At 42.7% G+C, this 271,388-nt stretch overlaps 8 protein-coding genes, 1 long non-coding RNA gene and 1 other non-coding gene across 31 annotated transcripts; 5 read left to right on the plus strand and 5 right to left on the minus strand.

Annotated features, from left to right (window-relative positions):
• Nucleotides 1-26,478: 26,478 nt before the first annotated feature.
• Nucleotides 26,479-58,070, plus strand: LOC110988557 (uncharacterized). The gene is made up of 4 exons (XM_022252212.2): nucleotides 26,479-28,118; nucleotides 35,059-35,455; nucleotides 47,096-47,271; nucleotides 54,230-58,070. Exons 1-4 carry the CDS (start codon nucleotides 28,017-28,019, stop codon nucleotides 54,506-54,508), a joined length of 954 nt encoding a protein of 317 aa, XP_022107904.1. The 5' UTR covers nucleotides 26,479-28,016; the 3' UTR covers nucleotides 54,509-58,070.
• A 4,465-nt stretch (nucleotides 58,071-62,535) lies between these two features.
• Nucleotides 62,536-118,822, plus strand: LOC110988546 (histone-lysine N-methyltransferase 2C-like). Of its 4 annotated transcripts, XM_022252185.2 has the most exons (52): nucleotides 62,536-63,144; nucleotides 67,273-67,437; nucleotides 70,473-70,513; nucleotides 71,395-71,477; nucleotides 72,428-72,688; nucleotides 73,245-73,463; nucleotides 73,853-73,980; nucleotides 74,259-74,368; nucleotides 74,716-74,820; nucleotides 75,463-75,520; nucleotides 75,811-75,991; nucleotides 76,665-76,779; nucleotides 77,501-77,694; nucleotides 78,306-78,414; nucleotides 79,131-79,227; nucleotides 79,865-80,049; nucleotides 80,532-80,654; nucleotides 80,929-81,039; nucleotides 81,353-81,478; nucleotides 81,839-81,943; nucleotides 82,757-82,938; nucleotides 84,103-84,267; nucleotides 85,128-85,297; nucleotides 86,732-86,938; nucleotides 87,410-87,532; nucleotides 88,086-88,214; nucleotides 88,991-89,100; nucleotides 89,642-89,857; nucleotides 90,496-90,613; nucleotides 91,064-91,195; nucleotides 91,597-91,710; nucleotides 92,245-92,368; nucleotides 92,655-92,857; nucleotides 93,750-93,823; nucleotides 94,802-94,852; nucleotides 96,897-97,062; nucleotides 98,016-101,534; nucleotides 101,969-105,715; nucleotides 106,161-106,478; nucleotides 106,654-106,887; nucleotides 107,484-108,091; nucleotides 108,666-108,770; nucleotides 109,066-109,175; nucleotides 109,760-110,003; nucleotides 110,437-110,552; nucleotides 110,949-111,069; nucleotides 111,601-111,763; nucleotides 112,058-112,194; nucleotides 112,552-112,682; nucleotides 113,882-114,050; nucleotides 114,683-114,982; nucleotides 116,213-118,822. In XM_022252185.2, exons 4-52 carry the CDS (start codon nucleotides 71,416-71,418, stop codon nucleotides 116,300-116,302), a joined length of 14,685 nt encoding a protein of 4,894 aa, XP_022107877.2. In that variant the 5' UTR covers nucleotides 62,536-63,144; nucleotides 67,273-67,437; nucleotides 70,473-70,513; nucleotides 71,395-71,415; the 3' UTR covers nucleotides 116,303-118,822. The 4 variants fall into 4 exon arrangements, with proteins under 4 accessions (XP_022107877.2, XP_086995683.1, XP_022107875.2 ...); XM_087139557.1 differs by lacking the exon at nucleotides 67,273-67,437; XM_022252183.2 differs by lacking the exons at nucleotides 67,273-67,437; nucleotides 94,802-94,852.
• A 9-nt stretch (nucleotides 118,823-118,831) lies between these two features.
• LOC110988547 (synaptic vesicle glycoprotein 2C-like) lies at nucleotides 118,832-147,471 on the minus strand. 9 transcript variants are annotated; one of them, XM_022252191.2, is made up of 15 exons: nucleotides 146,959-147,471; nucleotides 144,366-144,498; nucleotides 140,593-140,712; nucleotides 136,118-136,271; nucleotides 133,097-133,141; nucleotides 132,797-132,958; nucleotides 131,093-131,255; nucleotides 129,725-129,873; nucleotides 126,718-126,851; nucleotides 125,707-125,787; nucleotides 124,592-124,788; nucleotides 124,122-124,250; nucleotides 123,117-123,214; nucleotides 122,735-122,894; nucleotides 118,832-122,212 (listed from the first exon to the last, which is right to left on the minus strand). In XM_022252191.2, exons 4-15 carry the CDS (start codon nucleotides 136,197-136,199, stop codon nucleotides 122,029-122,031), a joined length of 1,584 nt encoding a protein of 527 aa, XP_022107883.1. In that variant the 5' UTR covers nucleotides 136,200-136,271; nucleotides 140,593-140,712; nucleotides 144,366-144,498; nucleotides 146,959-147,471; the 3' UTR covers nucleotides 118,832-122,028. The 9 variants fall into 9 exon arrangements, with proteins under 9 accessions (XP_022107883.1, XP_086995684.1, XP_022107880.1 ...); XM_087139558.1 differs by lacking the exon at nucleotides 140,593-140,712 and adding an exon at nucleotides 146,744-146,836; XM_022252188.2 differs by lacking the exon at nucleotides 140,593-140,712 and adding an exon at nucleotides 146,693-146,836.
• Nucleotides 147,472-148,421: 950 nt separating this feature from the next.
• On the minus strand, nucleotides 148,422-150,778 carry LOC110988559 (carbohydrate sulfotransferase 1-like). Its single transcript, XM_087140267.1, has one exon. It carries the CDS (start codon nucleotides 150,774-150,776, stop codon nucleotides 149,643-149,645), a length of 1,134 nt encoding a protein of 377 aa, XP_086996393.1. The 5' UTR covers nucleotides 150,777-150,778; the 3' UTR covers nucleotides 148,422-149,642.
• A 2,711-nt stretch (nucleotides 150,779-153,489) lies between these two features.
• On the plus strand, nucleotides 153,490-162,641 carry LOC110988552 (dnaJ homolog subfamily A member 1-like). 4 transcript variants are annotated; one of them, XM_022252202.2, is made up of 7 exons: nucleotides 153,490-153,592; nucleotides 154,659-154,820; nucleotides 155,202-155,478; nucleotides 155,973-156,200; nucleotides 156,943-157,046; nucleotides 157,985-158,111; nucleotides 158,960-162,641. In XM_022252202.2, the coding sequence occupies exons 2-7, from the start codon at nucleotides 154,689-154,691 to the stop codon at nucleotides 159,289-159,291; spliced, it is 1,200 nt and encodes a 399-aa protein (XP_022107894.1). In that variant the 5' UTR covers nucleotides 153,490-153,592; nucleotides 154,659-154,688; the 3' UTR covers nucleotides 159,292-162,641. The 4 variants fall into 4 exon arrangements, with proteins under 4 accessions (XP_022107894.1, XP_022107895.1, XP_022107892.1 ...); XM_022252203.2 differs by having other exon boundaries at nucleotides 153,528-153,645; XM_022252200.2 differs by lacking the exon at nucleotides 153,490-153,592 and adding an exon at nucleotides 153,599-153,774.
• Nucleotides 162,642-163,646: 1,005 nt separating this feature from the next.
• Nucleotides 163,647-163,718, minus strand: Trnat-cgu (transfer RNA threonine (anticodon CGU)). The gene has a single exon. It is a non-coding gene; the product is annotated as a tRNA-Thr (tRNA).
• Nucleotides 163,719-163,963: 245 nt separating this feature from the next.
• Nucleotides 163,964-192,557, plus strand: timeless (timeless circadian regulator). 3 transcript variants are annotated; one of them, XM_087140313.1, is made up of 32 exons: nucleotides 164,006-164,046; nucleotides 164,350-164,406; nucleotides 165,983-166,131; nucleotides 167,416-167,569; nucleotides 169,320-169,497; nucleotides 169,948-170,049; nucleotides 170,752-170,907; nucleotides 171,608-171,741; nucleotides 172,002-172,178; nucleotides 172,635-172,722; nucleotides 172,884-172,996; nucleotides 173,436-173,540; nucleotides 173,854-174,036; nucleotides 175,388-175,478; nucleotides 176,224-176,438; nucleotides 177,084-177,262; nucleotides 178,612-178,671; nucleotides 179,568-179,646; nucleotides 180,000-180,207; nucleotides 180,608-180,756; nucleotides 180,988-181,076; nucleotides 181,990-182,051; nucleotides 182,545-182,609; nucleotides 183,255-183,334; nucleotides 184,563-184,768; nucleotides 185,504-185,546; nucleotides 186,177-186,353; nucleotides 186,893-186,961; nucleotides 187,562-187,680; nucleotides 189,663-190,066; nucleotides 190,579-190,745; nucleotides 191,473-192,557. In XM_087140313.1, exons 3-32 carry the CDS (start codon nucleotides 166,029-166,031, stop codon nucleotides 191,616-191,618), a joined length of 4,101 nt encoding a protein of 1,366 aa, XP_086996439.1. In that variant the 5' UTR covers nucleotides 164,006-164,046; nucleotides 164,350-164,406; nucleotides 165,983-166,028; the 3' UTR covers nucleotides 191,619-192,557. The 3 variants fall into 3 exon arrangements, with proteins under 3 accessions (XP_022107896.2, XP_086996439.1, XP_022107897.2); XM_022252204.2 differs by lacking the exon at nucleotides 164,350-164,406 and having other exon boundaries at nucleotides 163,964-164,046; XM_022252205.2 differs by lacking the exons at nucleotides 164,006-164,046; nucleotides 164,350-164,406 and adding an exon at nucleotides 164,053-164,187.
• Nucleotides 192,558-201,292: 8,735 nt separating this feature from the next.
• On the plus strand, nucleotides 201,293-244,691 carry LOC110988550 (glycine receptor subunit alpha-3-like). 6 transcript variants are annotated; one of them, XM_022252195.2, is made up of 10 exons: nucleotides 201,293-201,610; nucleotides 217,101-217,171; nucleotides 227,060-227,127; nucleotides 233,250-233,321; nucleotides 233,979-234,223; nucleotides 237,168-237,250; nucleotides 240,453-240,587; nucleotides 240,767-240,996; nucleotides 241,365-241,454; nucleotides 242,519-244,691. In XM_022252195.2, exons 1-10 carry the CDS (start codon nucleotides 201,552-201,554, stop codon nucleotides 242,744-242,746), a joined length of 1,281 nt encoding a protein of 426 aa, XP_022107887.1. In that variant the 5' UTR covers nucleotides 201,293-201,551; the 3' UTR covers nucleotides 242,747-244,691. The 6 variants fall into 6 exon arrangements, with proteins under 6 accessions (XP_022107887.1, XP_086996333.1, XP_022107888.1 ...); XM_022252196.2 differs by having other exon boundaries at nucleotides 201,294-201,610; nucleotides 233,997-234,223; XM_087140207.1 differs by lacking the exon at nucleotides 217,101-217,171.
• Nucleotides 218,388-225,683, minus strand: LOC147798356 (uncharacterized). Its single transcript, XR_015426254.1, has 3 exons — nucleotides 225,097-225,683; nucleotides 220,353-220,445; nucleotides 218,388-219,833 (listed from the first exon to the last, which is right to left on the minus strand). It is a non-coding gene; the product is annotated as an uncharacterized LOC147798356 (long non-coding RNA).
• A 474-nt stretch (nucleotides 244,692-245,165) lies between the features above and the next one.
• LOC110988549 (isoamyl acetate-hydrolyzing esterase 1 homolog) lies at nucleotides 245,166-252,421 on the minus strand. Its single transcript, XM_022252194.2, has 6 exons — nucleotides 252,274-252,421; nucleotides 250,210-250,262; nucleotides 249,597-249,795; nucleotides 248,596-248,704; nucleotides 247,978-248,096; nucleotides 245,166-246,993 (listed from the first exon to the last, which is right to left on the minus strand). The coding sequence occupies exons 1-6, from the start codon at nucleotides 252,316-252,318 to the stop codon at nucleotides 246,823-246,825; spliced, it is 696 nt and encodes a 231-aa protein (XP_022107886.2). The 5' UTR covers nucleotides 252,319-252,421; the 3' UTR covers nucleotides 245,166-246,822.
• Nucleotides 252,422-271,388: the final 18,967 nt, after the last annotated feature.

Consider the following 271,388-nt stretch of genomic DNA (forward strand, 5'->3'; position numbering starts at 1 on the left):
CTAGCTTTCTCGGGGTCTGTAATGTCTTCTGTGGGACCCCGTTTGAAAGTGGTCATGATAAGATGGTAAGAATTATAAGGCATTGCCACGCTGTTAAGTGCATCGTTTTCATGTATAGGTGGCAGAGGCATATCTAGCGGGGGGGGGGCAAGTTGCCCCTGGACGGATTTTTCTCTCCAATATGAATTCCCCCCCTCCCCCCCCCACACACACAAGTGTGTATTTGCCTGCAACTGGGGACCCCCTATTGTTCCTCTTTTGTTTGTACTTTAACTTTTTTTAAAGAAGACCACCCATATGTTTTGTACACAGTTGTCAATCGGGGACCCTCTGTCAATCGGGGACCTTATTGTCCTCTATTGTTCAAGGTCCCCAATTGAAAGCAGAAACAAACTCACACCCACACACAATACTGGTTACGCCGCTTAACAGTTAACTTACACGTGACCACGCAGAAGATGAATACAGGTTGGGATTTTTTTCGGGGGATTGTAAACAAACTTCGTTTTGATGTAGTCAAAATTGAATTAGCACTTTCTTGAGAAGTGACTGAAACGAAGCAGTGTTTATCTTTGTTCTGTGAGGACACGAAACAAATGAAACTGTTTGGCATCATTTTCAGTATTTTGTTGGTTAATGTTTCTTAATAATACCGGCGCACAGAGTTATCGTAGAATGCCCCTTTATCGTAGGATGCCCGTGTGATCGTATTTTTTGGTTATTGGAGAGTTTTTGTTTTGTGTTTTTTTAAATATGTAAACGTATTCTCTGAAGTCTTTTTCACTAACCTTGACTAACCTTGACGAAACCCCTCTCACACAGTGCAAAGAAACAGTCGTCCAAGGGTTGAAGTTAACGTTACTGTAATTCAGTGAAGTTCCTCTTTTCCCCAATAAACGGTGTTCGTGGCTGTGGGAGAATGAACCCTTTCCTGCTACCGGACTACCTTGACTCGGTGTCCCTGTCCTCGTCGACATGTGTGGCCCGGATGCTCGCATCGGGCCGTCTCCCGGCCGACTAAAAAAAAACTAGGCTGACAACACTATACACTTCCTCTGACGTGATTAGAGAAAACAATTAGGAGCCGAAATCCCAGCGAAATGCCCGCCAGATATTTACAGGTTGTGTGGTGGTGTCTCGACACCTGAAATTGGAATTGCTAACGAGGTGGAACCCTCTAGGTGAGAGGTTTGAGAGAAGTAATTGTTTCAGGTCTGTGAGGAGGCGAAAACGCGGAGATGGGATTGCGATGGATCGTTACAGTGGTAAACTGTGCTTTCATCTTAAAAACTAAAAAAAATGAAAAGGGAGACGATCTGTAAAAATCCAATAGAGTATGCACAAAAACCGCTGCTTGGACTTTAAGTTCAACCAAAAGGGTTCAACTTTCGGGACGTTTTCACGGGTCTTTCTGGGATGCATTCATGTACATGTACATGTATTCCTATACAAAGGACTGTGTTATTTAAACATTGTACATGTACATGTAGCCTAGTACCACGATCATGGTTTCTTGTACAAGTTAGCTTCACTTAAATGCAGAAAAAGGTACAGTATTATTACACCACCCCCCAAATTAAGGTGAGATTGGTTGTTTTAACACTAAGTTGTAAAACTAAGTTATAAAAAACCATGCCCCAAGGAATGATATACTGCTCGGAAAGAAATGCAATGTAAGATAGATAATTTGACTTATTCGCGCACATGCAGAGGGACACCTGATCACAGTCTGGTGAAACAAAGTAGACGAGTCCAGCTCAGGGTGAATCCAGAACCAACATTTTTCTTTCAAAAATCTTTTGGTTCCAACTGGGGAGGGGGCATGGCCCAGTTGTCCCCCCCCCCCTTCCCGAGTCCAGCCCTTGATTACCTATATGACTGCTGGTCAACCAACTGGTTTCGGGCTGGAAATTAGGAGAAAAATAACCAACGAAAGTTTACTCCATCAATTTTTAATAATGTTCGTTAATTCGCTTGACTGTTTGTAACTTCAGACCTGGAGCGATGTGTTAAAAAAACGCAATACAAGGAATGATGTTTTTGTCCCCTAAATGCCGTGTTTTCAAAGGCGATTGAAAGGTAGACATAATAACTATGGTCTGTACGATATTTATTTGTGTAGCTTGTGTACCTCTGTAATTGTTATAACAGGCTGTCAGGATATCGCCTCCAGTAAAGCTTGTTTCCCAATTATTTTGCCGAGATCTTGTTCCGATAAGCGTCATCGTGTTTCACGCTTGTCCCGGTCAAAAACTCGCCTGGAAGACACGCGAAATGGATCGATGTCCGTGAAGTCCGCTGAAAAGTCACACACGGCAGCGAACATGATCGGGGCGCGGGGCCGAGGTACATGTGGGGCCGCTCACAGGCTGAGGCCTGGACCCAGCACAACAGGCACGCTGCCGTACGTGTACTTACAGGGATGGGGTAGGGACCCTTGTTTGCCATCTGGTGTATCGAATGGTGTATCGAGAATAAGGAAGACTCCTCCGATGTCACGGACCTGGATCCAGTCACAGAACCGGCTCGCTTAATATGTCGCTCAGCGATGAGTTTACGAGCTGATCCAAAAATCAGCTAATGGAGCTGTGGAGATACACGTTGTGACATTGTCACTTGCAACCTGTTTGGCTGAGCACATTTTTTCCCCTTTATTTTGCAACTTTCCGAGGTCTCTTTGTCGTTCGCCCTCGCTGTTGAACCTTGCGAATAGTGATGTAACGGCAGCCTCTGTCTTACTCCATCCAATCATTGTAGTCTTCTTTTGCTAAGTTTTGTAGTCTTATTTTGTGTGTGAGACCCCCCTCGACCAAAGCGTTACCAATCTGATTCATTTTTAGGATTAACTGTCATCTTTTCTGGAGTGTCCAAGTTATGAATGTTTCTTCCACAGAATATAGTCCTTGTTTATAAGATTCAAATTCTGATGCGAGTTTAACCCCGAAGGAGTTCCTCAGTACAGGTTTCCCAGTATCACAGAGGCCTAAGTGGAATCTTTTTTATTCATGTTTATCTTTATAACCTGATTGATTATTCATGTTTATCTTTATAACCTGAGGAGCCTTGTTCACAGTTTGATCATAATTTGTAAACGTTATTTTGGATAAGTTGTTTTCGCCAGATCCAGAAAAAATAGCAAAGTTCTTCATCGACAGTACGCACAAGCCAAAAGTGCTGTGACGCAGGCCTTATTAACTGTTACAGGGTTCCTGCGTCTTTAAAACTGAAACTCTGCCCTCACCAGCTGTCCAAAAGTTCGAAGAGATTCGTGGAACTGAGAATGAGAAACCAGTCGCTGACCAGGTGAACTGCTTGTCTTTACTCGAGTTGTATATTGTTTATCAAGTATCGTGATATTCATTTGAGTAATGATCACTTCGTATTCACCTCATTCAGAGCCAGATGACGGCTAGATCTCAATTTCAAAACAAGAGAAAAGCCATAAGTTAAAACCCCAAAGGTGTATATATAAGAATTGGAACCACTGCAATGTCAAATGGTTGAAAAGTTTAGAAAAGAAGAGACAGTGTTGTAAGGATAAACGAATTCTTGGGCAGATTTGCGCTTCATTGTGGGAAAATGTGGGCAGGGAATCCTTCAGATCCAGCCCGGTTCATCCATTGGGAATCCCGCATTTCTCAGACATGACTGAGCGACCGGGCTGCTCTCAGGGGGGGCAAAAACAAAAGGATAATACCTCTTAGCTCTCGTATACAAAAAAGGTGATTATAACGTCACTTGAAATGCTCAACCCATGCTCAACCTAAATTGGACACTTTTAGAAGCGTTTTAACAACACTGGTATGTCAATTGTTCGTGCATGCTAGTCTAACGGCAATTGCAACGCAGCCACGTGACTCAGCTTAAATTGCCAATTTGACGATCTCGTGATCTCGTCAAAGGAACACCACCAAAATGGCCATTGTTCGTGAGTACACGAAATGCAGCCATGTGACTTGTAGCCTAATTGTCACGTTGATTGGGTCACAGTGTCAGCTGTGCCTGGACTAATTTCTTCGCATCATGATGGTGCCAGCGGGTCTATGTTTGAATCTGTCGGAATATAAAGCGGAAAAGGTTTATTCCTTGGTGCTTGACTACCAGCAAAGGGAATAATAGAGCCTGAGGGTAAAAGGTCAACCTTCAGGCTTTATTCTCTCCGGTGAAAAAACGGGATGTGTGAAAGTTCGTGGGAAGGGATGCCATAAGTAATGGCCAGTTGTGTGAGCCTATAAAATACTTGAAAATAAACTCCCGTTTCTGGGGGATGAGAATCATTTCCATACGTCTCCATACGGGCCACCATTTACAGTGAGCCTGTGGACAACTTCAAAATGGCAGTTGTTCAGTCTGGTGCTTCAACGGTTACCAGTCGTTAAGCCCCGGTTCGACAGTTACCAGTATGAATTCAATGGCTTCTAGTCCAGTTTTAATGCAAGTCTGAATTCAGGAAGTAGCCTGTTTTAACTGTTAAGCCTGATGCGGCGGTTACTTTGAAGTCTGAATTTAACGGTTACCAGTTTGATTTCATCTGTTACCAATCTGAATTTAACAGTGACGTCTGAATTTGCGATTAGACCTGTTGACCATATTTGACTTATTCATCGCTTACTAATCCTCAGTCAGAGGTTACTGGTCTCAATTCAAGCTTTTATGAATATACAGGCACGTCCCCATCTGCTCAAAAACAAGCCAGCATTTATGAATCTCAGTTCGTCAGTTACTTGTTTTCCGTACTTAATTCAAAGTTATCAGTCCCCCCCCCGCCCTGCCGACCTTGTTCTTGTAACGAATACTGTCACCAACCTGGAATGGTTTATTAAGACAAAAAGATCATTAAAATAAAAAGATATTTTCTGGAAAAGGTGGATTAGCATGTTTTTCCATCGTCGGCCGAGAGTTGGCGCTGCCACAGTAATTCTCGCGAGGAAGAATCGATGGCGATTCTTTGATTCGAATGGATGAGGACGCACAGCGTCCCAACTATTCGAATCTCAAAAGAATTTCAACTTTTTGAGTCCTACCCAGAGTTATTGTCTCGACAGCAAGGGGATAGAAATTGTTGGTTGTATTAATACTCTGAGCTATGAGATTTATTCGATCCATTCGATATCATTTTTGAACTGGAAAAAGATGCAAACTAAAGTAAACGATCAGAATGACTGACAGTACGAACAGTAACAGATCTAAAATTTAGAAATAAAAACGAGAAATTTCCTCTGTCCCACTTTACATGAATGTATAGATAATCACTATCGAAAATGAAGTATAAAAATGAGAACAGCACTTTATAATATTTTTCTTGAAAATGAGGGTTTGCATCAACAACGAAAAGGAAAATTTAAAACTAAGAGTGTAGTAAAGACAAGACTTTAAAAGTGAATATCTCTCTGCAAATAAACACGTGCATTGGTTATTTGCAAAGCCCTGGTCCAGCTGTAGGTTCTCACTGAACCTACAGTTCAAGTGTAAATTCTTTTAAAAAATGTTCTGAATAGAGTAACTTCACGGTGTTTCAATTCATTCTACGTTGCAACCTCACCATTAAATTAGCTCTTTTAAACTAAATGAAACCTAATTAAATAGTTCTTTTCGTTACCCTGACAATAAGAGGAGTCGCGAGGGAAGAAAGGAGGGTGCTTCCCCCGTAATAAACAAATTTTAAAAAAGGAAATCGTCAAGAGTTTTCAGTTTGTTGCTGATGACTGCTTCTCCAAAATCCCCCTGGAGAAAAAGTACTTTGCCCCCACCTCCTGGAAAAATTCTTGGTGACGCCCATGACCATGGCGGTACCATCAAGTCAGGAGCCCGTAAAAGTAGAGACGCCCACCGGCTGTAGCTGTGATTTTTACGACACAATATCGTTAAAAACAGCCCTTTGTAACACCAAGCATTTTCCCTCATGAATTAGAAAGTTCTTTCCAATAATTTCACTTTCAGCGGTTAACTGAATTCTTCGTGCAACCGCATATACACGTCCACAGGTAGTCATTTTGTGCTTCAGCTAAACCAGCACAACGCCTCGTTGTGCGTGGCGCGGCGTGATGTCCAAAATGCTACATATTTCACGCCGTCGTTAAAATTTGGACACAAATCTTTTCAGGTATAACACTTTACACGAACACTTCCACCTCGACCCCATGTTTTCAATTCCGTGCATGAAGTGTGCGCTTGTGTTTACGCGACTGCCAACCGGTTTGTTACGGTCGACTTCTGTATCGTCAGCACGGAACAAGGTGCCCCTTTCATGCATGAATCACATAAAAATAATCGGGTCTATGTTGGAAATAATAAACTGAAGTTAGCGTACACGGTGGGTCTTGGCCAACACGGTGCATGACTTCACACTGCGGCGTCCTCAGCAACAAACTCCTGTAAAATGGGAGGGGCGTTCCTTTCCTCTTTCTTCTCAGCAAGTACCTCCCGCCATTAATGATTCGTGAGGAAGGCCCATGAAATAACGCGATAAGATAGGACTAGTATACTTCAAGGGATCGCGCAATCCAAGTTTTGTACGCTGTCCAGCAACTTCAAAACTGCGCATTTGTGTTTCACTTGAATCTGTAAAAGGCATTTTGGAGGCGTTTTGGTGCCTTTCTGGTTTTCGTGCTGATTCAAATGCCTATACTATGAGGTTCATTCCCAGGGAAAAACTTCAATGTTGTATTGATTTATAAACAAAAACTGTTTGAATTTTTGACATTTCCCTGTTTTCTATTTCCTTTTCTTCGATGATTGTTTTAGCATTTAGCAATTCTTTCTCAGAAATATTTTCAATGAACACATTTTGGGTCCACAACGTGAGCATATTAACCAATGAAATGAGCAGTGTCTTCCCTGACTGACATCAGGCCAACAGTGCCCTCAGTTGTCCGGAAAAGCACGGCCATGTTTTTTAACGTTTAAAAAAGTGTAATTTCATTACAGTGAGCCCGAAAGGATGTCAAATTATACTCAAGAAGAATAAAAGTTGAATGAAAATTGTGGCTAAAATGTTATCGCGATAACCCTATATACAAGACGCGAGATGTGTAAGTGATGCATTACAGAGATCAGGTGAAAACCATTTGAAAAAGGAATTCTTTATACTTCTTCAGAAAAAAGCACCTTCGAAATGCTGATGACAGTGAAGGAATATGTTACAATTTCTGAACATTTCAGCTCTAAATATGTTGAGTGGAACAAGATTTAAAGGCGGGAAAATCTCTAGAGCCAATCTTGGTGAATTGCAAATCCTGATAAATTGCGAATCCTGAAGTTCAACGTGACACATTTTGGTACATTTGTCATGCTTACGTGCATTTCACCATCGGTCTTTTTGGACGATTTACTGTTTAAAGTCGTGCAAACTTCCATGCAGCGAGTATCTGCCCTATAAGGTAAGACACTTCTTTGCATAGCTGCTACCTGTGAAGTCGATGTCGGAACAGTAATTTCGACATGACGCACATAGCTTGTTGGAGAAGAGTGACTTTCGCCGAACAGATGTTATTCAGAATCATACTTATTTTTGAATTAAGTGAAAATAGCATTCTACCACCAAGCTTGGATGAATCTAACACAACACAGACGGCACCTGAGGAAAATATAATTATTAAGTTTCGAAAAACACCAAACAATACAAAATATAATCTGTTTTGAAAAAAAAGCTGGTCAGTGGATCAACAATGTATGGTAATTGTAAGCAGGTAGTTCCTTTGACACGTGTAACAACGTGTCATTACTTTAGTGTCGTAGGAAGTGCATACCACAACGACAAGCGCATCTAATTCAACATTGCAAGCCAGTTGTATAGATTCGAGCACATGATTTGTTGCTATATAGTTCTGAATTAAGTTTCCAAGAACACGATAAAAATCAAACAGGGACGTCAACAAGAGATGGCAAGTCATCAGCAGAAAAAACAACTTTCAGCTGCTTTCCGGTCTATCATTGGCCGGATAGGACAATAAATGACAATGTCAAGATCAATTGAATAATATAAACATTAAAACAAAGGCAGGCTTATCATGAGCAACGCTTATCTGATAACGCCATCACAGCAATTTTAACCATACACTGCGCAGGTCTGCAGTTGTCTGTGAACATACCGATTTTGTTACGTCACGGTACCTCATGATTCCTCGTGAGTCCTCCCGCCATTTGTGAATCAAATCAACGGCTATTCAATCATCCCCAGCAACATTTCAGTCACTTTTCGTCTGGTAATGAGCTGTGTCGCGAAACAATCTACCAACATGTGGCGGGTCGTCAGGCCGAGCGGGGGTGGGGGCTGAGGCGTTCTTGCACGGTCAGTTGAGCACCTCGCGCTCGGCAGTTTGAGTAGAAGGTCCGTGGTCGAATCAACCGAGTCGTGGAATTCCAAGAACTTTGCCTGACGGAGCGCTTTCCCCCTGCACACAAAATTGACCGAATGCTGTGCATTGTATGACCAACCTGTGGACGTATCATCTACATAAGAAACAATAAGGTTACCATACAGTGCTTGCTATGTACCTAAACTCATAACATTCATGTCATACGACAGTTCCCATGTTGGGCATAGTTTGTTGTGGGCACATAATGTAGGAGGCATGAATCATGATCTTATAGATCTCCTTGATGTATGATATTTGCTCAGCTTTTAGTGAGATCCCTTTTTGAAGGGTTCCTGATTACAAGTAACAGTAGAGTATTTATCAGAGAAATGTGGAAGGGCTGCGTAGCACTGTGATCAGAATATTGACAAGAATATAATAAAAAATCAGAGCTCTGGAATATTCCAGAGCATTGATTTTATATTATATTCTTGTCAATATAGTAGAGTATTTATATAGGATTGCTAGCACCCGAAATAGTTACTTTTTTGAACGCCTTATTAAAAACTAATCCAGGGCTCCCCGCTTATTATTTAATTAATAAAACAATGCATCTACGTTTACTCTCTCTGCCACAAAATTCGTCCAAGTTATCTCATGATCTGCAGCACTTCGCACAGTTGTGTCCAGCTCACGGGCATTCAATCCTGCGTATGAGAATGCAGCGCGCATTTGGGATCATCCCATCCGAGCAGTCGTTAACATTTACGGCGAGGCTGTCCCTCAGTCGCGACTAGTTGCCGTTACATTTCCCACAATTACCGTACAACACCGTACAACAGACAAATTCAGATAAAACGACTGTGTCCGGGCCAGACTCGTCTGGAAGAGCGTCTAAGTAGTTCACATGTATTTGTTTTAACAATACGAACTTATTTCAAACAGATGGGGTAAGACACTGCAGAATCATCAATTGCATAGTATTAGAGATTACGATCTAGGCCTATTATATGTTACGATAGGGAAATGTAACTGCTTGCGAAAAAAGGTGCAAGTGTAGCAGCAAAGACCCGTGTTTCCGCAGCAACCTCATTTAGCTGTTAAAGCAGTCTATACTACGCTAATAAGCAGTATTGTTGTCTAGGAAACAGAGTCTCTTTTATCGTTCGTTTTTTTGTCCTTTGTTTTTCCTAAGGGTCTCTCGGTCATGGAAACACAGTTACAGTCCGCAGGGTGTCGCCGCACAGATCTCTGTTTTCGCCGTCCCGGTTTGAAGCAAACTTCCCGCTGAGACTCACACCGCGCCCGTATCAAAGGCACGTTGTGCTCGGGAAATCAACCTCAAGCTCCATCATAATTTGAGGGTCATGTGTATTCGGAGGTTGTACCCCCAAAACTCGTAATGGCTAATCCACCTGCCGAATGAATCGGGCAAAAAGAGCTTTAGAAGCCTTTAGTGTACATTGTGGGATCCTGAATGTAATTTTTTTTCAATCATGATGATTCCATATTCCGCAACCATTAATAAGTTCATTATTCGCCACGTTCGCACACAGACCAATAATTTTACACAAAGATGTACCCGGTACGTTAACTGAACAATTTGCCCAGCATAGGAAGGAAAACGGGGCACGAGTCAAGACGATTTCATGCAATGTACAGCTGTACTGTTCCCTATTTTCAGTATTTTATATCGAAACTGGAAGTTAATGTCTGTTAGCTTCTTGAAGTATATTGGAATAACGTCACCATAGATGCCATTATTGACAGTGAACGTACAAAAATTTCCTTCCATTAATTTTACGATCTTACTAAATAAACTCAAATGCTTGCAGCAGATTTTCATGGCAGCACTTTTTTTTTAGCTCTGCGTGGTATGAAGGTGTGGATTCGAAACTGGTCCAAAATATATTGGTTAAAGGTCCATAAATCGGATCGTTTAAGAATATAAAGATTTATGAAATATGACGAAGAGAGAGGGGTCCTTTATGGACAGAAAGAAGGAAACTATGGCCAAACTGGAACACGAAGGGGGTGGACTTATTTTTTGGCTACCCTTCAGGATGTCTGGCGCCACGCTATTTAAAAAGCTATCCTATTCCCGAGATGTTAATCAAGTGTGACAAGTTGCACTGTGGCATCCAATTAACTGAAACGAAATACTATCCAGCACCTTTCCCTCCCCCCCTCACACAAGACGCAACTCTTTTAATTATTCATCGATATATGGTGTCCCAGAAAGGTAACACTTCGATTATGCGGAAAAGCAGAATGTCAAACTCCCGTGTCTAGACGCCTTGTCGTGGGCCACCGCTTGAGACAGGTTTTAATAAAAGAGGTATGGGTGTAATTTACATATTAATATATTGAATCTACACCTCATTTTGTTTGCGTCCTCTGCGTATAAAATTTAAAGCTGTGGACATAACATGAAAGAACTAATTCTAAACCTTTGCCAGTATTTAGATAAGTGAAAAACTATATTTTTTATGTTTTAGTCTGCATTAACAGTTGTGCTCAAAACTGATGACGAATTATGAAGACCCATACGACGTTAACAGGGACATTATGGACAACTTAACGGCGTCAAATTCCTTCAAGCACGGTTCACTCACGTGCCGATTAACTTGTGCGAAAGAGTCCATGCCTCTTATTATGCTGTTCTTAATCGCGTGTGGATCGAGTGAACACTTCCTCGTAAACTTCACCCTCAATGTTAAACACTGCATTTCGTTCTCAATTCATTGCACTTTGGAACATAAAAATCCTATAGACCTGGGTTGCAGCCCACGACTGTTACCTTTTTGAAGGGCCATGACTTCATTTTCATAAATTAAGGGAGAGGGGAATGTTTTGGACAATCCTACTCCGAGTTAATCGTATACGGACTATTTGGAATATTTTTTCTAGGGCTAACCTTATTTAACACTGCACGTTTTTAAACATTTCAGGGAGATACCGATTTTATCAAGGGTTTCCTTTCAACCTAAAATCTGTTCATTAAACTACTTGACGGCCAAATTCAAAAGCTCTGCTAAATTTAAGTGCTGAAATGACTATATAACATCGCGGTTTCATCTGTTTTGCTCATCAATATGCTAACTTGCATTGACGTGACAAAAAGGAGCCAGAATGCCCTCAATATGGGCATTCAAAAAACAAACAAACAAATGGGTACCTGTACACAAGGGCATCTGAAAATGACATCTCGTGGGCTTTTAAATAAGATGCATAGTTACATGTACATGTACATGTGCTAGCCATCATAGATTCCCAATTAACGCAGATCACTTGCCATCCAGTCCGACGGCTGCGTATCAGTTGCGAAGTGCTTTTGGGGGAAATTGGACTTGTCTCGACGATTCTTGTTTGTGTCACCAAGAAGGCTGAATTTATTCGGGTGCGAACTTTCCTACTGGAAGCAAATCTTATTCTCTAATAATGCTGGCTCCACAAATGGGATCACGCCTTTGGAACCACACCCTGAATGAATGAAATGTAGGATTTTACAGTAAAGAGATTGATGCTTCACCCGGTAGTTGGCCTGAAAGCACCTTAAAATCACGGGGTTGTTTACCAAAACAGAAATTCTCGTCAAGTATCTAAGGCAGTTGATGTTTCAACGAACACGCGGCAAGACGCTTAATGATTGCCAATTTTGTCAGGTATACTGACCTCTTTTCTTGTCGAGCAACACACCCAGTAATGCGATAACAAATGGTGAACATCCATTCTATTCAGGCTACTGTATCTGAAGCTTCCAAGAAAAAGAACCGGTCCAATGGCAATTGGCTCAGCATCCAAGAAAACTTCTGTTGAAATGGCGAGGTGAAAACAAATTTTCAAATTAATTCTGGATCGTACAACAATTCCTTCACGCTAGGGATAAGATTACACCGAAAAGACAAAGTCCACCAGCGAGTGACCTACAAGAAATATGGTCTCACATTTCGCACAAGTTCTTTTTTCCCCTGAAATTTCCTGTTCAACCGGAAATAAAATAAATGTATCCTTGAAGGAGTATGTTGGCCTGAATCAGTCTGAGAAACAGAGCACAGATTGCGGCATAGAACGAGCCTGCGATAAATCAAACTTAATGACTCAAATAATTCTCTTACTTCGCTTTCCATCAAGAATTGTTTCTCTGATATAATAAAGTTTTGCATGATACGCAATCCGGAAACTCCTCATTTTCGATGGCGAGGGCCACCTTGTATACCGATTACCAGCAGCAGTGGACCAGCAGCAAGGTTAAGTATGGGTCAAAAGATTGGAGAAATTCGCCCAGCCCTGAACACGCGAGACATGGTTGCAGTAAAGCCTTAAGCAATATAACGAAATGAACGCCTGTAAACAAGTTATAATTGTCTGATTAGAAAGATGTAATATAATAAGCATAGGCACAGGTTTTGATGAAGAAGGTACTTCTGAGAAAAAAATCCAGCAGAACGAAACACAACACATAAAGAATTAACCGAAACAAACAAAAGCAGAAAATTTAATTCGTTCTTGCCTAAATCAGTTTGGGGATTAGTTTTAAACCAACAAAATATGCAGTTGGTTTCAAAATCCCACTTGTATTGGTCACGATAACTGAACTACTCTCACAAAATACGCATCACGACAGAATGACATATTAAGACTACTGATGTGATTTTAACAGCCCTGCCCCCGTTTACGGCGTTCTACAGAGCCTTATCAACATCTCACTCAACAATCGGATGACACTTTCTACATTACACGCTATCAAGGCAAGCTTCATTTATACTCTCCACTCCATTAAGTCCAATAGACAAACCTGCAAATAAAAAAGATTGAATATTGATTGTGTGTAATGCACAGCATGAGAAACAACGCACGACATGTTTATTTCGACAGGTTTTCGAAAGTAAACGTCATTTTTTTTTTGCGTTTCACCGGCTCCTTTAATGGTCTTGTTTTATAACCTTCACTATACGGAGCTAAGCCTTCGAGGACCAAAACCCGCCGGACGATGTTTGCCGACTCTTCGGCCTCACTATCTGCAATTCCCATCGCCCTCTAATTAACGAGTGATCGGTGGACACTGATTGGCTGTGACAAACTCCGGCGAGATCTCATCCGCCGCGGCTCGATGAAGATTGGCAGGCGGGCGAGTCTCGCGTGCAAACTTCCCCTGCCACTCTGGCCTGCCGCGCCGCCGCCCTCGCTACCTTGGCTTGCACTCTCTCCCCTCTTTCTGCCGGCCTCCTATTCTTGCCTTCGTCATGTGAGAAATCGCTTTTCCCCCTGTTTAGCCGTGGAGCTTGTCACGGAGGCATGAGACCACAAACACCGGAAAATTGGGAGAAGAGACGGCTAAGTTCCAATTGTTGATTAAGAAATTTCAGTGGAGGTACATATTTACGGAATTAATCACTCGACCAGATTGCCATGCACTTAAATGATTAGGTTTTTGGGGTTCAAAAAAATTGGCTGCCAAACAACTATTGAAGACAAAAGTTCACTGGTACTGTGCAGCTGTAGTGTGACGCACGGTCCCGTGCACAAGATCAGTGCTGAAAAGTGAGGGGCTGGATGGGTTTTTCTTAGGCTTTGGTATAGGTGACTTGGCTGGTCGCTGCTACTCTCTCCTGCTCCAACCTTGAGACTGGGAAATCATTTCCACGCCAACACAATCACCCGCACCTGTCATTCACATCAGTTAATTTTGTTCACGTCAAAAACATATTGCAAGGGTTCAATCGCGTGCGCGCTTAAACGCATCGGGATTTTCTTTTGGCATCATTAACCGACTGGGAACTAAACGATTGCGAAATTTTCAGTCATTTTTTTCGATATTCAGCTCGGCCCAAAACGATATGTTAGCTAAACTCCCTGAAGGTTTGGAACCTCTATCAGAACATGTATTCATAATGCAGTAAGCTAAATAAAAGCCCCAATCAAGTCATGAGAATATACGAAGAGTGACTTCGTGCCATAAATCTTTACATCAACTTATTTTTTGCTTTTTTGTGATTTATCATGAAGACACAGTTAACGAATGTCTCCTGCTTTGGCCTACAGGTTTAGATCTGAATGACACTTCCATTTCCATGCACGAGCGTCAAAAATAGACTATGATGTCACAGCAATTTTAATTTTGGATGAGGTCCCTGTTTGGCCTCCCTTGTTCTTTTGGCAGCTTGTACGCGTTCCTGTGATCCAGTAATTTTCAGGCCGTGGCTGATTTGTTGCCAAAATTGTCTCACACAAAGACCTCCTCGATTGAAATACGAAGAGTTGACTGATGAGAGCTCAAAAACTCCATCTAGACACCCACCTAAAAGACTTCAATCCGAAATTTCCAAACAATCCTTCCAATTGATATATCAGACTCTAAAAAACATTTTTGTTCTGTTTAACCTTGTGGACAAGCCTTTATTTCATGTTTGGTTTGCGCGAGAATGGTGTTTTTGAAGGGTGTAACAAATGAAGGCGAGGTATTGGAGTGGCATGTAATTATTTGAAGGTTGTTTGTTAGAGTTAGGTGAACAAACTTCAAAGTGCAACTTTACGGAGATCAGCATTCAGTACATGCCGTCACCAGGACAACTTAGCGGGCAACTGAAGATTTAACTAAAACGTTAAAAAAAGAAGGGAAAAAAGGAACAAAAATCTTTTTTAAAGGCCCTGTTGAGAATCAGATGGCGAATTTCCTTGCAACGTTTGGCTCTCCGGTTGAATATCCCTTTCAAATTTCTATTTCTGAGGGTTGTCAAGTTTAAAACTTTTTCCAGGTCGGTGACTGACCAAGAGTCAACCCGAGGTTCAACAACTGGGCCAAGAGGCAACAACCAAGGCTCATGGTGTTTCAATTTCACCTTGTTACACTAACAGGTAGCCTGCCTAACAATCCCTTACTGTAGTCCACCAGGACACACACCTACCTGTGTCCAAGCCACACATAGCGCGCGGCTCACTGAACCCCCCTTTTTTTTTCTTCTCTGCCGACTGCCCACCGGCGGGCTCTTTGAGGTCGGCGAGCCGGAGCGCGCAGGGCTGGGGGAAGTTAAGTGGTTTCTCCTTCGCTGAGCCAAACGCTCCCAGGCCCAGACGTCAACACGACGCAGTTAACGACTGAAATGCGTTACCAAGAGCCGCGCTATCACAACCGCCGAGGATTTATACACCCAAACAGAACTTGTACAACAACATCCCCCCCCCGCTTTTCGCACAGAAAATAATCTTACCGAATGCCAGAAATTCTCTGTTCTCCTTAAATTCCAGTTTTGTTTGTTCAGGTCTGATCTGGCTACTTCTGGTAAGGTGTTTCGTATTTGTTTAGCACCCTGTGCAGAAGGAAGGCCGTCTTGAGCAAATAATAAGTAATGGCTTTCTGGTAATGTCCTTCAACTTCAAGCCAGCGATGTAACCATTGTGCGAAAATGCAGAGGGTGTGGTCGGTGCTCCTGGCTGTGAACACCACGGCTCGCTCCGCTGAGCCAGGCAATCTGACACCTGCCAGAATATATCGTCTGCATCTGTCTGTATTCGGCTGAGCCGACTCTCGGTGTTTCACTTTTGGATGATATTTTAGCGGCTCGTCTCTTCCACCCCTCAGCGCCGGTGCTAATTCACCGCCAACGCAATTTGTCTTAATTTCCTTTAGGGTTTTCAACGTCTTTCCTAGTATCTGTAACCTGACAAATCCGCCTTTGAAGAGGCAGCTTACTTCTAAAAGCTGTATCCAACAACACACAGATTACATAACTATTATCAGTGAAAGACACGATGTTTTCACTGGTCCGAAACATTCCGTAATGTCTCGGGTTATTACAGCACGATTGCACTGACGAAAATAACACCATTCGTTCTCTACATTCGAGTTCAGCGATTGTTCACTAGTATACGAAGAATGAATGTTTATGAGTACAAAGGTAAAAATATTTGCATGAGGTGACAGACGAAAATGTTCGATTCCATGTGGCAAAGACGAGACACATGGAACATTTCATCTGTCACCAAACAAAACAAATAACTCAATGGCCCGTGATCAACTATCCACCCATAAGATAAAGAGGATTTATGCAGGTGTTGTGTAAAACAAAGTACAGAAGTTCCTAAATCACAATCTAAATAACTACTTTGCAAATCTATACACACCTAAAAAGTCAACATAATGACTGAAATCTTGAATGTGATCCTCCGTTTTAGTAGAAACGAAAGTTAGTTTAATGACTTAATGCCTTGCTTTCTTCAATAAAAAGCCCGTGATAAGAGAAATCGCCGCAGTTAGACTGTAAGAACTGGAGGTGTCTATGACTGTACATTGATTGAAAAGGGGGAATTGTTAACAGAGGAGTTCGTTCAGTAAAAGGCCAATAGTTGATTATTCTCTCTTGTCGAGTTACAGAATTTCATCGCGTTTGAATCTGGATCCAATTGCAGGTTAAGGAAAATTTTTGCTCGCTCCCCAAATCACCTTGTCATAAGTTGTTTGAACGATACCTTTTGGGGAAAAAATCTTCGCATCTGTCCCGGCCCAGGTTTCTGTCGCAAGCCTCGTCAATTGGGCTGTGGTCAACCTGCTGGGGAAGCAACTTGGCAGAAATTGAGCGGAGAATTTGTAACAGTGCTTGAGTGCATTCCCGTGTGACGGCTTGTAATACGCCCCCCCCCCCATTTTATTTTGCTGGAGTATTTCTTGCTTTGTCCATCCATCTTTTTCTTATTATTCAAATTAGTGGCCCACCGCATTTCAATGCCGTCCCCAAGGATTGTTCATGTGTTGGTTGATATTTAAAGTCGTTCCCCCTAAATCATGCACTGATTTCTTGGATGGACAGATTCGTTTTCACAGACTTTTTGGTGGACCGTTCAAGATTTCACCTGTAATGACACGTTTAAACTTACAGTCCAGTTTCAATCTGCCTTGGATGCAGTCCAAATAGAATAAGTAGCATGTTTATTCTGTTTTCTGTAAGATTTGTATTCCGAAGACAGATTTTGGTTTGGGGTTTTCGTTAAATAGACAAGGGCCCCAAGTGGTGGCTTTTGTCCAATTTTGGCGCGAATCGCCATCTTGACTTTTCTGATTACATACAGCCACCGCTTCAAAGTTCACTTTAATTAATAATGATTACACAGCATCAATCTGTGAAACAATGGCTAAATGCGTCAAGAGAGACATGTTTAATTTCACACATTTTTTGCTATATTTCAAGTAAATATTTTTGCCTTTCATTGGCTTTACCCGAGGAGACATGCAACATTTACAGTTTTCTTCTTTTTGTTTTCAGGTACATGTTATAAAACAACACGATATAACTTGACACACAGCAGTTGTTTTCCTCGTTGCCTATATGCTCGACTCCGTCCTTTGGTGTCACACCTGCAAAGAATCACTTCCTTTACATATGGCCAGGGCTCTCAAGTTAATTGTTCAACACAAAGAAGCATTGTTGGCACACTCTGTTTTGTCCATAAAATCGACGGATATAATCAGCATTTTAGAAATAATAGTAGACCCTTTTTCCGAGAGTGATAAAGCAAATTCAGTGATGTACATTTTGGGGCCTCTGTGCTCTGTGTTGGCAGAAATTGCTACCCAAAGCCTTGATGTTCTACACACTGCATGCACTACAGGCCAGACAGCGGCGCATCCAGGATTTGTCGTTGGGAAGGGTGTTCGGAACAAAGTCCTGATGCTCAAGCTCCCCCCCCCCCGCTTGCGCCACAGGGGACTGGCATTTACCGCTGTATCAGAGATATTGTATCTTTGTTTTTCAGGAAACAAACAAACCCTCCCCCATTATATCAAGCCTATCCGTGAATAATTTCTGATACTCATGTACCTGTGATACTCGACGAGTCTCCTGTTCCGGACCGTTATTCATTCCGTCACTGATTATACCTCTGTTCCGATGGCCCCACGCGTGTGCTTTCTTACTGTGCTCGGTGGACCGTGGGCTCCCACTAAGTGTGACGTCATCATTACATAGACCTAGTTTGAGTTCGGTGAGTCAGATTGTGGCTGCATGCGTTTCGAAGAAGAACCAATGTTATTCTTGAATTGTTTCACGACTACGCGTGGTTCAGTCACATTCACCGACTCCTGTCCCTGTTGTTAGATTGTTTACCTATAGGCCTACCACGAAAACTGTCCAATATTATACGCATGTGTGAAATTTTTAGACTTAAGTCTGATCCCCGGCAGCGAGGAGTTTTTCCACAGCTAATGGGGTTACATAGGTTGAACAGTAAGATATCCGTCAGTTTGACAGTGTGTTGTTATATAGCAGTCTTAAACCACAGACACTACCAGGGGAGCGTTCCCAGGCCTCAGGACAAAGAGATCTGAGATGAGGGCAACTTGATTCACGATTGTCATCATTCCATTTGTATCATTGTATTACCACAACATAAGGGAAATATGGCCCAGTGTCCTAGGGCCCGGTGACTCGTGATCTGAGGGTTGGGGGCTCGAATCCAAACTAGACTTGGGCAAGTCACTTCACTCCTACATCTCCACGCAGGGGTATGAACGAGTACCGGCATTTACAGGTGGGAAGCAAACCAGAGATGGAGTGGAAGGAGGAAAGAAAAGAAATATTCTACTTCCTTTTTTAGGAAGACGGAGATAAAAGCCGGTCCGATGGACCGCATCGGCTGAGATAGACTTTGCTTGCTCTAACACCAAAACCTCTCGAGCTCAGACGCTGCTGAAATCCAATTTCCAATCGTAACCACCAGTGACAAACTTGCCCCTGACTGCTGGCTGGCAAGCCAACTCGTCGTCTTTTGAAACTTCCAAAATGCTACCGACATTTGCTTCATCCCCCCCATCTATCTTCCTTCTTCCCCATCGAAATAAGGTGCATCGCCACTGAGTAAGCCTACCCCTAACAAAAGCCGCCGATTTTTCCCCAGTTATTTACCGCGAGATCACAGGCCGGCCCCGTGTGGCTGATGGTGGGTAGATGAGGCGGCTCGATTGAAAAGCGGCTCGGGACATCCCGAGCGTTGCTCCCGGGACATTCCTGCCGTCGACCCGTCACTGACCCCGGGAGAACGGCTAGGGGGCAAACGGTTGACCGTCCGATCGCGCGAGGTGACGGTGAGCACATCATCTGTAACTCGATATACCGAGGACGCGAACACTGTACGGTAAGACGTCACAGCGTTGCAGCCAATGTGCAGTTTGCAGGCTGTTCATCTCAGCCATCTGCTATAGCAAGAGCATAGCACAGTACGGAACCAGGAACCGACCCCATCGCTAACGAAATTTTCGTTGTGGTAACTTAAATATGACTTGAACCTGTTACGAGGTGGTAAATGGGACCCCATTCCTTCATGGGGAAATAATTCTTATGGACTTAGCCTCTTTTAAAGACACTTTCTGAAGGTAACTGCTGGGCCGTCCGAGAACCTTTCTTAACCATGACGTCGAAACGTCATTTGGGATATTGTTATACTCCCATAATGTGAGTTTCAAAATAAATCACCAGCCAAGTTCCAATTCATGTCCTTCGCGGAAAAAAATCTCGTTTTATTTCAAAGTGTATTTTGCCCACGGTGCTCATACGAACAGTCGTTGGTAAAATACCCCACGCAAAAATAAACAAGTGTGAAAAGCTTGCAGGTGAAGAAGAAATACAGTTGCTACTGGGTTGTCAGGGACAGAAGCGAAACCGATCTACTTACAGGTCGCACTGAAGTCATAAATCAAACGAGACCCAACGAAAAGAATCCTCATGACACCTCTGAAGTTACCACTCCAAAGTTCCCTTTTCCTCTATTTCCTATAGCGAGGTGTCCACATATCATATGAATGCAAATGGACAAGAGAGCAGCCCGTTTTGCCCTCGGTATAATTAATTTCACCCCGAGTGGCTCAGCATAATTATCGAACAATATACGGACGAAAACAACAATGTGATTTGGGGGGATCGCTACTTGGAATGGGATTGGGCTGTGTCCCAGAGCGGACGAGAAAAACCGACTGATCCACGAATGAATCGTAACGACAGTGAAGTCTCCGAATTATAATAAGTTATTTCTGGTAATGACACCAAGGCTTCTTTGAAAGCGCCCTAGGCACTCGCAGGCCTGGAGAATTCGGCGGAGTGGAGACGTGAGAAGCAGTTACAGTTTTAGAGGTGGGAGGAAAACCCCAGAGGAATGTCAAAACACACGGGTAAAACACAAATGGGTAAAACACACCGAGTCAGGTATCGGGAATGAAAACCCAATCCACATGAGTTCGTAAACCAGCTGAGCGAACGTTTAAAACATTATTAAACTTAGAATATTTGAATTTCGGGGAAGGGTTTCAATGATTCTTTCGACAGTCATTGTGGTTCCCCCCCCCAAAAAAAACGCGAATTACACTTTGAATGCAATTTGTAAGCGTGAAAGGAGGCTAGTTGCATGCAATAATAAATGCAGTGCAAATCGCTGCCTGTAAAGTATCCGAAAACAGACAAGGTAATTAATTTTACACTCATAATGACCAAGAGCTGTAGCTGAGAGCATTGCCATGTTCGTTCTAATTTTAGGTAAACTCGCTTTGCAGTTTACTTCTTATTGTTGGTTTGTACTAGGCGCGAAAGCAAACGCGAGCGCAAATTTCATATCATGAAAGTGAAATGTCCTCAGCGGTCGTGAATTAAACAGCCTCAAAATGGTAATAAAAGGTTGAAAGTAATGACAAATCTCTCCCACGTGTGCATACCAAAAAAATCAGTTCCTCACGCACTTTTACCCCCTCCCCGTGTAAGGCATCTAGTAAATATTGAACTTAACTAGTCTGTGATATCATAAAGGTCGAGTGAAGTCAGGCACTACCCGCTACGGCCCTACACTGCTTGCGATTCTCTATGACATTTGGAGGATCGCTTCTTCCAATTCTAGAGTTCTTCTCTGTAACAAAAGAAAGGAAAAGAAGCAAAATGTAACCCGAGTCTGATGTCGCGTTCATCGCATACCTGTACAGTTACTAATTTTGTTCCATTAAGTAATGTTTAATCAATCAGAAACATAAATGTACCGGAGATCCTAGCTCCTCCGATTCTCGGTAACCGGAAAACAGAAGGAAGGATTTCACTTTAGATAAGAGGCAGCGAATGGCTGGATCTCTCGGTCGATAACCCTGATGCAGTACAAAGACCTACTTTGATATACTCCCATCAAACATATTCAGTGTGGGTGTTGCCATGATTTTTTTCCAGTGGGTCGGACAAAGCATTCCGCAGCAGCAAACTGTCTCACCCTGAACAACAAAGAAAGAGGTAATTTGGTGAAAACTGAAGACAAGCGACCGACAAGCAAGACGATAACAAGTCACGATTGCCAGCAGGCTGAAAAGAAGTAAAATGAGGCCAAGTTGACTATTTGAATAAAAAAGCAACAGGGAGTCGACAAAATAGACTAATATAATTATTATTGAAAATATTCCGCAACTTTCAAAATTCTATGGTTTTATCATTAAGCACAGTGTAATTGGAACACAGCTGTTTTTTTGCATGTTGCTTCAGTAAAACAATGTCAGTTTTCTTTTAAACCGTGCAGGGTGGTAAAGTTATATCCGGCGATAAGCCGCTTTTCAATTCCGCCCGCCCCACCCCGCATGTATGCGTCACCGTTACATGTTTTCCCATATAATCGCTTATTAAAGGAATTGTTCAAATTTAGATCACTGTTGTTCAGGTGTAGATATTACTCAAAATACGTTCTGGTCGATAATCTGCAATATATTCCGAGCGGACACTCCTGTTTATATTATACGAAACTGAAAGCAGACCTATACACCTTTGTCATGATGCTGCCATTTTGTCTTGCCCCTGTAAACCCAAATGACAAAATCAGCACAACTATACATACTGAAAAGGAAACTGACTACTTTTTCTTCCAGCCTCAGTTTGGTTACATTGCTGTTTTCAATGTAAGAAAAAAAACAAGATGGCTTTCCCATGATAAATCTCTACTCTGTTAATGCACGTCATCACGCTTAGCTGAAGTGTAGCCTTTCGTCAAGGCCTTCGCAGCTGTGATTATGTGTAACTGCAAAGCGGCTGGACCGGAAACCACATGCACGAGTGGCGCAGCCACGAGGCCTTCTCCAACTTGACAGGATTTTCTTATGTTTTTCTTCAACGGGGTAGCAAAAATCTCAACCAATCATTAGCGAGGGGGTCAGCACACATTTACCTATTATGCAAATTGAAAGTATACGAGAAATGGCGAGCGTGTCAAATGTGTAAGCGGCTGTGAGTGCAGGTCAGTTGTCTGAGCAGTATTTGGACAGTTCTTTAAAATATGCTGCTGGAAAACTACAGATTGCTGAGTTTAAACTGTTGCAGCGTCAGGCTATTGAAGCATCTGTACGCGGGCGTGACGTTTTCGTCTCTACCCACGGGATATGGTAAGAGCTCCATGTTTCAAGCACTGCCGTTTTGCTTTGACCATTTGGCCTTGATGAACTGCTACTTGTTAGTGTTACTCCAACGTCAGAACCATCCCCCACCAACAAGCATCATAGTTGTCATCTCACCGCTTATTGCCCTCATGAAAAACCAGATGGAAACATTGCGTAAGCTTTGGAGCTGATGCCGTTTATTCTAGAGACTCATCTGCTTCGACTATTTACGTGAAATTTATGAACAATGCATATCAGAAAGCTTTTGAATAATTCACCACAATAACCTCAAAATCAAGTTGGAAAAGGCCTCTTGGCTGACTGCGCCGCCTGCCTGGTCTCCTGTCCAGTCGCTTTGCGGTTACACACACACAACCACGAAGGCCTTGACGAAAGGCTATAAGCTGAAGCGTTGTTCCATGCCGCCGTGCTCTTTTTGACACAGTCTTGGTGCGATTCGCTAATAAATTGTAACTCATGGGCGAAAGCCATCACCATCACACACGTATAGTTTGCACCAATCGTATAGTACGTGTACCTTCCTGGACACTTGACAGTACTTGCTGCAAATACGCTAAACGCCCTCTACTGACAACGCGACGCTTATAAAGTTCAACCTCACCCCAGGGCCCAATACCGGGTACAAAAAGCAGGATAAGATATTGCGTGCAGCCCGACAAATTTGTGCAGTTACGGCTGGGGAGTGTCATGCAGCCAGGCTGGCCATCCATGCAACGGCTTCCATTGGCGCACGTATCATTCCCGGCCGTAGCCAGTACCATTGAACTTGGTCTTAACGCGGTCTTGACCTTGTCTTTATACGTGTGTACCAACGAGAGGCCAAACGTGTCACCCGACCATTAGCATGATTAGCGGCCATCTCACATTGTCATCCTGTAGGGAGTGAGTGGGTCTTGTATCAGGTGAACACGCCCGCTGTCTTGTGAATGTGAGACGGCTAGTTCACACTTGGCAATCAATCTTCATTATCCTTAGAAAAACACAGACTCGCCTGTTAGATGCAAGCTTCCTTTTTTATCGCCAGAATTCCGATTTGATAGGCGCAGAGGAGATGGGGTCCTAAGGCAATTTGACGGCGGGTTTTCTTTTTCTATTTTTTGTACTGCACGGCATTGAATAAAAGCTTCAGAATTCTCCAAAATGAATCAAAGGTAAAACCATTTTGAGCTCACGTTACCATGCAAAGCGAACGTTAACGTTAAAACTCAACTGCACACATGGGTGCGTCTCTCACAGTCATTCGTAAGCACAGGCAAATTCTGTCGACCCTTTCCAAACGCGCACTTGGTCGAAAGATTTCGCGCATTGTGATTGGCTAACGCGTTGCAAACTCTTGGAAGTGCACTATTATTGTGAAACGCCCGTATTTAAACGATGCAATGCACTGAATTCTCAACTGAGTTTATTTGGGATGTGGCAATTTTACAAGTGCATCAGCTGTGGTCACAGTGACTCTTTCTCACGAATTTGCCAACGGGTGATACGCAACATATTACCTCGCCAAAAGGGAGAAAGTAAAAACTGTGATGGAGATATATGGGTCACAGCGGCATGGTCACCTGTTGCTCTCTGATTTTTCTGTTGGTGGGCTGTAAATACTTAGGCCGTAGTTGTCTGTCCGGTGAGCTGGCCTCTGGCACCATCAAAAATTACTGCGGCTCTAAGGTTTAACAGCGACCCCGTAATACCCAAAGCCCAAGGTTATTGCACCGGGTCGGGCAAAGAGGCCACGGCCCCTGGGTAAACGGCGCAGAAAACACCGCTCGTATTTCTTCTCTGTGGTCAGAGTAAAATGGAGCTTTCATTCGCAGAAACCCGCAAATCATTGGCCTTTTTATACCGCACCAAATAGTTCGCTATCCACAGATCAGGATACTCAGCTTTCTATAGCACGTAAAACCAACATTAAATACCTGTGCTGTACATATATATGTTGGTTAAAAAAGGTACTTGTGCTGCTAAAATATTACTGTTTAATGATCCATTGCCTAAATATTCCAGACCGTGAGCAAGGGAGAAGTACTTCCATAATATGGAGGAAGCGCTGAGCCAAGTTTGAGCCAACAAGTTCGAATATATACTATACCAACAGATGTCACGTTAAACGAGCGACGACCGCAACCAAATTGGCCAACCAACCGGGGTAAAGCACATTGTTGGTGGCGAGACCTTCGGCCTGTTGTTACCCTTGGGGGAGGCTCGACCGCACACTCCTTATTTTTATCACCCACGGCTCGAACGCAAGGTTATTTCCTCCTCTATGGTATTACACCACACCACATGATTCTGCATGGTTCAACAAAATTTTACGATGCACATATTCATTGTTAAAAAACTCGCCGTGTCAGATTAGACTTGATTCAAGACTGTATTTTGAAATGCTAAACTCCCTCTTGGAACCGGGCAGCGCATCCTTAAGTTGCTGGAGTGCATACATTTAGAGAGGAATCCCATGACACTAGTCTCACTGTTTGTAAAGTTCAAGGTTTGATATGGGTCGAAAAAGACAGATGTTATGAACCATTTGATTAAGAATAAAGCCAGAGGTATTGCCTGGACCGCAATAATGTGTATAATAATGCCAAAGCCCTGGGACCCAAGCTAGCATCTTCAAGCTCGCCCCTACAATCATGTCACTATTATAGGTCTGTGCCGTCGAAGTTGTTTCCTTGCTCTACGCAGAAAGTAACTGGCAATACTATACGTGCATTTACACAAATCTAAAGTAGTTCAGATTATTATCAAATGTATTATCAAATGCCTTATGGTAACTACAAAACCTAATGTGTTGCAAGCAATAAGTCACCCGTAATGTCCACATCTTGTTCCCCTAGACGATGGTTCCGAGAGACCAGGAGTCGGCGTTGGAAGAGCAGCCTGCAGACGGGGTCGAAGAGGTTGTCGGGCCCCGCTCGAGCCACCACAGGCCGCTCGCCGGTGTAACGCAGCAGACATCTGATTGATGGGCAGCCGCTGGCTCCCGTGGGGACACCATTAAAACCCCATTAAGCACCCAGGAGGCCACAGCTCAGCGGAAACGGAGCCGTGTCGGAAGACGAAAGAGCGGGACGAAACATTTTTTTTCTACAGAGCCCCCCAAATTCTAGTCGACATGTCTGAAGAATGTCTACTGCTGGGCGATCAGGCTGCAACTCTCAGTGACGATGACAGTAGAAACATCGCTTTGTAGTCAGGGAATCAGGGCCAACACATTTAGTGTTGCAAAGAATGAGAATGCTGTGCACTGGGACAAGAAGATTTTCCATGATCTCGCAAAAACATCGGCACTACGCACATTGATCACTGGTGAACTGGAATGGGATGTAAACCTTACCAAGGAGAACTTTTATTCATAGTATCAATAATAGTAATAATGTTTATTTATAAAACGCTTTCCATACCGAGTACCTCAAAAATTCCTGATACAATATAGAAATTAAAAGCAAAATAAAAAGAAAAATACATATCACACAAGTATATCAACAGTTCAAACCTAGTTAAAATACTGATTAAAAAGAACATTTTCAGACGCCTTTCTCTCGCTCATGTAACAACTGCAGGTTTGGCCATAAATAAAAGCTATATGCCTATGCTCATTTGCACTGTTAAGCCACTACTTGTCCATTGAGTTCGCACGCTTTAGTTAAAGGGAACATACATAGCACTTGAGTTGCTTTGCGTCAATTTACTCACTAATTATTACTCTGTTGGATGAAACTTGTCTCTGCTGGTATCAATGTATAGTAATTGCGTAACAAGCCGGAGAGGAGTTCGAAAAACTCCAATAGTGGCAACGAACTCTTCCTCCATCACGTGATGGGAACGAGCACGTGAATGAGAGTCCCGATTTCCAGTCGGAACTTATAAGCAAGACTTGCGTCGCATTCGCATCCACTGTGACCAGCCTGAGAATTGACGATTCCTATATAGGACGAATGCAATTTGGTCACCAAGACCCTCTCCTGCTGTGTGCCTGCATAGCAAAGTACCGCAACTTCCAGTGCAATGGGACCTAAACGAGTGAGAGAATGACTTTTTCAAAGACCCCCCTCCCCCAAAAAGCGAGTCGGGACCCGGGTAAGTCACTTAAAGTAAATTTTTGCAGGCTTAGACGAGGATCAAACTTCCTTGCGTACTTATAAGTTAACCCAAGCAATTAAGAATGTCTGGTGTGCGTATGTGGGGGGGGGGGGTTCAAAATGATCGTTGCAAATAGCCAATCATAACCACTAATCTTGCTTTGAAATGAAGTTGATAATAATTTCGTACATCTCCCTCGTCGATATGTCGGTTTGGTGTCAGGAGTATCAGCAAGAAGTTCTTCTTTGTCACATTTACCCTCATTACTTGTGTCTGATCTTATGTCCAGTCTTACCGTGGTCCACTACAACACCGGTATAGTTTAAATTGAATTTATGTGTCCACTCACTTCCTGAAATAGCCATAGTAAATGTTTACAATAGACTAGGTGGTTTTCAGTTTCAAAATTTTCTTGTAACATGGCGAGTAAGCTCGAGGGCTGATACTAACAGTCTTTTGTCTTCTCAGTTTGCTATTTCATTCGAGTGATACTTTTCAAGCGTTACCCACAAAATTATCCTTAAAAACCCATGGCATGAAAGTTAATGCTGCGTGCAGTATGCACCACATCCTATATGCGCCGGGAGCCATGGGATTTGTCCCTGGCTTATATGCCGTCATCGGTCCCTGCAGTGCCTGCACGCAGGCGCAGTGACACCGCAAAGCGGTGACCTGAACCCGGGAACATATTCCAAGCCTGGCTCGTTCTTCCCATGCTGGGAGACAACCCATAGAGCTGCATGAATGGAAAGCAGATCTCTGTAAACACTACAGACAGAGGGGTCGTTGTAAACGGACGGGTTCATGCGCGACACACTTTGCCACCGCTAATGTGATGATGATGATGATGATGACCAGAACTGCCCAGTTAGATATTTGAAACAAAATCGTCAAGTGGCTGGCATTTTTCCTGAAGGAACCGACTCTCAATTTGAAGAGCTCGCAATATCCCAGCGCTTTGTAATTTATAATCGGAACAGATACTGCAAAGTTGCACAAAAAGGTGTAGTGGTTCTCCCTTGCTTGGTTGTGTCACTGTGCCGACATTTTTTTCTCGGGTGCGCTGTTTGCGGTAGTTTCGGCCAACTCCGGACGCAAATCGCCTCCGCTGGACTTTGCTTTATCAATGACGTCTCGGCGAGACTGACCGGGCGAATTCTTGGGACCTCTGTGGCCACCGCGTGCCGATCGGTTGTACATCGGGGAATCCGGACTCCGTGAATGATCTGTGGGGCTGCGCGATGGAGCACTCCTTGTACGGGGGCAGTACGGCGCCTGTCCTGCACCACTATCCCGGAAGTTTGTCCACAGCCAGCTCGCAGCTTCAGCATGCTTCGTATCAGGTAAAGTTACTGTCGTTTTTGTCTTCTTGTAAAAACTGCAAAAAATCTTAATCCTGAAGGAGAATAATGTTTTTTTGAACTATGTAGGACTATTAATGTTAGGTATTAATCTTTGCATACGAGCAATCAACATTGCACATTGTGTGCTCGGTAAAAACCGAAACACCAAATAAGGCTACGGTAGGCCTACTAGCCTAACTTAAGATGGCACATTTCAAATGATATATATTGTAAATAAACTAACATAACAGAGGCCTTTTTGACGCCATGCCAATCATGAATGTGTTATGCGCATGACCAAGGTAGTTGTAGGCAGACATGGCAGTAATCCACCCTCGGTTCCTCACATTTGGAGAGAACATGTGAAAACATTTTAGATGCTATGTCTTCCGAAAATATCACCGAAATGTTATGTAGAATCATGCATTTTTTGTAACCATTTTTTCCCGGAAAAATTCTTGCCAATGAATCAGGTGACGTTGTCGGGACCAAAAATCAACCGTCTCTACGAAGAACTCATTTCTCTAGACACTCGTTTTCTTGGTATCTACTGGAAGGATATTAGCACACCGTGCTCCGATTTTACCGGTTGACTCATGAAAATGCTACAATAAATAAAACAGCACATTCATAACATCAAAATGGAGTCAGACAACTTTAAACAGGAAATATTTGCTGTGTGTTCCGCGTGGACTAAGAAACGCGTTTAAAGTTGCATTACCGCTGACAGCTTTAGCTTGGAATACGATTAAGTTAATGAAAAAAACTGCATGGTGACTCTGGTATCGTGGAACACGTCGTTGTTGTAATGAAGACGGAGTAATGTCATTGGGCTTACTGGCCGTCGTTATATTTTAGTAGTAGTACAGTATAGTGATTGTTGGTGGCTACCTCTTGGATATTATTACCTGCTCATTAATCCGTGTCTGAAACAGTGTAGGGATGATATCGCGTATCGTCCCATCTATTGCACTTTGTGTGATATTACACAAGGCTGTAGAGACAGCAACAGTACAAAACCAGATGTTGGAAGCTTAAAATTTCATCTCCATCATCGGAATAATAACACGCGCTTTCCGACTTTCCGGTGACTTGCAAATTGCACACTGCCTGCTTTCTTCTCCTTGGGACGGAACGAAAGCACAGCCCAGCGCCTGCCTGGGCTGCCCCGGTCATTCTCTCCCCACGTTCCCGTGTCTCTCGTCTCGGTACCAATTTGTCTTGGGAGGATTTAGACGAATAAAGCAAGGCTTACTTTGTTTTTCCCATATACCAGTCAATCAAACGGCACGTTGCAGCATATCGTGTCAGTTTAAGTTGCAGGAAATACTATGATCCCCAGGCGGGCTTTATATACGCTGATTTGTTTTTTGCGTTGCTGTTTCCGGTTTCCATGCATTCTGGTCGGACCTTAAGTCTAAGGCCAGGGTCACGACTTGGCACCACGAGGCTTGTAGCTGGTTAGGACAGCGATCGTCGTCTGCACCACGGAGGGCCCCCGGCGACTCAAACCGGAGCGGCCCTGCTCAGGCCGGAGAGCCAAGACGCAAACAAATACCGTACAGGCAGGAACTAACTCATTCCAAGAGTAAACCCCCAGTAAGGACCTGACAAGTACATATCACAGCATTGGGACTCGGGAGTTCAACCTATAAGTTATTTGCAGCATTTATTCAATGTAGCATTTAACCTCCAAATGTACTGGAAATGATAACACGTTTACAAGGAATTTGTGAACTTGTCAGTTGGTGCATGCAACACTGTCTGTTGCTTGATTCAGCCATTTTTCCTCGCGAAAGACTTCAGCTCAAAGTTCAATAGGGTCTGAAAGGTACCGGTAAGGGAAATCAATAAAATTCTAGAAGATGCGGAACTCTAACAAACGCTGCGCGCTTGCTTAGATATTTTCACTTTGTACTGTGTGCGACATGCTAATGGTTCATGACATGTCAGTCCGCTGAGTTCTCCTTACAGGCACTGATAACATTAGCAGTTTTCATGGCTTAATTGTCGGGAAGTGTCCGTCAGTTTGGCGGCACGAATATATAGCCAACAGATGGAAACCGTGACAGTGCAAGCGGAGTTTACGTCGCAATGAGCTCGAATCGGTTTCACTATACCCCTAGAATTGCCACACTTCTTGGCAGACTGTCAAATGGGGAGGGTTGCTTCCTCTTTAGAGCTGGTGAATGTGGAAGGAGTGTGAAGGCATTGTTTGTCCTTTTTTAGAGTTGTAAACAAAGAGGACATCTCCCCAGTCGCAGTCACCAGATTCTCACGTGGTCCTTTCTCTTCAGTGCACGAAAATAAAGCTGTTGCACAACCGTCATATTTTATGAGGGACGTTTCGGGCACTTCGGAAACGGTGCCTGAGTTATGTAATGAGTCAGACAAGTGAACAGTAACCAACAGAAAAGCAAAGCCGATTGCATGTTCCAGGGAAATCATTGAATCAGCCAGATTGTTTGAGATAGGCCTATTTTGTTTTTTTCTCAAATTCGCCAGTTAAAACTTTCTTTCGTGATCGCAAAGACGGTGAAACGTTGCGCAACATTTATGATGACGCTTGAAATTTAGCAAGGCACGATGCTATTTGTAGTAACGAGCAAATCCAGTCAGTTTGAGCTCTTTTTGTTAAGATTGATCTTGATCTTGAGAGTCAATGAGAGTTAATTTTGTTGGTGTTCAAGGCAGAATCACACGCCCTTGAAACTTGACCGTAAAAGCGTCTGTGTGTTCGCAGCCGCAAAGTGTTCCCGTAAATTTCTTCGTAAATTTTCTCGGCCTTAGCAACCGTCTCCGTTGCTACCAATCCCACCGCGATTCCGGCCACGAAACGTCATACCTTACTTCCTTGCCCAAAACCCCTATCCGCGATCCGAGAAAATCAAAATCCCAACTTGGCCGCACTTGTCGTCTCCTTTCAGCGGCAGCCACCAATAAACGTCGCTGACATTCGCACACCCACACATCCGAATGAAAATCTATTATTTATCGTCTTGTCTTAATTTATTCCACTGAAACAGTGCTCTCTGAAGAGTTTGAACTTTTTCAGGGTACACCGAATAGGCCTATGCGTGTTTTTGCAAGGGCTTATCCGACATGATAAAGGCCTACTTTTCATGGTTTGTCATTGTCTGTCATTGCCTTGTTTGTGTTTTCGTTCACGGATTAAAGTTTCACGCACATGGCGATTGAAACATTTACATATGGTGGTCACTAAAAGTGCATCGAGAATGAAGAGAACAAAAGAAACAGTAAATGTCCATCAAATAAAAACAACCCCGCCTTGCAAGCTGAAAATGAGTTGGGTCATGTTATACTCACATGAAAGTACCTCCTTTAAGTTCATTGTTGGTTTGATCAGGGTTAAATTTTGCTCAACGTTCGAGAACAATTTCGGAAAGAGTGAAGCCCGTTGATCTTTTTTTAACTGTAAGTGTAACTCTGGCTACGCACCAAGTTCAACGTATTCTGCCAAGTTTTCGAGCGCAATCATCGTGCTGTTTTTACAGTGCGATGGTCTAATAAGTCGTACTGTTTTTTCTAATCTAGCACAGTGTTACGAAACTCCGGAAGAGCGATAACATCTCTTAGTGTAGCGTTATGAATGGAAACGCTGGAACTCGACCTTGCGTTGGGTCATGATTTTTTTGCGGATAAGTCTACCTTTAAAGGGACAGGATATATCCACAGAACGTTACAATCACTGTTAAGTCGGTAGCTTCAGTCACTGACATTTTAACGAATACCTTAACTCACAATTTGACCCTTAAATTTAATCGATTAACTGAAGCTCAAACGGCGCTTTTTGTCGATTTTACGTTAAAGAACAGAGCACTCAACCCATTGGATATAGTATGACATTCTAAAACGTCGAGTCGGAGATAATTCTTAAGGAGAAAAAAGTGCCTTGATATTTTCGATCATCACCCGTAATGAAAAAAGGGGGTATTTTATAGTCAAAGGATGATGGTACCATGATAACTCATTAACCAGGCCTATTTGAATGGGAGTAAGCTTGCGGCTATTCCATCATCATCATTGATACGTGTATAGGACTTCATTGTTTTTACCTTTGACACAGGCTCCTAAAATGAAATTGAAAGCCTTGAATGTTTTGATGACCTGAAACTGGTTGCGGCTATGGCTTTGAATCGAGTCTTCGGACTGTCTGTATACAATTTACAGATGTCGGCAGCATGAGCCGTAACATCTCACACAGTCAGGGGCTTGTTCAGAGAGAGACAGTGCCTTGAGTGTGAACCCTGGTTCATTTCGGCACGATAATTTTAAGCTCTTTCCCACATTCCAGGTTAATTGTCGCTGATTTCTGCCGACATCTCCGATCACAACCATTATTATTCCGCGCAACATGGCGATGTTACAGTTTCAGTGTAAAGAGGCATTTCTTTTGAAAAACCCAGTAATAAATGAATCTGTGCCGCTAACTTGGTTAGTGTGAATCGCACATCCCCAAAAAGTACAGCTCAGTAATCATAGTTTATGCAGTGCGTGTCTGAGCTTTCGGAGTAAAAATAGGACGGGCAGAGTTGGCGTGGGCGAGCTCTCTGACTTGCTCGCCATGCGTGCAGCCCGCTCGTCCGGCGGCCTTTTCCCGTCCCCCAAATCCCAGCCTTCCCGGCGCTGTTGTCTTCCTCTGTTCGTTCCGCAATTCTTCAACGGCTCTCAGCTCTTCTCATGGACTTGGTCCGGATGTGCAGCTATTCTTGGCTTTTTTCGGGGGGTAACTCTTGGAGGAAGAGGAGGTCTGGTTTGAACCGCCAAGGTCGGTTTTGTGGGGGAAAAGTGCGCGGGCCGCGGCACAAGACCCCCGGATATTCTTTGTAACATGCGAGCTATACCGGCACCAAGCCAAGGCCGAAACAACAGAGGTGACCTAGAAAATGAACAATAGTCAAAACACGGTTATTGTTCTTAGACATAATCGTCATTAGTTCCTAACCTTTGGGCATTAGATTAGAAAAAAATTATACTAAGCAACGATATAATACTTTATTCAAACATGACATTTGTCTTAATGTCATGAGCAAAAATGACGGCCAATATTCGACGACATATTTCAACGTGTTAACAAAGTTTGGACTGGCCGATTCTTGATCTGCACCCCGATTGTACATATTTATTCGATACAAAACAAATTCTTCTCGGACGAGAACGAGTCAGAACTCCTTTAATTTTGGTCGAGGACAAGTCTCGGAAAGAAAATTACCTTTCAGTCGGCCTAGTTTGTATAAAGTCAGACAGACGGGTACCATCTCCCATGAAAGAGCAAGTTCTTAAAAAATAATGTCTAGTATATCACTCTATTTGCTTGAAAAATGCGACATAAACAATTTTTGCATGTTACTGGCAGACTGTCCGTAACTGTGTGCAGCAGCGCGGACCTTTGTTTACATATACAGTTTTCTATTACAACAAGGATGCTGTGACTACCCACGTTGCCTCATTGTAATCAGTGCCCTGTTGTAAAGAACTGGAAAAATAAGGAGAAAAATATAAACGTTAAAAAAAATGGACTCCAAAGCTTTTCTGTATAAAAATAGTTTGTTCAGAAGTCCTCTGTGTAAGAGCAAAAATTGGGTATAAATTATAAATTTGCGATGTACATCTAAAGTAAGGGATGATTAGAAATGAAATAGCTTTGGGGGCTTTGGGAAATATTTGACATTTTGGTATAAATTTATAAATGAAAATAAAACCCTGTGTAATAGTCTATTATTCTGTATTAGTTTTAAAGTTTTATAATAGCGAAAATGAAACGTTAGAAGTTTATCAGATCCAATAAAAAACGTAAAATGCATGCATTTTGTTTACGAATCGTTTGTTGCTGTGTTTATCCAATGCTGTCTATCGAAGAAAACAAATAAGCATCCTTGGTATGCCTTTAGTTCTTTTTTTGTTTTCAACCAACAAACATCCACTTTCAGAAACCCAGTGGTGCCCACAAAGACGCCGACCCCGCCACATTGTTTTTTAGGCCTCGTTAACAGAATGATTTAGTGACATTGACGAAGTGGACTAATTTACCCGAGCCGTCAATTTAGCGGGACCGTGGGATTTCCCTGCCGGTCACGTTCGGCCAGCCTTTCTGACAAGAGCACTTACCCGCTTCTGTACATGCGATACACCCTCCTTTTCGAAAAATAAAACCTAAAGCACGACATTTTATCTTCTCGTAGTGTTTGTTATTGGGCTTATGGGTGAACATAAAGGTTATTAGTTCTTGTTGGAGGCTTTATTTTGGCCGATTATGTAGCTGCGGTTGGATAAAAGACGCAGGAAATAGACGAATTTGGGATATCATTAGGACTTTTGGGGAAAATTTTCCATTTAATGGTTTGGTGTCGTTTTGTCAGGTCCTGAATTACACCGCAGCTTTCTAAACAGATCTTTACTCATTCCCATGAGAGTAATGCTCAATGGAGGAAGTGTGAACTTTTGTGTCTTCCTATTGATTTTTCAATGTCAAAAACGGTCTCCCAGGTTTAATTGGATATCAACTGTTTCGAGGAAGGTTTACGAAAGCACTGAGCGGCGTCCGTGGAAACTGACGAAAATGAAGAACATGGCCGTTGACCGAATAAACTGTACACCCCATGCAAATTGCCTCCAGAAGAATTCTGCGCGAATCCTCATTTTATCAGCGTGCCTAATCTTGTCTAAAAGACCTTGACCTCAGCTACTCACAATAATTGTGGAATTCCTCTCCATTTGGCCACTTTGATTTAGGCAATCTGAACAATTTAGCACGATCTTTATTTAAACCCCTAATGTTGAGGAGGACAGTTCGGAATCATTATCTGGCTATTTTCAGCCAGATTGTTCAAGGGATTTTGCCTTTATAACATGAACTATGTTGTAATAATAGGAAAAGTATCAAAGTAAAGAATCTTTCTCTTTTTCTATACGCCTGCAGAGAGGTTTAACGAGTGCCTACCTGCCTCTTGGTAGCGTGCCGTACCAACCGTCCCACCAGCCCACGAGCCAGTACCACCCGCATCAGCATCATGACTGGCCGGGCGTCCACGTCCCCAGCACCGCCGATCACTCAGGGAGCGCCTCCTCGCACTCGGTCGGAAACATGGCGCTGTGCCACCCGACCACGCGCAATGACTATCTGACTGTAACGTCCTCGGCGCTTGCCGATGCGACTAAACTCCGCGTCGGAGGCGGCGGCGGTGGAGGGGGAGGAGGCGAGGTCGGAGGCAGCGTGTCGCCCGAGTCTGTCCCCAGCCCGACGGCGCAGAATAATGGGATGTTGGACGCCGGCCACGAGGACCAAGGGTCCATGGATAAAGGGAACCTCAAGAAAGGTAAAATAGAACTTTGTAGGAACAATGTTTGTCATAGCTTTGTCACAACAAATAACTATTGGAAGGCAACAAGGAATTCCTGAATGACTAATGTATCAAGTCTGAATGATATCCAACAATAAATAAGGCAAACAACTGCTGGCATTCCCTGGTAAATTGCGATCCGACGATTGCTTTTGAAGAACATAATTATCGAAGAAACGTTAAACTTTTTTTTTACATTTAAAATACTATTAGGCCTACATTAACGACTGTGAAATTCTCAAATCGGTGGCGCTTCATTTTTACATTCACTGAAAGTATTTTCACTTTTCTGCATTTCACTTTTATCCCACTAATTGCTACACCTCTTAATCACTTCCGTAATCAGTATAAAACATCAAGTCGCGAGGTTTTGACTAGACGGTACAGAAGTCTTTGATAAAATCAAAAAGAATCAAAATGGCACCAAACTGACCCAAATAACTGTGCTTATTATGGTAAGGTTTAACCTGCTTACGTTGCTGTACCGATTGTGTTGGGAGATTTCGTGATCTCATTCACGCACGACCTCACGTGTTAAGAGGAATAGATGAAACTACGATGCGCTCTGAGCCTTTTAGTCGAAGCGTTATTGGCATCGTACGTCAGAGAAAAACCACCGAAACCCCCAAAGCAAAAACCTTAACGAACTTTGCTCGCCGCACATATGCTGCTGCGTATTTTCTCCGAAACGCACAAACGTCCGGCCACAAAATTATTATCTGTGAAAGGCCAGACATCGTGAATGTGGCTTACGTGCTTCATTTCATCGCACCGATCGATTTAATGAAAATAGAACTCTCTTTTGACGACTCTCTGTTATATTGGGTACATGGTTATTTATGGTACATGTGCCTCTGTTCGTTCGGACTGGTGAACTTTCCGGTACCGGCTTGCATTCCCTCAAAGGGACCAGCGCTTTCTTTCAGCGCCGAGCTCTCATGCTTGGGGCCAAGGGGGGGGGGGTAGAGTGACAATTGTAGCCAGGGGGTGGGGATACTGGTGTCCCAAGAGCATTCGCCAATCTTCGACTCCTTCGGTATAATCAAGTCAAACATACTAGACTGAGTCTAAAGGAACAGGTATTTCATCATGTCCGAAGGCTCAACACCCCCCCAGTGATTCCGTTTGCTGTTAGGTATGAACTCTACACCATGTTCCGGTCATTTTGGGCGTCTGTTTTTGCATTTGTCGTGGTTTACAACTTCATCACTCACTACTCGCAAACATTTTGTCACAGAGAAAAAGCCAAACTAAAAGTTTAAATGGTCAGCAATAACGTTACGCACTACACCAGTATATTCGAGTAACACTTTAAATTAATCGACCGGAACACAAACTTTAAGATGCATTTTCAAAACTTATAATACAAAAACTGCATTGCGTACATCCCTTAATTAAATGGCCAAAATATATGCAAAATCGAATCTACAAGGTGTCTCAAGATTTCCTTTCACTGAGGAATCAAAGAAGACAACTGTGAAACTCTTTAATCGCACCAATGGGTACACGTCCCATCTCCGTTCCCATGCCTAGTCTCCCACCGAAGCGCAGACATTTCATCTTTGTAATCGGTGTCGGTTAATTTTTTGCTGGCGAAAGTACAGGGGTCACCGGAGACCCTGAACTTCACATCTCGTTGCCACCCCCCCCCGGCGTAAAAGAAGTAGGAAGAAGGGGAGCTCGGAGAGACGGACCAGATGTGGCTGGCCGTGACTCGCCCCGGGCGCTTCTCTCTTGAAATGCCTCTTCTGTCGTGTGACGGCATTTTTTCCCCTTGTCTGATATGATGGAACTGGGTCAAGGGGGTACTCTGATACCTCGGGCCATGCTTCCAATTTTTGTACCGAATGCATGGATGACATCCGGACGTGCACACGGCTGGCGAAACGGAGCTTCGGCATAGAAGAAATACAAGTTCACGAACAAGCTGTGGACTATATGGGACAAGTTCAAGACAGAAACACTTGTCGCCCAACAGTCGATTTTGCCTGGTATTTGGAATATACTTTGTGCATAGGTTACCAGGGGAAAATTCAACCAACAACCGATAAGTTGTCCTCGATCGAACTTGCCCGTACATCATGTCCATTTTTTTGTTTATATAACAGAGCGCCCTCTGGCCATAACGGCTGGAGGAAAAACAAGCTGGAAACCGGCCCAGACGTCTGCTTTTGGACCTGCACCAAATTTTGAAAAAAGGGGCGATTTTGTTTTACATAATTGGACATTTTTAATACCACACTGCAATTTCGAAATGTACAGAGTCCGAGTATTGGTGGTGTAGCAATGAACGTCAACAAATCAAACCCACATTATCGCCTCGATCCACCCTGTGACTTGTTTCCGTTGTTGCCTGAAAATCGCGAAAGCTAGTTTCCTCAGCACCGTTGTTGGCATCCAGTAAGATGTTAATTTTTCCAACGATCAGCCTGCCCCTCCCCAATCGGGATGATGAGTTGGATACTAAATATTACAACTGTTAAACGTCACTCGTGACTGAGCTCCAACTATCCCTCTCCGTAAAAAAAAAGTTGAGATTGCTGTTAGTGAAGAAGGTGAAAAGTCTAATCAGGTCGTGGGGAAATTCCATTCGATTCACTTTCACTCCTGCTTTCTTTTATGTCATGATTTACTGCAGGTCAGCCTCAGCAAAACGCTTACAAACAGAAATCACCTATTTTTTTCCTTGGGGGGCGAGGATTCGTCGTCGTATCTTGTTTGCGTTTTGTCCGCATCCTGGCACAGATCAAGCAAAAAAGGTGCTCACTGCACGGCGAGTGTTCTTCCTCAGAAATCCCTTGCCTTTTTCTGGCGTTTTTATTGCCTCTCTAGCAATCAAATCAGAAGCGAAGGACGGTTCGCGCTGCACAGCGGCCGTAGCGAGAATCAAAGAGACTTGGGGCAACCGACTTCGCTGCGCGGAGGAGACCTAAATCTTCTGGACCGTCGCAGTGAAATGTTGCCGTGGCAGTGAGGGGAGTCTCGTCCGTGAATCAAGCGGTTATATATGGTCCCCCAGGTATCACGGCAGCCCTGGTCAATGTCTTCAACTCCAGACCTTTCCCCAACACTCTCTGCGAATGAACTGATTCCAAAACACGCATCCTTCGTCATAAATCTGTCATTGTTTCAGTGGGTTTCGTTTTGTTTACTGCCGAGGCACATTAGGACAGGGAAAAGAGTACAGGCTCCACTCGTGTTTTTTGTTGATGTGCGCATGCTTACTTGTTTGTTATTTTATTTGTGTTGTTACCAGCATTCCTGTTCGTCATGTGATGTTTCTCATTTTGTTTGTTAATCATGAGAAACTTTCGGTAAAAAATACTTCTGTGATGGGCAAATATTACACGCATCCTTTGAGGAAAATGATAAATTTTCTTCAAGCAAAGAGTCTTGCTTAGAGACACAAGGCACCCCCCTGTTGGATTTGAACCGGTGTGCCCTGTGGCCATTGGCGCGCGACCAGGCAATGGCAGCCCGCAACAACACTGAATTTTCGTGTGGCCAATTTTCCTCGCTCCAGTTTTGCTTCTGTCACCATCCCGGTAACGCTTTAATACACATGCAAACTTTCCATTTCGTTATAGTCTATCACACTACAGTTAAACGCTATACACCAAACTACGGGAGTTACGACGAGTCAGACTATACAAAAACTAAACTCTCTGTTCGATGCTCTTCTTCATTTTTCATAAGAAAAGGCCATCTTTTTTTTACAGATGGACTGATCTAGATTTATCCACAGCCGTTGTGGAGGTGCATTCCATCTGAGAGAGAGGGAAAAAAGGTTTTTGAGTTAAGCCAACCAAAGAACAATACACAGGACCTCTTTTCAACAAATAATACCTCCTCTTTATTTTCCCTCTGGTAAATAAAACCGACAGGTCTTTAACTTCAAAAGAGGGGGGGGGGAGAAAAGGGAAAAAATCTTCACTTCCATCACTCGTCAGTGTCTCAGTTAAAGGTGTGTACAGGGCTGCGTTGATATGTCACTTTACGGTTTATGCTGTGGGCAAGAGTGCATATCCCATTCGGTTTGCGGTCCAGGTCCAGAACAGAATACGGACACGCCGAAAATGAGCCGATTTTTCCCGGCTGACCGTGCTCCTGAATGAAGCGTCTCTCTCCCCTCGACGGGCAGGAACAATTCATGGTGATCACAAATCAATGATTGCATTGAAAATCTTGCAGCGGAAAGCGTAAATAATGTCTACTAGACACTGTGTGGCGTATGTAAAGGGGTGGGGTCAGCTTGCCCCGTTGACATTATGTTCATTGTTGCTGTAAGGATTTGAAAGTGGTATCAGCATTTTCAAAATGGTGCTCCCACCTTATGCGGGTGAAAACACTGCATAGTTGTTTCTATTAAGAAAAAACTTCAATTTTGTCCCCCCCTCCTCGCCCCAAGAGGCTGGATACGTCATAAACCCTGAGCAAGCATAGCTGGAACCGTACCGTAAAAAGTCCAAAACACGAGAGGTTTTCTGATCACTTCACACAACGCTGCTGCGATTAGACTCTCGAGGTGAAGTTAAAAAGTGTTTCAAGATCGATGCCGGTGGCATGATTATTTTGTAAAATAAATTTTACGATTTTCCTTTTTATTTTTGTAGTTTATAGCTTCACACATGGGAACTGTATGTACATGGAAGACGTCATTATCCTGTCTCTGTTTTATAAAACATGCGATATTGTAGACTCAGCCCCAGAAGGACGAAAAGTCGAAACCCGACATAAATTGAACGGTCACGTTTTTACATCGCGACTTTGTGGCGTAGAGTCCCTGCAAGGCTCAACTTAATATGGCTACGTTGACGATACCTTTTATGTTTACCTTTACTATTTTCCAGCAGTGATTCGTCTTGAAAAAATTGAAGATATATTTAAAAGCGCTGTTTATGCCGTATTTTGCTCAAGGGAGTGTAGGCCCCTATAGTTAACATGGATTTAGTTGTGTTCTCTGAGCAATGGCATCATGACCGACACCACAAGTCCCCTGCCCGCACACCAGGGATAACCCTATTACGGACTTAAAGAGCGAGACGAGACGAGGCCAGCGTAATCCTACTAACACATGGGTCGCGGCGTGCAGCCAATCTCGGGCTATAGCGTGTCAAATGGGCCCGTCCAGTTGTACATGTACTTACAGTATACTCCAAACGCGGAGGGAATCTCAGCGAACCTTTTGGGGGGACTCGAGTTGCTCTTTTATACACTGCTAAGCGAACCCGTCGGTTAATCCCCGATGACAGACGATCGGGAACAAATCCTTCCAGACATCGGTGCCGTGGTTAATCTCAAGGAGAAAAAAAAGTCTGGAGTCGGAAAAGAAAGTGATCTTTCTTGCTGAAAAATGAAATCGGTCAATTTTAAATGCCCGGGGGACGGGGGCACGGTGGCTTGGGTGCGCCGTAAAACGACACCGTTAGTTTTATTTCCTTGTGTGCATAGTACCCCACAATGTGCTTCACTCGCTAAATAAGAAAATCCGTATTCTGACTGATTGAAACTTTCCTTCGTGGGGCTTCATTATGACACTTTATGCATGGCCTATCGACCAGTGTCATCTTCGAACAACCGCAAAAACCGGCAATGCATAACAAATTGAGAACGCCCCCGTGGTTAATAAAAATCTCGCGAAAATCGTCGTTATTCCTCCAGCTATCGATGTCTAAATTACAGGTGTTTTTAACGGTGGAAACGAAACTTCTCAGTTGCAAGGTTTATTTGCATCGATTACTTTTCACAAAAAAAGCCTTTATGATGAAAGATGCTTTGGTAAAACATGCAACAGCCGTCAGATTTTATCCTCCGACGGTGCAATTCTCAAAGGTAAAGGGAGCGCAGACCCCTGCATACACCATGTACCGGGAGAATCTGCGCATGGATCTGCGCCACATGCACACAGCCCTAACCCCACAGATGTTCCTCAGCTAAATGTCGACTGCGTGTCTCTCCCAATTTCGAAGTTTCTCGGTTTTTTGAGGTAACCTCGCTGACCTTCTGTCAAATCGTAATGAAATTGCGCGGAGAGCAAGTTGTTGTCAACACGTCAGATGTTCAGAGGAAAGTTGCCCTTAAAAGGAGTGCAACGTTCTGTTCACTGCAACTTGCAAGGCGGCTGGAGCCAGAGACTACATCAGCTCCTCTGAATTAGCTTGCCAAACTCGGTCTGCCTTTTGAAGATAGGGAATCGAGGATTGTTAATTAAACTGTACCACTGACCATAAAACTAGACGCCAACTGCACCGCTAAAAGACATTAAGTTTAACAGCGACACCAGTGCCTAAATGCAACATAGACCGCTTTCTGAAAAATTAATTAACCATGAACGGGTAAATTTCGAAGAGCACCTACGCAAATCGGTTGGGCATATAGACATGCTTGATTTTTTTAAAAGCTTTCAAAAGAAAACCAATCAGCTTTTAGCTGATTGCCACTCAGTTCAACAAAGAGTGTTGAACAACAGTATATACTTTAAATATTAACCAGGAAGCCATTTTCAATCATGTTCCCTGAAACTGCTTTGCATATTGTAAACTTTGAATAGGATGTTGCCAGACTATTTTCATGACTAGTGCGTCCCAAGCACAGACATATCAACGCATAGACCGCCAGGCCCTATTCAAAACTACAGGGGTTTTTCGTAATCTGCGTGGCGCCCGACTAAAATCAAAACTATGGGCGAATTCACCCATCGGTATAAAGAATTTACGCACAGTTCAAGAATTCCAGCCATAAAATTCTATGACGCCATTTTTCGATTGTAAAACCCCCCTCCGTTTACTTGATCTGGCCCATCCTGCGAAAAGAAGAGATGGCAGTACTGAAGAGCAAAAAGGTGAGCGTATTTGGAAGAACATGTAAACAAATACAGGAAATATAAGTGCGTTGCGCGTAATGCGCACTGAACGCTCTGCCATCCACCGTTCCGCCCAAAATCACGTGGTCCCAAGCTTCCCTTTTGCGTGGCTTAAGGCATGAAGTTTGTTTAGTCGTAGATTTGAACTATTCGCCATAGCCAGTTGTTACTCCGTAGTGAAATTATATCTCTTGCTTTAATTTCTACTCTTTAAGTTCCAAAAACTGTGAAAGATTACCTCGTGTTCAATTTGATACAAAAGCCGACTCGTGAATAAGGTGTATTATTGGTTGCTTCACCATTTTTGACCTTGACGACAAGCGACCCCAGTGGTCGCATGGGGGACACCGGAAACTGGAATCATAAAAATCAATATAGGGGGCCTTTATAGTACAGTAACGAACACTGTAACTGCTGGACAGCTGCTTTCGACTTTCCCGCTCAGTTCATATTCAAGTTATTCCCACAGGTTCCTCGTTAGCAACTGTGCTTCAGACAAGGACAAAAGAATGCTTGGTGGTCTTCGTTTTGCTTACTCAGTCGATGAAGTGCACCTAAAATTATGTTCAATATTATTTTGAAATGTAAATAAAAAAAACGCTTCACACACAGTGACCTATATAACATCGAACTGTAGAACAATTTATAAGACCTGGCGTTTTGATCCAAGGGAAATCTTTCTCAAAGGAAAAATTTTATTTTATTTGAATCTCAACAAGGTGGAAATCAGCCTAACGCGATTTCTCATTTTCTGTTGGTTTGTTTCTAAAGTCCTGCTTAGGCCTAGTCTCTTAGCAAGAAGGGAAAAAGATACCAAAGGCACGATGTAGATAGATTGGAAAACACATTATAAAATCTCCCAGGATACGACCCAATTCCCCACCCCTATGTTGTCAGCAGGTGTGTCTGTCCCTTAAATTCTTACAGGAAATTGGCGATATTAATAGCATCCGGGCAATCCTCGCGAGCCAGAAGAGAGAAGCCGTATCGCCGGTACACCCCATGCCAGACCGCCAGATAAATCATGTTTTGCATGCAGTGAGTTTAATTTATTGTTGCACAATATTCCATATTGTGACCTCTTTTAATAAAGTTCTGCATGTGAGCGCCCGGGGAGCAGGCGTGCAATACGCGCGGAAGGGGTCGGCGCTGTGTCTCTGGATGGGAGGTCCACCATCTTAAACAGACATGCGTGCCATCTACATGTCCATGCGGGTGTCCCGAGAATAGCATTTTTTTACCTCATGCATGTGGGCTTGAGTACTGTAATCAATTCCTGCCCCTACATTCGCCTAACGTGCATCCGGGTACGTGCATTACATTATTCACTTTTATGTCATCCAAGGTTTTTTTATGCTTAAAACAATGACGGTTCTGTCTCCGGTTTCGTTTAACGTTAGTTCATTCTCACGAGGTCAATTGTTTGCCGGGAAGGATCCCACTTCATGACAATGTGCCTGAAGTCATGCTGCTACGATCTTTTTTACGAATTGTTGGTGAAATTCTTTCTCGAGAGACATTCTACATGTAATGGGGTTACAAAGACGAAAATGGCGCTATATAGGGGGGAAAAAACTCTTGCCGCTCTTTTTGAGGGCCGTTTCCTCACTCAAGGAAAACATGTTATGTGCGTCTGAGTTGCATGCCTGTGAGCTGGGTTTTGATCCATGGAAGAAAGAAAATCGAAATGATATCTTACATTCTGACAATGATTCCAGCTTCTGCCGTTGCCCTTTTGGCTGTTGGTAAGACTCTGTCTTAAAGACTCTGTCTTATCACGTGACCCTAGCTGCGGATGTTAAATGAATTGTTGATCTCATCACGGCTGACGCTATTCAATGGATCACCAACGGTGTTGTGACACGGCTATCGTATGCCGATTTATTATTTGAAAAATTCATAAGCCTGCGAAATTTCTTGCAAATTTAAGTGATTTCATATGAAATCCATATAGCTTACCTGTAGAGGGAACCAGCTTGAATGAGTATTTAACTTTTGCCTGGAAAACATTTTAGTACACTGTGTAAACCACCATTGAAGCAAATTGAGACATTAAGGAGTGATTGAAAATAGCTAACAGGGAAGAACAGATACATATTTAAGTTCCACGTTATAGGAAATGCAGAGTTAAATCTACAGACTGCATTTTCTCCATTGTGCAGTATTTCATCATAATCAGTTAGCGAAATTATGCACAGTGGTACCATCATGTAAAAAGGGCTTTAAAAAACTTCTTTCTCAAACACAGGCTTAAGACAAAATCATGCAAGCAGTCGTGGCAGTCTCAGGCTCCAGGAAATTACGTTTTCCATGGGTCAAGTAAATTGGACGGGTAGATCCGCACAGATTAGGGCCTACTTGATAGTTTTATATATTGTATACTGTAGATAAGAGGCCTGCATCAAATCTCGCAGGTGGAGTCACAGAAAATGGTCATGGGTGAGTGACGGTGTTTCAGCACCCGGCAATAAACGTCGGGCCGGACGTGCTTGTACCGGTACCGTGTACCGCCCAAGCAGCTCTCACGCTGGACGGGCATTGGCCAGCACGCCGAGCCTGGTTGTCGGATGGGTGACCCTGGGTTGAAGTTGCCCGCACGTGGCGAACTATACTGGACACGGCTAAGAGATTGCCTCTCGCAATCGTCAACGCACGAATACAAGCTGTCCCAGGCCCTCAAGGTCGTTTTGCAATATTGCTGTTATACCCCCCCTTCCATTTTTGTGAAACTCGCCTTTAGATAGAACAAAAAGAAATCCTGCCCGGATGGGTCAGAGATCAATGTTTGTAAACAACGAGATAGCAAAACTGTCAGCGGTAAGAACTTTACCGTTACACAGATAATTATACAGGATGTTCTGTGCGTTCAGAATAAGGAAAATCTCCGTAAGGAACCAGTCTTCTTGTATAGATTCGTCACAATTTTAGATATTTCTCTACACTGTCCTACATTTCCATATGTGGGTTTAATGAACGACTATCAGCGATTGGTCTAATATTTATCATCTGCCTTTTGGGTAGTTTATTATTTTCTCAATTAAAGCACTGCAGTCTTTAAGTGTCAGCGTGTAGTGTCTTTTACAAGCGACCATCAATGTTTGCCGACGGAGTACAACACCGATGATGGAGTCAATGGTCGACAGTAGAATTATCTAAAACTAAGCCCATTTCACGAATTCCCAGCAAACTCGCAACGGATGAAAAATTAACTTGTGCTGGAGAAGCATCATGAAGGGACAAGCGTCCCTGCGAATTGATCTTAAACAACAAAAACGTTGAAAAGTGGTCTGGACCTGCTTCATTTCTCATGAAAACTCGTGCGAGACCTTCACGTTTGAGCAAGAAACATGCAGTGCTTGGAAAAGACACCAGAGTCTTTGCCTGGGGGGAACTTGGAAGGCAGCACCCGCGCAACCTAATCGGCCCACACAACAAAACCGAAACTTGTCGCGTTACACCAATGATGTAATTATATAATGGCATATATCACAGGCCTTCTCCGTTTCGAAATAATTGGGCCAAATTAGAACCCAAACAAACACGGCACGCACCACGGCCGTCGGTGAGTAATTTCCATGTGGGCACGCGTCCCGAGAACCGCAGAGCCTGCCGGCCGACAGCTAACAACACCAGGCACTCTCTATACCCCGTCGATGTCCTGCGTTGTTCTTTCTGCTCCGACTCGCCACGTTGTGCCCTTAAATTTTTACACCGTCGTTACGACGCTGTGAAAACAATAAAAGGTATCTTAGCCGATTAATGGGAGAAGTGCTTGGCCGGCTGTGTCCAAAAACACACAGATGTAACTGCATTACCGGTGTTGTATCAGCTGCTATGCAGTGACGGGGCAGGGCCATATCGGTCCCGGACGTTTGGCTGCGCACCTGTGCCGTGATGCCTGACTGGTGGCGGTTAGTACTCCCGTCAGACTTTCACGGCGTCACACTGATGAATCTTCAGCCGATTTTTTCCCTTGGAAGAAATCTTTTGGGACTGGGTCTAAAATTTTATTCACAAATTGAAATTCTTGAGATGAATGTTGGCGAATTCCCAACTAAGTAACTATGGGGGCGACTATAACAGGTTCATTTATATCTTGGGTTGTCTTGTTTCACTCGTAGAACGCTGCAAAGTGGTGTTAGATTGGTGTTAATTTAACACCTGATGGGTGTTATCAGAGGACTACACCCAGTTCACTGTAATCCTGTGACAATACCGAGGAATAACGCCACAGTGTTTGCAGGGAAGGCTTGCTAGAAAGCAGCAACCATTTTTAATCTGGATTAAAGCAAAACTCCACGACCTGCTTGAAACTTTGAATACAAGGAGCTCTAGAAATGACAAGAACCAAAAATTAAAAACGTGCACACGGATTTTAAAACGCGCGAAGTTTCGCCCCACAGTTTCTGCGGTGCCTGTGTGAACACTGTACGTGTACATGCATACATGGAAATATGACAGTAACATCTGTCTTTTGGGTCAAAGATTAGTTTTGCCAAAAGGGCTGGACAATTCTTGCAATTGAGTCAATGGTTGGAAGCTGGACAAACGAGAACAACAAAACTTCCCCTTAAACTGATTTTCAAAGCATAAAAATTACGGTATACACTTAAGTATTACAATGTGTAACGGAGATGCTCGTGCACGCTGAATGATTATTTAGAAAAAACAGCATGGGTAGAACAGCTTTTTCTGCCGGTGTTGGACGGTGTTTTTCAGCGACTAAAATTCGTTTCGTTTGGCATTTGCTTCAGGCAATAACGGCGACCAGTGCTACAAGCTCGACCTCAACTCGAAGCCACGGAAGGAGCGGACGGCGTTCACCAAAGACCAAATACGAGAGCTGGAGAACGAGTTTAGCCACCACAACTACCTGACGCGCCTGCGCAGATACGAGATAGCAGTCACGCTCAACTTGACAGAAAGACAGGTAAAAAAGGCCTTTTGTGTGATTGCCCCCCATAAACATAGATCTGTCACTTCTGTTGAGGTGACATATTTCACCAAAATACCCAAAACAATTGCATCAAGTCGTTATTCAAAAGAAAAAATTCCGAAATTTCAAGCAACAGTCAGTCACTTCTTGTGTTTGATGTGAAAAGGAAAGGGACAAAACATCCGAGGGGTAGGATATCGTGACACACAGAACCCAGAGGCGTATCCAGCGGGGGGGGGAACTGTCTTTTTTCACATAGATTACCTCATAGGTAAGAATGGAATCAGTATTTTAATTCATCAAACATTAGCACCAAAAGCTTAAGACAGCAACATCATGAAATAAAAGCAAGGATGCTGGGGCCGCGAGCAAAGCCTTTGGTATTTTTTTGTCTCCCAACATCATGTTGAATGGGCCCCAAGCTGCATCGCTTTTGAATCCCCTCCCCAACACAAAAAGCTGGACATGCCGCTGGACAAATCTCCTTTCACACCGGAAATTATTTTTCACATATTTCTGAATATACAGTTCGCCAACATTTGTGGAATTTTCATGAAATTTATTTCAAATAACATCACAAATAAATATTGCATTATGGAAGTAGGCCTATCCACCGATTTTTTTTTCTGGAAATTTTAGACTTTGTCCCTAGTAGATATATAAGCAACACCAGATTAAAGGCCACTTAAAAATGCTGGCATACCATTAAAAGTGGCAGTGAATGAGGCAATCAACGATTTAATTAATCTTGTGACCTATAACGTGTTTAAAAAGTTGATACACATAATAAAATACATTTCACACGTACAATGATTGTACATTCGAATTTCCTATGCAGGCATATGATAATTAATATGTGGTTAGTATGGTTTCTTGGTACAACCAAGACTTCTTCCGGTGCGCCACCGGTTCAAATTTCCGCTGGTACATCGTTGTACATGGTGGGCTCGTTTATTTCACACGGATCCAGATCTCGATCAGTGATCCTAACGCTGGTTCGCACCATCCACTGTGCGGGTTTTAGTGTCCGTAAACCAACGACGGATCGCCGATCGTGATCCATATCCGTGTGAAACAAATGCGGCCGATGTAATCACTAATCAATCGACCCTAAAAGTAAAAGGTCACACTGTGAGCTTCTGCCAACCTCAGACGGCCCGTCTGTGCGGGTTTTACATGGGGCCGTCCTGTCATGTTCTGTAATTTTTGGAAAAATGGTTTCTTACTTAATCGCCCCAAGAAACACTCAAATTGGAATCTTATCTTTTTGTTTTTCAGCTAACATTTTTAACAGTTACCGCAGATGGGTAGAAAAAACAAACAAACAAACAAACAAACGAACGAATGAACGAATTCCATTTATAACGACATTTCGCTTCCGGCATTATCCTTCCCAGCTGTTCTCGTTCATGCAAGTTTGTTTTCACTTCATTTGCTTACGTTGGATCGAGAATGCATAACTTTCCCGCAAATTCACTTAATAGGTTCTAGATTTAGTCGGGCTTGGCTAACGCAGTTCTTGCTGGCAAAGGTTCATACGTACATATTATTTCTTTGAGTTGATTTCCATATAAATTTTAAACTGCTGAACGTATTTTGGTCTTCTGTCTTTTATCTCAGTTTTTACCTAAAGACTACCATAAAATGATTTCACAACTTATCATCTGCGTACTAGTACATCGAGTTGCGGAGGTCGTTATGTATAGCTTTTCGACAGTGAGAGGTCAATTTTGGCACAATATTTCTCTTTCAGATTAGGCAATTTTTTCAGTTTCTATAAATCGATGTACTTGTAAATATTTTACAAGGTTATTTTTGGAGTTGATATTTTTCAGAAGGAAATAAACGAAAGAAGAAATGGCAAATTCTGCAATATTTACACGTTATTTTTCCCATTCGAGGGTTCCGGAAGGGCGCCACCAAGGGTCAAGGTTTACGCTCTATTCAATACCTTGGTGACACGGCGGCCTGGTCGTCATAATTACAGGCCCCACTTCACACTTTTGCTACATTTTGTCGAAAAGTCGTGAACCCCGATCAAAGTGGAGAGGGAGCCCCTGGACCTGGCAGTCAGACAAAAGAGGGGAAAAAAGTGAGCCAACGTAGAAAGTAAGAACCACTGTGAATTACCCATCGCCTTGGCTCCGTTTCATGCTCAATCCTGTCAGTCAGTGAGAACATTCACAGTGATTTTACCCTGTTCGCTCCCCCCCCCTTTCCCGTTTTCACCAGCTCAGCCGTAATCCCCCCTATATGTGGCCTTAAACGCGATGGCTGGCACAACCGGTCCGTCTTCCTGAGTTATATTACTCAGCGTCGTTGATTAGCAAAAAGTGCAAGCCGGGGGAAAAAAGCCGAACTGACCGGCTCAGGCCGCTGCAAAGTTTAAGGGGATTACCAGATGAACTTTGAATTTTTTGGTCGGCTACAGGATCGTTTAGGCAGCGCAATTAAATTACTCTTCAGGTTCCGCAGAGGAGTACCGTAGAAACCATGCTTTGGTCATGAAGATAAAAAGACCTTGGTACAAAAACTTCATGCATTGTCACTGCTCCGTCGTTTATTAACGATACAAAAACGCATATTTTTTACCACTGAATTGATGATTATACATAACATATATATATAATATATGAATTGATGATGGTTGACAAGTCGTTTCATTACAAAAAAAAGTTTAATAATTCACCACTGCCTTTGTGGAGATGGAAGTCCAACTACGGACGGCGCTTTTCATTGTCAGTTTTTGCGGCTACCTTTTTCTGAAGGGGCCTCTCTGCTCTAAGATATAAGTGAATCCTTGTTTTCAAGTTCATTTGGATATTTCACCTTCACAGGATGTTGAGACGAGGTTTAGTACGTAGTTTCTTTAGGAACGACAAAGGGCGGCTCTTAATTATCAAGACACCTGGCGCGGCCTGTCCATCTTGCACCCAAACCCGCGGTGCCTCGCTTAAACACGAAGCAGGGCTCAACACCCTGCACCACATCCGCTTTGGGGTCACCGAGATCAACGACAAAAACATCGTTCCTCGACCTCCGCACGGCGGTTTTCAATTTAGAAACTGTTGCGTTGGCCATCAAGTAGTAGTTGTCTAATCGCATCAGTTATTGAATCAAGCTGGATTAGGTGAACCTGTAAATAACAACCCCTCGTTGCCCCATTTAATTTCCTATTCTGACCGATTTTTTTTTTCGGAGCAAAGAAAAGAAACCCAGATAAGATTTTTTCCCGAAAGGAGATTTGCTCCACAGACGCCCAAAAATTGCGCGAATGGGTCTGGTCCAACGTTAGTCCTTATTGTGAATCAGTAAGTTTACTTCTGTCATGAAAGGTCGTTTGGGGTTTAGGTTTCAGTAATAACTGCAGAAAATGTAGATCGTTAAGGACGCCTCTGACCATGGACGACGATCCATAAAAGGGAAGTCTGTCATTTTCAGACCCGCTAGAAAGTAAGAACTTTAGTTTGGGGAGGGGAGATCTCATTTGGGGTACTTTTGTGGAATTGGGTGTTTGGTCTTCGACGCTAGTTTCTGGTCGTTCAAATTCTTGCATCTTTCAATGCCGTAGAGGTGCACGTAATGTGTATATTGATCCAATAAAGAGGTATACACATTTGCTCGCTAATGCGCGTAATGAATGTGACGGGAATGGTGCTGGATGAGGATTTGTAGAAAAGAAGGAAATGAATTTAAAGGTTTCTTTCTGACAGATCACTGATGACAGTTTCGTCAAACTTTTGTCTAGACCAGGGCGATTTTTAGTCGACTCAGTATTAAATTATTTTCAACTATGATGTATAAACAAAAATAAATAAAAATGAATGCATCACAATTTCACAATTAAGCCGTATTTCTAGCGTGAACAGTGACGCCGACATTATGGATTGATGTTAGTGTTTATTAAAATCTTCCTTTGTGATCAGGTTTTAGCATAGTTCCCGCCCAAATCCGTTGCTCCGCCTCCAAAAAGGGAGTGAGAAGAAGAAGTACTAATTTCTGTCGAATGTTTTCTATTTGCAAGTATTTTTTAAGTGCGTTATCTATTCTTACTGCCGGATTTTGCATAGTGCACAAAATGAGACGTCGCACAAGTGAACCGTGGTGTGCTGCAAACAACAACGCCTGAACTGTTCAGTTGGAACAGACTTTTCCCTTTTAGCTTGTTCTTGTGGCAATACCAGGCATTGGACATTCGCTATCAGAAGGGCGAGGTTGACACTGAGACTGCATTAGAAAAAACACTATGTTTTTGTCATGTTGTTTGTAGCTCGCAATATCATGTTTACTCGTGTCTTTAGACCGCAGGGGAAGACAAGACCAAAGGGAATGTACGGAGGATAATTCACGGCACATACGGCCGGCATACTGCCTAACTTGGGACCCGCCCTATTTCTTAAGAGGATGCCACTCAGTCTGTGAGTCAGAAATGCTTCTCACCATTGTCAGACCTTTTGTCATTTCTAAAATTGGCAGTGATGTATGAAATTTACAAAAACTCAGCGTCGGTTCACTTTGGACGATTAGGTAACTGCGCTGGCATTTCGGCGTGTAATGCGACCCAGCTTTCCAGCTTTCAGTCGAGCAATGTTTGGCAGCAGGACCGTCCTCCACGTGGCTCCCATAATGTCAAGTTCATCGTAATATGGTATGGGTGCGCGTATTAGCCTTTGGAGAATTCTGTCTTGAGATGGTGCTGGTTCAATCTGTATGACTGGTGACTCACGGCTCATCCATGTCCAGCGGCGCCCGACCCTCCTTCCTGCGTCATCCGCTAAGCGAGACGTCGTGGCACAAGACATGCGGGCTCTGAGGAGTCGAGAGTTCGCTGCGGTGGTGTGCTGCCATAACCAATCGTGGATGGCCGTTGGGATACGGAGCCCCGCCATATGTTGTAATGTCGTTCATTAACAACGTCAGGCAGACCGTGCAAGGGCGACTTGGGGCCCTGGGGAAACGCTCTTGGTCAACGGCGTGTTTCCCTGCTTTGCGAGGCCCGTGCCGCCGGCGCCATCACCGATACACTTAATTGGTCAAATTATAGCCCGCATTAACGGGGCGAGACGATCTGTATCGGGTTGGCTCTCCAAAGAGACGAAAACAAGCGTGGATGAAATTTCATTTTATCCCTGTTTGGCAACTTCGGTGACAATTTCATCTAATTGCAGTCGTCTCGAACTTGTTCATTTATTGGCCCTATGAGGAATGGAAGAAGGAGAGGGAGGAAAAAACCTCTGACGTCATTTTCTGAAATGGTTATGCTGCATAGGTTTCGTCGCAAGAAATTGAGTATGCATCGTTAAGACTTTGGTGTTTCTCTACAGTTCGCTCTTCAGTCGGATAGTTTTGCTGTTCCAGAGTCTGCATTGACGAACTTGGCCTCGTTGTTCCGTGGTTCATTTTGTTCAAATAAAGGAGCTGAGGACTCTGAATTTAAAGGGCATCACTTTGAATTAATGTGTTTTAAACTAATCACGTATTTTAACTTTCCATCTTATTTTGACTACAACTGTACATGCGTGTTTTATTCCTCCACGGTACAAGTAACCTTTTTTTCACAGAGTGGAAGATCTGACAGAAAACATTTTTACTGTGGTGTTTCTTTAGGGGCTTTCCTCTGGCATTGTGAAAACTTATCGGTGGGCCTACATGATTTCCTATCACGTAAATGCCTGCGATGATAGTCCAAGGCAGAAGAGGAAACTGTTCAAAGATATGAGAAGTCTGATGGTCTGTTTTGAGTCAGGTAGACGACTCGTAATCTTGCGCATTTTGTGCTGAGTTCAGTCTGTGGTCAATATGTTATCAGCAGTGAGCAAGATTTACTTGCCGAATTCTTCAAATGTTCTAACCCCCTGTTGATACTACTTAGAGCTAGCTGGAATTATGTAACAGAATATCACTAGCTGTCGCTTACCAAGCCAATAACTTTGTTCGCACCTTGCAGGCCCGCGTCGGCCGGGCTCGCCGCTTGGCCAGCATTACGTGCCGTCGCTGCGTAAGGCTGCCCCGCGCGACGGCCGTATCTACTGCCCATCAATCTTACTTTCACCGAATTAGTGTCACATCCCTTGCGTTTATGGCATTCTCTCGGATACGGCTGACATGGCGTGTTTAACCTCCGTCAATTTCGGAGGGAGTGTGTTTTTTGTCTTTTTTTTTCTTTTAAGAGTCCTCTGTTCTTCCTTCGCCACTTGTAATTTCTCGGGCCCGGTGCGGGCGGCGCAGAAGTAGTATGTAGCCCCGAAATTAGGCCCCCGAACGTGACTCTCCCTGCCCTTTGCCACATGTTTTACAAATTTTCCGCGGGTGACGGTTTTCACCTGAAACATTTATGGCACCGAGGAAGGGAACTTTTTGATTTATTCACGCCATTAAGTTCTCGCAAAACAGGGCAGCCGTAATCAGGTGCGCCGTGCACGTCTAAGAGTAACCAAATACGCTCCCATGCAAGCGACACTTTTCGTGCCTCTTCCGTAAAATTTCCCAGGCGAGACATTTTTTTCCTCACACAAAAGATGATTCATCGCTTATTAGCTTGTGAAATCCTAAAAATGGAAGATGGCCGTCAATTTTGTAGCTGAACTGAAGTATCTACAATCAGATCAGAAAATGTGATTGGTGAACACCTTGGGTATTGGTCGTTACTTTAATTGGTAAATCAGTCTTTGACAGACTGCAAAATCAAAGGAGACCCTCGAGATATTAATTCAGTGTGTAATTAGAATATATCACACGAGGAAACCAGATAACAAAGTACCAATCATACGACGCATTTCCCTGTGTGTTTACAAGTTGGGGGCATCCTTATTTTTCCGCTTTATTTTGTAGTTGAAAAAAAAACTAAGGACGAGCGTTTTTTGTCATTTTTGTACATTGTGAACAGTTTGCACGACTGCCCCTTTTGTCTGAAACGGTCCAAGTCATTCTTTGTTTTGCATCTTCCAACCAGGTCAAAGTGTGGTTCCAGAACAGGCGCATGAAGTGGAAGAGATGCAAGGGGGCTCGCGAAAAGGACTTGGCCGAGAAACGCCTGCAGGCCATGGAGGCCAAACTCGGTCTTCCGCCAGGCAGCTCCAGCGCCCTCACCGCCGGGGGAGCCACCATGCCGGGCCACGTCATCACGTCGAGGAACGGCCTAAGCAGCCCGTCCGAGCTAAACGGCTACGAGGACAGCGGAGGGCTGAGCCCGCCCGACAGCTACGGCAACCCGGAGACGGATTTCAAGTGACGATGCACACGCAGTGCGATGAGGCTGCGGCCAGACTTGTGTCGGGAATGTGCCGCATCGTGGACGATCTAGCAACGCGCGTAAACGCCAAACTGCAGGACTGTAAATAAACATGGAGGATGTCGATCAAAGAATTTATCTATCGGCCCAGTATTTATCGATGGAGAAACCTAAGCTGTTTGGTTTGTATTGAAGTGTTTCCCTCGGCAATGGGATCGTCCGCGACAAGCATGTGCGGTATTTGCTCCAACACGCGTAGCTTGTGTTGTGTCAAATCAATGTCCATCTTCAAAACGTTGTGCATATACCGAAAGAACGACCATGCAATCAATGTTAAGGAAAGCACAGTGGGGAAACTACAGGACCCATGAATTACCAATGCAAACAGCAAATGGACGCGTACCCTGTGACAGAACCCAAGACCCCTGAATTCACAAAACACCAACAGTCCTATGGAGATCTTTCATAGTTATGTATGTAAACTTCCACCACAAACTTGTGGGATGAACTGCATCCGTACCCCAGAGCGTGTTTAGTCGTCTGTGGATTTATGAAATGTTTTATTCAATAGTTCAAGGACGGGATGCCCTTGTTTTTACCTTTTCGTATTGTGAGCCTATCTGCGGTGGAAGCCATCGTGCATGCGTCACCAAGGACAGTCTACATGTATATACGTCTTGCAATGTGAAAGTTTTCGTGTTCGTCGGGATTGGTTGCAAATCACCACAACAGGGTTGTTTCGACCACCAGGAATACAGACTTTAGTGTAGGCCTAGATGACAACACTGTGTGCTTGTGGTGTGGTTGGGAGAATGTTATTGGAAGTCGCATTTTAAAGTTATCGTAAATGGGAGAATAGCAGATGTGGTTGGATGTACATAATTACTGAAAATGTCGTCTTATAATTGTAGAAATATTAATTTAAGTTTAATGGTACACTATGGTTATAAAAGGTATGCAGCAGTTGACACACGTAAATCAACAGTTGGGGTGAAAAGTACAAGTACACGGAATTAATTATCAAACATGTTTTGGGTACGTTAGGAAAGGTAGGCCTACCCAAAGTATGGTACCACCGGAGTGCGTAATCAGAACAGCGCCGTACACTTTTCCACGTACACAATTTCCAAGAAATTCCAGGAATCTGTACCAAACACGGGAGAATTGTTTATATTGCACTGCACACTTCGTGTTGACTTTTGTTGACGCGTGGCTATAGGCTCTCAAACTGAGCTCTAACAAGTCTGGCCCGGACGCCCTTGGGACCATTTGTACAATTTCTCACAGCGCTAAATCATTCAGTTCCTCGTGGTCCTCACTTTTCCTGTGCCCATTTCCTGTATTCTTTGACAGTGTAAACACACACAGTACATTACTTAAACATTACTGTGCAGGTATGTTTGCATTAATGCAGTTTAATCTGTACATAGGTTAAATATGAAGATTAAAATGTTTCACCCATTTTTAATATGGATCTCTTACACGTCAAACACCATAATAATAGCTCGAAAGATCGGATTTTTTTCACCTAATTATTAGATGCGGATACAGCACCCTGAGTGCAGTAACCTCAACGAATGATTTGGTATTGGTATCAATGATTGTCAGTCAGCTGTATAATATCAAGTGTAAGGGATCTATAACTTTGTGGGTTTTTATGTTTGTTTGTTTGTTTGGTTTGTGATGAATGAAATTGATTAGAGAGAGAAGTCGCTGTCTTAGCCACTAAGTTCGCGTAACTTCGGGAGACGCACCCCCTTGTGCCCGTGTCCAGAGCCGTGTACAGAGAGAGTTGCGACATGAGTTTCACCATTGTTGGAAACAAACTTGCTGGTGTACGTACGCTCCAGTGCGCACGAACAGTTGTATACGACAGCGGCACGCCCGACTGTACAAATAATAAACAGCCATTTTGTTTCCAAAATCTGAAGCTCGCCCTTCTCTCTGTCTTTCTTTGTACGCACAGCTCTGCCGTGCCAATTTCGGATGCCCAGGCTTATTTGAAATCTTAAAATGATCATAAACTATGACAAAAAGGTGTATGTTCTAGGCACCCCCCCAGAAGTTTTACCCCAGTTAAGCCACTGTGATCACTGTGGTCGTTACGCTGCAACTATGGTTTCAGTCTCAGCTGTAGTTAAAATGATCCCAAATATAATGCTGCAGTTGGGATGACCAAATTGTAAGCGGCAAATATCTATTTTAAAGAAATAAATATGCATTCAACAGGTTTTTGCAGCTTACACCTGACGGACTTGATAAAATCTATGCTTAACCAGGCACGTCGTCGATTACAATTACCAATTCTCTTAGCATGTTTAGCTGATATACACGAATGACAATGGCGCATGCAGTTGGACACACACTAAAACGCAACGCCATACACTTGGGACCGTTCAAACTGTAGTTGGGACAGATGTTGCAGTTGGGCGGAACATCCCACAGTGCAACTATTTACAGAGGCCAGAGAGGTTTTAGGGTTTACGGAATCAACGTGCCAACCACTTTGCTGCCCAGTGTTTGGCACCACGTAAGTCAAGACATATAAATCTTACCTTTAGTTCATTATTAATTTTCAAGCGTCTTCGATAATTTCAGGGTTTTTTGTTGGATGCACGGATGGTACGCATTTTGCAAGTTTGACTAATTGAAAACAGTAACTTTTGTACAACGTATTATTTATTGCGATATTGAAGTACTATGTCGTGTATTTTATGAGTTTACTCAAAACACCTTTGGTCACCGTTGCCAACTACTAAGGCATTTTAGATATGGACCATAATGGTAAAGATTCGTCTTTTGATTACTAAAATACAATCAGCACTTAAAGGAACCAGGAAATGAATTTTTCTTAGAATCACTTTTTGTGTATCTGTGTTCTCCTCTTCAGTGTATGAAGACTGTTTGACATCTTTTTTGAGTTTACGTGAACGGTGCACTTTTTCAAACATTAAAAATTGACCAAGCATTTCTGGACAAGTGGGGGCGCTTTTGCTTTGATGTAAATCCAGGAAGACATGGTTCAGGTTGCATGTTTTCATGTTCAATTTGTGAATCCAAAACTTGCTTGGTATTTCTGTGAAAAGGATTTTTGCTGGATTATTGCCATATACTCACACAGCAGTAAATTGCCAAAGAAAATAAAGTCTGTCATAGCAGTGGTTAAAAAATCTAGAAATTTTCTGTGCACAAATCAGTGCAATATTGAGATTCAGTGCCTCAGATGACATCATAGTGCTGCTCATGAATATGCAAATAGAATTAGCATAAATCCAAAAAAACATCAAAATATGGGTTAAAATTGCAAAATAAAATATTAAAATTGGGTTAATTGAAACCCAAAAAATGCAATTTCAAGGGTTTTAGTAAAATTTATAAAAATATTTCTATTTCCTGGTTCCTTTAAACCTGTTCACGTGATTGGTTCAAATACGTACTTCCGAGAATGTCTTAAACGGTTTTAACAAATTCACGAATGAGTTGTGGGAACTCCAGTTTATATATGAGATGTTGTTATTCTGGCTTGTTTTTATTGGAATATTCAATAAAATCAGCACAAAGAGTTCCATTTTCGGGCTTACTTGTATTTTTGTGTATCGGTGTCTCTTGGAGACGTGCCTCGGATCGAGCCAGTGCGCTTTGATGTACAAGGGCCATATTTGTTAACACCGCAGATTTTGCAGTTTGGGCTCCAGTTGGCGCTGATGAATCGGCGAAGGGTGGAGGAATTAGTGGACCGCTATCCTGAATATGAAGCACTACGAAATATTAGGGAGAATGCATTTGAAAGGCATATTTCTATTTGGGAAAACAGTGCTAGAAATCACGGGTACTTATTCGTCGTGTTTGTTCGTTTCGAACACCAACTTTTGTGTTCGTTAAACCGAAACAGTGAAAACTCTGTGAACTGGTGTAATCTGGGCGCCGCGATTTGAAAGATTTCAGATTTTCCTGGAGTCATGTTCCTTGAGAATTACCCTGAAGTCATCAAAGTAAGTAAAATATTAACATCTTGAAATAATAAATCAGCACAGTCGACAACACGTGCCTGCTATGTACGATCAAACCGTTACGGGATGATGGCAGCTCCTGCCGTCAATAATGTCAATATCATCATATGAGAAAATCAGAATATTCATCACAAATAAAATCTTTTTCACTACTAATGCCAATATTCTAGTGTTTGGAGCTTTTGTGGAACCTTCCATCCAAACATGTCCATCACCATTTTAAAAAATGTCGAAAAATAACTGATAAAAAACTCCATTGTAAAATAAAGCACTCCAAGTGCCCATATTCCCCTCCCTATTGCACAAAAATACAAACTGGCAATCCTGTGAACAGCTTTCAACACTTCTAGTGATAAAACATCGAGTTAATGGGCCACAAACCTCTAATGTATCCGCCCCGAGCTGCTGAAGTCTCCCCCAAGCTGCTAAAGAAAGACAGGTGGTTACAAGCGGGTTCTTGCACGCGTTCTGCGTGTACGCAATTACCATACATGCTGTAATAAAATAATTCGTTGCGCGTACTCCGTACTATGAGCTCCGCGTCAAACGCGCATATACTTGCGAACCTCATGGTGCGCCTTTGCGGTAAGAAAAAAAACCTCTCTTATTCTGCTCGGAGCGGATAACGAATAATTCCAGGGCATGCAAAATTGTACATTGGTTGTTCGACATATAACTCGAACGATGGATGTTGATCGAAAAATTATGTGGAACTATCCATCCTCCTGGGACACGGTTCAATGGCTGGTCACTAAAAAAAAAAAAAATGTGCTCCTGTCACCACCGCAACTTGTTCCACGGTTATGTAGCTACTGTTTCCTGTCATTTGAGTAAAATGAGCTTATTTTCGTATACGAGACTGCATTATGGAGGTACACTTTATATTACAATTTCGTTTATATAAATTATATTTCCTGTTAAAAACTATGAAAGTTGAAGTACTCACCTCCGTCCAACCGCACATAACTATGCAACAATTTTAATAGTTTAATTTCGTTTCTTCATTTTCATTTTTAATGTCATTATTGTTTTAAGGACCCACGTTGAGCCAAGGCTAAAAATATGAAGCGAGAGGGCGCTATTCCCCAACTATGGTCATACCACTGGCAGCGTCAGCGGTTCGATATCGGAATAATTTTCTGCCTGCTGAACCTAGGCCTGGGTCTTCGCCCGAACGTTGGAAATCCGCGGAGACGCGCTGACAAGAATAGCCGTAGCTCTGGAGGTAGTGGCGTGTCCAGATCGTGGTCAGGGAGCGGTAATTTTTTTTTACTTTAAATGATTGTCTTATTTCTTTTCAGTCTGTAAATTTAGCATCCTCAACCCCTCCCCCCGCACAGTTTAAAAAGATTATCATTATTTTATGAATTTAGGTCTTCAGTTAAAAAGTGGGGGAAGTATCTTCCACACACCCTGGGTTTAATTTAACTGGAAAACTAGCCTTTAAAAAAGCTCCATTCTGAATGGAGTAGGGGCATCATTTTTCCATAGTGGCAACGAACTTTTACACGGAGGAGTACTTATGAGGATCTTCCGATGAAAATACAGGGTGTATTTTCTAAGCGCTGTGCGAATGTAATGAACTGGTACATGAAAGTTATGAAACTGAACACCCTAAGTATGGTTGCTTCGGAAAGGGAAGGCCTAATTCGTAAGCCTTCCATTAATGCCCTACCTGCATCTCTACAATCCCAGGTGAATGAGCACCATTGTTTTACAAATCAGTGCAAGCATCCTTTTCCGAATTGGGCTGATGCCTATCTGTGCTGCGTAGGCCCCTATGTTCATTAAAATAAAAGACATTCTTTGGAATAATAATTTATTCGTTAAAGAGGATTTTGAAGCATGTCATTCAGAAACACCCTCGACGTGTCTGCCTTCCCTTTCAACACACGTCCTGCTGACGCGGGAACAATTGAATTGTTGATACGTGGAAAATGGCTTGTACGGTGACTTGTCTTAGAAAATGGCTATGTTACATTGCTAGTGGGAGGCCCTCAAAGACATTAGTACTGTTACCATATATCAGTATCAGCATTTAAAATCAAGGAACATTCAGTTAGAACCGGAACTGGAATGTGTGCAATGTTACCATTTCAGTGCACAAAATTGACACACTACAGATAATAATTTAACCGTAATTATGTACATGTGAGCTACAAGCGCAGCACTTGCATTCACTGTGATGTGTGCACGTTACGTAGGTGTAGATGCTGGGCCATTGCACTAGCGCCCTCTGTTGGCAAACCGTGTGCTGTGTTATTTTGCCATGTACATCGCTATTTACACTCGACCTTTCTACTTGTAAAACATGCCTGTTTATTTTTCTAAGAGACTGTCTAAAGTACACGGTGTGCTATACAAGTTAGTTGTTATTGTGATCTGAGGTGAATCGGACATGTCCAACCTGTATAGGAGTAAAAATAGTTGAAACAATACGGCTCCTTAAAACAAAATCAGCTTTTCTCCATTGTAAAATCACTTGAATGGAACCCACTGTCGCCCTCTCCGGTATGAACAGTGTAAAGGGCGATAGAAAAAATAATTACAAAATGAGAACAAATTTAATTGCGCAGATGCCATATTAACAACTTCCAAAAATAATGACGCAAATGGACATTTTTGCTAAAAATGAGTACTGGAAACGCCCACAATTTTCAAATGAATTCGAAACTAAGACATTTCGGAGACGGCTTTATGATTATATACTGCAAATGAAAAAAATTCAGGAGTAACAAAAACACACGTTCAGGACAAACATACAGCACAATAAACCAAAACGGGGAAATAGATGTACATATAAAGCGAATCTTAGCAAATAAAAGGCAAAGCCTCATGAAATGGTCTCTTGCATGTTCTGCCGTAGTTGGTGCTTGTCTTCTATGAGAATGCACATTGCATGCAAAAGATGCCACACCATCCTTTGGCTATTTTCTTCTTTTCGTCACATGGCCACACCATCCTTTGGCTATTTTCTTCTTTTCGTCACATGGCCCCCGTTACGCGCCAGCCCCCCTCCCCCTCCGGAGTGGTCATCGTCTCGGTACCCAAAGTGTTTGATCTGGAGTTGCATCGATTTTACAGAAAAAAAAGAATGTGCCAAACATTATGTTCTTGCTGTTGGTTATAGCCCTAAATTCCCGAAGTAATTTGAATGGAAAGAGATGAATTAATTACATTTTAAGTACTATAACATGCAACAATCATGCAAATTCCCAATTCTGCCCGCCCACAAAAAAGGAAAAAGAAAAAGGGCTTCCATCGTGACTGCCTCGAATCAAAAAACAGGGATCGGCCCTCAGAACCGCCATTTTAAAAGGAGGATGGATAGGGCAACTGTATCCTACGTTCACTGCGTTTAATGCCCTAACCGTTTTTAATTGTTTAATTGTGTTTAAAGACGTAAACATATTCTTTTGTAGTCTGCTGTAACAAAGCAAACATCACGCTGCGCAAAGACTCTGCTAGGCCAATAAAGGGCGCCCGTGCCGCTGGTGCACCGGATGTGCCACCATTAACCCTGGACTGATTAGGGGATTTGGCCCCTCCCATTTGTAGTCAAAGTCTTCAACAGAACAATACCAGTGCGTGCAACAGGGCCCAAATTTTTCTGAAAATTCCTTTCGCAGAGAATTCCTGTTTTCACGTGTGCTTAGTTGGTGCTGATTATTAATTCATCGCTTGGTTGGAAGTAGATCTGAAAAAATAATGTGCATATTTGATTATTTAAAAACCCGTAGCCCGGCCATTGATAAGCAAGCGGCATCCTTCATCTTTGTACGCTGCATTAGCATTAAAGAGGTCATAATACTTGAACTATATTACTCCGCGAGCCACACCATTTTTACTTTTTCCGAATAAGAATGAATTATTAGTGATTATACCATTAATGTATGTAGCAAGTTTATTGTCTTGGTTCCATTAAAACAGCTTTCAAATAATTGTACATGTTACTAATATGTGCGAAATCAGAAGGTAACTACTTTACATTTATCAAAATTTGTCGAGGTCAAAAGAGTGATGTGGTTCAAAGATGGCGGCTGTTTAAGAATAAACGTATGCAAGAAAAGAAATTAACAACGCTTTGTTTCTGCGAATATTCTGGTAATGCCTGTTCAAAATGTTTTGCGAACCAACCGCTGTGTGGTAAATTATGCTTTAGATGATTCTAAGGTTTTTGTAAGGAATAACTTGAGGTGAAATTGCGGCGTTTACAACCGACTGCAGTTACGTTAGCGCTCGCTCGGATCGGAGGTCGTCGGCGGGTGGGTGCGTGTGCACAGCGGAATAGGAGTTGTGAACGACGTACGTACGTGTGTGAACGACGCTGCTGAAGGTTCAACATCCTCGGCAGGCCGTCGATTCGCTTTTTTTAAAAGCTGGCTCCACAAGGCAGACTCATTTCACATCATTGCTTTCCTCGGGCTTCGTTTTTATCCACATGAGCCAGCTCCGACACCCTAAAATTTGATGACGGCAGGACATGCTGGATAGTGACCGGCGAAGTTGATTGGAAAACCGGAGGAAGTTGAACTTCAAGAACAACATTCTAATTCCGTTACAAAAATGCAACATAAAATGAAGTGACTTCAACAGCCGTCCAGTCCCAGACGGCAGATATGTCAGGTGAGACTGATAATATATAAAATGTGTTTTTTCTTTACTTTGGGTAGGCTACCTCATAGCTTAGTACTACTACTAGTACTAGTCAGCTAGTAGTATGGTGTGTAATGATGTAGGGCTAGTCCGAGTAACTTCACGAACTTGGAATCTACAAATTGCCTTTTTTAACATTTAGGCCTAGTTCAAATGTTAAACAAATCAATTTAAAGAGTCCAAGTTACTCGGACTAGCCTAGGGGTACATGTTCAGAGTTATCAGACATGTCAGTATAGTAGAATGTTCAAAGACCATACATGTACATACCATGCATGTGTGGATTGCATAAATCTCACATGTACCAAGCATGTCCTTCCTCCGTGGTTTAACGTGTCATTTTATGTTCATTTTCTCTGTTGAAGAGTTTTTTCAAATTGCTTCGTAATCTTAATTGAAACCTGGAAACTGAGACGAAACGCAACAAAGTGTAAATTTGCCTTGAGCCAGTCCTGCATGCAGTGTTCATTAGTCACGTTAGTATTCCACCCACATTCACGGCTTGATTTACAAAAAAAGTAGCATGCACTGGTGCATGTAGATCAAAAATCCGACATGCACCAGGAAAAAACCTACATGCATCATAATTTTGCGAATATGGGTAGCGCATATTCCTGTATATAGCACTTCAAGGATTATAAGCCAAAGATAAGGTTAGGTGTGTACATGCACTATGAATCTGCTGTGAGGAATGGGAGAAAGAAACAACACGTTTTTACACTATCTGGTCAAGAATTCAACAAACTTTATTCTTATTCTCAGTTATTGGTAAATATGCAGGAAATGAGTATTTTGGTGGTTAAAATGTTACATGCACATTGTACATGCTTAGTAAAAAAGGTTATGTGCACAAGCAAACATCTACATGCACTCGTGCATGCGTGCACCGGGTAAATCGAGCCCTGCCCACATTGTAAGCCTACAGAGTCCCCCAGAAAACAAGTCCGCTGATAATAGGTACAACATGACATTTGCATCTGTCACTGAGCTGACCATAAATGTCAGCATCATAGTCACTTTTCTGCCTGTTTTCATTCTCAAATTTAATTCACAACTACATAAACAGTGTAAGCATGGAACTAGGGGAAATGTGTAAGTAAAAATGTCCAAATCCCCCAAACACTCACTGCGCATTTTGAGATGATATAGTAAAAACAAATGGGTACCAGTTCATGGTCCAATATCCATGACCAGAAAGCATTGTTAGTACTGAAATGAGGTATATTCTTCAAACTGAAAAGGAAATTCTGGTGAAAGAGTGTAGCACTTGATACTACCCTTTTCTTTGTTGTTTTCATCCAAAAAAATATGGCTTAGTCTCCATCTTCCTCACTTTATCTCATCTCGTGTCCTTTTTCAGTTCTTTTGGTACACGTACACCTTGTTAGTTGCATTCTGCACAGAAAACCAAGATGTACAATACCAGGAGGGCCTCATGAAATTGAATATTAAGTGATCGTGGATGGATCCATTCTTAACCTGACTGCATAAAAATAATGCATCCTTAGCTGCAGTTTTTGTTTTTTATCTCGATATGGTCATTAGATATTCTGTCACTGTGCCAAAAGAATGTGTAATTACATGTAAATATTCATCATTACATTGAAATGAATGTGTTGCATGGCCAATGATAAAAACGCTTGGAACAAAAATGAAAGACCTGTTCAGTTTAGTTTGATTTGTAGTAACGTAAGTGGCAAAATTAAACCTATATATTGGACGTCGGTGATTCATGCACTAGCACGTATTCTGCAGGTGTTATGACACGTGAATCTGCATGTTATGATTGCCTATGTGCATCATAGTGATGGCTGTTTACGCACGTGATCCGGTATGAAACATCACAGCTGTTGTGCTTCTGTGTTTCAGTGACAAGGCAACGAATAGCATTCAGTGCTCAATCTGAATACCCCAAAATAGCCAAATTGTACATCACTTCTTAGAAACCTACGAGTAGATACATGTATGTGATTCAAAGTGGTCAGAAATAACTTTGGTGCAAAAACAAAAATCAGTTTGTTGCTCACACATGGTAAAAAAAAGTATGGCCCAAAAGCTCACTTATAGGTTTGTCTGTGCCTGTTCTGATATGTATTCAGACATCAACAGTGTCTGCGTATCAGTTGTGCAAATTGTACGCTTTGTGTTCATTGGACACCACACACATATTTACTCAGTGGCACCCACATGCAGTATAAATGTGCTGTGATGCAGGCATTCCTATAATTGCCAATTTATAAGCTGTGAATACTTTTATTAATTTCATCTTTGGAAACAAACTGTATTGAACTTCCAACCATTTTTTTCAGTACTTGACAATACATTAGCCATTCCTCCAATTAGAATTTGTGCCATAAATGATTAATATTTGAGACCAGTGCTGCATTTATGAGTACATAGGGCAGCTTGTGTGTTACATGTATTGGTTAGAACTCTGTTGCCGGCAAAAACTCTTCATTCTTCGCCACAGTACAGGTGCAGTACACGCACTAATCACATACATGTACATTATTAAGAAATGTGTAGCACCATTAACGCAGCCAAAGTTTTTTTTTTCCATAAAAAATGTTCCATGATTCATCACAATCATCAGAACTTTGTTGACATACATGCACATGTATTATGACATGTTGACCGGAAAGGTGTTTTCAAAATACAAATTGCAATGATAATGTTTACAGATTGCGATGATTGCTTGAACAGGGTTAAGATGTGATGTTCGGTGCAGGCCAGAAATCTGGTCGCCCTTAGTCCTTGCGTTTGGTTTGGGCCATCATTAGAGATCAGACTCCATGTTGGTTTGAAACCACATTTAAATTCCCTAATTTCTGTAGATACATGTTTCTTTACCTCTTTATATCGCGATGTGAGTTTTTTTTTGCCATTAGTTGGCCCCACCCCAGCTGCTTGATTGTTCGTAGCTTAACAGGAAAACAAACAATGTTAAAAATCGAGATATATCAATCTTATTCAGAAATTTAAATAACAAAAAACACTTGCTCTTGAGAGTCAGTTGTATAATATATACATGATATTTCTTGCCAGAAATTGGTTCTTTGCAACACCTGAAGTTCTCACTACAGGAAAAATGTCCAACAGGCCATGCTCAGCGGCCGAGTCTAGTGCTTGGCCCGCCTTTAGACTTCTGTGTGTGTGTGTATGTGTTTGCCAAACTGAATCAGAAATTTTGACTCAGCAACCCATCACTCATCACGCTGAATATACATAGATCGGTCATCACTGGAGTTTGTTGCTGTTTACATGCACATGCACTTGTTTGGTCAATCAATCTCTTGAGAAGTCTCCAGGCGTGTGTTGCAGTGTTGCTCTTGACACTTTTGGCATTTTCGAATCCCTGTTCTTGACAACACTCAAGTAACTCAGGAATGGTGTTCTTGAACAGGTTGTTAAGAAGGGGCAAGTGTACATGGCGTCGAGACAGAGCAAGGCAAAATGGCCGAAAAATCGTGGATTTTGCACTTATTTGAGGACCGTTCGGAAGATGAATGTGAAACAGATCAAAATATGGTCCTGGAAGCAACCCCTTTTTCCAGGGAGCAGAGAACGAGAATTCATGGGCTCAACCCTCCAACAACTGGGGAGTGAAAAAATCGATCCGGGAACATCCTCTCGGGTCTGTCGTCAGGTTCGAGACTGCTGTTCTCGTATTGGGTCTACCTGAGTGTGAGCAGGGATTCGAAAACGCTTTACGGTGCTGTACGTTTACATACTACAAATTATTGTGGGTTTTTTTTCATCTTTCCGATCCACTCTAGGTCAGAAAGCTATCAAAAGTGGAATGACTGTGCACTTCACATTCTTAGCGCAAAACAGATAACTGTTAATTAGTAGCTATTCATGAAATTAATACAACATCCCGTAAATTAGTTTTTGTATCGGTAAATTTCAGACTCCCCGTCAAAAAGTCGAAAGGCAGATAGAATTGATGGCATTGGCTTTTTGGTTAAGGGGACCTCACTTGAGACTCCTGTTGTGACATGCAAGTCACCAGATTGCCAGCAGTGGTCTGTAGTTGTTTCTCTATTAAGCCAGAGACTGTCATTATAATATCTCAATATGTACCCTTGGATTTTACAGGTACGGTCTGTCTAATGACAGGATATTGCAACACAGAACAGGCTCTAACAGAAAAACCAAGAGATTGTCCCCTTTTTTTGAGGTTCAGCAACTGAAGATAGATTTCTGATACCAAAATAGTGTGAAGGACTGAAGAAAAGGGATGCCTGTCTGATGACATCACAGGTACAGCAGCCGATTTCACGACATTTTACGTGTTACGTCACTACGGTCACTTATGCCACATGTTATTGCGTGTGGTGCACTGCAATTAAGAACAGTTTCACGAAACTTATGCACGGGGTGCATGCAAGTCTGTGACTTGTGCAACAAATTATTATGATTGTTATTTATTTCTGGTACTGACACCAAAGATTCCTCAAACGTTCCTGAGGCACTGTGTACCTCGCAAGCCTGAAGATATCTATAGAAAGGAGGCAGTGAGAAGCTGTAGCAGTTTTAGAGGTTAGAGGAAAAGCCCAGAGGAATATTCTGGGTAAAACCCACAAAATCAGGTACTTGTAGGGACTGAAAACCCAATCTACCGGTACATGTGGACTGAGCCAAGAATCGAACCCAGACCGCAGAGGTGGAAGGCGAGAAAAGAACCACTACGCCAACCTGACTCCCCATCGACGTAGCTTATGCAATCATATTACATGTAGGTGGCGTAAGTTATATCGAACAGAGTGAAAATGAATGATTTTGACTAACTTATTGTGTTAGGTTAAGGCTCATCATTGCTTAACAAGATTCATATGAGAAATGTACTGTACAACTTTGTTTTTGAAGGTTATGGGAAAAAAACCTTTTTTGAAATGGCAGGCAGAGGTAATTCAATGACTGTTTAGTTAAAAGATGTTATCCTCGTCCAAGAACTTCAACACAATTAAAACTTAATGTAGCTACGGCACAGATTTGTGGTGCAGGGCTTATGCATGGTTCAAAGTTACACCATGTTTGTTGAAATTGGCTACCGTACATGTACATGTAGATTTTTTATCTAAAAATAAAGGATAACCAAAAGTCACCCAGACCCACTGAAATTGAGACCAGGGGTGAAAGAAAGAAAGAAAGAAAGTAAAAATGAGAGATGGACCCCACTCACTCACACTCACACTATTACTATTAGGCTCACACTCACACTATTAGGCCACCAGCCAAGCATCACACACTGTCATGCACTTGTGATGTGAGTGGTTGTCTGGAAGGTCATTTCTACATGAAGACATGTTTCCCAAGCTCTCTGCTCTTTAAACAGCGGTCCCAGGATAACACAGCAAAACCTCACAAAGTCGGCTACACCCAGTCGGGCAGTGGGAAGCCCCCCGGCCTCCACGTCTGTCATAGCGCAGTCTAGCCATCTCTCACGTAGATCTTTCTCTCCGCAACCCATTTCCCATGTGCGTTGCCCGGTGTTTCATTTTTTTCCCCTACAGTACATGTATGTGGTGCGATTCAACTACATGAAACAGTAACTTAATTGACAGTGATCATTAAGTTTTTACCTCCCGTGCATTGGTTGGTTTTTATTGGTTTGGGGGAAGGGCTGTGATGTGTTATTTTTGTTTATCCTATTTTATAACTGATAATTTTGTTGACAGTAGTCTCACTGTACATGTATCTTTCCTGCAGAAACTGGCATACTTGCCAGTGGAGTAAACATATCACCAACAGATACATGTATATATATATATATATGTACATGAACCCTGTCTTGTCTTATTGTATTAATTTTGTGCTGTTTTTAAATTCATAAAGTTAGTGGATAGATCTGTGTACAAAATATGTTTAACACATGAACATCACTAAACAGCAGACATGACTCATGTAGGTATATAAATCACACCCATAAATATGTCTGTTAAGAGTGTTGGTAAATGTATTTTCCCTTTGGGGAAGGGAGGGAGTCCGTGGAATACAAGTACATGTGTTGCTTGATTTTAAGTCCAACGCAAATTGGTGAAGGGCATCTCAGCCTGCATGCCTAGCACCCCAAGACCTCATTCCTGCAAAGTCCTCCATCTGCCCCTTCCAGACAGGATCCCTCCTCCAAAATCCTGTACTTACTTCTTGAATGTGTTCCCTGGAGGAATGGCCACTGCCTCAGCCCATCAAAATCTTCCGGCAATAGCTGCCAGTTAAGGGAGGTGCTATGAGTGATATGGAGCAGTGTAGATCTATGATTTTCAGTAAAATTTAGGCCCATGTGTATATTTAGGTATGGCTGAGTACAGTCGCCACAAAGTCTGCTCTTACATGTAAACCTCGACACAAGGCAGCCTTTGAAACGTTTCATTTATGCAAGGAGGCTGGGGAAGGCTGAGATAAAAGAGTTACCAATTAAACGATTAACGATGAAAAGGTCACTGTCAGATGATGGGTCACTGTGCGGAACTTTGTTGCCATATCATGGTAACCCTTTGTGGAAAGCTTTTGACTCATTTAGAACTGTAGGCTTTCCATTTGTACAATGCACCTGGGTTCTCAGTTTGTAGCTGTTCTGCTTGTCATTGTACAGAACCGAATTGCCATTGAGCAAATGCAAGAGTGGATTGCCTACAAATGCAACAACTCTTACATGTATAAGTCCACCTGTTCAAGCCTTTGTCATCCTCGCACATACAAGAATATTTCTAAGCATTGTTGAAAGAGCAGGATCCACAGGCTGTGCTTCCATACCCAGCATCTTGTGTGCAGTAAATTGCCTCAAATATCTGATTCCTGAATACTGGTGCGTTGCTGATAGTGAAGGAAGCATTGTCTCAAGGTTGTAGGTTAGACCTTGTGTTGTTTGTATTCAGCCATGCATAAATTCATTTTCACATTGTATACATGTGAGATCCTCCACACCGCTCCAGGGTACCATTCACACTGCATCAACATACTGAGAGGAATTGCCGGAAGAGTTTGGGGTATTGAGGCAGTGGGCGCCCTTCCGCAGAACATATTCAAGAAATACTGGAGGATTTGTAGCACTGAGGCTGTGTCCAATTTTTTCGTAGGTGCCGTTGGAGGATGTTTAATGCGTGCATGTTGGCATGAATGCTATTTGAGCTGTTGTGTATATTGTCTAATTCAAGGAAACCGTCTGAGGATGAAAGGCTTCCTAGTCCCGACCAAAACCAAAAACCCATAGCGGGACTGATTTCAGCATTCTTCCAGCCTAGATAGTTGATAAGTAATGGATACACTTTTTTAATGTTGACCTCTTTTAACAGGCCGAAAGAAGAAATTTCCAAGATTTAAAGGTGAACCAGAGGTAGGTGGAAGATACGGCACAGATGCAGTCAAGGTTAACTTCATTTTTTTATCAGTTTCTATTTGGTAACTCTGGTGGGAAATTATTACTTAATTGGGTGGATTTTTTTAATGAGAACTGCGCTAAATCCAGCACTAGATTTCACCCCAAAGTCCGGAATTAATTGATCAAGAAAGAACATGATATTCAGATTTGGGTTTGGTTAGATGGAGCAAGCTTCACACTGATACCCACAGTTACAGACTGTGTAACGATATGCATGTAATGATATGAAGGTCAAAAATGCAGTACATATTATGGTAGTGTACTTACAGGGAATGCACGTTTTTTGCAGTCACCCTTGTTGTTTGCATTAATTATATGTCATACGTTATCTTGCCATGCCTTGCTATTCACATGTCTGTTGTTCAGAGTTTCCTGTCCTGAAGGTGCGTCACAGCATTCTTACGATTCAGTTATTGTTGCTGAGTCGGGAATCCCTACATTACTCGCCGGTGTGTTGGATTGTGTTGGAATCAGTACGGTTTTTTTTGGGGGGGGGAAGGAGGATTGCAAGGCTGTGACTTCTCCTCAGAACTTTTTCCTGGTGTCAGGAATTCCAACGTCCAAATTCTAGATTTTTAGAGGTTAAATCGTTCAGATTGTTCAGCTTTATGACTGTACAAATACTCAAGAACTAGATTAGAATAATCCCGGCCATTTGGGAGAGAATTCATTTCTGATGAGCAGTTAAACTCCCCCAAAAGGTCTCAGTATGTTATTTCTGCTGGATGCTCTATGGAGTTCCCTTCATCTCCCAATCTCACCCTTGGGAATGAGGTAAGGCTGCATTAATCAGGTACATTTATGTTGTCGTTCTTATTCTTTGGTATGGTCTGCAGTATACATTAGATGAAGGTACAATGCGACGAGGCCGAGGCAGACCCCGTAAAGACGGATTATCACCAGTTCCACGTAGAAGAAGGTAGCTGTACTGTCGTGGCATAAATTATGCAAATGCAGATCAAAGTGCAAATGATTCAAGCCATATTTGGCCATAGACTGTAGAGGCTTTTCACTCACATGATTTTTGACGGTCAGCATTGAATTTCCACAGATGTGCACAGAAATGCACGTGCCTTCAAAGTCCCCCAACACTTTGTCATACAGAAATTGCCATTAGAGATACCCAGATTCCAAAAAACGTACGCCACCAAGGACATGGTATCGGGTATGCCTTCTGAAATGCCTTTGCTCGTTATGTTATGTGAAAAACCTCTATTGGGTTATAAGCAGGTCGCGAGTACTATCAAAGCATCCAGTCACTGATTATTGCTACCTCAGTTTATTCACGTGTTTTAAGACCTAATTACGGAGCAAGCTGTTCGTTCTGTTGGCAAGTCCCCTGTTTCTGCAAAAAGATGTCAGAAGTAAACTCTTTTTGAATGAAAGCTTTCCTGGTCATCTCTGGGAAAGCCTTTAAATTTATTTGTAATGAAGAGTTTCTGGAAGCAGCTGAAGGGTGCTTGGTTTTCAAGCAACAGCGTGGTGCATGGGAGCAACACATGGACAAATTTGTTGCATCAATTGATTTCTGTCTTTGTAAGCTTTGTTGTAATTTTTAAACATTTAAGTGAGTTGTGGATAATCATCCCAGTGCATCCAGTGACCTCAGGAGGCAGGCAATACTGCCTGCTCCTAATCACTGCCTCCTCTCCCCCATCATCACCCAAGAATAATTTCTTGGCATGTGGTTAGGGATGAAAAGTCTACTGATTTATACATGTATCTGTGGACTGTTTCTGATCATTTGCTGGTGCTGGTGTAATTCCGTAGCCCCCCTTTATATGAAAGAGAATGCTCAAGAACCCATTGCAGATGTTTCTGCCTTTCCTAAACAGGGACAGAACTCATTCTGTATGTTTTCATTCCCAGGCAACTTTGTGAAGATGATGATGACAGCAGCAGTGTCACCTCTTCCCCGGCCCCTGAATCCATCCCGGTCCTGCACCTGAAGGCTGCCGAGGGAGGCCTGGGAGAGTTTGACGGCCATACCGGCCCTGGCAGCTCCCTGGAGGAGGCCCTGTCTGAGCCCCGACTGGAACCGGAGGTGGACTCCACTGGCCAGGAGAAAATGATCACCGACTTGGAGGTGGGATCTAACCAGTCAGAGGCTGAACCCCACGCGCAAGCTGGGTGAGTGGGAAACTGTCAGAAATTCCTCCTAAAGCACTTTTGGAGGGGAAAAAGCGATGAACAAATGTACATGGGAAAACAACTAAGTCATTCTAGTTATGCATGTTTATTGGTATGTTTCATTCATAAAATCCTCTTATGAAAATACTGAATTCTGTCTGACCAATTAATTTCAAATTTCCGCAAATCCAACATTTGTTAAAAATTGTAATACTGAAGAGGTCTGAAATTGAATCCCCAACACTGTTACTTTTCAAAGAGTTTGATGTGTTGTTGGAAGTGGAGAAAAGGTTTCTTAGTGAAGCACATCTAGGTTGCCTAATTGCTATGTAGATGTTGTGGTTCCATGTGGGAAGAGCAAATTTGAGGGAATTCTACATGTATGATGAATTCTTTTTGAGATTTTTCGAGCATGGACTAGGATCATAATGTTCTGGTTGTCGTGTCCAGCAAGGGCAATGCCAGTGCTCAAGTAAAGGCTGTTATGTCATTTTGTTTCGGTGAGTGTTAATTTCACTAAACTCTGTCCTTCCCGATGCCCCACCCCACCACACAGACAAGGGATGGTGTGCGCCCTCTGTTGTTGCGGAGAGAAGAGCCTGCTAGGCCAGGGGGACCTCCTGCGGTTCGACCCCACCCCCGGATTCAACCCTTTCAAGAAGGTGATCCCGCGACAACGGAGGACGGCAGAGGACGATGCCCCGTACAACCCCAACGAGAGGAGCCCCAAACACCTGACCTGGCGCAGGGCCAGGGGCCCTTCCAAAGTGCAAAAGTGAGAGTTTGTTTCATTTTTTTTGGCTCTTAAGTATAGCTTAACCTTTGTTTTTATTTTGTTTCTAAGTGGTTTCTGTGTTGGTCCACTATGGTTGATGTCGAAGCTGGCAATTTAACAATTTTAGTCAACTTGCAACCTAGTTGCAGTCCCAGATTCTATTCATTCAGATGGCCAGTGAATCTCTAAAATGAATTGTTGGTCTATCGTAAAAGACTGCTGAAATATGATGACAGGATGCAAACAGATTCCAAAACAGAGAATGAAATAAAATCTCAGTTAGTTCTTGGAAGGAAATAGACCATTCAGGAAGCCAAACCTTTCTCCAAAAGTAAATAGTGAGCTTGTCATTTTGACTGAAACTGTACTTATCTCTGTGACGCTGTCAGAGAGAAGAGCAAATCGCCTCGGAGGATTCCCCCAGACAGCCTGGAATCCGGCAGCCCCGGAATAGATGAACTGAGCATGGTCGGCCACCCAGAAGAGCCGGACATGCACTCTATCTTTGAACAGACAGGTAAAACCTTTGCTGTCAAATGTAATTTGTTTTTTCCTTACTTCAACAAACCCACCAGGATGGGCCATCTCCATGTTCTATGTGGGTTTCAAGAAGAGCTTGTACAATTTTCAATCTGGGGAAAGCAACTCACTCTCTGCATATTCATCAAGGCCCATGACGTAAATGTTAAATGCTAAAAACTTCTGATTGCCATGTACTTTTACGATGCATGTCTCGGCTTTTGTATGCCATCATCTTCAGTGTTTCACCTGTCGTCTTTGTTGTTCACTTCATAGGACATACCACTGCACATCATTGTTGCGCTGCTTGGTCAGAGGGTGTTTGCCAGAATGAAAACTTCCAGCTTCTCAATGTTGACAAGGCGGTCTTCTCTGGAGCCACTCAGGTATTGCCCATAACACCCCCCCCCACGAAAAATAAAGAAGGGAAACCCTCAATACTTCCGTTTTATGTTTAAAGGAAAATCTGGTTTGTAGTGTTTCTCATGAATCAGAATGTTACACCACTTCCTGTGTTGTGGCCTTATGTGAAAATGATGGCGATGTTTTCTGTACATGTATCATAAATAGAGTGCGCAGTATGCATTTAAGTGATGTCAAATTATTCTCTGAATTTGAACTACTGTGAATTGATTAACTGGCCTCTAGGTGGCCTGTACAAGGGTTTGCCTCCCAGGCATAACACAGAGTAGAAAAAAAAGTCAAAATGTGATGTCTGTTGCCTCGTTGATAGCGCTGTTCCTACTGTCGTCGGTTCGGTGCCACTATCTTCTGCATGGAGCTGGGCTGCAAGCGGATCTACCACTATCCATGTGCTGCCAGCAGTGGCTCCTTCCAGGTATGTTTATACCATTTCTATCCAGTTGCTTCCGACTCAGGCACAGTAAGGTACCTGTTTTCACATTCACCCATTGGATAGTCAAGGCTGGTTCCTTGGTCCCATTCATCACTCATGCATTCTCAGGCTGGCGTCCTACCAGGCTGTCATGCAGATTGGTTTTCCCCTCGGCGCCCTGTCTGTTTTTTGTTGGCTCACCAAGACAGCTCTTTCTCAAGGGAATGTCCTACTACTACCGCTCTCGAAAATGCAAACCTAAGGACTTAAGGACAACAATGCGGAAGGTAGCATAGATGACTTAAGAAGGAAAATTTCTGAAAATCTGCAACCTCGACAACAGAGTCATTGATAAGAATCTAAGTTATTGGATAGATCAACCTCTCTGGCCATCTAGACCACAGTTTGCCACCCGAAATGAGAACTTCTTAGTCTTTTAGTTGAAAAGCTTTGTAGCTGCTAGTCCTCATATTACCTGTATAGATACTTGCTTGTTCTGCATGATCAGCATTTAATTATCAGATGCAGTTGGTTTTTGTAGAGGTTTCTTGTGTTTGGCGGTTGAGAGTAATTGGCTGCACGTTGATGCTGTGCCACTGGAAAATGAAAACTGATTGATCAAAATATGTGTATTTTTTTATCAAGGGCATCAAATCACTAGCCCTGCTCTGTCCTGATCATCTGGACCTTTGTGAAGAAAAAGGTAAGTTTTAAAACAACTCAAGCTCTGTGGAAAATGACGGTGGCTTGGTTATAACCAACATTTATTGCAGTCTTTCTCTTACATGATTTTTATTTTTGGCAGATTGCACATGTTTTCCTTCATAATTTCAGATTAATTTTGCACATTGTAAATTTTCATCCTTCGGGCATTTGGCTGCTGAATCAAATAAAATAAAATCATCACAATCATTCTTACTGGCTGCAAATTGTCTCAACCTGTTATGTGTGTTTTCAACTATTTTTGTTGCTGATGATTGATTGTCTGTCCAGTGGATGAAGAGGAGCTGGAGTGTGTCATCTGCGAGGCCCCGGGCAACCTCCAAGACCAGCTCTTCTGCACCAGCTGCGGCCAGCACTATCACAGCACGTGCCTGGACCCGCCCGTTGTTGTTACGCCCGGGGTCCGCGCTGGCTGGCAGTGTCCGAACTGCAAAATCTGCCAGACGTGCAGGTATGTCGCTAATGCTCCACCTATCATCCATCCTCGTCGAAGGTTGTGACTTTTTTTTAACCCTAACCCTGCCAGATGCAGGGTAGGTGTTAAAGTCTGGCATAATTTGTTGCACTGGGCAATCAACAGCAGCCGTGCAAACTGGTCACGTTGAGGCAACGGGAGCTGGTCCCATTGAGCAATGCCACTCCTGGATCCTGTGGGAGCTGGCATCCGCGCCCAGACTGTTTGGCCATGGCGATATTAAACCTGTTGGATCTTGTTGCACTAGGCAGGCAAGCCACTTTGACAAGCAATGTAGACTAATGCGTGTGGCAGTGTCTCTTGCCAAATACCCCTGAGGGTTAGGGTTAATTTAATTTTTCTTTTTTTTTCTTTGTGTAATAGGTGTTTGTTCAAATATATTTACTGGACGTCTGCTAAAAGATTTCAGTTCTTGCTACCTCAGAGCATTTTTTTTCTCAAGGAACCATCCTTAATTTAACTCGTGGGCATGTCAATGTTTGCTGTAAATTTGTACACACTCTGTTGCAAATTAACCATGTGCAAAACGCCATTTGAGCATGAAGACAAAGTTGGCCATACATTACTGTATACAGTAACCACATAGAGTCTTTTGGGTCAAAATTCAAAATATTAAGCTGTTGCCATTTTCTCTTCCGATGATGGGCAGACAACCAGGTGACGACAACAAGATGTTGGTGTGTGATACGTGTGATAAGGGGTACCATACCTTCTGCTTGCGCCCTGCTATGACCACAATTCCCAAGCACGGCTGGAAATGCAAGGTAGGCCCCTGCCCTGTTACCAAGAAAGCATCCCGACAAAACCTATTTCCTGAAAAATGCTGTGAAAGTGACTTTCATCATTATATTGGGCCATAGCCAAGATAGCTTGAAGGAAAGACACTGAGTGAATAAGAAGTTTTGAATGTGTGAGACAATTAACAATAATCTTTGCTTGGTAATATGTCAGCAAATTTCTTCTACTGTTCTTTGCTTTGCAACTAAATGTATCTGGTTGTGGTAGTGAGAAGGGAATAACGTAATGGAGCTTGTGTAATCTAAATTGCACCCTATTGGGGGTTCTAGTTTTTTGGAATGCGCTTGTGAAACTTTGGTAGGACTGTTTTGGATGGAAATAATCAGAATACAGGTGATTGCACTTCTTACTCTTACCATTGTCTTTTTAACCCCTTTACTTTGGGAGATGGCAAGAGCCGCGGCTTTATGTGAGGATTAGTGCATACCACACATAGTCTATTCACCATGCAGCTTCTGGTTCAATGGAGCCTGCTGCTGGACAAAGCCCTCCATTCAGGGCATACCACAGCCCAGCAGTCACGGTCTAAAGAATTACCGACGCGAAGGGGTTAAAAACAAAACAAAAAAACTTTTGTGCAAGAATTACCTATGATAATAAAAGGTTGATAACAGTGTGAACAAGTTTCCACTTTTGCTAGGAATATCCCACATTTAACAGAGGTCCCTTTTTTCACCCCTCTCCAAGAACTGCCGTGTTTGTGGGGACTGCGGCGCTCGCACCCCCGGCAGTGGGCCCAGCTCCCGCTGGCACCACAACTACACGGTGTGTGACTCGTGCTACCAGCAGCGCAACAAGGGCTACTTTTGTCCGATCTGCGGCAAGGCATACCGACACCACACGACCCACAAGGTCATGGTGCAGTGCGACGTCTGCAAAAGGTTCGTGGGTCTCGGGGACTGCTTGTGTTTAATCACAGGGATTATCCTTACAATTTTTAGAACAGTGCAGTAGATGTCGTGATGACCCCCTGTGCTCTGGGTCTCCTCAAAATTGTCCACTCTTTCACTGTCTCAGAAGTAGCATAAATGTCTGGGAGTCTGTGTGTGACTTCCACTGCGTTCCTTGCGCTGCTTGCTGTGAAAAGGTCGGGAATAACGCCAAGTTTTTATAAGCAGCATCACCCAGAGGTAGAGGATTGAGAGGCTTTGAACGTTTGAAACACCAGATAATCAAGAGAATATGGATGAAAAAAGTGTGTTGAAATGTTTCAAGGGGTATTGTTCGTTGAAAAAAATTGTTGCGTTCACTTTCAAATTCTTTCAAAGTATATTTGAGCATGCCTTGCAGTGTTGTTAACCTCAGAGAAAGTGCATGGGTTATTGTTTTCTTCCTGTTTGACGACTTCCGTGTTTGAGTATGTCGGGTCTTAGTGTCCTTAATAATCTGAGTCAATAGGAATTGAGATTGGCAGTACTAAAAGGCATCATCGGAAACAGAGCACCATAAACTGCTGGAGAACAGGTCACTTACAGCTCTTGTTTGCTTGCAGATACATCCATGCTGACTGCGATAACAGCGACGTGGTGACCAACTACCAGCAGATGAGGGCCGCAGGACAGCGCTGTACCTACGAGTGTCGGGACTGCAGGCACAGACAGGTGGGTCCGCCCGCTAAGACATCACCCGTGTTCCTGAAATCCAGGGGGGTGCTCCTTTTTTCAGCAGTCTAAAGGTTCACCCGTATTCTTTGCCCACTACATTCGAAGGAAGAACAGAGGAATGATATCTCTGAGGGCGCTCCAGTTTAGACTGAATTTACTGAGTAGAATCCAAACCTCGATCTGGTTCCCTCTATCCACGTTGCTGTATTCACCAATGCCATACAGCAGAAATGTGAACCATGCTGAAAGTAGCTGAATGCATTGAAATGCACTGTTGGATTTTATTGTACCATACAGTGCAGTGAATGAACACTAGTGTTTTACATATCGAGTGAGACTAGCCCAATTGCGTTTACTGCTAAATTGTGGCATTATGCAACCCTTCTCCAGTGGTGCAGTGTGTTGCATTTTATAGCAGAGATGGGGTTCATATCGTCGGGTGCCCAGCAGAAGGGTGTAAGTGCACTTAAGCCCTTTCACTGGGAAGCATGATCACAGCAGAAAAAATGTTCCCGGCAAAAGGGCGAAAAGAAACACACATTCACTGTAACCCCCAACTTAGAATCTTCCCCGATTCTCCAAAATCAACCGCTTTGCCGTAACACCATGGCTCGTTCTTTGTAGTTGAGTTTTCAAGGGACTCCAATCCCATTCAAAAGGAATCATCTCAAATTTTGTTGTTTTTTTCCTTTAAATTTTGATGTCACCGATAGACAAACCTGGAGATTGGCACAAGGTTTTCTGAAACGAGATCCAGCTCCACCACAATATACAGTGACTCCAGCTGCACAGACACGGGCGACAAAGAAGGTATATTTCTCCTGTGCAAAATATCTGGGGTTTCTTAAGAGTAAGAGGCGGCAGACGACAATGCAAATGGACACGTCTTTGAAAGGATCTGCAAAGGCTGTGGTTTGTTGGCTAGTTGTTTTTTCTGACTGGAGATGGTGCTTTATTGGACATGTAAAACTCTTCTGCATATAATTTACATATAATTTAATCTGCATATGAAAACAGTAAGTTTGCTGCAAGTCTACAGAGTACTTTAACCCCTTCACGCCGGGATTCTTTTGACCGTGACTGCCCAGTATGCAGAGCTCTGTCCAGCACAGGCCTGCTATGAAACCGCAGGTGCATGATGACTAGAATGTATGTGTGGTATGCACTAATCCTCACACAAAGCCGCGGCTGTCAATGGTTCCCCGGGATGAAGGGGTTAATGATAGTATATATTTTGGTATGAAGAATACCAATGTCACTCTTAGTCACTTTCTCTAGCATCAGGTATGCAGAAGTTGGAGCAAAACGTTTTTTCCATTGTTCCAGACAGTCTTCCAGCAACAGCTTCGAGCACTCTAGTCACAATTTCCAGATGACTTGTGTACCAGCACCTTGCAGCATAATTCTGTTTCTCTTCCCTTGCTCCTTTGTGCTCTCCTCTTTCCAGCCGGCTATGTGCCCAGGAAGAGCCCTGCTGCCTCGCGGTCCTCGCCGCGGAATGTCGGCCTGACTGAAGACTCTCTTGCCCAGTCGCACGAGTTGGTAGCCAGCATGTCCACATACAACGAGGACAGTCTGAGCAGTATGGACACTGACTATGCTGGAGGAGACGAGCCCAGGAGAGTCATAGAGGTAAGCTCCCCATCTGGGCCCCTTGACCCGCGTCATGTAGACCTGAACAGAGTGTCAAGGATCTGTTAAGCAGCAACAGCTGTCAAATGTTGGTGCTACTTTGACTGGGAACCTACTTAGCTCAGCAGATGTATTCCCAGCATGGCAAAGATCTGTGCTAAGCAGTTACATTTGACCAGAGACCCATTGTTGGGCTGGTTCCCTGTGGCGTCAATAATATTGATGGCAGACAGCTGTTGATTGTTCATGCCCAAGATGACCTCTTCTGTATTTGTGTGCAACATGTATGCGTGTCTCCACGAGTCCTTAAACAGCCATCATAATTGAAATTGTTCAGAAGCAAAGCAATATAAAGAAGTTGAACGTTTTTTCTAATTGTAATGCACTTTGGGAAATCTGCAAAGAAGTTATATTCTGCGTGGTCAGTGTGTCACTTCCTGTTGTCTTACCATCTTTCTCCACTGTTAACGTTACCGTCACAGCGGCCTGCCTCCTCATCCACAAGCCACGCCCATTGGCCCCACGCCGGAGGTGGTAAACCGTTGGATAAACTCAGCCAGTTGGGACCATTTGGTAGGAAAAAGTTTGGAGTGGGAAGACCGCGGGTAAGAAAGCATGTTGTTTATGTCAGCTGATTAATCCAGTACTTGCACTATTGGTCTTAAAGAGGTGCTCTATACATTGTTGGTGATATCCCGATGAGTTGATACATCTTCAAGGCAGCAAAAAACTTTCTGTAGATTAACTTCAATATCAAGCATTTACAAAAATATCATTGTCCTGTGTTTTTGAACATGTACACAACTCTGTTTCCGTTTAATAGAAACTGTAAGGGAATGCATCTTTTGATCTTTAATGTTGTCCTGTCTTATTATTCAGGGGAGAGGTGGTTTTGTCGGCAGAAAGAGAGGTCGACACCATCACTCGGGTGCCAAACGAGGCCCCAAACCCAAGAACAAACTCAGTGCATTGCTGCCAACAGCCTCTCAGGTAAGTGCTGCCTCTGTGGATGACACTAAACCAGACGATTCACTTCATACTTCGTGCGAAAGTGAACCCAAAAGCTAACTTGTGCCATCAGATCAAACATTTGCGCTTGGAGGTCACCAGAGTCAAACACACCTGAGCCCAAAGCAAATATCAGTGTGAACCTGTCATGAACACTTCGCCTTTGCATGCACCTGAATGATAACCAACCTTCAGAAAAAAAAACGAGACAGTACAGCAGAGTCTGTGATAAAACTTCCATTTTTACTTAAAAGAAAAATTGACCTTTCAATTGAATGGGTGCTTTACCCTCCAGAGCAACCTCTCTTTCACGGTGGACAACAGTGCAGAGAAGAAGAGCAGCAAGGATGAGGAGGAAGACACGACAATGCACACCACGGTGGTCCTCTTCTCGGCCAGTGACAAGTTTACCAGTACACAGGTACAGTTTGGAGGCTGTGTCCGAATTGTGTGGCTGGGACTAGCGGCTTCTGTAGTGCGTGTGCTACATCCAGCTAAGTCAGAACACAAGACACGACCTAACTTACCATCGTCCATAGCCCCTTATGCTTCTCTGGCTCGTTTGCATCTTTTCAATCCTTGACTAAATCTTTGAGTCTGTTTATTAAACAAGATGTCCAAAAAAAGTCTTTATGCTGACCAATGCAGTATTTTTACTGGATCCTGGTATGACCTGTGGCATCATAATTCCTTCTGTTACTCAATCACCATTGCCAGCTAGCATCATCTCTCCTTACCCTCCACAAAAACATGGAGTGATCTTTACCTTTTTTCCTGTCAGGACATGTGTGTGAGCTGTGGCAGTTTCGGTCAGGGTCCCGAGGGAAGGCTACTGACCTGCTCACAGTGCGGCCAGTGCTACCATCCCTACTGCGTGAACATCAAGGTACATTCAAGACTGGTGCAACATCTTGCTGTTGAACCAAAAAGGGCGGAGATCTTGTTCAAACGTCTAAGTGAAACGAGTGGAGATTATCCCACCAAGATCGGAGCTTTCCCACTGTCTTTGAGTTCTGTGAAATTTCAGTTCACCCTGGCAAAGGGCTTCGTTATGATAGCCCTTAATGGCTGTCACCCTTGCAAATCATGCCCTATTGAAAAATGGCCTGCCTTGAGCACAGACTATAAGAAAAATATTGTGGGCCACCTAACCTGTCCTGGAAAAATCGACTGTAGTGTTCGCAGATCATGAAATTTGGTGTTGAAATGGCTTCAGACATCAGCGGACAGACTCCTCAAGGTATAAATAACATGCAGTGCAGTGTTACTTGGGCAGATATAGATAGGCACCCACTTCCCATCAGTTTAATGTAAGCCTCTTGATGACTTGATTTTTCTTGCACACAGTGGCCCCAGATGTTAGGTAGGGGTGGCTCCAGAGTTGTTTCAATTAACTCTCCTGAGCGGTCCAGTGCCCGTTTTTAACGGTTTAGAGCCCCTGCCGACATAAAGCAGAATGCTCTCGCTGTGACTGTTAATAGAACTTTATATAGTGACGCTTTGACTGTTAGTGATTGATAAGCTGTGTCTACCAGACGGTTTGTGGTTGGCCTATCTATAAAGTAGAGCAGAGGAGAGGGAATCTTATTTCTATGTGACGGTCTACGACCAGGGGAGGGTGAAAAGGTGATGTTTGGGCATTTGGTCAGGTGTTGATGATTCACACGTTTTGGGTGTTGTGTCCCCCTCCCCCCCACAGATCACCAAGGTGGTGCTGTCCAAGGGATGGCGCTGCCTGGACTGCACCGTCTGCGAGGGCTGTGGCAAGGCCAGTGACGAGGCGCGGCTCCTGCTGTGCGACGACTGCGACATCAGCTACCACACCTACTGCCTGGATCCGCCCCTACTCAACGTGCCCAAGGGAGGCTGGAAGTGTAAATGGTAAGTGACTTGAGTTCAGTACCCACTCCAACCCTAGCTGTTCTGAAGCCGTCGCAAAATTGTTCACGTACCCTGGGTTTTAAGTGTTGTTGAGTTCTTAGAGGTGTTATGTCCTGTTCTAGTTGTCAGAGTTGCTTGGGTGTAACTGTCACCTGCTTCGATGAAATGAAAGTAAAGTCATGAAAAATCACTCGTTTACAATGTTGGAGGAAGGAAAAAGCTGCTTTCTTACGGTATACACAACTTCTGGTATTAATAAGTGATGTTTGGTCTGGGAACTGCTTTTAGAAACCTGTGGATTTAAATGAGTTCAGTCAACACATCTGTGTCTTTTTAAAAAGATGCAGCAGCACCTGAAATCTCCTTATGACAAATTTATGCCCATTCTGAATTGATTTCCCTTGCCTTATAAAATCCGGTTGAAGTGTTTTTTTAGCCTCAAGCAATGAATCGTTCAGAATTTGTATGCATTCAAAACTACAATTCATAAGTTCAAAAGGTGTACGTGATGAAGCAAAATTAGCTCATTTAGCATCCCCCTGGTGTAGGTCTCCATCATTTGTATTAACCACTTGCTGCCTTGGAGCCCAGTTTCAGGTATGGTTTCTTTATACGCAATGCCAGGCTTCCCGAAATTGTACAAAAAGAGCTGGGCCTTGTATCAAAAAACTGTACTCGGAACCAAAGACCGGGCTGCTGGGAATTGCCAACCAATTTTTCAGTTGTCAATAGCGGAGGAAATCTGTCGCTGTTTTGAAAGATTATATATTAGCTGCATGCTAATCTGGCCCCTATTGAAAAGAAGCCAGCAGTGCACTGTTGTGCCAGTTTCGGGAACAAAAGAAAATTACATAGCCCCGCAAAATCTGGGCTCTTTTTACAAGGCTGCAGGCCTGGCTTAAATACTATGACGTCAGCAGATGTCTGTCTGATTAGAGTTGCCACCAGACAGTCACTCAACGGGATTTAGGCGTTCAGGAAAAAAGATATGAATTTTTGAAGATTTCTGAAAAATCGCCCGGCATTAGACACTGCATTTTCAAAAGGCACTGGCAGGAAGTGGTGAAATAGCCCAGTTCCAAAAACCCCCTTGATGAAGCATCAAGTGTGTGACATTGTTCCCAGTTCCAACAGAGTGTCTCTCCTGTTTCTTCTTTTGTGAAGGTGTGTCTGTTGCCTGCAGTGTGGGGCCTCCTCTCCTGGCACTCAGTGCGAGTGGATGAACAACTACACGCAGTGCGGCCCCTGTGCCAGCCTCAACCAGTGCCCCGTCTGCCTGCTGTTGTACACCGACGGCGACCTCATCTGCCACTGCTCGCACTGTGACAGGTAGGAGCGGCGCTTGTTGGCCGTCGGTTTGTTGTCTGTCGGGGGTTTCGATAAATGGTGCAGATGGGAATGAGTGGGTCTGAGTAATGTACATGTACTTGCTTTGCACACTGTGATCCATCTTTCAGAAAAATGCATGGTTCTCAATGCGGAAATCAGTTGAATTGTTTGTTTGCCCAAAGCTACATTTATCAAAGGAAAGTTTCTTCCTCTTTGATGTGCAGTCGATCCTTAGGTCATTTCAACTCTGGGGGGGAGATTGGGAGAACACGGTTTTTAAGTGCATCATGTGAGGTGTCCAGGGCCGATCATACACAGTCCAATTTCACCTTTTCAGGTTGGAACAAATAATGTTTGTACAGAGTATCTAGCCTAACCACACAACATCCTTTTTTTATGTCCTCTGTGTAGCACTGTCTTTCAATTCATGTGTTTGGCACAGTTGACTAAGAATCTGCTGCTTTCTTTCCCTTGCATTTGCTAATGACAGAAACATTCTCCTTTACTGCAGATCTTTACTCAAAGGCAGCTTTGATACTGTACTTCAGTGATTTCTTTAATTTCGGTTTGCCTGACCCTTGTGAAGATCCAAATGAGCCAGATCAGATCAGATTGAAAAAAAAACAAACCAAAGGACTTGGGAACAAAGTACTTGCACGATTCCATAATAGGACCTGCTGATAAGCAGACCTCGCATGCCCATCCAAATGACCTTAGACACGCTTCAATTTAGGCATGTGCTGTTGGAAGACCAGACTGGCTCATTGGACAATAAATACATGTAGGCCTGACATGACTAAATTGAAGCTCAAAAAAAAAAAAAATCGGGAATCCTGACAGTTGTCCGTCCTTGTGTGCAGATGGTTACACGGGGAGTGTGATGGCCTGACCACGGAGGACGAGGTGGAAAAGACGGTGGACAAGGGCTACGTCTGTCTGCTGTGCCGTCCCCACACCAAGCCCGCGGAGCCCAGCCCTGTCACCGAGAACATCCAGCCGGTTATCCCCGTCACCAAGCCAACTGAAATCGGTAGGTGGCAGTGGGCTCAGAAACGGGAAGGGGCAAGGTTGCTTAAGTTTGCTGACTCAGTGTGGGGAAAAGAGAAGGGAGTTACTTCTAGAATTGCGACAGGGTTCAGGAAAATTTGGCCAAAGTGTAAGAGTATTACTGAAAAATGAGGGTGACCATGGGAAAGCCATAGAACTTTCAATTTTCAAAGTTAACATATTTTCATGGAGTGATCAGAGTTAAACTACGCATCTTTATCACACAAGTCTTTCACTCTTCTTCTGTCTATCGTATCTGGGGATGGTTTTTTTCGGTTGTTTCTCTCATTTGGCCGTAATGGTTTTCTTTGACCCTACCTTAGCATCTTTTCACCGCACCTTCTCTGTCATAACATTGTGCTTACCGTTGCTGTTTTCTGTGTGCTTGTGGATTTCATCCAGTTACAGAAACTTGACTGCATCAAATCATGTATAGTGGTCACATGTTTTTTTGTGCGTATGTGTGCATCTGCCTGGTGCAGAGCAGCTCCCTTTGTAGTAGTGACAAGAGCGCCCCCTAGCTTAATGGAAACTGGGGATGCAAAGTATATGGACACACAGTCCAAGTAAATTACCCATCTCTGCAAACTTAGAACTGCCAAAAAACCATCTGCCATCTTCCTTTGGTTCATGTTGCACCAGAGTATCAGAATTTGTTCTCCCTCCTAAAATTGATCAAAGCAGCCTGCAGGCTACGTTGACTTGGTTCATGTAATTAATGTGTCTGGGACCGAATCGGGCCAGCGTAGCTGAAGTACCTCCTGACAAGTCTCCGGGGGGAGGGCGGGGCAGATGACAGCTGTTCTGTTGGGCAACCCAATAGTTGCAGCAGTGCCCTCCTTGCGAGTCCTGAAGAGGCTCTGATGCACACACATTGCTCGCCCATTCATCTGGGAATTAGGAAGGGGCCACTCATTTTGTAATGCGCAAGCAAGAATTGTCGTGCACCAAGAAATTGTCCGGCGATTACAACAGTGTTTTCTGAGCCACTGCCGAAGAGGAGGCTTGAGTCTTTGCTTCGTGATATTACAATTGCTTATCGGTTTGAGTCAAATGCCTTTGATTTATTTGAGTTTCACTTTCCTTCATCTCATTATCAACCTGACATGATTCTTGTCCTCCATTGCATGTCATTCTCCATTTCTGCATATCACATCCATTTCTTGTCCCCTGTGATTACGCCACTCTTCTTTTGTTGGGAGGTGCCCATATGCAGTACCCATCACATCTTCTTTTCAAGTCATTAACCGCAAAAATGTTCAAGCCTCACTGTGAGTGCAGTCTGTAATCATTTCAAAGTTAACTTAATTTTATTGCAAAAACTTGACAAAGACGACAATGTGTTGTCAAACAGTCTTTCAAAGATTGCACCATAATAATCTGGGTCCTCTCGGTGTTCTCTTTGTTGGCAATGCAGAGTCTGCCCCTACGCAGTTTTCGTTTGAAGGCGTGTCCCTAACTGAGTCGGGATACCGACATTTTACTAGTCTCTCCTCCAAGAAGTCACGCAGCCGGCGTCCCTCGCTTAAAGCCGGTAGCCTGGCCATTCTTAAGAGCCTGGCCGATCCCAACTCAGAGATTTCGGTCTTAGCCGAGGAGTACGGTGGTCGCAACATTCACAAAGGTATAGCTGTTAGCCAGGCTACCAAAATCTGCACCATTTTCAAAGGCTCGGGTTTTTCCTGACAAAAATTGTTTTTTTCTTGGCACTCTCAAGGCTGTCCTGAATGTGGGTTGGGAGAATATCTAATTCATGTGTCAGCTTTTCACATTATCCATCGTGTTTCATCAGATCACATTTTTTATTTTCTTTGCTTGTGACATGTTTTATGGTAATGTCTTCCCAACACTGCTTGTATAAAAAACTCTGTGCTTTGGTACTTTGTGGGTGTCGTAAAAAGCCACATTCATGACATGCACACCCGTGTACTGATTTTATAATGCAAGTCAGAAACTTTATTGAGCTTGTGTCATTACGAATGTTGTTAAACAACCAAATTGAAATGTCTGACTTTTGAATGCTCCCTGTGTCATCTGTATCCGCATATATCAACAATCTCCAAACTGGTTTCACCTTCCGACCCTGGCATTGCAGAGTTGAAAGACAAGTACAAGGACCGAGAGAGGTCAGAGGGCAAAGAGGGGAAGCATCACCACCACCACCATCATCACCACGATAAAGAGAAGAAGAAAAAGCACAAGGGTATTTACAAGCCAGGTGGGTGGCATCTCTCTCATCAGGGGGGAAGGGGGAGGGGGATAATTTCAGCTGTCGGGGGGAGGGGGACTTAAAACCACTTCATCTATTCCTCCAGCAGTGTACAAGGTGCCTTCAACCTGCAGCCCAGTTGCTTCAGGCCCATGCGTGCTGGGCTAACTCGGCGGGAGTGGAGAAAATGGTGTTGTGAGAGAGGCGTTTGACCTGTCACGACAGAATGGCGTTGATGCAGCTTGTGAAATTTTGTCCCGATTGCGTGATACACAAAACGGATGCAAAATCTGAGACAAAACTCAGTGTGCAACATTCCTTAGGATTGTCTAAGGAGTGTGGCTAAATTACAGATGGTGACACACAAAGTAGGGCTATGGTCTGAAAAAAAAAGTTGTGTAACAAAGAATGTTACGCTTTCTCTCTTTTAGAATTTCAAGTGAGAACCTCCTGATATTTTCAAGTTTTGGCTTCAAAAGTTTGCAAACAGCTTATCTGCTTCAAGTTTATCAGTAGACTGAAGTGTTTGTTTGCCATCGTTTGCTTCCGTACTTAAAATCAGGGGTGGGAGGATTCACCGTGCGACCGGTCAAGTTTGGCTCGTCAAGTCGGGGGGCTTACAGTCGCAGCCTGTCGGAGGGCGCTATTGAGAAGCACCACCAGCCTGACATGTCTGAACCCAGCACTGACGGTATGCGAACATTCAGCCTTTTTCTTATAGAACACCTGGGAAAGAAGCATTTGCTGCACAGATTCTGGGGCAAAAAAGGGGCAATAGATTGCCAGTTGTGTCGTCCAATCATTTTTTGGGGGGGGTTATGGATTTCACGGAAAGATTCCGTGCATGATAAGTTCTTGCAGGCCTTTCTCTCCAGAGATGGTGAAGTTTGTAATCATTTGTTAACAGATGAAATGGAAAGTAACAGTAACGGGTCCCACACTTCTTAACTCTCCTCAAACCACCTGTGGCTTTTGATGTCAGAGGGCTACTCTCCAGCCAGTAAAATCCATGCATAGATAGGGGGTTATAAGACCAGTCCAGTGACCAGAAATAGAAGCTGTTAGTGTGGCAGCACACACTCCCTTGGGGGGCTGTGCTCACGAAATACCTCTTGGATCAGCAGGGCGCTGTGACTTGCTATTAAAATGCATGGGTGGCTCAATTGTGAGAGCATGCTTGTGAGTGTAGTACCATTGCAGTTAAGGTTTCTCTGATGACTTTGATGGATTCAGTGCAGTGTGCATTTGGCCTGTCCTAGGTTATGTAAATACGCCAGTGGTTTGCTGCACACCTTTTGGGATTTGGAGGATTTTTATAAAAGTTCCAGGCTGAAGTTTATTTGCTCTGCTTCTGTGCTGTACACAACAGCCTGTTAGGCTGTCACGGTACAGTGCTTAGTTGTGTTCAAAGTAAGTCTCACACACAGGGAAGATTTCTCAACGTTTTGTACACTCTTTTTAATACAGGGGAACGAAGTGGTTTCATTAGCACCTCAGACCTCCACGGCATTGAAAAGAAGAAGAGACGAAGGAAGAAGAAGCCTAACTTACAGAACAGCTTCCCCTCATATCTTCAGGTAAACACAACCGTAAACTTCCCCTTTTTAGTGCCAAGAATTTGAAACTGGGAGTATTCTGCATTGGATATGATCACAGTGGATGGAGTTTTAGTACCTCGCATTGAGAGCTAACAGTGTGGAGTTTTTGGAGTACATCCGAATTATATGCACAGTGTAAGTTGCATGCAAGCTCGTGAGGGTCCCCCGTGGTAGCGGAGAATCCTGGAAAACTCCTTGGGGGAAAAAGTTGTCCCGAATAGTCCTGGAAAAGTCATTGGATATCAAGATCATGCCAGGGTTACCTTTTTACGGTTGACTTTTGATGAGACAACAGAGCAATAATAAATATACAACGTGATCCTTGTCAGTGTAGAATAGTAGCTACAGCAGTCTAGCAGTTCACACTACCAAACAATTTTTCTCTGTAACATTTTAGTCCTGGAGAGTCCTGGGAAAAGTCCTTGAATTTGGTTTTCAGATTTCTGTGTTCACTCGTAAACATTAAAAATTGGATTACTCGATGTGTTTTTTTTTTGTCTTTTGCTTTCGGCAAAACCAGGAGGCCTTTTTTGGCAAGAGCTTGCTGGACTCCAGCAAGAGCAAAGAGGGGCTGGAGATCTCGGATGAGGAGAGCCGACCGCCAGTCAGCAAGGAGCCCGAGAAGCCAAACTCCCACAGCAAGGCCTCACCCACCAAGACGGCCCGCCGGGCCTCCGAAGCTACACCGCAGACCGGCCAGCCCAGCCAGCAGAATGCCTCAGGCACTGGTGCCGTGGTGAGTTTGTTGTCTTGTATAGTGACAGGAAGAAATTCTCTGCTCCTGGCGTTATTTGTAAGAAACTAATGGGGTCCTATTTGGAATAACTTGTTCACTGAAGGGCTTTAGTGACTAGTTGTAGCCTGTGTGAGTGCAAATGCTATGGGAATCACTCAGGCATGGGGGTTGAGTAACCAGCATTGCACTCACATGTTATGACTCATGGAGTCCCTGTGTGTTTACATGTCATCCTGTATGAAGTGGTTTAACCCCTTCTCGACGGGAATTTCTTTCTGAAAGCCGACTCCAAGAATTCCAGCCTCGCTTGGCCACAAAGGCCACCTGCCAAGAGCCAGGATCTGCCTTCTTTCACCGTGTTCACTCGAGCGTGGACCCAGAATAATAGCTGTAAAGCGGGCTGAGGATCTCAATTTTTACGGCGTGTTTTAACGCGTCCCGGCGTGAAGGGGTTGAGGGTTTTACCAGATACTCAAAATGTGAGCTGTTGAGCATCCTAAAGACAATATTTTGGCAGCAAATATGTCCACTCATTTAGATATTTTTGGAATAACCAAATTCTTGATTGGATCGATCCAAGTGGAAGGTCAGTCCTATATGTAAATCTTGTTTGACTCTTCTCCCTCCCCCCCCGTCAGTCCCAACCGCATGTTGATGGAGGCGACCTTGGAACGGGAGACGACCCGCTCAACTTCCTACCCCAGGAAGAGTTGCTGGGCATCATCCTCGGAGACGGACTTGGGAAAAACGGAGAAAGTGAGTTTGGTTTGGTTTTTTCTCTCTAGTATTTTTTAAAGTGAGGTCTGTTGTGCTAAGTGTTGCAACAACAAAGGCAAACTTAGTTGAAACGAATCGCTTCTCATGCGCATGGTTCCTGTAGACAAGATACGGGGGCATAATTTCTCAGGATATTTCAACATTTCAGACATTTTGACCCCAAAACGGTTAATTTTTTAAAGTTTGAATCACTCATGTTTCGCTACATTTTAGTACTTGGGCGTATATGATGGAACTTTTGTCATGGAAGTGGCTAAAAAGTCACAGTATTTTATCATATGTGTATATGTTGGTGAATGTAAAGTCATATTAAAATTGGAGAATTCAGGACTGTCAGAGTTAATGTTATAACCTCGCTGCTAGATTTTGGTTGGGCTTTCTTTATCCCCACTTTCACCCCTGACTACATTGCCATATATCTTTTTTTAGGTCTCGATATAGACTCCATTGAAGAACCTGCCCAGCCGTCTGGGGACCACAGCGAAGGCGCACAGCCCTCCAGCAGCAATGCAGAGCTGGATTCCATTCTCAATTACAACTTGGGCCACATGGTCCCGGATGGTGAGTACTCGAGGTTGGGCTTGGTCCATGTTTCCACCTCTGGCCACTCGGTCCCAGGGTTGAATTCTGTTCGTGTTCCCAAGGTGGGCCATATTTGGCCATGTGGTAAACACCCAGGGTTGTTTTCAACTTGGTCCACTTGGTCCTTCAAAGTGAATAATCGAGGACGGATTTTGGCTTTGTTTCTTCCTGAGGCTGCATCATCTCTGGGGGCACGTACCCCTTATCAAAAGGATTGCTGTTATTACTTGCATTTCTTTGAAAGGTTAAGTTTAGTTAAGATAGATCATTACTTGACTTTAGGGATATCACATCTCTCACATTTACTGGATTTCTAGCTGGGCGTATGTTCTCCCCAGTTGACTTGACGCCTCCCATATTTTTTTTCTTCCACATTGCAGATCTTGCCCACATTGACAGCAAAGAGGTGGAGGACCTGTTCTCTGGCGTGCTGAGTCCCACCGAGCACGGCACGACAATGGCCACACAGTCAGCCATGACGGCATCCATGGCCGGTAAGTCCAACCCAGGGAATCGCCCGCAGGTCGCTGCAGCAGCACGCTGTTCTTGTTGGTCTGTTGATGTCTTTGGACCGTTTGCCTGATCCCTTTACACAGTTCAATAAAAATGCTGTTTGGACCAGTGAGATTGCTCAATCTCGAACAAGGTCCCCAATTTTTTAACCTTTACCTGACCTTGGCTAATAACCCTGGTACTACACTTCAAGATGCAATTCTTTATGTTTGACGTGTTTGTGTATACTGAGTCCAGTTTAAGTATTCAATACAAAATATTAAAAGGAGTATTTTGTTGTATGTGGTTGTAGTTTGTGGTGTGAAGTTCATGCCTAGGCCTGTCGGTTTAACAAAAGCCTCCCACTTCTGCATCTGTGAACTGTGGAAGGAATTGAAGACTTTTGAGCTAAACCCAACTTTATTATTCCCCCCCACAGAATATCTGAGGTTTGGATTTTTAGAACCAGAGAAGGGGAAGTTTTGAAGTGTAGTGTTCTTGCAGTGTGGTCTAAACGCCTAATTTTTCCTTTGCAGGTTCAGATGGGGTCATGGGTCCTCCATCGGGTCATCTCATGCCCCACCAAGCCAGGCGGGTACCAACTAGCCTGCCGGTGCCCCTGCTTCCATCGCAGAGCACCACACAGCCCGGTATATCGAGGTGAGCAGGCTTTTTTTATTCATGAAGTTGCCAACCACCCCTGCATCTATTCAGAATGTTTTTTAACTGGCGCAGCAGACCGTGTGATATTATACTCTATAGCCGTGATGCGTGACTGCAGACTGGCACTAAATTACGGAAAGTCAAGTTTCCCAGTACGGTTTGTTTGACGAGTCATTTTGAAAAAGTGAAATCCTCTTGAGTGATCTCAGCTCACCATTTCCCAGGTTGCATGGGGGGGGGCATTCACCGCTCGCACTCATGAGTTGTCTGTTTCCTCTGTCAGTCCACCGTTCAGCCCCGACTTTGCGGAGCCTCCCAGCCCTTGGCAGGGTGGGGCCGGAGGGGATGGAGAGGGGGAGACCCTGTCCTATAACCAGCGCAACATCAAGAAGTGGGAGAAGGACGAGCCTCTTGGACCCCTGGCTACCATTTCCCCGGTGCTCTACGCCAACCTTAACTTCCCGGATCTCAAGAAGGAGTACCCAGGTAAGGGGGGGGGATCGTGGTGATGCCTTAGCAGACAATACTGATACCTACATACTGACTGGATGGTGCCTACCCGAATGGAGCCTCGGTGACTTGATTTTTTGGCCTTGTAAGATGGCTGTGACCATACTCCGTGCAGCGCAGTGCATTTTTCATGATGGTAATTTTCCAAGCTTGTGTGCATCATCTTGATAGCTAAGTAATTGATGGGGTAAAGATATAGGTTTTATTTAACTGCCTCAGACTTAAATGCAATTAACTAAGTGCATATTATAAATGGTCTACAAGAGTTTGGACACAGTAGCCCACTTTGATTACGATTTTGAGTCTTCCGGTGAGACTTGATGAAATGCATGAGTACATTTGGATCTCCGTAGATGCTACCTAGTGGTGTCCAACACTGTGTAGTACACTGTGAGTACATTGGGTCTCCGTAGATGCTACCTAGTGGTGTCCAACACTGTCTTAGCTTGCTGTTCAGTCAGTATATTGACATCAGCAGTGGACATGGTCCTCTGTTGAGAGAGGGTTTATGTGTCCCCAACAAGACACCGCTGTAGTAGTATTTCCATAGGTTGTTAGAGGGAAGTCTCGTTACCAGTTTGCTTGGATGATTACTAAAATTTGCTGTATTCAGATATGAATGTTAGAAGTTTGTCGGGTATGAACTCTTTTGCTTTCCTGGATGAGTAGACTGGGCGTGTAGCTTGTACTTGGTCAAGTTCTTTTGACCCAGTTGTTAGCTCATGCTCAGAGCCAAAACTAGCAACATTCCAGAGGTTGGTTGAAAGAAACTCTTCCTTTCATGTGAATGTTTACAATGGACGAGCTGTAATAGGAATATGTTTGGGGATTTTCCTTTCTTTTCTTGGCATGGCATGGTGCATAACAGACTGGCCATCGCGAGCGAAGCAGATCGCCAAACTCTGGCGGCGGGTGTCAGCCACAGACAGGCAGCCGTACTTGGTGAGTCGTTTTTGTCATCGTTTGCAAACCTCTCGTGAGTAGATGAAGTGGTCTCACTTCACTACAGTGGCTGAACCTCAAGCACGCCCTCACTAACCGCTACAGTCTACCACTGCATCAGTGTCAGAATTAGTGTATTTAGTCATCACATCCAACAGTTCCCGGCGGAAATGTAACCCATTCCTCATTGATTTGGTTTGATAACAAGCCTAATCCGTTTAGAGAGAGTTGATTTATAAAAAAACTGTATGGTTTGCGCACTGTGCCTCCAAATGTTTTAACAGTTCTTTTGCATTTGTTTTGCTGCACATATGCACACGTCAATGTAATATGCTATCTGTGTCGCCACATTTTGGACTGTCATAAAAGTTTCTACAAAAAAAAAAACCAAACAGTTCAAAATTTCTTTTATTTCTTTTTAGCTATTTATTTTTTGGATCTCTTTTATTGATCAGCACCGCGTATTTGAGGCAACCCTTGAAGTTGCTTTTGGTTTCTTTGAAGCGTCACTTATTGATTGATTGATTGACTGATTGCAGTGAGTGTGTGCACTGGCAAAGATGGACTGTTGCAGTGCTAGGAAATGTCTGCTCACAGAAAACAATTCGGTTTAAATGAAAGTGTAACTATGGCTATACTCAAATATGACATGCTATCTGATATCAAGTCACCTAACCCATCTACAAAGAACTACAGTTCTTCTGTTAAGGGAAGGATTTTTCAAAGCTTAATTTTTGTAGCAAGAGTACTGGCAAGCCAAGCGTGAAAGGAATGAATCTTTTTTTTTCCTTTTTGATGAACTTGTGGAAGCTGCTCAACTGAAAGATGAAAACATAAACCCCAAATGGCCCTTCTGCTAGAGTGTTTGTTTTTGATTTTTCTTTTTTGAACGTTGCACTTTCTTGCGTGAGATTTGTTGACCGCACCGCATGTCCATCTTTACAAACGCTTTGCATGTTGCCTGTCTTGTTGTTACAGCAAAGAGCCAGAGAGAACCGGGCCACCCAACGACTCAAGGATGCGCAGAAGGTAGGTTCCGATTATCCTTGGCCCCACAAAATAACAGTGTCACGGGACCCGTGCCAGTCCGTGCCCAAATTTCAAGGCGTCTAATTGCCAGTATTTGGATAGTTCTGGAAAAGTGTTCCCGTTGAAAGAAAAAGAGTTTGTGTGGATGTGCCAATACGATGCATGTTTCCAAAGTGACCTTTTACACATTGGGTGAATTTTGCCAGAAAGTGTCCCAAATCCTACAGAATCCAATGGTGCAGTAGGCTAATGGCAGATTGGACTTCCAACCAATTGTAGACATTGTGCCCGCACGTAGTGTAATGGTCTTTCAACTGCACAGTCCTCAGTGCTTTCCAGTCTCGCAAAAAGCAGCTGCAGCACCCAATTTCATAGAGCTGCAAAGCTGAATATGTTGTTTAGGAAGTCTTTGTGCTGAGTAAAATAAATTGGCGGACTACCAGTCACAAGACATACATATTGTGTGACTTGCCGGTTACCTTCTTTTTGCTGAGCAAATACTTTCTTTGCTAAGCAAAACCCCGTACTTAGCAAATGTGTGGCGTGGGGCCCCATCTCAGGTAATGGATTTTGTAGGAGGTGGGAAACTGCGAAACAAAAACGTAAAACAAACTTAGCTTTTTCTTGATATTGTCAGCCTTGACAGATTTCTATTTAAGACGTATTGGTAGTTGTTTGATTTCTTGGTATTTTTCAAAAGACTCAGAAAGAACAAAAACAGAAAAAGCATTCTCATGCACAACCCCACTTTCTTTGCAAGGATATGATATCCAGAAATCTGTGAAAAAAAGTTAATGCAGCAACAAACTGATGAAGCCTCCCTCAAAATGGGTTGGACGTTCAAAATGTACATGCACTTATGATGGTTATTTACATTGTGTTAATATGGTCCTTTAAAAATGACAAGGTGTGTTGTTGACTTGAACTTCATCAGATGAAAGAAAATTTGTGGGTTGTTTGGTAGAAAATGTGAGGAAAAAAGTATTTTTATGTAAATTGTGTATTTTTTTTCCTACTTGTGCTCATAAATGGATCACTCAAATTAGGGAATTTGGAGGGGACTATTATTGATTTTTATTTACTTTGGCTCTAGTCCTCATTTGTCAAAGCAAGGCATTCTGAACGTTTCACATATTCAGAATTTTCCAGTCCCACTGATGCTATGATATCTTTCTGTCATGGCAGTTGCCTGAGCCTTCAGTATTCAAAAGGCCTCGTCTGAAGTGTTGCATTTGTTTGACATATCAGATAACCTTCAACCAATAACAGTGCAGTGTTGCTAGGAACAGCCCAGTGCATGTTGCATGTTGCATGATAAGTTCATTGTGTGATTGTCAGTGTTAGGAAACTTTGCCATGCCGTTCGTATCTTCAAATCCGGAAGCAGTAAAAAGTACCAGTTGGAACACGTAATGTGTGTTCTGCTGTGTAAATTCAAATGAACTTGATATGTTTTATTTGCAGCTGCTGTTAGTCACATGATAAATGCTGATGTTACCCAAGGCCGTAAAAGAAGGAAATCAACTAAATTGTTAAAAGTTTTGGAAGAGAGACTAGGAAAGGCAGTCTCTTTTCATGTCACAATAGTCTTTTGTGCTTGTGAAAGTAAATGAAGTCATTGGTGGAATAACTAGCCACGAGCCAATTAGTAGTCAAACATTTTTGTCAGAGTAATAACCTGGTTGTGTTACAGAAATATACTGGAGTCACAAAAAGACAAGAAATGGTAGGAGGCTAAAGAACCTGTTTAAAAGCTGAATGCACGCAGTCATTAATGACAGCATGCTTCAAGTTTACGCACACAACCTGTTTAGCACCCCCATGAGCAGTAATGAAAATATTAAAATTTGAGACATTTTCATGCTGTAGAAAAAATCGCAGTTATAAATATATAACTAAATTTCAGCCGAAGCAAAAAAGAAGTTTGGATATTTTGGTATTTGATATGGGTAATTTACAAGGTGTATTGTAAATAACAAAATTTACAAAGAAAGAATTGAAAGCAAAGAAATGTTTTTTTTTTCCTCTTTTGTGCTGATTAACAGCTGAGCGAGGGCATCCAGAGGAAGCGTGCCGAAGCTGCTCTGCAGGCGGGTCAAAGTTCAGACACGGCCACTGTGGGGCCCCTGGAGGGCCACAGTCCTCACCCTGCAGGGGCCAAGGAGGTCATGGAGGCCGGCCAGCAGGCCATGTCAATCAGCTCCCCGAAAGGTTAGAGATTCTGAAGCTTTGGTCATTTGTCCATGATAACCTTAAAGCAGAGCTCTGAAGTCAGTTGATAGGAGCCCAGTTGATGAAGGCTTCTCAGATGCACATTTTGTGGACTTCATGTCCTTCATTGGTATATGAAAACAGTCTCACAGTTTTTTTTTAGTTTATTGTATTGAAGAGAGCATTTTAGTTTTAAAAACAATGGTACTACATAGACCCTTAAAGTAACACAGTTACCACCCTTTTGAAACCGTTTAGCTAAATAGATATGAAAGTCCACATATAGCCATGCTAGTGATAGTGTGTGGGTCCTAACCTTACCCTCCCTCCCTCATGTTTCAAAATCAGCACTAGAGGATTGAAGAGTAGGATTGAGATCCAAACAGGAGATACAGATTGCAGCGAAACATTAGCTGCTTGCCCCCAGTGTGACCTTGCTAAGGACTGTAGGGTTTGAAAGGAATTTTAAGCATTTCCTATAAAGTATTACTGCCAGAGGTTTTGCTGTATGCGTGCTTTTGTGCTAATTTAAAGCAGTGAGGAGACTCCTGAGGGTAGTAGATCTGGAGGGTTACTTTGGCATCTTTATAAGAGCTTATCACATAACTGATGTCACATGGGGCAAAAAGGCTTGAAAAGTGTGCAAAGTAGTATTTAAATACCTAGGAATCTTTAGCTGGTTCATTGAGGCCCTTTTGGTAACAAAATTGTGAAAATTTGTAAAAGCAAATCCCTACCATACTAAAGAGTGCTTTTCCACAAAAAAACAGTTTTCCCACTGAAGCAAGATACTTCTGGAATTTTCTGTGTTTGCCGTGAAGGTTCTGACTTTGCTGCAAGTGGCTGCCTGTAGCATTATATTTTACCATGCTTTATTACTTGAGAGCTTACAAGGTTTTGGCTTTTCAGAAGGGCTGAAGTAATATTTTGGGGATTTTTGGTGTCTTTCCCAGGTATGGCCCAGCCTGGCCCCATGGCCAGTGTGGATGTACGAGGCCCATCTACCCCAAGCCATAACCAATCGGCCCACAGCAACCTGCATCTTCAGATGCCCTCCCCGATGAGTGCAGCAAACTCCATTGGACCCACGACTCCAATCGCACCGGGCACCCCTCTTGCCCCCAGCACCCCACTGGGTCCGAGCACGCCGCTGGGTCCCAGCACCCCTCTGGGGCCCAGCACGCCTTTGGGACCCACCACCCCACTGGGTCATGCACAGAACATGGAACCGTCCATGGGACCGGGCACGCCCATTGGACCCACCACTCCCATCGGACTGACCGGACCACCGACTCCTGCTGGTCCCACCACACCTCTGGGGATGCCAAAGCCCATGGGACAGGCAACACCCATCGGCCCAGCAAGTGATAGCAGTCTGACGGGAAGCCAGGATGGCCGCTTCAGTGTTCCCCATTCTCCGCAGAGTGGGGTTCCGTCGAACATACCCCAGCAGCAACGACCACAGCTGAACAAGACCAGCCCTATTTCTCCCATGATCCACAGTCCCAACCCACTTGGAGGGCCCATGACATCGGCCACAGGAGGACACAGTGATACCATGGGAGTAAACCAGGGACCTGCTTTCAGCATGGCCATGAGTGTCAGACCAGGCACCCCTGGGGATCACAGCATGCAGAGGGGGAACTTCCCCATGCAACCGACGCAGCCATTTTTCCCCTCAGGAGGAGCCCAGTTCCGTCACAGCAGCCCTGGTGGATCGACACAGATCCTCACTGGAAGCATGCCTGACCAGAACCGAGCTTCGGATGGCGAGAAGATGACTCACCGCCAGCATCTCAGAGAGCTGCTGTTCAAAAAGCGCAGAGAGGCCCAACTACAGCAACAGCAGTGGTTTGGTGACGACTCTCAAAGACCTCCACCACCTTACCCAGGGGGCAGCCAGTTCAGCGTCGGACCCAACACCGGTGACCAGCAACAGTCTGCGCCAGAGAGTAACACCCACAGTGGCTTCTCCAGTCCAAGGGCTTCCATTCCCGGCAATAACAGAATGAGCATGGAGGAAGCTGCAAGACCAAGATTTCCCTTTGGATCCTCTCAGGGTTCCACTGATGGACTCCCCAATCCTGGAGAATTTATACCCTCACCATCTTGGAGAGGTCCAACCCCGGCTCCCTCCCCATCCTCAGGCCCAAGAATGGAACGGCCAGCTGGACAGTTTATTGAGCTCAAGCATCATGAGTCAGGGGGTATGATGAGAGGTAACAGGACACGTGCGATGAGCATCGCTCTCCTGCAAGAGAAACTCCATCAACGCAGTGCTATGCAACAACAGCAGCAACAGCAGCAACAACAGCAGCAACAGCAGCAGCAACAACAGAGACCCTTTCCACAAAACATAAGCGGTCACCCCAACCCGCTGGACCCTTACGATCACCTGGTACGAATGTCACAGTCAGGACAGCCTGTCAGGCACATCAACCCAAGTCAGGTCAGCCCAGTTGCAGTGGGCCCTGATGGAACCGTGCCGGTGCCTTCCAGCATGGGTCTTCAGTCACCAGGTCACTTCCCAGCTGAGCACCAGCCGCAGGTGCCCTTCTCCGACATGGGAGGGCGTAGCTTGTCCCATCCAGGGCCACAGCAGCCGCACACAAGTCAGCCGAATTTTCAAGAGATTCAGAACACAGCCGGCTTCCATCCAGTCCCTGTCCCAGGGGGTCCTGGCTACCAAGGTCCACCGCAGCAGGGAATGACAGAGCCACAGCGGGAGGAACATGACCAGCAGCTGGAAGATCTCTTCAACGGAGACTTTAACATTCTAGAGTATGCAGACCCTGATCTGGACACAAACAAACACTCTGCCGAGAACCAGCAACTGTTCAAAGATCTGGGCCTGTATGACCACCAGGAGAGCAAACAGTCTTCTGAGGACAAAGCAAGTGGCTCCGGTTCCTCAGTAACAAGACAGCAGGTTTCGCAGGCCAGCAAATCAGAGAGCAAAAGTGATGAGCCACCAAAGGAAACCCCTGGCCTTGAAAGAAGTCTCCCTTCAAGTGAAAGTACAACTCAATCTGTTACCAGAGCCAGCACCACTGACAAGCAGGACAAGCCACCAGTTACCACAGAAGACTCCCAGCAAAAAGGCGATTCAACAGCATCACTCAGTGAGATTTCCCAAGGAAAACCAGTTCAGGGTGAAGTAACCCTGACAACCATTGTCCCTCTTGTCTCTGCAGACATTCAGCAGTCCGAAAGTGGCAGTGCTCCACATCAACAGGCTCCAGTCCCCTCTGCGAGTGCTGACTTAGATAGCAACATCCAGAAATCACCTGCTGACAGACCTGTGCAGAGTGACGTTCAGAAAGCAGATAGTAAACCTGAAGTCATAGCTGCCCCTGGATCAGCCAAAGATAAAGCTTCAGAAAAAGCTGCAAAAGACACCACCTCAGCTGCAGAGTCTGGATGTGCTGTTCAAATCAAGACAGAGCCGGGCCTAGAAGCATCTAAGAAAGGAGAGCATTGTGTGGAGAAAGCAGATGGTACAAGCGTGGAATCTACAAAAGAGGTTCAAGGACAAAACAAGGACAAGCCAGATGCTAGTACTCAAGTTTCTGGTGAGGATCCGGATCACAAGGACAGTAAAGAAGGTGATCCTAATAAACGCACTACTCCTAAAGATGCGACCTGTGGAGCAGAGTTACTGAAGCCAGAAGCCCTCTCAAATAACACCACATCACCTAGACCTGCGACCAGTGCTGCTGACACAAGTGCTGAGCCAAGCCAACCTGCCAAAGCCCACAACTCACCTATCACCTCAATTGAAATTGGCAGTGCACAAAAGGTGTCAGATAGTCCAGCTACCTCTACCAGTGTGACACCAAACCCCGGGGTCAGCCGGTCACCCGCAAGCCAGGCCCCTAGTAGTGCTACCCCCTCATCTCAAATGCTATCAGCGCCACCCCACTTGACAGAGCCTGTAAACAGACATGCTGCATCTCAGCCGACTGGTCTCAGTCCCACATCAACTCAAACCACTGTGGTGCCAAGCAGTGGACAGTTGGTCTCCAGCTCGCCGTCGGTGGGCCAAGCACCACACCAGCCAGATCCCACGCTGTCAGTGTCTGCAGCTACAGTGCCGTCTACCTCTGCCCCTAATGTGCCAGCAGCATCGGGAGGGTTCGAGGAACCTGCGGGAGCCGGTAGCCAGGAGGCAGCCAAGAGGAGGCCGTTGCTTCTTCAGGACCAGCCTCTCCTCCTTCAGGATCTTCTTGAGAAGGAGAAAATGGAGTTGAAACAGCAGGGTCCAACTTCCACTGCCCCAACAACCCCCGTGCCGACGTCCATGGATGGGACGGCTTTGCCTAGCAACAGACCAGCGAGTGGCCTAGCTTTGATTCATGGTCCAACTGCAGGACCAGCCCCAGAGGGAAAAGCAGTCAAACTTCCTACACCCACAGACCCATTTTTGGGTGACTTGGAGAAAATTCAGGAGGAGGCCAAGATGTATGCCAAAGGTAAGATACCATTTCTCAATCATAGCAGAATTTGATGACTTATTCCTGATGAAATGAAACATGAAATTGTTAGCATGAAGGTCCAATTCTAGTTTTAACTTGGGTATCTGAACATTTCCTTGTCAGTGTTGTTTGCATTGTGGCACAGACATTTAAAAAACACAGTTATTCTTTTTTTTCTTTTTAATGCTGTTCATGTTTATGAATAAGTTTATGTTTCTATTTCAGTAATGCGGTTTTCTTCATTACAAAATAAGTTGATTATATATTCCTGAAAAAATTCTAGTGGCTTCTCCCTTCAGTACCAACATGTTTCACACACAGTGTTGAAGTTGAAATAACTTGGGATCTGAAATGGGGAATGTTTTGAAAGGAGATATTAATTTAAAACTAAACTTTTAAGGTTGGCTTGCCTCATTTTTGGTTGATTGCAGAAATTGAAGATTTTGCCAACAAGCCGCCTGGGCCTCATGCCCAGCTGCTGCTAGCCATGAACCGTCAACACCAAGAACAACTGCAGCTCCAGCAACGACAGCAGCAGGCACAGCAGCAGGCACAGCAGCAAGCTCAGCAGCAAGCTCAGCAGCAGCAGGTTCTGGCTGAAGGGCCTGCCCAACAGCAAGGAACCAGGAGACCCCCGGATTTTGGCAGCATCGACCCCTTCCGTGGGCCAATGCGCCGTTCCCTTAGTATGGGCGATGCCCAGCGGCCACCCACCTCAGGGATGCCTCACATAGGTGATGGATTAATTCCCCATCCCCAAGGATTTGGAGGGGTCCCTCAGCGGTACAACAGCATGCATGCTGCCCAGTCCCCCTCCCCTGGAGTGCAGAGTCCTGTCGGAATCAGACCTCCTCTCATGAGCCCAGACATGGGTTCCATTACCAGCACTCAGATGGGAAACTCTGGCAACCAGATGTTCAGCATAGCTCCACGGGGGCACATTCCGAGTCCAAGTCTGTCGCCCAACCTCACAGGGCTCGGTCCACGTGGTCTGGCCCCCAGCCCGGGCGTCAGCATACCAATGCACATGACAAGTCCGAGTTCTCGGATGCCCTCACCGTTGGCCAGCCCAGTGCCTCGCGTGCCTGGCCCCGTGGTTAGTCCTGGACCCAGGATGCCAGGACCAATCATGAGCCCTGGCAACAGGATGCAAGGTCAGATGCCTGGGCCTGTGGGAATGAGGATGCCCGTCCGAATGTCGGGAATGCAGTCGCCAGTGTTCGGAATGCCCCAGGTCCATGGCATGCCAATGCAGCAGGGCCATGAGCAACCCATGCCTGGGTTTGATCCTTGGGAGTATCATGAGGAAACGCCACCAGATTCGCACAATGTCCCCGAGTATGAAGAGTGGATGATGCGACGGGAGCAGTACCTCCAGATTCGGCTCAAGTTCTTTGAGGCAGAAGTCAGTAAAGAGCGCAAGAAGAAGAAGGCTCTCTCTGCCCGTCAGAGGTCCTGCAAAAAGAGCAATAAGATCTTTCCAGAGAACGATCAGAGGGAACTGGATGGTGTGATTCAGCGCCACACCACCGTGCAGAAAAAGCTAGAGTCCATCCGGAAACAGCACCGGCAGCACTCCATCCTCATGCAAGAGCACCACATGAAACAGCAGCAGGAACACATGTCTTCTAGTCAGCAGTCGGCCATGGGTCGCCAGAACCCCATGATGCAAGGTGGGCGGCAGCCCCCGATGATGGGCCCCGGCAGTCACATGCTAGGCCAGGGGGCCCCCATGATGAACCCGGGTGGTCACATGATGGGACCTGCTGGGCCAATGATGGGGGCAGGAGGCTCCATGATGGGGCAGGGTAGTCATGGAAACCGAGCAAACACACCAATGGGCAACCACCCTGGTCCCATGATTGGGCGTCCAGGCACCCAAATGATCCAGGCAGGTTTACGCAGCCCCATGCCTCACGCTGGGCCCATGATGCCTGGTGGCCAGCAGCCCATGATGGGGGACTCATTCATGCAAGACGCTGGTGCCATACAACAAGGAGTACCCCGACCGCCAGGCATGGAAGGAGTGCCCCAAGGGATGTTTCCAGGGAATGGGATGCAAGGTAGTCAGGTTCCCCTAGCATCCCCTAGCCAGCCTGCAGCCATGATGCCTGGTCAGCCCTCCCCGATGGGAATGACCCAAGTGCTGCCTATGATGCAGCCCCAGCAGACGCCCATGGTGCCCGGCCAGTCCTCACCCATGATACCCAGCCAGTCCTCCCCCATGTTGTCCAGCCAGTCGTCACCCATGATACCCGGCCAGTCGTCGCCCATGCTACAGAGCCAGCCATCTACCATGACACCCAGCCACTCTGCTGCACTGCTGCCCGGACAGCCCTCGCCTATCGTGACCAGCCAGTCACCCAGCGTGATGACTTCCCAGCCATCTCCCATGATCAGCAGCCAGCCGGGTGCCATGATGCCGCCGGGAAGCCAGCCCACCCCTGCGCAGTCTCCCATGGTGAAGGCCAGCCAGTCGGCGCCATTCCCAGTGGCCAACCAGGGTGTGAGCACTCCGAGTGGTCCTAAGTCCCCCATGTCAATGCCGCCGCCCCCTGCCAAGGTGCCGCCTGGATCTGGCTTGCAGGGACTGGTGGAACAGGGCTCTATGATGTCACCATTACAGATCAACCTGGGACAGGATAACAATCCCTTTTCCGACGGCTTTATACAGCGAGAAAGGATGGAGAGGCTGCGGGCACAGCATGAGCGGCAACACAAGCAGTTGGCGCAGGAAGTAGAGCAGGTCAGGGCCATGCAGCGCCTGGAGCAGGAACAACGCATGGCCTTGGAACAGCTACCATTCTTGAACCAGGAAGAGGGCGGGCCGTTCCAGATCAACCAGCAGGGACAGCCAGCTAGCGCAGGGGTGCCAGCTCTGCAGGAACCCATCCCTTCACCGAGTGGTAACCAGCCCTCATTTCATCCCCAGCAGTCTCCCATCCTGCCTCCATTTGGTCCTGAGGGCATGCAGGGTGCTGTGTCCCACCAGATGCCCCCACCGGATGGATTTCCAATGCCCCCAAGCTACCCCATGTCTCAAGACAGTAAGTCTGCCGACAAGCCTAAGCGCAAGCGTTCTCGGCGCAAGAAGACTGAAGAGATGATGCCACCGGCCACTCCTTTGCAAGTCCCAAGCAATTTGGAGCAGATGCAAAACAATATGTCTTCCATACAACCTGGCATGGGCCCTGCTAATCAGGTGAACAATGAAACACCTGCCGAGCAGCTGCAGAAGGATGTGCTGCAGAAACTACAGGCAGAGCTGTTGCGACGTAGCTCAGTCGAGGGAGAGAATAAGTCCCTGGACCAAGACGACAAAGGTGATGGTGACCAGAGTACGGAGGTGCTGGCGGGAAAGATCAATCAGAACCTTTTGCTCAAGCAACTGTTGCAAGGCCCATCCATTTGTAGTATAGGTCCCAAGTCGGCAGCTAAAACACCCACTGAAGAGGGTACGCCCACACCTGTTCAACTCGAGGGAGATCAGAGTACTGCTCCATCTCAGAAAAACAGAACTCTGAATGCAGACGATGATGATACATCAATACCAGAGCTGACCCCAGAGCAGCAGAAGCAGCTGGAGATGGTGGAGAAGCTGCCATATGTCAAGAAAGATGGCAAGCCGGCCGAGAATGACCACGAGATACTCCTGAAGATGCACCGGCAGGCCACTGAGGAGAAGAAGAAGGACTTTGAGGAGAGCCAGAAGCAGCGCCGGAAGGAGCTGCTGCTGAAGCGACAGCAGAGGGCCCTGGAGAAGGCACTAGAGAAGGCCAGTGGGGGAGGGAAGCGGCGTAGGAAATCCAAGGACTCCGATGGCGACATGTTCACCAGCACGGAGGAGCTCTTGAATGCCATCAAGCAAATGCCCATGCTGAACCTGATTGAGCCGGATGTCAATGTTAACTATGGCCTCTGCCCTGTGTTTGGCAGCGCCCTGCCAAACGGAACAAAGCTACTGAAGGGGAGCTTTGGCCATGCCGTCATAGATGGTGTAGCCGATTTTTATGCCAACTTCCCCAATGGAGCTCTGGATGTCAATCCGCCCACACCTCCATCATCCCTACCTCCATCACCGCCCATCAAGCTACCTGGGGGGCTGTTGAATGGACCCAGCCAATCAGCTGATGCCCGGAAAGGATTGCTAGAAAAACAGAAGACCCAAGGAAGGCCAGGTATTGAAGGGGAGGTTAAACCTCCCCACCCCTGTGACAAATTATACATTTTCAAATTTTTCAAAACCATAAGACTCCTTTTCTCTTGACAATGTAGCTCAGTAATCAGGACATACATTTAGATTCAGATTCAGATTTATTATTGTCCTCGCAAAAATTCTCACAGAAATTAATTTACTTTCCATTGGTTTGTTACAAAGTACAGTGAGACAGTAAGTTATTGCATTCATCGATATTAAATTACAATCAATAACAAAACAAGATTACATTTAAAACAACATAATAACATAATAATAACATAACTTATTGATAAACCGTTGATTATTTGAAATGATTATAAAAGCTAACAAAAACGAAAGAGGATTTTTTCTATTCAGTGGATTCTACTTTTAAACTAAAGTGTGCTTTTGAAGCTTTCTTACAATTTTTTAAATTTTGGTTCTAGGCGTCGGAATAATGACAGGGGATGATATCATGCAAGAGATTAACTCCCACCAGCGAACCATCACCCGCGCGATGAACCATGCCTACTCCCTGGACCTGCCTCCATCACTACCAACTCCTCCTCCCTCGGGCGTTGCCGGGCGGGACCACTTGGGCACGCCAGAGGGTGTTGTACCCTCATCATCGCCGGAGTGCGACGAGGAGGGTGGGTCCTACCGGCTGCGGGGGCTGAAGCTCATTACGGAATCGGCCATCGCCATGTGCATGGAGAGGTCGTCCTCGCCCACATTTCCCATCGTTAGGCCCATACCGAGAAAAGGTAAAGAATGGTCTCAACAAATGGTGGATCCAGCAAATTTACCAGATAAACTTATCAGCACATTTAGATGACATTATTACTCTACCATTGCACTTATTACTTTTGCACATTGTACCCGAGTTTTAGGCCAAAGTGTCATCTCTGCCAGTTTTTTCTTTCCTCACAATTCGAACAGCCAAGGCGATGATCAACTCAGAAAACAGCCGGGGCCTCCTGTCCCCACCGGCTGGCACAGTGGCCGTGACGCTGACCATGACCGACTCGGCCGCCGAGAATGTTAAGGGTGTGGTTAAGTCGCTGTGTGGTTTGCTGTGTGTGGCCGAACCCACATCGTACCAGGTTGGGGGTGGGGAAGTGAGGAAAGAACTGGCTACCTCGGGCAGGAAGAGGGAAGCCAGGCCCTCAACAGGTGAGGAACTTTACCCTGCTGTTTTTGCAAAATCGTTAGTCTTTTGCTTCATTGCCTCATTGGGCTGCATTTAATTTTCATATGCCTAAAATTGTGGTTGTACACTTTCAAACGGAAGAACAAAATTTTGGACGGTACACGATCGATCAGAGATGTAAACAAAACAGCTACAAGGTGTTGTGTTGTGCTTTTCATAGTTGCATGAGATTTTTTTAACTGTACTGCAGCTTTTGTATATTGATCTTGCATGATCGCTCATGCAGTGTGTTGATGAAAGTGCAGTCAAATAACTATTTGTTGTACATGTATGTGATAAATCCCACAATGTGAATCTTAGTGCCATTTTTCTCATTTTTTTTTTCCAGTCTGCTTTGGAAACTGCAAACGGAGCTTTTAGTTTTAATGAATCAGTCAGTTTCATCCTGATGAAACGAGACGTTGTGTGGAAAATGTTAAGGGTTCCTGATCTTTGCTGTGCAAGATTTTTTTCAAAGGCGTTTTTAACTTAGAAAGGGTTCTGGTAACTTGCAATTCATTTTGTTAGTGGATCACACCTCTGAGGTTATTGAAAGTGCTTTGGATTATTTGTTTGGCAGACTCCAGTGTCTCTGATCGCTCCCAGAGCACCGTCAACAGCACGGTGGACAGCCAGCAGCAGCAGCTGGCGCTCAGTGGCAAGCAGCAGCGGTTCTGCAAGCACTGCGACGTGGTTATCTTGGGGGAGGGCGTGCTGAAGTATACGGGTGACCCGGCCAACCCCAAGGTCATCTTCTGCAGCAGCGACTGCTACATGCAGTTCAGCATCTCCCAGCGGTCCCAGGGGCCGGCACTGGCCCACCAGGAGCCCGCGGCTGGGGCGGTGGTTAACCACCTGAGCTCGGAGCCCACTAGCCCCGTCCTTAAGACCCCAACCTCCTCCTCTGCCACCTCTGCTGCTTCCTCGTCCACCTCTGCTGTGGCCATCTCTCTGCCAGCCATCATGCCCCTGGGGGCTGTGTCTACCTCGGTTGCTGGCGAGGCTCTCAGCAAGGTGACCCTCACTACGTCCGCTACCTCTGTAACTTCCGTCACGCAGCCCGTGGCTGCGCAGCTTCCTCCGACGATCAGCATCCCATCAGAGGTCAAAGGTGACATGGAGGTCAGCAGTGGCAAGCCCAGCAAATTAGTCATCAGGAGGAAAGCAAGCTCCCTCGATGATTCTGGAGTAAGTTTCAACATAATGTTCTGTTTCATTTGCTATGAAACCTCAGCAGGTAGTCATTTGTGGTGCTGATGTACTTTATTAGTGTCTTTTTGATCTGACAACACAATGCAAGCCATCGCTGGTACTCCACCATCCCCATTGGTGCCCAGATTTTCTTCTCACTTTCATTGAACATTGAAAAATGTAGCAAAAAGAAAACTATTTGGTAATAGACATGGCTCCTTCACGTACACATGCATAATCAACCTACACGACATCTAGAATGGATTTATTTTGCCACTTGCATCAAGAGCGCAGAAAGGCAAATGGGTTTTGGCAGCTATGGCAATTTATTGGCCGTTGACATATCCACATTTTCAGGAGGACAACCACAGCACTTACTGTGGTTACCATGGTTGAGTGCGATCCCTGTCATTTGAAACATTGGTATGAAGTGATGTCTCATTTAAAATTTCCTAGTACACTGGAAAATTAGAGTCACACAAACTCCTGGCTTCCTGTTCTTTTTCCTCCAGTAATGTTGACTTTCCTGTCACTGAATCTGTTGCTCTCTGGTTTTGATTTTTTCCAACAGCCACCAGCTCCTAAAAAATGGAAGAACCTCCGTTGGAAGAAGTGGACTGTTTCCATAGTAACCCACAAGAAATACCGGCCACCCAGTGAACAGGACATAGATGAGGTATTATAACGCAATCGAGCACATTCCCGCAATGATGGGATGAACTTCCCATAAATAAATGAGAATTGGGAAGGTTTTTTTTTTTGCCTTGTGTGTTCATGACTAGGAATGGCCACCCCCCAAATAAGGGACTGTCTGAAAATTCACAAATTCCCAATGTCAGTTGTCGGGAATGATCAACTTCATGCTATTACGCCAGTTTCTAAAGGCCATTCTTCCTTCTTACTCTTGTTGGCTTCTTTAATGTGAAAAGGGGCTCCGCTGAATTGTTTTTACCCTTCATGTATTTTGCCAGCTGATGAAACGATTGGGCACCTCCCTCCGACCAGACAGCAAGTACAGAGACTCGCGGGCCTGCCTTCTGTGTGGTGGGCAAGGAGACGGGGAGACCGATGGACCAGCAAGGTAGGGAGAATCTTTTCTCTTGCAGCCTACCATCATCCTTGGGAAACCATGACCAAACCTGTCATCATCCTTGGGAAACTATGACCAAATAAGCAATTTTATTCCTTGCAATTTTTTTCGACCAACTTTGAACAGCGATCGACGAGGAAGCCTTGACCATGAATAAGCAATCTTCCTTGCATTTCTTTAATTCAATCAACTTTGCGCAGTGATTGACTTTGAGCTTAATGAACACACTCCACTCACAATATTAGAAGTGAAGTGCATCCTAACAGTCCAATCTTTTTCTGAAAAATTGGTACTTTGAAAAATGATCAACAATCCTTTTTCTCATAGTGAATGAAAAGATGAAGAAGACACTCGGCATTTGTGACAGTCGCATGCACAACAGCCCTGTCATAATAACATAGGTCAGCGGCTGTGTCAAAGTTCAATCAGTTAAACTCTGTAGCAATGCTGCCAGTGTCCTTCGGCGTCCAGTCGCTTGAGTGACCATAAACTGGCCTTTGTTATTAATAACAGTTCACTGAAAGCAAAGTTTGATTCACCTGTCATTCCGTTTGTGGTTTTTTTTGCAATCCCAGGCTGCTAAATGTGGACGTGGATACCTGGGTGCACCTGAACTGCGCCCTCTGGTCCTCAGAGGTGTACGAAACGGTGAACGGCGCCCTCATCAATGTGGACATGGCCATCCGGCGGGCCAAAGGGGTGAGCTGCTGCTACTGCAGTAAGTTTGGCGCCACCGTCTGCTGCCACAAGTTCCGCTGCTCCAACGTCTACCACTTTGGCTGCGCCATCCACGACCACTGCATGTTCTTCAAGGACAAGGTAGCTAAGCCTCAGAGAGAAGTCCTCATATCACTCATAAAGAGCCAGTGTAAACGGGCCATGTCTTATCAGTGCCGATATACAATTGGCAGTATTTGATATGATTCCACAAAATGAGTCTCATGGCCGTGCTTACTGTGATTTTTATTTTAGTTTGCATAAGACAGAACAAACTTGTGTTTTTTCGTTTGGCCGTGATGCATCACTCAGGTTTTGGAATCATGATGAGATTGGATATTGTGTGGGTGAGAAATGTTGTTGGCTCCAGTCAGTTCACAATGTACAAGATATTTATTAGCCTCTAACTCCAAAGTTGCTATTTCAACTTGCAGCCCATTTAGGTTACTTTGAGGACTGCAGTACAAATGAAAAAGCATCATTACTTGTTCCGTGGTTCTGTTGGCAGTTCTTTGTGGTAATTTCTTTGCTGTAGACGATGCTATGTCCTCTTCACGCCCCGTCCAAGGCATCTGACAGCGCCCTGCAGCGCTCTCACATTGTCTACAGGAGAGTCTACATCAGTAGAGATGAGAACAAGCAAGTGGCTAGGTAAGCTGGCAGAAGATTGAAAGACCACAAACAGTGCAAAGTAGCTTGGAGAGTTGTCTATATGGTTCCGTGGCATGATACCACACAGGCCCGTACTTGCCGTCATTGACAGAGGATTGGAGGAGGGTGTGCCAGCACCAGCATACTCACTGTGTTTTGGAGGGCAGCCCAGTCCCCAAGCTGTGGCCGTGGCTTGAAACAATGTACGTGCCTGTTGCAAGGCGTGAGCTATCGGCTATACCCTCCTGCCATAGACACCCAGTTTAATCCTGGCTGCTGCCGTGTGGTTTGAGCACTGCTGAAATCACAAGCCCATTCTTCCACAGATTGATTTTCATTATCCAAGCTGGTGGTGTATCTGTCACTGTACCCGTTTCCTGTTCTCCTTCTTGACAGCATCATGCAGCAGCTGGATCGCAAGCACACGTTCCGCGTGGGTAGTCTGGTCTTCCACTCGCTGGGCCAACTCTTGCCCCATCAGATGCAGGCCTTCCACTCAGAGAATGCCATCCACCCAGTAAGTAGCTCCTACTCCTCCTTGAGATGTGTACCGGGGGGGGGAAGAACTTACGTTTGCCTGTGGGAGGGATCCGTGCACTGCCATTGCTGTACTGCAACCCTTGAAAGTGCTCCTTGATAGTTTCACATTTTGTTACGCATTTTCAAACAGATTTTGGAACTCTTTTAGTTTTTATGCAAATGCAAATTTTCATATTCACGAGCAAAACTGTAATGAAATCCAAGGAAGAAAACGTCATTGTTACATTGCATTGTGCACAAAGCCCCATTGGAAGTATTGATATTTTGCTGTCCCAAATTTTCTTTTCCGTGATGATTTGTTGTTGTATATATTGTGTATTAAGTACATGGCAATGAGCCAATCTTTCGTAGAACATTTTGTGTTCAAACAGGTTTCATACACCGGAGAAGAAAATAAACAAGGGCGAAAAGTGCCTTTAAGAAAAAATACATCACATGAACCTTTTAAGCAGGGTACAAAAAAGGAAGCAGCGGTAGCAGTGAATAGTAATGGGGCTGTCATTCACAGGTCGGCTTTGAAACCACGAGGCTTTACTGGAGCATGCGATTCACCAACAAACGCTGCAGCTACACCTGTAGTATCCATGACAACGGAGGCAAGCCGCTGTTCATCATCCGTGTTGTGGAGCAAGGACACGAGGACATCGTTCTGCAAGACTGCTCGCCAAAAGGTTGGCCAGTCTCAAATGGAATATTGTTTTTCTGTCATTTAATCCATGAAGTTTCTCTCTTTTTTAGTAGTTTGACAGCATACGTAGGACTTGAAAAAATAAAAAGTCTGAAATAACTGTCCATGCAAGAGTTATCACCAACAAAACTACATTTCTGAATTTGAAAACTCTGACCTGACCTATGACAAGTGAAAAAATACAGCTCCCAAGTCTGAGATTTGAGACATTTCGGTGTCAATCGAAAGAACAACATTTATGAAGCAGCTTTTTGGTTCTGCCTGTGTCCTTCGACAGCCGTCTGGAGCAAAGTTCTGGAGCCCATCGCCAAGCTGCGACGAGACGCCGACATGCTGAAACTCTTCCCCATGTTCCTGACGGGTGAGGAGCTGTATGGCCTAACCGAACCAGCCATCCAGCGAGTCATTGAGTCGGTAAGTTACAGTGGATTCAGTGGAAGGTGGGCGAGTCTGTAAGGTGATCTGTTCTGGGCTGGTCTTTGGCCAGTTGAACAGTTGGAGCAAAAACAATGACAATTTCCAGAATTTATCTTACTATGCTAGTCTGTTCTGGGCAAAATAAAGTTTTCTGAGAACTGAAAATTGTTTTCATAAGTTAAATTGTACAAATGCACATTTTTTGATGCTATGATATTTAGAGTTAATCGGAAACCATTGTTCGTTTCTTTTCTGCTCTATACATTCGCAAGCTGTTTGCTCTTTGAAGGGAACTGAACGCACTGAATGAAAGTAACAGAGCTTCTTTCCACCTCCCTCCCCCCTTGCTTGCAGCTGCCTGGTGTTGAGCTGATCCAAAGCTACAGCTTCCGGTTTGGCCGATCACCCTACATCGAGCTCCCCTTGGCCATCAATCCAACAGGTTGTGCCAGGACCGAGCCCAAGATGAGAACACGTCTTAAGAGGTGAGAAAGTGAAACCACAAATCGCCAGTTGTTACTTCCAGTTTCCTGTGCAATGGAGGATTGAAGAATTTTCTCCTCCGACTTTGACGTATTAAGATTTCCAAAGTGTATTTTAACCACTTCCTGCCGGAGACTCCGGAATCGGAGACGTATACTTTATATGCGTGGCCGGGGTCTGCGAACTCGGACAAAGGAAACAGGGCCCTGTAACAAAAGACCGTACTCTGAACAAAAGACCAGGCTGCTGGGCATTATCGACATTTTTCACTCTCAAAAGTGGAGATAATCCAGCCTTGTTTTGAAACCGTATACCAGGGTTTGGGGCATTTATAGCGAGCGGATTACCACAGGGGACAAAAGCGCTCCATCACCGCAGCGATGAGCCACACAGCACCGCTGCACGCTAATCTGGCCCCTATTGAAAAGAGGTCAGCAGTGCACCGAGCCAGGTTCGTGAACAAAAGAAAGTTACATAACACCGCACAATCTGGGCTCTTTTTACAAGGCTGCAGGCCTGGCTGAAATACTCTGGCATCAATGAAGGTCAACTAATGCCTAAAGATAACTCCGTGCGGCTATAAACGTCCGTTAAATGAAATGATGAATTTTTGAAGGATTTTGAAAAACGGAAAAAAATGATAATTATGCCGGCCCAGCATCATCAACATTGAAAAATGCCCGGCATGAAGTGGTTGAATAGGTTGAAAAAGGGAAGTAGACAGAGTCTGGAACTGCAGGTGCCCACACCTGCACTCTGAGCTTTATAACCGTCTTGAGGAGAAGTGATCACATGAGACATGGTGGCAATATGTATCATTCCACTGGTTGAAGAGACACATGCCACCTGCGCATAGCCTTGGGCGTTAGTGTTGCACCTCTGGAGTATCACCCTCGTGTGTTGGCGTGTTTTAGTCATGTGTAGTGTGCTGGTCTGTCAACGTCTGACGGGGAGCACTTGACAGTTACCAAAGAAACTATTCTTGCCACTGACCACAGTCATTGCAATGTTAAGAGCAGAATAGATCTGAGAAATAGTAGGCATACCCAGAGAGCATACAGCTTTCTTTTTTTAACTCACCAAATGAACCGCTGGCAGGCGCTGGGTTCAACGTTCCATGGAATTTATTTTTTTTTTTTTGCAAAAATCCAAAAATTCTCAAGTTGAAAATAATATCTCCCGCCACCCCATCTGTTAACAGACCTCACACGCTGACCAGTAACACCACGTCGCGGGCCTTCCAGACCACATTGAGTGGGGAATTTGTGTCACCGTACAACAAGCAGTTCTTCCACTCCAAGTCATCCCAGTACCGACGACTCAAGACGGAATGGAAGACCAACGTGTACCTGGCGCGCTCTAACATTCAGGTAAAGCTTTTTAATGCTTATCTTGCCAGATTTTCTCGTGTTACTTCACATTGATCATGTTGTGATTCATCGTTAGTTGATTTTTTGGCATCCCCCATTTAAAGTGGCTGGGCACCACTTAACGTCTCTTGAAATGCTCTTGGAGAGTCAGTGCTAAACCAGACCAACTCTGTTCAACAGGCTCTCCTCTTTATGGGTCATTCTGGTGTTAGAAGTGCTGCTCTTCAAATATGTTGTGGTTCAGGGCCCCATTTGTCTTGAATGGACCAAGGCCATGTCTGGAGCACAAGTTTCCAGCGCCTATGGCCACTGTCAGTGTAGTAGTCAGGACCCCTTAGTCAAGGTCACAAGCCATCCAGCCTTTAATAAGTCAAGTCACAAGCTATTCACTTGAACTGCAATAAAAGTATGACTTTGTCACTGTCCAGGCCGTTACTCGTGACTGGTCTTGTGACAGGTAGTATGACCCTTCTTGTGTTTGGTCTTGACTACAACGCTGTGTATTTCACAACTGGTAAAGACCTATCTAGACCTAGCTCCAGACTTCAATCTGCATTAGGATTTGGATGCTGGCTGGAATGACAAAATTTGCTTATTACTATTATGTCGCTGTGCCTCCCCCCCCCCCACAGGGTCTGGGTCTCTTTGCCACCCGGGACATTGAGAAGCATACCATGGTCATCGAGTACATCGGCCGACTGATCCGCAATGAGGTGGCCAACCGGCTGGAGAGGGTCTACCAGCGGGGCAACCACGGCATCTACATGTTCCGCATTGACAACGACACAGTGGTGGATGCCACCATGAGCGGCAACCCGGCCCGCTACATCAACCACTCCTGCAACCCCAACTGCGTGGCTGAGGTGGTGAGCTTCGACAAGGAGCTCAAGATCATCATCATCTCCAATCGCCGTCTCAGCAAGGGGGAGGAGGTAGGGCCGTCAACTGTTAAAAAGAATCTTGGGGTCGGTTCGTTCAAACACCAATGCAAGTTTGCAACGTCAAATCAAATATGTTCGACACATTCAAACTCTGAGTGATTTTTGCTGCAAATGTTTGGCGAGGCCAAAATTCATTTCTCTTTTGCATTTTCCTGAAGCATGAACCAGCCTTAACCACTTCCTGCTCAGTGGATTTTTATTGAGCAAGACAAGATGCCGGGTTCTTTCCAAAATTTTCCATTTTCAAAATTCTTCAAAAATTCATCATTTCATTTAATGGCCGTTTATACCAAAATGAAGGACTCTTTGGGCACTATTCTAAAGCTGACAGGTAAAATTCATTGACTCCTGAATATTTCAGCCAGGCCTGCAGCCTTGGAAAAAGAGCCCAGATTGTGCCGTGTTACGTAAGATTCTTTTGTTCCCGAAACCGGCACAGTGCACTGCTGACCTCTTTTCAATAGGGGCCAGATTAGCGTGCAGCGGTGCTGTGTGGCTCATCGCTGCGGTGGTGGAGAACTTTTGTCCCCGGTGGTAATCCGCTCGCTCTAAATGCGTCAAACCGTGGTATACTGTTTCAAAACAAGGCTGGATTATCTCCACTATTGAGAGCGAAAAAATGTCGGTAATGCCCAGCAGCTCAGTCTTTTGTGCTGAGCACGGTCTTTTGTTATAAGGCCCAACTCTTTTGTCCCAGTTCCAGGCTCCCCGGCTCTGCATATAAAGCAATCGAAAACGGGTCGCCCGGCAGGGAGTGGTTAATCCTCCGCTGTCTGTGAAGGTCCCCCTCCCCCCAGCCCAGAGAAGCAATGATTTTTCCTTCATTTTGTTTAGGTTACTAATACATGTACAGTGTACTCCCAAACTGTCCGTCAATATGTGGGGAAAGATAAATGAAATCAATTTCCACATGCGCTGCATTCTGAGGCCTTGTACTGTAATTACCACAGTTATTCCTCTAAACTTTTAATTCATGTATCTGCCGAAAAGAAATTGAAAAAAAATCCCCCCCAAATACCCTTGTCAAGGCTAGAGACAGATACAAAATGCATTTCCATAACATGATGCAGGTCAGGTATGACTTGTTGGGCTGTAGTTGAGTCAAGCTTCACGTCAGTTCACTGCCTGAAGTGACAGATCAAAGTGCCTATCCTTGGTCTCTGGAGCCAATGCAACCCAACTATTGACGTGTTTTCTCATCTCTTCCTCTCTCTACCACAGCTGACTTACGACTACAAGTTTGACATTGAAGACGAGAATAGGATCCCCTGTTTGTGCGGCGCTCCCAACTGCAAGAAATGGATGAACTGAAATGGAAAAGACTGAGACGGAGAGACGAATCACAACTCACAGAGAGAGGGGACACAAGGCACATTTGTACGAATCTGTACTCAAATTTCAACAAAATCTCTTTGACAGAAATTCAGTCCAGATGTTTGTGAAATGCCTGCTGGTGTCAAGGAGCTTTCTGGTAGGTTACTTTGTGAGACCACGTTACGTAAAACTCAAAAGATCAGAAAAATTCATGAGATCAAGCTCTCCAGTTTTTATTCTTTCGAAATTTTAACGATTCCTATGAAAGATTGTAAATCCTGCTTGAAATGTGTAGCTACCATGAGTCAAGTAAAGCACCCTGATTTTTCATCATTGTCCGGTGTGTAAAAAAAAAGTCTGAGGAAGCTTTTGGCATGCTGTAATTGAGGAAGATCCAAAATTATTCCTTTTTTTTGTACCCCTGAACTGTTACCATATGTTGGACAATGGGTAGGGGAAAATGACAAAAATGAAACAGAAAAAAAACCACATGATGTGCGGATGGAGGGTGAAAAGCGTTAAAACATGTCTGCATGAAGTTTGGACTGAAGATTTAAAGCATGCAATACTCTCCTTGGTGAGAGAATTTTCTGCATAATGCAGCCATCTCGGTTTTATGACCATTCCCCAGTTTCAATTTTTTTTTAGTGTAAATACTATATTTTTAGGTAAAAAATAAGAGAAAAAAAAAGAAAGAAAATGAAGGAAGTTAATTTTTTGACGATTATTGCAGCTCCAACCTCTTGAACGGGGAGCGTATTTTTGTTATATTGGTAATAATCTCGACATCTTTTGTGACGTTTGTTACTACAAAAGCTGCCAATATTTTGAGGAGAAAATACCCTTTTTTGTCTTTGACTGGTTTTTAACCTGTATAGCTAAATCAAAAAACCTTTACGTGTATTTACTTTGTCGGGGGTTTGTAGAAGTCATGCTGTTTTCTCCAGTAGTGTTGTATCATAACTGAAAAAAAAAATGTCTTTGCAGTAGCCACAACTTAACTTAGCTCACCAAAAATATTCCTGGTATGTTCATATTACTAGAGATGTGATGTGGAACCTGTACAGTGACAGTATATGCAGATTTACTGATAGGGGACGACAATAGCTGTTGCATTTTTAAAAATTTGGTTACAGAATAAAATTTAAAACATTTTACAATTCAGTAATGTACCGTATTTGCTGGGGGCACTATAGTTGCATTATTTCCACTTGTGATTTCAAAAATAGGGACAGCGGGACAGACATGTATAGCGTGGAAAACTGGTTTTGTTTTCCCATGTTTATTTTGTATAAATAACGAGTCCATAGTATGAGGTGTAATGAGTCATGGTAGTGCGTCAATTAAAATTTCTCTACCTCCATCCAGGTAGACTATACCAAAATAGTTATTGCCAATTCTTAAGGTGCTGTAGTAGTAGGGTTTTTGTTTTGTTTTAGCACCGATTTCTGTCAGAGCTTGTAAATATCCATTCACAACCAGCACTTGCGCTGCAAAAATGCCCCCTCCCCAAGATATAATATTGTATTAGTGACATAATTCAATTCTGTTTTGAGTATTTATTGCGGCGTAGTTGACTGTTAAGAATCATGAGCGAGTATGAAGATATTGTGGACACGAATGTGACAGACGTGTTTTTACTAATCAACTTTTTGCTGAAAATTTGCAGCCCCAAGAACATGAACTGGTTTTGCAAATATTTAAAGGGTATTTGAATGGAAGTTACAGGGACAGTAGATCGTTCTGGCAGCAATGTCTGTTTTTTCCTTTTGAAATGAGTTCCCTGAACTGAAATTTGCAGTCGAGTAAATGATCCTAAACTTGTACTGAGTAAGCTTTTTTGCATTTTGAAAACTGCATGTTTTACGTTATTTTAATAGAAGAAAAATCTAACAAGCAAATGTATTAAAGTGACAATCGCAACAAATAAAACACAACCTTGTTATTTTTAGTAACAGGTATCATAACTGCAACTTATGTAAAAGACTCGAAAAAGTTACAAAAAAATGATATATTTTACTGTTATATTAATATAAAAGAAGTATGTGGCAGTTCTTGTACAAAATACTTTGATGTGATTTTGAGAAATTTAATTTTAGATATGGATATCTTTAGTTTTGTGTGTTGTTTCTGTTTATGGAAGCCGCCAGAATGGTAATTCTTTTTGTACAGCTAATTCTCTTGTACATAGCGCCCATTGAGGTTAACTAATCACTTGACTCACTGTAACATCCTTTTTTTTAACTCCTTAAATGAACTAGTGGTGTTTACCTTGTAGATTGTGCAGTTCCCAATTTTATACATAGTGTACAGAGTATGACCCTCCGTATGAAGTGGGGTTGAGTATTGTACCGATTTTTGTTTTTTGTTTGAACGTTTCTTCCCTTCTAGGTTTGTGTATGGTTGCGTGCTCAGTGGGTGTAGCGTGTCCCCTTCTCCTTTGTTTTTCTGTCTGTCCTACTTATTCCTTCAGCTGAATGTGGAATGCCAATAAATTCATTAACAGACACTACAGTACACCACGCCTCGTTAGTCTGGTTTCTTTATTATCAGTTTGGAGTGTTGCTTTTCAGGTTTCTCATTTTGCTCATTTCAAAATTGGAAGACAGATTTGTCATATAATGTCTGATAACCTATCTATGGTACATGTGTCTCCACCTTACTCCCTTTCAAATTGCACATACATGTACACATGCCCCAAATCACCTCTACAAATGCATTTCGGTAGTGATCTTGTTCGGAAGCCCCCACCAACTACTATCCCGACCACTGGTGACGGGGCTGGGGGCCCATGCCCCCCCCCACCTTTGAAAAGGTAGTTATTTTGCCCCTCCCCCACTACCAGCAGTTGGAAGTACATTGCAACTTCATAGTTACATTCTTTTCAGTTAAATGGCTGGAGCTGCCCCCTCCCCCACATTTAAAACCGTTGCGTTGCTGTTGACCCCAACCAGCATCTACACTTCCATTATGGAATCCATCTTGTCATTTCATTTTTATTTACACTTTTACAACTGCCTTTTTCTATAATTACCTCGGTCACTTTGACCTTTTCCCTATTGGTAAAAACCCCATCAGATGGCTTTTTTTACAGCCTGTGAACTACCATGTAGAAGGAAAAGGACACACAGAACGACGTGCGTCATATGCATCTTACGCTCAGGACGCATAGAATGCGTACCGTACATTTTCTGAGCGTCATATGCATATGATGCACGTCATTCTACGTGTCCTCCTTTTCCGTCTACCGAACCACCACTTTGAACCACTTCATTCTGTGCTGTGCGGTGCAGCGCACACCGTGCACACAATCTCAAGGTTAAGGAGATTCTGAAGCAAATATTGACCAGATAAACACATGGCCAGAGGGGGGGTATATAACACAACAAGCAAACTACAACAGTCACAGAAAAAATAGAGATACAACAATAAAACAATAATCTCTGACTTGCATTCACATTTGTGACCTGAAGGTATCATGGTATCTGTCAATACCTGACATGTCTTGACTTTGTGAGCGAACGGGGAAAAAGAGATCACTGAACGCTTTTAAAATTGATAAAGAATCTAGTTCGCCTTCATCTTTTGCTCCATCCGTAATCAGTGATCAGACCCCAAGCCTTGAATCAAACCACATTTGCAACTTCTCCAGCATCCAGGTTAATTTCTCCCCCTTTAAAAACTACCCCACAGATTTTCACCTATAAAAATATACTGCCGTCAACCGCCATTCACAATTGCACTACACAGATAAAAGTACATCACTAGCGTCAGTATACAAGACATCATTATAAAATTGATGCAAAATAGTTCATGTTATCTACAGATAGTACTATCTCTTTAAAGATTAACAATCAATTTGATACATCATATATATATATATATATATATATATATATATAGAAATATTCATGGTAAAAGGCTACAGGTCCCAGTTTTTATGAGTATAAGTACAAAAGTATCATACCAGCCAATACTTTCACAACCTCCATATTCTTGGTTTCAAATTCTAGAGATGCTTGAATCATTATCTTGATTTCAGACTTGATGCAACAGATTAAACACACAGGAATGTCAATGATAAACCCTGGAAGAGCTTGTGGGCAGAATCTAACCCCCCCCCAACTTTTTCTCATACAGTGTCTTAATGCACTTTTTCTCTATATGGAGCCTTCAGTTTTTCCAGTAATGTCTTGTAATCAATCTGACAGTATTTTGGACGGCCGAATTCAGGGAACCTCCCCCCAAAAGAAACACTGTGAGATGGCCTGAAAAAAGTTGGGGCCTTCTTAGGATAAAAAAATTTGAATTCAGCCAAGCTTAATATAAGCAATACATAAGAGAAATATTATTTACACAGTGCTATATCTTCTACAATACACAACTAATTTGGAGTATATCTTGGGAGCATTTTCATTTGTCAAGGCATTGCCTCCCTTTTCACAGATCTGGAGCCAATACTGCCTGTCAGATTCATTGGTAGAAGTACAGACTATAAGCTGGCACTTGGCCATGAAATGCAAAGTGCTCCTTTCTGTAAAAGAACCAGCAGATTGGGGGCTTTCCAGCGCCAGAACATTTCCCCTAGTTGAACAGTTCCCAAGTGCTTCAGCACAAGCAACACAGTGCTTATGAGCCTACAAACTGCCAGGGGCAATGGTTCCGGGACACTGACCCCCTTAATCACTGATTTGCACTTAAAGCAAACAGGTGTGCCCAGGACCTCCTCAGACAAGTTGGCTGTGGCTTTGGTAGGCTCAGGCCTCACTTCATCATGTCATCACCCGTGTGGAAGCCAAAACGTTGTGAAACCTCAACTTGTTCTGCACTTTGTCATCCTCAAGGAGCGCGTACAAAATCTCTTCCATGAGTTGCTTATGTAACTTTAATCTGTCTTTTGTGGCCATCTCAGTAAAAAAAAAAACACACCCAGCAACACACCCAGCAATAACACACCCAGCAACCTTTCCGTGTCCACAAAGTGCACAATTCACTGGTTATAACTTGGGTATTGAAAACCCTTCAACGAGCATATAATAGGCTACAGCAATACAACGGTTAACATCTACTATTATAAAACAAGCAGTATTGATGTATACCTTCAGAAACATTGGACAAAGCCCTTTGTTAGAATATCAAAAATATATACACAAGGCTTCTAATCACCAATTTAAAAACATGGAAGACTTTAAGAACTATGCGATCCTGTCACCATTTGTGCAAACTTGAACCTGAGTGCTTTTAAGCTTTCCAGTCAGCTGTGAAGAACTAACTTCCGATCCTTGATTAAGCTAAATGTGCTCATTTAAGGTTCCAACAAACTGCAACAAGGCCTGCGTATTCTAACGATTCGTCTGCTATTCGAACAAAACGAAACTGCGGAACCAGTCCCACACGCGCACGCACACGTATAACATGCACCACAGTTCATTTGAGCTGGTCAGCAGAAGATTTGTTTTCACTTTGCTATAACCCCTCCTGTTGGACTCTTTCAGGGGTAACCAAACCATACACACCCTGGTTCCAGATTCACAAAGTTCCTTAGCAAAAAAAAAACACCTGGCCAAGCATCTATTCTTGCAGGACAAGTCAACCGGGAACCAGTGACAGGTTATACATGTGCACACTGGCTGGTTACCAGTTGCTGATTAGCTCTCTCTATCTCTGAGCAGCAAACATACTGATTTGTGCCCTGACCGCTTTCACTGAGTGTGCTGTCTGCTCTACTGCAGCGATATCTTTGTGGTTCTCGGCAGTGTGAATGTCATGAGTCCGCCGAATATCAGCAGAGCCGCCACCAGGAGGATGTTGACAGTGCAGTGTGTCTGGATCAGGATCCCAAAGACCAGATTAGAAACAATGGACGCTACCCTGTTGACCACGCCTTGCACTCCAAATGCAGTGGATCTGAAAAACCACATCAAGGGCAAGTGATGAGTGAAGAACTGCTTGGCAAAATGTTATCCATCCATGGAAAACTGACATCAATTTTGTCACAAACTCTAAGAGGTAATCATTCAAATCTTTTTTGGGTCCGAAAACCACAAGATGAAAAAATTACTTGGAAAACTGAAAAGGACAAGTGAACTGAATATTTTGTATCAAAGGTGCTGTGTTTCAGATTAACATTGACATGACATCATGATGATGTCATCCAGTGATTTCAGATGGATTTTCAAATCTTTAACTGACTGTTCTTGACATTTACTAAACCAGTGAGGCTTCATAAGCTTTTAAAAAGTGAAAAAGCTTTGCATTCGGTGCAAAACAGAAGCAAACTCCCGTCAATTCATTATATCTCTTAATGTCATGAACTAGCCAATCAAAAGAGAGGGCACTCCATGAGTACAGTGAATTATTAAATTGAACTTATGACTAGGGAATTAGAAGTTAGAAAGTCTCTTTATAATGCCTTGGCTCGATACATACCGCATGTGAGTAGGGTAGATCTCAACAGCTAAAACGTTGAGAATGTTCCACGTAATGACCGACACGCCACCGAAGCAGCAGAAGACGATGAGCACCTCTAGGCGGGTGCTGACAAACCAGATGAAGAAGACAATGACGCCTGACAGGAGTAGACTCGCAGCTGCAGGGAAAACAGAGAATGTGGACACGGCTACTGCCTGAGCCAGGGAATCTGTCAAGCTCTCCTACTCCATGTCAACTTTTGCAAGAAGGAATTATGTGGGAGCCAAACTTTGGCGGTAGAAAAAGTATTTATGTGTTTTAAATGTTGCTTAGTTCCTTGTTTGTGTATCCTGAATTTCTAAGCTTTCAGAGTCAAAGACAACTCAATTTTGGGACTCACACATTAAAGTCTTCCTTCCGAGGACATCAACTAGAAAAATGGCTACCAAGTTGCCGGGCAGATTGGACAAACTTGTGTAGAAGGAATCCAGGTAGATGCTGTAAACGTAACAAAAACAATCAAGGATTTTGGACTCAGCGAGACAAATCCTTCCATTGGCTAATCTTTAACAAAACTCTGACATCTAATAGAGATTGCTCTTTCTACTGGCTCAGTAAAGAGAGGACCCTACATCGTCGAGTCGCTCAGTAGACATTGCTGAGCAAACTTCTTGCCATGCCAAATTCAGCAGGAAACGGCAACCCATCATGCTGGTCTTAAGCCTGACTCATAAGCATCACATTTTAGCTGGTAACCCATTCATGAGAAGGCATACACTTGTACACTGTCAATGCCAAAGCAAACTGGTGTCCTTGGCCATCGACAACACTTGAAAAAAGCATGCCATCTTTCAGGGGCATGCCACTAATGGTTAGGGTTTACTCCAGATCACAGGATCTGGGTCCACATCCTGCAACAGGGGCGTAAGTTGGCTTCTGAGGAATGTCAGTTTTATCCTCCCTTGCCTCTCTTGCCCAAGGAATACGAATGCATGGGTAAGTGTCAGGGCACCGAGGGTCATTTATGGATGGCAGCAGCACCTGGAATGCTTGCAACAACAACGAGCCACCAGTTGGATCAAGAGAGGGTGCAAAGGCTCTTTTGGTCGGACCTGAACACCGCTGGTCCATAAACGATTATGAAATGTTTGCATCACGGTTGCAACGGCACCTACAAAATGAACACTCTGGACCAAAACGGCTCTTTTCAACCGATGAGGGGGTGCTTCTGCTCAAGGCAGATAGGGTTGTTTCTAAGCCCAGCAAACAGGGATGATTTGGTGTAAAGAGCACCGAGCATTAACAAGGCACTGGAATGCGCCATATGGATATGTCATATTGTTATTGGGCAGGAAAGGTAGGCTTGCCCATTTGTCAACATCAAGCAATGAGGCAGACAAGGTACCTTCTATCACCAGGTTGGAGCCCACCCGTAGTAGTGTTCACGTCTTCAGGGGACACATTGCAAACGGATCCATTACCCGTCTCAGACTGGAGAAATAACTGAGGCATCCACATCCACAGTCCGTAATAACTGAAACAAAAAAACAGGAAAGTTAAACACCTTAAATGTGAATAATCAGACAAATTGGTGAGGTGGAAGGTCTGAGTGTTAGACTGGTTCCTGACTCTCCTTTTGAACTCTTGATAATGAAACAGTCTGGGATTGTATCTGCTTTGCTGTCACAGAACAGCAAAATTTCACCTTCTTTGGTCATGCACAAGCACACATCTGTGTAGCCAATTGTAAGTTGATGAACAGCAGCATGTGAACCAGTGTAATAGTTCACATGCCCTCATCCCTACGTTTACCAGCATAATCTTGAGCTCACACCCAGGGTCAATTAACCCCGCATCCTTACCCCACACCCTTACCCAAATGAAATGGTCCAGATGATCAGCAGCAGAGGTACCGTGGCCCAGGTCAGCGGCTTCTGAAAGAGCTTGGCAGTCATCCGGAAAGATATCTTGACATTCTCTCCTGATTCAATCAGCCGGTCCCGCCAGGAACCCCGGCCTTCGTGATCAGTTGGCAGAGTCCTGCTCCTCCCGGACGGCTTTAGGGTTTCCATCTGGTTGGGGGAGGGGGTGGAAAGATAAAACAGCTTATCACTGACTACATGCGGCTACCAACAATCCATCCATGAACCTTACCCCGACTCGAATGCTACACTACACCTTTCAAAAAGTGGCCAACTTGTGATATACAGCCAAATGCCTCAAACATTCCATGGGGTTATTTGAGCAGTGCTTATGCAACATTTCTTCCCACAGCCAATGACAGCCTCATATTTCACAGCACTCAGGTGCAACTATGGAGCAACAGTTTGCTACTAAGCCCCTCATATAGACTTCTTGGACTTTGTAGGTTGTGGGTAGGAGTACAAAACAAACAGGGGATCAGCGCATGTAAAAGTTAGCTGGAGGTGAGTCAGGGTACACATGGTGATCTTAAACGAGCAGGGTTATATTGGGCCCTCTCACAGCTGGGTGGGGGTGGATTCCTTCCCCCCCAAGAACTCAGCTGTGGCAAGCTCGATTTTTTTAAAACTCGGCAGACATGTAAAGACACTAATTTCCAATACAACTATGAAGTTAGAAGTCAATCACGTGAATAGTTTTGTTGTTAGGGTCATTTGAAGTTCAAGGCCAAATATGTGCCAGCTCGCATGCATTAAGCACCATAGGCAATGACAGTCAAAAACGCAGGGTTTTCGTTCACCTGCACTGCACAAGAATAGTGGGTTAAATTTTCAGAAAATTGGGGCCAAAATGACCGAAAAGAGTTATGAAAGGCTCAGTTCCGGAAAAAAATGCACTGCAGAGATATCAAAAAATATCGGCTCTTTTAGGGTTAAACCTATCTTTCAGGGTTAACCCATTAATCTTTGTATAGTGGTAGCCTGATCATGCTCCAGCACAAAGTAGGTAAAGTCATATTCAAATGAAATCCTAGTACATTACCATATCTTCAGCTTACATGTACTTACAGGATAGTTGGCTCTATCATCCCATTTGTTCCAGGAATAGACCGTCTTGAGAACTTCCAGGGCTTCATCAGCCCGACCATTCTGAAGGTTGATATAAAGAAAAAAAAAACAGAAAAATATAATTATAGAAAGCGATAATGCATACAAGAGACCTATTAAGTATACAAATTTAGAAAGCCAAGGAAACTATTAGCACATACAGGCTACCAGCCAAAATGCCATTCACTACATATTGTCTGTGACTGGTTCCCAGTCGCAGGTGCTGGGTAGTATTTTTTCATTTGGCAGCTCTGTGGAACTGGCCTTAGGTTTGCATGAGGCCAGGTCATGATTCCATGCTTCTGAGTATGCGTGGTTGCTATGCGCTGTGCGCTTTGAGCGGTCATCGTGTTAGACCACATCTTATGGCCACAGCTTCACTCCTTCATTGCCATGTTTGTTTCTGGACCCGCAAAAATCTCAACTATATACATGTAGTTGTATACAAGATAGTTGCGTATATGGCAATAAAACCGATGCATTTGGTCCCAATGGGTACTTCTCATTCTATTTCAGCCCCATGTCATTATGTGCATTGTGCACATATGCACCATAGGCGCGTGTGTGGACTTTTGTCAGACTTTTGTGCACACGTCAGACACAAACATCAAAGCTGTGACTGGTCACAACACTACGGGGATGGGCTCAATACATGTACATGTAGATCGGTCTAGTACTCTTTCCATATCAACTTCTACAAAGTGTCCAGTGCACTGAGTTGCCTGACCGAGTAGACATATCTGGCAACTCTGCAAACAATTCAAAAATCTCTAGGAGTCACAACTTTTTACCAATATCCCTGTACCTCAGTAGAAAATGTGCCTTTCTGTTAATAAAAGTTAAGGCAACATAACAAACCATGCAAACTGCTTCAGAGTAAAGGAAAAACAGTACAGTATCAAACATCAAACGAAAACTCCGCTGTCAACAAAGTTGAAGTTAATAAAGGCTTCTTTTCCCCGTCTGTTTTACCTCTAGCAAATATTTTGGACTCTCTGGCATCAGGAAGAATGTGAGGATAGAGGTGAGGGCTGGCAGGGTACACAGAGCCACAAAGATTCGCCAGCTGTTGTAGCTGAATCCATCAGGATTGCTGTAACCAATATCTGAAGAAGAGAAACCAAGAATCGTAGAGAGAAAAAAGAGATAAAGGAGTTGTTAGACCTCCTTCTGACATTCGATTCTCACCTAGACCGGTGTCACTTTTCAAAGTTATACTGAATGGAATTGAACTCAATGCTTATTGAAATAATAACTCAAAATATCCCTCTTGTGCTCTTTGGTTGTGCCTTCAGGGACAAAAAAATACCATCACAATAAGCCTTTTGCGAGTGAAATTTGAATAAAATCTGGTACACTGCGTTCTTTAAATTCACATGAACATAACAATTTGAATTCTCCATACTAAAGACACTGTTGCTATACCTTGTGATTTGGTGCAAGCGTTTGCTTGCACCAATACACTGTTTTCAGTGGAGAAGAAAAACACGAAGGAACCAGTCCATTCCAGAGAGAAGCTTGCCCTAAATTACAAGGAATGGCAATTGTGTCTTTAGTCAGTTTTGGGGAGTCAGGTAGACTTCTTCATTTGACAATGTGTAGATCATTCAACGTTTCACTTTCAACAACCTCGCCATCTGTCCTCCAATGCATGTAACTAAATGCAATATACCCCTCATTATACCTTTGGATTTAACAGCTTCCATAAATGTACGAATTTAAGCATCCACTCTGAAGTCAGCAGGTGCCATTATTGTACATGAAGCAATAGTTTTCAGTGTTTATCAATATATACGTTGGGTAAGGGCAAAACCTGTTATATAAATCAGCCAGCAGGTCCCATTATTGTACATGTAGCAATAGTTTTCAGTGTTTATCAATATATATATGTTGGGTAAGGGCAAAACCTGTTATATAAATCAGCCAGCAGGTCCCATTATTGTACATGTAGCAATAGTTTTCAGTGTTTATCAATATATATATGTTGGGTAAGGGCAAAACCTGTTATATAAATCAGCCAGCAGGTCCCATTATTGTACATGTAGCAATAGTTTTCAGTGTTTATCAATATATACGTTGGGTAAGGGCAAAACCTGTTATATAAATCAGTCAGCAGGTCCCATTATTGTACATGAAGCAATAGTTTTCAATGTTTATCAATATATATACGTTGGGTAAGGGCAAAACCTGTTATATAAATCAGCCAGCAGGTGCCATTATTGTACATGTACACCGTAGCAATAGTTTTCAGTGTTTATCAATATATACGTTGGGTAAGGGCAAAACCTGTTCTATAAATTAGCAATATTTTACTAAACTTCTAACATTTAAGATTGCAACACACTAGTAAATGCTACATGTACAATGTACCGGTATGTTTCAAGATGACCTGTGGCTGATATAAAAAAAAATGCACAGACTTGTCTTCAGTGAGAGCAGAGCCACACTTTTTGCCAATAAACGTTGGCAAAATGTGAGTACATTTAGCCCTGTGAAAATAAGAAAAACCGCTCTGAAATAATTGGCAAATACCATGACAACTGAGTGAACCACATAACCTGTATGCATGCATTCACCATCTTCTAAAATACTCAAGAGCAAAATGAGTATTAAAAACAGCTAATCAAGCTAATCAAGGTTGCAATTCATACAAACTGCTAGCTTCTGCTAGCAAATTTGCTAAGTACATGATTTTATGCTAACAGAGGCCCCATTATTTCATGGAGACCATGAGCAGTAAGCATGGCAAATGGCATGTTTACCTTGAAGGAAATGCTTGCTTAACACAGTGACAAAACAATGGAAATCTCTATGCGCACAACTGGCCAACCACCACCATGAAATAGCGTTGAAGGTTAGCATGTCAATGGGAAGGCAGTTTTAATCCAATCACCAGGCACTACAGTAAAAGAAACAAAGACTGGTCCAAAATTGCAGAAAGTGGTGGTGTTTACAGAACTGTTCACAGAATAACAGTTGATGGCAGTGTTGCTCATTCGAAATATAAATTCTCTTTGTTCAAGTTCAAGGAAAAGATGGCAACGTACAGACACATTAAGGATTTTCAATTGCAGCCTAAACTTTGAAATGTTACGCAAATATTTTGAGTTTATACTAAACCGAGCCTCCAGACGGCCCATAAACATACGGCCAGGCAATAAAGCAATTGGTCTCAAATAGAGTTGCTGGTATTCTAAGTGGATTTGGAAAGATATGGAAACAAAATGCAGCCATAAGTGGATTTTTTTCCCATTAACACTGAGCAAAGTTGCTGGTAGATGCTTTTTAAGGAATCCGAGATGCAAGTGAACTTTAACTTCCACAAAGATCATGATTGGTTTTTATAAAAGTGCACATATCCATAATAACTGGCACACAAGGTGCTATGTCCTCATTATCCCTGCTCACCAGGCACATAAACATTCCTAAACTCATCTTGGTTACCTGAGAAGTATACAGCTTGATGCTGCCATTTGTCTAGATGCAAATGGCTTATCAAACATTGCCCTCGCAGGTGCCCATTTATGCCCTGGGTGGACAGCAGTGAGTGGGAGGTGTATAAAAACCTTATCAGTTTGTGAAGTTTTGAGACAACAGACCCCAACAGGTGCCACCGCTACATGTATGTGATGTAAAAATACCCCCCTCTCTCATTCAGCATGGAAACCCATAGAATGAGCCAGTTTAGTATACCAAAAAGGCCAGCCGGAGGTCACTGAAGAACAAAATATGTTGCATTGTGCCATTTTGAACATGTTCAGTGCGTGTTAGACAGCATATGGCTACCCTGACAGGACTAACCTTCCGGTAGGATATTGCTCTCGAATGACCAACTAGTACAACTCACTTTATTCTGAGTACTCGCCATCCGAATCCCATCTTTGTCGGTGAGTAAAATTTCGGTTACTGTTCCACACCACAAAAGCCGAAAATTAATCCACCATGAAGAAAGTGACCAAACCAGAATTGTCTGACTTACCTGAAGGAATGACCACAAGTGCCAAGGCAGCCGCCACTATGTTGCCAGCCATCCAGAACATGGCTACGACCGAGATCATCATGCCTCGCTTCTGCCTGGGTTGAAACTCTCCACAGTAGGAGAAAATCACCGGTATGGAACCCCCGACCCTATCCAAAATATTAAAACATAAAAGAAACTGCAGCAAGGTTTTTTGGTTGATATTTCAACGGTAATGAACAGATGCGTTTGCCTAGCATACATTTATTCTGAATGCTCACACAACTATTTCAGAATATAAAAATGTAGCATAGACCACTCTCATTTTCCCTACAACTTGCATGGACAGCCAAACTTTGCAGAAATGTCACCTTTTGGTTTGTTTCAATTCTACCTCAAAATTTGTTTCAAATTGACATTTGTCCCATTAATTTTAGATAGGGTTGTATTTTCATTCAGTATTTAGTAGTACGTGTATTATTATCTGGTCTTCTGAAAGCTGCGAAGGATTTTTAACACTCTGTGAAATAATCTTTACTTTCGTACCGACGGCTAAAATATCTGGTTCGTAAGTGACTTTGTCACAAAGGCAGACGCGCCACGATTCCCAGGCTCCCATTGGACAATCGCAGAAGTTACGCGTTAACTTCCGGTTCCATGGTTCCACATAAACGGCGCTCAACGCATGTAACCCTATGCGTAGTGCACGTGTGCAGTGGGCGCGGTTTAAACTGAAGTGACATCACATTTACGAACCGGATAATTGTGGCAGCCGCTTGTGAGTCAAAAGACCAGACTCTATTGGAAAGATTTGCCTTTAGTTCTGGGGTTAAAAACTGCTTTAGAACATCAAGCAAATGGATTCCAGCTGATAAAAGTACATGTAGAGGATGTCCTCAAAAATGGAAACCAGAATTTTGGGGTGAACTGCTCTAGAACTACATGTCATAAACATTTTCCAATAGGGTGCACTTAAGTTAAAAGCCCCTTTTGTTCTCTTTCATTTGATACAAGCCAGATGATGTTTGAGTCAAGCATGACTGATCACCAATTTGTGTTACCAAAATTGGCTTGGTTCACAATATTAAGTCTGTAAAGGGAACTGGCCCACCAAACAGCAATCCTTTGCGACCCAACCTAACGAAATGAGTCACAAGTTACTAAGGCCACTTTTGAATATAAAGGCCTTCAAAAGAATCAATGGGAACCTTCAACATTTTTCACCCACGTGATGTCCATTTGCACCAGGATGCCTGATTGAGATCTACGTGTACGTCCAAATGAAGAAATCCATTTGTTCCTTATAACGCAAACTAAAACATACAAGTACATTACTGAAAAGATGGCCTAAAGACTCGTTTTGTCCAATTTAGTCATGTGCTACTTTACCCAACTCCACTCATGAAGCGCATGAGTAGGAAGAGCCAGTAGATTTGAGAGAGACTGGACATGAGACCGAAAAAAGCGTTGGTGGTCAGGGAAAACAGCAGCGTCCGGCGACGTCCATTGATGTCGGCCAGAGCTCCCCACATGTAGCCCCCTACCAGCATGCCTAGGGAGATAAACAACACAAGACACTTTACCAAAAATATTGAACAAATCCTCATGCAAATCATAGCAGTAATACAGTGGAACGCCACTATAACGAACACGACAGGGTCCACGCTAAATGTTCAGTACAGCAGTCGTTCGGTATAGTGAAATTAACTGCCAAATGTTTTGTTGCAATGTTGAATAGCCCCCTCTCTTGTCTAACTAAAGTGCAACCTCTTGTGATACTATGATTTGCTGTTTTCGTGATGTTTTGCCGTTGCATTCACATTTTAGGTTTCTAGAAATGTATCTGTTAATTATTTTTGTTTTTTCATGAAATCTTGAGTTACAAAATTGATATTTAGTTTATCCTAAAACTCGTGAAGCTACCGCTCAGGATTGATCTCTGATGCATGCTGTGGCAAATCTCGGTTGATTTGCAACTGCATAATGTTCGGTAGGTTTTGTGCACAAAATACTGGGAGCCAAGGACGATGTTCGGGACAGCCGAATGTTCCGTATAGCGGTGTTCGGTATAGCAACGTTCTACTGTATTATGTTAAAATATACTCTCACATAGTGTACCAAGCACAGTTTCTCCATTTTGATTTTAAAAATAGACCCAAAGTCACTGAGTATTTGTTAATTCTTGAGGTGGCTTGACTTTTTGATTGATAAATTATTTATAAATGGGGATGATAGTGCGCTGCTTGGTAGCTAGCAAGCAGTATTGTGACTGATAATACATGTACAGTAGTTTGAAACACCACATTCCAAAAATATTCCAGTGCAATGTGAATGGGTAACTGATGTCTGTGGTGCGATACTCAGGAACTTTTATCATATGACAAAACTGAGAGCGCTGTGAAACATCTTCAATGAAACAGAAAGTTAGATTTTTAATGACCTGTATATGCAGCCAATACGCCTGCCAAAACAAAACCAGGAAATCCTTTACAGAGTAAGACTTTGCATGTACAGGGCAGGAACTTTGTTCAATGGGCACTTGTATTAGAAAATCAACTTGTCTATAGATGAGGACATTTCGATGGGCATTGAGGCAAAGACCAGGGCCATCAAGGCCTCCGATGCCTCTGTGAAGTTCCTGCCCTGTATGTACAGCGATGTTCCATTTGCAACAGCTTAAAATGGTAAACGTAAAGTCAGGTGATCTGAGGACAGCTAAGTGTAAATGTATGTACATGTGCACATGCACACTGCACCTGCTCTGAGCAAAAAAAACTGAAAAATTACTAAAATCAGTGTGCCAATAGAATTGTAAAGAATGCACAGCATGTACATGTACATATATGCTTTATAATTGTTTGTGATCGATTGTCTGCAAAAACGAGACACTAAAAAAATCTCCAGCCTGAGTCCCCTTCCCCCAGAAAAATTCCTGGATCTACAAGTACCCCTGGGATGATTATGTGAGATACATCAGTACAAAATCAATGGTGAAGTTTCTTTTGGGGTGTGTGGTGATTAAAATCTGATATTAACCTCAAAGGAGGGGGAGCGGAGCTCAAGGGGGGGGCAGCAGCAAGTTTCCAAACTCACCAACGAAGATGATAGCACTCAGGACCCCCTTCCTGTAGCTGGTGAGCTCTAGATCCTTCTCGGCTGCCGGCAACAAGAACGAGACGCTCAGGATCTCCACTGCGTCGCTGGCATTGGCCCAGCCGCACAGAATCACAAGCAACACGTGAAACTTGCCAAACCCTGTCAAGTTGGAGAACACAACGTTGCCATAACAAAAATTCTGCCACCCATAAGTACATGTACAGGTTTACATGAACGTTCTTTTCCATCATTTAGTCCCCTTCACCTTCTTTGGCCCCGCCTTTGTAAGATACCCACCTGCCTTCTCCAAAGCCTCATCATAGTTGCCAAGCTTCTCTGGATCTGTCAAGGCAAAACAACAACAAACAAACACATTTTAGCACACGTGAAGTCAGGATCCCAATGCAATGTTTTTGGCCTAGTCTGAAATTTCATTTACACACTGTCATCTAAAGTTTAACCCAATGCAGGTAGAAACATTCTGAGATCGGAGGACTGAGGACAGTTGGGGTTAATCAAAAAAGGTTTTCCAACTATTTGAATGTCTATCAACTACTGTGCCTCAGCCATCATATTAATTCAATGGTATACAAAGGCTACTTCCAACTACATTTATCTCAGAGAGTTCACCCATTCCTTGAAATGGGTGGTTTTTACAATGTAACTACACTGTACCGGTGCATGCATACAGAACTGATTAAAAACCATAAAATGGTTTTAAACACTTCCCTGGGTTCAGTATAAAATTTGGCCTCCTACCACTGACAATCACCGACCAAATAAGCATTATATAGGGAAGTGCAGTGCAGCCAATGAATTTCATACTACATGTACAATGGTCTTACCATATGCAGTGCATTACATCACACAGTATGTACATGTACAATGCACTCTCCATGTTACCGGGTACACGCTGTGCGTGTACCATACCGGTAGATATGGCAAAGAGGGGCAGGCCACAAAACATGAAGTAAAATCGATAAAAATTTGGAAAAATATTAATCTCATGCGACTTTTCATCCAAAAAGTGAGTACTTGTACATGTACCGGTATATACATGTACATGTATTTATCTCGTGAAAATGAGTTTTCAGCAATTTTAAGTTTGCAGTAGAGACTGCAGGTAGAACCCATTGGTTTGAAGTACAAATATCACTTCCTGAGGAAAATGGACGTTGCTGTGGGCGACAATGTTGAGGATTCCTCTCATTTCTACTCTTTTTCCCATGAGTCTTGCACCATGGAAATCAGTAGAACTCAAAATGTGGCTCTAACGACGAATGACTCAGTTTCACCGCACAGGCCACACATGAATGGGAATAAAAGCATGACAGAGCAGTTTTAAACAAGTACATGTACGTTTAAAACAGGTTAAGAACCCAATAATCCAAAAAGGGACCTGGCCTTCTGCCCGGTCTATTATTGTCACCAGGTCACCCAACCAGTCTTAAAACCAACTAAGGGAACTCTGGCTTGGTTCATTATTATCTCAAGCCCCTACCATTATCTGGTTATCAACACACTGGCTCAAAAAACTGTTCCCTCGCACTTAACAAATATTTAGTTTAAGATGAAAGGATTTGAACTCGTGAAATTTCAACCTCGGCTTTCTAAACACCGTGATTGAGGGTGCTCTGTATAGTTGCCTTCAAATGCACAGTTCCTTTTTATCCTTTGCATGTGCATTGATTCGGTTTGTTTAACTAATTTTCACTACACTCTCTTCCTGTTTCACACTTACTTTGCCTCGTTCACTAAAACGAGGTTTACATGAACATGTACATGTAGAGTGATTGAAAAGCTTAAAATCACGGGTACAGTCTGTGCATACCGGTATGAGATCAGCTGGCATGACAGTGAGAGCAAACTGTCTGAAATGTTGAGTACACGTAGGGTATAAACTGTATAATCTATCCAGCATCCCACTCTTTTATGTTAGAAACTGTGCTGCAAAACTGTGTCTCACAAACAGACGTGTTGCAACTCTGAAATTTGACAAAATAAACTGTTCTGTTCTGTTCTGGTCAGCACAGCGTCAGATCAGAATGACCCTTAATTAATCCTAAAGCAGACGTGTACATGTACATTTGTTGAAAACCTTGCTTCCAGTATTCTGTCAAAACAAGTATGATGAAACTCGAACACACTCTTGATAATTCCACTTTCCAGGGTGATATTAAGCCCCAGGTCAAATTAAAAGCCATCCCTATTGTTCTTGACATTTTCACAAGTGTTCAAGCTGTATGTTGGAGGGTGGGTGACAGAGCCAGTTACCTTTCAGAAATATTACCAAGGTTAATATCCAGCACAGCCATCATTCATCGTCTTTTCTTTCAGTTTGTATAGGGGCTCCTTGTACAATGCACAGTTGTGACAATGATCACCCAAAAAACTGAATTGCTTGCAAGCCCGCTATTGTGAGGGCTGACCTGGTTGCTGAGACAAGGTTCCCACAGCCACAAAAGGGCAGGAAAGAGTGATTTATACAATACGAAACGAATAGGTCAGGACTTGTCCTCAACTTAACTGTTGGTCACAAGCCCACAGTCAACTGATAAATGCTGATGTGAATAAAAGCACAACACAAATAGGAACACAGATTATTACAGATTTCTGCAGTTACCATCAAGTCCCAGAGAGGAGGTTCTCATTGCAATAACTCTGTGGAAACCTTGCAATGATGTACACGTACATGTAGCTGGCTCGTGACAGTACAAAAGATTTATTAGCAGTTTCATGTCAGTTGTTTAATCTGCCTAATCACACACTTGATAATACCATCCTTGATTTGGGTTGAATATCAAATAGGGAATTTATTTGTTTTGTTTTGAGTTTGCATTGGCCGTCTTTCTTTGGAAAACAGAATCAAGAGCTCAAGAATGATTTTAGGAGGTCAAGAGTTCCAACAAAAACCCAGTCATTTAAGGGATGTCACGATCATGTTTGTTTGTTTGAAGATCAAACAGATATATCAGTACGTATAAAGGTACAGATTCCAATGTAATACAAAGGGTGTAAAAACCATTCATTATTGGTATCACTTTTAATGTAGTGTCTACCAAAGCTCTTCAATGGCATGATTTGGACACTGAATTCGGTAAATAAAAGCCGTCAAGACTACACTCGGAGTAAAGGATCTGCTTAATTTCTGATGCACTCTAACATTTGCTTCAAGAGCTAAATTCCATTACAAAAGTTCACAGCATCACTCATCTACCGGTATTAAACTACCGGTACCAACAATGTGCAACATAACGATTGAAAGATGTCCACAGTTATTTCACCCTCCATCTCTGTGGCGTAATGAGGACACCGTACCTGTTTCTATCAAGTGCTCCTGGTCCTGGCTACCTTGGTCGGAGGATTCATGCAGCAACCGTTGCTTCTCATCCCCTTTCATCTCCTGTCGTGGATCCAGCAAGGCTAGCTGGTAGTTATCCGTAAATTCCTCGCTGCTACCAGTACCTGACTCCTTTGCACAAATGGCAGAATCCGATATTTACACTCAAATACAAACCAGGCAGCCAGTACCAATTTCTGAGGGGCTCTACATGTAACACTCATTCACAGGCCTCTGTCGAACATTTGAATGTTCAGATATTTGATTGATTATTAGAGAAGTAAAAAAACAAATAGAAATTAGGGAAGGAAAAAATCTGGTGATAGTCCATCGACTCCATCTTGGTTGGCCAGCGTTTACCTTTTTTTCCATGACAATGAAGTGGTTCAGATCCCAACGTGTCCCCCTCCAAAAGTGAATGCCCCCAAGTGGGACTAAAGATATACCTGTACATGTACATGTAAATCAACTCGTGACATCGAGCAGAAGTTGGACTACTAGACTTGATCATAACATTGACAAGTCATGAGATAGTCATGTTTTGTTTGCAAAGTTCAGCCGAAATCAATCATGGCTCTAATATACATGTAAGATAACAACATAATTAGCTGGGTTTCAGCTTATCTAAATCTACATGTAACAGAACGGTCCATCATTCGCACATGGGGGACGAGGCAAACAACGTTGTCCCTGCTCAAAGGCAAAAATACACATGTACATGTACATCGTTTGCTATGTGGATTGCAAAGATATAGCATGTACCATAAAGAACAAAACCAAACTAATAACTGACTTGGCATTAAGTCTACGGAACTATCAGACTACTGCTTTATCTAGGGAACGGACCCCTGTCTTGAAACTCTGTAAGATACTGTACATGTGCATGTAGACCACCACACAAATGTGTGTTGTGAGAATTAAATACTGGTACACCCAAATGCTCGAAGATTCGATCGATGGGATCGTCAAAGTTTCAAATATTCAGTAACTGAAATTGGCTCAGCCTGACCAATTTTTGAGCAAGACAGTAACTCAGCAAGACCATCCTGCAGGTACACGTACATGTAGGTTAAGGGCCCTAAAAATCACCTTTTTTAACATTTGGACATTGTCGGGCAATAGACCATGTCCAAATGTCCAAAAAAGGTGATTTGTTGGGTTCAGGTCACTTGGACTAGGACGATGTCATAAATTACATGTAACTTAGAAGACGGACGGGTGAACAGACCATTGCTGACATGTACATCACTACATGTACCATACACATACAGAAGCCCTGTGTGACATGTACTTTGGGTAACAACTTCGGTCATGCTATTTAGTGTCAACATGCGTCAACACACACAAGTAGCGTCAACAAAGCATCAACAACTTGAAAATACCCTCTACGGATTTAAAAGTGGTTTTATCATATTCTAGAGACACTAACACCCGCCACTGTGTTAGAGAAACACCAAATTTGCTTCCAGATTCTCACAGAAAAATGAAAATTTTTCATGATTTATAGGGGCCGCCATCTTTCTTTCCTCTGCCGTCCACACAAAAACAAGATGGTGGCTAGTTGGGCTGCACAAACAGGCTCAACTTTGTCGCTCAAATTTCAACACTCAAATATCATTTCAGAGAGATGTAATACATTGAATTTGATATGTAGGAGCCTAATTAACATTGTAAATAAAAAATCTTTGCAGAAATATGCTTGAATAACTTGTTGATGCTTGTTGACGCTTGTTTACTCTAAACAGCATGACCAAACAACTTGCATTGTCTCAATGATGTATCACATGCATGAAACATCAGCAAGGAAATACACAGTGCAAAATTACAAAAAAAAAAAGGCCATGAATGCAACCAACCCACAATGAGCCAGATCAGCCTTGACTTTGCACGTGCATGAACAAAATCTTGCAGTCGAGGTTGAAAAGTACTCTATTGTGCTTACGTTTCAAAGCAAGAGATGAGAGATCTCCAGAGCTTCTAGTTGTTCACCATAATGTTGGAGACAAACTTGCACAAGAGCCGCCGCATACATCTACATCTACATGTACTTCAACATTTCCGTACTGTCTGCTCTGAGGTGTATGCATCAGTGTGCAAAGCACTCGTGTGTTATATAACAATAATCTACAAATACATGTACACATTAACTGAAAATAAACCGGTATTCAGTAGGCCAAATTTGCTTCGTAAGGTTCATTTACATGCATACAGTGCAAAGCTGCTGGTAGGCTGTAGTGTGTGGGTTTACCTGACATAAGGGCCTGCGGTCAATTAGTTGAACTTTGGAATTTAAAGGATCCGTGCAATAAAGTTTTACAAGATCCACTTTTTGTCCAATTTTATCATCTTCTTCAATGTACAGGTATTCAAACCTAGGATTTTTGGAGTTTGTATTGAAAAGTGCACAAGTTTTAAAGCATGAACTAGCCAAGCGTTTCCAGACATCTGAGGCTTTGTTATTGTCATGTAAATCAGTAAGATACTGTTAAATTCAAATGTTTCCATATTCAAATTTTGAAGTCTATACTTGCTCTATGAAAAAGATTTTAGCAATGGTTAATCACTGGCTTACCGGTACATGTACACTGTAAATACATCCACAACAATAAATTTCTTTAAGAAGTGAGAATTTATGACTGCAAAATCCAGCAGTTTTCATGAACACAAATCAACATGATCAATGCAACATTTATGTTCAGTGCCTGGGATGACATCACCATTTTGTACCAGTATGTACTGTATTAGCCTAAAAACCAAGCAGGCTCCAACACGTAGCTAAAACTACATGTAGCACTTCACAAAACCTGAAAATAAGTTAATTGAAACACAATGGTGCAATGTCATGGGCTGTAGTAAACTGATTGCATTGTATACCTGTACATGCAGTCCCTTTAATGACATTTGGACCACATACATGTATATGTCCATGCACGTACATATACCGGTACCTGTAACATACTTGTACATGTACATAAACATGTACATTTACCGGTACATGCACATGTACATGTACTGGTATTAGGCAGATAAACCTGAATATTATAACCATATCTCTCATAGTTCTGAATTTGAATGTTCGAATGCAAAATTTATGAAAACTTAAAAGGGAGAATTTTGTTTTATTCTAAATGAGAAAAATTGCATGATGTGGGCTTGTTTCAAGCAGATTCAAATGAAAAACGACAGAAATCTTACAATTCAAAATGACCAAATATTCAGATATTGCATTGAAGGTTGAATATTCAAATAGTGAATTATTTGAATTGACTTCGCCGTATTTATTTCAAGTTAAATAATATATACATGTAGAAGTGAACAAAAGTAAATTTAACATAGTATGGGGAAGATCAGACAAAAAGCCGAAGTTTGTACTGGGTCTGCTCCCTGTAAGGAGAATACCTGTAATTTTAATTTCAATTAGTTTTTGAGGTTTAGTGGAAGTGGTTGATTTTTCATCTGGTTGTTCCGTAAATAAATTCTTTTGCCTTTCCTTTTTTTAAACCTAAAAGTTCCTGCAACCTTTCCCTCAAAGATCCTTGGTTTAGTTAGAGATTTCTGTTGTTTTGCGAGTTCCCCCATAGGTTACAAATGCAACAAGGTTGTACGGCATTTATGTTTCTGCATGCCATAGCCATGTCAAAAATGCAGTCGGAGTTTCAATCTGCCAAAAAATTCTGCATCAATTTGGGCGATGCCTCCCCCCCCAAAAAAAAATAAACCTGCAATGAAAAAATACCCTGACCATATACCCTTGGAGGAACAAACATGAACATGTAGGCCAAACATTCAAGAGCAACAAGAATTGCTGAGCAGATTGACTCTGCATGTACATGTACCTGTAGTTTTTAAGACATGATACAAACACTACCGGTATTACAGACGGTAGGGAGAATTATTTGTACAGCATGCAAGGTGCATGTACATTATGTGTGGGGCACATAGATGCACTAGTGTACATGTACATGACTCAAATTACTCATACCGTTAGCAGTGTAAGACCCACGTACTATATGTGTGTAGTTGAAACCCCTCCAGGACAACAGTGTAACAGACACGGGAGAAAAACAAGACCGGAATGGGTTCATCTTTCATTAACCCTAACTTCCCAGAGTGATTTACTAGGAACCATACCCATTCACACAAATTCCAACACCATATGGTAAATGTGCACAAAAACTGTTGGATTCTGTTTATTTTGGGTATGCCTAAACCCATGTTAAAGCACAAGCAGTTTAGGGGTACAGTACCCAGTATCTCAAATTCACACACTTTACTGGTGTTCAATTCTGTGTAGTTGGGGAAGGTTAGGGTTAATGAGTAAGATCGATGTCCAAGCTGGTGTCTGAATCCACAATCACTGTAGGACGGGTTTCTCTATTATCACAGTACAAGTACATGTACATGTAGTTACCGGTATCATATTTCCTGATCGAAATGAAGATTACTCGCTCACCTTCCTGAATTATCCTCTCCTTGCTGTTGTGTAACTCTTACTGTTTAACTTGATGCATAAACTGTGGCTTGTGGTTCAATTTATTTTCCTCTGTGATAGCTCAGAAAATCTGTGTGTGCACTATATGCAAGGGGAGGTGGAGTTTTTATTATCACGGTATCAAGAAATGGTATCTATGGTGGCCTTTAAAGCACTTTATTTATGGATAAATTAAGATACATGTAAAAAGAATGATTTTGTTGTCAAAGGAAACAAAATGGCCTCATTTTGTGAAAATGCTCCATTTAACCTGTAATTGACTCCATCTTTCCAGTCTTCTGCTTAAAGGTGCCATACGCCAAGAGAACGAGATAGGAATAATTGCACTGTGTCTGTGTATACCAAAAATACAAAGTGAACTTCTGTTACTTAATCGTAACTTCTTCGAAAAACATACATGTACATGTAAGCCACCATCATGGAATAGATATATCATTATGAATAAATATCAAGAAACAGAATCTGTTTTAGGGAACTATTAATTGATTGAAGGAAAGTCAGTGGTTGTTATGTTGCTGTAAATATTCACGTTGGTCAGTTGAGACTGGTGTTGGAGAAATGTACATGTATGTACCTACAAGTATGTGTACCTCCAAAGTCTACACTAGCATGGATTTTAAAAGTTGACACCCCACTCCGACCCATCTTCCATCCGCACCACCATCACAATGAAAACAGTTCTATTACAATTTTGCATTTTTTCTACATCAAACATATGGAACATCAAGGACAACATCTACCAAATCTGCAATGTCATTTTCAAATTCAAAGAAAACAGGTTGGGATTGTGATGTTGCACAGCCAAAAATATATAATGGAGACATAAAAATCAAAAATCTTACCTACACATACGCGTATGCGGTGTGCGCATACATGTATAAAAGCTGATAGGCAAGCATGCTTATGGAGCCAACTTCTAAGAGGCCATACATATGAGTTGCAAAGCAAACGCAACAAAAGTAATGAAACACTATATTCAACATGCAAAAAACTCCTGGTAACAATGCCATGGGTTGGTCCATTTTGGGCAGAGGGATGGATTTTCTGGTACACATGTATTCATGAACACACCCGACGGAAAATGAAAAAAAAAAATTGCGGTCTTGTTGGGCTTGTCTTGATCATCTAGGCTTTTGGGTAGGCAATGAATTGCTCTGCCAGAATAAAATCACGGCGAACCAGATTTTTACGTGTAAGTTTGTGAATCTGGCTTTACGAAACCTTTCTAAGCTAATGACCGTCAGGATGACAGGTCCTTAGTTCAACGCTGGCTTCATAATTATCTGTTTCACATTCTTGTGAAAATCCCGGTTGCAAGATATATATAGATATCAATATATATTGATATCAATATATATTGATTTATTTTACAGGAAGAGAAGAAATAAACAAATTTTCACAGCTTGAAAAAGGCTACTGCATACATGTATTTGATTACATGAGATCATTGAACAACAAAGTGATTCCATCTGACGTCTCATTTCCATCACAAAAGCTCATTGGCATTCAGTGTACGACCCGGAACGATAAGCAAATTTAAGTTGAGGAAGAAAATACACATGTTATTTGGAGTGGCATCCATCCATGACCCGGTAATGCAGTTGGTGCAAAGACACACAGGAATGCCTTTGCTGGATCAGACAAAATGCAGTGTGCTCATTCCCCCACTATGGAAAGTTGTACTATCAGTCATCGGCAACCCTCCCAACACACTGACCAAGTGATGGCAGCACATAATATGCATGGGCTCATGGATAAGTCTGGCAGTTATGGTTAAGCAACGGTTGCACAGTGGTGGAATGTACATGTACAGGTAGTCCATTATAGAGGAAGCTCAGGAAGGACAAGGCTCTCAGACAGCATCATTGTACTGTAGTTGGGAAATCCCAAGTACACGTATGGAACAGACAACACTATTGTCACCATGTCCAGGGTGTTAGGAAACCCATCAAATTAAGACTTAGTTACTCATCCTTCATATTCCATTAAAGTTTGGTGGATAAACTTACTTTTCAGACACATTTCTGTCCTTGCTACATGTAGTAAATTCTATTTAGTTTAGAATCTACTAACCCCAATCAAGGATGACTACCTTCATTAAAAAAAGAGAGTAACAGATTGCAAAAGACCCCCCAAACACAACATGCTGAGCAAGAAATGCAGCAATAGACGGTTAACATTAACACTGACCATTGAAACCAATCAGCTACATTTCTACAAATTAGCTAACATGTTGGTCCCCGTGTGGAGAAGTTTGGGCACCTTCTGGGCAGAGCCCTGCATCATAAAGAGAGCTGATGTAGTGTCACCATTAATGTAGACAAATTGGCAGGTGTATGCGCCAGTGCACATGGACAATACATGTACATGTAGGTACACAATTTAGCAGAATAGGGAAGCTGCACACTCTACACATGATGAACAGGCCACTTTGTTTCCAAAATCTGGAGCTGCCGTGACTCCCTCTATTTTACAGCTCTACTCCTGGACGCAGATATTTTAATATAAACGTGCATACTTGTAGAATATCTGGGAATGAGATATGAGGTGATGTAATGCAATGCCCAAATACAACATTCACATAACAAACAGCACATTTTCTGTCATTCAGTTTATTACCTGCAACAGGTACATGTATATGTACATGTACGCGATTTGCAACCTTGCCTTGTTTACACCGAGCATATTACATGTCAGTGCTCACTTACTGTTAAATTTAGAAGGGAAACTATTGCTTACTGTACGTTTGAATTTCTGACATACTGGCTTAGTTGACATTTTTAGAATACAAACAGGATAGAAAAAAACCTGTACAATAGCTGAACAGAATTCCGAGCTTCCCTTTGTACAGCAACTTTGACCCCAGCTGAGACAAGAAAAAAAGTATTTGTATGACAACAGCAGACTTAGACACAAGTGACTAAAGCCATACCTGTACATGTCCATATTACTTGGCTACGGTTTCAAATTACACACAACACTGAGGAAAGTTGCTGCAGCCGCAACCATAGACGTGTAATTTCAAGCAGCAGCCAGTCATTCAGGCTTACCGGGAACTCTGCTAGCCAGGTTAGACAGATTCATTTATAGTGTAACTGAATGAACAGAGGTGGACCACAAAAACTGAAGAGCTAACGGTACAAGTAGCTGAAGGAAACACAACTCTTGTACGTGTACAAACACGTTGAACAGTTGAAAGAGAAAGAGTTCCATACCCAGATATCACCAGACACCCTGTGCATAAACCAAGAGACTGGCCTGAAAAATTCCCCAGTGTTTTCTATGTAACCACTTCAGTAATTTCCCTTCTAAATTTAACAGTGTCTGATGGCTGGTTTACCACTGAAGGGAAAAGTAGTGATGTGCAATATGTAAGGAACACTTGCCCAAAAAAAATCTATGCATCACTTAATTTACTGGAAAGGTAAAAAAAAAAGTCCCTGCCACCTTCCATTTCTTGGAGGCCACATGATTTAACTTTAAGCCTTTAATAGTTACACACTATGCACATCTAACAAAAGGAGCAGGGTGCAATAACAATGGATGCTCAATGTTAGGGCACTGTGCTTCTTTTGTTACATGTTTGTGGTGACAAGAAACAAATGAGATGAAAAAAATCAAGGTTTCTCTCATCTGTGAACAGTGGCAACACTAAGGGGACATCGTGAATTTGCCTTAGTTTTAAAAACCCAGATGTTTATTTATTTTTACTTGGCACAATATTAATAACCTACCTCTGGCTGCTCCATGTTGTCACTCATGGCAGAGGTTTACTCCTTGGTCAGCTCTGGCACTGGAAGACACTTGATGGACAGTTCACTTTGACAGTGTATCGGAAGATACATGTACGTGACCAGAATGTTTCTCCTTCAAAATCAGTTCACAAATTAATGTTACAAAAATGTGATACTCGGATTCTACTGTTGCCTAACCATCATGTCCAAATGTTTAAAAAAAAAACAGGCGATTTGTTGAGTTCAAGTTAAAACTCTAAAGGGTCGTGTACCGTTAGGTCCTACACAGACACATTACAGTCAGAATGCCTTTCTACCTGTTAAAATTGTGTTGAAAATATCTAACGTGATGAATTAGAAGCTCATGTTATGATCATCATGATCATCATTCAGCAACATTAATTGCTGACTCTGAAGACTGGGTTTATGAGAAAATTAATCAGAAAAACAAAGGTGGAATGATACGCACCTTACAGACAGACCGGCTAGCCTAAGCGAAATGGGCCAACTTGTACCCGGGTTAACTTGTACCCCAAAATACGCACCCAAGTTAACTCGTACCGTACCTGGGTCAACTCGCACCCAAGTCAAATCGTACTCCCCAGGCCCAGTCAGCAAAGAATATGCAGAGCATGATATGGTTTTGATGCTCACATTTATTGAAATGAATGCAAACGTACATGTATAAAATGAGTAAAAGTTCCTTTTACGAGACGGATGTTGTTGAAAAATCCCCACCATATCAGGAAATACACATGCAGGACATAGCCTAAATGGCATCTGACTACAGAAAAAGAGATTTTTTTTCCTTCTCGTGCTCATGGTGGCCTGGGATGGGAAATTTCCGTAATTTAGTCCCAGCACCACAAAAAAACCCAGATAGAATTGAAATCGTTAATAAAATGAAATGAATCTTTCAGCTTTCGTTTGCGGGACCATCACCGACCATACATGTACTTGCGAGTTTCACCATTTTAATATGAAACGCCCCCAGCATCTAACATCATGAAAAAGTGAGAAAAACAGGAAAATGGGGAGGAAAAATTATCGCAATCCATTCGGGGTGTTAAAGGGAATCAAATTATCGTAATCTGTTTTAGATAAAAAAGGAAACCAATACGGAACCATGCCAACTCGAACCCATGCCAACTCGAAGCCACGACCAACTCGGACCCAATACTAACCCGGACCCACAACCAACTCGGACCCAATACTAACTTGGACCTACGACCAACTCGGACCCACCCTGAGTCAACTCGGACCCAACCCAAGGAGCGTGATTAGCTTGTTGAAAATTTTGATTTTGTCCACTTTTACATTTTAGCATTTGGTAAATGACACTTTTGCACTGCATGCTACGGAGATGTAACATTCTCTCTACACGTTATGCAGGGAAACAGTGGCACAGGCTTCCCAGAATTTCTCAGTTTTCAAGTTTGAACAGGCATGGTGGTTGAAAACCATACAGGACTAGATTTGATATCAGTGATGTCTTGGAACAGGTGATAAGTAACAGACGAGCGTCGTATTTTTATGGAGGCACATTTCCTCTGATGTCTTATTTGCCGCTTGTAATCTGGAATCTTAATCGGTTATTAGCTTCCGAGGTACCAGCGTGGTCGACCACAAAGACTGATTTTGTCACCTTCCATTCTTGAAACCCTATGATCGGGGAGTGGAAGCTTGGGCATGTTGGGACAACCAATGGGAGCAGCTTTTGGAGTGTGATTGACAGTACCAAATCATTGACGCCCTTTTCCGAAGTTTTTTGGCACTCCAGATCACCACGTTGTTTTTTTTTTTATGATAAGATGTGCCATAATCAAGAGGGGTCACAGAATTATTTATATAAATCCCGAATTTGGGATTGATAGTTTCCAGTTCAGAATATTTCTTTCACAAAAAGCCCCACATTGCAGGCCTATTTAGAGGCGGGCGGCTACATTCAGAGCTGAGCACATAGTTTTAGTATTAGGGGGTATCTTCGGGAAAAGGCGAATAAAAAAGTTCATAAATTGAAACCAAAAGTGATCGATCCGGCCATAATCTTGAATTTCCAGCAAAAAATATAATCTTGAATTTTCAGTGAAAAAAAAAGGCCAAACTCTTTGCGAGGTTCAAGAGTCGACGCCATTTTGGTCTACGGGTGCATATTTGGTGTAGTGCAACCACAAGACTCAGGTCTGAGTTGACTCGAGATGGGTCCGAGATGGTGGGTCCAAGTTGGTCGTGGGTCCGAGATGGTCGTGGGTCCGAGTTACTATTGGGTCCGAGTTGGCGTGGGTCCGAGTTGGAATGGGTCCGAGTTGGTTTGGGTCCCAGTTGACCTGATCCCGTTATTCCACTACGACGAGCTGACTCAAAATCAGCCTGCGTACATGGTACTGCCCGTACACAATGATCCGTCTGGTCCCCGTTTTCTTATCCGTCCGGAAAGTCAGGCACAGATCGACAAACCTTGGCCAACAGTTCTGTAAATTATGATTGTATGACGTTCAGAGACTGAGAGCTCATTTTATTTCCTTCAGTAGGTACAATAGACTTTCCAACTTTTACAAGTAATACATAGCAGACAGAAAGTTTTGACTCTCACCTTGATGTTGGAAAGAGAACTGAGCGCGGCGTAGGCGACAGTTGTCGCGATTTACCGATACACGTACATGTTTGTTTACTAAAGCTGGCTTCGCACACAGGACGAGTACTGAGTACGGGTAGCCTGTTCTTGACACGGGTTTATTGTTCTCGCGCTCGAACGGCGGGAACACGACTCAAGAACACTGTTCCCCGACAGGATCACACACCGCCTCCTCGTCAGGGTATTACGGGAACACACAGAAAAACTCGTGAGATTTTGATTTTTGAACAGCAGCAAAAAGTAGAGAGACGGCTTAAAAAGCCAAAGACAACAGGACGTTTTGCAAAATTAACATCCATCATTTTCCGTAACACAGAAAGAATGTTCCTGTTTAGATAGAAAAGAATTCAGCCTAGTTATCCAAACATTAACTCTCGAATAACGTACATATAACGCCATATTGCAGTTGCTTATCACTAACTATCAGCGACAACCGGTAGTACGTTTCCGGCGTTCGAGCGGCCGACCCAAGAATAACATTCAGCTGTTCGTGAACGTGCGAGAACAAGCCGCCCGAACTCAGCCTAACGTCTCGCGGGGGCGCTCTTTCGCATGTCTTACTGTCTCATTGGCTGCTTCGTAATTTTTGTTGTCATACCGTACCCGAAACTAAATCTTCAGTTCTCTGCATATTAAATTACCACGTGTTTTGCTTAAAACCGTTTTTATCCTCCAAAAGATATTTTTATGTATATAAATACAATAAACGTTATCACGCAACGGCAAAAGTCTTTCTCTTTTACGGGCCTCTCTCTTGCAAAATCAACCATTTGCATACACGTGCCTTTTTTGGAGGCACGTGTGTTCTCCTCGGTTTCTTTCAGTCCAAAGGACTGCCTTAATTTAGAATTTCATACCTATAATTTGTGAATAATTTCATAGCAACTTGGTGTTAAATTGTGTTGATGATCTCCGATTTTCCATGTAAAATAGATGTAAATAATGTGACGAATGGATTCGATATCCACCGTCCAGTATTCGGAGATACCACCTTTCCTTTATGGGGGCTTTTGCACAGTTTTCTCGGAGATCTTCCTAACCGTCAGCCGAAGTTATTTACAATTATTATTTTTTATTTCATTGTAGCTTTCCATCTTGTCTTTTAAGTGAGCCTTTTTAAGTAAGTAAGCCTTGGGATCGACGATTTGGGAAAGTGCTCAATTGAGGACGCCTTTGGGTTCATCAAGGACAGGCCTTGGAAAATCTAAGCACTTAGAAAAAAGGGAGTAAGGGTGGAGAGGGGTTACCAACCTGATTTGTGTCATTATTGCTGGTTTTAAGCTTCATTTTGCTTTGCACATAGGCAGTTTCCCCTTGTAAATTAAAATAAAAAAGCTTCATGAAACAGGCGTGAGGACCTTTGATTCTTTGAAATTGTAATTGTCGGTTGATTTAATCAAGTTTGATTTAAAACATAAGTAGTGGACCTGAATTTCTGGCATGAATAAAACAAGAAATGAACTTTCAAATTACACTCTAGTGTACCCTTTTTCTCGGTCAGAAATTTTGGTTAGCTTTCTGAATTTATAGAAGAACGTCATAAAAGTTTTCAACCTCGAAGTTTGTTACCAGCTGCAAATTCATGCTTCCCATCTAAATACTTAAACAGAAGCAAATTAACGCTTAAAGCTTGAACTTCAATTTCAAAAGACTGCAAATTATATGCAACAAGTTGACGTTGCGGAAGATTTTTATTATCGAGATAAATATTTTCGGATATCGTCGAAATGTTTCAAAATATCAAATTTCTGAAAGTATGTAAGCTCACGTATTCAGAAAGATGTAATTTGTGTCGGGGAGATGAATATAAGTCGGTGAAAGGACAAAATCCATAATAGGTTCAAATGCCTAAACTTATCTTCCTTGCCCGCATACCACCTTATTTTTATCACCCCGTCTATTTGGGGGCGAAAATTTTTGCATCATGCAATATCAAATTAAATTTTAAGGTCAAGCTGTGCAAGATATTTTGAGGAGCCTCACTAGTCCAGTGGCCTGTCTAAGTTTTCAGATTTGATGTACATGTACATGAAATGTATCCAGTTCGTAAGTGACTTCGTCACAAAGGCGGACGCCCTACGATTTGTAGGCTCTCATTGGACAACCGCTGACGTTGCGCGTTAACTTCCGGTTCCATGGTTAACCCTATGTGCAGTGCACGTGTGCAGTGGGCGTGGTTTAAACTGAAGTGACATCACATTTACGAACAGGATTGTGAGCAGCCACAATATTTGGATTGTGGTGTAAGTCCGCGTAGAATGACAGAAAACTCTTTTTTATGCAATATAATAAAATTCTAAACAAGGATGCACCCAGAGCCAATTTTTCGGTGGCCAAACTTGTTTTGGGGGACCACAAATTCGGATTTTTTCCCCCAAATTTTATCTTTTATGCCCCTTCTGAGGGACGACACAGCATTCTAGGGGCTTTTTGCCCGATTTTTGAAGGAAGCAAAATGACACAGAACAAAACATTCGCCATTCATTTTTTTCTGCCTTTTGGGCTCCTGGGTCATCCCTCCGTTTCCTGCTCCCCTAAACATAAATGGTGAATAAGTTGGAGATGACATCCTGATTTTCCAGAAACAAAGCTTTTACATTGGAAAAGGAAAACGTCAGGTAGAACGAGATACATGTATATTTTTAGAATACATATGACATGGGTTTGGTGCTAGACACTGACAAATCTCTCATCGTCTTGCCTGAAGTAAATATGACATACCCAAGTTTTTCCATAATTCGTTTGCATTTAGTCTGTACACGCGAAACGTCCAGATAAGACATTTTCTTTCGCCAAGCCTGTGCGGCAGTTTTTGAAGCTCTTGTCCTTGAAAATCCACCTCCAGCGTTGTGGTTGGTGTTTGCTTCAAGCCACTTGGTAATTGCTTCGGACATTTCCCAACCGAGATGCCTGTAAATTTCAGCCGTGATTTTGTGAGGTTGTTCTGCCATATCTTCATAACGCACGAGGATGTAGTTGTCCTGTAGCCACTCAGGACCATGCTGGGCAAAGGCAACATTTCGTTCCATATGCTGGCATAAGTCCAACGTTTCATCACCGTGGATACCTTTCCGGCGAAGGAAATCTAGATTTGCTTCACCTAACAGGCGTCTTGAGTTCATGACGCCCCTTGGATCTCGCACCAAATGCAGCGCTGTGACGTTCAGCTTTCCTGTCGTGAAGAAACTTTTCAACTGGCCTAAATCGTTCACGCGGATAGTTTTTATTGCAAGGTGTTTTCTTATTCTGCACTTGTCGGCGGATACTTTCAAATAAGGTTGATCGCAGTATCTACTCTTGGCTTCCTTACATCCGAGTCTGAGCGACACCGTATCTTCTTGGACATGGCTACAGGTATTGACAGATGATCTTTCAATAACCCATCCAGCAACGGGAATACGTTGGAAGTCGCACTGGAGTGTTGCATTCAGAACATCATGCGCAGCTGTGTCGAACGACCCCTTGTCTCTTTTAAACAATGTAGTCAAAGATTTCAGTGGCTCGGACACATAGAATACGTCCCGATGTTGATTGAAAATTTCTCCCACGAAAGATGAGCCCGATCTTTTCTGTGAAACGATGATAAGTTGCGATCTTTGTGCTTTTACAACCGCATGAACTTCCTGACTTTCAGACGCTGGCAAAGAGGTGTTTCTCACCGGAAGAATTTTTCTCAATCGATGGACATCAGAAAAGTGAGGCCGTATGAGACTGTGGTTGGTAGGTTTGGCAGATGCGCTGGAGTGACGTTCAAACGTGGTTTTCGTTTCAATCATATTTGGCCCTGAAATGCAATAAAAGGCTCAATGAAGTTTTAAAAGGCAGAGAGGTATATCTTTAAGTGACGTAAAATGAATTCCCGGGGGTGGATCCAGGATTTTCAAAAGGGGGAGGGCGTGAACTAAAAAAATGAGGGTCGCGACCGTAAAATCAGGGGGTTGAGTATCATCTGTCCTTGCTAGGACATTATTACCCCTTGCGGTGCCAGTCCGATAGTGCCTCTGACTTGGAAAAGCCTCCCCTAAATCTCATTCTTCTACCGTTCTAACAAAAACGCAATAAATTGGTTCAAATGATCAAAAACTCATAGCTCGTTGCCATATTGTGTGGGGATTTCTTGTTTTGTTTTTTAATGAAAACATAAGCAAGCAAAACGAAATAGAGCAAAAGTGAGCTTACAAACAGTGACGTAATAAAAAGCCACATTTCCAATGATCAGAAGGACCATGTAGACATGTTGTAGTTTACATGCACAGAGAGAGGATTTCTGTTGACGTAGCTCTCGATCCACTGGAGCAGCAACTTGAAGCTCCAATGGTGTCATACTGTTTCGTTATGCCGTCACTGATGCATCAGCCAGACTCAAGAGATTTGAGTTTAGATTAACTCTGGCATTATGGGCCTGAAATGAGGTTAGGGTTAATTGAATTTAAAAAGATGAGATATCCAGTAATTTCACAAGAAGAAAGTTGGTGTAAATTTTGAGGGTTATACCAATATGTAATACCGTGTAAGTTTACATGAGCTATGATGTCAGGCCGCGTGATTCAACTATCCCCCTTCACCGTTGCTCATTATTTAATACGGAAAACGGTCACGGATGACAGAAGTTTTAACCACATAACATTTCCACAGACTGAAAACGAATGGTGCATGTGTCTTAATAAGCTAAGCTTACCTGCGGCATAAACTTCCTTCTGCCCACAGTGAATGCAAACATATTTCTGTTATCCACTCGGTTTGACTTACCCATCACACTGATCACCTTGGTCAGTCCAATGTTTGTGATAGGAGTGTGTGTCCACTTTATATATCCAGCCCAATGCAAGGTACACGTAGCCTGTATCGATTTATCAATTGAAGAGTGATTACAACGTGCTGGAACTCAACGACGAATGGGTACAGGACTTAGGCCTACAATGCTTGTTCGTATATGTTAGTTTGAAACATGTTGGCGACCGATTTCAAAGCTCAAGCATCGCATACTCTTCTATAACTGTCCCAGGATAAAGTGCATTAATCGTACAAAATCTACAGTATCTGCCGATTGACCTGCCATTGATATACATGTACAGCAGTTTCCCATGGCAAACCTCTTTACAAGGCCTATAGCCAACGACCGGTATTCATTTTTAATGGACTATAGGTTATAATCTTCTGAAAATCAATATGCCTTTGGCTGAATACCAGCACAGTCGAGCCTGCATAAATGTGGGAAGTGTTCAGAGCAAGCTTCGAGTCTGCATGTTACGGTAACTGTTGAATTTAATAATTCTTTGCAGTGCATATTTTTGACTGAGCAGAAGGCCTACTTTATAATTTTGGCCTACCAGAAATAACACTATAAGCCTGCGTGCATTGGTGCGTTAGTTTTGAATTAGAGAATCCTTTCGAGTTTATATATTAATTAAGATTAAGAGATCTATTTTGCCAGGGCACATGCCATCCATCGATAAGCGAAACATGCAGCATATCTATTAATTCCACGTCCCCACCAACCGTGTCTTATAAAGGTTAGGTATGGGAACATACTTATCCAGATTCCTGTCGGATTTTCGGTTTTCGGCAAAAACCTTAATTTAAAACCGTGATTTAACTGAATTGTAGTGAGACCTATCATGTCTCAATTTTTCTTTCGTAATCTGCCGATGGCACTTTTGGTCCGCCCACATCAGAAGAGTTAAATGCTTGTTATCATGCTTCCAAAATTAATCTTAGAAAAGAAAATATCGTCATTCTCAGCACAAACTCTATGCAAGAAACGGCAACTTGAAGTAGATTCGATTACTTCAACCATAATCAAAACCAGACCAACAAAACTAGATCAGTAAAACAAATACTGAAAACAACTACATCTAGAGTAACTTAGTTTTTAAACATATATAAATGTCATAAGAAAAGACACTTAAGATTGTCTGTATTTTAAAAAGTAGGCGCTGAGACTGAACTTCAGATGATTCCATTTATATGTAAGTTAATATAAAGCGTACTGTCTTTAGCTATTCGGAAGAAGTCAAATATCTAAATATAAAAGGAGGCCCCAAATAACAACCTTTAACATCATCTTATTGCATGATTACTACTAATTCTGGTTATTCTCAAAATTTTCAAATTTATGCTGCATCATTACGTTTTATAAAATTATTTCGGGGACACAGACGTTCCCCTCTCATTGTCCAACTATTAGGGAGGGTTACGTGAATCTTATTTTAGAATGCCATTTTAGCTTCTAGCCTCTTCTTATTTTCCTCCTCCCTCCCCCCCCCCAAAAAAAAAAAGTAGACTGGATGATCCAATGGCCCATCCCAGTATGGACCCAATCTCCCGGCATCTCTACATCATTCAGTTGCTTTGCGCTGTATTCATTGTCAACTTGAACTTCACGATCGATCAAACTGCGTAGGTTGGCGCACAGGGACAAACAGCCCCCTCTCTGGACGAGGAAGAACTTTCCCGAATAATGCTTGGTACCCGTATTTAGCTCGATGTTCGACATCATCCCGGGCACCATGGTACCAGCGAGAGGAAGAACACATGCTTGCGATCGCGAAGAGCATAGCACGGGCAAAGGACTTTTGCACGGAACGAGCATGTAAGGAAAATTCTAGAGAATCAGGATCTGAGTCAATGCGCGAGCCCGTGAGCGTGAGTTTGCTATTTCTTCGAACAGGTGCTGGCCATTTAATTTGCGTCGAGCCGCTGCTTCTATCAGTCTAGGATTTTGTGCTTATTTCGTCTGTCAGTTAAAGTTTAATGTAAGCATTCCTCCATGATGTAAGTAGACCTAGTCCGTTGGAAATGGTTGGAATTTATGTCTTAGTCTAACCAACGTTAGAATGTAACATTGAGTAACTAACATTACAAGACAAGAGAATGCACACTAGTCATGTTAGTCAGGTTTCTTAAGAAAATCTCAATTTCTTTATGCAGAATTTACACCATTTTGGTAATGATGTTTAAGTCATTTTGTTGTGATAGACCATGGATAGACATTTGATGTGAGAGTTTATATGACCATCAGACTATTGAATATGAAAATTGTACTTTGATTGACATGTAGGCCTAGTGAGTAAATCTGTGGTCTATTTTTTGGCTTCCATCTACATTTCAAATTGTGAATCTGAAATCTGGCTGAAATTTTTTTGGCCAAGAAATTGTCTGCATACTAAATTTGTACAAGAGGAAGTTCAAAGTTTATCCTTCAAAGCAGCACTCATCTGAAATAACTGACCAAAATCAAGTGTGTTCCCATTGTCTAATGTGACTCTTAAAAATGTTAACCGATGGCTGAGAAACGTCATTGTTCACCAATGCTGAAGTCATATCATTCAAGCGACAGGAGTACATGTACATGAAACTTTGTTGAATTGATTAACAAACAGTAAGTCTGCCTAAAGGCTTTGGACAAAACTTTTGGAACTCAAGTTGTGTGCAAAATATGGCATGGCTTTTGAAGCCATAAACTTACAGCTTATTTGAAGAAGCATATTCCACAGAGAATATATTTTCGTTCAAAAACGAAATGAATCTTGGCATGAAAAGATGCCCAAAACTCGTAATATATTTAAGATGCCTTTAGTACTTTCTTCGGAACTTCAAAACAATTATTGTTTCCAAATACTCGTTAGTTACATCAAGCTGAACTCTTTTTCTTGCAGATAGAAATAGCGATCTATTGAGACATCAGCATGGTCAAGGAGATGGGATATTATGACCTGCTGGGCGTGAAGCCCAGTGCCAGTGAAACCGAGCTAAAAAAGGCTTACCGCAAGCTGGCCCTGAAGTACCATCCTGACAAGAATCCCGATGACCCAGAAAAGGTGAGGACAAACGGAGGCTGGCACTTGTGTGAGGAGTTTGGAGGGCTGAGGTTGCATCCTAGCAGAAAAGTATCTTGGGACGTCACCTTAACCTTCCTCAGTCCTCCCCCAACATTGTCCCATCGTTCATGTATGATACTATGCATGCTTACGTTTGTTCCAAGGTTCGGGCTTTTCGAGGTACTTTGCACAAGTGTTTCATTTAACAAAACAGTTTGAGCCAACCAAATAAGTCAGTTCAGTATTACGAAAAGGCCAGGTCATTCCATGTTACAAAGCATGCATGGGAGTCAGTCTGTGTCCACATTGACAGGGCAGACGTGGGGGCACGTGTTGCTGTTTTCCAAATGACTTCGGATGGGTTTCGTTTCTCCCTTGCAGTTCAAACTGATTTCCCAAGCTTATGAAGTCCTGAGCGACGCCAAGAAGAGGAAGATCTACGATGAGGGAGGCGAGCAGGCGCTTAAGGAGGGGAGTGGAGGCGGTCCCCACAACCCCATGGACATCTTTGACATGTTCTTTGGCACACACTCGAGGACGCACGAGCGACGCTGCAAGGACGTGATCCACCAGCTGGGGGTGACGCTGGAAGAGATGTACAATGGCTCGCTGCGAAAGCTAGCCCTCAAGAAGAATGTCGTGTGTGACAAGTGTGAAGGTACATTGAAAACAAGTTTGACCTTGTCAATCCACCCTTTGTATTTCAGTTGCAGTGAGAATTTATCCCATGAAATGAGTCTCAAATCCATATTTTCAGTGAGTTTGTCTTAGTTTGATTTGCCAAGAGCAAACTTAAATCTCTGTTTTCTTATGACAATGGGCATTATAAGTGAAAAGGATACTTACAAGATCACCAAGTATTCATCTATTCAGAAAGTGGACTCTGCAAAGTTGGAAACATTTTTTTCATACTTTGTTTTTTGCTCTTGTTTGAGTGGTGTAGTCAGGACCATCACAAGATTAGACACAGGATGATTCTTAAGATCACTCAAGACCACCCGCAACTTTGCTGGGTTAGCAATGACAAGGAAATGCCGTTCTTTACAGTTCATTTCACTAGCTTCTTACTCGAATTCAGACTGCGTGATGGTGGTGTGATGCATGAAGGGGTCTTGACAACAGCACTGTGTTGTTTGTTTCTTGTTTTTCTAGGCCGTGGAGGTAAAAAGGGTGCCGTGGAGACGTGCAATGCCTGCAAGGGGACGGGAGTCCAGGTGCACATCCGCCCCATTGGGCCGGGCATGGTGCAACAGATGCGGACGGGCTGCGGGGAGTGCCAGGGCCAGGGGGAGAAGATTAATCCTAAGGACCGCTGCAAACAGTGCCTAGGGAAGAAAATCATCAAGAACACCAAAATCCTGGAGGTCCACATAGACAAAGGTGGGTGGAGGGAATGGAAGTCAGTTCATGTGTACTGCACAGGATCTGGCCAGCCTTGACCTGTATCTCTGTACTCTGCCATGTGCACCTCTTGCCATTTTGAATAAAGTAAGCACCTCCTGCCTCAAGCCACTGCGGCCCACTAGGCGGGCATTTGTGGCAAGTTTGAGACGCATGAAATGACTGAGAATATTGGTGTTCACTTAGATGGCATGCCTGCCTGCTGCCCCGTACCCATTTATTCACCTGGGTGGTGCCTGTTTTCTGCTTGTCAAGGCTCGCCACATCTTGTCAGATGTGTGTGCTTACCTACTCTTTGAAATTGCTGTTGAAGGTCCTGCTCGACTTACTTGCGTCAAGTTCAGACTAAAAAGCTATGATTGCACTGTAATCATGTTTCAACGCTGTGGCCTCACAGGTATTGTTGCACTTATATTGGCACCTTTCTGCAAGAAATGAAAGAGGATCTTGTCAGGTTCATTTGTATAAAAGCTTGATGGTAATCAGAGTTGTAAGCAGACAGGTAATGGCCAACCTGACACAGAGATGACGCCAGACTTGATGAGGTTTTAGAGGATTAACCTGACTTTCTCATTTCCCTTGAGGTCATTGAATACTGTCTTTGCCTAGACTATGGCTTGTCGCTTAGTCTTGATCTCCCTTCCTTTCCCCTTCACCTGCCCCCCGGTTTTGTTGCCTGTGCAGAACTGCTGAGTGTTCTTGTGTGTTTCTCTCTGCACAGGAATGAAGGACGGTCAGAAGATAACATTCCATGGGGAAGGGGACCAGGAACCCGGTCTGGAACCAGGCGACATCATCATTTTACTGGAGGAGAAGCCCCACAAGGTGCCTGACTTGCCTCACATCTTAAAGATTACCTTCCTTTATACTGGAACGTTTCTTTGATGTAAACACCACCGTGTCTCAAAACACTCATTTTTGCCCATCGGAACAGAATGCCAGACTCTCATTCGCATTTTTGCACAAAACCTTCGTGAAGTTGGGGCGAAGAACATTAAAACTCTGAGCATTCCACAGAAGTAGGATTATGAACCCAATGTAATGAATAGCTCCATATTATACCCAATTTAGGGTAGGATTTTGACAGGGAGGCTGGGGTTGAATGAGGAAGAAAAAGCAATATTTCTCCCAAGCATTAAGCCCATAGCACTCACACAAATACTTGTTGCAAATAAGTAGTATTGCAAATAAATTGCAAATAAATTCAGAAGAGAGACTTTCACAGATGAATAGTTTTTCTCAAACGAGCAATAGTTTTGCTGAGGCTTCCTTCATAATTTTGCATGTTACGTATAGAAGCAGCAGACAAATACCTCTCTGGTTGATGACGAAAAGAGATGGCAGGCTGATAACTTTATCACTTTGTGTTCTTTGCTTTTTGGAAGATTGTTTGCAGTTTGTGTATTATCAGATGAAAATGAATTGAACACCCTGTGCCTCAAATACTAAGTTGTGCACCCATGCCAGATGACGCACTGTGCCTCAAATACTAAGTTGTGCACCCATGCCAGATGACGCACTGTGCCTCAAATACTAAGTTGTGCACCCATGCCAGATGACGCACTGTGCCTCAAATACTAAGTTGTGCACCCATGCCAGATGACGCACTGTGCCTCAAATAGTAAGTAGTTCACCCATGCCAGATGACGCACTGGGCCTCAAATACTAAGTTGTGCACCCATGCCAGATGACCAAAGCTCCCTCTTGCATGCATGCTTAGAGGCCGTGCTGTGCTGATCGTTGTTTTTGTGCATTTCATCCAGACTTTCAAGAGGAAAGGCCGTGATCTTGTCACAGAGTTGAGGATAGAGCTGGTGGAAGCCCTCTGTGGCTTTAAGCGCATTATAAAGACACTGGACGATCGAGAATTAGTCATTACCTCCCATGAAGGTAAGTCAGTTTATCTACCTTGTTTTTCTAGCCCGGCAAACCTCTCAGTGATGTTGCTCTCTGAATTTCAGTGACACTAGTTTTGAGAGATGTGGCAGTGTATTGCTCGAAGAACATATTTTTCTAGAAAGAAGATGCACTCCAGTTTCTGGCCCATTTGACATGTTTTTCTTCCTGAAAAGTTTTGTAAATTAATATCCTTGTCCTTCTGTTGTACCCAGCATTTACATCATGTATCTAATTCCATGTAAAATTTTTCAGCAGGACAAAATGGATTAACCCAGGGAAATTTAATTGCATGAGTGGAAGAAAGAAAACACTCATTGGACAATTCTGCTTTAACATCATGTTTCCTCTGTTTGCATTGTGTTACCGGCAACCATCTGAAAGCTGTGTGTGTTGTAAACACACATTTGGCTGGTAACCGATCAAATGCACAAATCAGACATCATTTCTGAGCAGCCCAGAGGTCTAAAGCCTTGTGATATTACCTCCAGACATTGTCAGGAAGCATGATTCATCCCTTGTCTGAGTCACACTATTCAGTTTGTAATTTGGTGATTCCCACTTCGTATCAGCTCTTCCGGCCACTTCCAGAACAACCTTCTCTGAGCCCTTCTTTTGACTTTTCTGGGAATTGTCTAATTAAATTCATGATTGCTTCCAGTGTTTTCCATGGCACTGAGAAGCCCTATTATTAGAGAAAGTGTTTTATCCAACTTAATTTCTGCTTTGATATTGGAGAAGCATTGATTACATTGAATCTGAATGGAGGGAGTGCACGCAGGGTACAACGGTGGATCCCCTCGGTTTATTTATAAATCTTGGGCATGTCTCTTGAATCACAGGTGATGTAATCAAGCACGATGACATCAAGGTGGTCCACAACGAGGGCATGCCCACCTACCGCTCGCCCTTCGACAAGGGCCGTCTCATCATCCACTTCACAGTCAACTTCCCCCAGACAGGCCAGATCCCCGCTGAGGCCATCCCCAAGCTGGAGGCCATCCTGCCCGAGCGGCCCGAGTACATGGTGGGCGACGATGCCATGGAGGTCAACCTGACGGACTATGATCCCCAGCGCCACCATGGGCAAGGTCGCTATGGCAATGCCTATGACGAGGACGAGGATGACTATCACGGTGGGCGGGGCGGGGGTGTGCAATGCCAAACCCAATAAGTCCCACTTCAGGACTGAATCCGGCAATTAAATACTACTCCCGGGTTTAAATGTTATGTATTGTTTGCTTAAATTATATTCAACGATGACGAGCGTGTTACAGGTATCTTCCTCATTGTACCGTGCATTACAGTGTTACTCTTTGAATTTTTACATTGCATAAAGGGTTGTATTGTAAGTGGAGAGGAGAAGGTAATGATGAGCCCCCACCATCAGACTCCTTTGTCTTATTATGTCCACAGACGTAAATCCAGCCATAATTCCTTTGTAGCTCTGTTGTTTCTGAACAAAAGTTATGCATTTTTTGCAATTGGATTTTGTACTGGGCATTTGTATGTATTTTATGGGAATTTAATTTGCCTGCAAGCAAAAGACTTTGCTGTTTCATGGGCACATCTTAAAGTAACTCAACAGTATTAATTTGTAGATTCCAGGTGCATTGTGATGTAATATCGTCCTCATGCGGTGGTTCGGAAGAAGTCTATGCTGAGTGTGTGAGCATTGAGAACATCTAGGATTTGGACAAACAGGATTGGTTCCAATCAAGCCTGGACCCAGTACATAGCCATGTCCAAACTACTTGGCTGCGGCTTCAAATAAGACACAACTCTATGAGAAGTGACTGCATTCACATTCATAGACTCCTGTGTCATTTCAAGCAATAGCCGAGTAATTTGGACAGGCCTTAATATATAGGGCTGATATAAAGCACACATAAATGGCTAAGCAAAGAAAACACTTGCCCAGCGAATGCATGTATCTCATGTGACCGGTTCCCGGCTTTCTTTCTGGGCAGCTCAAAAAATTTCCTGAGCTGCTCAACAAGCACGCACGTGATCTGTAGTAGCCGCACTTGCTTAGGGTTTGTCTGTTGTGGAGGTGGAGTGTGAAGCCATGCACAACCAGAATGACAGAAAACTGAATGGAGAGAACACCTGCATGGTTTCACTCGCTAGGTATGCTGTCTGAAAGCAACCATGTTCGTATGACGTTGGTGAGGCATCAAACAGAATGGCATTTGGCGTTGTTTTGTTTGGACCCACCTTTTTGCAACACCACACACTGGCCAGGCTGTATCATGCAGGCTGGATGCGAAACTTGCTTGCTGTGAATGCACCGTGGTGTCGAACAGATGATTGAGAACCAATCTTAAATCCACTGGCATTTCAGAGTTGTGTCACTGCTCCACAGCATTTTATTGTTTCCGCTTCCGAAAGGTATTGTAAAAAAGTTTTGGTCATACCATGAAGCGATAATAGTTTGGTGTACCACGAAGTGATAGCCCAGCAGTTTGACTCATTACAATTTTGTATTACAGTTCACAGCGCAGCAACAATCCATGATAACTTAGTTTGTGGTGTGACTGACAGAATAAAAACAAGACTTGCATTACATGCATCTGGTGATGAATGGTTTAATCATGTTTACTTCAGCAGTTTCTGAAGGTGGCCCAGCTTAGTATTTCAAGGTGATCACGGTGATAATTTTAGTCCATGTGTGTGGCATGCATGGCCGTTGAGAGAAGACTAGTTGGTGAGATTTGCAGCTTGCTATCATGAATGCCTTTACCAACTTGGTTGCCAAGGATTCGTTTCAAGTTCCTGTGGAATAATTCAAATAATTAAATTAATTATTTGTCAAAACAAGACAGCTTGCCTGCCTTGAAGATTAATTTCGCCACCAAAATCTGTAGCAAAAGTAAAAAGAGATACAAAAGCACCAGCAAGCAAGTTGGCATTTTAGGCGGTTGCTGTGGATGATGGTAAATCAAATCCATGGTAGTCATTGATCAAGTGCCATGCATGCCACACAGTGTAGACTAAAATTCAGTGATTACCATGATCGGCTTGATTAAAGGCCAGGCATGGCTTTGATTATGTAAACCCTTGGGCTGCCATAGTTAAGCTTGTTTTTTTTTCACTCATGAAAATTGTGTTGTTTAATTCTACCTCCCACATAATTCAGGAGATTGTCACAATCTTCTATCATTAACCCTAACCCCCCAAGGGTTGCTGGCCCTAACCTTCCCCATTCACACAAAGTTAAACACCCACATAGGACTTTGTGCACAGGGGCTATTGGACTCTGAGGTATGCCAAACCCAATGCAAAAGCCAGCTGTTATGGGCCTACCAGACCTATCCCCACAGAATTAAACACTTTACTACTGTTTAATTCTGTGTGGTTGGGGAAGGTTAGGGTTAATAACGGAAGTGAAACACGTAGCAATTGATTCAGTTCTTCACATGTATATTCCAAATTGGTTTTAACTGTGCAGTTACAAAAGAAAGCTTTTCTGTTTTGCAGTTGCAATGGAAAACTAAGTTTTGAATACGGAGGAGGTGAAATATCTACAAATGTGTACACTGACAGTTAGTGAAAATGCACCATTCGTTTCCTAAATTTATTCTTGCCTTCCTCAAGGTACTGCAGTAATGTGGCCTGCCCAAGATCAGTTGATACATTAAATCACAAATGTGTCAAGTGAATGAAATGGCTAGTGTCTGGTTCACCCCGTGCCCACAACTTACAACAGGAGAGGTGGTACAATGTTTTGAAGTTCCAATTTTCAGAATGATCTGTTGCATTTTCATTGACTATCAGGGCATTATAGTGAATTTCCTGCAGATTTACACGAGGGAATTTTTGCTGTCTTTCTTGATTTACACCTTGCAAAAGCTACTTTAAGATTATTGCACTCATTTATTAACTTAAATTTACCCCTCTGTTTTTATGATGTATGTGTGTGTTTAAGTTGGAAATAAAATGTACAGTATTGCATTTTCAGGTGTTTTAAAGAGCATAACCCAGCGTGAATGGACAGAGTTCATAGGGGATAAATGCATGTAGATGTAGTTGAAATGGGGCATATTTAGTGTTTGTGGTATTTGTTGTTTTATTCATTTGATAGAATGGTCTTCTGTTCACATGACTCTGTGTGCCGTTTTAATACTTAAAACATAGAACTTTAAAACTGACCAATCACTTTTTAAAGCCAAGTGCTTAAATTGATATCACGACCTGTCACGCAGAGAGGGAGGGAGCAGTGGCCAACAGAGCTGCACAGAATAACAAAGACCACTGTACATTGTGAATCCCAATGTTGTTTAAGTTTAATTTTGGAGATAAAGCAGTGTGTGAAAGCTCCCTTTACACTCCATAGCCAGCTGATTTTATTCAGTGAATTGTATCAGAGTAAGCAAGGTTATCTACTGGAAAACTGCAGGTTGTTGGTACATGTAAGTGTATATTCTTGTCAATTATATTGTGATTATTACCACGATTAACTGTAAAGTTCTCAATAAAATGAATAACGTCTACAATCTTCGAAAGCCGGACCACAGTCCAAAACTAATGTCAGCACCAGCCTCAATTGTCCTGATGTTTGAGTCTGAAACTTAGAGTGGTAACAAGAAAACAACCTGTCTAACTCTCCTTCAAATGTACTGCATGTAACTGTGTCAAAAGCAAAGATCGTATAGTGCTGCGAAGCGGCGCAAGGTAGCAAACTTCACAATACACGTAAAACGTAATTGCATAGGCGCATTAAGCGATACGCCTGCGCAATGCACATTAGTGCAAAGGCGCGGGCGCCGCGCGCGCGGCAGGCACGTGCATGCATTACCGTAAACTGCGCAGGCGTATCGCTTGCTTAAATGGCGCCTATGGTAATTACACCCTTTGGGCAGAGTTATCCATCTTGCGCCTTCGGCGCTATACCATCTTTGGTCAAAAGAAGCATGTATGCCATGTTGTTCTTTACCCCATTTACTGTACATTCCTCTTCATAGTCATCAAGGGTTTTTGAAAAGCTGGACTTAATTCCTGGCTGGATTTAACGCTTAAAAATGAATTCTCGCACTCACACGCAAACTTAGAAGCAAAATGTTGAAATTTGATGATTAAAATGACAGCTAAAAGTTTATTTGGTTTGTTAGAGCTTCCAAACAAAAGGCGCCCAAGCTCTACGCTGTGCAAGTAACTACCTGGATGAGACGCTGAATCTCGTTTTGCGTTGTGCAGTGCCTTATTTTATGAAATTTCAGGGAAATTTTGTATGCGGTGTGGAAGAGTGAGTAGACTTGTTGACCTGACGGATTGTTTTTGGAAAGTTTTGTTTTTCAGTACACCATTGCATTTGCCTTCTCGCGGTGGGCGTGACGTCACTGTCCGACCATGGAGGAATCCGAACCGCGAGAATCCTGATGGTGCTGAAAAAGCAATACATGTATAACTGCATCCTAGTAAACCATAAAAAGGAGAATGTCACGAGGACTCTCCTTCCTTTCCATGACACTGTGAAGATTTATTAAAACTTGAGGAAAATTGAAGCTGGAAAAGGATAAAAACAATTGAAGGCCTGGATGGGGTTCGAACCCACGATCTTCTGTTTACGAGACAGACGCCTTACCACTTGGCCACCAAGCCATGCATCATCCTACAGGATATTTTAAATTATATAAACAAAAGTATATTTCAGCCTTGTTCAACGTCAAGAAATAATTCTGTAAATGCTGGTTGCAAAAACTTCTCAAAATAGATATTTTAAAATGAATTATAGTAAATACAACTTATTATAATTTTTCCCTTTTATCTTCTCTCTTTCAATCGATTAACATTATATTAATGGAAAAGGTATGAAAAATTGATGACTTAGATTGCAAAAGGTGAAAGGTGAATGACCCGATCTTCGCGGGAACTTTTAGATTTTCGCGCACCGTGATCTCGGTGAGCTGAGGTAGCTGAGCAATTGTTGGTGAGATGTGTCTAAGTTTTGTAATTAAATTAAAACTTGCACAGCAATTGCGCACACTCCATTTTCATTGAAATAGGGTGCGAGGGAATTAGTGTTTTCTTCTGTCAAAACGCTTTCTTGGCTGGGCCTTATCAGTGAGTGGTAAGTTGCGCGATACTGCGGTGCGCCATGGCTGCACAGTGCACCATAGACCCTAACTTAGTACCGTGGTACCGTAATCTAACGACAACGTTACACATGATGATTGATAATATGATATTGATAATGATACATTGACATGATAAATCTGGATTTCTCCTCCAGGTCTGTGGTAGCTCTTGCCATTCTCGTGGTCGGAGGTTGTTCCATTCACTCTGTCATGTCTGTACAGGCCGGGTTTTGCATCTTTTCCTCCTTTTTTTGCAGCAACACAATAAAAATAGGCCTAACTGAACCTTTTTGATACAGTCTGAAAGTGTGGGAGATACATGTATTCATGTTCTAATCATATAGCCTAGCGCTTAAAAATAGTTAAATTTCAGGCATAGGCCTGTTTGATGTAGGCCTAGGCTTAAAGACTGAAGTTCAAGTAGGGAGTCCGACACTTTTTGCATTTTTCAGGAATTCAACAAATTTAGTGTCATTGGAAAGCTTATAAAATGATGATTACAGTGTTAAGCCTATGGCAAAATTAATGAAAAATTTAAGGGGGGGTCATTTTTTGTCACCACTTCCATTTTCACACACATTTGTTTCAAGAGAAATTTTTCAAACATTTTGAAGAAACACTTCAACAAATCTGGTATCAGAAGAACCAGAAAGAACAGCCCCACATTATCATTGTTTGTTGGTGTACAATTCTTGTTGCATAAACAAAAGTCTGAACAAATAATGAGCAGTGTCGCATGTATAGAGCAATGCCACTTGTGCATTCCTTTTTTTTGCTCAAAAAGTTTTTCTATTTAGTAATTATATATCATTTTTTGTATTAATTAGTCCAATGAAAGAAACTTGTTAAACTAATAAAAAGCCAAGGCAAGGCATATTAGGCTAATAGTCACCTATTTTCATCAAAACCTATACACAAACACTTTTGTTGTAATTTTAGTTCAGACGCCCATTCCATGTTACAATACGCGCTCAGCCTTGAAATACATTTTACAGGCATAATCCAAAATAACACATTTTTATAAAACGTTTTTGCGGTGGGGTAGTGCGACATATAAAGGTGTCACAATTTCTATACCATTGTATTGGGTAGTGTTCAAAGTTCCCCAAAATCAATCTTTCTATTTTCCTCAACCGCCTTTTAAGTACGTTTTCACTGGAAAATGTTCCAAGTTATGGGGGAAAAATCGCTTTTTGATTCACAACTTCAAAATGCAACAAATTCGTCCAAGTTCAGTGCCATCCAAAAGCTTGTTTCATTCTTTGTCCAAATGTTGCAAAAATGTTTACATGGACCAAACTGTCGCACGAAAAATGAGGAAAAATGAGATCATGACATCACATGTTGAAAATCAAAATGGCCGCACCTATGATCAGGATCGTTCTATTGAAAAAAAAATTCAACAGACATTTTTTACTTGAAATTGCATGTAAGTCTCCTTGAAAAGTATATCATTGAAAAGAACAATGTTTCTCCAAATGTTGCAAACATGGCAAACATGAACCAGGTCAAGCCCAGCAATGATTAAATTAAATTAAACAAACTTCTTACTTTTTGTTATGTTTTCAATCAGATTGTCAGTTTACTTAACACCTGTTTTGCTTTTAACTTTTGGGTAGGTTTATTCTGAGTGGACTGTGCAGTTATGGATATGTACCGGGTCCCAGCCCAAAACCTGAATTTCCCCTATGCCATGCTGGTTTTAGAGCTGGTGTGACTCGAGCTAGACAAAACAGTCCCAGTAGCACAAGGTAGCAAAGACTCACTCAGTGGACTCACTTTTCCCAGGCGCGTAACAGGTCAACAGTGAGCTGGCACAACCAGTCAGTAAGTAATGGAGTCTGTGTTCTCTGCCATGAATGTGGAGCTGCTGTCGGCTTGCAGCGCTCTGGGATGCCTAGAGGGGAGCACCTATCAGAAGGAACCCGACTGCCTTGGTGAGTTTGTTCAACCGAGATGAGGTAGGGAATTACACCAGTACACTGTGTAAGACACAGAGATGCAAGGAAACACAAAGGAAGTGCAGATTCTTGTTGTCACAGTTCAAAGTGCAAAGTTTATTCACAGTCTCCGGCAGTGGCTGAAATCACTTTGCACAAGTGTGTGCTATGGAAAATACCAATATTGTGAGACATCAAAGAGGTTTTATAATGTAGACAATTTGCAAGTGAGGTTGTTACATTTTTAGGAGAGAGTATGAAGAAATTTCATCAGAACTGTATTAATTTAATTGACAGTCATTATGTACTTGTACACAGTTCAGTTCAAGGTGTGGGGGAAATAATCTCCATGATGCAAAAGTATGCAATTATGTAATTTGCTAACAGCAAACTTAGATGAAAGTAGATGTTCACTTGTAGAGACTCAGAAGCAAAGCTGAATGTATAAGAATTTCCTGAGTCAACCTGTGTTTGAGTTTTAATTCCTTTTGTTGGCATGGTTGACCAAGAGTAGAAAACTACCATTGTTCAAGTGGTATCTTTTAAAGAAATTTTTTTCCCTCTGTTTCTAACAATGAGAGAAATTAATTTTGGATTTTTTTGCCCCGCTCAACATGTATTATAACACTGTGTGCTCAGTGTTTGCCCCCAAAGGCTTGTGAAAAAATCCACAAGAATACTGGGGGGGGGACTCAAACCCACGACTTCCGTAACATCTCCTTGGCACAAATCCATCCTTGGAAATGAAAAAAAGTTAGCACATATCAAGGGATGAAAAGAAATTTGTTAAATCTCCAGGACCAGGGTCATAAGAATTTTTAACAAATATGGAGACATTTCAGGGCTTTTTTGATTACTACTGAGGCGTTAGTTCTCTCCAAATGGCTGTTGTTATGCAAATATTTCAATTGGGTTTGTGTGGAAAGTGCCCCCCAAAAATAGAAAAAGCCAAATGATTTTAAAAAATCCACAGATTTGAGGTTAGAAAATTCTGAAATCTGGAAAAAATATAGAGAAATGATGCCCTAACTACAGTTTACTTGACATTCTCACTTTTTTCATGTGTCCCTTTTGTAAGGTGTAATTTTTATAGAAGTTGGAGGGTCTCAAATTTTTATGGAGGTACTTTATATATGCATCTCATTTGGAAATCAATTGTACATTCTGAGTTTTGTAAAACTTTTCATTAAGAAGCACTTAGATTATCCCTTTAGAATATTTCCACATTTTTGAATCTAATTCTAACCTAATCTAATTCAATTCTATTATTTGTCTCCCTAGAGACATTGAAAGATCTGATTCGTTTCCTTCGTCGAGAGGATGAGACGTGCGACATCCGTCGCCAGCTTGGCAATGCACAGATTCTCCAGAATGACCTTTTGTATATCACCAAGCAGTACCACAAGGATACCGAGCTGTTCGAAACTTGCATAAGGTCCACAGATAAGCTGTTTGATTATTTCATTCATCTGTATTACTAACCTTCATTTCATGTTTCATATGGGTTGCAATTAGTACATTTAGGACCATTCCTCTCCTCGTCTTGTTTATACACTGCTGTCATATTGCCGATCATACCTGATTACAATTCTTTTTCATTTATACGTGTAGACTAATCTGACAGTGCCATTACTGCTGTGGTGTGCTACTTAGCTCAGACCTGCCAACTACATAGTACGATTTAGCCATATTTTCTACGGGAAATTCTTGAAAACATGATCTCCCCCAAAAATACAGATTCGGCCATTTTGACGCACCTGAAAGAAATAGTTCAATGGTTGCGAGTGAACGTTACACTAGAAAAAAAAACAGCTGCGAATGTACATGTACACCATGCATTTGTACATGAACAATGCACAACAAGCCTACAGGACCTGCACCACGGCACACGTGTACAAACCTTGTGTAAATAGCATCCGGCAACCACCCGATCATGATGTTGTGATTGGCTGCCCATGAAATATCAATATTCACGGAGCATTAGTGGAACTCTTTAAAGCCGCTTGTGCGTCAGTGGAAGAAGTGACAAACAATCTCCAGTATTTTATGTAGCACACATTTCACAGCCACCGTGAATATGCGGCTTGAAATAAGGTTAGTAAATTTTCCGCTTTTGCCGATAGATAGAGGGCAACTGGCGCGAAGCAAAGAACTTGTGACGTACATTAATGCACAGCTTTTACATGTTCTATTTACATTGTTTTTTACGAGATTTCAAACAATTTTTTCAGTGCAACATCAGTGTGTAAATTTTATAAAAACGGTTCAATTTGGATGGAATCTTTGACAAGACCAATCCTCAAGTTAAATAAATCAAATTAAATAAATCAAGTTAAATAAACAAGGACAGAGACATTTTATGGCCGGCTAGCGGGCAGGCAACAAAATCCGCACCAGGAAATTCCAAAAGCCTGGACGTGCGATGTGCATTTCAAGAATTCAGATTTTGAAAACGTGGTAAAATCAGTTGGGAATAAGGTCATTTCAGTCTTTAACCTCGATAATGGATTTCTTTTGTGATTATTTTATGCGTCAGGAAGTGTTGACCCAATCTAGTTTGATTTACTTGGACTAGACCCAATCCAGACAAATGGTCAAATGATTATGTGAAGAATATACTCATTTTTTTCAAAATGCGATTTTTTAATGAAAAATATGACTTTAGAATTTTCAGAATCTGAATTGTGATCTGAGAGGTTGGCAGGTCTGTTGGCTTACCAGTGCATTCTTAAAGTTTGATGCTAGCGTTAAATTGTGACAAGTTACAACGTCCTTGTCTAAGGGGGTGTTCTACATGCATGTGCCACCAGGTGCACGTGTGTGTGTGTGGTACCACCTTAGTGACAGTTCTAATTGTAGTGGTTGTGTTCGTCTGTGGCCTTGAGCTGGCTTTGAATGTGACGCTATTTGAATTCAACATCAGCCAACATCTCCTCCTCGCAGGCTTTATGAAGTTGCTTTTTTTTTCAGAAAAAAGGCTTCCTATTAATTTAACCCAGTCACCTCAGTAATGGCATCTAATTGTGATCGCTGGATCGGTTTGTACCCTGCAGCTGGTTTCTGACCCAAGTTTGGTTTGAATATGAAAGCATCAGCCAATACTTCTGTGCATCATCAAATATATCAAAACTGGGCTTAACAAGTTTCTCAGTAGACTTAATGAACTTGATTTTTTTTTAACACAGGCTTCTAGTTAACCTAACTCAATCACCAGAGATATGTTTTCAAAAAGTCCCCGAGGACAAGATGTTCCGGAATTACTTCCTGGAGGTCCTCTCTCACCTGCAGTCCTACAAGGAGGCATTTGCTGACGAGGAGCTGATGGGACTCCTGGCCCGCAAGCTGAAGAAACTCTTGGACTTGGTGCGTGACAGAAATCTGCAAATAATGAGTTTTGCATACCCTGGGCATTTGCAACCTGAAAAAGCAGTGTCCCGGTTTAACCCTTGTGCAAGTAGCGTTTGAGAAAGGGAGGATCGTCCATGTTTTCTCTTTGCACATGCTTGTGCAAAGAGGAGGAAATTTAAGGGGAATAAACAGAGTTTCGGGACACTTGAAAAAAATTACCATCCTGTGCCTAGCATCTGTACTTTACAGGTGTGTTCATTTGTGTGGATGCTAATTGGTGTGCACATTTAGGTAAAAACTGATCTGCGGCCAAAGCCATACAGAGCCATACATTGTGTGGACAGATAATAATTACTGGATTTCATATCAAAGCTATGCAGGGCCATATGCTTTTGCCACAGTAAAGATTGGTGGGTTGATTGCGCGTCTAGTTGTAGCTCAGTTTGTTGTCAACTTTTGCCTCAGGAGTGGGAGAGCCGTCGTGAGGAGCACACCTTACTCATGGAACGGATTCTGCTTCTCATTAGAAACATCCTCCATGTTCCTGCAGATCCTGGCTATGAAAAGGTAATATTTCGCTGTAGCTTCTCTTCTCCAGTTATTGTCATTGTCACTGTCATAGTTGTGGTTGTCCATCTAGTTGCCCGTTTGTTTCACGTGGATCTGGATCTTGATCAGTGATCCTTAAGCTGATTCGCGCAATCCATTAGGTAGGCTCTGGTGTCGGTGAACCAACGTCAGATCAGTGATCATGATCCGGATCCGTGTGAAACAAACAGGTCCATTGTGGTTGGGAGATACCATGCAGCCACTTAACTGCCCAAAAAATGGAACTGATGGATTTATCTTATCCTTTATTAGATTTGTAGAATATTGTATTTTGAAATTGTGATTCCTTTCCATAAAATCTGGACAATGGACAAAAGAAGTTAATGTTAGTAGTTCTCTTTCAAAAAATATTTGATTTCATAAGTTTACCCTGCCTGCAATAAAAGGAAGTGGGTTTAAGTCTCTTACCTCTCAAGGTGGCCTTTTCGCTTATCAATCTGATCAAATCACTGCCTTCATTTTCCTTGTACCTTTTTCCTTTTTTTGCTCTGCCTTTTTTTCTCACTAAATTAATTTTTGAAGATGAAGCCTTGTACAAAAAAAGCAGATTGATTCCATCTAGCTCCCTTAGATCGGTCTTTTCCATTACTGGCAATATCGCCGTCCAGGTCTTTGTGATTGTAAGTGTACTTTTCTTTTCACGACCTTCACGCTCATCAGCGCACTGATGACGATGCCAGCGTCCATGACCAGGTTCTGTGGGCGCTCAATATGAGCGGCATGGATAAACTGATCCTCTACATTGCCAGCTCGGAAGCTGAACAGCAGTGGTGTATGCATGCTGTGGAAATCATCTCTCTCATGTTCCGAGAACAGGTACAGGAAAATACACTGACCTATCCAACTGTCAGATTTTGATGTATAATCCATAAGACTTCTATTATATAGGGGATGATCAGCCCCCCCCCTCCCCGTGAAAGTTTGTTACCCCTCCCTTCCCCCTCCCCATTTGAAATTTTGAAATTTACAGAACTTATGTAGAAGTAATTTTTAATTTGCTTCAGTGCCCCTTGAAAAAAGTGTGCACTGCCACTGCGCCCCTAGGTACCTCTTGGTATTTTACCTTTGTGTTAAACATGGAAAGGCAAAAGGCTGAGGATTTGGAAAACATGTTTAACCTTAACACTCCTCAATCCTTCACCTATTGGAGGACTGAGGAGTGTTAGGGTTAACCTTTACGCTGCAACACTTTCCTACATTTGGACATTTTACATGTAAATCAGTAAGAGAAGGAGGGTTTGTGCAGGGATGCAAGGGAAATGGGTACTCTTGCTGCTGAAGTTGGTCAAGTTTCAAACCTTAAAGTAGTTTGCTTGGATGTTGATTGCTAGGGATGATGGGACATGCACCCCCTTCTTAAACACTTATTGTTGATTTTGTTGTAGAGGCCCTCGTGTGTGCTTGCCTTTGCTTACCCATGCCCCCCTCCTCACTTTTTGGGAAGCAGTCAACCTTCTCCAAGGGTAGTTTGAATTTATGTTGTAACGTCATCCTAACCTCTGAAATTATTTTGCAGACCCCAGAACAAGTTGCCAAGGCTGGGGAGGCACGATTGGCCAGTGAGCGACAGAAAGATGAGCAGGAACTGGAGATGATCCGACAGCGGGAGCTGGCTGAGAAGAGAGCAAAGATCATGGTCAGCAGTGCAAGGTCAGAGGTCAAAGTGGTTATTTTGTATGTGTATTATGTATTTTGAGCAGACTTCGGTCCCACCATATTTGCACCATGTTAATTATGCCGCCAGTCACTCCTTACTTAGTGGCCCTACTATCAAGAACGTTTCTGTTTTGAGATTCCGAGATGTTAAAAGGTTGCATCGGTAACAATGGAAATTTAATTCTTGTATTTCTTGATGACATTGAAAGCTTTTTTTGGTGAGTCTGGGGATCATGCTCAATTATCTTCCCCAGGCACTCTCGTTTCGGTGGAACATTCTGCGTGAAGAATATGAAATCCATCAGTGACCGAGACATCATATACCATGCCGCTGTTCAGAAGTCCAGCAACATCACCTTTGACACCAAGAAGGAACCCAAGAAGAAACCCAAGAATCGGATGCCAATGAAGGACACGTCGCTCACACGAAGGTATTCTTCGGCTTTTTTTTTGGGGGGGGGAGAGTGGAGTCTTTTCATCATATCTTTATTCTTACACCAGGACTCGGAAAGATCTCACTGTATGTATTTACTGTATGAACTATCCCTGCTGCTGTGTCATTTTTAAATGAGGAATATTAAAGTTGTCAGCCAGGTGCCTTTTTAATACACAGCCATGTTATCTTCTGCATTATAGCTCCTAAAAATGATCAGTAACTATCAAGGTTATTTTGTACCAAATTCTTGCGTTAGCCTGTTCCATGATAAAGAGCACCTGTGCGATTTTCTAAGAAACTTTTTATTTCATAATAGTGAAAATGCTTTGAAAGTTTTCCGATGACAGCTCAGTTAGTATTAGTCATGTGCATGGTGTTTCTTTTTATTTTAATACCTAAAGTTTATCTGAAAGGCAATCATTTAAGGCTTTTTTTTGTTTCCTTGTCACAGGTCAACCTTGAGTATTCGCCTTTTCCTCAAAGAATTTTGCGTTCTGTTCATTGAGAACTGTTACAATCCCCTCATTCATGCCGTCAAGGTTGGTGTCATTTACTTCTCCAATTGTTTTCTCCAGCTATCCTCAACAATCACCTTGTCCGTACGTCATCTGTCCAACAAGACTGCTCTTTCTTTATCATTCATTAAAATCTTCAAAATTTTCAATTACGTCAAGTCTTGCCCCTTCTACAACTTCCTTAGGATCACATCATGCACCAACGTGCCCAAGAACACGACGACTCCTTCTACCTGTGGGCCATGCGCTTTTTTATGGAGTTCAGCAGACTTTACAAATTTCGAGTAGACATTGTCAGGTATGTAGGCTTAGAGCTTCCAACCATTTTTCTCCTTTTTTTTCGGATTCTTCAAAGTTATTTTGGGTTTATGTATTTTTTAAGAGGAGTGATTTAAAAGATATTCTGTGGCAGGAGAGTTTTGGTTTCACAACCATTTGCAGCTTCAAGTTATTTTATGTTCACGTTTTGTGAGAGGAATGATTTGAGAAAGATTCTTTGGCAGGAGAGTTTTTCGTGATTCTCTCAAAAAATCAGTGAACTGTGGTCTTGACGACTAATTTTGACACCTTTTATGTGCAATTCACATTCCATACTGATTTACAATTTGAATTTCTTGTCTTTTAAAAATTAACTTTTTATCCACAGGGAAAATATTCTTAGATTGAAAGTATTTGTCTCACCACTTGGCACATTTTGTTTTTGAAATCATTGACTGGTGTTTTGTTCCTTTCTTTAGTGAAACGTTATCTGTTCAATCGTTTTTCTACGTCCAAACCCAAATTATCAAATATTTGGACATGATGACAGCAGACAAGAAGGAAGCTCATGCTTGGTCCAAAAGGTGGGTTAAAAGATGAAATTTAAATTAATTTTAAATTCAAATTTTCCCAGAATTTGAAGGTAGTTGCTGTTTTATTCTATTTTAGCTAAGATTTGCATTTTGTATTTTTTCCTCATGTTTGCGTCTGCTGTGTGTTTCTAAGTACGCCTGTTTTCAGGCAAGATTCTTCCCTCAGGCTGTTCATTTAACTATTGGACTAATTTCAGGGAGTTGAATTTGGCTTCCCTAGCCTTACTGTCAGGTTTTGGTCAGAGTTAAGAGTATTTTGACAAGCAAATAATATCCCGAATCACATGATGTTTACCAATCCCAGAATGCACCTGGGTCTGAAAGCCTACGGCGAGCTGGTAGCCAGTGTGGATGCCATGACGCACTCCAGTGACCCCAAGATCAGGGAGTCAGCCAAGGTCATCCAGAGCAACATCTTTTACGTGGTGGAGTATCGGGAGGTGTTCTTGACCCTTCTGAAGAAGTACAACGAGGTCTATTGCACGAGGTGAGTTGGCACAGGTCAGCTCAGATGACTCTGTGTCAGGGCAGGTTTGAGTGACAACTACAGTTAACCATGGTTTGACCAATGTCGCCTCGAACAGTGGACGGTTCGGACCATCTTGTGGAACATTTAGAACCAGGCGCCTTAGGCATGGTCGCACCGCTGGTTATCAAAAGCCAATAGAATTTGTCAGAACGGAGGGAGCTGTTCACCTGAAAATAATTGTACAAGATGCTATTGACCGTGTACGCTGTACGAGTTCAGCCAAGAGCAAAATGTGAATGATGATGGGATTTACAAACTACTTCAACCAGGGCTGTTTGAGTGTGGCAGCATAGAGTACCGAAGTGAATACATCACATGCACAATTATGTGTGTTGGCATTAGCGCGAGAACCAATGCATGAACCAGTGCGCGTGCGTACTCCATTTGTTTGTACAGCATTCACTGGTTATAAATGATGTCACACTTCCTTACTCTATTGTATGCAGTCACTGTTGAAAAGCAGTTTACTAAAGGTCAAACTATAGTTCACACCTGGACATGCTTTTCTAACTTTATGATAACTGTCCAACGGTCCCTTTGATGTGATTTGATCACTGTATGCCAGCATCACCAAATTTATTTAAAATACTCTGGAAAAGAGTTTAAGTCAAACAGTGAATGCCGTACTCCAGATAGGATTCAAATGAGAGACACCAGAGTTCTGAGTTTGAACACAAGGCATGTAAAAGTGACCTCTGTTTAGTGTGTGAAGTTTTGTTTGTACAGTGTCTGCGCTTTTTACCTTACAGCTGTATTTCTCCTACAGCTGGCTACTAAAATTGGCAGGGCGTCAGTACTAAAGTTAAAGAGTAATTCACAAAATGTCAGAAATCTTCACAGCTTTCAGAACACAGAAAATAATTCATGTACTGCTAAATGCTAAGTCAAAATGCAGCCCTTTCTAAAATTAATGTTACAAGGTAAAATAAGAAACAATCAAACGGTAGTTTTTCTTTCAAGTTCGGCTGCCTATATAATTTTCGGCGCAATAAGAGTGGTCTATAGTTAGGTCATAAACCACAATATTGAAAGGAAATGAACAGTTGAAAATTGTGGTGAGTTTGGTTGAATTTCCTACATTTAGAGCCAAAATGAAGTGCATCAAAGGCCACTGGTAAACAGCATTACTTTGGCACACTAACTCACCCATGCCCAACGTGTTCAAGCTTGGTTGCTTTGCATGTTCATAAAGATCCTTACCTGTTTGAGATAGTGAAATGATTATTGGAATCACTTGTATGCTAATTGAAATTTTGAACATTTTTGAGTTAAATTTTGAAACCTGAGGTACTATGTTTTGTTTTTGAAGATCCTTCTTAAAAGACTTGATAGAGACCACCCACTCTTTCCTTAAGATGTTGGAGCGATACTGCAAAGGCAAGAACACCATCATGGTTCAGGTAAGACCTGAAAACCTGCACTAATCCTATACTGACCGACTAATTCAGGGCTCTCAGCAAACCAGGAAATCAGGGAAAACCTGGAAAATTACTTCCCCTTTTTCCAGTCAGGGAAAATTAAGGGAATTGAGAAAAGTCCCTCTCATCCGGGAATTTTGTTTGTCCAGTGGTCAGACTTTCTCACCTCGTGTCCATTACCAAACAGCAAATCCTCTGGATGATTGATGGCTATGGTGGCTTTGTAGCATAGCTTTGTGCACTTGTAGTAAATGCCTCTTTCTCTCTGTGTCAGCGTAGCTGTGATGCACCTATTACGTTATAACCTGTAACACGAACACCTGTAGTGTACACTATCAGACTATAAAGTCAAAATGATGATCCTGGAAGTTTTAACTTCTATCAGGGAAAAATCCGGGAATTTTGTTTCCACGAAATGCAAGGAACCCTGTAATTGCCACTGAAGACTGAAAGAACAACCGTCTGAAAAATGGCAAAATCAAATAAATTGAATCAAATATTTCTTGAATCGAATTGATTTAATGGAAATGCTAGCTTCATTTAAATATGCTGGGTCTACAGAAAAGCAAAATAAAATTACGACATAAATTTGAAAGAAGTGTACGAACTTTGGTCACTACATATTGGGATCCATATTTGGATCAGCATGTCCCAACACAATCAGCCAACATGGGATGTTGTCAACTGGAACTTACAACAAATTCAACGTGCTGTAAATTTATTCCAGAAAAAGAAACGCAAGCAAAGTCGCCGCAGGCGGCGCCCAACAGCTCAGCGACAGCAGCAACAGATGGAGCAGCCTGGCGAGGATGAGGAGGAACTCAATGCATCATGGGATAACGTAACCTCTGACCTATCAGCCATGTTGCAAGGCCGGGAGGACATTCCAGAGAATGCTGTGCCATTTGATGCTGCTTCGGAGCTACCAGTTGAAGAACAAAGGTGAGGCCAAAATTTAGTTTGAAAATTTTCTGAAGGTGTTATCAAATACCAGGATTTCACCTGGCAATTATACATTAAATAATAGGCCAAGTTTTAGCTTAGCACACATTTTTGCAGCCAACTACGTTTTTTTGAGCAGTGTCGGGTTCATATTTTCCTGTCAGTAATTACTACCAAATTTATAAATATTTGCCCTTTTGGCAAAAGTGAGTAAGCAGTGAGTCCTAAACTGAATGGAATGGGGTCTGGGGCCTGCAGAGACCCACAAAGACCCACAGAGTTACGGATGCTCACTCACTGCAATCTGAGCTTTGGAAGGCATCTGAGACTTGGGTTTCAGAGATATTTCTGTCAGTTACTAAAATAAAAGATACACATTGGACTCCCCTGTCATTCGACACATAAAGGATTTTTTAATGTCAAGTGATTTCTGATTGCCGACTTCTGGCATGAAATGAATATTGTTCAGAGGAGACCACTCATGTCAACTGACCTTGTTTTGATAAAAACTGTTCAGTTACTAGATGCTGTATTGATGGGGGAGTGAACATGAAATAGATCAGTTCTGTTTTTTATTTGTCTTGTCATAATTTGTTATCTTTCGGAATCTACCTTTTCTTTTTCTTTTATCCTTTTTTTGCGTAGGTCGGATGCCATGGTCCGCATTCAGCACAGCCTCCGTACGGGTCAGCCCGGGGATGCCATTGCTCTGCTTCGCGCCGCCAGGGAGGTGTGGCCAGAGAACGACATCTTTGGGGCAGCAGACATCGGCCCGGAGGACGAGTTCATGGCACTACGGGAGATCCACTTCACAAACCTGAACGGTATGGAAGAGGAGATGTGTCGTCTTAGAAAATCTGAACCCCTCAGGGAGAAAGGGACGGTGGGAAAGGGCACAAACATTTTGCCATGGATATGCCATCAGTCCTAATGAGTCAATTTGGTATTCCAACTATACAGGAACAGCAATACTTGCTGCACACTAAGCCATACATGGCTCTTTTTCCCAAATGACCTTGCATTTTTGAAATACCAACCTGGTTCATCGGGACCACATGCTGGTTCTATTTGGTAACTTCCAAGCAGCACTAAGGAACACCTTAGCACCCGTACACTAACTTGGGAACAGGACGTCCCAAGTGAGAAGGTTCAGGAATCAGATTACTTGTACTCTTACAAGTCAAGTGCCCCATTTGACAAAAGATCGGTTTAAATTTACTGTTGAAGTTTAAATGACCTCGCGGGTTACCCTGTGTTACTGTTGAAGTTTAAATGACCTTGGAGATTGCCCTGTGTTCCTGGTGCAATGTGATGTGGGGAGTGGGTTTAAAAACCAATAATGGACAATCCTGGAGATAAGACCTGTCTTAGTACCACCGACTTCAATCTGTGTTTGAGAATTGTTTTTGAATCCCGTTTCAGAGATGCATAACCATTCAATACTTTTCTTTGGAAGTAGTTTACCCATGTGTGTGTCGTTGCAATCCATGTAGGGCTTTGTCAATTCGAATAATTCACTATTTTAATATTTGACCTTCAATTAAATCGAATACCTGAATATTCGGTTGTACCCACCGGCAAATTGTTGATAAACAAACCATATACAAAGTCAGTTGCAATATTAATGTACACAATTGTACATTATAATCAATATAATAGCTTCTTACATCAAAGAGTATCTCCAGTCACGATTTAGCAAGATTTAAGAGATGAACAATACTTCTTGCCCTGTTGAAAATGTCTATTTTATATTATGTAATGATAATTTACTTTTTGAATTGTACGATTTCTGTAGCTTTTCATTTAATCTGCTTGAAACAAGCCTCCACAGTGCAATTTTTCTCATTTTAAACAGAAGAAAATTTCCCTTTCTTTTCATGAATTTTGCATTCTAATATTCAAATTCAGAAAATACCATTTGAATATTCGATAATTATTCGGATATTCGGCACAGCCCTAAATCCATGTCATTCGTTACATGTCTACATATTTCCACAATAAGTCTCTCAGTAATTTACGTGGTAATGTGGATGGTCATTTAACACCATTGTGCAGAGATGCTCCCGATCACCTGTTTTTCATGTTGATGAGAGGCAGAATATTTTTGACAGTGGCATCTTTGATTGTCTCATCCCACTTTTTTAATTGTTTCATGTTTCTCCTAACTTTGCAGTTGTTGCTCCAACACCGCCTGTAGAGGAAGCAGACGAGGAGAATGAAGAGGAATTTGAGGGTGAGTTGCATTGGTGTAACTGGGCAAACGCTGTCAGGTGAACTCTGTCGCCCGGTGATTGGACTGTGAAATGCTGGAGTCGAGCTCCAAGTGTGTTAAGCCTCAACAAAACTTGTGTAGTCCCGACATTGAAACATGAACCCAAACCTCAAAAACTCTTTTTCACAAGGCTTCTGACAAATCCAAGCTCCATAGCATCTCATCCTGGGGGAAATCTCCCAGGAGTGAGATCCTGCTTGGGCTGTAGTGGAAGTCATCACAAGGCAAAGTCATCCAGTTTAAAGTTAAGTCATCAGCTGTTTGTACGAACTCTTGGACAGCTTGAAAAGCCTTCTTTTTTGGTTGTTCACCCTGCTTGTTGTCTTGTGACTGGTCATGTGACAGGGATTGTTGAAGGATTTGTGACTAGTCTTGTGATTGGCTCAAGTACGGCCCTGTGTTGGTGCCATGGTGTTCAAGGCCCACTTAAGGAATGAAACAATGAGTTCAGATCTGCCACATTTCTGGGCATGTAGAGGGTTTTTTGGGGAGGTGGAGCATGCTTTTTGGAGGGGTAATGAAGCACTTTAGACATTTATGAACATGTTTTTCATCAAGGCAATGTTTTAAAATGACATATTCCAAAATGATGTGTAGCACCCAGTTATTTTAAACTTGATGGCCAGATGTCAAAACTTTGTAGGAGACGAGCCAATTATGATGGACTGCCAGGCTACTCCTGAGGGATTGATGATATTAAAAATTGTCAAGGACGCGGCATTTTTGCACACTAAATGACGCAAGGCATGTGCCAAGACTTGGGCTCCAGGAGGTGCAGAGCAGTTTTATGACTGGATTGGTGATACAGAAATGGTATGAAAATGGTTCTTGATTTGTCATCTTTCTCTTTCCTGCAGATGAAGAAGATGAACTCCTTGAAGCAGAGAGACAAGACAGGGCAGAGGAAGAGTTCAATTTGAAGGTTTTCATAAACAAGTGAGTGGTTTGTTTCACACTAGACAAGCTATTCATAGAGGTCCATTCCTAGGCCCCTTGGTGGTAAACTATTTGTGCCAGCTTCTGTCTAGCATGGTATCGTTTACAAAATTATTATTATCTGCTGTTACTGGAAGGGGAATTCATTCCCCGTTTCTGTTCTGAAGTAACTTTCACCTGAGCTTTAAGTTAAAACCCTTTAAAAATCTCACATCACAACACTACATGTACTTCATCGAAAGCCCTTACACCTATTTTACCAGCATTTGCTGGACCAGTCATGGCTGCCCAACTCTTTGCTCTCAATTTCTTTTCACTTGTTGATGACTTCAACTTTTTTTTTCTTACCACAGATTCAGCCATCCAGATGTAATCTCCTGCTACGTCCAGCTCCTGAAAGATTACCGCAACAACTCCGCCACCACCAACCACTGCATCGTCAAGATGCTGCACCGGGTTGCCTGGGACTGCGACAAGACGCCCCTGCTCTTCCAAATCTCCCTCTTCAGGATATTCCAGAAGATTGTGAATGATCCCATCTCATCAACAAGTAGCATGAAGGTGAAAGTTTTTGTAGTTGTTTTAGGTTGAATGTAATAACTAAAAGTGGGTTTAAAATTTTGCGGTGTCCAAGTTAATCCTGAATCAGTTTTTGTTTTTAAATTATGCTGAATAATTTCAAAATGCTCTGACATTCCTGAACAATCTGGAATAGTCACCACTACTGTTCTTGTAACACTCGAGTTACTCTGAGTGGCCCCTTTGTACCTAGTATACAAAATATCCAACTGTCACAAAATGTTCCTCAACTCTATGGAATGACCCATGATATACGACACGAGTTAAGCAAGTCTGACCCTGAGTAGGTATAAGGCCAGAGGTTCAAAGCCCACCACTCTGAGAAGCACTGATTGAAAGTGAAGAGCAAGATTCCTTCTTTCTTTTTCCCTCCCAAACACAGGAGACAGTGAAGTTCTCCAAATTCGTTGTGGGCAAGTTCTTTGAGATGGCAGCCTCCAATCCCAAGATCTTCATGGAACTGTTGTTTTGGAAGGATGCCAAAGACCTCTTTGAGATCAGCGAGGGATACGGAGCAGTCATGGAGAAAAAGTGAATCATGTTTTCATTCTGCTAATGTTTCAGTTTAAAGCATCATAGGTGAATGAAGGAAGTTGGTCCCCATTGTGACTTTGACAATTTTGAAATCCAATTGTTAAAACAACACTCTTGGAAGATCCTTTCTGCTTTAAATATGAAATGACATGCAATCACTCTACAGTTCCAGTACACTTCCGATGCAAGCCCAGTTTTCTGATATTATTTCACTCAATAAATCTGCAGGAGCAAGAAGTCTTCTGTCGAGTGGCGTGAGGAGGAGCAGCTTGAATTGGTCCAGCTGTATGAGGAGTACAAGGAGACGATAGAAGGGGGTAAGAGGGTAACAGTTACAGAGAAATTCTAGTTTGAGACCAGGGCTATTTTCCAATACTCAATTTTGTCTCCGTCTGAGGCTTCGTTCCCAACACCAATCCCCGATTGTAGGCCTGAAGCATTTAAATTGCATTGGATTACTGTAATTTTTGGCTTTCTTGTATCTTATTTGATGTTCTCTGGCACTATTAGACTGATTACTGCGCTTACAGCTTCAAAGTCAGCTAGTAAAAAAAACAGTTGAAGCCTGAGATGGAGCCGAAGTTGAGTATTGGAAAACGGCCCAGGATTAAGATGGAGATGAAGACCAAGTCTCCGCCCCCCCCCAAAAAAAAATGTGGAAAGAGTCAAGCATGTTTAATCAAGAACAAGTAGGTGATTGGGGGGTTGATTGTTGATACCTCTCACAAGTTGGCTGTGAATACAGTCGTCAATATCACTTTATATTTTGCAACACTCTGGGGCACTGCCACTGAGCTATTTGATGATACCACAGGCAATACACAGCAGCCAACATCAAGTTCAACACACGGTCTGCCTTCACGCACTTCCAGGACTTGGCATTGTGTATAAGAACTGGGGGGATTGGCATACGTAGAAATCCACCGGCGTGACTCATGGCATGTATGACCCTCCCTGCGTGGGCAGGCTTCAAGATCACGTTCAATATGTCGTCTGGGGTGAACTGGTTGAGGCCAGAGATTTCCATTCAAAATATGGCCAGTCAGCACAGATTGTCAAACTCGTGCCTTCCCTCTGAACATCACTGTGTCTGTGGCTATTGAACTATTGGTACAATGTACGTTGGCTGACTCAAAGACTTGATTTGTCTCGTTCAATCTTGGACAAATTGTACATTTGTAGGAGACCCTTTTGTAGAAAAGCACAATTTTTGACACATTCCTTTTTCAGACAAAGATGTCGCCGACCACATTATGGAACACATCATCGATGACAGCAGGACAAGGAGACAGGTAAAATGCTCAAATTTGTTGACAACCTGTGTCAACATTTTTTGGTCATTCATGTTTTGTTCCTATTCTACAGCATTAACCTTGCCGCCATTTGTAAGCAAGGAAGCCGCTTGAACCTGCAAAAATTCAACTTGGCACAGTAAACAATTACGCATTCTTTGTTCTGGAAATAGATTTGAACATTAAGCTTTAAGTAACGTAACAATGACTCGGCTCTACAGTTGAGGATGGACAAAGTCTCAAAACTGGGGATATCTGATGTTAATTCTCTTAGCCAGCTTTTCCAAAGAAGAAGGGTACAGTTTTGATATTTCAATTAATTGAATGAAAGAAGAGGAAGGGAGATTGGCAAACTTAATTCTGTTCTTGATGCACGTTTTGACAGTAACTGCTGAGGCAAAATGAGACAAGGATTTCTAATCAGACATATGGAGTTTTCGGTCTGATATTGAACAAAGTAACAAGGAGCCGTCTGTCTTTCTTCCTTTTACAGATTATCACTCAGCTGCAGAGGCAAGGAATCATTGATAGTGCAGCCGACTTGAAGCGGAAAAAAGGGTAAGAGATGATAACACATAGCTTGAGTCTACAAACAAGAAGGGGCTGTAAAAACCCACCGTGTGCAAGTGACTTGCCTGAGTGAAAGAGAATGATTTGTGCAGTTTAAATAAAGTATTGTAAAATGTCTAGCGTTAGTGTTGCTGCACAGTGTGATGGAGGAAATCTTGTCAATTTACTAGGGATGTCACTTTTTTGTCAAGTAACTCCTCATTTTCACCAAACTGACCAAAAGAAATGCAGGGCTTACTCAGTTGGTTTGAGTTTTTAAACATTTCTGACCCTATATGTAGGGGAATCGGGTTGGGTTAGTGAGGGGAAACGGGTTGGCCTAGTGAGGGGAGACGGGTTGGCGTAGTGGTTCTTTACTCGCCTTCCACCTCTGAGGCCGGGGTTCGAATCCTGGCCCGGTCCACATGTGGATTGGGTTTTCAGTTCCTACCTGATTCCTTGGGTTTTACCCAGGATATACTTCTGATGTTTTCCTCCCAACTCTAAAACTGTAGCTGTGTCTCATTCTCTCCTTTAGGCCTAAAGATTTCTTCAAGCTTGCGAGCTACAGTGCCTGGGGCGCTTTTGAGGAATCCTTGGTGTCGTTACCAGACATTGTTAATAATAGTAATATTTGTTTGCTCATTTTGACAGAGCCAAACGAGTTACCATTTGGCGAGAGGACCATGAATTTGAGCTTCGGAATCTGTTTGAACAACACAAGGGCTCTGACGGTAAGACGCTGTAACTCTCCAGCGCTCTGAAGAAGAAGTCACGAGTTAACATCATTGTTTATTCCTCAGAGGATGAACATATCTTCACAATTGGTTTCTCTTAGACTTGTATGATGTTTGGGTTTTGGTTCTTGTGTCCAGAAACTTCCACCTCTTAACGTGTCGGCAACTCTTTTACAATAGACTCAGCTTTATACAGCCTAAAGTAGAATATAGCTTCTCAGTTTACATCCCTGAACCCTAAACCACACCTTGATCAGAGCCATACGTCTATGTGTACAATCAGTGATGAAGGTACATCAGGGTATTATGTCACAATCCTGGCATGTGTGTTGTACTACCGAACACACCTCAGTCCAGGTGCACTGGTCAACTAAACTGGAGCGTATTGAGGCAACCGCAGCTGGTTCCATTGAACAATGCTACTGACTGATCCTGTGGTGTTTGGCAAAAAGTACATTCGGAGGCTGTTCGCCCATTAAGAAAGTTGACCGGTTCAATCTTGTTGCACTCTTCAAGCCACTTGGACAAATGATGGAGACCAGTGCACCTGGCAGGGTCTCTGGACAAAATACCTTTGAGGATTGAGCACAGCTGCTAACTAGTACAGACTTTCCACATTTCATATGGAAATGAAATGAAAATACGGTAGTACGGATCTGTGTTTGAAAATATGGATTTTGGAAACTCTGATTATGGCATGTTATTAATACACAATATTGGCAAGCTTGCCAGCTGGTAGGCAATATGCAATTCGATCTAACCAAAACGATTGCATGCACAATAACATGAGTCAGGATTGACAAAGTTGAATTTTTATGGGGTATCTATCATAGAACTGAAGCTAGTCTGATGCCTTGACACCTACAGTTATCTGGTAATGTACTATGCACTGCAGCCCAGCTTAGCTTATTGTGTACAGGGCGCATGCAGTAATTCGCTATTGTTGTGAGAGGTCTGCACTGGCATGCTTTGCATACCTTGTTGGTTAGTTTCTGTTATTGAACGTAATACAGCCAATCGTGAAGATGGCTTCAACATCCTCAGCTTTGAAGAGTTCCAGAAAGCAGCTTTTCAAAAACCAGTTGGAAGTAAAATAGCACATTCTAATAGGGTCGCACCGAAAAAGGCTAATTTCTTCAGCAGAACACTGAAAAGCTGAGTTGAAGGTTGGCAGCTCTGATTAAGGCTAACAAGATTTTTATTCTATTTTGCTCGATTGACCCAGACATTCTCGGCAACATCATGAATGATATGACAGAAAAGCGCTCCAAGGCCAAAGTGATCGACAAGCTCCTGGGCCTAGGGCTGGTCCAAGATCGCAAGGAGCTGCATAAGAAACGAGGCAAGGGAGGAGGCAGGACGGAAAGGAAGAGACGCAGCCGCCACGGCAACAGTGATGAGGACAGCGATGATGGTGGCAGCAGCAATGACGTGAGTCTGTTTTGGAAGAGTTGTATTATGTTTGGTTGGTGAATTTTGCTAAGCATGTTATGAGTAAGCGTTTCTTGAAACTTGCAGTGCTTGAAGAAACTTAAATCATTCCAGTTGCCTACTGTACAGCTCAAGGGTCATCCGTGTCGGCCCAAGGCCCTACTTTGTTTCTGTTATCCTTTAAATGTATTAAACCCAGCACTGGTAATATGCTTACATTGATAACTGGATTCGGCAGCTGCCCAAAGGGAAAGGGTATACTTTGAAACTGCACAGCCCCCAGATCTGGCTTTATCTTATAATATTGCTGTACAACGTTATGAAACCCTCTGTTTGGGTATGTCACTTTTCATAGCAATCATCAGCAGCTGTGTTAGATTTGTATAGCTATAGCCTGACTGGGGTTAGAGTTTAATCGGACCATTTTTACTGAGAACAAAACACCGCCAGAAATGCTCTGGCTTTATGCTTTGTTGAAGTGTACATGCCTGGAAGCCCTTTCCTTTAGTTAAGATGCCACAGTTTTATTCCTGTCGGTTAAGATCTGGTTATGTGAGAGGCCTCTTAGCTCTGTCCTCTAACGGTGGTTTCCTCGCCGCTCACAGGTAAAACAGAACAGTGTTTGTATTGCTTCATTACTCATCTTGATATCCCTTTCAGTGAAGAATGGCATCTGGCAATGCAGGCTTGGCTCAAATTGGAAATTGGTTTGTTTTTTGCTTTCTCTTTTGGCAGAGAAATTTTATTGATGATATGGATGAAGAAGACGAGTTTGAAGGTTAGAAATTGTGCTCGTAATATTTGCAGTTTATTCATAATTCAGTTGACCACACGGATGTTTTCATTTTGATGTTTTGAATTGAAGATGCAATTTCTACATTCCATCTGCATGCCGGCCAGACAGGGATTACAACTAGTTATGAAACATTTAAATTAAGTCACTGACTGTTATCAACCACTCCCCAACATATGCACATATGTGTACCATCTTGGATTTCATGTGGTCAGGTATAATCACAACATGCATGTTGAGTGAAACAAGAAATTGCAGATTCGGATTTTAAGACCTGAAATAAGTTTGTAATTATGTTTAATATCCACAGGCTCTTTGAAAGCACTAAGCATACAATACCGATAGCTTTATAATACAGTCATAAGACTTTGCAGACTTTTGTCTGAATTCAGACATTTTGAATCTGATAGAAAGCATTATCGGTATAGGAGGAAATGCACCTTTCAGACATTTTATACGCAGTTTCAGATCTTTTCTAAAACAGATAATCTCATCCCTGATAATAGTTATTCACTTAGCAGAGCTTTAGACAAAATCCTCTTAACTCCAGATTCTATCAGCCATAAGTTTGAGCGACAGTTTTGGATGGATTTGTTTTCTTGATTCTCCCACTAGGATTCCTGGCCCAGCACTCCAAACCGGACACCCAAGAGACTTCAGCTTACCACAACGAGACGGAAAGTGAATCCAGTTGCTCCAGTGACGAGGCTAGCAGTGATGATGACGTGGATGATGCAGGAGGAAGCGGGGAGAAGACACTCAGCAGTATCGTCAGGAAGCTCCAGGAGAAAGGCAAGCGAACCTGACTGTAGAACTGTATTCAATTACTACAGCGCTAACTCCTTGTGACAAATGATGCCTGCAGGGCACGGCAATCTTTGTGCACTACCTACGGAAAATTTGCCATCCAGTGGAATGGAACTTGCCATTTACTCAAAGCGCTCGACTGAGCCGCCATACTTTTACATTGCATTGTGGGATACTTCCCCGGGTAACCAGCCCAGCAGGTCATTTACTTGGGCTAGCCGCAAGTAGACACGAGAAGCCACGAGTGTCAAATCCCATGCAGGTGCACTTCTGTAAGTCAGCACGGGGGAAATAATCGAACGCTCTGTTTGTTCTGTAGCGTCAGACCACAGTTTTACTGATGGAGTATTGAAACACCACACTTTACCTCAGCTGTACAATATTGTGATTTGAGACAGTGTAGTAGTGACCCCAATTGAGCAAGCTCATGTTCGGAAGGGCAGTTTTGAAGCTGTCGAGTGGTAGAAACAGTTACTGATGATCATTCTTCCAATAACGTCTGCCTTTGACAATTTTCCTGCCAGGTTTGGCAGAGCAAATTCTCTGGATACAGGGAGGTCTGAGAAGCACTGCCGACGACAGGGAAAAAGAAAGTAAGGAATTTTTTGTTGAGCCACTCTTGAGGCATGAACATCCCAAGCATGCTAGATAACACCAACGTTCCAGGCATGGTGGAATCCCTGGCATCATAAATCTTATGACTTGTAATGAGCACCCCATGTATGAAACAGAGGCACCGACAGATAAATGATATGCAGACACAGGTTTTACTGCAGGTTTTACTGCTGAAATAGAAAAGTTATTTCTAAATCAGGAGGTTTTCCCCAATCAGGAGGTTTTTCCCAAGCAGAAAGTGGAAATAAGGGGGTAACGGCACAACCTTATATGACAAAAAGAATTCATTTTAAAAATGGCTCATTTTCATTGTTGTATGGAATTGTTCAGGTCAGTTTGGCTCTACTCCTCTAATACCATACTCTTCCAATTTCCTCAATGATTTATGATGTCACATTTCACAAAATTCATTCCAAAATAAGGGGATCACCACCCTAGTTGCTTCTCTTCAGAACCTGGATGAAATTCTTTCTGTCAGAGGTTGGAGAAGGCATACCCGTCTGTACATCATTTCTGCCCATAAGTGTCGTTCCTCATAACTGAGTATTCACTGATGTGGGGTTTTTGTTTTTCCTCAGGGGATGAGCAGGCAATCCCCATCGTGCCTCTTACTGAAGAGAATGGAGATGCCATGGACAGCAAGCTGTTCCAGCAAATGCTTAAGATGGTCGGCATTTCTCCTCCCAGTGGTCATGAGGTAGGGTACCCTCAAACCAGGGTAATTTATTTATTTATTTTCGGGCAATACAGATACAAATACATAGAGCGCAAGATATAGAAAAAAAGCCTGCGGATTACTCAAAAGTGAAATAAATCACTATACAAGGAGCTATCCAAACGGACAAGCCACATCCATAAATAATTCAGCAACAATAAAAACACTGTTGCCAAATACATTTATAAAAAATATACACTAAATGTCAATACGGTTTATCTAATTACAATAAAAACAGAATATTAATAAATTCATATTTTTCAAGTTAGTTTAAAGTTAATCTTATTTCTATTTTTAAAACACTTGAGGGTGCCTTCAAGTAAGAAAAGGTCACAAATACAAAAGACAAACAGTTCAGCAAAACACAGATCCTCCACGCTGGGTCGGTGAGCAGAAAGGAAAACATGGCATCAGTTACCCCCCCACCGATATATCCACACCCAAAATATACAATTACTGGTCATATAATCACCCTTGAAAACAGTGTTGGAGAATATAAGTACATATATCTATCGAACCAAGCATGCCCAACCAAATCAGCCGAAGAGAAAGAAAAAAAAAGCTAAGGGACAAGATGATTTATTAAGATGGAAAGCTTGCGGTAAACACCATGCAATATCTCTTTTTTGAGTCTGTGTGGTTCTGATAAGAACCGGAGAGGCTCAACGTTTCGGACAGTGTGCTCTGTTCGTCATCAGGAGACTGAAGAGATGCCGACAGGGAGTGGGGCTTATATGCTGGTTGGAGGTACTGGCGTGTGACGGATCCTGCTGTGTAGTCAGGTGGAATGGTGGATCCTCCTGGGTACTGATGCATGTCAGTTGGTCATGGGCTGTGGTGGGGTATAGGGTATAGGAGACCCTGGGTGGGGGGGGGGAGTGTTAGGGTATAGAGGACCCATCAGACCGGGAGGTGAGGAGGGGCTGCCAGATATCGCTGATGGAGAAGCCGATGTCTTGAGGTACGGTGGGGTGCTTGGAGATTTCTAAGGCTTCTCTAATGCGTCTTGGGTACCACTGTTCAATGTTGGCGATGAGGTGGGCTTCTTCCCAGTTGATGGTGTGGTCTTCGGCGTGGGAATGCTTGATGATGGCTGACTTCTCATATTCCCCCTTTCTGCCATGGGCTCTGTGTTATTTGATCCTGGTAGGGAGGTCCCTACCAGTCTCTCCGATGTACAGTTTGCCACACTGGCAGGGATCTTGTATACACCTGGTCGGCGGTGTGGATCTTGCCGGTCCTTGTGAGAAGTCAGCATTCCTTGGATCTTGAGGGGGGTTGTGTGGAACACCTTGATGTTGTGCTTGCTCACAGATGATTTATTCTAACAAAAAGCGGGTGCCTAATATTTTGTAGTGAGAGGAATTAATAGCCTGATCCCAGTAATTCATACTGGTCACTAAAATAAATGTGAACACAATTTTGCTGTTTAATCAAATATTAAATATTTCCCAGAGATAAACACACTTCAATTCAGTTGAATTTTACTGCAAAGGTATCATAACATTATATTTGCTTCACTGGCACATGAAGTACATGAACCTGCCTTTAGGTTGGCTAGTGTCACTTTCAGATTGAATCCTGAACTAACCATTTTGATATGTTGAAAAATGCAAGCTCAGAGACTCCCTTTTTTCTGTGTACAGAATGTCTCTGGAGGATAGTGTACTTTTATGCAAACAAATGGTTTCCATATAGGAAGGATTTGTCTTCCACTTAATTGCCTCTAATCAGCCTGTGTGGCTGTATTTTACTTGCTTGCTCATGAAAGGTCAAGTCTGTGAGCTTTCTTCTGAATCAAGAAATCTCACACCACTCTTCTTTGGTTTTTCTTTCTTTGGTTTTTGGCTGGCTGTCTGATTGGAATTTAGCACAGCGTCAGGTGCTTTAATTGTTAAATACACGGGGTGAAATGTTTCAGCGGTGTGATGAAAAGGGTCCAAACAATTTTTGTCTTTTCCAAGGAAACCTTCTGGCGCATCCCAGGTCACCTTGACCCAGAACAGCTCCGGCAGGGAGCAGACTCCATCCAGCCCCAGGAGGGGGTTGCCGAATCGGCTGCTGAGCGCAAGAAGAAGTCCAATCCCAGGTATAAGGCCCTGAAGGAGATGGCGAGGCAGCGGAGACGAGAGAAGAAAGTGCCCGGGGAGCGACGGAGGAGGAGAGACTGTCGAGAGGAGCTCCCCGTCTCCGAAGTGGTTAATAGGGTCATCAATGATGACGATAGGTTGCCAACGGCAACAGAGCAAGGCACAGAGAGCGACAGCGATGGCGGAGGAACGGCCAGCAAGAAAATATCGCCAGGGTCTGGTCAGAGGAAAAGTCGGGTCAAACGAGCACTGCAGAGCGATTCATCTGATGATGAAAGGTAAGAGTTGGTCGGTTATTTGCTTTGTATGTGCCACATGCCAGTAGGAATTGTGAAGCAAATTAAACACTAAGAAACAATCATGGTGAAAACTTTAGAGATGAGTACAGCTTTTGTTCAATTCATTGTACAAATATTTTCAATTTATGCCATACGTTTGCTGCTCATGTGCAGTTCACATCAAGAGTGAACTAGCTATTCCGTTTTGCTTAACCAACAATAATTTTATTTGTCTTTATACATTGACACTAAAAAATGGACTTTCCTGCTTCAAGTTGATTGAATGCACCCGTTGGCCACAGAAGGCCAAGGCTTTTAAGCCTTGGAATATGCAAATTTTTTGTCATTGTGGTCTTTGATCTTTTTAGCTTTGCATTTAAATATCAGACTCTACTTTTACAAGGTCCCAAGTTCCATTCCCAGATTAAGTTAATTTGTCCATAATGTTGGTTTATTGTGAACCCTAACATGATCAACTGAAGCTACCGATATCTTCCCTCAACAAATCTCAGTGCCATTGAGTCACCACCAAAGAGTGACCCAGTCACCAGCGAGACTCAGCTGCCTACTATGAGTAAGCCTGCTGCCAAACGAAGCCGTCTGCTGCTGTCCAGTGACAATGACAGTGACAGTGACACTGGCGCAGCCAAGACCGGAGTTTCCGAGGTGCATTCACAAGGTGAGATGCTCTCCAAAATGGTGGGTGAGAGGATGAATGGGGGGGGGAGATTGACTGATGACCCCCCGGGAACTGTGAAGTAGTATCTGAGCTAGCTCAACAAATTTGTGAGCTGTGACATTAAGGTGGATAATACACAGCACTGCGGTGCAGAATTGACTGAATTAAGCATACAGGTTTCTCCAAACTTGCTGTCCCCCACATGGGAAATTTCTTTATGGGGCAATTAAGATAGTGTCATCTTACTTAAGCTCTCCGACTCAATTCCCAGTTGACATCCAGCTCAACAGTGCTCAAAACTTGCTGTCTTGGGTTCGCTCTCAGGGTACTTAAAGATGACAAACTGGTTCCTGAGCCATTAAGTGCAGGAAAATATTGATTTAATAGCTTATTTGTGTTGTCTTTACATGTGGCCAGGACATGTATGCACTATCCCATTGCAATGGTATTATAGCACCTGTGTAGTAGACTAGCTCCCAGGTATTAAGCTGTGTGATAGTCCTTTGTGCATGTGCATTTATTCTGTGTGAGTATCCTGGTGTCTACCAGGTAGATGGCAGGAATAATGACTGATGGTGAACCAGTGAATCTTTGGCTCACAATCATGAATATGTATGGTGCATGAATAGTAAAGTAATGTTTCACAAGTTGATAACATGGGGGTGATTTTGTGCACAGCTCATAAGGTAGTATTTATAATGCCAGTTCTGTGTTGGTTTGTCTTCAGAGACACCAGAAGTCAGCCAGACTCATGCCTATTTCCCAACAACAGATCTAGTGATGGACTGTGACACACAGGATTCAGATGATGACATGCCGCTCCACCGGATTGCTAGGCGACGCATCGTCGAGTCAGACAGTGATGAAGATTAGCTTACATTAGGTCGTTCTCTGCATCTGCACAGTAACCATATTGCACATACACAAAGTATTTACTAGTAGATACAAGTTCATAAAAAGTAAGGGAAATTAACCACTAATCAAGTCATTAACAGCATTCAGTTGGAGAAATTGGCAATTTTGTTTTAGCCAAAAACCTCAACTGGTATAAAATTAATGTATTTTACCTTCAAAAAATTCAAAGGACATTCAACAAGCCTCGACAAGGATGCAGTGCTGGTCAAATACATTGATTGTTTCATAGCACTTTGAAAAAAGGATTTCTTTTCAAGTTCTCGGAGGAATACTCTGTAATTTTGCTGAAGAGTATTTTCTTCTGTTAATAATTATACACGCTAGTACTAATTTGAAAAGTTCTACCCAGCTGTGTTGGAAAAATGCTGTTGTAAAATTACCATTTCATGAATGAACTGAGGGTCACTCTCAGGAAAAAAAACCACATTTCCATATCTTGTGCCAGTACTCGGCTCTGCTACTTATTTCTTCACTAAGGACTTATTCCTGGAGGATTTGTGTCGGCCAGTTTTCTTTGATAAGTCCCATAGTGTGCGGTTAGATAGGTACTGAGAACAAAAAATATCATGTGATATTCTGTATACCAAAACTAGGGGTATGATTTCTCTGGACTTTTTCAGGTTTCAGGATTTTACAGGTTTAAGTATTCAAGTTTTTGAGTACTTTGCACTTTTTTACAATAAAGCCAAGTGTCGGATTGGCATAAACATAGCCATTATGTTGCTTACATTGCGACAAGCCCTCTACTGGACGCTTCGCTTTATTTCTCATCTTCCCCCAAGCTATATCCTTTTCCGACTATGATAATGTTTTGTGAGAACAAGAGGTTTTGTTTCTCTCTCTTGACAAAAAGGGTGAAAACGGATGATCACTTTAATAAATGTTCACAAATAGAAAGATCTCATGTGATACTGAAATTTTTATGAGTAGGCCTACTTCAAATGATTGGATAAAACATAATGAAGTGATAGGAGACAATTCTATTCAGAGAAATTCAATAAACTGCAGTGCATTATTTGTTGAAGTACAAGAAAAACTCTGATTGACAGCCCCCCCCCCGAAAATAACCCCCAAAACAAATACCACCTAAAAAAACCGAGGACAGCAGACGCTAGCTAGCTCAGCTTTAGTTAAAATAAGAATTGCACGAGTATTTTTTAAACAAATGTGTGTACTTTCGAAGACAATCTAAATTGTCACATTTCTTTTCCTTTTTAAAACATACGAGAACAGTTTTGTTTGTTTGTTTGTTTTGGAGGAACTGAACTTCGACCCGACTTCTCTTACTCGAACGTACGTGTTGGACTACACTGGTTCAGGGGTGCATTCCGAGTCCACTAAATGGGTAGATTTCTACGCACGAGCTCATTAATATTTTGTGATCCTGTTGGGATTTTTTACAATAACAGGTGCTATCATTGGGAGAAATCAGAGATGTTTTCCAAAATCACGAATTTGGGACTTCTGGCGTCGAACTGGGCCATTTCGTTCACAAAAACCAACTCGTGGGCCTATTTTGCATAGAGGCAGGCGGCTAGTTGAAAGCTGAGCGCATAGATTTACTCCTGTTTTGGGGGTGTTTTCGGCAAAGGGCAGCGCAGCTAACCCCTATAGAATTGGACAGAAAAGTGGACTTCTGGCCATAATCTTGAATTTCCAACGGGGAGCGGGAGGCTAACGTCTCCTTGGGAGTCACCAGGCGGCGCTTTTTCTGTCCGATTTTGCACTGTTTTCTACGGGCGCGTATTTAGTGTCGTGCAACCCAAGAAGACAACTGGAAAAACTGATTGGAAGTCGTATGCAGTTATTTTCATGAAAGATGACTTTGTGATGGATAAAGTTTTGAGCTATTGGAAAAGCAAGCACAGGGATTTAGAAAAGTGATTAACGCAAACTCTATTTGGCAAACGCGGTTAACGAGGTGACGTCATAATCAAATGTATTCCAATCCGGTTCGTAAGTGACTTCGTCACAATGGCGGACGCGCCACGATTTGCAGGCTCTCATTGGACAATCGCAGAAGTTGCGCGTTAACTTCCGGTTCCATGGTTCCTTGTAAACGGCGATCAAAGCATGCAACCCTATGAACAGTGCACGTGTGCAGTGGGCCAGGTTTAAATTGAACTGACGTCACACTTACGAACCGGATACAGGCACATCCCGCGTGGTGGTAGCAGTAGTTATGGGCGGCCATTGAGGGGAAAAAGACAAAACGAAAAGTATAAATAAAACCAAGAAATGTAAATATACATACAAAATGTAATACAAACTAAAAATATAAAATTTGTAGCGTGTCCTGCTTATTGGGCTCTGACGCTGTCAAGAACCTATACAAGAACCACTCAGTCAGACGCAAATCGCCGTTCCAGGCAAAAACTGCTCTATTTATTGTCACGAAGTCAAAAAGCTGTTTCACACACACAAGCTCCAGGCGCGAGGCGGGAAAACCGCAGGCCGTTCGCATACCATGTACCATGCACCAGTGGGGCAGCCAGCTTGCTCCATGCGGGTCCGAGCTGGCGCCCCCACCGACCGAACCCGCCAGCGCGACAAAATGAACGAAATACATAAGCACTTACAAAATACAAACGAAACGTGTAAAGACAAATAAATATGAATGACAAGTATAAAGAGAAAGCGGGGACAAAGTGATGGTTATTCGATCAGGCCCGAAACTCAACTTGACCGAACGAAAGTGTTGCAAATCGAATTATACATGAAATGCAACAAAACTACAATTCATTGATTTTAAAATGTTTATGGTCCGAGTTGGTGAATAAAATAATTGTCCCTCTTCAGCAGAAATATGCTCCCGCACATTTCACACACGATCGCAACAATACTTGCTCTCAACTTCTGTGTTGGCTAAAACTAATTTCCAAAGTATGTCAGAAACCAAATCAGGAATATTTCCAAAATTCTGGCTGCACCAATTCAGATAATGCTCTCTTCTGCCATGTTTATAAACTGTGGCGAAAGTTCATACGACGTTTGAAACGGCGCGTTCCGGTCCAGACTGTTAATATGGCGCACGGCTTTCAAACATTTGCTCAAACTGGCGTAAGTGGAATACCCCTGATTTCTGTAAAAGAGGGTTTTCACGTGACGTCACTTGACCGGCAAAGGCAGTTCAGCTGGATTGTTTGGCTTTTTTACCGCTTTATCTCATTTTTTTCTGTGGTACACATGTACTTAAAAACAAAGATTTCAGTAGCTTTTAGAGTTTTAAAGGACAGTGTTAAGCCATACAGGACACCAATTAATGCTTAGTAGCGAAACATGTTTAAAGAGTGATAGCAAGATTGTTATTTATTGCTAAACAGAGTTTTAGAAATCCATGTTCCAGGAGACGCTTGTGGTCTCTCGCAAAATCTCATATTATTACGTCAGATAGACTCTTGTATTTAACAAAATCGATGTCCCGTACAAAATGCCTTTATAGCACAGTTCTAAATCAAAACTACACGAAGACTGGACGCCACTTCGCCGCTCAAAACGCCTTTTATGTTTAGTCATCCGTAACTAACCCTGGACAACGTAGACGTCCTAAGGAAGTTATATACCAAGTATCATAAACCATGTCTGTTACAGCATGTAACTGGAATCTGGAGGACCACTATTGGGATTTACTCGAGAGAAATTGGTATTCGGTAAACGTGATCGACTCATGACATCTGGTGCACGCGGCAGACCCTGCATGATCAGGTGGCTAACCATATAAAAGCTGAGAAAAATTTGATATGCATGACGATCTCCATTAAAATGTCCCTGCTATTTCTCAAACTAAATGAGGCGACAGTCATGATACGGTTGTGCAAATGAGAGCGCCAATAAGCAAAATAATTAATGAAGTTAAGGTCGAGAGATGTGCCACTAAAACGAGTCGAGGACAAGGTCAAGGGCGGATCCAGAATCAAATTCGAAGGGTTAAGTTTCGGAGGAGTCGGTACGACAGCCAAACTTTGACGAGTGTACTGCAAATTTCCTGATCTTCTGAGAAGACTCAGTTTTGGTATGTGCGGGAGGGCGCTGTTCTGCGTGCTACGGTGTGCGCGTCAGGTTTTTTTGTGGCTGCCATTTTGTCAGACTCTCCTTTCCAAGGCTAAAATAAATCAAATTTTCTGTTAAAAGGGGCCTATCGTTTCCCGATTGGGTTGGTCCCTTTTCCTCATAAACGTTTTGATCAATATGAGTAATTCTGGAGAATGTAATAGTTCAAGGAAACTCATATTAAAGAAAGAATTTATCCCGAATATTTAGTCTGTTTATAAACCGACGAATAGGTCCTCCCAGTGCTTCACTCATGTACAATCATAACTTTAGGTATTGGGGATCTGTTGTGGTAAATCTGTAATGTATTCGTTCCGGTTTTAACCCATGTCCAAGTATCAGATAATGAGACCTGTGTTTTGATATTATTCCGAATTCAGTCGGGAAACTTTATGTTTGGTTCTTTTCCAATTAATTAACCTATCTGACAGACTGGGGGTATAATAGATCATTGGTTTGAATAAAATAATTAAAATGCTGATTAGGGTAAACGTAGCATGATGTACTGTTCATTTTATTAACAGCATAAGTGATATATAGAGGCTACAGTGTCAGCGGTAGGCCTTCACCACGAACCACTGTTGTTATCCCTTGTTCACTTTGTCTACTGAGAAGAGTTTACACATAAAAGCTGAAACCTGGGAAAACCTTAAGAGAACACTGTCTGGTGTGCCATTCCTGAATGCTGTCTATACTTGTTAGCCAGCAGTAACATGTATTCCCCATTAGCCTACACCAACTGAGGTCTCGCAAGTGCCTAACTGGACTTGGAGTCGGTCACAAACAACCAACCACCAGGCCCCCGGTAACTCTACACTCAAGAGAAGTGGAATAATTTTTTGCAGTCCCTTTCCACTTTAGGAAGAAGGGCCAATTATACGATTAAAAAGAGTTCTCCCGTAATCAATTTTAAAAATGCCTTCAGGGGCAACTCTTCCGTTAGCAATTTTAACCTTCGTTTTGGCGTGCAATGACATTTATTAAAGTTAAAGCAAGTAGCTTTTTAATATTTAAAGATATCAGGAAAGGATTTCAAGATATCTTTAGATCATTAAGATATCTTGAAATGGATTTAGAGTTATCTTGAGATAGATTTCAAGGTATGTCTAAATGTGTTGGGGGTATCTCAATATCGATTCAGAGATATGCCGAAATCATTTCCACTTTCGCCGATTGCATTGTGTGTATTCAAGGGTCAAAACGGACTGATGTGCGGCTCACGGAAGCGAAAAGAATATAATATATCAAATGTTTCTGAACTATCTTGATGTAGATAGAGATATTTTGAAGCAATCAAGAGCTACCGCTTAACATGAATAGAATGTCACTTTCGCGCGCTGTGTCAAAGTTCCACGTTTGCGACGTGAACAGTGTACTTTAGTGAAGTGAACGTTCGAGTTTGGCTACTTTAGCATGAACGGTGCTCGAGTTGATAATTGATGTTGCATTGTCAATCTTCGCCATTTATCCACAAATCACCGTAGCACTATTGATGGCCTTGCACCATCCTGATGTTAACGATGAGCGAAGCTTCTTTGGCAAGATAACCATGGCCCCTGAAGTTTTGAATAAACTACGGTGTCCTCGCTTGAGTGACCAACGGGACACGGGAAACAATGGGATGACTGTTTCATGTCGCCAATTCCAGGGCCTAAATTGCTGATACTTTCCAGGCATAATTTTAAGTGTACTTCTTTTAAACTGCCCATATCTGCAATAAACATAACAGCTAGGTTTTACAAGTAATTTCAAAGGATTGATGTTACACACTCATGTCGTGCGCAGTGCAATCAATGCAACAGCAGGTCGAACTACACGATGTTAATGTCATCCATCGATTGACATTTCTCAGCTGCGGTGATAATCTTTACAGAAAGTTAAAAGAAACACAGGAGAAATGACTCAGTTGAGCCATTCCGCTGTACCAATGCAGACAATCCCTTTTAGGAATTCCGTCATTTGAGATACCTGAGCATGTTTATAATTTATATGAAAACAACACGGCTTTTTCCCAAGTTGGGGGCGATATTCCTTTATTTTGTTCGGAATATTGTTTATCAAAAATACATTATATATGATTGAAATTGCAACCTTACATAAACGATTTGCAAAAAAGTAAAGTCTTAAAAATTATGCTTTGAAAGAACAAATGATTTAGTCCCGAATCAATCATTTTGGTTAATATATCCAAGATTGAACGTTCATTTCGCCAAGCTGTATCGTTCAGAATTATTGCGAAGGTGGAATGTTGACATCGCTATATCAAGCACCGTGCAACCATGAAAGAAGGATGCAACTTAAACATCGTGAAAACGGATCGTTGTTGGCGAAAGTCGAAACCTTCATATGAACAAGGTTCACACAAAAATGTCCTCACTGGGCCACCGCTGGGTTTACCGTCACAGAGCCTGAAATTTGACGCCTGGTAGCGCGCTTCCGGAACCCCTTGCTTTCCAAACCATCAATTCTGATAACGTCCCTTGTCAATTAGTTGCAAACATATGGAAATTAAAAAAAAAAGGTTTGATCTGAAAGAGAAACACCATACTAAACCTGACTTTTCACTACCGAAAATATCGAATGCACAAGTTAATTGCACAACATTATTTTCTGGTCACCGCGATCTGTAGGTAGGTCTACATATAAAAAATGAAATTGAAATAGAAGACCTAAATGAGTTGCACGGGCTACAATTTTTTCAACAAATCTACAGGCATAATGACCATTTTATGAAAATAAATCTAAAGTCAGATCTCACCTTTGACAAGAACTGCACGCACCAGGCCAGCCCCCACTAAATCTAGAACTCATTGGCTGAAAGCAGGAAGGTAAGTCTTTACAACGTTGTATGTTCTTGTTACCACTGAACGATATGATGTGCCAACAAACGTATACAGACACGGTGACCTAATGACGACAGTGCCAGTTTTGAAAGTTCATGCATGAAATTCTGTTTACCCAACCTTTAGGAAATTTTTCCACAATTTCTCGGGAGATAAAAGGGAGATAAAATTCCGACAGGACTATTTCCTGGGGAGAACGTGATGGGGCGACCCAATGTTAAAATCCCCTTAGGCGGGCCATGCAAGAGTTTCGTAGTACTCACCCCGTGATTTTTACCCTTTAGGCTCTTTTGGCGGGTCCAGGTGGGGCCCCCTAAAAGGGTTAAATTTTCATTTGAATAATGAGAAAAACACGATATTAGGGTGACCATTTCTAACCTATGAATATCTAGCTTCAGCCCTGACAAAGGTTACACAAAGAAATTCCTAAATTTCCGTCCCCCACAAAACATCCCGCCTGAATATTTAATTCTGACTCTGCAGGTATTCTTTCCATTTACTTTCGTGTGCCTGCATGTACCAAATACTGTCAAGTCTAGCACCAGACTCCTTTTCAAAATGATTTTCACTTTGCGATTATTAATTCCAGTGGCAGAACTAGAAGGGGGATACTGTCGGCAGCATCCAGTAATGTTTACGTTGTTGTGGAAAATCCCCTAGACAGCAAAAGGCACATTCTTTCAAAAACTAAGCTTTTCGATCTATCATCATCACAACCTCCTTACGGATTAAAGTTAGACCTACCCTGATTCTGTCAAAGGTGTGTAGCCACTTAAAATCAAGAGACTAAAACACTCCCACTCAAAATCACCTTCCACATTAATGTTGATGTCACTGACGCGCACTGGTACAAAGGCTGCAATAATCTAAAAAAATATCAAAGACCTTCATCAGCATCTATCTGTCTCGAGCAGAAGCGCCCCCTCATTGGTTGAAAAGAGCCATATTGGTCGAGAGCGTTCATTTTAGCGATGTGACTGTAACTCGTGCATTTCATAGTCGATCGTGAATCAGCAAAATGTTCAGTTCTGACCAAAGGCGCCTCCGTTGCTAAGAAAATCGCGCCCTCTGCTGGTCCAGCTCAAGGCTCATAGCCACGATAGGAATGGGTGCATGAATGGGCAAGATCCCTCATGCCCCTCCTCCCCACGGAGGGGTATAATAAAATCTGGACTCGCAATGCCCTTAATCAGCTTATAGGGATCATTAATCCACTCGCGGCCATTTTACAGAGCCGAATACAAAGCTCTCCTGGCGGTGCCTGCCTTTGTTCTTCCTAACGTCAATAGAGGGGAGCCAATCCACCATATGTACCCGGCTCGGTAAAATGGTCGCTGGTTGGCTTCTTCTTCATACAAAGGCGTTGCAAATCCAGGTTTTTTTTATATGCGTCCGTGCTCCTCCCCTTTAAATAGCTCAACGTCTCTTATCACTCCGTTCAGTGACGGTCCAGAGGAATGACCAACAAGGAATGACGACTATTGTCAATCATCACGTTTCCTGTGCTCCCATGTGAGCAATCATCCGCCCAACGTTTTTCATTATCATCACACGCCATAGCACGCCTCTTTAATTCAACGTCAATCTCGCCCCGCAGCGCCCAATAAACCGAGCACCACATACGACAGAAGTTATTCGGAAGGAATAATGCACGCTCGGCCAATTCGGAGATGATTATGCAGCACATTGATCGCTATTAAACATTCTTTCTAGTCACCAGCTGCAGCATTGCGAGGCACATGCTATGGAGCCGCCTAATGCATGCAATCCTTTACGAATTGAGGAATCTATCCACGCGGGTGGCAAATTATCTTCCTGTTGTAGAATTGTGATAAATTATTTCCCGTTGAAGCCCGAACACAATATTTCACCGTTGCTTTAGCTGATTGATTTGTACCATGTCAGTGCAGTGCACTGAAGGACGAGTTTTCTTTTTCCTACATTCTTGTCTTCTCAGATTTGGCCCAGCCTATCCCCTATATGCCTACTTAAAGAGCCTGTTAATTTTCAGTGAAAGGTAATGAGCCACTCTGGTACTGTGACAGCGCATGCACAAAACGAAGTGGATCGTGGATCATTCACGAACACCAATACACCTGCCAGATCGGTGTCATCGATCTGGAATAAATCCCGACATCTACAGTCGGCCATATCAGCAAGGCAGTACGCCGATTCAAAGGAAAGAACACTTCCGAGGTCGTATGATGTCAGGTGGTTTGTCCCGAATGACCTTGTGTTTTGGGCTTAATAATTTGCCGATGGGGGTGTCTAAGGTGTTTTCGCCACTGAAGGCGTTGCAGGTAGGTTCTAAGATACCCTGTGCACACTTCTAAAACTTTACTTCGCTTCGGAAATCGTTTGTTCACTACGTTTTGTTAATTGAATGATCGAATAACGCAGTGACTGTCGGTGTTGCAAACTGCTTGTTAGGTGGAAGTCATTTTGCCTGGCAATGGCAATGATGGTACATTGGGCTCACAGGAAATTAGGTCTAATAAACGCGTAATTGGATGCCATATATCTAGCCCAATTTGCTCTTAAACCTGAAGAAGTGTAATAACGCTTTCGGGTATGGAGTAGGCCTATCACTGAAAGGACTTCACTCGACGATTGAGTATCCTTTTCTTTCTGGCTTTTTAATATCGAGCAGACAGACTGAGAAAGAGTGATTGATGGCTTTTACTGCGCATGTCCCTTCAAAAATAAAACCACATGAACGCTACTGGGGCAGAGTACAAGACATTATATCAGGAATATTCCTTATTCAATTCTTTCGTTTCGCGCCGCCCACTCATAAACAGCCACAGAGTAAACATTGGGTAGGTACCCGCCATCACGTTGACTGAATCTCCTCCGGTTGTGTGTCTTCATTCGTAGCAATTTCTGCCAACAAGGCAAATGCATGCGAGCACATGACACGTTCTAGTATTATGGTTTGGAGTCCGCTTGTGAAATCGAGCATTTCGTCGTGGGGAAGAGCTTGAGCGACACACGTGGCATGGGGGCCGTAACGTGGATTTTATACGCTGTCATCGTGTGGGCATCCAACAAATCCAGGTACGTGTTGCCACTGTCTCAACGAAGTGAAATCTCTCCCAACCGGTGTGATGTTCAGTACTGAAAGCACACGAACCAAATCGAGAGTAGCATCGATTTGTGGACGTAACTGTTCTGGAAGTATATAGTTAGTCGGACAGACTTGTGATATATAACACTGACATTTAGGTCAGCTTCATTTTAAAAAGTATTGGAGAGGTGATGATCTCTCAGGAAGGGTATTCACAATATGTGCTATCCATACCATATTTGTATATCGGTTAAATATTACGACGCGTTCTATTGTTTCTCGCTATAGAAGTATTCTTGGTAGTCCTCAATGAACCAGACGTTGGTAAATTCTGTTGTAATGGGTGGGCCTGCGTTATCGTTTGGCAAACAATAATTGCTTTCCAAAGTTAAACACAACTGGCGACATAAATAGGTTTTGGAAGCTACGGTTTAGGCCCTACTGTCAAGCATTGGTTCGTGCTCGCGACTTACTAGCAGAGGGATGGTCCATAGCCATAGAGACTGCTTCATTCATTTACAAAAACAGGATTATTAATATGTGCCTGCTCTTGTGAAATATGGAAACTTGTTGGCCTGCAAAGTATCGTGGATCAGTGCATATTTGGGTCCAATGTTTTTCGTGCCCCTAATGGTTTTGTTTTTTTGTTCAGAACACATTCTTTAATTTGCAACATTATTTCAGCAATACAAATCACCTGCCAAATAAATAGAAATATTCGATGTGAATCTTAATGATATTTCCCTGTGAAACAACACAGGCCAGGAGCAACAGGGACACGAAAGTCTCACACGTTTGGACCCCAAATTTACAGAATGACCCAAGTACAACAAATATCTTGGTGCTATATGGGGGTAATCCGGTCACCAAAGTGGACCTTCCTCCCAACAAAGAGCACAGCGCCCAACTGTCAGCATCGAGGCTAATCAATAGCATGCACGTTTCTCTCTAGAATATGATAATCGATTACTGTATCACTGATAGTTCTGACTTCTTAGTATAAACGATGAGCTCATCTTTACTCAGAAGGCCGAAATCAGATCTCTGAGTTACCACAACGGACCTCGCTGAAGGGCTGAGCTTAATTAAGTGGTTTCTCAGAAGACGCGGTACCTTTTTCATTCTTTTCTTTTGTAACTGCTTCAAGAGACCGTGTCCGCCATAGTCTTTTTTATGTAGATCGATTAACTCAGGATAGTTGTGTTTTGAAAAACGGCAAATTTTGCCATAATATTCTTATGAACAAGAGCCAGACTTGCACTACAGACCATTGTCAGGGTTCGAATCCTTAAGATCTTACTTTTCTTAGGGAATTAGCGTGTCCCTAGAATGGAAGTACCGTGTAAATGTTACTTCGTTGAAGTATTTGCCGTGAACTCCCAAACTGTAAGCTTTGTCTGAACCCCACTGAGCGTGTAGAATGTTTCACGGGACCTTATAGCAATTAGAGATGACCCGAAACTGGAAAGTGCAGTGAATTTTGAACGTAATGCTTGAATCATAAAATGCCAGGGTTGCTTTCAAACTAAGCCAGTCCCTCTACCCTGCTTCTTATGTTAAAGCTTAATTGTAGGTTCCTAGAAGTGCATAATGTGTACAATTTGAAAACGTACGTCCGAGAGCGTGCATCATGGGTGCATTGTTACTAAGCAGACGAGTGATAATCACGGTACCTGTGTATATTTCGGGGACAGATATTCAACCAATGACCTAGTGAAGGTAACCCAGGTTAAGTTCAAGCACTTAGGCTGTGGCAAAGGTGTACTTCTATTGCTCATAAACAGATCAATTGCTGAATATTTGCGCATATTGCGTACGCTCCCCCTATCATCAGCGTACGGACTGGCAAATGTGCAAGGTTTATGTTCAGCCATTAAGGAACGGATCATTATCTCGTATATCATGGCTAAGCAGAATTTCGCTGAAAGCAAGGTTTAATTAGGCAGGCCTGTCCAGTCATATTCATTAATTTATAGCATTTATTTATTAATTCGTGGCTATTAAAGCAGAATTCCGCTGAAAGCGAGGTTTAACTAGGCAGGCCTGTCCAGTCATATTCATTAATTTATAGCAGGTACGAGCAAGGGCTCTTTCCGAGAGAAACCATGCAGTTTGCATAAAATACTGTAGATTTCTTTATCGGTATAGCTCTTGGTGTGGCATTTGTGAGATATCAAGGGTCCTAAAATAGTCCAAGAACCGTCCTGTACGGACTGGCAAATGTGCAAGGTTTATGTTCAGCCATTAAGGAACGGATCATTATCTCGTATATCATGGCTAAGCAAAATTTCGCTGAAAGCAAGGTTTAATTGGGCAGGCCTGTCCAGTCATATTTATTAATTTATAGCAGGTACGAGCAAGGGCTCTTTCCGAGAAAAACCATGCAGTTTGCATAAAATACGGTAGATTTCTTTATCGGTATAGCTCTTGGTGTGGTATCTGTGAGATATCAAGGGTCCTAAAAAAGTCCATGAACCGTCCCCTTCTCCGCTCTCTCCCCCTCATATTTCACAACAGAATTCTTGACAACTTTTGGAATGACCTTACGCCATTGGCATTTGTAAACAAACACATAAGTAAGGGACCCCCATTTAGCTAAGGACATGAATTAGGATTTTTTGCATTCGTTGGGCAAGGTTTGCGAGATTGATGACAACTTAAACAAAGCACGTGATCGTCCGAGATTGAAAATTTGACAGAGGTGAATCGACGATGTCATCGTGACTAGCCTCTTCGTGTATAAAGCTGGCATTCCTGAAGGATGGTGTGACTGCAGGGATACAGATGTATACGTCTAGAGGACACCTTCATACGTGCTGTCTCAGTCAACACCAAATACCGATCAACCGCGAAGAATCTGTCTCCTATGAGCCGTGGGTCACTTTTCTGATTCAAACGTTCCGCGTCCCCAGGGTTGACAGTGTTACGACGAAGTGTCCAGCGAAGCACGACCGACGAATATAGAGCAAGCAGTAAACGACTCCCAATCGATGGCTGGGCAGTGGACATTTTTTTACAAAATACATAAAAAAACGCGCCAGCGTATTGCACTCTTGTTCGATTCTCTTAAAGGCCAACACATGCAAATGGGACACAAATAATTTGACGCCTCCTGTCTTCAGCGAAAATCGCGTAAGTTGAAATATTTTCAACTTTTGAAAGGTCGCGGCGCGAATACTGATCTGGCGTCGTCAAATCGCAGTTCATGATCGCGTGTTGTGCTAAGCCAATGGCGTAGCTGGGTAGGGAGGGAGAGGGGGCACGTGCCCCCCGCCCCTCCCAAAAATTCCCGGTGCTCTTCCCCAGGTGGTGCCCCTGCACTAAAAAAAGGACGATTGGATATTGAACAAGGTTAACAAAAAATTTTCTCCCCCCCCAAAAAAAACACCAATGAAAGCTGGTGCCTCCCCTAAAATGCTGGTGCCCCCTTCGTGCCCCCAACTTGTAAAATCCTAGCTACACCACCGGATTGAACTGGCCTTTACGGTATTGCTATTATTTGTTCAAACCAGAGGCATCGATATATATCTATATGTTCATGTGAAATTAGGTTCTAGGTGGGTCGTAAATCTAGTTTAGAAGATCTGTAGTGTGTTAGGAGAACGATCACTAACCTTTATTTTTTTGGAAAAGAAAACTCCGCCAAACATGTTTTTAATCAACAGAATACAGGACGATCCATATGGCAATGGCTAAGTAATACTTGTTTTGGTATATTCCGGTCGAAAAAGTTGATAATCCAGCTATCAATATTTAGCATTGTAAGATTTTATACTGAGCCTATGACCAATACCGAGGCCCCAAACGCTTTATGCGGTAAACAAATGTAATTCCTCAATTCATCCTTTGAGAACGTTTCAATTCTGAGGACATTGAAATCTTTACCTTAATACGTATGCGTTTAGTCAGTGGAATTTAGTCAGTGGCATTCAGGGTGGCAACACGTTCCTTAACCTTGCAAGTTTTGAAACGTAAGGAGTAACGCTTTTCAAAGTTCCACCAGCTGGTGATATCTCAACACACACTGTCATCACCATAATGGGTACATTCAGATCAGGCAACATGGCAAAACCTAATACCAGTGGGTGAGAAGCTAAGAATTAACACACGTTGTTGTTAAAGAATAAACTTTCACAAATAAAAAAGACATGTTTTTCTCAGATGGTGGGGAAATAAGTTGCCAATACTAAAGAGAACTCGTTGGGAAAAGCTGTTATTTTAAACCATGAATCAAGGAGCATTTATTACAAGAAATGCAACCACACTCAGCGGTTGTGATCAATGCATGGATTTCAGGTTGAATTTTAGCTGTTTAGAATAGCCCTTTCCCAAAACAAATTTGCACCGTCGTCTCATTAAAGTAAATATGAGATGAAAATGAATTATTCCTATAAAAACAACAGCTGACTGAATTCATACAGTACATCACTACCGTATACAATCAGCCAGTTCAGTCAACATTGACGAAAAAACAATTAAGGGAGACATCTCTACAATCAACATTTAACACGCCGAGATAAAAAATAAAAACCCAGATATTTATGGGTGACTTGGCAATGCACTGTCAAGCATGAACTATCAAAGTGTGCATTCACACTTCCCATTTGTTTTGATATTGTTCAAGTTTAATCACCGGGGCGTTTTTCTACCCGCATGTTTCATTCTTCTTGTAATGATGTTGGACTGGCGTGAAGTGTTAGCGTTACGGTTTCTGAACGACAAAACATAGGCCTACCTGCAGCTCATTATTCGTGAATATGTCTACTTTCATGCAGACGTCGAGAAGTTACATGTTGCCAGTTATTGCCGGTCAAACCACGAGAAAAACGCTACGGACTCTTGCATAATTCCACAATAATTACGTGTAGGCCGTAGACTTGAGCATCTATTACGCACGGATATTTATCGATAGACTTCAGTCTATCCTGTGTGAGCGATTACAAAACGCCAGATTTCCTTAGTAATTTTACAAATGCTCTACGAGAAGTGCATGCTTGAAAGCCAGCTGTTGATTGAACAGGAAATGACCAACCAATGTGAACCTTATCATCAGAAAATCAGTGCCGTGGAATTTTTTTATCTAAAGGACTGCACAATCATTTTCCCACTGCGTTTAGAGAATATTGCATTGCAAGAAGCCATCAGACTGTTCTCGAAGTGTGATTTGTCTCGTGGTGAAGTATAGAGAATGTCTCAGTGATGATGGATGAGACTGGTGTTAATCAAGTTTACAAAACCGATTTTCGCATGATACATGCAATGGCGAAAGAATACGGCATCATCTAAATCTAAATTTTAATAGGGATCACTCATTTAATAATGTCAATCTTAACATTGATCCTGACTTAAACTACGATACTCCTGATATTGCATGCAAATATTTTGATTAAAACTCATTTTCTGACTATTTCAAAGACAGTATACAAATGTCCAAATTTTACACATCAATGCAAGAAGTTTGAAGAAAAATGTCTGTACTATATCTAACTCTCTTAATTTACTCCAAGATGAGTTTTCAATAATTATGATCACTTAGACCTGGCTTAGAGATGTAGATGACCCTCTCATTCAGATGTCATATTATAACATCGAAGGATAAAGGAGCAGGTGGAGTTGCACTTTATGTGAGTGAGGACATAACTTACAAGGTACGCAATGATATCAGTAAAATTAATTCGAATACTGAATCATGTTTTTTTGAAATTAAAAAAAAATTGAAACTTCTGTGGACATAAATAGTGCTGTTGTTGGAGTAATTCATAGACCCCTGATATTTCTTGTGATGAATTTTATAAAAGATTTTATTGATATGTTAGGTCTCCTAAGCCAAAAGGTATGCCTCATTATGGGCGATTTTAATATTAATCTGCTTAACCAACATAGCGAACATACCGATACTGTGAATAACTTTCTCGCAGCCTATTCGTTTTACCTACGTACTCTATGGACGGCCCCTTTCATGTTTATTTCTTATTGCATGTGCTTAAATTTTACCCATGATGCAAGCATTGTTTCATCGGCTAGGTCACAGCAAGCTAGCTAGTAAACTAATTACTTTATTTTACTCATTAATTTATTCAATTAAATAGTTAACTCTTATTTAATAATTTTTACTGATTTATTAATGAATTTATTCATTTGTTTATATTATGGATTTATCAACTTATTTTTTATTAATTAAATAATAATTTTTTATATGGGGTAGCCTCAGCACATAGCTCATGTTGCCTCCTTCACTGCGTTTGTCGCCTCGTAAGGCTTAACATATCAAACGGGACAGATGTTTGTCTCACGAGGCAGAAAATGCAGAAAAATATAACCTCACACGGTGAGCTATTGGCCTACGTGCTGATCGAACAGCCACAAATAAAGGCGCCTTTCCATATGCGCGTCAACACTTGCGCTAAGCGTTGCGTATCCGTCAGAATCGCTCTCGGGGCGATTTTGACAGCCGAGCGCAACGCACATGTGTTATGTTAATGGAGTCGATTTTGGTGTCCGCAAAAGTGAAACGCATGAACGTATCGTGCACGCAACGCAACAAAAAAGCACACATATAAAGGCGCCTTTAGAATGTCAATGATTCTACCTGCATGGTCAAATGTGCCCTTTACTTGGGGCTCTATAGCTTATGTCAGTCACAATAATATTTAATGCCGAGTTGTTACCAACGCAACATAATTATGCCAGTGTTCTGCAGATAAGCGGTCAATAGCAAGCTAACTTCGTAGGCTGATAGCGCTTTTGAAAATGCTGACGTTAGGTGAGAAATCTTATGACACACACATCCAATCAGCATGTCCAGGCCGTGAAATCACACAATGTTCTTGCGGTGCGTTAAGTATACTTTTTTTCTACTGTAAACACAATCGAGATGTGACACCAGTGCCATTGAACGTGTACGTAATTATCCTTTGTGTGTAATAGCTCTCGCGGGCGATGAGCTTTAGTATAGTTCCGCTGCAGATGCTTAACTTTTTCCGTATGCATTTGAAGTGCTGTTTATATGCGACGTTGCACCGTTCACGACAGTTTGTTTACACGTACGTAAAATACATGTACATGTACTTACAAAAGGGAATTCATCATCATCAGCCCATGTCGTCCCACTGCTGGGCGACAGCCTCTTACACGCTGCGAAAGGTATTCCTGTGCTTTGTGTACTTTTTGCCATTCTGTTGTGATTTACTCAATCTTTCATCTTTTCTTCGGCTTAGGTGTCCAGCCCATCTCCATTTTATACTTTTTCTGTTAATAATGCATCGTTGATTTTTTTGTTTGAATTTGGATCCAAGCACTTGTTTTGTTGTCTCATCTTGTGTATCGAACCATCATTCGTTCCATGTTTCTTTGGCCTGTTTGAATATTTCTTTCCATTTCCTTACTCAAAGACCATGTTCCGCCGCTAAGTCATGGATGACAGAACACATTGAACACTGATTTTCCTGTTGATACAGTTTGGTATTGTCTTATCAGTATCTTTATGCATGCCGAATACTGATTTCTTGGCTCTGGTTACCATCTGGCCATCTTTCCTCACCTGGTTACATTTATATGTGTTTGGCTACTGATTATAATAATTTTCATTTCACTTCCAATGTTAATTTCCTTGTTGTCTGCGTGTACGTTGACTAGTGGCAGATTTAGAGCGCGCGCCCACCTCATCTGCCTGCAAAACAGGCTCGCATTTGATCCTCCAAGTTTGCAACCCCCTTTCTGAAAAACCTGGATCAGCCCTCGCCTTTGACATATTCATATTTAGACCTATCGTCTGGCTCGCCGTCCAAAGATCTGACAAATATAGTTCTGCTGACCCAGAGATGACAACTAGATCTTCTAAAAAGTCGACAAAGCGAAGGTGGTTTAGTTTCTTTCCACTGATATTGATACCCCCACTCCTCCCGATATTCCTTTTGAAAAATTCTTACAAGGGCTGTCAGAAAGAGTTTGTGTGATATAATATCTTCTTGTCGAACTCCCCATCTTGGTGTAGTTGTGTTGTAGTTTCATTATTGTATGTTGTTCGATGTTCTTGATGTAGGCCTATGTTGTTTTAATGGCTTGTTGTTTTTTTTCCCAAGACTGAATGACTGCATTTATTTCCACAGAGCCACATGCTTTTTCATGGTTTATAAACACCAAACAGAGGCAGCTGATATTCTCTTGGATTTTTTCTATATTCTGATTCATAGTCTGTAGATTCAGAGTCCATTGTTGATAAGTCTCGCCTAACGGCTTGCTTACTGGTTGACTTTCATGCCGCAGTTTCTCGGTTGATGTATTTGCGATAACTTTGGTGAAGAATACATGTTGGAGGGCAGCCTGATCGGTCGATGGTTTCTGTGAGGTATTTTGTCTCCTTTTGTATGGAGAATAATAATGTTAGCATTGTCTTTTCCAGTTTGATGGTATAGTATTGGTTCATAGACATTGTTGAACTATTAGGAGATTTCTGAGTAATTATTTCTCCTCCACATTTAAGTACTTCTGTAACATTGTCTGGTCCTAATGACTTCCCATCCTTCATCGATTTCCAGGCTGTTTCTACTCCGTCTTGTCCCACTTCCAAAATGTCTTTCCTTCTCGTGATCTGCATGGCTCCTCATCTGGCACTGCCATTCTGCTGTTGTGTAGTTCTTGGTAGAGCTCATCTGTTCTGTTGATTATTCTGTCCCTCGGATGATGGTGCCATCCTCTTCCTTGATATGAATCATCTGGTTTTTCGCTACGGCTAGCTTTGGGGAATTACATATTTTGACAAGATTAGTTGTCTGTGATGCTGAATATTTTATTTGGTTTCCGGCTCCCTTTGAATCCATCTATTTAATTTGATTTTTTATTCTTGATGCATTTACTTGCAGCTGAATCATGAATTACCCGACTGTGTGTGTGTGTGTGTTGTATGTGCGCACATATGGCCTGTATCTATAGAGAGGAGGCCCTGCACGGGTCACAGTATTGAACTGACGTTTAGATTTCCTGGAGGGTTCTGTTGTGTGTTGGTGTGTGATTTCAGTCTGCTTGTGTTGACATACTTTGTCTCCTGTTGCACTGTCTTATTATCTTAAAGAATTCCAAATAAATAACAACGAAATATCGACATTGTGGAAAACATTTAATCGATTACTTACTGATGTGTGTTCAGCTAATATAGGAACAACTCACCACAGTCAAAATTAGTACAATGAACGGTCCAAGCTGTTCGAATATCCTGAGCACTTAAATCATCAATTAGCTAGTTACTCATCATTATATGACATTGTTAAAGCCGTGTAAACCCTGGATTACAACGATCAGGATGCAGCGTTTTGAATGTCTTATAACATTATCTGATGTTACAACTAAATTAAAATTTGCAGAGATGAAAAAAAGTGGGAAAGGTTCGCATGGACGAAGCACTTCAAGCAGATTCTTGCCCACATTTATCATTTTTTTAAATAAAATGATCGGCTATAGTTGGAGAGAGTACCATCGTATATTCCCTATCGCAATAGTCAGAACACGGTGGATTCTGAAACCGTCACAGCAACTCGCTCAGTTGGTCTTATTCACGAGTCGGCCATCTTGAATCGAAAACCAGGCTATCGCCGTAAAGAATTTTCTCAGAACTTAATATGTGTGGGAACGAACATGATGCAGAAGGTACAAAATATAGATAACCATCCGTGTGCTCCAAATGAGTAGCTCCAAATTACGGATGGAAAGTCAGGTCACCTTTAGTGTCCAAATGGAAAACAATTCAAAGTGAGGCTACACCTGAAATTGTAGTAAAACAGTCAGGCCCACTCCCGCTGCGGGGTATACGGGGAGCATGGTCTGAAATGGCCATCTCGTGAAGCGACCATACCAACATCGTTTAGTGCATACCTGGCAAGTTGCTTACACTTGAGTGCGCATTGACTCGGTGGATAAATAAACATCTGGGAAGTAGTTAACTCGCCGAAGGCCGCATCCGAATCTCTTGTTTAGAGCTAGGTCTAGGTCTTCGCTCCATTGGAAATGTATGGAGACGCGCAGACAATAGACCTAGCCGTAGCTCTGGAAGCCTGTTTCGGACACGGCTTTAGCCAAATATACCAAGTAACAAATAGGCTCAGGGCGTGGAGCTAAAAATCGTCAGGTCCGGTATTTAATGGGCACGGCTGTGCACGCAACAGTTTCATGGGACTGGTTAATCATCGTGGAATCGTTCATGATATCCAGAACGTTTTTTTGGGGGGGTGTTTGGCGGGGTATTTCATTCTTTGTTCATTACATTTTATGTTATGTTTACAAAATTATTTTCTACGTTAGTTTGATTTTGAAGCTTCAAGACTCTAGTTTAATATCTATAATTTTAATGTCGTGGTTCTGTGACTTGTGATAACTGTTATTTATTTTAGTGGACCGATAACCAAATGCGATTCCCTTGGTGGATTAATAAATTGAATCTAATCACGATGAAAATGAAACAAAAATGCGGCGAAACAAACGACACGACACGATAAGAAATAGAATGAAAAAGAAATGAAACGGAACGGAACTTTACAGCGGTGCTAGGCCGCCCGTCTTTCAATTTGAAGGGCACAGGAAATAGGCTTATTTCATGCAGTCTTCGCAGATTTTCCTTCTTGTCCCATTAACCACGATTTTCAATTTTTGTAGCGAAAATCCCATAATTAATCAAACACTGCGGTTACTGGGTTAAAGGCTTTAATAAATGCCAAATGAAAACCTTATTCTATACTGTTATTGTGCATTTTACGTGTCTTTCATTTGGCAAATGAGAGCAACCTGTGTTTACGTTGTGTGCATTGCTTACATTTGTTTGTCGAAAAAAAAAAAAGGGTAATTGCACTGCGAACGAAGAAAAGGACGTCTTGCAAGTGGGCGATTTATTGACGTGAAAACGCGCCCTAGCGGGATGGTTCCCTCAAGGCAGAATTTATTCGCACGGACATGTTATTGGTACTCTAAAGGGTGATAAAGGGAAATTGTGATAATCAAGACCCAGCGCAGAAGGGCAGATAAAAGCACCGTGAGCAAAATTTTAATGTAATTACACTGCCACATAGCTGGGGGAACCGGGTTCGCAAGGTCGGGCATCGATTCTCACCTTTACAATAGGGTTCGCACTTGTCCTCGCGTGTAAGATTGGCCATGGTTTAGTCGTTTCAAGAGAAAGTGTACGTTTTAAATCACCTTGGTAGTATCGACTGATACTCTCAAAGTAACTCTACTCAACGTACAATGTTGCACTGTTGCCACTCTTGGCCATGGCTGCAAACCGCGGGGAAAATCATGAATATATACACCAACTAAATGGATTAACGTTCGCGTTACACGAGATATGCCAATTTCATCCACCACTCAGAATAGTTTTGTATGAGGGAAGATTAACGCTTGACAGTCTGTGACTCACTTATTGCAGTCATTTGCAGTGCGAGGTTATAAAATATCAATGATTTTCTTTAGGTGAATTAACATAGGAAATACCTCGCTGCTTTGAATCATTCAACAGAGAGAATATTGCTCTCGGGACTTCTCATGCACGCGCACGTTATACAGACTACATCGTATACAAAGATAGACAGTTAAAGGTGCGTACTGCCCTCGAATGACCAAAAGTGCGCTGTTTTAAATTGTTTACTTGGAATATATTCAAGGCGTGGGTAAGCACTAGCCTAATGTCTTGAAGAAATTATAAAAAATCGATTTTATTAAATAATGCATGCGGCATTCAATTTAAAGCTTTGATATTCTTATTTCCGGCAGTGAATACAAGCCACCAAACTATGAGCATATGCATGCATGGCTGCTCTTGCCAGTCGCCAGTGTGTTTGGGCATCAGTTGCACTTCTAGGCCGGTTAAATGCCATTGGCCGTCAGCCGCAGCCGCCATGCATGTGGCCGATACACATGCGTGAACCACAGCACTGTTTACAAGTTCCCATTTCCTCGCCTGCAAACACAATGGAATACAGTCGAAACTGCTTTCACTTAACAAAACAGCGCTGGATGCTTCTGAGCCCATTCGTTCTCATATGAGACTTAGAAGCGACAAGCACTCAAATGCTTTGTGCATTTGAAGGAAACGTTGTGAGTGGAATACCCACTGGCACTCCAAACCCTATATTATGTTTATCCAGGAAAAAAAATTGACCTTAGATATTCCTTCCCCCAGCAATCACACGAATAACAAGATGGTCGATTTCACCTCGAGACAATAAATTTCGTGCACCCTTCAGGCGTGGCAATCAATCAACTCATTTTTGTTGCACATCTGAAAATCAATGAACAAGATTGGGCAGGAACTCCTATATGAGATCTCAACTATCGTTTTTCTCATACATGTATTTGCTTTGTGCCTCCTCTGCACACATGTATCGAGCTTCATAAGGAGGGTTAACCTACAACACTCTTAATTAAAATTCATAGCCAAGTACATGTACTGCATGGGTAAAATTCTAACCTTTTCTTGAGTAAGAAGGGAACACGGTCGTCAATAAAACGTTTGCACAAGAGGTCATTGTGCTCTTTCGGTTAATATTTTATCCCTTATTGTGTTGTAGATTTATACAATAAAATTTAACCTTGTGTCGACCAGATTCCCGTTTTGTGGGTAAACTTATATATCCAACCCTCATTTTACCCACGTGTTGTGCCATCTCTTATCCAGATACTGTTTAGGTCTTACGGACGGTTTTCATGATTCAGACGCGTAGAAAATGTACGACACAGCGTTGAGCATAAGACGAAATTACGCGTGCCTGTTTACACCGCACAGTGGTCATATTTTTACTCATTTCGTGGTAAAGTGAAACTTTTCAATGGGTACAGCAAAACAAGTTAGACACGTGGCATGGGGTACGTGCTAATGTTTCTTTAACTCTTTACTTGGTAACAATATTTTGATTTTAATTCTTTGCTTGTGCTTGTCCTTGTGATCAAAGTCCTGTTTTACCTTGTAATACCAAATAAGATAAAAGCAAGAGGCAAACGCATAGTTTAATTATTGTTTTGATATTAAGAAAAATATTGCTCAATATTTTTGTACTAAAAAATGTACACACAAAAATATGCATTTGTTTTTAGATTGAAGTTGGAACAAAATGATGATAATCTTGAATTTACAGCAAAAGTCCGACAAGTCCCCAGCGCAGACCACATAGCACGCAGGAAAGATTTCGCACCACATCATGTGAGATTGGGGAATGGCTTACGCTTCAACTAGCCATCCACTGAACCGTGAGAGGACAAAAAGTTAAACCCCGTCCAACTGCACTTATTTTGTTGTCAGATCGACATCAGAACATTCCTTGCTTGTTCAATTGCACCAGCCGCAGTAAAATGTCAATATCTTTACGCTTCAAACACAGGAAGCGGCAATTTGAATGTACATAACCCGCATGGCTGAGCCGTGTTTGTTGACGATGCATGACGACTTAAACGATGATGTGTGAGTGGGTCTGTGAGCAAATACACGCAATTTTTCGTTATGAATGAAGCGAAGACACACCAGAGAGGCGAAATGACCCAATAAATGACTACTGGCATTAGAGAAACTCATAATATAATGTCCGTTGATGACTTCATGACCGATAATTATCCGCGAAATTACTTATAGCGCACAACGAAACTCTGTATAAGTGGGACGCCATCAGTACACAGCCGAAGAGAAGGCGCAATTTCCCCGATGTTTGAGTCTCACTCGAGTAAGCCGGGGAATTATTTCACAAGCTCTCAGGCGAGCACTGTGTATACAGTGTTTATAAATACATACGTCAGTCAAGGGCAAAACCCGTAATTTAAGTTGTTTACTTAATTGTGCAGTTTCAGAGTTTAATAAGTGTATTTCAAAGAAAACAACTTCAGTTTAACTGGCTGGGCAGTTTACCCACGTCAAATTTTGTAATAATTTGCTGATCATATTAACATGTGCTTTTGTAACTTCAACCACTTTGTACCCTTTCAAGATCCCATTTTTTGATGGAAAATAAGAGGTTTTCACGTATCACAACAGACAGTACCCTGTTCAATTCAGTATATCTTGCAACCTTTTCCACTGATGTCAAAGGGTGTTAAATGGCTTAAACATGGTATTTTGATTGTAGTGGTAAATCCCATTAAACAGAACAAAAACATTTGTCTTAAGTAATTAATTATCTCTGCAACATATCAGATTAAAATGAAGACTTCATGTTTAAAATGATAACATCGTAAGCTTTGATTTGATACCAAAAAATAGCGATTTCTGACAATTCTGACAATGCATAATAGTGACCCGTGGACATGGCACCTGTTCAACGAATCCTCGACCCGTGGAAGATATGTGTTCACTATCATCCATGCAGAATTCCAAAGATAAATGTCTTACTATGAAATGAGTCATTCAAGTGGAATTATTCGACAAATTTGTCACTAATTTTACAGATTTGGTCATTTTGGCGACACCAAACATCTCATACGTGTTACCTATACATCATAAGGGAAGAAGCATTGGGTTTTCCAAAAAGGCCGACAAGAGTATAGCTCAGCACTCGCAATGAACGTTCATAACGCTCATTATCGCGAAACTGAACGTACTTTCCCCAGGGAACCATAGAGAAGACATAAACCCTGGATTACCAATTCATGAAATGCGAGACCGGAGACACCGGGCGATATTCAAAGGGGACCGTACAGCAGTTGATATTAGCTGCCCTCGCCGATGAAATTAATTCGCGCAGACGGCAGGTGATGTCCGTAAATCATAGATCAAATACAGCTCTCCCATTTATTGGTTTCTCATTATCAAAGATGTGATCCTCCTGTGCCTCCCAGCCGTCAAGGACTCCGCAACATGGGTTCCAATTTCGTCCTAATGACTTTGTAGTTCCTTTTTGCAAGCTTCAGCGCCCACGGCAAATATGTATTTTGAACCCTCTGGATCACAAGAGGTAAAACTAGTCCCGTTACCTGCCATGCACTTTGGTCGTGTCTAAGTTCTTTGAGAGCATTTCTGGACTCACTTTTCGAGCCTCTATACCTAGCTTATTAGGCCATCGGTTGGGCCATCTTCTCGGTTGTCTGTGCTATAGATACATGCAGCTTGAGGTTCTTGGTCTCGTAGATGTAACAAGACTACTTGTATGAAATGTGAAACCCTTTACCTTCCTTGTCATAGCAATCTACGAACTCCTTCAGCAATTATCTGCTGGTCCGTCCGTTTTCAGACTGAATTTTCGAACACAATTAGAAAAATACATTTGAAAAATAAACTCTCAACCGAGAGACATAATGTGGCCTGAGAACAAAAGCCGTAAAGGTATAGTGAATCAGTAAGTTTATCACAGTGCGCAATACATTCATCTTGATGATATCCTGCATGGTTACTAAATGTATACAAGGGCATAACGAAAGCATATAACTTACCGGACAAGAAGTTAACTCAAGCACACTAACCGAATACACGCAATCTAATCTGTTTTTAATAATCTGATATGTTTTTCTGTACTGCAGGGTCGGTGGCCAGCCCTTGTCATGTTCAGCTGCGGCTGACTATGATCCAAGTATTAGGCCCAATAGCACGGGTAGGTATAAGCAGCATCTTAGTTGAACAAACTTTTACATTCAGATAGAATAACATTGAAACAAAGACTGTCTGATATACGAAAGCATCGGCCATTAGGAAATGTCTCAACAAAAGCTTTGAAACAGAATCGTGATTTCAATGGTCAGGGTCCGCCCTATTTCGTCATAGTCAATTCACCCAATCTTAAGAAACTTTTCAAAGTGTAGTTCACACATTATACTCAGAAAAACAGGTCTCTCACTATGCTCAAACCCTATCGGCCTGACCAAACGGCATCCTCTGGAAAACCAAATACGTGCATGTACATGTAGCATAGCAAACCTATGCACTAGAACCATATGGAACTATCTCGGATGCAACGTTGAATACATTATGGTCACTATCCAACGGGTCTCATCGGCAGGCCCATAACCTCCTCATACCCGGCCTTCATGAATCTGCTACGCAGGATAAACCATATGACCGTGGCAACGAATTCAAGACATGATCCACGATAATTAAGATTGTTTTCTGAACCTCGAGCGCGACTGACGAAATTTTAATTGAGGCAACCACGGTGAGCGCGGATGCTGTAGTTACAAGATGATTGACTGCCAATTAAGATCTAAGATTCGCTGTCGTCAAGTACACATACCCGTTTCATTACAGCGACACCACACAACAGCGCGAAGAAGGCAACTTGTCACTGATGTGTATCAAGTTAAAAGTCCAATTGTTGCTGGTTCTGTTTCCCTTGTAAATGTATTGGATTGGATTTATTTTTACACAACTTAATACATGTATACTGATTGCGCCCGTGAAATCACGTGACCTACAGTGGGTATCAACCCCACAGCAACGTTTGTTTCGAGTTTTGTTTACAAATAATACAGCCAAGTCACGTTATAGACCCCAGTACATCAGAAGTCTGAGTATGGTACCCACTGCGGCTTTATTTTTTGTTTTTGGTGGACGCCATATTTGTTGATATTTGATACCCACTATATAGGTCACATGACTTAGCAGGTGCACTCAGTCTATACAACGATAAAGGTAGTGCAACAAATTATTACGTACAATCTGTTGCCCTTTGACTTTTCTCTTCCCACTTAATGTAAATCCACCCACCACAAGCAATTCATATTCTTCGTTTATGGAGGTTGCCTCTATCAAAACGTAGAACTCCGCTTGTCAAGAATTGCCATAATAAAAGTGAAGGAAAATATACAATGGAATCCAATATTAATGAAAATTGCTTTTATTGCTCAATGGAGCCATTTCGCATCTATAAAGAAGTTAATCCTATAAACAATTCCAACAAAGTCGCACCCCCCTCAATTACTGAATCGAGACCTGCTTCAATGTTTATGCTTTAGCCCTTTGCTGTTTAACTTCTGTTCTGCAATTGTTTATAAACGGTTTTCAAAAGGTTTTACCAATTCCAAAGGGAAACTCTTGTAGGAAATGTGGGGTGTTGCGTTTATCCTAGATATGCATACGTCTTACTGCGGTGGAACCATAACGATTATGGTCCAAAGGTAATCGGATAGGGGTACACACAGGCCTACTGTAATTAGTGTGCCTTGTCTGCCATCTTTTAATAGATTTCCATCAGTTAAACGACTTACTTTTACGACCCATTCCCCGGTAGACGACCACAGATTGGTTGAACCTCACAGGACAAGGCAAAAATGCCATTTAAACGGTTGCTTTATGCGTTCGGTCCAGGAATTTAGTCGGCTAATAAAAGATGCCATAGAATGTCTAATTGCAGTTGAACTCTGTGCATTTTGCCATTTCGTAGCAGTTACCACCGGTACTGAACTGTCGCAAGATACAAGCAGAGAGTTAAGAGTGTATGGAAAAAACATTGAAATTTTATATTCAGATTGATCAGAAACAATCAATTTGCAATTATGCTATTCCAAACTATGCTCATGATGAAGATGCTGAAGAAATCGTGAATTACACTGTGCCCCTATTCCTGGCACTACCTTCATAATACATTTTCAGTAAGATTTTAAAGTAACATCAAAGTCCCATACTTTTGAAGCTACTTGTCGTCTTTGACGTAAAATAAACTGTTAACGGATGATTTGGGGCTTTGATGGAAGTGAACGCGTACAAGTAAATTTAATATGTAATTGTTTTTACATTTCTTCACACAGTAGATTCCTACACGGGGTTTAAAACATAACAGGAAATCTGTTTACAAATGCAGGTTTGCAAACCCGTTATGCCGAGCTGCATGCAAGCGATCACTTCTTTAAATAAAGGGTGCTTCAGGTACACCACCAAGATCCAAAGTACAATGTTGTATTGGATTGGACCTGTGAATACCGCGCCCTGCAGTGAGGGATGGTTTAGTTTAGCTCTTAATGTGACTACAAGCAGAGTGCTGTTTGGTTAAGTTGGAGACCGTCATGGGTTGCTTGAGAATAGACACGATCATTCAGGACACTTTGCTCTCGGGAGAAGTTCCGAAGGCGAGTGATTGCTTTGACATGTCTCATTCTAGAGAGGCACCCACCTCGAGGACGCTGTGTTGTGATGACTCTTCACGGGGAAAATCAACATCTCAACAAAGACGAAAAGCTTCAACCCCAAGTTATGGTCCATTTCACCTTTCAATTTCCACGTTCATCGAGAGAACACAGAACCTTACCGATGTCTTCCTCTAGCTATTATACATCAAACAAATATTTAAGGGTGTTTTTAGTTAAAAATTCAAATCAGATTGCATGGAAAAATTATCAAATCGGCGAAGAAAAATGGCAACGACCGTGCTTTTGATAGGCCCCAGCATACAGTGTGAGTGACAGCGACATCGAAATGCCTAGGGCATGCCCCCACAAGAATTGACACGCGTTCCTGACTAAGTGCGTTACTTTATCACGGCACTGCTTTCTCCATCGCTCAGAACGTTATAAATGACTTTCGCCCAGACAAACAAATAGGCCCTAAAGTGAGAATCAGAGTTCCCAGAGAAAAGTTGCGATTGGAAAGTGCAAAGACCAGCTACGATATATTGCAGCATACAAAGAATAAAATCCATCACTTGGAGAGGGTTGGGGGAAACACTATATCTGGAATTGCAAAGGACGACGAGGGAAATCTTAGACCGATTGGAAATTTGAAGATTGGGCAATTCCCAGAGTTGGCATATAGGAGCATATTTTAACAACGGTGTGACAAATTACCCTTGAGAGTCGAGGTATTGCATCATCGAACAAAGTTCGCTGATTTCAAATTCCCAATCGCTCAAGTGGACCACCAACAGCCGCGACGGGTCACTGAATGAGTGATAAAGTAAAAGAAAAGAAAAAAAGTTAAAAGCAGTTAGTTTAGAGAGGTCTCCTGCCGTGGTGTCTTTTTATTTTATCTCTTTTAATGTTTAACATGATGTTTACACTTATTTTTAGGGTTGAGATATTTGAGTGAAAAATGAAATAAATCGAATTGACCAGATGAGTTAATCTTCCTAGGTGGAAAACTTCCCCATATCCTTGTCATGCACTGTAGACATACAACGGCCGTAGCCGCAGACGTTACATCGTGCCCGGCTTTTCATACATTGCTCAAAGACCCATGCATCGCCCTGTGCTAGCTGTAGTCGTAGCTCTTGCAAATGAACGCGTAGGTGTTTGCCTCTCATTGCATTGGATGTAAAATTCCCTATAAAAGGCGGTGCGCCGTGTATTTATGCATCAGTACCAATTCTGTCAAGGAAGTAATGCGTGTCTAATCAGTGCAGTATCGGATTTGCATGTAGGGGCCAGATGGAAAATAATTTTCAAGGCTCAGTGAATAAAGAAAACGGCGATCCAAATTCGTTTATTTGAGTATTGTTCGTGTTTATGGCCGACGGAGAAATTGCCGTGATGGGAAAACAATGTAATGCATTATACATTTCAGGGAGAAAGTGGCTTAACTGGGTATTGTGGTCACGGAGATTCCACTTGCAGGATGATTGGATACAGAGGAATTCAACGAATAAGACAACTAAGAGTAATCTCCCAATGCTTCAAGGCCAAAGAAGGAATTGTTCATGACATACGGCGTATTCTATTTGCCCCAATAAAGCTGGTTACCAAGCATATGTAGCTATTTTTATCGCATAAATGGGCTAAAAAGACCTTCCTTAAAAGTTCCTGACGACTCGCTGCCTTCTAAACATTGCTGAAATGCGGTCAATGTATGGTTGAAATACTCCCAGTAATGTACGATACTTTTCCCACTGCGCGGGCAATACCATTTATCCATAAATCGACGCTGTAAACCGACTGAAACGTACCACAAATAAAAAGCTTGGTGTGGTTTGAAAACTGCCGGCATTTTGAGGCCCTACGACACAGTTAGAGAGGGCCTGCGTGGAGCACCCTCCTAGAGGACATGTTTTGTTATTTAGCGTTAATGACAATGAATGCACAAAAGGTTTACTTGAGCCTATAACAGTAATAACAACAATAACAAGCATTTGTAAAGCGCCATCTATCTAGCAAACCATTCTGAGGCGCTGCATTATCATTATCCCTGCACGTTGGGCTCACACATCATCTGAACATTCCTGAAACCATCTCAGCTCCCTGGGGAGTATACTAGCCTGGTTCTGCCATTTTGGCGCAAACGGCTAAACTACCATATCTGCCCTCACAGGAACCCATTTACTCCTGGTTGGAGAGAGGCTCATAGGGGTAAAGCGACTTGTCCAGGATCGCAACATGCTGCCACCAGATGGATTCGAACCCCTGATCCTATGATCAGAACAAACCCTAACCACTAGGCCACATGCCTCCCTAGAGGAAGAATGAAATGCCTTCTATTGTGACGTCATACGCAGGCCCTCTATAAGTTATAGATAAATATCAAAAATAGTTTAACAACACATAATATTATTACAATAATAGTTAAGAAATAAAAAGTTTTTCTTCCTACAAGTTTCCGCTTGGATCAATCGGGAATGTAAGTCCAAACTTTCCACATTTTATCAAAACCTCTCTGACACTACGGGGGCCTGCAGGTTCATTTCTTCCATATATGAATATACACAGGGTGGTTAAAAAAGGTTAACCAAAGTTTAAGGTGATTGTTAACTCGCATCCTGCAATCCAGGGAATGTGTAACTTACCTAGTGTTGATGGATAGGGTGTTTAGCAATGATACTGAAAAAAATGGTATAGGTCTAGCTTAATTCCCCCTTTACAAATGGCATGTTCAAATCTGACTCGTCCACAGCATGCTCTCGCTGCAAATTTGAAAAGCCCGCTCTGACAAAGCATTCCCAATCTGTGCCTACCATTCCCATTCATTAGAGAAAATGAGTTACGTAATGTTATGCAACAGTGGTCCCACGCATACCAGACTAATGTTCCAGACAAAGCAGGCAATACGTTTTACTTCTAAAGCTAAAGAAAATGACTGTCAAAAGTAAATCACTTTACATATCTTCATTGTGTTAAATCATGCTTTGCGATGAAGCAAAGAATGCACAAACCCGTTTTGCACCTGCCATTGGTAATGGGTGATATCTTGAGATACAATAGACCGATTGCGCTCGCTAAGTCACGTGACCTATAGTGGGCATTAAATATCAACAAACATGGCATCCACCACAAGTAAAGTGTTTCATAAGTATCATTTACCAAAATAGAGCGGACGGTAGGTACCCTACTCGGACTATTGATATGCTGAGTACTATGCCCTAACTTGGCTGTATTGTTTTGTTAACAACAATCAAAACAAACTTTGCTATGAGGTTGATACCCACTATAGGTCACATTATTTAGCGGGTGCAATGGATGTATTAAGCTAGACCTACCATTTTTCAGGATTGTTGCTAAACTCCCTCCTCATCAACACTTGGTCAACACAAATTCTCCAGAATGACATGTGAGTAATAAACCTTAAACTTGGGTGTACTTTTTTTGAACCACCTTGTATTTGAGCAGAAATCTTCACGGTACACGTAAGGATTTTTAAAATGAATTTTCAGAATGAGCAGTATCTGAACCCGTTGTAAATTTCTTTTTTATGCCAGTTCAGTTTGATATTGCGTGAACCATAAAAAGAATGTCTTGGAATTCTATTATTCGGTTTATGCTCATAACGGACACCGAAGTCGTAGTTAGATGCTTTATTTAGTGCGTAATATATTCTCAGCAAGCAATATGAAAGCTCCTGATTGCTTACAGTGATGGGCACTAACTGCAAAACCATCCGAACGAAAATAATGATATCTTAAGAAAAAAACGTTTTCGATTAAAAATTTCAAGTTTTAAAACTGCAGACTGCCACTTCCCAACAATAATGAAAGCGGTAGTTAATTACTGAAAATAAGTTTGTAAAAATGTAGGCCTAACGTAAATTTTCGTTTTCTTGAAATACGCCCCTCTCTTTATTAGGGTTTTCCGTAGGGAATGGGTGCGCATGGTTACACGCGCGCAGCTGAGAATGTAACATAAGATGAATGTTGATATGCTTCCTTAAGCAAAATATTATTAATTTATAAATGACATGAATGATGCCAAGGTCAGGCATCTCGATAGCTAATTTTTTTTTTATTTTCACAAAAACACGTCAACATGCTAGCCCCTTGAACACGTACAGAATGTACTGCCTGGAAAGGCACAAAAGTAGGTCCATTGAGATTTTCAAACAGAACAGGAGTTACTGCGTAGCTCTTGTAAAACCGAAGGTAAACAATACAGTAAAAAAAATGTGCTCTCACCGTCATCAAATTACTGTATTTTTGGACGATTGTCCTTAATCAAGGTGGAGTTAAGTTACTGTGAAGAAACGCAGCATCGACGGGGAATTCACTGTGTTTCCTTATAGTAACTTACCGCCACCTTGATGAGATACAAACGTCCGAAAATTCGGTAAACTTTTGGAAACGGTGAGCACTTGTTCAGCTTTTCTTGCGTATAAACTGATATTTTCGTTTTAAAAAATTAAGGATGGGTAGTTAAGTACGTTGTTTTGAAACAAAACCGTGAAATAACTGAAATTGAAACAAATGTCAGTTTTGACATGCCTGTCTTTTCGTGAAAAAGACGATGAATTGTTAATTTGCTCTAGTTTCAATATAGTACTATGTCATTATCTACATAAGGTGTGTACATCTACATAACGTGTGGACACTTGGGGGAATACAGTTCATGATTCAAAATCTGCCATGTACACCATACACATGGTACGTTTAATGTTAAAATAAACATCTTGGAAATGGTAGCCAATCAGTTATGTTAACTGTTAGAATCCTGCTGCACATCAAAATGCACAATGAATAGCACATTTTATCTCCAAAACAGACAACTTTTTAAAAGTTGCTGATCAGTGTTATCGTCGCCATTGGTGCGGAATATCTTTGACGGCATGTCATGTTAGTCCCAACATTCCATTATCCGATGTCAAAATGGGTTCAGTGGGGGAAATTATAGGTAAGAAACAAACTGTGCCGCGGCACGAAAGGCAGCCTGGCAGGAAACAGTAGAATCTATAAGGCATTTTTTCCCATTTGCTCGAGAGTTATATCCCACTGGTGATCAAACGATTGATAAAATTGATAACACGAAAACAGGTCACGGCTAGCGAGGCTTCCATAGCACAAGGAAAGATGCAATTTATTCAGAAAGAAATTGGGCGAAATTTGATGTCAATTTCTGTCGATTTGGAGTTCTAATCCTTCATGGAATAAAATTGGTTTCAGATACAATTTCATTTTCAAGAAAAATCGCTTTTGTCCTTTATGGCGTGTTCAGAGCATGCTATTGTGTTTTTAATCAAAGTTCCAGAATTCAAGAGGCAGTCTTTCTGTTTCTTGCATTTGTCTTTTAATGAAAGAAGTCATCATGAAATGAGGTTCAATACCAGAACAAGGCGCGTCTCACAGGAAATAAAATGCTTCCAGAAATACACCTCTCTCAAGTTCACCAATGCACTCACCTTAAAAGCAGAATGTTTCGCATGGGTCGTCGGCTTGCATCTCATGTTTGAGGCCTTGCATTATAAATCAAATATTGATGGTTGCGTCCATTTGGTGTGCGCGGAACAGTAAACAAGATTGACGAGTCAAGACAACTTGTGAAAGTTCGTCTCCAGCCTTTTAAAATATTCACTTGATGCATGTGGAGATCCATCCTCTTTAATGTCATTGGAGAGATGTTTAGCATACATTGGGTTCTTGACGATGCACTCTGTTAAGGTAAGGTTATTCGCGAGTCCGCGTAGGAACGCGCTGATAGGACAGACATCGCTCGTGCGTTCGAATGACCTCGGACGCGCTTCATTTTGGGCATGCGCGTTTGGAATACCGAAATATTTTGCACAAGCTAAAAGCTCCTGTGTTTAGAAAAGTACAGCATGACACATTTGAAATATGCTCGCCAATCCTCGTCAAGAACAGTAGAGTTGGGCTTTCTGAGTCATCGACATATCCATACGAAATGAAAGAAAAACAGGGACTCCACAAACACCATTCGCACACGCGCTTATTTACACAACTGTACCAATATTTGAAGTGCGTACGACGTAGACGAATGCAAATACAAAACCATTTGAACAGCAGCGGATTTAGACGTGAAAAACATTGAAAACAAAATAACTTTAGAATATTTATACCAATAGCAAATTGCACAGCGTCTACGTTTAAAACCAATGCATAATAATATAAGAGATCGGGAGAGGTCCTCGCAAATATGCATCGACGTTTGGCTAACTTTCACTTTGGCGTGTATGTCCCACGACTTCTATCCCGTCAGATAAACCAACACGAGTCCCAAGGAAATTTAATGGTAACCAATTCTACGATATGAAAACTGTTTCATAGGCAGGCAAACCTATCAGTTATAGTTTTAAAGGACTTCAGAGCGCTTGCAATGTCGTAAAGCGTTTGGATTTCTGTTTTCAGGGTTTTTCCTGTGGCGGGTACCCGCTATGATATTGAGCTCAAACGTAGTTATTTCTATGGCTTCATTCGAGAGTAGTTAAGTCAAACATACAGTGATTCGCATCTGCGTAGTTAGAAAACAGAAATGGCTTCGCTAAAGCTTATTTAAACTAAACTCCTGCGAAATTTGCCGAGAATGTGTCTCCAAGTCGAATTTGCATTCTTGGTAGATATAAAGTGGCTTCATCATAAGGTCAGTTCACACTTCACGTCACGAATTTCCGCGAAGAGGAGTTCATCTCTTCCGAATGCAAAGCTTTGATGTAACAAACCTCGCTCGCTGTACGCTTTCACGGCAATTGTTGATTGCTTGAAAGGTTGAAACACCTAAAGAAAAACTCACCAAAATGTTTTCCCATCATGGGCAGCTGCCACTGAACTGATTCAAATTGTTCACAACAAATTGTACATGAAATCCTTTAAGAGAGGATCACAACACCTCGACAGATCAAGAAGCGCGATCTGCTACCCATCCGTAAAGAAAATTTAATCAGTCCACAACGAACCATAACGAAATTGATCACACGGTGTAATGGAACATCATTTTCCTTATGAGTGAACACCGGAACGAAAAGCACTTAACATTTTTTTTGTGTAAAACTAGTCTACGAGGGTGAAATCCATTAGCGACGTGAATCACACTTCGTCTTGACATAGGGGGTCACTCTCTGTTTTGGAAGAGCAATTAATTTGAACATGTCCATTCTCCTCACTTAAGTATTTACAAACTATCAACCTGACCAAATTTAAACATGCCTGTTCTTGTCGGCCTATTTCCATCTCACCATGTGAGACTAACTTTGAGAAATCTATCTCCCATCCTGCAAGGGTTCACCATTTTTGCTTGACAAATCTGTGGACAAACGTCGAGTTATACTATTTCCATTTGCCATTATGTTTTTTCCCATACAAAAAGAGTAACTCCTTTGCGTTTAATATCTTTGGTGTCCTTTTTTACAGGTGCGCCAGTAGACGTGAGCCTTCACTTTTACATTGAAAGCATGGGAACGATAAAGGAATCAACAATGGTAGGGTATTATGGTTATCTCCGTGTCTCCTGTGGGCTCTCTGCTTGGGGTGATAGCCTAGCGTTGAAACGGGTTCATGTGAATTGACTTCAATCATATCCTCCCAATATACGCCCTCTAGCTAATCTCAGGTTCAACGAAGTCTAACCGCGTCAGTCAGTGGTGTAACTAGGGAAGGTTGGGGCAGGGCACGTACCCAGCGGAAGTTCGTGCCCCCCATTTGAAATTTTTAATGTAGAAGCCGTAGTTTATCAGTTTTCGGTGCCCAGGAAAAATGTGTGCAACTCTGCTTGACCTCATATAAAAAGGGTTTACATGCGCATCAAAGTGACGCAGAGCTTAAATTAATTACAACAAACTGCATGATAAATTGTGGCATAACTTACGTAGTCATATATGTTTAAGTAAGTGTGTGCGGCGATATTGAAAACGGACCATCTAATCATGATCGTCATAAAGCACTCTGTTGTCCAGTTTGAACTAAGTCAGTGCGAGAAATGATTGTTTCTCCAACGAGTTAGCCTATAGTGAAATAATTGTTTCATTGCTTCCGTGAGACAACTCCAGCAAGTTAAAAAAAAAAAGTTTAAATCGACGACATGTTTGTGACCATCAAAAAATCGTAAAGAGACAGTCGTCGTAACAACTGCAAGCTTGGGAACCTCTCGCGAAAATGACATTACGTGCATGGGGTTACACTGTAGGTTTCGTGAAACCAATTACTGTTGATGACAGCGAAGTAAAACTTGACATGGCTAGCTACCGGTACCCCTGGCTGCGTAATTTGCTGTGACGACATCTGCGGACTTGCTCCCCGAAACAAACTTAACAACTCACGTTTGAGCAGGATGTCGCAATAGTCACAAAACCAAACCAAACCAAACCAAACCAAACGAAACCAAACCAACCCAACCCAACCTATCCCAACCCAACCAAACCAAAAAGTTGAGTGAAACCAGACATGATCCTGATCTGAAAATGCAGCGAAATACGTAGCTTAATTTTCCCATTAAAACCTTTAGAATTAGCTCAAGTTGTCATGCGTGTTTGAAATAGTTCATTATAGGCATTGCATAGTCTTTGCACGACACCTCTCTTGCATGCCAAACAAGAGGTTGTGCAGGACATAAAAACTATTTCTGAATGATCGATATCTGGACGTTGACGGAGTAGGCATGATGTTGACAAAATCATTTCTACCAAAAGGTTCCTTCTTCGAGCACAGCCCACAGGAGCCGTTAGAAATGATGCAAGTCCTGGAGATGCATTTGACTCAGCTCGCATTCCATCCTACCGTTATTGCACAAGATACATATCGTCCACGGTATGCCACGCACAAACCCCCTCAAAGTGATAACAATCAACAACCCTTTATCGAGCTAGAGATTTATGTCTCCAGTATAAATATCATTTCTGGCGGAGTGTGTTGTATTTGTCTGATCACCCTTCGCCTACCCTTCACACCCATATGGCCACCCTTAACCCCCATCCATCCATCCTACACCCATGTCCACCCACACCTTCTTTGCATAAATCCAACCACTTCTCCCAATGAACCCACCCAAACCAGTATACCTATTTAATTAGAGCACGCATTGTCGGTTTTTATATCGTGGTGTTTCCTCCTTATCTACAAGTTTTCATCTAACTGTCCATCCTTCTCCACCATCCATCCATCATTCTGACCACGACTCCATTCCAGCAGTGCGATCCAATCGCATCAAATTAGACGTCGTCCAATCGCAATCCTCGTAAATAGCTCTTCGTCATCGACAAGTGTATAATCAGCCCATACTTGTGCCGTCCTCAACGTCTACCTATCCATTCCCTGTCATCGTTGAAGCGTTAATTCGTATCCAGCTTACACTATAACCCCCCCCCCAAAAAAAAAAAAACCACCGGACAAATTCGGAAGGGGCGTTCGGGTATCAGACACTCTGACCTCTGCGTCTGACCTTTTCCCGAGGTTCCATAGTCTGAAGTACAATTTGACTATATCCACGTATAGGTCCGGAAACCTTATTAACACCGGTCAGTGTTATTTCAAGAAGTCGTACGGTCGGTTTGTTGCGCTCATAAAAATAGCAAATATGAAACCATTCGCCTGTGATCGAGTTCAGTTTGCAGCGCTAAATATGATTGTTCAGCGGGAGGCAATGTCGGAATGCAGATTAAAAAAAAAACACTGAAATTTACTTGCGAATCGGGTTACAGACTGTTTCGCCTCATAGTATTGGCATACAAGGAAATCAGTGACAGAAATGTAGGAGAAAAAGACGAATTTCAGTGATGGCGATCTTCCAGATGGTCATTTTTATAATCAGTTTTTTTTCTGACCGTGCAATGACCAGATGTTTTACGGGGAAATAATACAATTAAAACTTTGCCTAAATTGGAAGATGAATACATTCGAAAAATACTTTTTAAACGTCAAGACCGACAAATGCATTTCCATAATATTCTCCGTCATCGATTCATCAAAATCCATTACGTATTCCTTTGGGAATTTTACCACTCGAGTCTCCGTTATGGACAAATACGAAATGCTATTAAATTATTATGTTGAGACTTCTTTGGTACATACCACGTTGGCATACACAAATGGGTAAAAAAAGTGTAATCAGTTTTTGGGGAAAAGTCCCATGTTCCTATGAACTGCTGTCGGCTCATTATAGCTCTTAGATTTTCGAGCAATGCAATGACTCCTTGAGACATTAGGCCGAATGCTGAGATCCGGGGGAAACTGACTCTCACTGTCTCTTAGCAAACCTAAGTAATCAAATAATTTAAATTGTGGGGAGGGGGTGAGAGAGCTTTTTGCGATTTCATCGAGACACGCATTTGAAGAAAAACTTCTTAGTTTTCGAGATAATCGCCAGAGAAGTTTCTCCTGCTTTGAAACAGTGAAAATAAAACGTACTGATTTGCGACAACTTTAATATGCAATAAAAAAGCCTTCAAATTATTATTTGAGAGTTTAACTTTGTATGAATCCAGTAATTGAACTTAACTTGGTTGTTAAGTAGAAGTGCGTCCAGTCGTGGATACGAATAACCACGTTTTCCTGCCTTGACGCCCTTAATAATAATGTTCAATGTATTTTTTTCCGTAGGCCTATTACGCTTGCGCAGCTGTGAATGTAACGAAGCCGTGCGTCTCTGCATGGAACACTACTTTTAGGCCTTTTTGGGCGATAGGTTTCGTACGTACACAAGCGGCAGACAGATTTGTGTTTCTTCATAAAAACGCGAAATGCTGTTCGCGAGATTTTTGCCCTGGGCAACATCAATGCAATGCTGACATCAACGTTTTGCTTGCCAGAGCATGCCAAAATTGAAATCGAAGAAATGTCATTTTTGACATTTCCGCCTCTTCGTGAAAACAGTGGCGAGATGTCATTTGAAAGACCTGTTTTCAGGAAGGCAGCTGGCACAATATACTTTCACGTGCTCGTATTCACCCACAGGTTAACAACAGGTGAACAACAGGCCAAAGAAAATATCGGGGCCAACTGGGTATAATTTGGAAGCGTGACTGATCTTGCAGTCAGTCGTGCATACCCGAAGATTCATAATTGCATTATCAAAGCTTGGCGCCAAAATACGTTCCTTTCTCGTTGTGCAGCTTGCGGGCGAGTACATTCTAGAAAGCAAATATTGAGACAAGTCAGTTTAATTCTTATATTCGAACGACGATACCGATTCCCCATCTTGATATCAGCTAGCGAGACATCGAGTCTTTGCGGAGAGTTAGACTCTAATCCTGACGACGAAACCTTTGATAACAGCGTAGTTCCTGTTACACAACGTAAACTTAGCCGAATTCAAATAAGTGTCGCAAAAACTGGTACCGATTTTCAATACGAATAGGCCTACCTTGAAGTAAAAAAAATACACAGTGAACCATTGGGAAAAATAGGGTTGTGGCTGCACGTAGCAACTCATTCCTTGTACAAACACTGCCGAGCCCTTGGCCGAATTACTGCGCTCTCCGTCTACATGAATCACATCAATCTTTCACATGCTTCTCTCGGGAGGAGCAACCAGCTGCGGTGTATCCCTACAAATGTTTGTGCGTCTTGTTTCAAATTGACCCGCTCTGGAATCCACATCCCACGTGCCTTGCGTTACGACGCATCGAGGTGTTTCTATTTTAGGATCTCTGACTAAAGCTGAAAATCGCACAGATTGTCATGGCTTCTGAGGTCATGGGACCGCATACATTTTTCGGAACATCAGGAGAGTCTTTGATATCTGTTCTGGACGGATGGAGACACCCTTGGTTACAAAAACACCAACAAACCAATAATGTGTAGTCACAGCGTGAAAGTCGCTATTTCCAAAACAATCTAAACCTTGTCCCATCCACTGTGAGAGTCATACAATTATATAGATTGCTGTTGTACTTTGTAGCCAGGGAATGAACGCAAGGAAACGGCACGAATCTTGCTTTGAAAGGAAAATGTGAATGGACGGTAAAATTTGGTTCATTTCGTGTAACGTACACCAAAAGTGGCTAGCGGTGGGTTTTGTTCCTTTTACATGTACTTATCTTAAGATCAAACTCTATGCATCATCTTAATGTCGCTTTAATACGTGCAATCACGTATTTTTCAACAAATACTTTTTTCGAACGACCAACCCGTCTCCAAGGACATAAGAAATAACGGAATTTCAAAGAGACGTAAAAAAATCAATCACGAAGACACTTCTAGTATTGAGACTGCCGCCACCTAACTCCAGCTGCCCCCCAAATTGCTGGAGCATACATTTTCAATCGAAGCACCAATGCTGCAATTTGATTACCACATAGGCCTAGTTCATTTGATTTACAAGATGCGGCAACGTAATGTTTCGTTGGCTGAATGAGGAATTCGCTGGGCTGACTATTAGGACCTAATTTTGTCGCCATTATTTGGGTTAAATGAATTCACGTCTACGACAAGATGTTTACAGCATAAGAAAAAAAGAGAGTTCATCAAAGTCCGCCGGGAAATAGAGGGGAATGGGGTGAAATGCAACATGGTAAGTCTTCTGGCAAGAAAATAACAATAGTATCCAAACATCGTGTCGTTCGTGTTAGGGCGCCTTTCTATGCGCGCGTCAACACTTGCGCCAAGCTTTGCGTATCCCTCAGAATCGCTCCCGGAGCGATTTAGACAGCCGCAACGCACGCAACGCAAATGTGTTATGTTAATGGTGTCGATTTTCGTGTCGGTAAAAGTGAAATGCATGAACGCATCGTGCACGCAGTGCAACAAAAAGTACATATGGAAAGGTGCCTTTAGAATGTCAAATGTGCCCTTTACTCGGAGCACTAAACCTCATGTCAGTCACAATAATATATTTCATGCCGAGTTGTTACAAACTCAATATAATTATGCCAGTGTTCTGCAGATAAGAAGCGGTCAATAGCAAGCTAACTTCGTTAGCTTTTTTAAATGCTGACGTTAGGTGAGAAATCTTATGACACACGCATCCAATCAGCATGCTGAGGCCGTGAAATCACACAATGTTCTTGCGTTGCGTTCAGTATGCTTTTTTTTTACTCTAAACACAATCGAGAAGTGACACCAGTGCCATTGAGCGTGTAGGTAATTATCATCTTTGTATGTTTTTTTCCCGCAAAGTCCAACATCCGTCGCAGTGTAATTATTTGGTTTGCGGATCAACGCATCGACAGGCATATGATGAATGACGTAAGGATGCGCGCAGCGCCCAAGGCAAACAAAAAATGTCAAACCTATCGTGAGGTTCACCTTATGTGAGTGGTAATTATCGCTAAATTTCTCCGGCTGCGCCTAACGAGACAAACCGTTGTAATTTTAAATTGATTGACACTGCCATGGGTAAGCGGGTAAATGGCAATTAGAAGTCATCCTTGTCATGTCTCCGTTTCTGGTGAACATCCAGTACCAATTTATCTTCTCGTTGTCTATGATGTGGTGTTTGAGTACTCGTTTAAACTATCTATGAAATTTGCCCGGTGCTTTTTTATGTAAGCTGTGATAACTCACTCAACACGCAACTTCTTTAAAACTGATTCCTCCACCTTTCATCAATGAGACACAAAAGGAGCATTCCATAGAATATTTCACTTTTGCATTTTTTGATCGCATCTAGGTATCCAGCCAGCGAGTGGTCACCAAATCCTTCGTTCAAAGTAGACATACCGTGAAGTCACCTCCTAGCAAAGTATGATTCATAGATATATCTCAACTAAAGAGGCTGTCGTGCGCTCTGCGCCTTGGCCTGCATTCCCAGATATAGGGGTGATCAAGGGGTTGGGTACCTCCCCTTATCCTTCAGGACAAACCGCTAATTAACCATTTCCATGTTATGAATTATACACTAATGTATTGTGGGTTTGTGCTCCCCTGTCTTCGTTGTATTAAATGCCCTTCCCTATACATCTTTGAAACCTCCCCTTTGTCCACCTTTTTCGCTCTACTAGATCTTTGAGTGCATAAACCTGTGAGATTTTGTTTTCTTCGAAGGGTTTGGGAAAGGGGCACCGACAGTAACTCGGTAAATGTGTCCAAAATGAAAAGAAATTCTAAAACAAATCCAAACAGGTATCAAACACACGTTTGCACGTGGGGATAGGCCATAACCCCAGCATTCGTCGGCTCTAAATTCAATTGGGGGATGGGCATGATAGCAACAGGCCGTAATGTTGAAAAAACAAGTGCTCCTAATCCAAATTATCCTTGGAACGAAGTCGACTCTTATGAAGATGTCAAGTTATGAAAGCACGGGGTCACAATGTAAAAAAAAATGCATGGCACAGATCACCCATTTTCAGCCTCCTACTAACTGCATGAATCCTTGAAACACTGTGGATCACTGTAGTCGTCTGCGCCTACCCAGGATTTCACCATGACGTTGTTCTTCCGACAATTCTGGCACGATTCCCGCCTGGTGGCCAACGCCTCGGTCGGCCGGGACGTGGTCAACTTCAAGGGGGACCGTATGAGCACGATATGGACTCCAGACGTCTTCTTCCTGTACGAGAAGGAATCCACGTTCCACGACGTCACAGTGCCCAACCGGATGATCCGGCTGTACCCGAACGGCACCGTGTTGATGAGCACGAGGTGAGTCTGCAGTGTATCGGGCGCGTCCGAGTGGCTTCCACGAGTTGACTGGGGTTTAACCCCATTCTCACAGTCTAGTATATTTGCCACACGTACAAACGGTAATCCCAGGTCAAAGTTCCCCGTGGAAGGTATAATCCAGCGCACCCATTTTGCGCGCAGCGCCCGGCCGTCAAGGGATCGGGAATAATGAAGAGTGACTTTCGATCTTTTAATTTCCGTACATTGTTGAGCCGTAGCGTTGTTCATCTAATGCCTGCCGGCCTCGAAGCATCTGCAAACACAAATTACCCAACCCTCCAAAAAAAAAACAACCCAAAACTGAGTAGGCCTACAGCCAGAGTGACTCGAGTATGGAGTTTAACCTTTGTGTTTGAACCTAATCCTGTATAACTTAACAGGTTTTCGAATTTCATGTTTTATTTATTGGTATTCTCCATAAGGTCAGTTCATAAAGCGCTTAAAAATGCAAATTTGTGACCTCAGGTCAAATATTCGTGCTGCAAATTTCCAAAAGTTGAGCACCTTTCAACTCGAGCGAAATTTTGCTGCAAATCACTATTTCGACTAAAACTGCCCGAACGATGGATAGTTTGGACTATCTAGTCCACCATTTGGGACCAGGCTCCTCGGCATGGTCGCACCGCTGGTTATCGATAACTCATTTCATTTATCATTACGGAGGGAACCATTCACGTGAAAATAAATGTTCGAGATTTCAGTGGCCATGTTCGCTGCGAGATTCGCAGCCAACGGTGAAAATGTGAGTAATACGATGAGAATTAAAAAAAAAAGGTTGACTAGGGTCGCTTGAGTGTAACTGAATTGCGCGTGCGCACTGTTCAAAAGCGTCTGACTACTGGTCGAACTGACTGCGTCCGTTAGGTTACATGACCTGTAGTAGGTATTACTATTATATCAACAAGCACTTTGTCCACCAAAAGCAAAGTGTTGCATAAGTATCAATTGCCAAAAATAGAGCCGACGGTAGGTACCGTACTCAGAGTATTGATCTGCTGGGTGCTATACCGTAACTTGGATGTATTGTAAACATTACTCAAAACACACGTTGCTATGGGGTTGATTCCCACAATAGGTCACGTGATGTCGCGGGCGAAATCAGTAGATTGCCCTTCACGTTCACACCTGCCTATTGTATGAACCAGTCTTTATTCCAGAAGTCAGCTGGACCAGTCCTAAACAAACGCTTATCAGTCCATCACAATTCATCCTGTCTCAAGCTGTGCCATGAGTTGTTCGAATGAAATGTGACAACTGTTCATTCCCGTCACTTTTGTAACCGGATTGTGATGTGGCCCCTGGCTAATTAAACTTGTGACACTGATATAGCCGACAATGAGTTGAACCCTGCCAGTGCTGTAATCATTATCCCAATCCTCAGGCAGACAATTGCCTTTTTAGACTGTCCGACGTTACATCCCATGCGACACTTAATTTGATATGAAACAAGCGGCTGCCTTGATAAAACAGTACTACTCTAAATGCACGTGCGTTGAAATGACGGTACGTAGGATAAGAGGCCTGTTCAATAATTTAGAAAAAAAAAGGATTAAGGCGGTGACTTGATGGCTGAGCTGGCGACTCATGTGCCGCCCAAAGATCAATTCCGTCCTACATTTAATATTACCAAATGGAAATCCCACTTTCACGGTACGGTCTCCGCGCAATCTGTATAAACTGCAATAACAACGCTGTGCTGGAAGTCAGATAAACACATGTACTGTTACAACCTATACGTGCAGGACAGTTTCTTCAAGGATAAACTGTGATATTTTGAGCGCAAATTTAAACAGTAAATCGAATTCTACAGGGGAAAACCGACACAGGAAGAGTTCAATTTGAACGGCCGATTGGCGTGGTGATGAACTTCTGAAATATATTACGTACGAATAATGTTCCGCATCGAGTCAAAGTGCGGGATGCTGCACACAGATGCAGCCGGCCTGATCAGACTTTTTGTGTCATGTCAAATGTCGCAACGGCATGATCGATACAATCGACGAGATTGGATGTATTAACAATATAGCCCTTGCCTGCTCATTTTTATTCGATTCAACTCAATTTAACTGATCTTACCTCCGTTTCATGCATTCGAGTAAATAAACGCACAATGTGATGCTTAAATAACTATGGTTGAAATCCTTTTAGACATAAACAAAATCTTCACTGTCAAAGACAGCGAAAAAGTGCATTTCAAAAGAAAAGATATTGGCATTGAAGCTATAGAAATTTACTGAAAATGGCTTAGTTGGGTCGGTTTGGTCTGGTTCTGTTTCCCATAATCAGGCTATAATCAGATGTTGATATCGAGTACAGTGAAATCAACATATTGTCAAAATGTGCATTCACAATGAACACGGTGTGGACCCAAGGTTAAAAAAATTGAGGACTAGGATGAATAGAACAATTTGTGCCGGTTTTTGTTTTTGAAGTATCTTGATTTTTTCCCACAAGCATCACAAGAATTCTATATTTCAAGATCTAGATGCCTGTCCGGTCGGCCTATCGCGTCAAAATGCAAACCAGCCTTCGCATAAAACCGCATTAGGAGAAATGTATGCAGAAAAAAACCAGAAAACAGAGAACAGAAAACTCTGGTAACTGAACGGCGACATGGATGGAACCTCAACAGTAAGCACTCGACCGATGTGATTTATCATGTGATTGAGTGGAACAAGTGCATCGGGCAGGAATACTTCGAGTGAGGGCTGAAGTAATTCAATTAACTGTTGTGATATATGGCGAGAAAATGACGTGTGCGGGGCCTGATGAGGCAGAATGACCAATCGACTAAGTATACCACTATTCCACAATGCCTGTGTCATGTCAATGTCATAGGCAATTTCCCTCCTCTATGTTATGTCGACTCCTATTTTAAATCAATGTATTTATACGTCCAATTTATACATCCAATTCATTCCAGAGTTTCAGTTACGCTCTCGTGCAACATGGACTTGGCGAGGTTTCCAATGGACACCCAAGAGTGTCAGATGATCATGATGAGCTGTAAGTACCAAGTTGGCTTCATTTAAGGGCAATTTTGTTCATAGACTTGTGTCGATTTGATCTCAAACAGTCAGATTTGACCTTAATAGCCTTATTGACCTTATTGTTTTTTATGTGCGCTAAACAAAACGGGATTGATAGCACTCGTTTATGAAACAACCCAAACAGCTCACAATCTTCACACTTTAATCTGGTTTTTCTAAAAACCATATTGGGCAGTTTCCCAGGTTTTGCGTCACAAGACATATTAGGACCATTTCATGTGGTTGTGAAGCTTTTCCGCACAAAGTGATACTCTTGGAAGGTTATTGGTACTTTGGTTGACAGTTTTGGGAATCTTTGATATTCCGTATATTACCTTTAAAGGCTGGTTTATTATTGCATTGGAACTTTCCACCATTTGGGGGGATATTTCTCTAGGTATTTTGGCTGGGGTGGGGTTTGGATCAGGTAACCAAAAAGGCCCACAACACAGTACCCCCACCCCCCAAAAAATCCAACAATACAGGCCTACATAGACCATGAGCTGGAGATCAGCGCAGTGTGATAGCCGCACTCCTAAGTACCCTTAGTCCTGGAGGGAAAGAGGCCCTTGTGATAACCAGCAGAATGCAGACCTGCCAACCTGTCGCACTTCTTCCTGAGGTCAGGCAATATCACACAATAGATTAAAAATTTATTTAAATGAGCCCCCAGTTCATTTAAAATTCTAATCAATTATGTGATGATGCCTGACCTCAGGAAGGAGTACAACAGGTTGACAGGCATGACAATGTGAGGCAAAAGTGGACCCTCGTGTGATGTGTAAGCTATATATCCATGTCTATTGCATGATATGTACATACTGCATACCCCTGAAAATCTAAAAACAATGCTCAAGATACCTACAACACAAAAGAAGACACAAAATAGACGGGTCCCCCTTTGCTGCGTGTGGTGCATCATATTGGCATTTGTGGCTAAAATACGGGAGGAACACAAGCTCCATAGCACGTGTTGGGTTCGAACCGCGAATACTCTTGCGTCTTTCAGATACCAGGACCGCTAGACCATACTACTCCTTGACATTGTCTCAAAATACCCGTAAAATCTCTGTTGAATAGGCAACACGCTCGGGGAATACTCCCTGTGAGCTTTGTTGCACTCACCCCTAGAAGCCCTGGAGGCAGTGGCATAATTACAGGTGCCCCCTTTTTAGATTTTGGAATGGAAACAAATATGTACAAACCACAGTTAAGTGGCTTTCAGTGGCCCTTGGGACAAGATGTTTGCACCCCGGTTGCCCAATTATGTACAAACTACAGTTAAGTCGCTTTCAGTGGCCCCTGGGACAAGATGTTTGCACCCTCGGTTGCCCAATCAGAAATATTGCCCTATTACATCACGCCATTATATTATGTTTGCCTCGAAGCGAATCTAGTGTCCGAGAACTTAAAAAATAAAGTAAGGTCGTACCATTACTGAAACCCCCAGTGTATTTCATGGGAACGAGGACCCTACTCATGAATTGAACTGAAGGACACAGGCAACTTGGCGCCAAAACAGATTGATTCTCCAAATTCAATCTAAAGGTGCGCAGTGTTGCGCCTAACGAATGTGCAAGAATCGACACAATGTTGCCCGTTGGCAGACTTCTCAAAAGTCAAAGGGTACTTTCCCAAATTTTCCATTGCACGGATTAGGAGATCACAAGGCCTTGAGCGAGAGTAAACAACTTCGAGTCTCGTTTGCTGCTGAACGTCGTGCTCTGGCAGACTTGGTGGTCATGTTCTTTTCTTACTGTTGTAGATTCATCACAACCATAATCTGGAAACGTATTACCAGTTCGCTTCTCCTCAAAGGAGGGAAATGAAAAGCAAATCACACCGCGCCGCCGTCACAGAAATAGCCGTGATATGCTTGTTTTAGGGCGCACGTCAACAGCGTGCATGGGAGACATGCTGGTGACGCATTCAGAGCGGAAAATTACAATTCAGATAACAGTCAACATGAATGGATGGTTGCAGTAGACGAGACCTGTTGAAACCGCGCTCCAGATTCAGCCATTAAATGGGCAAAAAGGAATGCCCACGGGTAAATCACATTCACAAGTGATTTATTTCCAATCTGACATGGATAACAAATTATAACTGGCAATCGAAACCATCTACTGATCTACTGAACGCCCCTTCATGTAGCAAGGCAGTTTCGTAGCGATGTGATGTAAATCCGGTCCCACGAGCGAGTCATCAATGTATTTACGGAGAAGTACGTCAAGAACTGTCTTCCATGTCACTTTTCAGTTCGTAGCAAGTGCGTAGTAACAATTGATTTGCTACTTTTTGCACGAACCCTAGGTATCCTGCGTGTATCCCAAGTGACTGACACAGCCATGGTACCCTCCCGACATGCATAGGTTCAAGTGTCATATAAAGAAGATTGTGGGGGCAGCTGTTGGTCTACTGACAACATCGTTTTGAAAAAAAAATGCACCTGTACTGCACTTTAACTTGAGTGATTTTACGCTGATGGGTACACGTGGACTGCATTACGAGTAAGCCCTACTGCTGACGACGCGAGAAAAAGAAAGACAACGTTAAAAAAGTGCAACCACTGTCGCATGATGACATTTACCTGATAACGATGCATTGTTTTAAAAGGATACACATGGAAATAATGTATTTATTTATCTATATTATAATGCCCAGACCATGTACGTTTACACTTGTAAAACCTTTTTATAGAGGAATAAAACAATTGTTTTGTAAATCTCAGTTAACACAAAATAAGCTTTTAACCTCTGATCCTTTTGATGAGACATCAACAAGTTGGCAAATCTTTCTTTTCGTAGACTTTAATGCAGACACGTTTGCGCTTATTATATTTAGGTCCTATAAAGAATATCCGCACGAGTGGCTAAGCGATCACTCTTTTATTTGGTCAGAAATGAAGAGGGCATACTGGATGTTGTTTCTCGCACGTATACCCAAAGGTATTACAGAGTACATATATCTCAATTACTCGGTGACATATGTTTTAATATTAAGGCCTATTGCCACCGATACTTTTTGGAAACGTGAAGTTTATGAAGGAAATCCACCAACATTCTCCAGTCTGTTCTATGGTATAAAGCTCAGTCTGTATCGCGTCCAACTCTATAAAAATGCATCTCAAGTAATCGCCAGTGTTGCTTAGCCGATGTTTTGTCACTGTACTTTTGCAGACACTTACAACTCCAACGAAATGATCCTCACCATCACCAACAATTCCTTGGAAATTGACGCCGATCTGCAAATTCCGCGATTTCAACTGGACGGATACAAGACCGACATGACCGAGATTGGCTATGGGCCGACGGGTAAGACTTTTAAAATACATGCAAATCAAGTGCCAAGACATACACTGTCAATTCTGTTGAATGGCAAAGGGTACCAGAAAGGAATGTTACTCCATTTTTACACTGTTGGAAGAGAATGTTCAAACCTCCATGCTTCAGCCGATTGTTTTTGTTAATCCGTTTTCTCTGCGGCACACTAGGTAATTACAGCGTGGCAAGGGTCATATTTAGCTTCAGTCGTCACCTCCAGTCGTACATCCTGACCGTCTACATACCCAGCAGCTTAATTGTCGTCATCGCGTGGTTGTCGTTTTGGATCGACGCCAAGGCTGCACCCGCGCGCGTATCCCTGGGGATAACGACGGTTTTGACGATCACGACCATGACGGCTGGCATGCAAGAGACAATGCCACTTGTGACGTACGCCAAGGTACGTTTCCAGAGCCAAGGCTCACGGTATGCAGTGGGACCCCATGTATGCAAACTATGCTGTATTATGATGGACATTTAAAAAAGTCTAAAACATTTCGCAAAATTATTTGAAATAAGACTAATATTTTGTAATCAAAATACATGTATTCCGATTCCTCTTGCGTCGTCTTTCTGTTCCTTCTGTGAAACTGTTCGGTGTTCACGAACGGTTACTATTTGGTGCAACTAAAAGCGACTAGAGCTCACTCAATGCCAACTATTCTCTAAGAATTTGATTTTTAGTTCATTTTCTCTCCATAACCAGTTGTTTTCTCTCCCTCTTTGTTCCGTTTTTTGTGTGTGTTTTGTTTTGCGACTTTTTGACAGGCCCTTGACGTATGGTTAACCGTCTGTCTCGTATTTGTCTTCTCATCGCTCATGGAGTATGCTTGTGCGAACTACTTAGTCATTCTGGAAGTAAGTGTGCAGGTTAACAGGTTAAGAGGTATAACCATTTAGGCAGGGATCTTGGAGGAGGAATAAAATCTACTGCAGTTAAGGAGAGAAAACTTTGAGACACAAATGCCAAGCACCAATGAAGCAATAAAGATTCATTGAGTCCAACATGATATACGATTTGCTGCTTGTGGGAAAAAAGCCACACTCTTTCGTATACTGGTTATGGAAACAATTTGTTACAGTGTGTCCAAGGACAAACCCATTTCTAGAGCTGCAAAATCCAACAAAAGCAAAATTTCGTTAAAGGTTCCAGGCGACAACGTTTTCTCAGACACACATTTTGTGCAACCTTTTTAATGTTTGAAAACAACTGGACACCCTTCCAGGAATGAGAAAATTAAAAGGTGTCGCTGTTTCAACTTGTAACATTTTCCAGACACCGGCGTAGCAGTTGGCATTCAGGGAAGAAACTGCTCCATTTACCAGACTTTCTGTTCAAACTGTGAACCCACTATTTTCTTATTAAACATTTTAATGAATCACCAAAGAAAAGGGAATTTAGAGGAGCAAAATGTCAACAAATTTCAGCCGAGTTGAGCAAAAATCAGTGTAACAATGAAATATTTTCCCTGGAATAACATTACAACTGTGCTAATAAATATGGAAATTCACATTAGCTTAAACACTAAAATAGGTGCCATTATACCTTTTCAAATAGTAAAACACATATTAACAATCAGGTCAGTTGAAACTGAAATGTGAATTGTGTAATTAAAAACGTGCACTACATAAACCCTTTAAGTCCTAAGTTTCTGCGTGCCAATGAGTCACTTAATTTCATTACTGCATTCTTGAGCGCAAGATGCTCTATATTCATCTCTCGAACTGATTATAACTAATGACGATTGACCCGTGAGGTATTCTACGCTGCCCTTAATGAAAGTCTGGGTGTGTGAAGTGACATCAGTGGCCTCATGTTCAATCTTCCATTAATTACTGAACAATCACTGGCATGCTGGGTGCGAGGTTTTAAGATTATACGTACACACCCACGTAATGAGCTGCCATTATGATTCTTTCAGAACAAACGGAAGCTGAAAAACTACACCAAGAAACTAGGGAACGGAATCAACGAGAAAGTAGACCACTTGCGAGTATTCGAGTTCCACTACGGCCTAGGAGTGGCCAGGCGACCCGGCTACCGTGAGCCACTGACCGCAGACAAATTGGACAGAATCTGCCGCTACTCTTTTCCTGTCGTGTTTGCATTATTCAACGCAATCTACTGGCCTGTTTACTTGAAGGCGTGACGCACCACTGTCCAACGCAAAGGTGTTTCAGCTGTCTGGAACAGAACACGCCATTGTGGAACAGGGAAAGGGGACCAGTCAAACCCGCTTGGCGTGGACGGCGGTGTCTTCTTAATAACAGGCCAACACCATGCACCCCCCCCATTTTTTCCAAGTGCCAACTTATCGGAAGCTTAGACAATGGGACATACTGATTCTTCAGCGCACTATTTTGTACGGCCATGACTGGGTTGTGCGCGAGCCACATAAGTGTTGATCAAATGGCATTTTCGCCGCATGTTGTCCAAAGAGATCAGCAACTGCCAGCATCATGACAAAAGTGGGCCTGAAGCGTCTACTTATCTTAACACCTACAACAACCACCTTCTCCCGACCCGTCCCTGTTGCAACCCCCTCCCTCTCAAAAATGAAAGATGGGTGATTTTTTTGGAACCTATATTATGAATCTTTCTCATGTTGATATTTCGAAAATTACGTGCAGAATTGCAGTTTCGGGAGGCAGATTACAAGACTTGTTTACCCATTCCCACAACCCTTCCATCCCCACAACAAGAGCTGTGAGCATGCTCCTCTGTGTCTAGATACATTTCCACAGTGGAGCGTGGCTTGAGCGTATATGCGCCAGAGCTGCCTTGAATTTTGTAAGCTGCTGCCACCAAGCGTTTTCTTAATATTGCAAGTCACTGGCGAACCGTGAGTCACTAAATGAAGCTGGCTTCTCAAACAAGTGATTCCTACGTGGACCAGTGTTCAATTACTTTCTATGTGACTCAAAGTGTTCCACGTGACTTTGAAACCCCGGCTACTCTTCCTAAATGCACTGAGCATAATATTCTCCATATTTTAATGAGGCAAACAAATTTCTGTCTCGTTTGACTGCTTTATACGTCCAGCTTTCTCTAACCCATAGGCCATGAAAAATAGGCCATGGTAATAGACTAGCGAAAGGCAAAACGTTTTGAGAGTGGTCACTGAGAATTCTAATGGCCTGAACAATGTGGAGAGAATGTGAGAAAATGGGGGACATTACGTTCGACAAAATAGCAAGCAAACAGTTACTTTATGTACTTAACTCCCTGGGGGTGTTATAGGGCTTGCTTGTCTACTTTTGTCAAGCGGTACCCGTGCCAAGTGTGGAATGTTTTCAACATCTATTAGGTTTGGAGAATCGCTCGAAATACTTTTATCCTAAATATCAGGGCCAGTATGCCCAAGTATTTGACATCATTGACCTGGTGTGCAAGTGTGAAATTCGAACCATATTTCTTCAAAACGTGATGTATAAACATACACATGTATACTTTTCAACCCAGAGTTATTTGTATTATATGGACTTTACTCTTCCAGGGTTGTTCGCTGCTTCACTCTGGGTACTAAAACCCGGATAGTAACGTGTTGCATTGTAATCAATCTGAGAGTACATTGCTGTAACTGGAATGCCAGATGCAAGGGCATTAGTTAACCTTGGGGCTCCATAGTATGTGTAAGTTTACTGTGAGCACGACACTTCGAATATGTGCAAGAGGGTGTCAAATTAAATGAGAGTTAATTAATCCATAATTAAACATCATATCTGAAAGCTTCCAATCGGAGAACTTTGCGTATTCCTCGTAAACTCTGCAGGTATTTTTTACGAATGAAAGGCTTTTGACATAAGACATGTACAATTCCTTGCATACATTTACCTCGGTTCTTGAAGATTATCCTATTTTGATTGAGATGTACAAACTGAGTTACTGTTTATGTCAACAAACAATACTGTAAAACGGTGGTTTTCATCGACACGAGTGAAAAACAAATGCTTGAATAAAATAAAATGTGCAAATTAGTAATCAAGCATGAACAGGACTTGTAAGCACTGCTGGTTTTGCCGATGGCAAATTAGTCGATTGATACATCCCGGTTTTACCGAATAAACTTTTTTTCAAGTTTGTTTTGCACTATATTTTCACATTTCCCGGTGTCAAATGCTTGTCAGAATCGCTCATTCAGTTTCATAAAAACCATTACCACCTTCCCCACCACAATCATCATCGCAAAGCAAACACTCAAAATGGTCACCGCCTTTGCTAAACAAGACTGGATAGAAAACGCAACGTCTATCATACAGAAATTTTCTTAGTACGTATCATCTTCGGTTACTTCCTGGTACACAAAATCCTCGCAATTCATCAGGTTTAGGGAAACAGTGATAAAACAAATATTCTGGATTATAAACAAAATTACAAACTTACCTCTTATTCTGCAAAAGTGAACCTGACTTTTTTCAAACTGAAGACACACCAAATACATAGTAGGCTGCCGTATTAGGTGTGTTTTCTTGAACAAACTGGAGAGTTCCTGGTCAGAAGAAACATTTTGTTCACTTCTGTTTCAGGGCCCCTACTGAGGAGACACACAAAAAACTCAAGAAGCCATCATCCTTACACTTATTTATTGGTAATTGAGTTGCCACCTCTGCACTCCAAATTTGTAAACAATTATTTTGAACAATCCCTTAAGACCCTCTTGTGGATATTTTTAAACACTGAGCATTTCCAAATTTTTAATTTTGAGAAAAAAGGTTTGAACTCGGTTAATATAACCATCTACACAGAGGTAAAAACAAGTTGGGGCTTTATATTTTAACCCCGAAAATCTTGAAAAACAGTAAAAAATATTTTGACCAAAGCACACAATCTGTGATGTAATAGACGGGCCTCCACTTCGTGTGTTCCGCTCGCCAATGTGAATTCTATCTTTGCACACTGTCAGTGCAACCCACTTGAAAGTTTTGGCCCGAGACGTCAGAGTTCCCACAGGAACGTAAAAACCAATTTCCGTAACTTTTTCAGGACTTTCCAGGGCTAAAATATGACCATTTCAATGACACTCAACCCCATTTTGCAGAGAAAATTTGATATTATGAATTGGAAGACTGTCATAGACACTACTACACTGACAAGGGCTGCCTGTGAGTTCATCATTATTCCATTTTCAATTCAACAGCCGCCTATCAAAAATAACCCTTGTATGATCTTGATTTTCATGACACTTCCCTCACTTTTTTCCTCTTACAATAGGATTCCATGACATCATATTATTTTCCATGTCTTTCTAGGATAACTTTTTCCCAGGATTTCCAGGAGAGTGGGAACCCTGCACCTCAGGTGTCTCACCAATAGAACAACTTCATCTTCTTGACCCAAACCTATCGAAACCCTTTAATCCACTGGGAGATTCTCAAGCCCCTCACAAGTTTAGCACCGATTACGAGGAATCCGTCATTAATTACCTGCAGACTGAAGGATCTGTGATTGATCCTCACACGAATACCAAAGGAGGATACAGTTAAGTTTCCAGGCAGCGGGCACTTTAGACGTACAATGTCACCCTATCATGCATTCATTGAAACACCGACCGACACGACCCTTTCAGGTCTTTTGACTTCTTACGTCAGGACCTTTCAGTTCTCACTGGTGCACAACTCCTCAAACCTTGCTGGAAATGCAGTCTACACGTATAAAGTGCCGACCTTATCATTCATGAACTATAGTAGCCCCTTCTCTTGTTCTTTTACAGTTGGAAAAGCATTATGATACGGTTTGGGAGGGTTAGAGGAAAGGGGTTAAATGATGGTCTTAAATGATGATATTTGACTATGAAGGTGCCTTTACACTGTGTTGTAGGCAAGGCGGTGGAAGACTCTAGGATGTCAGCCTTGAGTCATGGCTGCAGGTGTGTACATGTAAGTGTGTTTTTATTGTTTGATGTTCGAGTGTTGAAACCGATTTGCATGAGGGCCCAGTTCTAGGACCACTGAAGGTGCACATTAGGGGAGCAATCTTTTAAGACTCAAAGGAAAGACAACAGCGAAAATATTCCCCCTTAAAGCAACATAACATACTGAACAATCTAAATACTGTACAGAGACTCATAGAAAAGCTATTACCAATATAGATCCATCTGTCATATCAACTGCTGCACAAGCAGATGTTAGTGACATGGCAATGTCTCAGCATGCACACACATGTACATGCCAGCAACGTTGAACAGTTCCACAACACTCTTCACCTCCCACTCCAAAGCCTTTCACGTCAAGCCAGCAGACTCTTCTCGGGATTAGCCACATCAATGTCCTTCCAGTCGGGCAGTTGGTCTGGTAGGTGGTTGGTTCTGATGGCTGCCATTTCCAACAGATGCCCGGCCAGAAATCTTGACCCTTCAGCCGAGAGGTGGAGACCGTCCACTAAAAAACGTTGCCAATTCTGATGGGTGGAAGCACAGAGTTGTTCTCAACTTAAACATTAAAGTCAATGGTGTTGTGGTACTTCTATAACAGAGAGATTCCTTTTAGGTATAGGCCTCGAGCAGAAGCACTACCTCATCAGTTGAAAAGAGCCGCATTGGTCGGGAGTGCTCAATTAGTTGGTAGCGATGCGACCGTGATGCGTGCATTTCCTTGTCGTTTGTGACCCACCAAAATTCATTTCCGACCAAAGGAGCCTCTGCTGCTAAGAAAACAGCACCCTCTCTTGGTGCAGCTCGCGGCCCATACTCATAAAAAAGTCCCTTTTTTGAAGCAGCATGCCTTTTGTCAGTTGAGCAATTTGCTTCCTTCCGGATTCATCCCTCTGAGAAACTTCAATCAACCGCTCAGGTATTGCAGAGTATTTTTAAATCTTTATTTCTACTCTGACAATTGAGTAAGATAAGTACTGAATAAGCTTATCCACACTGCAACTGCCAGAAACTGCAGCAGGGTTCATGAAGGGACCAGGGATAGAAATCAAGGAATGAAAACAATTTCACTGGCTGGATTCTAGAGGGGAGACATGAACCGCCTGACCCGGTCCAATTGAATATATATGCCTTTAATGTAAGAAACCTGGGGGCTAACGCTCTAACTTTAATAGTTCCCAGTCTTACACCTAGTGCAGGATTGGGAACAAGTAGGGTACTTTAAAGTCAACATTTTCTGATCTCTAAAAATTGAATGCACTTCACCTTGTGCAATTACGAAGCAATGGAACATTCAGGCCACACGTATTGTGAGGCATACTGGTTCTGGTCGTTCATTAGTCAATCCGCTTTGCTAAGGAAACATGTTAGACATACATGTAGCTCAAGATCTCCTGAATCAAACTAAAAGCTCAAAGCCCAGAATCCAAACATGGGCTTGGGTGCAACATTGCTAAGTGGTACTTTATTCTAGCTGTCTCAGTATAATTGCTATACCAATCTGCTCACACCTGCTCCTCTTGCATGAGTGTCCAGAGATCAAGGATTCCCGTGGAGTATTCCTTGGCCACCTGACAGCAGGCTTTGGCATAGAGACCTGTGTTGAAATTCTTCCTGTTGACTGGGCCACCTGATAAAACACAGAGCATAGGTGTAAACAGGACAGTGGCAAACAACTGAAGAGTGTCGCTTATTCTGACACCAGCATTCCTCTGGTGCTGCACACATAGCCCCCCCCTTCTAGGTCAGGCTTGGCAAAATGTGGTAAGTCCAAGATTTCTAAGATTTGTGATTGACTTGTAGTGGACTTTAAAATTCTGGACTCTTTTCCTTTCCTATCCTTTCCCTTTTTGCCACTTTTGTGCCTACTTTAATTGGTATCTGCTCACTTCCCCCCCTGGTGGCACAGTCACAGCACCCTCTACAGTTCTTCCAAACAGCCAATAGGCAATGCCCTTCACCAGGCAGGAAGCTGCAGTGCAGGTTCAATGCACCAGAACAATTCTCTGATTTATCTGCCTTAGAATCCTCCAAAACATATCGGAGAGGTGATGGCAAAGTCATCCATTTCAAACCATCACGACTGTCACTAAATGGTTGCTTTGAGCCTTACCGCATTCAGCACTTACCACTCTTCGTGCATCCTTCACTCCAGGTTTTGTCATCCAGTGCCGGTGGAGAAATGATGATGATGTTCTGTGGGCTGACTCCTCCCTCCACTAAATATTTCACCATACCCTGAAGAAACATTTACGTAGGAGAAAGAAACTTAGAAAGTCCATAATTATTCTGAACCATGTACAAAAATAAAATTCACTTTTTTAACAACAGTTTGATCCTTTCCATCCAGCCAACCAATGTCTCTCTATTTAGTATTAGTGCACTCCAAATTTACAAATTAAGGCTCCATTTTCCACTTTGCATGATTTGGGTAATCAACCAAAATGTCACTGCCTTACTAAAAAGTCATTCTTAACAGTACTTTTACTTTAATACTTGAGTATTCATCTCTTTCTAATGAGGTTACTTTTCTGGATATTCTGCAACAAAGTCATTTATTCCAACTTTCTGTGGCCCTCTGATCATTGCTTTAGTTCATGTAATATCTTCCTTCAGCTCCATGGGCGAAGAAAAACAAAGACATATTTCAGCTTTTATATGTAAGAGGGTGATATCGACCTAAACACAGCTGACACATAGCATCCTTTAAGTGCTCCTAGGAGGAAACATAGTCAGGAAGGAAACACTTCCCAAACTGGATTATCAAATGGATGAGGTAAGCAGTGGCAGAGCTAGGTTATTTAGAATAGAAAAAGCAAGGGTCAGATAATGTAGATGTACGAGAAGGCCATGGCCTTGCATGTTCCATTATATTTCTATCTTTCCATGAACTTGGATCCATCCCCATGACAATGCACTACATACAGTGTAAGTGGGACTATTTAAAGGCCATGAGGGTGATGATGCTTAGGAAGTTCCTTTGCAAAATGTTCAGAGTTCTTTGAAAGATATCTTCAGAAACTAATTCATCTTGGGACGTTCTTTTAGGTACATGTAGTTATGCTCAGATCTGAATAATCTGCAATGTTGCATGATCTTTCACTGTATCAGCAGACTGAGCACAAAGCACCTGTAAATTTCCAATGAAGTCATCCACACTGACATACTTGGAGCTCTCTGTAACTTCTAGGGTGGCATCATTGGCTCCAAAGAAGATGGTCACCATAGCAACATGAGTCAGGTCATCCCTTGGAATGCATCTTGGGAGAATGATGCGGCCCCAGGTGGTGTTATAACCTGAGAAGCCCCTGACCACAACATCACACTTTCTGTGTGAGATAAAAAAGGAGAAAATGTATTGACATGTACTGTGTCCATCATTATATCGTCGTGTCAGTGCTGAAAAGTCGCGTTTCAATTCATGACCTTTCATCCAATTTTACTGCTTCATTAAATAACAGGATACTGCAACTTTTGGCAAACAATTTACTTACAAACAAACATGTAATTCCTTCGTTATGAGTTTCAGTATTTACTTATAACAATCTATTGGTGGATCTTGATAAAAATACACCAAATCCTAGATTTCAAAACAAAGTGCACAGGGGATCTTTGTCAATGTAGCTGGAGTCTAGTGCACAAGGGTTTTATAACCATATCACCGGAAGAAAGCACAAAACCATTGATCTGAAAGTTCCACCTGTAATTTAACAAAGACGCCGCATGGTTAAAGTTCTGTTTACCTTTGTAGCTGATCTGCTAGAGATGCACCCCATCCTCCATCACCGAAAGACAACTGTGAAACACAGAGATTTTCATTACTTTCTAGAAGTCCAAAATTTCCAGACAAGATTTACTTGTCTTCCATGGTCAGTACAGCATCAGCGAAACATTTCATTCATTCCTTGAAAGATCTTGAAAATTTGGTAAATCATCTGTTGTGGGTTAAGTAATATGTTTGAGTCAATTTGTAAATGCCCCCAATGAAAGCACATAATATCAAATATTTTAAGAGCACTGTGAGTTAATCATTGTTACTTCTCCACGGTTTTACTGAATGAATCGGACTGGCTCCAGTCCCATAGACAAATATTCCTCTAGCAAAGTAAGGGTTACTTCACATGATCCAAATTTCAGATGAGGGGGCCTGCTGTATCTCCCACTTAGAATTACCGTATGGAATTGAAAGTACATGCATTTTAAAAACTACCACAAATTTGAACAGTTACAACATTCCTGCATTCCTTTTCCCGCTCCGTACCAAAGAGCAAGACCTGTATAGGAGGGTACCTAGATACACCGTGTATGCCACTTCTTAGAACCAGTGCTGTACTGGTGTAACAGTGGCTTCTCAGGTTATAACACCACCTGGGGCCGCATCATTCTCCCAAGATGCATTCCAAGGGATGACCTGACTCATGTTGCTATGGTGACCATCTTCTGCTGTAACAGTGGCTGTTAAGGAGCCACTGGCTCTTAGAAAAAAATGCCAGGCGCCAGGTCGATTTTTGTACAAACGGTAACCGCAACCACAAACCAGTCAACTCTAGCACCTAGTACCTGTGCGTGAGTGAATGTATCTACATGCACGTTACATCTACGTTGCAGTTTAACGTGGGCTCATGCTGTGTCCGTAGTAAGACGGAGAATAAACCGCGCGATCATAGATCACGTTACAAAAGCATTGCTCGGTGCACGGAGAAGAAAATTGGGCAGTGATCATTCGTGAAATACAACTGACAAGGCGGGCGACTAACAGGCACAAATCATGGTCGCAATTGAGATAAGAATAAAACATTTGGTTGGATATCATTTTTTTTGTGCAAATACGACTGTTTTGTTTGCACCGTTCAGCACTGCTTAGAACTGAATGGTACAGTAGAATGAGTTTCTTTATCTTGGCATTGAACACACATTTAACACATCTCTGCTGATGTAAGTTATTGCTGATATTTCACAAAAGATAGTCTGTGTAAATACGATCAGGCATATGCCTTTTATCACTATATCCACATAGGGAGGGTAAAAGAGGCAATGTTTGCTCCTTTTGTCCTCTTTCAAAACTTGGACATGATGTGTCCATGTGACTCACAGTTCAAAATTTGCACTGCTTTGAAATGCTATGGGATTCTAAATGTGCCCGTTTACTTTGCCTAAAACTGCACTTTTTCAATCAAATCGTCCCCAAAAAGCCATCCATACTAAATAATGTCTCATTAACATGTAATCACGATGGTTTTGGACCATTTACAAGTTATTTTTGGCAGAATTCAGACCTTTTACTTATGATCTTGCCTCTCTTCAACAATGATGGTGGTGTGCAACAAGAATGTAGGTGGTGCGCACAGTTTGTTTTTTGTCCCTTTTGCACTCCCTCATTTCTAAGGACGTACATCATGTGCATCCTGACCTGTGTGGGCACCGAATGTCAAATCATTTTGGTTACTAATTCAGTGTTGAATATCAAACAGTGACGTGTTGCACATTGAATGTCGAATGTCGAATGAAGAATAAATAACTAACACTGGACGAGACGTCGAGTAAACACTCACCGGTTCTTTTAAGAACCACACCCCACCCAAAAGAGATTGATTCCATGGTGTATCCACAAACCTATTTCTCGTGTCTCTTCCACCACGCAAAGCTCAAAATCTTACTTAGCCTATATAATAAATGTAACTAGTACTAGGCCTAGCAGTAGGTGGCCTACTCGGACTTGAGGAACAGGGCATGACGGAGTGTCCGTGCCTACTTCATTTCACCCAGTTTTGGGCGAAAGTGCAACGTAAGCAAGTACCTGTACTTACCTGTGTTATAGAATCTCCAAATAATACAACTTTTGGCCAAGACATTGTGGACACGATTAAATAACATGTAACGGTACCCTTTGCAGCGAAATGGGGCAAGAGCGCCACACGTTTGGATATTTCTCAAGGGCGCCACCAAGAGATGATAACTGTGTCAGCGCTCGATGGCTGGCCGCCTTAAATGAAACGGCTTTCAGGGTGCACCAACGTAACTTAGTAGGCAAATAGGCCAGAGATATGTCCGCGGAGCTCATTAATAAAAGTTATACACTCAAACTATTCTATATTAGAGCGTCCTGAGAGCCATGGAACTGGAAGATTCAAGAAATGTGGCACTAAACCTCAGGCCCGGACTCGGGGCTTCCAATCCTGAGCAACTTGGATGCAACTGGGTCCGAAAGTGGCACTATTTAGCCGTTTTGCAGAGGGATGCATTTTTCAAATGGCTGAGTTTCCCAGCAGTGAAATTTCCTTCATTTGAGGGGTAGTCTGATTTAAATTTGGGTGAGTTCGGCGCATTTGATGCTCATTTCAAGTTAGTGTTAAATCGAATCGACCAGTGCCGAAAACGGTTCGCACACTCTATCCTTCTCACACACATCAGCGGGCATACGTAAAACCAGACAATCCTGGACAAACATGTCGGGACAATTGGCAATAGCCATTGTACGCTCTCCACCCCCCCCCCCCCCCCCCTTTGATCCACTCCCCCGCTCAATCTTGTCATGTCCAGCAGGAGCGCAGGCCGTGCGCATAGACCCAACGTTGTGTCTACCGTGCCGTTTGGCGTGTGTTGTCTGGCGTTGTTTGTGGAAAACAGAAATGACAGCCGAATGTTAAGTATACACAAACTTTATTTGGGGCAAATTGTACTAGCACAAGCAAGATAGTTCTCCATTTTGTTTTGTGCGTGTACAGGAACAACTGTTTTGCGGGAGTGCATCCAACACATTGATCCGCATTATAAAGACTGGATAGGACACCGCGCATTGTTTTTTGCGCAAAATGTGCGGCTGAACAGTGGCGGCGCGCTGCGTTTCAGGAGGGTAATGTGATGCTGTATGCTGTTCGTTTACCGGTACCTAGTCAAATATATCACGGAGAAAACAATTTTCTTATGGGAGGGTGCCATGCCCTAGGCGTCTCCCTCGAAGAGCGGACAAAAATTCAAGAACATCATTTTCCGGAATTAACTGACCACTTTCTTCTTATTAAATAACCCACTCGAAATCTATAACACTGTTTTTGTGTATGTGTGTGTTTGTTTTTGGTCTTTATTCACTTTTCACACGTGTTGCCTACGCGGTCTTGCTTGGGCATTTTCACTCTGGGTTGCTTCAATCGAAATCTATTCATGATTTGGGTTCACTGCTTCTGCAGATCCGACAAACACAACTCGTGGCTTTCTTGGATAATTTTCCTGTGAAATCTGTGGAAAATAAAAGACAAAGTAATCATCATGTTTTGAAACCACATTTGCCAACAAGTATATCAGAACTGCGACATAGCGAAGTCTCATACACTGAGCCCGATGGGCTCGATACACTGTCACACATTTCTTACTATAACAGGATTTACGTCTAGCATTATAAAGTACAGGGCATGTTGAAACTTTCTGAATTGAAAGTGCGACTCACATGTCAAAAGCAGTTCCCTCCCAAAGTTGATTTACCGTCAATCTCCGGCAATTCGCTGCTTGTGTGCACACGTCAACCTTTACTCTTTCCAAATTTATCCTTTTCAGGTGTGGAATTCTGTTTTCCTTCGAAATCTGACGACTGAAGTACAATAACCTCGAGCAGGTTTTGAAAGACTCCGTTTGAAGGTACGCGCAAGAAAAGTCGCAACGATCGTTATTTACCCTGCTGAAAATACGCATACGCGGGACGCGTTTTGGACGCGATGTCCTACCCAGTCTATAATTACAACGGAGATCAATGATCGTAGACGATGCAGCGTGGCATTTCTGCCCCAAACTGCACGTGCAAAATTCGTTGATGTGTTTTGTTAATGCGAAGGGCCTTGCGGAGCTCATTAATAAAAGTTATACACTCAAACTATTCTATATTAGAGCGTCCTGAGAGCCATGGAACTGGAAGATTCAAGAAATGTGGCACTAAACCTCAGGCCCGGACTCGGGGCTTCCAATCCTGAGCAACTTGGATGCAACTGGGTCCGAAAGTGGCACTATTTAGCCGTTTTGCAGAGGGATGCATTTTTCAAATGGCTGAGTTTCCCAGCAGTGAAATTTCCTTCATTTGAGGGGTAGTCTGATTTAAATTTGGGTGAGTTCGGCGCATTTGATGCTCATTTCAAGTTAGTGTTAAATCGAATCGACCAGTGCCGAAAACGGTTCGCACACTCTATCCTTCTCACACACATCAGCGGGCATACGTAAAACCAGACAATCCTGGACAAACATGTCGGGACAATTGGCAATAGCCATTGTACGCTCTCCAGCCCCCCCCCCTTTGATCCACTCCCCCGCTCAATCTTGTCATGTCCAGCAGGAGCGCAGGCCGTGCGCATAGACCCAACGTTGTGTCTACCGTGCCGTTTGGCGTGTGTTGTCTGGCGTTGTTTGTGGAAAACAGAAATGACAGCCGAATGTTAAGTATACACAAACTTTATTTGGGGCAAATTGTACTAGCACAAGCAAGATAGTTCTCCATTTTGTTTTGTGCGTGTACAGGAACAACTGTTTTGCGGGAGTGCATCCAACACATTGATCCGCATTATAAAGACTGGATAGGACACCGCGCATTGTTTTTTGCGCAAAATGTGCGGCTGAACAGTGGCGGCGCGCTGCGTTTCAGGAGGGTAATGTGATGCTGTATGCTGTTCGTTTACCGGTACCTAGTCAAATATATCACGGAGAAAACAATTTTCTTATGGGAGGGTGCCATGCCCTAGGCGTCTCCCTCGAAGAGCGGACAAAAATTCAAGAACATCATTTTCCGGAATTAACTGACCACTTTCTTCTTATTAAATAACCCACTCGAAATCTATAACACTGTTTTTGTGTATGTGTGTGTTTGTTTTTGGTCTTTATTCACTTTTCACACGTGTTGCCTACGCGGTCTTGCTTGGGCATTTTCACTCTGGGTTGCTTCAATCGAAATCTATTCATGATTTGGGTTCACTGCTTCTGCAGATCCGACAAACACAACTCGTGGCTTTCTTGGATAATTTTCCTGTGAAATCTGTGGAAAATAAAAGACAAAGTAATCATCATGTTTTGAAACCACATTTGCCAACAAGTATATCAGAACTGCGACATAGCGAAGTCTCATACACTGAGCCCGATGGGCTCGATACACTGTCACACATTTCTTACTATAACAGGATTTACGTCTAGCATTATAAAGTACAGGGCATGTTGAAACTTTCTGAATTGAAAGTGCGACTCACATGTCAAAAGCAGTTCCCTCCCAAAGTTGATTTACCGTCAATCTCCGGCAATTCGCTGCTTGTGTGCACACGTCAACCTTTACTCTTTCCAAATTTATCCTTTTCAGGTGTGGAATTCTGTTTTCCTTCGAAATCTGACGACTGAAGTACAATAACCTCGAGCAGGTTTTGAAAGACTCCGTTTGAAGGTACGCGCAAGAAAAGTCGCAACGATCGTTATTTACCCTGCTGAAAATACGCATACGCGGGACGCGTTTTGGACGCGATGTCCTACCCAGTCTATAATTACAACGGAGATCAATGATCGTAGACGATGCAGCGTGGCATTTCTGCCCCAAACTGCACGTGCAAAATTCGTTGATGTGTTTTGTTAATGCGAAGGGCCTTGCGGAGCTCATTAATAAAAGTTATACACTCAAACTATTCTATATTAGAGCGTCCTGAGAGCCATGGAACTGGAAGATTCAAGAAATGTGGCACTAAACCTCAGGCCCGGACTCGGGGCTTCCAATCCTGAGCAACTTGGATGCAACTGGGTCCGAAAGTGGCACTATTTAGCCGTTTTGCAGAGGGATGCATTTTTCAAATGGCTGAGTTTCCCAGCAGTGAAATTTCCTTCATTTGAGGGGTAGTCTGATTTAAATTTGGGTGAGTTCGGCGCATTTGATGCTCATTTCAAGTTAGTGTTAAATCGAATCGACCAGTGCCGAAAACGGTTCGCACACTCTATCCTTCTCACACACATCAGCGGGCATACGTAAAACCAGACAATCCTGGACAAACATGTCGGGACAATTGGCAATAGCCATTGTACGCTCTCCAGCCCCCCCCCCCCCTTTGATCCACTCCCCCGCTCAATCTTGTCATGTCCAGCAGGAGCGCAGGCCGTGCGCATAGACCCAACGTTGTGTCTACCGTGCCGTTTGGCGTGTGTTGTCTGGCGTTGTTTGTGGAAAACAGAAATGACAGCCGAATGTTAAGTATACACAAACTTTATTTGGGGCAAATTGTACTAGCACAAGCAAGATAGTTCTCCATTTTGTTTTGTGCGTGTACAGGAACAACTGTTTTGCGGGAGTGCATCCAACACATTGATCCGCATTATAAAGACTGGATAGGACACCGCGCATTGTTTTTTGCGCAAAATGTGCGGCTGAACAGTGGCGGCGCGCTGCGTTTCAGGAGGGTAATGTGATGCTGTATGCTGTTCGTTTACCGGTACCTAGTCAAATATATCACGGAGAAAACAATTTTCTTATGGGAGGGTGCCATGCCCTAGGCGTCTCCCTCGAAGAGCGGACAAAAATTCAAGAACATCATTTTCCGGAATTAACTGACCACTTTCTTCTTATTAAATAACCCACTCGAAATCTATAACACTGTTTTTGTGTATGTGTGTGTTTGTTTTTGGTCTTTATTCACTTTTCACACGTGTTGCCTACGCGGTCTTGCTTGGGCATTTTCACTCTGGGTTGCTTCAATCGAAATCTATTCATGATTTGGGTTCACTGCTTCTGCAGATCCGACAAACACAACTCGTGGCTTTCTTGGATAATTTTCCTGTGAAATCTGTGGAAAATAAAAGACAAAGTAATCATCATGTTTTGAAACCACATTTGCCAACAAGTATATCAGAACTGCGACATAGCGAAGTCTCATACACTGAGCCCGATGGGCTCGATACACTGTCACACATTTCTTACTATAACAGGATTTACGTCTAGCATTATAAAGTACAGGGCATGTTGAAACTTTCTGAATTGAAAGTGCGACTCACATGTCAAAAGCAGTTCCCTCCCAAAGTTGATTTACCGTCAATCTCCGGCAATTCGCTGCTTGTGTGCACACGTCAACCTTTACTCTTTCCAAATTTATCCTTTTCAGGTGTGGAATTCTGTTTTCCTTCGAAATCTGACGACTGAAGTACAATAACCTCGAGCAGGTTTTGAAAGACTCCGTTTGAAGGTACGCGCAAGAAAAGTCGCAACGATCGTTATTTACCCTGCTGAAAATACGCATACGCGGGACGCGTTTTGGACGCGATGTCCTACCCAGTCTATAATTACAACGGAGATCAATGATCGTAGACGATGCAGCGTGGCATTTCTGCCCCAAACTGCACGTGCAAAATTCGTTGATGTGTTTTGTTAATGCGAAGGGCCTTGCGGAGCTCATTAATAAAAGTTATACACTCAAACTATTCTATATTAGAGCGTCCTGAGAGCCATGGAACTGGAAGATTCAAGAAATGTGGCACTAAACCTCAGGCCCGGACTCGGGGCTTCCAATCCTGAGCAACTTGGATGCAACTGGGTCCGAAAGTGGCACTATTTAGCCGTTTTGCAGAGGGATGCATTTTTCAAATGGCTGAGTTTCCCAGCAGTGAAATTTCCTTCATTTGAGGGGTAGTCTGATTTAAATTTGGGTGAGTTCGGCGCATTTGATGCTCATTTCAAGTTAGTGTTAAATCGAATCGACCAGTGCCGAAAACGGTTCGCACACTCTATCCTTCTCACACACATCAGCGGGCATACGTAAAACCAGACAATCCTGGACAAACATGTCGGGACAATTGGCAATAGCCATTGTACGCTCTCCAGCCCCCCCCCCTTTGATCCACTCCCCCGCTCAATCTTGTCATGTCCAGCAGGAGCGCAGGCCGTGCGCATAGACCCAACGTTGTGTCTACCGTGCCGTTTGGCGTGTGTTGTCTGGCGTTGTTTGTGGAAAACAGAAATGACAGCCGAATGTTAAGTATACACAAACTTTATTTGGGGCAAATTGTACTAGCACAAGCAAGATAGTTCTCCATTTTGTTTTGTGCGTGTACAGGAACAACTGTTTTGCGGGAGTGCATCCAACACATTGATCCGCATTATAAAGACTGGATAGGACACCGCGCATTGTTTTTTGCGCAAAATGTGCGGCTGAACAGTGGCGGCGCGCTGCGTTTCAGGAGGGTAATGTGATGCTGTATGCTGTTCGTTTACCGGTACCTAGTCAAATATATCACGGAGAAAACAATTTTCTTATGGGAGGGTGCCATGCCCTAGGCGTCTCCCTCGAAGAGCGGACAAAAATTCAAGAACATCATTTTCCGGAATTAACTGACCACTTTCTTCTTATTAAATAACCCACTCGAAATCTATAACACTGTTTTTGTGTATGTGTGTGTTTGTTTTTGGTCTTTATTCACTTTTCACACGTGTTGCCTACGCGGTCTTGCTTGGGCATTTTCACTCTGGGTTGCTTCAATCGAAATCTATTCATGATTTGGGTTCACTGCTTCTGCAGATCCGACAAACACAACTCGTGGCTTTCTTGGATAATTTTCCTGTGAAATCTGTGGAAAATAAAAGACAAAGTAATCATCATGTTTTGAAACCACATTTGCCAACAAGTATATCAGAACTGCGACATAGCGAAGTCTCATACACTGAGCCCGATGGGCTCGATACACTGTCACACATTTCTTACTATAACAGGATTTACGTCTAGCATTATAAAGTACAGGGCATGTTGAAACTTTCTGAATTGAAAGTGCGACTCACATGTCAAAAGCAGTTCCCTCCCAAAGTTGATTTACCGTCAATCTCCGGCAATTCGCTGCTTGTGTGCACACGTCAACCTTTACTCTTTCCAAATTTATCCTTTTCAGGTGTGGAATTCTGTTTTCCTTCGAAATCTGACGACTGAAGTACAATAACCTCGAGCAGGTTTTGAAAGACTCCGTTTGAAGGTACGCGCAAGAAAAGTCGCAACGATCGTTATTTACCCTGCTGAAAATACGCATACGCGGGACGCGTTTTGGACGCGATGTCCTACCCAGTCTATAATTACAACGGAGATCAATGATCGTAGACGATGCAGCGTGGCATTTCTGCCCCAAACTGCACGTGCAAAATTCGTTGATGTGTTTTGTTAATGCGAAGGGCCTTGCGGAGCTCATTAATAAAAGTTATACACTCAAACTATTCTATATTAGAGCGTCCTGAGAGCCATGGAACTGGAAGATTCAAGAAATGTGGCACTAAACCTCAGGCCCGGACTCGGGGCTTCCAATCCTGAGCAACTTGGATGCAACTGGGTCCGAAAGTGGCACTATTTAGCCGTTTTGCAGAGGGATGCATTTTTCAAATGGCTGAGTTTCCCAGCAGTGAAATTTCCTTCATTTGAGGGGTAGTCTGATTTAAATTTGGGTGAGTTCGGCGCATTTGATGCTCATTTCAAGTTAGTGTTAAATCGAATCGACCAGTGCCGAAAACGGTTCGCACACTCTATCCTTCTCACACACATCAGCGGGCATACGTAAAACCAGACAATCCTGGACAAACATGTCGGGACAATTGGCAATAGCCATTGTACGCTCTCCAGCCCCCCCCCCCTTTGATCCACTCCCCCGCTCAATCTTGTCATGTCCAGCAGGAGCGCAGGCCGTGCGCATAGACCCAACGTTGTGTCTACCGTGCCGTTTGGCGTGTGTTGTCTGGCGTTGTTTGTGGAAAACAGAAATGACAGCCGAATGTTAAGTATACACAAACTTTATTTGGGGCAAATTGTACTAGCACAAGCAAGATAGTTCTCCATTTTGTTTTGTGCGTGTACAGGAACAACTGTTTTGCGGGAGTGCATCCAACACATTGATCCGCATTATAAAGACTGGATAGGACACCGCGCATTGTTTTTTGCGCAAAATGTGCGGCTGAACAGTGGCGGCGCGCTGCGTTTCAGGAGGGTAATGTGATGCTGTATGCTGTTCGTTTACCGGTACCTAGTCAAATATATCACGGAGAAAACAATTTTCTTATGGGAGGGTGCCATGCCCTAGGCGTCTCCCTCGAAGAGCGGACAAAAATTCAAGAACATCATTTTCCGGAATTAACTGACCACTTTCTTCTTATTAAATAACCCACTCGAAATCTATAACACTGTTTTTGTGTATGTGTGTGTTTGTTTTTGGTCTTTATTCACTTTTCACACGTGTTGCCTACGCGGTCTTGCTTGGGCATTTTCACTCTGGGTTGCTTCAATCGAAATCTATTCATGATTTGGGTTCACTGCTTCTGCAGATCCGACAAACACAACTCGTGGCTTTCTTGGATAATTTTCCTGTGAAATCTGTGGAAAATAAAAGACAAAGTAATCATCATGTTTTGAAACCACATTTGCCAACAAGTATATCAGAACTGCGACATAGCGAAGTCTCATACACTGAGCCCGATGGGCTCGATACACTGTCACACATTTCTTACTATAACAGGATTTACGTCTAGCATTATAAAGTACAGGGCATGTTGAAACTTTCTGAATTGAAAGTGCGACTCACATGTCAAAAGCAGTTCCCTCCCAAAGTTGATTTACCGTCAATCTCCGGCAATTCGCTGCTTGTGTGCACACGTCAACCTTTACTCTTTCCAAATTTATCCTTTTCAGGTGTGGAATTCTGTTTTCCTTCGAAATCTGACGACTGAAGTACAATAACCTCGAGCAGGTTTTGAAAGACTCCGTTTGAAGGTACGCGCAAGAAAAGTCGCAACGATCGTTATTTACCCTGCTGAAAATACGCATACGCGGGACGCGTTTTGGACGCGATGTCCTACCCAGTCTATAATTACAACGGAGATCAATGATCGTAGACGATGCAGCGTGGCATTTCTGCCCCAAACTGCACGTGCAAAATTCGTTGATGTGTTTTGTTAATGCGAAGGGCCTTGCGGAGCTCATTAATAAAAGTTATACACTCAAACTATTCTATATTAGAGCGTCCTGAGAGCCATGGAACTGGAAGATTCAAGAAATGTGGCACTAAACCTCAGGCCCGGACTCGGGGCTTCCAATCCTGAGCAACTTGGATGCAACTGGGTCCGAAAGTGGCACTATTTAGCCGTTTTGCAGAGGGATGCATTTTTCAAATGGCTGAGTTTCCCAGCAGTGAAATTTCCTTCATTTGAGGGGTAGTCTGATTTAAATTTGGGTGAGTTCGGCGCATTTGATGCTCATTTCAAGTTAGTGTTAAATCGAATCGACCAGTGCCGAAAACGGTTCGCACACTCTATCCTTCTCACACACATCAGCGGGCATACGTAAAACCAGACAATCCTGGACAAACATGTCGGGACAATTGGCAATAGCCATTGTACGCTCTCCAGCCCCCCCCCCCCCTTTGATCCACTCCCCCGCTCAATCTTGTCATGTCCAGCAGGAGCGCAGGCCGTGCGCATAGACCCAACGTTGTGTCTACCGTGCCGTTTGGCGTGTGTTGTCTGGCGTTGTTTGTGGAAAACAGAAATGACAGCCGAATGTTAAGTATACACAAACTTTATTTGGGGCAAATTGTACTAGCACAAGCAAGATAGTTCTCCATTTTGTTTTGTGCGTGTACAGGAACAACTGTTTTGCGGGAGTGCATCCAACACATTGATCCGCATTATAAAGACTGGATAGGACACCGCGCATTGTTTTTTGCGCAAAATGTGCGGCTGAACAGTGGCGGCGCGCTGCGTTTCAGGAGGGTAATGTGATGCTGTATGCTGTTCGTTTACCGGTACCTAGTCAAATATATCACGGAGAAAACAATTTTCTTATGGGAGGGTGCCATGCCCTAGGCGTCTCCCTCGAAGAGCGGACAAAAATTCAAGAACATCATTTTCCGGAATTAACTGACCACTTTCTTCTTATTAAATAACCCACTCGAAATCTATAACACTGTTTTTGTGTATGTGTGTGTTTGTTTTTGGTCTTTATTCACTTTTCACACGTGTTGCCTACGCGGTCTTGCTTGGGCATTTTCACTCTGGGTTGCTTCAATCGAAATCTATTCATGATTTGGGTTCACTGCTTCTGCAGATCCGACAAACACAACTCGTGGCTTTCTTGGATAATTTTCCTGTGAAATCTGTGGAAAATAAAAGACAAAGTAATCATCATGTTTTGAAACCACATTTGCCAACAAGTATATCAGAACTGCGACATAGCGAAGTCTCATACACTGAGCCCGATGGGCTCGATACACTGTCACACATTTCTTACTATAACAGGATTTACGTCTAGCATTATAAAGTACAGGGCATGTTGAAACTTTCTGAATTGAAAGTGCGACTCACATGTCAAAAGCAGTTCCCTCCCAAAGTTGATTTACCGTCAATCTCCGGCAATTCGCTGCTTGTGTGCACACGTCAACCTTTACTCTTTCCAAATTTATCCTTTTCAGGTGTGGAATTCTGTTTTCCTTCGAAATCTGACGACTGAAGTACAATAACCTCGAGCAGGTTTTGAAAGACTCCGTTTGAAGGTACGCGCAAGAAAAGTCGCAACGATCGTTATTTACCCTGCTGAAAATACGCATACGCGGGACGCGTTTTGGACGCGATGTCCTACCCAGTCTATAATTACAACGGAGATCAATGATCGTAGACGATGCAGCGTGGCATTTCTGCCCCAAACTGCACGTGCAAAATTCGTTGATGTGTTTTGTTAATGCGAAGGGCCTTGCGGAGCTCATTAATAAAAGTTATACACTCAAACTATTCTATATTAGAGCGTCCTGAGAGCCATGGAACTGGAAGATTCAAGAAATGTGGCACTAAACCTCAGGCCCGGACTCGGGGCTTCCAATCCTGAGCAACTTGGATGCAACTGGGTCCGAAAGTGGCACTATTTAGCCGTTTTGCAGAGGGATGCATTTTTCAAATGGCTGAGTTTCCCAGCAGTGAAATTTCCTTCATTTGAGGGGTAGTCTGATTTAAATTTGGGTGAGTTCGGCGCATTTGATGCTCATTTCAAGTTAGTGTTAAATCGAATCGACCAGTGCCGAAAACGGTTCGCACACTCTATCCTTCTCACACACATCAGCGGGCATACGTAAAACCAGACAATCCTGGACAAACATGTCGGGACAATTGGCAATAGCCATTGTACGCTCTCCAGCCCCCCCCCCCTTTGATCCACTCCCCCGCTCAATCTTGTCATGTCCAGCAGGAGCGCAGGCCGTGCGCATAGACCCAACGTTGTGTCTACCGTGCCGTTTGGCGTGTGTTGTCTGGCGTTGTTTGTGGAAAACAGAAATGACAGCCGAATGTTAAGTATACACAAACTTTATTTGGGGCAAATTGTACTAGCACAAGCAAGATAGTTCTCCATTTTGTTTTGTGCGTGTACAGGAACAACTGTTTTGCGGGAGTGCATCCAACACATTGATCCGCATTATAAAGACTGGATAGGACACCGCGCATTGTTTTTTGCGCAAAATGTGCGGCTGAACAGTGGCGGCGCGCTGCGTTTCAGGAGGGTAATGTGATGCTGTATGCTGTTCGTTTACCGGTACCTAGTCAAATATATCACGGAGAAAACAATTTTCTTATGGGAGGGTGCCATGCCCTAGGCGTCTCCCTCGAAGAGCGGACAAAAATTCAAGAACATCATTTTCCGGAATTAACTGACCACTTTCTTCTTATTAAATAACCCACTCGAAATCTATAACACTGTTTTTGTGTATGTGTGTGTTTGTTTTTGGTCTTTATTCACTTTTCACACGTGTTGCCTACGCGGTCTTGCTTGGGCATTTTCACTCTGGGTTGCTTCAATCGAAATCTATTCATGATTTGGGTTCACTGCTTCTGCAGATCCGACAAACACAACTCGTGGCTTTCTTGGATAATTTTCCTGTGAAATCTGTGGAAAATAAAAGACAAAGTAATCATCATGTTTTGAAACCACATTTGCCAACAAGTATATCAGAACTGCGACATAGCGAAGTCTCATACACTGAGCCCGATGGGCTCGATACACTGTCACACATTTCTTACTATAACAGGATTTACGTCTAGCATTATAAAGTACAGGGCATGTTGAAACTTTCTGAATTGAAAGTGCGACTCACATGTCAAAAGCAGTTCCCTCCCAAAGTTGATTTACCGTCAATCTCCGGCAATTCGCTGCTTGTGTGCACACGTCAACCTTTACTCTTTCCAAATTTATCCTTTTCAGGTGTGGAATTCTGTTTTCCTTCGAAATCTGACGACTGAAGTACAATAACCTCGAGCAGGTTTTGAAAGACTCCGTTTGAAGGTACGCGCAAGAAAAGTCGCAACGATCGTTATTTACCCTGCTGAAAATACGCATACGCGGGACGCGTTTTGGACGCGATGTCCTACCCAGTCTATAATTACAACGGAGATCAATGATCGTAGACGATGCAGCGTGGCATTTCTGCCCCAAACTGCACGTGCAAAATTCGTTGATGTGTTTTGTTAATGCGAAGGGCCTTGCGGAGCTCATTAATAAAAGTTATACACTCAAACTATTCTATATTAGAGCGTCCTGAGAGCCATGGAACTGGAAGATTCAAGAAATGTGGCACTAAACCTCAGGCCCGGACTCGGGGCTTCCAATCCTGAGCAACTTGGATGCAACTGGGTCCGAAAGTGGCACTATTTAGCCGTTTTGCAGAGGGATGCATTTTTCAAATGGCTGAGTTTCCCAGCAGTGAAATTTCCTTCATTTGAGGGGTAGTCTGATTTAAATTTGGGTGAGTTCGGCGCATTTGATGCTCATTTCAAGTTAGTGTTAAATCGAATCGACCAGTGCCGAAAACGGTTCGCACACTCTATCCTTCTCACACACATCAGCGGGCATACGTAAAACCAGACAATCCTGGACAAACATGTCGGGACAATTGGCAATAGCCATTGTACGCTCTCCAGCCCCCCCCCCCCTTTGATCCACTCCCCCGCTCAATCTTGTCATGTCCAGCAGGAGCGCAGGCCGTGCGCATAGACCCAACGTTGTGTCTACCGTGCCGTTTGGCGTGTGTTGTCTGGCGTTGTTTGTGGAAAACAGAAATGACAGCCGAATGTTAAGTATACACAAACTTTATTTGGGGCAAATTGTACTAGCACAAGCAAGATAGTTCTCCATTTTGTTTTGTGCGTGTACAGGAACAACTGTTTTGCGGGAGTGCATCCAACACATTGATCCGCATTATAAAGACTGGATAGGACACCGCGCATTGTTTTTTGCGCAAAATGTGCGGCTGAACAGTGGCGGCGCGCTGCGTTTCAGGAGGGTAATGTGATGCTGTATGCTGTTCGTTTACCGGTACCTAGTCAAATATATCACGGAGAAAACAATTTTCTTATGGGAGGGTGCCATGCCCTAGGCGTCTCCCTCGAAGAGCGGACAAAAATTCAAGAACATCATTTTCCGGAATTAACTGACCACTTTCTTCTTATTAAATAACCCACTCGAAATCTATAACACTGTTTTTGTGTATGTGTGTGTTTGTTTTTGGTCTTTATTCACTTTTCACACGTGTTGCCTACGCGGTCTTGCTTGGGCATTTTCACTCTGGGTTGCTTCAATCGAAATCTATTCATGATTTGGGTTCACTGCTTCTGCAGATCCGACAAACACAACTCGTGGCTTTCTTGGATAATTTTCCTGTGAAATCTGTGGAAAATAAAAGACAAAGTAATCATCATGTTTTGAAACCACATTTGCCAACAAGTATATCAGAACTGCGACATAGCGAAGTCTCATACACTGAGCCCGATGGGCTCGATACACTGTCACACATTTCTTACTATAACAGGATTTACGTCTAGCATTATAAAGTACAGGGCATGTTGAAACTTTCTGAATTGAAAGTGCGACTCACATGTCAAAAGCAGTTCCCTCCCAAAGTTGATTTACCGTCAATCTCCGGCAATTCGCTGCTTGTGTGCACACGTCAACCTTTACTCTTTCCAAATTTATCCTTTTCAGGTGTGGAATTCTGTTTTCCTTCGAAATCTGACGACTGAAGTACAATAACCTCGAGCAGGTTTTGAAAGACTCCGTTTGAAGGTACGCGCAAGAAAAGTCGCAACGATCGTTATTTACCCTGCTGAAAATACGCATACGCGGGACGCGTTTTGGACGCGATGTCCTACCCAGTCTATAATTACAACGGAGATCAATGATCGTAGACGATGCAGCGTGGCATTTCTGCCCCAAACTGCACGTGCAAAATTCGTTGATGTGTTTTGTTAATGCGAAGGGCCTTGCGGAGCTCATTAATAAAAGTTATACACTCAAACTATTCTATATTAGAGCGTCCTGAGAGCCATGGAACTGGAAGATTCAAGAAATGTGGCACTAAACCTCAGGCCCGGACTCGGGGCTTCCAATCCTGAGCAACTTGGATGCAACTGGGTCCGAAAGTGGCACTATTTAGCCGTTTTGCAGAGGGATGCATTTTTCAAATGGCTGAGTTTCCCAGCAGTGAAATTTCCTTCATTTGAGGGGTAGTCTGATTTAAATTTGGGTGAGTTCGGCGCATTTGATGCTCATTTCAAGTTAGTGTTAAATCGAATCGACCAGTGCCGAAAACGGTTCGCACACTCTATCCTTCTCACACACATCAGCGGGCATACGTAAAACCAGACAATCCTGGACAAACATGTCGGGACAATTGGCAATAGCCATTGTACGCTCTCCAGCCCCCCCCCCCCCTTTGATCCACTCCCCCGCTCAATCTTGTCATGTCCAGCAGGAGCGCAGGCCGTGCGCATAGACCCAACGTTGTGTCTACCGTGCCGTTTGGCGTGTGTTGTCTGGCGTTGTTTGTGGAAAACAGAAATGACAGCCGAATGTTAAGTATACACAAACTTTATTTGGGGCAAATTGTACTAGCACAAGCAAGATAGTTCTCCATTTTGTTTTGTGCGTGTACAGGAACAACTGTTTTGCGGGAGTGCATCCAACACATTGATCCGCATTATAAAGACTGGATAGGACACCGCGCATTGTTTTTTGCGCAAAATGTGCGGCTGAACAGTGGCGGCGCGCTGCGTTTCAGGAGGGTAATGTGATGCTGTATGCTGTTCGTTTACCGGTACCTAGTCAAATATATCACGGAGAAAACAATTTTCTTATGGGAGGGTGCCATGCCCTAGGCGTCTCCCTCGAAGAGCGGACAAAAATTCAAGAACATCATTTTCCGGAATTAACTGACCACTTTCTTCTTATTAAATAACCCACTCGAAATCTATAACACTGTTTTTGTGTATGTGTGTGTTTGTTTTTGGTCTTTATTCACTTTTCACACGTGTTGCCTACGCGGTCTTGCTTGGGCATTTTCACTCTGGGTTGCTTCAATCGAAATCTATTCATGATTTGGGTTCACTGCTTCTGCAGATCCGACAAACACAACTCGTGGCTTTCTTGGATAATTTTCCTGTGAAATCTGTGGAAAATAAAAGACAAAGTAATCATCATGTTTTGAAACCACATTTGCCAACAAGTATATCAGAACTGCGACATAGCGAAGTCTCATACACTGAGCCCGATGGGCTCGATACACTGTCACACATTTCTTACTATAACAGGATTTACGTCTAGCATTATAAAGTACAGGGCATGTTGAAACTTTCTGAATTGAAAGTGCGACTCACATGTCAAAAGCAGTTCCCTCCCAAAGTTGATTTACCGTCAATCTCCGGCAATTCGCTGCTTGTGTGCACACGTCAACCTTTACTCTTTCCAAATTTATCCTTTTCAGGTGTGGAATTCTGTTTTCCTTCGAAATCTGACGACTGAAGTACAATAACCTCGAGCAGGTTTTGAAAGACTCCGTTTGAAGGTACGCGCAAGAAAAGTCGCAACGATCGTTATTTACCCTGCTGAAAATACGCATACGCGGGACGCGTTTTGGACGCGATGTCCTACCCAGTCTATAATTACAACGGAGATCAATGATCGTAGACGATGCAGCGTGGCATTTCTGCCCCAAACTGCACGTGCAAAATTCGTTGATGTGTTTTGTTAATGCGAAGGGCCTTGCGGAGCTCATTAATAAAAGTTATACACTCAAACTATTCTATATTAGAGCGTCCTGAGAGCCATGGAACTGGAAGATTCAAGAAATGTGGCACTAAACCTCAGGCCCGGACTCGGGGCTTCCAATCCTGAGCAACTTGGATGCAACTGGGTCCGAAAGTGGCACTATTTAGCCGTTTTGCAGAGGGATGCATTTTTCAAATGGCTGAGTTTCCCAGCAGTGAAATTTCCTTCATTTGAGGGGTAGTCTGATTTAAATTTGGGTGAGTTCGGCGCATTTGATGCTCATTTCAAGTTAGTGTTAAATCGAATCGACCAGTGCCGAAAACGGTTCGCACACTCTATCCTTCTCACACACATCAGCGGGCATACGTAAAACCAGACAATCCTGGACAAACATGTCGGGACAATTGGCAATAGCCATTGTACGCTCTCCAGCCCCCCCCCCCTTTGATCCACTCCCCCGCTCAATCTTGTCATGTCCAGCAGGAGCGCAGGCCGTGCGCATAGACCCAACGTTGTGTCTACCGTGCCGTTTGGCGTGTGTTGTCTGGCGTTGTTTGTGGAAAACAGAAATGACAGCCGAATGTTAAGTATACACAAACTTTATTTGGGGCAAATTGTACTAGCACAAGCAAGATAGTTCTCCATTTTGTTTTGTGCGTGTACAGGAACAACTGTTTTGCGGGAGTGCATCCAACACATTGATCCGCATTATAAAGACTGGATAGGACACCGCGCATTGTTTTTTGCGCAAAATGTGCGGCTGAACAGTGGCGGCGCGCTGCGTTTCAGGAGGGTAATGTGATGCTGTATGCTGTTCGTTTACCGGTACCTAGTCAAATATATCACGGAGAAAACAATTTTCTTATGGGAGGGTGCCATGCCCTAGGCGTCTCCCTCGAAGAGCGGACAAAAATTCAAGAACATCATTTTCCGGAATTAACTGACCACTTTCTTCTTATTAAATAACCCACTCGAAATCTATAACACTGTTTTTGTGTATGTGTGTGTTTGTTTTTGGTCTTTATTCACTTTTCACACGTGTTGCCTACGCGGTCTTGCTTGGGCATTTTCACTCTGGGTTGCTTCAATCGAAATCTATTCATGATTTGGGTTCACTGCTTCTGCAGATCCGACAAACACAACTCGTGGCTTTCTTGGATAATTTTCCTGTGAAATCTGTGGAAAATAAAAGACAAAGTAATCATCATGTTTTGAAACCACATTTGCCAACAAGTATATCAGAACTGCGACATAGCGAAGTCTCATACACTGAGCCCGATGGGCTCGATACACTGTCACACATTTCTTACTATAACAGGATTTACGTCTAGCATTATAAAGTACAGGGCATGTTGAAACTTTCTGAATTGAAAGTGCGACTCACATGTCAAAAGCAGTTCCCTCCCAAAGTTGATTTACCGTCAATCTCCGGCAATTCGCTGCTTGTGTGCACACGTCAACCTTTACTCTTTCCAAATTTATCCTTTTCAGGTGTGGAATTCTGTTTTCCTTCGAAATCTGACGACTGAAGTACAATAACCTCGAGCAGGTTTTGAAAGACTCCGTTTTGAAGGTACGCGCAAGAAAAGTCGCAACGATCGTTATTTACCCTGCTGAAAATACGCATACGCGGGACGCGTTTTGGACGCGATGTCCTACCCAGTCTATAATTACAACGGAGATCAATGATCGTAGACGATGCAGCGTGGCATTTCTGCCCCAAACTGCACGTGCAAAATTCGTTGATGTGTTTTGTTAATGCGAAGGGCCTTGCGGAGCTCATTAATAAAAGTTATACACTCAAACTATTCTATATTAGAGCGTCCTGAGAGCCATGGAACTGGAAGATTCAAGAAATGTGGCACTAAACCTCAGGCCCGGACTCGGGGCTTCCAATCCTGAGCAACTTGGATGCAACTGGGTCCGAAAGTGGCACTATTTAGCCGTTTTGCAGAGGGATGCATTTTTCAAATGGCTGAGTTTCCCAGCAGTGAAATTTCCTTCATTTGAGGGGTAGTCTGATTTAAATTTGGGTGAGTTCGGCGCATTTGATGCTCATTTCAAGTTAGTGTTAAATCGAATCGACCAGTGCCGAAAACGGTTCGCACACTCTATCCTTCTCACACACATCAGCGGGCATACGTAAAACCAGACAATCCTGGACAAACATGTCGGGACAATTGGCAATAGCCATTGTACGCTCTCCAGCCCCCCCCCCCTTTGATCCACTCCCCCGCTCAATCTTGTCATGTCCAGCAGGAGCGCAGGCCGTGCGCATAGACCCAACGTTGTGTCTACCGTGCCGTTTGGCGTGTGTTGTCTGGCGTTGTTTGTGGAAAACAGAAATGACAGCCGAATGTTAAGTATACACAAACTTTATTTGGGGCAAATTGTACTAGCACAAGCAAGATAGTTCTCCATTTTGTTTTGTGCGTGTACAGGAACAACTGTTTTGCGGGAGTGCATCCAACACATTGATCCGCATTATAAAGACTGGATAGGACACCGCGCATTGTTTTTTGCGCAAAATGTGCGGCTGAACAGTGGCGGCGCGCTGCGTTTCAGGAGGGTAATGTGATGCTGTATGCTGTTCGTTTACCGGTACCTAGTCAAATATATCACGGAGAAAACAATTTTCTTATGGGAGGGTGCCATGCCCTAGGCGTCTCCCTCGAAGAGCGGACAAAAATTCAAGAACATCATTTTCCGGAATTAACTGACCACTTTCTTCTTATTAAATAACCCACTCGAAATCTATAACACTGTTTTTGTGTATGTGTGTGTTTGTTTTTGGTCTTTATTCACTTTTCACACGTGTTGCCTACGCGGTCTTGCTTGGGCATTTTCACTCTGGGTTGCTTCAATCGAAATCTATTCATGAT

This window comes from Acanthaster planci, linkage group LG08, assembly GCF_054643075.1.
Source record: "Acanthaster planci isolate LZ-2023a linkage group LG08, COTS_SCS, whole genome shotgun sequence".
Lineage (NCBI taxonomy): Eukaryota > Metazoa > Echinodermata > Asteroidea > Valvatida > Acanthasteridae > Acanthaster > Acanthaster planci.

Excerpts from the sequence above, each read along its gene's own strand:
- LOC110988557 (XM_022252212.2), top strand. The coding sequence starts at position 28,017 with ATGGAGCACTCCTTGTACGGGGGCAGTACGGCGCCTGTCCTGCACCAC. Across the intron at positions 35,456-47,095 it reads TAAAGGGAACCTCAAGAAAG|GCAATAACGGCGACCAGTGC; the intron begins GTAAAATAGAAC and ends CATTTGCTTCAG. Across the intron at positions 47,272-54,229 it reads TCAACTTGACAGAAAGACAG|GTCAAAGTGTGGTTCCAGAA; the intron begins GTAAAAAAGGCC and ends TCTTCCAACCAG.
- LOC110988546 (XM_087139557.1), top strand. Across the intron at positions 89,101-89,641 it reads GCTTCCCCTCATATCTTCAG|GAGGCCTTTTTTGGCAAGAG; the intron begins GTAAACACAACC and ends CGGCAAAACCAG. Across the intron at positions 91,711-92,244 it reads CATGACGGCATCCATGGCCG|GTTCAGATGGGGTCATGGGT; the intron begins GTAAGTCCAACC and ends TTTCCTTTGCAG.
- LOC110988547 (XM_087139558.1), bottom strand. The coding sequence starts at position 144,392 with ATGAGTGACAACATGGAGCAGCCAGAG. Across the intron at positions 133,142-136,117 it reads GGAGCACTTGATAGAAACAG|ATCCAGAGAAGCTTGGCAAC; the intron begins GTACGGTGTCCT and ends TTGCCTTGACAG. Across the intron at positions 131,256-132,796 it reads GAGTGCTATCATCTTCGTTG|GCATGCTGGTAGGGGGCTAC; the intron begins GTGAGTTTGGAA and ends TTATCTCCCTAG.
- LOC110988559 (XM_087140267.1), bottom strand. The coding sequence starts at position 150,776 with ATGATTGAAACGAAAACCACGTTTGAACGTCACTCCAGCGCATCTGCC.
- LOC110988552 (XM_022252202.2), top strand. The coding sequence starts at position 154,689 with ATGGTCAAGGAGATGGGATATTATGACCTGCTGGGCGTGAAGCCCAGT. Across the intron at positions 155,479-155,972 it reads CGTGTGTGACAAGTGTGAAG|GCCGTGGAGGTAAAAAGGGT; the intron begins GTACATTGAAAA and ends TTGTTTTTCTAG. Across the intron at positions 157,047-157,984 it reads TGGAGGAGAAGCCCCACAAG|ACTTTCAAGAGGAAAGGCCG; the intron begins GTGCCTGACTTG and ends CATTTCATCCAG.
- timeless (XM_022252204.2), top strand. The coding sequence starts at position 166,029 with ATGGAGTCTGTGTTCTCTGCCATGAATGTGGAGCTGCTGTCGGCTTGC. Across the intron at positions 178,672-179,567 it reads GAATGAAGAGGAATTTGAGG|ATGAAGAAGATGAACTCCTT; the intron begins GTGAGTTGCATT and ends TCTTTCCTGCAG. Across the intron at positions 181,077-181,989 it reads CAAGGAGACGATAGAAGGGG|ACAAAGATGTCGCCGACCAC; the intron begins GTAAGAGGGTAA and ends TTCCTTTTTCAG.
- LOC110988550 (XM_022252195.2), top strand. The coding sequence starts at position 201,552 with ATGGGGGCCGTAACGTGGATTTTATACGCTGTCATCGTGTGGGCATCC. Across the intron at positions 227,128-233,249 it reads CGATAAAGGAATCAACAATG|GTATCCAGCCAGCGAGTGGT; the intron begins GTAGGGTATTAT and ends GATCGCATCTAG. Across the intron at positions 240,588-240,766 it reads GATTGGCTATGGGCCGACGG|GTAATTACAGCGTGGCAAGG; the intron begins GTAAGACTTTTA and ends GCGGCACACTAG.
- LOC110988549 (XM_022252194.2), bottom strand. The coding sequence starts at position 252,318 with ATGTCTTGGCCAAAAGTTGTATTATTTGGAGATTCTATAACACAG. Across the intron at positions 250,263-252,273 it reads TTGGAGATTCTATAACACAG|TTGTCTTTCGGTGATGGAGG; the intron begins GTAAGTACAGGT and ends TGTGTTTCACAG. Across the intron at positions 248,097-248,595 it reads TGAAGGATGCACGAAGAGTG|GTGGCCCAGTCAACAGGAAG; the intron begins GTAAGTGCTGAA and ends GTGTTTTATCAG.